At 49.3% G+C, this 222,696-nt stretch overlaps 14 protein-coding genes, 2 long non-coding RNA genes and 1 pseudogene across 41 annotated transcripts; 10 read left to right on the top strand and 7 right to left on the bottom strand.

The window, feature by feature from the left end:
• The first annotated feature begins 2,292 nt into the window (after positions 1-2,292).
• QPRT (quinolinate phosphoribosyltransferase) lies at positions 2,293-17,975 on the top strand. The gene is made up of 4 exons (XM_078440111.2): positions 2,293-2,426; positions 16,509-17,044; positions 17,365-17,496; positions 17,578-17,975. Exons 1-4 carry the CDS (start codon positions 2,414-2,416, stop codon positions 17,794-17,796), a joined length of 900 nt encoding a protein of 299 aa, XP_078296237.2. The 5' UTR covers positions 2,293-2,413; the 3' UTR covers positions 17,797-17,975.
• On the bottom strand, positions 5,006-11,365 carry LOC132689719 (small ribosomal subunit protein eS27 pseudogene; annotated as a pseudogene).
• Positions 17,976-30,320: 12,345 nt separating the features above from the next.
• On the bottom strand, positions 30,321-83,740 carry CE3H16orf54 (chromosome E3 C16orf54 homolog). 4 transcript variants are annotated; one of them, XM_078440218.2, is made up of 3 exons: positions 83,588-83,740; positions 63,361-63,481; positions 30,321-32,170 (listed from the first exon to the last, which is right to left on the bottom strand). In XM_078440218.2, exon 3 carries the CDS (start codon positions 32,168-32,170, stop codon positions 31,496-31,498), a length of 675 nt encoding a protein of 224 aa, XP_078296344.1. In that variant the 5' UTR covers positions 63,361-63,481; positions 83,588-83,740; the 3' UTR covers positions 30,321-31,495. The 4 variants fall into 4 exon arrangements, with proteins under 4 accessions (XP_078296344.1, XP_078296346.1, XP_060504945.1 ...); XM_078440220.2 differs by lacking the exon at positions 63,361-63,481; XM_060648962.3 differs by lacking the exons at positions 63,361-63,481; positions 83,588-83,740 and adding an exon at positions 32,876-33,003.
• Positions 45,328-48,049, top strand: LOC132675499 (zymogen granule membrane protein 16). Its single transcript, XM_078440221.2, has 3 exons — positions 45,328-45,622; positions 45,806-45,938; positions 46,609-48,049. Exons 1-3 carry the CDS (start codon positions 45,526-45,528, stop codon positions 46,922-46,924), a joined length of 546 nt encoding a protein of 181 aa, XP_078296347.2. The 5' UTR covers positions 45,328-45,525; the 3' UTR covers positions 46,925-48,049.
• On the top strand, positions 69,331-71,804 carry ZG16 (zymogen granule protein 16). The gene is made up of 4 exons (XM_078439728.2): positions 69,331-69,434; positions 70,340-70,401; positions 70,586-70,718; positions 71,397-71,804. Exons 2-4 carry the CDS (start codon positions 70,347-70,349, stop codon positions 71,698-71,700), a joined length of 492 nt encoding a protein of 163 aa, XP_078295854.2. The 5' UTR covers positions 69,331-69,434; positions 70,340-70,346; the 3' UTR covers positions 71,701-71,804.
• A 159-nt stretch (positions 83,741-83,899) lies between the features above and the next one.
• On the top strand, positions 83,900-98,038 carry KIF22 (kinesin family member 22). Of its 2 annotated transcripts, none has more exons than XM_060648960.3 (14): positions 83,900-83,995; positions 90,038-90,233; positions 91,771-91,898; positions 91,989-92,143; positions 92,381-92,590; positions 92,671-92,901; positions 93,246-93,399; positions 93,526-93,661; positions 95,433-95,601; positions 96,123-96,291; positions 96,662-96,729; positions 97,442-97,654; positions 97,757-97,816; positions 97,906-98,038. In XM_060648960.3, the coding sequence occupies exons 1-14, from the start codon at positions 83,938-83,940 to the stop codon at positions 97,951-97,953; spliced, it is 1,995 nt and encodes a 664-aa protein (XP_060504943.1). In that variant the 5' UTR covers positions 83,900-83,937; the 3' UTR covers positions 97,954-98,038. The 2 variants fall into 2 exon arrangements, with proteins under 2 accessions (XP_060504943.1, XP_060504944.1); XM_060648961.3 differs by lacking the exon at positions 83,900-83,995 and adding an exon at positions 89,601-89,694.
• On the bottom strand, positions 96,443-97,513 carry LOC144614736 (uncharacterized). Its single transcript, XR_013552781.1, has 2 exons — positions 97,425-97,513; positions 96,443-96,702 (listed from the first exon to the last, which is right to left on the bottom strand). It is a non-coding gene; the product is annotated as an uncharacterized LOC144614736 (long non-coding RNA).
• A 686-nt stretch (positions 98,039-98,724) lies between the features above and the next one.
• MAZ (MYC associated zinc finger protein) lies at positions 98,725-103,898 on the top strand. Of its 5 annotated transcripts, none has more exons than XM_078439757.2 (6): positions 98,725-98,852; positions 99,499-99,585; positions 99,669-100,525; positions 100,927-100,990; positions 101,267-101,438; positions 102,249-102,451. In XM_078439757.2, exons 1-6 carry the CDS (start codon positions 98,817-98,819, stop codon positions 102,449-102,451), a joined length of 1,419 nt encoding a protein of 472 aa, XP_078295883.1. In that variant the 5' UTR covers positions 98,725-98,816. The 5 variants fall into 5 exon arrangements, with proteins under 5 accessions (XP_078295883.1, XP_078295884.1, XP_060504937.1 ...); XM_078439758.2 differs by lacking the exon at positions 102,249-102,451 and adding an exon at positions 102,785-103,898 and having other exon boundaries at positions 98,728-98,852; XM_060648952.2 differs by lacking the exon at positions 98,725-98,852 and having other exon boundaries at positions 99,045-99,585.
• Positions 101,341-104,878, bottom strand: LOC132689317 (uncharacterized). Of its 2 annotated transcripts, none has more exons than XR_013552780.2 (3): positions 104,864-104,878; positions 102,269-104,179; positions 101,341-101,779 (listed from the first exon to the last, which is right to left on the bottom strand). It is a non-coding gene; the product is annotated as an uncharacterized LOC132689317 (long non-coding RNA). The 2 variants fall into 2 exon arrangements; XR_009614969.3 differs by lacking the exon at positions 104,864-104,878 and adding an exon at positions 104,270-104,781.
• A 106-nt stretch (positions 104,879-104,984) lies between these two features.
• PRRT2 (proline rich transmembrane protein 2) lies at positions 104,985-109,055 on the top strand. 4 transcript variants are annotated; one of them, XM_060648957.2, is made up of 4 exons: positions 104,985-105,169; positions 105,834-106,800; positions 107,190-107,322; positions 108,943-109,055. In XM_060648957.2, exons 1-4 carry the CDS (start codon positions 105,153-105,155, stop codon positions 108,993-108,995), a joined length of 1,170 nt encoding a protein of 389 aa, XP_060504940.1. In that variant the 5' UTR covers positions 104,985-105,152; the 3' UTR covers positions 108,996-109,055. The 4 variants fall into 4 exon arrangements, with proteins under 4 accessions (XP_060504940.1, XP_060504941.1, XP_060504939.1 ...); XM_060648958.3 differs by lacking the exon at positions 108,943-109,055 and adding an exon at positions 107,499-108,747; XM_060648956.3 differs by lacking the exon at positions 108,943-109,055 and having other exon boundaries at positions 107,190-107,492.
• Positions 109,056-109,419: 364 nt separating this feature from the next.
• PAGR1 (PAXIP1 associated glutamate rich protein 1) lies at positions 109,420-111,722 on the top strand. Its single transcript, XM_078439760.1, has 3 exons — positions 109,420-109,908; positions 110,099-110,181; positions 111,299-111,722. The coding sequence occupies exons 1-3, from the start codon at positions 109,427-109,429 to the stop codon at positions 111,496-111,498; spliced, it is 765 nt and encodes a 254-aa protein (XP_078295886.1). The 5' UTR covers positions 109,420-109,426; the 3' UTR covers positions 111,499-111,722.
• A 131-nt stretch (positions 111,723-111,853) lies between these two features.
• MVP (major vault protein) lies at positions 111,854-135,735 on the top strand. 4 transcript variants are annotated; one of them, XM_078439753.2, is made up of 15 exons: positions 111,854-112,238; positions 118,293-118,425; positions 118,609-118,804; positions 126,347-126,470; positions 126,571-126,702; positions 126,942-127,036; positions 127,335-127,571; positions 129,757-130,038; positions 130,854-131,098; positions 131,235-131,432; positions 132,249-132,635; positions 133,702-133,818; positions 133,974-134,100; positions 134,602-134,790; positions 135,473-135,735. In XM_078439753.2, exons 2-15 carry the CDS (start codon positions 118,301-118,303, stop codon positions 135,689-135,691), a joined length of 2,673 nt encoding a protein of 890 aa, XP_078295879.1. In that variant the 5' UTR covers positions 111,854-112,238; positions 118,293-118,300; the 3' UTR covers positions 135,692-135,735. The 4 variants fall into 4 exon arrangements, with proteins under 4 accessions (XP_078295879.1, XP_078295880.1, XP_078295882.1 ...); XM_078439754.2 differs by having other exon boundaries at positions 111,854-112,206; XM_078439756.2 differs by lacking the exon at positions 111,854-112,238 and adding an exon at positions 112,273-112,656.
• A 7,201-nt stretch (positions 135,736-142,936) lies between these two features.
• On the bottom strand, positions 142,937-146,759 carry CDIPT (CDP-diacylglycerol--inositol 3-phosphatidyltransferase). 2 transcript variants are annotated; one of them, XM_078440449.2, is made up of 6 exons: positions 146,439-146,759; positions 146,210-146,259; positions 145,342-145,495; positions 144,797-144,878; positions 144,149-144,230; positions 142,937-144,003 (listed from the first exon to the last, which is right to left on the bottom strand). In XM_078440449.2, the coding sequence occupies exons 3-6, from the start codon at positions 145,476-145,478 to the stop codon at positions 143,858-143,860; spliced, it is 447 nt and encodes a 148-aa protein (XP_078296575.1). In that variant the 5' UTR covers positions 145,479-145,495; positions 146,210-146,259; positions 146,439-146,759; the 3' UTR covers positions 142,937-143,857. The 2 variants fall into 2 exon arrangements, with proteins under 2 accessions (XP_078296575.1, XP_060504926.1); XM_060648943.3 differs by having other exon boundaries at positions 146,210-146,344; positions 146,439-146,755.
• A 186-nt stretch (positions 146,760-146,945) lies between these two features.
• LOC132689310 (putative protein T-ENOL) lies at positions 146,946-151,586 on the top strand. Of its 7 annotated transcripts, none has more exons than XM_060648947.3 (6): positions 147,399-147,454; positions 147,882-147,978; positions 148,277-148,424; positions 148,691-148,721; positions 148,912-148,969; positions 151,389-151,586. In XM_060648947.3, exons 2-6 carry the CDS (start codon positions 147,886-147,888, stop codon positions 151,422-151,424), a joined length of 366 nt encoding a protein of 121 aa, XP_060504930.1. In that variant the 5' UTR covers positions 147,399-147,454; positions 147,882-147,885; the 3' UTR covers positions 151,425-151,586. The 7 variants fall into 7 exon arrangements, 3 of the variants coding, with proteins under 3 accessions (XP_060504930.1, XP_060504929.1, XP_060504928.1); XM_060648946.3 differs by lacking the exon at positions 147,399-147,454 and adding an exon at positions 147,461-147,632; XM_060648945.3 differs by lacking the exon at positions 147,399-147,454 and adding an exon at positions 147,461-147,587.
• Positions 151,587-153,203: 1,617 nt separating this feature from the next.
• On the bottom strand, positions 153,204-172,133 carry SEZ6L2 (seizure related 6 homolog like 2). 4 transcript variants are annotated; one of them, XM_060648933.3, is made up of 18 exons: positions 171,499-172,132; positions 170,421-170,552; positions 169,458-169,757; positions 168,954-169,093; positions 168,484-168,685; positions 163,926-164,111; positions 163,105-163,273; positions 162,071-162,234; positions 159,911-160,111; positions 159,291-159,429; positions 158,245-158,441; positions 157,910-158,104; positions 155,590-155,781; positions 155,315-155,506; positions 154,788-154,826; positions 154,492-154,609; positions 154,269-154,390; positions 153,204-153,791 (listed from the first exon to the last, which is right to left on the bottom strand). In XM_060648933.3, exons 1-18 carry the CDS (start codon positions 171,575-171,577, stop codon positions 153,775-153,777), a joined length of 2,784 nt encoding a protein of 927 aa, XP_060504916.1. In that variant the 5' UTR covers positions 171,578-172,132; the 3' UTR covers positions 153,204-153,774. The 4 variants fall into 4 exon arrangements, with proteins under 4 accessions (XP_060504916.1, XP_060504917.1, XP_060504918.1 ...); XM_060648934.3 differs by having other exon boundaries at positions 154,269-154,365; positions 171,499-172,131; XM_060648935.3 differs by lacking the exon at positions 154,788-154,826 and having other exon boundaries at positions 171,499-172,133.
• Positions 172,134-173,128: 995 nt separating this feature from the next.
• Positions 173,129-177,022, top strand: ASPHD1 (aspartate beta-hydroxylase domain containing 1). The gene is made up of 3 exons (XM_060648937.3): positions 173,129-174,568; positions 176,071-176,184; positions 176,718-177,022. The coding sequence occupies exons 1-3, from the start codon at positions 173,689-173,691 to the stop codon at positions 176,825-176,827; spliced, it is 1,104 nt and encodes a 367-aa protein (XP_060504920.1). The 5' UTR covers positions 173,129-173,688; the 3' UTR covers positions 176,828-177,022.
• A 112-nt stretch (positions 177,023-177,134) lies between these two features.
• KCTD13 (potassium channel tetramerization domain containing 13) lies at positions 177,135-190,304 on the bottom strand. Its single transcript, XM_060648938.3, has 6 exons — positions 189,824-190,304; positions 188,342-188,511; positions 180,686-180,775; positions 180,544-180,596; positions 179,688-179,883; positions 177,135-177,963 (listed from the first exon to the last, which is right to left on the bottom strand). Exons 1-6 carry the CDS (start codon positions 190,065-190,067, stop codon positions 177,727-177,729), a joined length of 990 nt encoding a protein of 329 aa, XP_060504921.1. The 5' UTR covers positions 190,068-190,304; the 3' UTR covers positions 177,135-177,726.
• Between the last annotated feature and the right edge of the window lie 32,392 nt (positions 190,305-222,696).

The following is a 222,696-nucleotide window of genomic DNA, read 5'->3' on the forward strand; positions in this document are numbered from 1 at the left end:
CACATCACATTCCTTGTAGGTCCCTGAATAGGCCATGTGTTTTTCTTGATGTGTGCTTGAGGGTATAGTTCAAAATGTTAAAAATATTTATTTTGTCCAGACAGTAACAAGTTAATTACCAGCACATTCCAGTTTCTTTTTTTTTTATTTAAAAAAAAATTTTTTTTTTAACATTTATTTATTTTTGAGACAGAGAGAGACAGAGCATGAAGGGGGGAGGGTCAGAGAGAGAGGGAGACACAGAATCTGAAACAGGCTCCAGGCTCTGAGCAGTCAGCCCAGAGCCCGACGCGGGGCTCGAACTCACATACCGCGAGATCGTGACCTGAGCCGAAGTCAGACGCTTAACCGACTGAGCCACCCAGGTGCCCCATTCCAGTTTCTTAATAACAGGATTCACACACACACACACACACACACACACACACACACACACGTACACATGATGTACTATACTTCATCTTATATTTTCTTTTTTCTTTAAATTTTTAAAGTTTTTTTTATTTGGAGAGAGAGAGTGTGCATGAGCATGAGCAGGAGAGGTGCAGAGAGCAAGGGAGAGAGAGAGAGAATCCCAAGCAGGCTCCATGCTGTCAGAGCCAACAGCCCGCTGTGGGGCTTGATCCCATGAACCGTGAGATCATGACCTGAGCCGAGATCAAGAGTCGGACGCCTAACTGACTGAGCCACCCAGACACTCCTCGTCTTATATTTTCAAATACGTTTCCATTTTGTTCTCAAAAGTGCACTCAAGATTATGGTTACAAATAAAGCTGTGTCATACAAAATGATGTTTCCAGGTGGTAAAAGGATTTAGAGAAAGTCTTGAGAAATCTATTAATGCAATTCATTTTTGCAGACAGGAGAAAGAGCCCCCATGCATTCTTCTGAGGACATTTCATTTCTGAAAAGGGATATTTACACCTAAATGTCCTCTGCATCCCTATTTCTGACCCTGGACCACGTTCAGTTCGGCAGGCGGAACCTGTGATGGGTGGGATACAAGTAGAGGTGACACCTGTCAGTTCTGAGTCCTCTAAGCCCTTGGGCTGAGGGAATGAGAAAGACCCCAGCCCTGAGCCCCAAGCTCAGTGACTGTGCCAGGAAGCAGATTAAGCCTGGATTGTTAGCAAGACCAGAGAGGAATATAACCAGAAGATGCTAAGATTCCCAAGGTATTTGCAGGAGCAGACTCCAGCCAAACGTAGAGAGAAAACTTTCAAACTCCACAAGGGTATCCTACACAGTGGGTGGCTGTTGTGCTCTAGGGAGGTTCGGGGTAGAGCTGTTAGACAAAGGAAACCCAGGGTACTTTGAAGACAGTCTACTTGCTGGGGACAATGAGCTGCAAATGGGTGCCTGTGTGCCTCAGTTTCCCAGGGTGCTCAGTCCCTGCCTGGCCAGCTTGTGGCCTCTGGATAGCCTAGCTGGACTATGGGCCAGATCCATCCCAGGAGGGCTGGTCCTGAAGAGAGCCACCTACTCAAGACTGCACGCGCTCTGCCTGAAGCCAGCCCACCCCCGGCCTGCCCCATGACGCACACATCTTGATTTCGCACCAAACTCCTCAACCGTCAAGATTCAGCTCAAATGTCACCGCCTTTGTGAAGCCGCCCTTGCCGCTTCCATCCCCAACAGACATGGTATTTCTTCCACGGCACCTCGTGTGACCGCACGACACCCGGGCTGTAACTGTGTGACGGTGTCCCTCACTCATTAGAGTGTGGCCCCTCCAAGTCCACGTGTCATCTTTGTGATTCCAGGGTCCAGGGCCCGGCACAGTAGCTACCTGATATGTGTTTACTGAATGGAGGGGTAAATGAATTAGTGAATGAAAAAATGACGATTTCAAGTACACCTGTGGCAAGCTTGGATCTGTCTTTTGGGTAAACCGGGCATCCAGGAGGATGGCCTGAAGGGAGTGCAGCCCAAAGTGAGAGCGTTATTCTAGTTCAAGTTGGATATAGTGGGGGGTCTGGCCTAAGGGGGGGAAAATAGGTCAAGTGAGAAATACACTTATTCAGAAAATCAGATTTTAGAACTAATTGGGAATTGGGATCTGAACCTAGGACCCAAGCCCGCGATTTTTCCAGGGCACCCATCAAAGAAGCTTTCCAGCTGTCACCAGCAGCCTCACGGCCTGGGGAAGGCTGGCTGTGTGGAGGGAACGGGGTGAGGACTTCTGAGTAAGACAGGCAAGAGCTCTTCCAGTCCAGCAGAAAGTGGAAGGAGAAGGTGTGTACCGCCCCAGGGGTCCTGGCAGAGGGGAGGAGGGAGGGAGCCCCAGAGAATCTGGGAAGGGCTGGCTGGACCAGCCCCTTCCTTCTTCCTCTGGCAGTCCCACCCCCTCCGGCCTCCGAGGAGAAGGGGAACCGAGCAGTGCACGCCGCCGGTCCTGCAGCTTCAAGCGGTCATGGACCCGGAAGGTAGAGGAGGCTCCCAGGCCTGGCTTCCCCTTCCCTGTCTCACCATGTCCCCTATCCTGCCTCCCTCCTCATCCCAACACATCTCAGTCTCTTACCCCCTTCAACTGCGCCTGCCCCCTATTCTCCTCCCTCCCCACTACTCTCTGCCCCCAACCTCTCTGAACCCCAAGCTCTTCTTCTGTCTCCAGGAGTCTACTTCTTACCCTTATTTCTCTTTCTATGGTTCCCCAACGAGTTCTGGGGAAGAAAGGGGCAGAAAGGGGCCGGAGCCCCTGGAAAGGAAAGGTCAGGGTGGTCTGGAGAGGCCGCTTTTGCGAGCAGCTCTGGACTTTGCCCCTACATAGGTGGCGGGGGAGGAGGGGAGCAAAGTCCGGTCCTTTGTGCAGCCGGGTGGGGGAGGGGGCTGGAGCCCAGTGACTCTGCCTGGGGTGGGGGTGCTGTCGCTAAGGAGGCCGTGTGCACTAGGATACGGGCCAGGCTCTGGAGTCCAAAGGCTCCTGTTTGAATCTGGGCTTCACCAGGAACAGGCTGTGTGACGTTGGGCAGGTCACCTGACTTCTCAGATCCTCATTTCCTTGCATCTGTAAAATGACAATAATAGTTCCCAGCTCACAAACGACAGACTCCTGGAAGGTATCTGGCCAGTGCCTGAAAGACAGGAGGCCCCTTCCTGAGCTCTCTGCATTTTCTCTTTCCCCACCCTGGGCTGTTTCTCTCCGGCTCTGACCTGCCTCCCCTGGTCTGAGGTATCTGCTGGCCCCACACACCTGGCACCTCTGGGTTGGCTGTGGAGCCAGCTTTTGGGGTCCAAGCCAGCTTTTGGCTTAGAAATGACCTCAGAGTCAGAGCCTGGGTTCAAGTCCTATCCCTGCCACATGCTAACTGTGTGACCTCGGACAGAACCAGGACACTTCCACTCACTGTGCCTCAGTTTCCTCATTGATGAAGTGAAAACACTGCCTTCGCTTGGGTTGTGGTTCAGATTAAATGAGATAATACTCATTGTGCCAGCTACACAGAAATCACTTGATGTCGTTATGCCGGTGATGGTGTTGATTCCCCATGTGTGTCTGTCCAGCTCTGCGCCCTCCCAGATTCTGGTCCCATCTTTGGAAGCCTTGTGGGGTCCATTTGCACCTGGACATCTCCCTGGTGTGTCAGACTCAAAGACCTCCCCCCACATCGGCTCCATTTCTTTCTTTCTTTTTTAAATTTTTTAAAATGTTTTTATTTATTTTTGGGAGAGAGAGAGAGACAGAGAGAGAGAGACAGAGAGAGAGAGAGAGAGAGACAGAGCATGAGCAGGGGAGGGGCAGAGAGAGAGGGAGACACAGAATCCCTAGCAGGCTCCAGACTCTGAGCTGTCAGCACAGCACCCAACGCGGGGCTCAAACTCACAAACCGCGAGATCGTGACCCGAGCCAAAGTTGGACGCTTAACTGACTGAGCCACCCGGGCGCTCCACGTTGGCTCCATTTCTGTCCTTACCTCACCATCCCTCTACTTGACCTCAGGGTCATCTTTGCCCATCCTCCCTCGCACCCCAATATCCAGGCAGCTGCCGCGTCCTATGACTTGCCTTCACCAGAGTGTCACCTGAACCTCTTCCTTTTCTGTTCCCACCTCCCTCTGGGGGCGGAGCCTGCTGGAGGCTTCCTTTGTTTCAGTGCCTTCACTCTGGTGATGTTGGTGGACCTCTGGGCCAAGTCAGAAGGGTTGGCGGGGATCAATGCCCCGTGGAAATTAAGCCAGGAGGGAGCAGGCAAATTAAAGGGGTGAATCAAAAGCTGGGGACATGGGGGAAAGGGAGGGCAAGGACAGAGTTGCGGCAGAAGCAGGTGGCAGGCTGGTGGGCAAAGATGGAGAAGTCAGACTCGGCCAAAGTGTGAGCAGGGCGGGCCAGAGCGGGCCAGTCTGGGTGCTGGGTGCTGGTGCTGTGTTCTTTCCTTACAGCCTTGGGGTAGACACTTCTCACATACACATCCTGGCTCAATGTTCCTTGCCCAAGCTGTGGCAACAGCCTCCCATCTTGCATCTTTCAAGAACTCTAGGCACAATGTAAATATTTAAACGTCAAAGTGACTTCCGATCGGAAGTTTTAAGTGCTTTTCCCATTGCCCGTTGAACAAAACCCGAACTCTTTTCTGTCATTCAAGGCCTGCTCGGTCTGGCCCCTTCCTGCGGTTCAGCTCTCTACTCTTGGGTCACTCTGAAATTCTGTAGATCGGTTTCCCACTTGTGTGATGGGCGGTCCCATGTGGCCCTATTTGGAGGTAATTTCTCTTTCTAGGGAGAGAAGGAGATAAGAAAAGAACTTTATCTAGAAACTGCTGTGCTCACCAGCCTCTGTCTCCATCTGGCGTTGGCCAAATGGATCAACAAATAAATAGATGGAAGAACGAAGCTGCCAGGGTCACCCACCTGGGTTCAGAGCCATCTGGCCAGGCATCGGCTCAGGCACTCTTTGTCAGTTGCTTCACCCCCTCCTCCCTGCAGCCCTGTGATTTCTTCTCTTTTCTCTTCTTTCTTTCCTTTTTTTTTTTTTTTTTTTTTTATCCTAAAGCTGTTTGTTGGGATAGTTCCCCACTCATGTGGACTCGGGGCTTTTAGTGCTGCTTCCATCTGAAGGAGCATCCTTCCGTGAGCCTTGCTTGTCCTTCTGTCGGCTGGCACAGGACGGTGGAGCAGCCCCCAGACAGCACCACGGTCTGCACGTGGCTGAACATGGTGGTGATTTTTTGTAGCGTCCTGGGCACTTCACGCCCGTGAAGTAGGAGTTGGGGCTCTGTGCCAGGCGCTGCTTCTTGGGCTTCCTCTCCTCCTCTTCCGGGGATGGGGGCAGGAGGTCCTTGGAGGGGCATGTTCTTGTGGGCGGATCTTCGCCTCTGGAAAACCTGTGATTTCTGCGTGAAACTGACCCTCAGGTTAGCAGATTGCCTCAGGTCGCTCAGCGTGTAGGTGGCGGAGTAAGATTCCAACCCAGGTGTTTCTTTTTTGTTTGTTACTTTATTTTGAGAGACAGAGAGAGAGAGAGAGAGTGCACACTCACGTGCACGCACGCAGGCACGAATTGGGGATGGGGAGAGAGAGAGAAGGAGAGAGAGAATCCCAAGCAGGCGCCACACTGTCAGCCTGGAATCCAACTCGAGACTTGATCTCAGGAACCATGAGATCATGACCTAAACCGAAACCAAGAGTTGATACTTAACCGACTGAGCCACCCAGGCGCCCCCACCCCCACCCCTGGTGTTTCTGACGCCCTGATCCAGGGTGTTCCGAGGTCAGTAGGGAAGAGCCCTGGAACCGTGGGCGTGGTTTGCAGAGCTCTGAATGTTGACGTAATAAACATATGGCAATTTCAAAATATAATTTTGTGCTAGATTATGGCAGTGTGTGGTGAGGTGGGGTAAGTGAGGGGACTCTGGAGCCATCCTGCCTGAGTTTATGATCCTGACTCCCCATTCCCAGCTGTGTGAAATTTGTGAACTTTGGGTGCTACTTGCCCTTTCAGTGCCTCAGTTTCCACAACTGTAAAACGGAGGAAATAATGGGACCTATCTCAAAGGGTCGTTGTGAGGATTGAATATGTCTATATATATATGTAGGATGCTTGGCACAGTGCTTCAGAAGGACTGTGAAAGTGTTAGCTGTTGTTTTATTTTATTTAAGTAATTTTTACCCCCAACATGGGGCTCAAACTCACAACCGCGAGATCAAGAGTTGTGTGCTTCACCGACTGAGCCAGCTAGGCACCCCCATCCTTTTTTTTTTTTTTGTAGTATTTATTTATTTTGAGAGAGACAGAGCAGGGGAGGGGCAGAGAGCGAAGGAGAGACAGAGAATGTCAAGCAGGCTCCGTGCTGTCATCACAGAGCCCGACCCAGGGCTTGAACCCACGAACCGTGAGATCATGACCTGAGCCGAAATCAAGAGTTGGACGCTTAACCGACTGAGCCACCCAGGAGTCCCCTGACTTGGGTTTAGGTGGAACACATACCACCCCCATAGCTGCCGACACAGTCCACATTGTCACACACAAAAATAACACACTTGTTACACTCATCTTGGGTGTGTTCGCAGGAGCAAGTTAAACGACCGAAGGAAAGAGGAAGGTGTGGAAGTTCTCATTTTGGCCTCGTCCCTCACGACCAGGAGCCACCATCCACTTAGGGCCATGCAGAAGCACAGTAAGAATCAGTCCACCGTCCAGACAAGAACAGCAAAAGTGCCCATGGGGGGAAATCTTCATATATTCTGCCAGGGTCATCGCTTTATCTGTATCTTTTTACATGATTTGTAAAGGAAAAAGGTGCAAGAGGGATGCCTGGCTGGCTCAGGCGGAAGAGTACACGACTCTTGTCATGAGTTCGAGCCCCATGTTGGGTGTAGAGATCACTTAGATAAATAAAACTTAAGGAAGGAAGGAAAGGAGGGAGAAAGGAAGGAAGGAAGTGGGAAGGGAGGGAGGAAGGAAGTGCAGGCAAGAAATATGCCATGATGCTTTGCATCCCCTCAGGAACAGGGATGCCAATTATTTTAAATTTTATGTATTTATGTACTTATGTATTTATTTTTAATTTTAAATTTACATCCAAATTAGCTAGCATATAGTGCAACAATGGTTTCAGGAGTAGATTCCTTAGTGCCCCTTACCCATTTAGCCCATCCCCCTTCCCACAACCCCTCCAGGAACCCTCAGTTTGTTCTCCATATTTATGAGTCTCTTCTGTTCTGTCCGCCTCCCTGTTTTTATATTATTTTTGTTTCCCTTCCCTTATGTTCATCTGTTTTGTCTCTTAAAGTCCTCCTATGAGTGAAGTCATATGATGTTTGTCTTTCTCTAATTTCACTTAGCATAATACCCTCCAGTTCCATCCACTGAGATCATGTGAGATCAGTTGCAAATGGCAAGATTTCATTCTTTTTGATTGGCGAGTAATACTCCGTTGTATATATATACCACATCTTCTTTATCCATTCATCCATCGATGGCCATTTGGGCTCTTTCCATCCTTTGGCTGTTGTCGATGGTGCTGCTATAAACATGGGGGTGCATGTGCCCCTTCGAAACAGCACACCTGTATCCCTTGGATAAATGCCTAGTAGTGTAATTGCTGGGTCGTAGGGTAGTTCTATTTTTAGTTTTTTGAGGAACCTCCATACTGTTTTCCAGAGTGGCTGCACCAGCTTTCATTCCCATTAATTTTTTAATGTTTACTTATTTTTGAGAGAGAGAGAGAGCCCATGCTTGAGCAGGGGAAGGGCAGAGCGAAGGAGACAAGATCCTAGGCAGCCTCCACGTTGACAGCAGAGAGCCCGATGTGGGACTTGGAGTCATGGAACCACGAGATCATGACCTGAGCCAAAGTCAGACGCTTAACCTACTGAGCCACCCAGGTGCCCCGAGATGCCAATTTTAATGAAATTCTGGACAGCCAATTAAGAGATCTAAGTTACAGCCCACAGGATAAAACTATAATCTCTGAAGTCTGGGCACCTTGAGAGAACTTTTACATATGACAACCGCAAGGATAGAAGGCGGGACAGGGCGTTACAGCCGCCCTCTGGGTGGCAGTTTCTAGGCAAGGTCTCCTCTGGCAGTTGCCAAAACAGCTCTCCCTTCTCTGAAGTTCCTTTCAGTAACAGCTGCTTCCCTCAGGAATCCCTTTCGTTGGAAATGCATGGGGTGGGGAGGCTGAAGCAAACCAGAGGTATTTGTTTATTTTTCACAAACGGAACACGGAGCCTGTAACATGCTCACTCAGCGATTCACACGCCGAACGATGGATCTCAAAGGCTCCGAGAGAGTAACCCCTGCTGGCGGAGGCTTCGTGGGGTTCCCAAAGCACCCGGCCTGGAGAGGGGAGACCTGGGTCCACCCTGGTCATTGTCCTGCTTTATCATTTCCTGGCTCTGCTCTGTAGGTAGTTTCCTCTACATTCCTGGGTCTCAGATCTCCACCTGTAAATATGAGTGAGCTCGAGCTTGAGGAACTGGGGGGTAGGATTTGTGACAACGTGCCAGGCCTGTAGGCACGGACCCATGGTAGAGATGATTCTTTTCCTGCACTTCAGAAGCTCTCAGCTTTACTACAAATTAAAATTATGTTACCACATTGCAGTTAGAATCTTGGGGTGGGGGGAGGGCAGCCAAGGCATCAGCATCTTGCAGAGCTCCCCAGATGATTCCATTGGGCAGCCAAGGTTGAGCAGGACTGCCTTACCCATCCTAAAAAAACTTTCCTTGGGGCGCCTGGGTGGCTCCGTTGGTTAAGCATCCAGCTCTCGATCAAGCTCAAGTCCTGATCTCACGTTTGTGAGTTCAATCAAGTCGGACATTGGGCTCTGTGCTGGGCGTGAAGCCCACTTCAAAACAAAACAAAACAAAACAAAACAAAACAACCCACAACTTTCCTTGACCCTATGTCAAATGACGGTCCTCTCTTCCCCTTTCTCTCTTTCTTTTTTTTTTTTTTTTTTTTAAACGTTTATTTATTTTTGAGACAGAGAGAGACAGAGCATGAATGGGGGAGGGTCAAAGAGAGAGGGAGACACAGGATCCGAAACAGGCTCCAGGCTCTGAGCTGTCAGCACAGAGCCCGACGCGGGGCTCGAACTCACGGACTGCGAGATCGTGACCCGAGCCGAAGTCGGACGCTTAACCGACTGAGCCACCCGGGCGCCCCTCTCTCTTTCTTTTTTCCCTTCCTCTCTCTTTCTTTTTTCCTTCCTTCTTACCTTCCTTCCTTCCTACCTTCCTTCCTAACTTTTTTCATTATAAAGATTTTTCAAACAAAAATAAACAGAAAAAGATGATGAACCCTCATGTACCCATCATGCAAGCCTCAACAACCACCAACTTTTGGCCAGCCCAGCTCAATCCACACCATTTCTACTTTCTACCTTTCAGAATTACCTTAAAGTAAAGCCGGCTCTCCAGTCTTTTCATACATGAACATCTTGACGTGTATCTCCTAAGAACACATAAGGATGTTTCTTTTTATTGCAACCACAATACAATTATCACAACTAACTTTTCTTTACAACGAAGTTAAAAAAAAAGATCCTTAATGTGGGGCACCTGGGTGGCTCAGTTGGTTCAACATCAGACTCTTGATTTCAGCTCAGGCCATGATCTCATGGTTTGTGGGGTCGAGTCCCGCTTGGGATTCTCTGTCCCTCTCTCTCTGCCCCTCTCCCCAGCTTGTGCTCTCTGTCTCTTTGAAAACAAATAAACTTAAAAAAAAAAAAAAGTCCTTAATATTATCAAACATCCAGTCGGTGTCCAAATTTTCAGTTGTCTCATTAATGCTCTAATTTGGTTTCACTTTGTTTGAATTAGGATCCAAATAAGATCTGTATGTTGCAGTCGATTAGCATGTGTTTTAAGATTCTTTAAAAAACTTTTTTACATTTTATTTTAGTTTTTAAAAATGTTTATTTTTAAAAATTTTTTTAAATGTTTATTTATTTTTGAGAGAGATAGAGACAGAATGTGAGTGGGTTAGGGGCAGAGAGAGAGGGAGACACAGAATCCGAAGCAGGCTCCAGGCTCTGAGCTGTCAGGACAGAGCCCGATGTGGGGCTTGAACTCACAAGCTGTGAGATTATGACCTGAGCTGAAGTCAGATGCTCAACTGACTGAACCACCCAGACACCCCGAAAAATGTTTATTTTGAGAGAGAATTTTGTTTGCCAGCACGTGAGCAGGGGGAAGGGCAGAGAGAGAGAGGAGAGAGAGAATCCCAAGCAGGCTCCATGCTGTCAGGGGCTCGATCCCACAAATCATGAGATCATGACCTGAGCCCAAACCAAGAGTCAGACACTTAACCGACTGAGCCACACAGGTGCCCTTACAGATTTTAGTTTTAAGTAATCTCTGCACCCAACATAAGGCTCAAACTCACGACCCCGAGATCAATGCTCTACTGACTGAGCCGGCCAGGCACCCCTGTTTTAAGATTCTTTTAACCTTTTCTTTTTCTTGCACTGTACTTGTTGGAAAAATTAGACTGTCCTCTGGTAGAGTTTCCTATGGTCTGAATTTTGCTGGCTGTATTCCCATGGTAGAGTTTAACATGTTCCTCTGCCCTCTGGTTTTCTTGTAAATTGGTGGTTGCATCTAGAAGTCTGATCTTACTCTGGGTTGCCTATTTGGGCAAGAGTATTGCTGGGTGGTGATGTGCTCTCCTGTCAGAAACGCCCGGTATCTAGTTGTCTTTCTTCCTGATTTTCAGTGCCCAGAGTTCACTGGGGTGCAAGGTGGTGCCTGTCTTTTTTTTTTTTTTTAAAGTAGGCTCCCCAGCCAGCACGGAGCCCAATATGGGGATTGAACTCACGACCCTGAGATCAAGTCAGATGCTTAAGAGTCAGATGCTTCACTGACTGAGCCACCCAGGCACCCGTGCCAACAGGTCATTGCCATCCTTCCAACCCTATGCCATTTAGAGTTCATTCCCAACCCCCGACAACCACTATTCTGATGTCTGTCTCTTTGATTTGCCTTTTCTGGACATTTCATATAAATGAAGGCAGGAGGTGGGGACTTGTGTGAGCACAAGTGAGCATAGGTTCTTTTTTCTTCCTCTTCTTCTTTTTTTTTTTTTTTAATAATCTCTACACTCAACATGGGGCTCCAACTCATGACCCCAAGATCCAGACTCACTTGTTCTACTGACCAATCCAGCCATGCCTTGGAGCATGGGTTCTTAGCCCTTATGTGCATCTGAATCACAGGGGAAGCTCTTCCAAAACTTGGATGCCTGGGACCCACCCAGAAAGATTCTGATTCGGTTGGTCTGGGCTGGGGCTGAGCAGCAGACTGTCTGAAAAGCTCCCCGGGGAGCAGGGCCCCCTGCTCTCTCAGCTTCTGCCAAGTAGAGTGGTCACACCCACCGCCACCACTTCCTCTCCTCCCATGCACTCCTTGACCATGACCATGTGGCTTCTGCCCCCACTACCCAGTGCTAAGACTGCTCTGGCAATGGCCTCCCAGCTGCTAAGTCTTATGCCCATTTGCAGCCTTCCTTCTATTTGCTTCTGCTCACATCCTACTTCTTGAAACCCTCGGCTCCAGACGCCCACTCCCTCCTGGTGCCACTTCTCTTTTTAAATACTGGTGCTTCCCAGAGCCCTCCTCTTCTTACCTGACCTGATGATCTTACGAGTTGCTATGCTTAGTCATCACCCATGTCTGCTGGTGGCTCCAAAATCCCCGTTCCTCACCCAGTGTCTCTCCGAACTCCAGGTCCCACCATCAGGACACGGCCACGCACGTTTTCCTGCTGGCAGCGCAACCTTAACATCTGCAAAGCCGAAGCCACTCTTTCCCCCCAGCTCTGCTGCTTATTTATACGCTGTGGCACCAGGGCACGACGCAGGACGCTCCTTGACATCCAGCGTCTGTACTTGTAAAATGGTAATAATTCCCTGTGGTGGGTTTCCGAGGAGAGAGCCTGAGAGAAGTGCGGTGCCCACGGCGGGCACGCGGGCTGCTGGTTTCTGCTGTCCCCATCCTCCACCCTGAACTTCTCCTTATGTCAGTTTTCAGCTACTCACGGCAGAAACCCAAGGATTCTGCATCTCATGAGCTGCTAATTCCGGTGGCTCCTACAGCTTTCACGTTTGCCCCTGTTTGCTATTCCTATGGTTCCTGCCCAAGTTCAGGGCTTCGTCTCTTTTTTTGTCTGGCCAATCGCCTCAGCCTCCTTTTGCCTCCCAACCTGTCTCCAGTTGGTGGATGAAGTTATTCTTCTAGAACAAAATCATAATTCTATAATTTTCTTGCTTGGGGCACCTGTCTGGCTCAGTTGCTAGAGCATGCGACTCTAATTTAAAAAAAAATTTTTTTTAATGTTTATATTTATTTTTGAGACAGAGACAGAGCATGAGCGGGGAGGGGCAGAGAGAGAGGGAGACATCGAATCCAAAGCAGGCTCCAGGTTCTGAACTGTCAGCACAGAGCCCGATGTGGGGCTTGAACTCGTCAACCGCGAGATCATGACCTGAGCCGCTCAGACGCTCAACCGACTGAGCCACCTAGCCCGTCCTTAAATTTTTTTAATGTTTATTCATTTTTGAGAGACAGAGTGTGAGTGGGGGAGGGGCAGAGAGCGAGGGGCTCGAACTCACAGACAGTGAGATCATGACATGAGCTGAAGTCAGACACTTAACCGACTGAGCCACCCAGGTGCCCTTTCGAGCACGTGACTCTTGATCTCAGGGTTGTGAGTTCGGGCCCCATGATGGGTGTAGAGATTACTTAAAAATGAAACCTTAAAAAAAATAATAATTCTCTTGCTTAAAATTCCGTGATGGCCCCTAAGTTCTGTCCAAATTGCTGAGCTAAATAATTCAGTCCTTCTTCACTCTGGCCATCCCTTTTCTTCCCTGAAGTCCTCCCTTACAAACTTTCTCTCTTTTCTTACTTTTGAGCCTTGAACACCTGCTTTTTCAGCCTGAAATGTCTCCCCACCCCCTCCCTACCTCATAACTCTGCCTGGAAAACATTACTCATCCTTCAAGGCCACTAAAACCACCTCCCCCTTCCTCCTGGACCCTTAGTCATTTCTTCATCTTTGCTCCCACGACCCTTGGTAAATGTTCAGCCACCCTTTGGCAAACACATCTGCTATGTGCCAGACAGTGTTCCCGAGGGCTTTGCAAATATTAACGCACTTAATTTCCATACAACCCTGTGAGGCGATTATTTTTGTTATCCCTGTCACAAAGGAGGCACCCTCGAGGCCCTGGAGATGTTCAGTCACTTGCCCAAGATAACTCAGCTGGAGGCGGCTGGGGCAGTATTGGAACGCAGGCCGTATGGCCCCAGTCTGGGTTCTGGTTCCTCGAACTGGGCGGCCTCTCTACTTGGATGAATATCACTGAACACCTAGTGTGAAGCTAAATAACATGAAATCGCCAATACGTGACCATCTTTGACCTGTAAAAGCGGCACATTTGTATGGTTTGGTGTGTTAGGCACTTGAGACAGAGCAGAGAACTCTCTGGATGGACACACTTCTGTCCCTAGAGAGACAACAGTAGAGCGTGGATGAAGAACAAGGAGTCGACTGCGCATGTGGCCTGATTTAGGAGGTGTGTGAGCGCCCCTGCCGAGGAACTGATGCCCCAGAGAAGACCTGAAAGAGGTGTAGAGGAGTTTGGGGTGAGGGGAAGAAGGGAAGGGACTTCCAGGCAGAGGCACAGGCTTGGAACAACATAGGCTGAGGCCCAAAAGCTAAGAGGAAGAGCTGCCCATTCTGTCACCCAGAAATTACTCCTTGGCGCAGAGCAGGTGTTCAATAAGGACTTGTCAAAAAAGTAAATGAAAACGGGGGTGCCTGGGTGGCTCAGTTGGTTAAGCGTCCGACTTCGGCTCAGGTCACGATCTCGCGGTCTGTGAGTTCAAGCCCCGCATTGGGCTCTGTGCTGATGGCTCAGAGCCTAGAGCCTGTTTCGGATTCTGTGTCTCCCTCTCTCTCTACCCCTCCCCTGCTCATGCTCTGTCTCTCTCTCTCTGTCAAAAATAAAAAATAAACATTAAAAAAAAAGACTAAATGAAAACAACGGAGAGAAGGGTCAGCTGGAACTGACACAACGAAAGCGGGGATCTAAGCAGGAGAGTGACGTACTTTTTTATTGTCTTCAAGTCAGGTATAATGAGGTATCATTACAGAGAGCAAAATTCACCCTGTTTTATGTTTAGTTCTATGAGTCTTGACAAACGCATCAGTGGTGCAGCCACCATCAGAGACAAAATATAGTTCAGTCCTATCCAAACCCCCCCACCACTACCGCCCTCGGGGGGGGGGGGGGGGGGGGGGGGCTGCTCCTTTGTGGCCCGCCCCTCCCCCACCCCGCCCCAGGAAACCACCAGTCTGTTCTCTTGCTGTGGTTTTTGCCTTTTCCAGAATGTCATGTGGATGAACTCAAATACCATGTAGCCTTTAGAATCTGACTCCTTAGAATACATTGGAAACGTGTCCCTGTCTTTTGTGTGTTTGTGTGTGTGTGTGTGTGTGTGTGTGTGTGTGTGTGTGAGTGTGTGTGTGAGTGTGTGTGTGAGTGCTCGGTTCCTTTCTTTGTTGCCCAGGAGAATTACCCTGCAGGGGAGTCTCACAGCTTGTTTACCATATACTCACCGGGTGATGGATTCAGATTCACTTTAAAAAGCAAACACCACTGCATCTGGTATGGATGGAGTGGGAGCTTCCGCGTCTCTGCCCTACGTCCGCTGGCTGGACGGTGAACGGTGGAGATGGAAACCACGTCTTTGTCGGTTTTACTGTCGGCTCCCAGCACCCGCCAGGGCACAGACGGTTCTGAGGGAGGAATGGAAGCCACATGGGGCAGAGTGTGGGACAGAAGGGCCAGGTGCAATCACTGAGAGTGAGGGTGGGGGGTGGGGGGCGCGGCGTGCAGATTGGGTGCTTGGTGTTGGGGGAGAAAGGCTGGGCAAGAAGGGCCTTATTCTGAGAGTAGAGCAAACCAGAATGCCTGGTCTTCGACTTGGAGCAAAATGAGGAAGCAAAACAAAACCCTGCAACGTGCTATCCAGCCTTCTCCCCCCTCCCCCAGAGGGGCCACGAGTTCTGTCCTTGGCTCGAGCACCGGAGGCTTCAGGTCTCCTCCTGGCCGACAGATGGCGATGTCGCACCGTGTCTGAGCTCGGCCTCTGCCGTCACCCACTCATTCAACAGACATGAGGGGCCCGTTAGCGGCTACACGCTGGCGGGAACTACCACCTTGTCCGCAACTCTTTTTTTTACAGGGAAAGGACTCACCCACACTCCTGAAGCTGTGCCTCATAGAGCAAGGGCTCAAACCCAATTTTCCCCTGCACCTTCCTCCTTGTACCGCCCCCATCTCTAGAGAGAGGACAGTTTGTGGAAACATCAGGCGTGGGAGGAGTCTACAAGCAAGAGAGCAAAGGCAGAGGGGCCCGGTTGGTCTGACCCTGCCACCAATTTGCTGTGTGACCTCAGCCGACCTGCCTCTCCCCAGTCTCCACATCTGTAAAAAGCCGAGCTTCCAGCTGGAAAACCCTTGGTGCTGTGGAGCACACACATTCTGCTGGAAGCTTCCACTCACAACTAATCCTCCTATGCCAGGCAGACTGGAAAGGCTGCTGGTGACTTTTAGGTGCCTTCTCTTCCAGTTGATAAATAGCTGTTGATCTAGCACTAGGTTTGACACATAAAATACAGGCCACTCAGTTAAACTTGAATTTCAGATAATCGGATAAATTTTAAGTGTAAGTATGTTCTAAATATCACCTAGGATATATTTATACTAAAAAAAGGGGGGTGCCTGGGTGGCTTAGTCGGTTAAGTGCGCAACTTGGGTTCAGGTTCATGATCTCACGGTTCGTGGGTTCGAGCCCTGCATGGGGTTCTCTGCTGACAGCTCAGAGCCTGGAGCCTGCTCTGGATTCTGTGACTCCCCCTCTCTCTGCCCCTCCCCTGCTCACTCTCTGTCTTTCTCTCTCAAAAATTTTTTTGACAAGTTAAAAACAGGGGCACCTGGGTGGCTCAGTCAAAGTGTCCGACTTCGGCTCAGGTCATGATTTCATGGTTCGGGGGTTCAAGCCCTGCATCGGGCTCTGTACTGACAGCTCAGAGCCTGGAGCCTGCTTTGGATTCAGTGGCCCCAACCCCCCCCCCCGCCCGCACTGTCTCTCTCTCTCTCAAAAATAAATACACATTACAAGTAAAACAATTTTAAAAATTTAAAAACAAACTTGATGTTTGTCAGAAATTTAACTAGGTGCCCTGTATTTTTATTTCCTTAATGGGACAACCTTGTCCTGCCCACAAACCCCTCTTCCAGGACCCCCACGTCTTCGTCCTGATTGGCTAGTCCCCAATGTAGCTGGTTGTTAAAAGTTCTCTTTCCCCCCCTAAGGTTTTATTTTTAAGTAATCTCTACACCTAGCACTGGGCTCCAACTGGAAACCGGGAGATCAAGAGCCACAGGCCGGAGCCAGCCAGGCGCCCCACTGGTCGTTACATGTTTTGACAACCACCTCTGACTACGGGAGAGGGGGCCAAAGCATAACCTGTTCTCTGTCTTTCCTTCCCAGGCCTGGCGCTGCTGCTGCCCCCCGCCACTCTGGCCGCCCTGGCAGACAGCTGGCTCCGAGAGGACTGCCCAGGTCCCAACCACGCAGCCTTGGTGACGGGGGCAGCCCCCGCGCAGGCGGCGCTGTGGGCCAAGTCCGCCGGCGTACTGGCCGGGAGGCCTTTCTTCGATGCCATCTTCGCCCAAGTCAACTGCCAGGTCTCCTGGCTCCTCCCCGAGGGCTCCAAGCTGGCGCCCGTGGCCCAGGTGGCCGAGGTCCGGGGCCCCGCCCACTGCCTGCTGCTGGGGGAGCGGGTGGCCTTGAACGCGCTGGCCCGCTGCAGCGGGGTGGCCAGCACCGCGGCCGCGGCAGTGGAGGCCGCGCGGGGGGCCGGCTGGGCCGGGCACGTGGCGGGCACGAGGAAGACCACGCCAGGCTTCCGGCTGGTGGAGAAGTACGGGCTCCTGGTGGGCGGGGCCGCCGCCCACCGATACGACCTGGGAGGGCTGGTGATGGTGAAGGACAACCACATCCTGGCAGCCGGTGGTGTGGGAAAGGTGCGTGTCCGGCCGGGCCCCTGCCCCGCCCCGCTCCCACCTCCCTCGCTGCAGCCCTTCCCCTCTACCTGAGACTCCCCGACCACGCCCTGGGGGGTTGGGGGGTCTGCTAGACCCCTCACGCTGTCCCCCCCCCCCCCCCCCCCCCCCCCCCGTAAAAGAAGCGATCCTGATGCCAGAGGTTCTCATGAACCCAAGCTTGTTATCCCCCCGGGGCCCTTCCAACACCAGGCCCAGCTCACTGTGCCCCGTGTCAAGTGCCCCTGTCCTCGCCCTCACCCTCCCGTCCCTCTGCCCCCTCTGCCCCCTCTGCCCGACAGGCGGTTCGAGGCGCCCGGCAGGTGGCCGACTTCGCCCTGAAGGTGGAAGTCGAGGTGGGCAGTCTGCGGGAGGCTGTGGAGGCGGCCGAGGCAGGCGCAGACCTCGTCCTGCTGGACAACTTCAAGCCCGAGGTAAGGTGGGGTCTGCTTCCCGGGAAGGGGCCGCCGTCCCGCGCAGTCACCTCCCCACCGGCTTGTGTTTGTGTCCCGCAGGAACTGCACGCCACGGCCGCTGCGCTGAAGGCCCGCTTCCCGAGTGTGGGCGTGGAGGCCAGCGGGGGCATCACCCTGGCCAACCTGCCTCAGTTCTGCGGGCCCCACATTGACGTCATCTCCCTGGGGATGCTGACCCAGGCTGCCCCGGCCCTGGATTTCTCCCTCAAGCTGTTTGCGGAAGGCGCCACTCCAGTGTGCCACGCCTACCGGACCTAAAGCCAAAGAGGGCGCCCCTGGCAGGGGAATCACACGGTTTCTTGGGCCCCGGGAGTCTGCAGTACAGGACTCTCCGGGCGTTAGCCTGGGCTGACGTCTGGCTCTGCCTATGTGGGGGTGGAGGGGCTGATTTCACCTCTGCTCATCTGTAAAATGGGTCTGATAAATGATCAACCTTATGGATTTCTTTGGGTGATAATTAACACATAAGAAGTGTTCAGTAACTCTTAGAAATTCCCATAGTCCGTCGATTCTGAGATAGGCTTTTTTTCACATATTACCTTCTCCCGCATCAAAGTGCGTCTTTAACCAATGGCGTCTAGTGGTCACCGTCAGCCAGGCATCAGTAATCACATAGCCATGCATCATGGCCCTAGCATGCAGCTTGTAGATAAAACATGATAACAATCTATGTTTGAAATAAGTCCCAGACAGCTCTTTTAGCAAATACCAGAAAGAACTGGTACATAAGAAAACATTGGTCGAAGTGTAATTGACAAGTCTCTTTTCCAGTAATGTGTGTGTTTTAAGGTCAATGGCAGTTTATATTTGAGGGTATATGGCATCAGGTCTGGTATTCAGCTAGAACATTCCACTGGGTCGATGCCCGTGTTGTACTGGGTATTCAGTATGTTCCCTCTCTCCTCTGACTCCTGTTACCACCTCCTTGGAGGAGGTGAGAACCTGACCATTCACTTCCAGGGTTTCCAACCTAGATGTGTGTCGCCATTGGGTGCCGAGGGCCTTTTAGGTTCTGGTCCCATAGCGCTATCATCAGCTGGGAAAGGAAGGTGGGCAGCTGGGGCCAGAGCAGAGGTCACCTGAGGGAGGAGGGATGGGGCAAGTGGAAGTCCATGTTCAGACATCAACTTTTCCTGCTAAGTCAAGACTCAGGGGTCTAAGCAGAGGATATAAATCCAGCTTCCTAAACACACTCACACACCTGAGGTATCACTCACTTGTTTGGCTACTGTACCCTCACTTCAAGCCCGGGGAGCTCGCCTCTCTCTAACCCTTCGGGCAGGAAAGGACATGAGGGGTCCCTCAGGGCAAAGCGGCTCCTGAGGTGACTTTCCAGAAGGGCTCCCTTCTGGAGCCACCTCTTCCCTCCTAGAACCCACTGTCTTCTCTGCCCTTTGCCAGGAGGAGAGAAAAACAGCTTGTCCACAAAGCCCCTTCCCCAGGGAGAGCCTGGTGGGTCCCAGGCTGCCTTGAGGGTGGTAACCTACCCCTTCCCCCCCTCGTCAGTGCTGGAGACCCCTTGCTGGGAAGGGAGCAGATCAAGAAAACAATGAGCTCATCTCAGATGTGAAAGCCCCAGACAAGCCAAGACCATCATTCACACACTAATTATGCACTGAGTGCCTGCTGTGGCCAGGCTGAGAGCACAGAGTGGAGAATAATCTAGCAAAGATGCCGGGCGGAAGTGGTAAGCTGCTGCCTTTGGTGATGCCCTGGTCTGAAGGGACCATTCTCACAGGACACAGCCCAGTCGTGCCACCTGGGGCCGCACCTGTTCTCTTTAATACACACTTCCACCCCTGGGTCCTCCTGTCCTTTCTCCAGGGAAAACAGTCATGGTCGGCTAGGCAGACTTCCCGGCTCTGGAAGAATTTAGATCTCTGAGCCTCAGATCCCCAGACCCGGAGAGGCATAACTGAAAACCGATAGAACTGGGGGGATGGGGGGGGCACTTCTGAATATCAAAATAAGGAAGTCAGGATTCCTGGATGTGCTGGGAATGGGAAGGCAAAACCCTTGGGGTCCAGGAGGGAATCAGTGCCTGACAGAGGCAGAAGGCAGAAATGTACCAGGAATCTCAAACTCAAAGCCTCCGGGACCCAAGCTGATAAAATACTTGGGAGAAGCTGGAATGAGACAAAGCTGAGTGGGCGGCGGCCAAAGCACCCACCAAATCCCAATTAAGACAGAAAAAAGAAATGTACCAGGCTGAGTCTCAGGCTGCCTTGAAGGCAGAAATGGGTCAGCCCTACAGGCATCTCCAGATCGGAGAGCTGGGAGAGGATTCCATTACCAGAGGAAAAGGAAATGGATCCTGAGCAGGCAAAAACAACACATGCCTTCCTTGCCAGGGAGTGGATTTCCAGGCAGAGGGGAGGGCAAGGGCAAAGGCTCAGAGGTGGGAAATGACTTGGATTGTTTGGTGGAAGATTTGAAGATGGGATCAAGAGAGGCGAGATGGCTGGGAGCTGGGCTGGGTCCAGACCACGAGATGGTAGGTCAGAGGACTTGGACTCGGTCCCGAGAACAATCAGACCGAAGCTGGAAAGTGAGATAAGCATATTTGCAGTTTAGACCGAGTCCGTGGCACAAAGATGCGTTCGAGGGGGCTGCAGTGGCTGCAGGGAGCCCAGGAGGAGGCCGATGCAGCCCCTCAGAGCTCTGAATGTGGGTTGTGGCAATGCGGGTTGAGAGAAGGGACTGCGGTCAGAGGGAACAGCATGCGCAAAGGCTCAGAGGGCAGATGGAGCCCCATGGGTTCGTGGCAGTAGGAAGAGTTGGGTGTGGCTGTGGGAGTTGGGGGGTGGGGTGGAAGGAGCGGGGGTGGGGGTGGGGGGCAGGATTGGGAGAAGAGAAATCTCACACCTCACCTGATATCACCCTATCGGGTACACTTCCTTCTTGCCTGGCCAGCCTGGGATTGGGTTTGGATGATTTCTCCCAAGCTGCCCATGCCCAGTAAGACCCATGCTCATCATGGCGAGTGTGCCCATCAAATCGGGTGCTGCAGTCAGCATATAATGCACCATCAACGCTGGCTGGTGGGTGGGCGGGAACACCCATTGCCTGAGCGCAGTTGCTCAGCCCGGGTAGGTGGGTCTCTTTCCCTCAGTGCTCATGAGGGGTGGGGGTGAGCGTCTCTATTTTACCCGTGAGGAAGCTGAGGATTTATGAAGTTGAGAGAGCTGCTCAGGGTCGTACATCAATAAAGTGGCGGAGCCGGGTTTGAAATCCGTCAGCCACTCATTCAATAAATATGTATTCAACACCTACTATGGTGCCAGGCACAATTCGAGACGGTGGATATACAACAATGAGTAAACAGACAAAAATCCCTGTCCTTGTGGAGTTTATATTCTATCTGGGGGGTACGGGGGGGGGGGGGACGCGGCGGGGGGGTGGGGGGTGAGGTGGAGACTAGACAATGAAAATATTTGTACCTAAGAATACCACATGTCGAGTCCCCTCTTGACCACCAGAGGGCACTGCGATCACACCACCTTTCCTTTCTCTGCTTCCATCTTCCTTTCTGGGCTCCAAAGATACCGGCCAAGGAGGCTACGAATACACAGTGCAGCTGCTCAAGGATGGAAACGGAGGAGAGGTGTGCCACAGTTCCTTCTTCCACCCACTTCCCCAGCTTACTCCCCTCACCACATCTCCATCCAACCGCTCAAGGTCTCTCAGCGATTTTATAAGGCCCTGTGGACTCCAGAGGTTACCCAAGTGTTATTCACTCACCAACCCATCCACCCTGCTTCCATGTCCTCGTCCCTGTTCCCAGCCCTCCACCCGCCAACTGGGGCATCGAGTCCAGCGGGGGCCGGGGCCGGGGAAGGCAAAGAGGTCACACCAGGCTGACAGAGTCAGTGAACTCAGTGGGCATGAGTTTTAGCGTGCCAAGGCCAGTTAAAAACTGAAGGCATTTAAAAACGGCAGGACATTATTAGCAAACCAAACCGTATCTGAAAGCAATTCAACTTCAGATCTTTAAAAGATCCCACTGTGGCATTATGTGGTGTGGACACATATATTAATTTATCGCCAGCCCTTCAAGACAATATAGTAGGTAAAATTCCATAAATATTTCAGTACCTGTGGACTCCGTTCCAATCACTTCCCGAGTAATAGATCATTTTGGCAGTTACTTGGCAACATTTTAAGACCTGCTTTCTGAGGCCCTAAGTAGCTCAGCTTGTAAAACCAATCTACAAAGTACTGAAGGGAATCTGACCGTAAGGCTGTGAATAACGTCTCCATTGATCCCTGTACACCCCAGATTTATGCCAGATGATGAGGGCTTTCTTCATTTCAGGTATGTAGCGCTGTTTAGACCACTGGAATCCAGTACAGCACTCCTGGAAAATGATCAGAAGCAGAGATCCTCAAACATATCTCTATTTGGTGGGTTGCCGGGTAACCTCTTTTCCTCTCTCCCAGCAATTCAGCTGAGGGATTCCAAAGCCTTAGACAGTACCAACAAAGAGCTACCCCGCAAGCCACTTGCTTCTTGATATTTGGTTGCTTTTTAGCCAAAGGAGAGCAGTTTTGTTCGAATAATATACCAGTATGTGAAGGACAATGCTGATTTCCTAAAGGCTGGATAAAAATCGTTCTTCCCATATGAACAAACAACAATAAAAGCCCCTTAACTGTAATCTCACCAAGAACCAAAACTATGTCATTTTTAGTTTTTGCATGATTTGCTTTGTTTTCTCGAATGTTGCGAGCCGGAAGGGGAATTTATTGAGATTTGGCAGTTTTTTAGGTAAAGGATTGTACTTGACACAGTTTTGTATTTGTAGTAAAGTAACTACCCAAATAGACGGATGATTTCGGGGGCTAAACCAAGACTTGAATTTTTTTTTAATTCCAATCTAATTAATTCTAATGAATGAAAAGTGTATTGGGGAAGACAGAGAAGGTGCAAGAAAACTGTTTTCCTTGACCTGTCTGTGGCAACAATTCAGGGAAGCTCTGCATACAATAATTAAAAGAGAACCAACAGTTAATTTATCTTCACCTTTATTTTTCATTTGTTAATTAATTCAGGTACCACGGTATAAAATGAAGAAGTGAAAATCTCTATGCACTCCCATTCCCTGGAGAGAACCACTTTTAAGAAGTTTTTAATTCTTCTGGTGGCTCTCTTGAATTGTAAAGATGATCCTTTATAGCTTTTAAAGCTCTATGGACTCCCTGTATGAAGGAGAAAGAATTTAGCTTATACACACTTTTTTAAATTTTTGTTAGTTTTGCTATTTTTAAAAAAATGTTTATGTTTATTTATTTTTGAGAGAGAGGGAGAGACAAAGTATAAGCAGGGGAGGGGCAGAGAGAGAGGGAGACACAGAATCCGAAGCAGGCTCCAGGCTGTGAGCTGTCAACACGGAGCCTGATGTGGGGCTCGAACCCTCGAACTGAGAGATCATGACCTGAGCTGAAGTTGGATGCTTAACTGACTGAGCCACCCAAGTACCCCTTTGTAAAGTTTTTTTTTTTTAAGTTTATTTATTTACTTTGAGAGAGAGAAGGAGCACTCATGGGAGGGACAGAGAGAGAGAGAGAGAGGGAGAGAGAGAGAATCCCAAGCAGGTTCCCACTGTCAGCGCAGAGCCCGGTGTGGGGCTCAAACTCATGAACCATGAAATCATGACGAGCTGAAATCAAGAGTTGGTCACCCAACCCACTGAGCCACCCAGGTGCCTCTGAAGTTCACTTATTTTTAGAGAAAGAGAGAGTGTGCGCACATGAAAGCAGGGGAGGGACAGGGAAAGAGGGGGGAGGAGAGAGAGAATTTCAAGCAGGCTCCACCCTGTCAGCGCAGAGCCCAACGCGAGGCTCAAACCCAGAGCCTCATTTTAATTCCAATCTAATTAATTCTAATGAATGAAAAGTGTATAATGACCTGAGCCCAAACCAAGAGTTGGACGTTCAAATGACTAAGCCACTCAGAGGCCCCATACAACTTTAAATAACAGATCTAATCCCGTCTTCTTGATGTATTAACTTCTGAAAATTGAGAATGTAATTTGATCCCATAAAATTCACCCTTTCAAAATGTTCCATCCAGGGGTGTTTAGTATATTTATGGAGTTGTGAAACCATCCCCACTGTATAATTTCCACTATATAATACCCATTCCCCATTCCCTCATCCACTGGCAACCTTTATTCTACTTTCTGTCTCTATGGATTTTCCTCTTCTGGACATTTCATGTAAATAGAATCATACAGTGTATGGCCCTTTGTGTCTGAGTTATTTCACCTGGCATATTTCCAAGGTTCATGCACATTGTAGCACACATCAGTAATTCATTTCCTTTTGTGGCTGAATAGTATTTCATTTTGTGAGTAGACCACATTTTGTTTATTCATTCATCATTGGTGCACATATGTCTTGCTTCCACTTTTTTGGCTACTATGAATAATGCTGCTGTGAAGATTCATGGGCAGGTTTTGTGTGTGTGTAAACTTATGTTTTCAATTTCTCTTGGGTATATACACCCAGAGAATTTCTGGATCGTGTTTAACTTTGTTGTTGTTGTTGTTGTTTTAAGTAGGCTCCATGCCCAGCATGAATGACTGAATTCACGACCCTGACATCAAGACCCGAGCTGAGATCAAGCGTCCAACGCTTGACCAACTGAGCCACCCGGGCGCCCCAATGTTTAACTTTTTCAGGCACTTGTCAAACTGCTTTCCAAAGCTGTTGGGCCATCATTTTACATACCCACTAGCAATGTACAAGAGTTCCAATTTCTCCACATCCTCACCAACGCTTCTTGTTATCTGTCTTTTTTGTTCTAGCCACCCTAGAGGGTATAAAGTGGTGTCCTTTCCAATCTAGCCTGGACTATTTATGTTTAATGTAATCATTGATATGGTTAAAATTGAATCTATCATCTTGCTACTTGTTTTTTATGTGTTCTTTGTTCCCCTTTTCCTCTTTTGTTGCCTTTAAAACATGTTTTTAATGATTATTTTTTCAAGAAAGACAGGGACCGAGAGCAAGCAGGGGTGGGGCAGAGACAGAGGGAGACACAGAATCCAAAGCCGGCTCCAGGTTCTGAACTGTTAGCACAGAGCCCGACGCAGGGCTTGAACTCACGAACTGTGAGATCATGACCCAACCCGAAGTCAGATGCCACCCAGGTGTCCCTTCTTATGCTTTTTGTTGGAGGTATTTTTTTAAATGTTTTTCCCCCTCCTTTGTTGAGCTATAACTCTTTGCTTGTGTGTGTGTGTGTGTGTGTGTGTGTGTGTGTGGTTGCTTTAGGGTTTATAGCATTCATCTTTAACATTCATCAGTCTGCTTTTGATGGGCATACACCACATCATATATATTATAAAAACCTTACAACTGTAGACTTCCATTTCTCCCCTCTTGGCCTTTATGCTATCATTGTCATGTATTTAACTTATATATATATTCAACCCCCCACGATATACTATTCTTTTTGTTGAGAAAATCAATTATCCTTGAAAGGCACTTAAATAATAAGAAAATAAGTCATATATGTGCGTGTGTGTGTGTGTGTGTGTGTATCCATATGTCTACTATTTACTTTTTTTAAGATTTAAAAAAAAAATTTATGTAATCTCTATATCCAATGTGGGGCTTGATCTCACAACCCAGAGATCCAGAGTCGCATGGTCCACTGACTGAGCCAACCAGATGCCCCTACATCTAAGTTTATTTATTTTGAGAGACAGAGAGAGTGGAGGAGGGGCAGAGAGAGAGAGGGAGAGAGAGAATAGCAGGCAGGCTTTGCGCTGTGAGCAGGGAGCCTGAGGCAGGGCTTGAACTCACAAACTGTGAGATCATGACCTGAGCTGGAACCAAGAGTTGGACGCCTAACCAACTGAGCCACTCAGGCGCCCCTACAATTTCTACTATTTCTGATGCTTATCATTCCTTTTGTGAATCCATATGTCTTCTAAGATTATTTTTCTGCTGCTCAAAGGATGTCCTTTTACAATTTCATTGGGTGTGGGTCTTCTGGTTCAGCTTTTGTAAATCTGAAAATGTCTCTTTTTTGCCTTCACTTTTTTTTTGAATTGAGATGTAATTGACATAGAACATATTAGTTGAAGTGTATAATGTGATGATTCGATATCTGTGTATATTGCAAAATGATTACCACGAGAAGTCTAGTTAACATCCATCCCCACACCTAGTCACAGTTTTCTTTTCTTGTGATGAGAACTTTTAAGATCTACTCTCTTAGCAACTTTCCAGCATAGATTACAGTATTGTTAACTATAGGCACCACATGGTACATTACATCATCAGGACTTATTTATTTTGTGACTGTAAGTTTGTACCTTTGACCCCCTTCACCCACTTTGCCTACCCCCCACACCCCACCTCTGCCAAAACCAATCTGTTCTCTGGATCTATGAATTTGGGCTTTGCCTTCTTCTTCTTCTTCTTCTTCTTCTTCTTCTTCTTCTTCTTTTTCTTCTTCTTCTTTTAAGTAGGCTTTATGCCCTGCATGGAGCCCAACATAAAGCTTGAACTCACAACCTCAAGCCCAGACCCATGCTGGGCTCCACACTGAGCATGGAGCCTGCTTAAGAGTCTCCCTCTCTCCCTCTGCCCTTCTTCCCCACCAATGCGCGCTCTCTCTTTCTCTATAGAAAGAAGAAATTTAAACAATTTTAAAAAAGTGATCTCCAGCTGATGGGTCATGAATCACATGTGGCCCACAGCCTTGCTTCATTTGGCTTTGGTGGTATGAGGCGTGGCAGCCTGTTCCCAGATGGTCTTAAATCAGGGGTTTCCCCACCTTCACGGTATTGACTTTTGACCCAGATAATTCTTGGTGGGGGGAGACTTTGCTGCATGCTGTGGGATATTCAGCAGCCTCTTTGGTCTCTATCCGCTAGGTACCGGTAGTATCCCCCTCGATGTTACAGCCAAAAATGTCTTCAGACACGCCAAGTGTCACCTGGGTGGGGGGAAGGGGAACAAGAAACCCTGATCTATCTATACCTATATCTACATCTAAATCTATATCTATATAAAGTGACCAACATTTTCCTTGATTTTTACCTAAAAATCTGGATTCTAGCTTCTGCTGGAAAATCAAGACAGACGTGATCAGTAGAGCCTAGTGGCTGCTGTCCTACAGACAGGCATATGATCCCTTCCCACCTCTGTCCCCTGGTCCCCTTGGTCACCTATGAGCGCGATGTGGGGCTCAAACTCACAAACCGCAAGATCATGACCCGAGCTGAAGTCGGACATTTAACCAACTGAGCCACCCAGGCGTCCCTCTTTCTTTCTGGTTTTATCCTGGGGATGAATACTGACTCTGTACCCAGGGATAGCTGTGGAGTGGTTCTAAGATAATCCTTTAGTTGATCGTTCTGTCTCTCCACCGCTGTTACTAGGAGTTGGGAATAATGGCAGAACACGGACCGTATCTGCCGCCGTTGGAGGTGGAGAATCAGGGACTCTCAAGTATGAGACAGATTGCCCAGGGGAAGTGCGTCAGACATCAAAAGCAGTCCAGGACTGACCTCCGAAGAACACAGACCACAAAAAGGCCAGAGAGGATGGCCAGAGGGAGGGAAGGGAGATCAGATTGTGTGAAGAGTCACAGAAGCCAAGCGAAGAAAATGTGTCAAGAAAAGAATCAAAATGTCTAACGCTGCCGACGGGAGCGTATCCAGTGCCCCTTCATTGAAATATGCAGGCCGTGATTTTGGTGAAAGCGGCCTCTCTAGAGTGCTGGAAGCAGGTGGGAGCCTGCAGCAGGGCGCAGGCGCTCCGGAGAGGAGAAAATGTAGGCAGTTAGGACAGACAGCTCTTTCTGAAAGTTCGGCTGTGCGGGAGGTGGGAGGCAACGTGTGGTGAAGGATGGAGAATTAGAGGCTGGATTGGTTGGTTGTTTTATGGTGGAAGAGATTTGAAGTTGTTCACAGAGGAAATAGTCTGGGCTTTGTGATATTGTGAACGGTATAACCTGACAAACACATGCCCACCTTGACGCGTTTAGAAATTCAGCATAAAATCAAGTAAACATCCTTAAAAATGCATAACTGCGTTTAGTAAGGGGAATCCCCGCCCACAAAGAGGAAACTGAAAACCAGAGCTGTGAGGGGGCTGTGTGGTTGTGCAGATCTTGGCAATGCAGGGGCTTGGGTTTTATACCCGCCTGGAGATTGGAGATGAGGCCCGGCCTCGTTGGGGCATTGAAAACCGAGACCCTAATTTAAAGCTCAACCCCTTAAAGGGAGACACCTTCAGTGAAAGAACAGACTAGAAATGGAGCAGCTGGGTGGCTCAGTCGGTTGAGCGTGTTCAACTCTGGCTCAGGTCGTGACTCTGGCTCCCACGGTTCGTGGGTTCGAGCCCTGAGTCAGGCTCTGCGCTGGCATTGAGGAGCCTGCTCGGGATCCTCTCTCTCTCCCTCTCTCTCCGCCCCTCCCTCACCTGCGCTCTCCCTCTCAAAATAAATGAGTAGACTTTAAAAAACCAAAAGAGTAGACTAGAAAAAAAAAATCTTTCCATTTCCATCAGCTTAGCGAGTATAAAAGAACCATCTGGTTCACCGAGATCTGATGGCAATAGAAAATCTCTCCTGAGAATCCATTACCAGTGGCTTGTCCTTACCTGGATCACCATCTGCATAAAATGATAAATTGAATCGTCAGCCCTGATAAAATGAACAAATAACATAGCTCAGGGTTCATAATACTTTTGAAGCATAGGTAAGGCCCTGCTGACTCTGAGTTCACAGCCCCAAATTAGAAAGCAGAAGAGGAAACCATCTGTCATGGATGAGAGTAAGTACCCTCGAGCTCCAGACAACAGAACCATCAAGCAAAGGACGGTACAGTGAGTGTATTTTAAGTACTGAAAGACTTAAAAGAAGGACTCCATGCGCGAAAGTAATTAACAGGTGTTAAAAATAAGCGGCAGAGAGGTTTAAAACAGAGAAAGCAGTGGGGCTCCTGGGTGGCTCAGTAATTAAGCGTCAGACTCTTGATCTCCGCTTGGGTCCTAATCCCACCGGTCGTGAGTTTGAGCCCCAAATCGGGCTCTGATGGCGCAGAGCCTGCTTGGGATTCTGTCTCGCCTTCTCTCTGCCCCTCCCCTGCTTGTGCACAAGTGCTCTCTCGTTCTCAAAAAAAAAAAAAAAAAAACCAACCAAATAAACAAACTTAAAAACAACAACAACAGAAAGGAGAAAGGGTAAAACTAACTCCTCTGTTAATCCAACCCTCAGTCATCTGTTCATTTTTTTGGGCTGCTAGTAACATGTGGCCCCTGGTCTGGGTTTGGGAATGGAAGGGGACTCTGGGCTCCACATCAGGAAGATCACTTTCAGCACTGCGGGCATACACCCCTCTCTCATTTTTTTTTTTTTAAGTTTATTTGTTTTTGAGAGGGAGACAGAGAGACAGAGGGTGGGGGAGGATCAGAGAGAGGGAGACAGAGGATCTGAAGCAGGTTCTCAGCCGATAGCAGAGAGCCTGATGCAGGGCTCGAACCCAAGAACCTGATGGTGACTCACAAACCTCGAGATCATAACCTGAGCCGAAGTCAGACTTAATCGACTGAGCCACTCAGGCACCCCACCCCTTTTTCATTTTATAGCATCCTTAGAGGTCACAGCTAGAAAAGTTCCCATAGGGCATCCTGTTCACCTTTCGACTTTCTCGTACAGAAAAAGAATGTGAGTCCCAGCAACGTAAAAATCACTTTTCTGAAGTCTCTGAGCGAGTGGGCGGCAAAGCCAGATGGAGAGCCGGAGCCCTGCCTCTGCCGAGTGCTTGGCAGGCCAGCATCTAAGCTCTGAACACTGTATGTCTGTTTCCCTGGTGGGCTGTGTGTTTGCTCCTGTGGGCAGAGTCCCCACAACCCAGTCCCATCAGCTGATGGCGACAATGAGAAGTGACAGCCTTATCCAGCTCCTGAGTAACCGAGATGGGACGGGGGCTCTGATCTCTATCTTGTGTCAGTTATGTGTCTCTATCTTATGGCACCTCCTTCAACCCCTGCTCCTGTCACCAGAGAGTCTGAGCTCCTTGAGAGCCGGGGCAGGCTGACGCCTCCACCCCCAGGGCCTGGCTCAGAGACGGTGCTCCGGTGTTACTTTGACTTCTGGCACCCAAAGAGCGAGCGGGAGGTCCAGGCCCTCCTGAGCAGGAAGGAAGAGCTGACTACAGGTCCCTGCCCAGCAGCATTTCCTGCGTGTGAACTTGGGAGGTTCCTGGCCATCAAATAGCACAGGGTGGTTGCTCCCCGTGGAGAACTCTCAGTCTGTCTCAGTACTTCCGGGGGAATGTCTCAGGATGGTACTCGAATGTCTAACACTTTCTTAACACTTGCTGACCCATCAATTCTCTTTTCTTTGAACATAGAAACAACACGGGGCACGTGGGTGGCTCAGTCAGTTGAGCATCCAACTTTGGCTCAGGTCATGATGTCACAGTTGTGAGTTCGATCCCCACATCGAGCTCTGTGCTGACAGCTTAGAGCCTGCAGGCTGCTTTGGACTCTGTGTTTCCCTCTCTCTCGGTCCCTCCCCCACTCACCCTCTGTCTCTGTCTCTGTCTCAAAAACAAATAAACATTAAGAAATTAAAATTAAAAAAAAAAAAAAGAAAGAGCAGACCTCTGGGTCAATGAATGCTACTAGCAGGGAGGGAACAATATCTACTTAGAACATAATATCTTTGTTTAACCTTGTATTTATTTTCATGTTTTACTTTCTATTTATGGCACGTGATAACTGGTTTTCCATTTGCAGAAGTGATACAAAAAATGTTCCTTCTAAAATAAATTTATTCGGCAAATAGGAAATCATCTTAAGGAAAAATATGAAGTAAATAATAGTACAGGTGGTAAAGTGATAAGGCAAAAATCCTAACATTCGTGACTGAAGTTTGGGAAATCGGGCCCCCCTTCCCTCCCCGTGCCGGGGCTGCAGCTCCTTTACCTCTCCCCAGCTCCTGGCTCTCCTCCCAGGGGGCGGCCAGCTGATACAGATGGCTGTGGAATCAAGGACCTCTCTGGGCTCCATTTCTACCGGGTGAGGCATTATAAATAAGCCTGTCATGGGGCAAATCTGTCTGGATTGATCCAGCAAGCTGGGAGGGAGGATGGCCAGAGGCCGCACACCGGGAGCTGCTCTTCCCCAGGGACAGTGTTCCTTTCCACATTGGATCAAACTCTGATCGCTTCGGCGGGCCTCCCTCACCCCGGAGGGGTCAGAGTCAGCGGGCTGCCATCTTCAACCTTAATGGGACGGCTGCCCCCTGACCTCCCTTGACTCGAGGTCCTAGCTGGAGGCAAGGAGGGGCCTCTCCAATTTGGCTGTCCAAGTTTCCTGTGGCAAGTTGGGGGTCAAAGCTACAGTTTGGATGTAATAAGACGCTCCTTTGCCTGGCCTTGACCTCTGTCTGTGCTTTCCTGGAGGCATGATCCGTGGCTCTGGGAGGCTGGCTTCCTGTCCTCTCCTGATGGCAGGACTGACCCTGGTCATCTACACTCAGTCTGTTCTTCGGCAGCCACAGGACCCCTGCACGCCGATGTTGGCATCTTAGGTGCACAATGAAGGTGGAAGCTTCTGTGATGATGCTATTTCCTACCTGTTTGGTAGCTTGAGATCTTTCTTAATCTAGAACATGATTTTGGCGACTTCTGGCCCGTAGACGGCCCCACCTCCAATTGTCTGTGCCGAGACCCTGGGCAGCCAGAGAGATACTTCTGGGCTTCCCCTGCAGCACAGGCTCTGTCCATGCGGTGCCTGCCCAGCCCCAGATCCAGAAAATTGAAATCCAGATGTAAAAGGCCTTGGGAGGGGTGTTCTTCCCTGTGGGCCCAAGTATGAACTTGGGCTCTTAGGCTGGAGCCTCAGGGTCTTAAGGCCTCAGAGAGACCCTCTGAGGTAAGGCCTTCCTCAGTGTCTCGGAGAGGCCAGTCCTCCAGGCCCTGGGGAATCAGAGCCCCACACTGGTCCGACCTTCACGCCTCCAGAAAGCAGAGATCTGCTCCAGGGTGACCCGAGGTTGGAGGCCCCACTCCAGATCAGAGCTCCCTAGCCGCTGCCTCCGGGTCTGGGGGCTCCCCAGGTGCATGCTGGCCTCTGGCCTCTGTTCAGGCTCAGCCCAGCTCACCAGGCCCGGAGCATAGGGCCTCTCCTCCAAGGCCTGGGGCCCCCAGAAGGTGCTGCGGACTGGGGCCCTGGGTGGGCTCTGGAGGCCCAAGGAGCTGGGAGGGGAGAGTGGGGCTATAGGGGCAGGTGGGGCTGTGGCTCGGGCCTCCAAGGTGCCTCCAGAGATGGGAGGGTCTGGGGCCCCATCCATCAGCAAGGGGACCGCAGAGCCATACCAGTCTTCTGAGCGCTCTCGGGGGGTGCCCCTGGGCTCGATCCACAGTTCTCCTCCGGGGCGCCAGACCAGGGTGGGTGCACGGTTGCTGGGGTCTGGGTGCAGAGAGCGGCGGAAGAGGCGTTCGGCCAACACAGCTGTCGTTATGAGGAAGAGGGCGGCGAGGGAGGCCAGGGCCAGCATGATGGGGATGCAGGGCCCACAGGGCAGCGGGGGCCATGTAACCAGCTCCGACTCAGGGAGTCCCTCCACATGCCCAGAGGGCTGCTCTGGAGTTGAAGGCATCTGAAGAGACAGGGGGTCAGGAGAGGAAGCACATGAGACAAGGTCAGCACAACCTACAGGAAGAGAGAGGCAGCGTGTGTCCAAACAAGAATGAGGAGAGAGACAGAGGCCCGAGGGGCTCCGCATCCGGCCTGGGAAACAGACCCCGGCAGACAGAGGAACAAAGAGGGCCCAGAACGGCGAGAGATAGGCAGAAGGTTGGAGAGCCAGGATCCCACCTTGGTTGGCAGCTGGCCCTCCTGCTCTGGCTCCTGAACCTGCTTCCAGAAGCCCTGTCCCCCACCCCTACTCCCGCCGCCCAGACCCCGGGGTGCCTCAGACAAAACTGTAAGGGCCCCCAGAGATTCTTTCCTGCTGTCTAGGCTCCCCCACGTCTTGTTTGGGCCTCAGAGGAAGTGGTGGGTGCAGAAACGAGAAGCTCCCCTCCCGACTCCCACCCTGCCTGTGCGCCCCCTCCCACCGCTTGGCTGGCACCTTGGGTGCTCCTGGGCCCTCACGACTCTCCTTGGATTTGGTCTTGCTCTCTGCAGGTTCCACTGAGCTTGCTGTCCTGCCAGGTCCCGGGCGCCACCTCTGCACCTGTCCCCGCCTCTCCTCTCCGGCTCTGGCCCCGGGCCTGGCCAAACGTGCCTCCCTTGTTTGACTCTGCCTGCTTCTCTCTGCCCCCCAGGTCCGCCACCTGCAGGGGCCCTCACCACGCCTCACCTTAACTCAGGGCGGCCCCAGGGCTCCTGGCTCTCCCTTCAGAGCACTCCTCCTTGTGCAGGGTGTCAGGCAGTTGCCTCAGATGAGGCCGGAAGGGAGGGCACCACCTGTTGCTGGGCAACAGTGCCCCAACTCCTCTTGCCCCTGGGGAGTGTTTCCAAGGCAACCTGGGGGGATGTGGTCAATGTGGTGGGGAGGCGTTTCCTGGCGAGAGGTGGGGCCGGAATGGGCAGTGGTTGTGTTGAACTCACTCTCACCCCATAGCCAGGCCCCAGGCCCCTCGCTCTGCCTGATCTCCGAGGGGTGGCCCTGGCCCTGGCCTGCCCACTGCACCCCTCCGAACCCACCCCTGCCATCCAGCCCCCTCCTGCTTGACCCAGCCTTCCCCATACTTTTCATGAACATGCATCTCTTCGTCTTTAGGCCAGTTAGCCTGAGTTTTGGTTGGAAGCCATCTGTGAGGTGAGGCGTGGGCACCAACAAAGTAGGCCTCTTGGGAGAATCCTGTCTCCAAGACCCTGAACATTTGCCCTCCGGCCTCCCTTCTCCTGGAGTGAGGCTCGGAGGAACCTGGGAGCAAGGAGTGAGGAGGGAGTGTTGTTCAGCCACTCGGATCCCTTCGGAGATTGTCTAGTTCCACTCGCTTGCTGACAGATGACAAACAGGCCCCGCACACGGGCGACGTTGTGCCCAAAGTCACACAACCCTTGTATACGGGAGGGACCGGAGAAGCATAGGTATAAATTCCTGGTCTGGCAAGCAACTGAACACAATCCTTACCAGGTATTAATATTTGCTTTTGCAAAATGAGAGCCATTTCATGAGAAATGCTACAAAAATATGTTGCAATGTTAGTGTCTTACAAGATGGTCACAAGGGCAGCCTGACTCACATTGGTCTGTCCCGGTGGTTTTGAGGAAAGGGCCAGAAGGAGCACAAAATGTGGCATGGGATGGGGGTAGGTGGAAATGGAGAGTCCCGAGGCTCCTGGCTTTACGACATATGCCGAAACCTGATGTGATTATAATTCGATGAGATCATATCCCTTAAAATAAAACTGGAACTTGGGGCGCCTGGGTGGCTCTGTCGGTTGAGCATCCAACTTCAACTCAGGTCATGATCTCATGATTTGTGGGTTTAAGCCCCACATTGGGCCCTGTGCTAACAGCTCAGAGCCTGGAGCCTGTTTCAGATTCTGTGTCCCCCCTCTCTCTCTCTGTCCCTCCCCTACTCTCTCTCTCTCTCTCTCTCTCTCAAAAATAAATAAGCATTAAAAACTAAAATAAAATAAAAAATAAAACCTGAACTTGATACCACTGAGATGGACACAAAAAATGGTTAAGATTGGGGCGACTGCCTGACTCAGTCGGAAGAGCATGTTACTTTTGATCTTGGGGTCATGAGTTCAAGCCCCACGTTGAGTGTGGAGATTACTAAAAAAAATAAACTTTAAAAAAAAAGGTCAAGGGAGCACCTGGGTGGCTCATTCAGTGAAGCATCTGACTCTTGATTCGGCTCAGGTCATGATCTCCTGGTTCATGGGTTCAAGCCCCAAGCTTGGGATTCTCTCTCTCCCTCTCTCTCTCCCCTCCCCCACTTGCTTGCACACACTGTCTCTCTCAAAATATATAAATAAAGTTAAAAAAAGGTTAATATAATAAATTTTGTTACATGTATTTACAACAATAAAAAATTTTAAGTCTAAATAAATAAGTAAATAAAATCTGAAAATTATGTATGTTCTGTTTTAATTAGTGATCCCTTAAAAAAACAAAACACTAAGGGCACCTGGCTGGCTCAGTCGGTAGAGCATGTGACTCTTAATCTCAGGGTTGTGAGTTCAAGCCTTATGCTGGGGGTGGAACCTACTAAAATAGAATTTAAATTTAAAATTTAAACAAAACAAAACACTAGAAGGGTAAACATTATTAAAACCAGGAAGATCCAACATGATCTGGAATCCAAATGGGATGTTTTTGATTCTTAACTATCTCTTACCACTTAAAAAATAGCTTAACATTTTTGGAGGGTGCCTGGGTGGCTCAGTCGGTTAGGCATCCAACTCTTGATTTTGGCTCAGGTCATAATCTCATGGTTCATGAGCCCCGTATTGGGCTTTGTGCCAACAAGTGGAGCCTGCTTGGGATGCCTTCCTTCACTTCTGCTTAGATCCCCCTGTCCAATCTAGCCACCTGTATACCTTAACAGTTCTCTGCAGCCAAAGCTCACAGGCCCCATCAGAAGATAAAGGGACCTGGGGTACCTGGGTGGCTTAGTCGCTTGAGCGTCTGACTTTGGCTCAGGTCGTGATCTCACACTTTGTGAGTTGGAGCCCCGCATCGGGCTCCTCACTGACAGTGTGGAGACTGCTTGGAATTCTCTCTCTCTGCCCCTCCACCACTTGTTTTCCCTCCCTCTCTCTCTCTCTCTCTCAAAATAAATAAATAAACTTAAAAAACGAATAAGAAAAAAAAGAAGGTAAGGGGACCAGAACGATCTCAAGGAAGCTAAGTATGTGTAGGGGCGACTTCCCACATGGCCACTTGTGAATGGCACATGGGTCCCTTTTCTCTGCCATGATGCCACTTGGAAAGTCACTGAGGTCCATTCTATACTGAGGCTTTCTGTAGCCAGCATCTGACCCCACACCCTGTGATACATGGCCGCCCACCAGATGTTCCCAGGAGAAAGGAGGGCCCAAGGGGCTGCCACAATTTTCCCAATTCCTACATGAAATGGGCCTGCCCGTACGAAGGTTCTTAGTCTGATTCTGTTGGAGATGGGTGGTCTCAAGAAAATGTTAAGCTTCATCCCCTCCACAACATACTTGGCTGTCACAGCCCCATTCATCACAAGGGTTTTACTACCTCCATGGGCAGTTAACCACTGGTGATCCAATTGGAGGATCCACTTGTAGCCTGGGTGTGGGAGACTCATCCCCATCCAAACCCACCCATTTTCTAACACCCCATCCCAATGCCAAAGGATATCAACAGGAGCCTGAAGGCATCACTCCACTGCTGTACTTTCTACATGCACAGGACTCAGTGGCCAAACTTCGTTTATTATTTCTATTGAACTTCACATGCTATGAAGTTCACCCAGTACAGTAGTAGTGGGTTTTAATATATTCATAAGATTGCACAACCATCACCACTATTTAATTTCAGGACATTTTCATCACCCCAGAAAGAAACCCTGTACCCATTAGTGGTCACTCCCCATTCCCTCCTCCCCCAGACCTTGGCAACGCTGTTTTCTTTTTTCAAAATATTTCTAAATGTTTATTTTTGAGAAAGAGAGAGAGAGAGAGACACAGCAGGCGAGGGGCAGAGAGAGAGGGAGACAGAGAATCCAAAGCAGGCTTCACGCTGTCAGCGCAAAGCTGGATGTGGGTCTCCAACCCGTGAGCCGCCAGATCATGACCCGAGCTGACGTTGGATGCTCAACTGACTGTGCCACCAGGCACCCCAACAACTGTCTGTCTTCTGTGTCTATGCATTTACCTCTTCTGGACATTTCATATAAATGCAATCACGTAACCTGCAGCCTTTTGTGCCTGGCAGCTTTCACTTCACATAATGTTTTCAGGGTTCATCCATGCTTAATGAATCAGTACCTCATTCTTCCTTTTTTTTTTTTTTAATGTTTATTTATGTTGAGAGAGAGACTGTTGGGGGAGATACAAAGAGAGAGGAGAGAGAGAATCCCAAGCAGGCTCCACACTGTCAGCACAGAGCCAGACACGGGCCTCGATCCCACAAACCATGAGATCATGACCTGAGCTGAAGCCATGAGCCAGGCGTTCAACCAGCTGAGCCACCCAGGCACCCCAGTACTTCATTCTTTTCTTTGTACAAAAGCTGAATATTTTAGTGTATGGCTATACTACATTTTTATCCATCCATCAGTCGAGGGACACGTGGATTGTTTCTGCTTCTTGGTTATTGCAAGTAATGCTGCTGTGAACAGTCATGTATAGGTTTTTGTGTGGACATGTTCTCAGTTTCTATAGCTGGGAGTCAGACCTCACAGTCGGATGGCAACACTGTGTTCACCTTTTTGAGGAAGTGTGGGTGACCAAATTTACAACTGCTGAGTTCATCCACCTCTCCTTACTCTCTGCTCCGGGCCCACCCTCTGACAGCAGCAACGGTTCCACAACTTCTTCCTGCACCGTGTTGGGTCCACCGTGCACTTGGCTTCTAGGAAACGTGTGGAGGCCACCAACCTCAGGCAAGAGGAGAATCGACCGTCAACAGGCATGAGGGAAGACAACCCTTCAAGAAGATGGCTGCGGTCCTTCCATGCTCATGCCACCTGTCCTGGCTGAAGCCTAAAGACCTCTTCTTATGCAATGATACTGTGACCAGAGTTCTAGGTTTTGTGTTTCAAGCTGCCTTCATCCACGCACACCCAACCCTTGTCTCACCCCTGCCTGTGGAGCATGGTGTGCTCCGATCTTGCCACGCTCCCCTGGCGACAAGAGGGAGTAGCCAGGAACAGTAGGGGAGGGGGGCAAGTAGAGGAGCTCATGACTTGGGGTCCGTGTCACAACATGAGTTACAGTCTGAGGTCTCCAAGCAGAATGTCAGTAAAACGTTGCTTTGCAGGGGCGCGTGGGTGGCTCAGTGGATTGTCTGACTTCAGCTCAGGTCATGATCTTGTGTTCTGTGAGTTTGAGCCCCATGTTGGGCTCTGTGCTGACAGCTCAGAGCCTGGAGCCTGCTCCAGATTCTGTGTCTCCCTCTCTCTCTGCCCCTCCCCTGCTCACACTCTGTCTCTCTCAAAAATAGACATTAAAAAAAAAGTTGCTTTGCACTTCAGAAGGAGGCTCCAGCGGCTTCAGTGGATGAAGGAGCATACAGCCAACCTATCAGCCAACATCTCCTGGCCAGACAGAATTAAATCGTGTTCTCTGCTCTTGTGTTATCTGAAAGGCACAACCCCAGGTGGTGAGGAGCAGAGAAGCAGACAGCCTATAACCACATTTTATACTTGGAAACTGAGACTTAGGAGGATTGAGTAGCCCAACCGGGGTGACCAACCATTCCCATTGTGCCTGGGGCCATCCTTATTTTTATTCATTCATTCATTCATTCATTTTAAAATGTAAGCCCAACGTGGGGCTTGAACTCATGACCCCAAGATCGAGAGCCACATGATCTACTGATGAACCAGCCAGGCACCCGGGACCGTCCTGGTTTTAGCACTTGAAGTTCCACATCCCAGAAAACACTTTAATTCTGGGTCAACTGAGAAAGTTGGTTGTTGTCATCCAAAGTCACACAACTCAAGTCCCAGAGCTGAATCGGAACCCAGATCTGACCGTCTCCAACCTCCTGCTGCTGAATGAATGACTTACTGAGCAGGTCAGTCATAAGAAACGCCTTCAGAGTATCAACAGAAAGGTCCAGGCACTTCCGGTTGTTCTTCCCTTCACCCTCACCCCCTCTGCAGTGGGGTCTACCCTGCTGAGAGTCCCAGCCCTCACCCGGAGCTATCTTGCTGCCAGACAGGGGATAAACACAGGGCTGAGCTCAGGAGCGTTTTATCACTGCTCAGGGCCTGCTGGGTGGCACCTACTGGCTGCTCAGGATCCCAAGAGTCAGAGATTCCAACCTTGAGAGCTGTGAAAAATAAGATTGGGGGTGCCTGGCTGGCTCAGTCAGAGGAACATGCAAGTCTTGATCTCAGGGTCGTGAGTTCAAGCCCCACGTTGGGTATTAGAGATGCTTTAAATAAATAAACTTTAAAAAATGATAAGAATGAATTAGAAAGGTCCCAAGTGTCACCTGTGTGGGGAAATCGGGGAAGGTGGAAAGAATCCGGGCTTTGGAACCAGGCAGCCCTGGGATTAAATCTGAGGTTCCTAGCTCCACAGCTGTTGAGACTCTTGGCAATCTATTCGATTTCCATTTTTTCATGAATTCCCAACTTGAAGGGTTGTTGGAGGGTAATACTAGATAGTTTATATAAAGCACCTCTTAAAGTAGGCATTCAGCACTTCTGTCCCCTTCCATCTTGGTCTAGCATTGTTGCTCATCTTTGAAAGGCCCTAAAGGATCTGTCCCTTCACATCTGTTCACCCACCTGAAATCTTGTTACCACTCAAGATTGTTCTATACCAACCATCAGATTCCCCCAGGCTCTGAGCCTCCCTCCCTCTTCTCCCACTCCACCTGCTGGTCCATCCCATTGTACTTCTTTTCCTGGAGCCCACATCCTGGAGTCCCCTCCTGACTAGCCCTACCCAATCTCACTCCACTTCCTCTATAACCTTGACTTTGTGCTGTATTGTTCCAACCGCTCTCTTCCTGGCATTTGCCATTCCTTGGCATTTGCCTGGCATTTGCCATTCCTTGTCCCCCCCCCCCCCCCCCGCCCCCACATACACACCTTCCTCATAAAGCTTCTGCCTGGAACCAGTACAACTACTTCCTTTTGTCCTGTTAACAGGTTGGTGAGCCACATTGGAGAAAATCACACAACTGACCACGTGTAGTGCCCCCACCTCCACCTGGTCCCTCAGTCATGTTGTCATGTGGATCTGGGCAACACTCTCTCTCTCTCCCTTCCCTACCAGCTTTGCCCAACCTCGACTCTAACCATCAGCGGATACACTTTCTCTCTCTTGTGCAGAAAGCTGAGGCCTTCAGGCAGGAGCTCCAGCTCTCTGCCTTGTTCATTCTCAGCCTCTGAGAGTGGGGTTGGCCATGCTCACTCTTGGTTCTGTTCATGGCTTGCCTGGGGATTCTCACTGGCTTCCTCCAGTCTCTGCGGGCCCTGTCTGCCCTGATACTTTCTTCCCTCAGTGAAGGATGGTGTGGCCCACTTACTTCGTCCTCTGTGCTGATCTTCCTACTTTGTTCCAATGTCTCTATTCCTCCTAAGCTACTGCTCCTGGCCAAGGCGCTTCAATGTGCCTAGCAATTTACTAACCCCTCTTCTCTTCTCTTTTCTTCTCTTCTCTCTCTTTTCTTTTCTTTCCTTATTAAGTAATCTCTATACCCAACATCAGGCTCAAAGTCAAACCCAGAGATCAAGAGTCAGATGCTTCACCAACTGAGCCAGCCAAGTGCCCCTAAGCACATTGCTATGTCTCATTTAATCCTGTAAAGCAACCCTTGAAGTGGATCTTATCCTTCCTTTTGCAATGAGGAAACTGAGATTCAGAGACTTTAATTTGCCAAGGGAAAGCGGCAAAACCAGGCATCAGCCCGCTTCTCTCTTTTCACTGTGCAATTCTGGCATCTGTGACCACACTTCCTGGCCACAGCCAGGATCCTTGTCCCCTCCTCTGGGTTTGACTGAATCCCTATGCATCCAGCTATGCTCCTTCCTTGCACTCTGAAGACCAGCTTGATTAGGTTTGCCCTTCAGGAGAGTGTGAGCCCCTCCAGGGCAGGACACTTCATTTCCATTTTCCCAGGGCCCTCAGTAGGTGCTTTTGATATTCAGTTCAAGCTACATTGGCCTGTGTATCAGTATTCTCCGGTTACTTGACCATTTTGCCCTTACTCTTTTATAAGATGTGTAGACATGATGAGGTGATGATACCAGAGAAGACACGTGACATCCTCATAACCTTGATATGATAAGGCCAGAGTTGAGAAGTACTAAAATCAGCAAGTCTGGCCTCAGGTGGACACACACCTTTAGTTTGCCTGCAACATATTCAATTGGGGGGCGGGGGCGGAAAACCAAACCTCACAATGTTAGCAAATGTATGGAAGGCTAGGAAAATGTGATTTAGGTTTACAACTAAAACATGAGGGGTATTTAGGAATTTTATGATTTTCTTATTTCCACAGGATGGAGCCACTCCTTAGATGATGAGAAACAGAGAACTTCCTTGGCATCAGGCGGTGTTCTGGAACTTTACTTCCATTAAATATATCATAACCACAGCAACCTGAGGAGGTAGGCAAAATTATTGCCTTTTTGTTTATGTGTGTGTTTTCAGACGAGAACAGAAGCAGAGAGAAGTGAAATACCTTGCCCTAGGCACCCAGCTTCTGAGTCCAGCCCCGTCTGTGCACCTCTCAAACACTCCACCCCGCGTCTGTCTTAAAAATAAACAACAACAATATGTGTGTGTGTGTGTATATATATATATATATATATATATATATATATATATATATATAACAGGTTTCCAAGTGACTTTAACTTTAGTTGTCCAAATCAACCTACACAAATAGCTTTCTTTGAGGGGTGCTTGGCCGGCTCAGTAGGACAAGCATATGACTCTTAATCTCAGGGTCGGGAGTTCAAGCCCCATGATGGGTATGGAGATTACTAAAAAAAAAAAAAAAGCATAAACTTAAAAAAATTCTTTTTGCAGGGGGGCGCCTGGGTGGCTCAGTCGGTTAAGTGTCTGACTTTGGCGCAGGTCATGATCTCACAGTTTGTGAATTCGAGCCCAAATCAGACTCTGTGCTGATAGTGCGGAGCCTGCTTCTGATTCTCTGTCTCCCTCTCTCTCTGCCCCTCCTCCACTCGTTCTCTCTCTCTCTCTCTCAAAAGTAAAGAAATAAACATTAAAAAAATTCTTGTGTCAAGTTGTATGATGCATTTGACAAAGATCTCCAGGATCTGAACTAAGCTAAACCATAAAAATAAAGCTAACTGCAAACGAGAAAGAAAGCCCTTGCTCCCTCATCAACCTTATCTGAAAGAAATGAAAAAGAAAGACCATATTTTGTGAGAATGGAAGACAGAGAAAAAAATAAACATTTACTCAGTACTTATGTGTGCTAGATCTGTGCCAGGGGCTTGACACAAATTGGTTAGACTCATTATCTCCTATCGCAGATGAACAAACTGAAGTTTGAGGATCATGGAGGAAGGGCACGAACCAAGCTTTAAGATAAGTCTCTTGCTGGGGTTCCTGGGTGGCTCAGTCGGTTAAGTGTCTGACTTTGGCTCAGATCATGACCTGGTGGTCAGTGAGTTTGAACCCTGTGTTGGGCTCTGTGCTGACTGTTCACAGCCTGGAGCCTGCTTCGGATTCTGTGTCCCCCTCGCTCTCTGCCCCTCCCCCACTCATACACACACACACACACACACACACACACACACACCCTCTCTCTCTCTCTCCCTCTCTTTCAAAAATAAATAAACATTAAAAAAATAAAAATCTTACCCTTTGAGAGAGGTAGGTTTTTTTTCAAGGATTTTTTTTTTTTAACAGCAGTTCAGAATAGGGAAGAACCTTTCATATTGTGAGTCAGTACATGCAGTATAGAGTATTTGAAACAGTATTTTAGGAAATAGTATTTAGTCTTGTTACATGTGATGCTCTTACTTTCTCTATTTCACTTTTCAAATGTGTTGGTCTTGGGGCACCTGGGTGGCTCAGTTGGTTGAGCATCCGATTTGGTTTTGGCTCAGGTCATGATCTCAGGGTTGTGGGATTAAGCCCCGAGTCTGGCTCTGCACTAAGCATGGAGCTTGCTTAAGATTCTCTCTCTCTCCCCCCCCTCACCCCTCTCCCCGACTCACTCTTTCAAATTAAAAAAAAAATGTTGGTCTTGGGGCACCTGGCTGTTCTAGGGGCTGTAGGTTCGAGCCCCATGTTGGGTATAGACATTACCAAAAAAATAATAAACTTAAAAAATATATTGGTCTTGAGCCGTTAAAATGATTTTGTGGTCCACTAGTGAGTTAAGACCTACAGTTTAAAAAGCACTGTCCTGGGGCGCCTGGGTGGCTCAGTCGGTTAGGCATCCGACTTCGGCTCAGGTCATGATCTCACGATCCGTGAGTTAGAGCTCTGTGCTGACGGCTCGGAGCCTGGAGCCTGTTTCGGATTCTGTGTCTCCCTCTCTCTCTGACCCTCCCCCGTTCATGCTGTCTCTCCCTGTCTCAAAAATAAATAAACATTAAAAAATTAAAAAATAAATAAATAAAAAGCACTGTCCTTGAGGATTTTGGTTGATCTCGAGTCCTTTAACTTCTCATGTTCCAAATGCAGAAATATAGACTCAAAGAAATAGTGACTTCTGTTTTTTAAAAATGCTTATTTATTTTTGAGAGAGACAGCATGCATACAAGTGGGGGATGGCAGAGAAACAGAAAGGGAGATACAGAATCCAAAGCAGGCTCCAGGCTCTGAACTGTCAGCACAAAGCCCGATGTGGGGCTTGACCACACGAGCGGTGAGATCATGAACTGAGCCAACGAAGTCAGATGCTCAACCACCTGAGCCATCTGGGCGCCCCTGAGCTGCCATCTTTGATATCCAGTGTTTGGTTCCATCCTGTGGGATATACTCCTCATAAGGAAGACAAAAGACAGACAGTAGTAAGAGGAGACAGAGGAGAGAATTAGAGAGAGAGCTTGGGGGAGGAGAAGAGACAGAGAGAAGAGGCAAAAGGAAAAAGGTATGGAGACAGTGAATACAAAGAACAATCCTTAGAGCAGGAGATGATGGGGAAAGATCAAGACAAATGGAAAGAGAGAAGTAGGAAGGAAAGAAAACCAGAGAGGACAAGAGAGACAGAACAAAACAGCTGGAATGAGGAAGTTATCTCACCAGGACATGCTTGTTTTGAACTTGAAGCAGAGATCAAACAATGCAACCCTGGCTGCCCTCCTTGCTCCTGGAATCTCCAGGCCAAGAGCCCTGTCCTATTTCCGGCTCCTTAGGTTGGGGCTCCCTGGCTTTCCTGGGAGGAGTCCTCAGTCCTAGATGGTCTATGAGGGGTGGATACTCTATGTGTCCAGCTACTAGTCATTAATCACCAAGGCTAATGACTCCAGCTCTTCCCTGGGCTCCACCCATCTCTCTGCTTGGGAGGGCCCGCTGACTCAGAGGGTCAAAGAGCCAATCCTAGAGGAGTCAAGAAGTAGGACTCAGGAGTCCATCCTAGAGACTTGGGTGGAAGAGAAGAGCCTCAGAAGAGAAGAAATCTATGACATCAAGCTAACCTATGGGAAGGAGCTGTTGCCCCGTGTGGGCTTTATCCCCCAGAAGATTCAGCCATGGCTCCCAGGAGCCCCGAGGGCCTTGAGCCCAGAACTTCCCCCAAGGGAGGAACCATGTACCATTACTTCCTCAGCGTCCCACATGCCTATTGGCCTGACTGCCTGTCTCTCAGGAGGGAGATCGACAGGTGTTAGTTGTCCACCTGCAGCAACACATTACCCTTCTCAGAAAAGTTTTGTAAACAGTCTGGCAGATTGAGGATGGATAGATGGGGGAAAAAAAGCCAAGTACGGCAAAATATTAACCATGGTAGAATCTACGTGGTGTGCATATGAGTGTTCACTGTACATTTCTTTCAATTTTTCTCTATGTTTGGATTTTTTTCATATAAAATAACAGGAAAGAGGAAGAAAAAAAATTGTCTGGAAAATAGTAGACACTCCTAAGTACAGGGCATAGGGTGTATCATCCCTTCTCACGAGAGTTTAGATTTCAAATGTAGGACAATGAGGACAATGTTTCTCCTGAAAGATGACAGATTGCAGGTAGGAGCACCTGTAGAACACCCAAATAGGGGGGTGACAACCTTAGACTCACCCAGAAGAAATTAGTAACTTTGGCCACCCAAAGCTGCTGGCTGTTCCGTTGGTGACTGTTTCCTCAAGTTTATTCTGTCCATCCTGATACCTGGGCCTTGGCCCAGAGAGGACACCACTCTGACAACTGACCCCACGAGGCTGATCACGTTTGCTCAGGAGGTGAAGTTCACACGATAAAGAGCAGGGGGAGGGCTTGAACCTGATATAAAAGATCTGGAAGTCTCAGGGGGGTTACTTTGCACCTGGAACTTCCAGGTGAGGGGTGACAGAGGGCTGAGCTAAGGGGTGAAAGTATTGGCTAGATTTGAGTTAGGGGGAATTCAAGCAGAGCTGGACTGCCTGGAGTGAGTGGCAGGGGAGACCTGTGTGGCAGGTACCTGGGGCATCTGAGGGAGGTACAAAGATATCTGGGTCTCAGAAGAAAGACTGGAGATACCTGGGATGCTCGGGGTATCAATACAGCCAGATTTGTGTTAGTGGAGAAAGAATTATGACAAATAGACCAGGCATCTGGAATCTGATATCTTGAGCTGTGGTCCAAACTCGTTGTGCAGTTTCTCAACTGTTCCGATGCTGGTATTGGCAGTCTCATCGATAATCACCCTCACTGCCTGGGTACACAAAGACGCACCCCTAAAATGCTCCTTTCCTTCTGATTTGAGACCTGGCTGAAGCTAGGAATTTGAACTCTGTCCCGGAGATCCCCCAAGCCGGGCCAGTGTATCACAGGCAGGTTGCAGTTAGGTTTTGCTCAGAATCCTGGTTTGGTAAACTCAACCATCTCTATGGTTTGGAGATGGCCTCCACTTCTTTGAAACTCTTTTCCTGCTTTGTGCCAGGAGGGACCAGGACTTACACGGGTTGGTCCAGACAGAGGCTTAGGATTGATCTTCTGACTCAGGATGGAACAAGGGGGTCGGCTACCTCGAGACCAGGGAGGACAGAGGGGTTAAGGACACCGTACCTGCCAGGAGCAGGACTAGAGACTAGGGGCAATCCTTTCTGAGCCCAAGACTGGGTCAGTTAGGTCTGAGTTGAGGGACAAAGAGGGCCAAGTCTCAGTTGGAGGTCTAACCCAGGGAAGCATGGGTAAATGAAGTCCAAAGGAAACAGAGTGAATGAACCTTGACGTTCTCCTTTCTTTCCCCTCCAGCCCCAGAATGTTGACCATTGCTCTTCTTGCCCTTGTCTGCGCATCAGCCTCAGCCAATGCCAGTAAGTGAGAGGCCAGGAGCCCAGTATTAGCGTCATGGGAAGACAGCTTCCTGCTCTGCCAGTGGCCAGGCTCACAGGGGCTGGCTTGGGGTGGTGGACGTCGAATTGTGGGAGGTGTAGGAGTGGTGAGGAGGGACTGGAGCTCTTGAGATCTCTCCTTCTGACGCCTACTGTCCCCTCCAGTTCAGGCTAGGTCCTCCTCCTACAATGGAGAGTATGGAGGCGGTGGAGGCGAGCGATTCTCCCATTCTGGTTACCAGTTGGAGGGTCCCATCACTGCCATCCGTATCCGGGTCAACAGATACTACATCGTAGGGTAAGATTCTTTGTGTGTCTGTGGTTTGGGGATCATCTCCGATCTTACCACACTGGAAAGTTCTCAGTCACTTTGGGTCACATCTGTTTCAGTCAACAAGTCCCAGGGATAACTTGGGATGTGAAAGGTATCAGGAGGCTGGGGTCTGAGGCCGGTGCTGCTATAGCCCTACAGCCCCCAGTGTGCATGTCCTCAGGCGAATCTGTAGCACAGCCACTGAGGCGCTGGGAAGCTGGCTACCTTGGCCCCACCTGAGGTGTAGGTCTCCTTGGGCATCCTCCATCTTGGCTGACGCCTCTCCCCAAAACCTGTATCCTTCTGATCCTGGGGCAGCAGAGTCTCTTCCCTCATGAAAGCCATCCAGAAAGGCCCGTCTGCTTCTTTCACGTAGGGGTTGGGGGCACAGCGGGAACCTAGATTTCAAACTGAAGCTCTACCACTGGCCGGGGGGCTCCAGCCAAGCTACTTTTCCTCTCTGAGCCTGTCGGCAAAAGGAGTTGAATTTCCCAGTAGGACCTCAAGGGCTCCCTCATCCCTCACACACCTTGGGACTGGCAGGGGACCTGTCATCTCTGCCACCAGTTTGCAGGTCTCTCGGCTTGTAGGCCAAGAGGTCCTCAATTCCAATCACCCTGCTCAGTCTTCCCTCCCTCACCACCCCCCCCCCCAGCCTCCAGGTGCGCTATGGCAAGGTGTGGAGCGACTATGTGGGTGGCACCCAGGGAGACCTGGAGGAGATTTTCCTGCACCCCGGGGAGTCAGTGATCCAGGTGTCTGGCAAGTACAAGTACTACCTGAGGAAGCTCGTCTTCGTGACTGACAAGGGCCGGTACCTGCCTTTTGGGAAAGACACAGGCACGAGTTTCAATGCTGCCCCCTTGTACCCCAACACCGTGCTACGCTTCATCAGCGGCCGATCTAGTGCCCTCATCAATGCCATCGGCCTGCACTGGGACGTCTATCCCAGCGATTGTGGCAGTTGCTGAACCGCAGCCTTGCCCTGGGCCGGGCACTGCCGTGGGGCTGTGAGAACTACCTTACCACCAACTCCACCTACAGGGTTCAATAAAAATAATAATAAAAGGACATAGCTGACGCTGGAGTGTATGTGGGTGTGTGCAGCTGGGACCCGCCTCCTGACTTTGGCTGTGGATGTGTGAATCTCCTTTCTGGCTATCTGTTGGATGTCTCTCTGGTGAAGAGTGGGAGGGAGAGAGAGAGAGAGAGAGGTGTAATGTCTTGGGCTTTTCTTCATAGTTTATCAAGAAGAGGAAAGATTCTGTCTTGCTCCAACTCTTTTTTTTCAAGGATGGCTCCTGACACTAGTTTATCCAAACTGGGGCTCCAAGCCTGAGAGTGCGGCCTAGCTTACTGCCCAAACCCCAGATGTCCAACTCTCTAGACCATGTCTCCCTTGAGATAGTGTCTCCCCACCAAAAGCTGTCACCTGGCTCTCTTGGCATTAACCCACTTGCTGTCTCTGAGTGGCCTGGGCCATTTTCTTTCGTGCTTTCTCAGAATCCACCTGACTCCCGAAGCTTGGCCCACGTTTGTGTCAAGAAATCTGTCTCTTACTCCAGCCTGGTTCCTCCCCACCTTTGCCCACAAGCACTGATGCTCCCTGCTTAGCTCAGCTCGCTCAGAATTGGGCTTCTTTCCCTAGGAAGCCGCTACCTCCTCAACAGCTTCTACTCTGCCAATACCATCCTCAAAAATGGGCATTCCAAGAGGGATAGATGTCCATGGTGGGTTTCCATGAACGTCGGGGGTTGGTTACCATTCAGGGGAAGCAACAGAGTGGCTGGAGAGATTCAGCAAGGATATAAAGTTGCTTTGGAAATAATTCTTGGGACTCTAGTGCCCAGTCCTAAAATTACCACAGTGTTTTGTTTTTACCTTTTGGTGGTGGTGGTTGGGGGTGAGGGAAGTCACTCATTGCTCCCCAAAGATTTATTCACATCATGGGGAATGCCAGAGTCACATCTCTTCCCAATGAGACAAAGATAACAATTGTTTACATGTAATTTGAGGAAGAAATATTAACATTACAGAAACAAACTCATGCCTAGAGAGTTTTTAGAACAATTCCTTTATTTCTCTCAAAGAATTCCATGGGATGGAGTATCATGTCAGAGTAATTTGTTTTGAAATATAAAGTACATAAAATTCACCCATTTATTTATTTATTTATTTAAGTTTATTTGAGAGAGAGCATGAGTGGCGGAGGGGCAGAGAGAAGAGAGTCAGAGACAGAATCCCAAGCAGCCTCCACACTCAGTGCGGAGCCCAAAGCGGGGCTCGATCTCACAAACCGTGAGATCATGACCTGAGCTGAAATCCAGAGTCAGCCACTTAAGACTGAGCCATCCGGGTGCCCCAATATTCGACCTTTTAAAGTGTGCCATTTCTGACGTTTTTAGTACATTCACAGATTGTGCAACCATCACCACTAATGCCAGAATTTCGTCATCAGCTCAGAAAGAAATCCCATCCCCATTAAGCAGTTGCTCCCCATTCCTCTCCCCCAGCCCCTCATAACCACCCATCTACTTTCTGTCTCTATGGATTTCCCTGTTCCGGGCATTTCATGTAGATGGAATTTTACAGCAGTGTGGTCTTTTGTGTCTGGCTTCTCCCATTTAGTGTATTTTCAAGGTTCATCCACATGGTAGCACGTTCAGGACTTCGTACCCTTGGCGGCTGAATCTGACACATCAGATACCTGGTCAACTTCAGGATCAGCTTTGCACCAGCGGGTCTCACCCTGGGCCAGTGAAGTCGCTGGCACCTGACAGGCAGCTGCCGCAGAAGAGGACGAAGTCATGGTATTCCCGGCTTTTGTGTAGTCGACACATTAGGCTTTTGTAAAAGATTTTATTTAAAGAAAACTTTCCTTTCCTTATAAAGTTCTAAAATTGCTAAATTGAGCTAATCATACGTTTATCAAATGCTCTCTGCTAGGTGCTTGGGAGTACAAAGACCACTGAAGAATTGTTTCTTTTCCTCTAGTCAAAGGGAAGACTTGGTGAAGGAAGGGGCATGTGTGTGTGTATGTGTGTGTGTGTGAGCGTACCCATGTGCGTGTGTGATAGGGGCACAGTACTGGGCTCAGGCCACAGCCTATGCAGAAATATGAACATATTACAACGACAATTGCACAGTTAAAATGCAAAGTTCAACTGGGTACAGACGAAGTCTCACGGAAAGGCAGGGACCATGCATGTCATGCTAAACTGTTGAAACTTTATTTTATGGGCTACAAGAAGCCACTGAACCAAGATTTCACCCAGGGGATTGATAAGATTTATACGAAAATCATCTTTTCTGGTATAAGTGGGGAAAATGGATTGATGGTGAAGCAGGATGAGATAATAGTTAAGAGACTAGGTCTAGATCAGAAATGATGGATGTTTGAACAAAGGCAGTGCTGTGGTGAAAAAAAGAGAGGGAAGAATTTGAGAGATTTGGGAGATTTGAAGACTCAGAAAAACTTGATAAAAGAACACATGAGGGTGAGTGAAAGAGGAGAGTCTAGAAAACTATCATGTCTAGTATGGGCAACTGGGAAGAGAGAGATCCTCTCTAAGATGAGGACTACAGGAGAAGAAATTAGCTTTTGGACCTGTTGCATTTTCAAATAATACTTATTTATTTTGAGAGGGAGGAAGAGAGAGAAAGAGAGCAAGAGAGCACAGTAGCAGGGAAGCGAGAGAGAGAGAATCCCAAGCAGGGTCCGTGCCACTAGTGCAGAGCTTTATGCAAGGCTCGATCTCACAAACCTGAGATCATGACCCGAGCCGAAATCAAGAGTCAGACGCTTAACTGACTGAGCCGGACAGCTGCCCCAAGGACCTGTTGCATTTTAATGTTTCTGTGGCACATCCTGATGGAGACCCAACATTACACAGAGGACTATTTAGTAATAAAGGCTTGGATACAGCTTTCAGGTAAGCCTTAGATTCAGGAGTCACAAGCACAGAGACAATGGACTTCCAGTGATGGATGTGGAAGAAGTCACGTGGGAAAACTGTGGGCATATAAAATGAGAAGAAGGCTGGCGTCAGAGGATTGGAGAATACCAAAGAGGAATTGGTTAGAGAAAAGAGACGGGAGGGGCCGGGGAGGGAATGCACTCAGGGGCAAGAGAGAAATTTCATGGAGCTGTTACTGCCATCTAAGCAAGAAAAGGACGGACTTGAGATTCTTTGCCTTTGGCAATCAGAAGATCACGAATAATCCCGAAAGAGCTTCGGGGGGATGGGAGGAAGCTGAAACCAGGCTGCAGTTGGCTAAGGAATGAATGGGAAATGAGGAAATACAGGCAGCAAGACTTGAATATTCCAAGATGTCTGGCTCCAGAAAGCCAGAAAATAGGCTAGTCACAGTTATGGGGGATGTAAGGAATGAGAGATTGGGTTTTTTTCCTAGACAGGGGAGACATGAGCATGTTTATATGACGAAGAAGGAGTCAGAGGGAGGAAGAGGCTGAGGATTCAGGAAAGACGAGGGAACTGATAGAACAAGTTTTCGCAGGAGATTGGGGGGATGTTTTACGTAGCTGTTGGGGCAGGAAACCTTAAGAAAGAAGAAAATGAAGATGAGTGAAGGTACAGGTTAGTTTGCAGAGGGAGTGGATATGGAGCAAACCTTGAGGGAATTAATACCCAACCTTGACTTGTTCTGTTGCCTAAGTAAACCTGCCTGTTGTATGAGTCACATTCTTCCAGAGGAAAACCAGCAGGAGACATACGTACATATATACATAAAGAGTTTTTTTCTTTTAAGATTTCGTTTCATTTTATTTATTTAAATGCTTTATTTTTGTGAGAGAGGGAGAAAGGAAGAGCACAGGAGGAGGAGCAGCAGAGAGAGAGAGAAAGAGAAAGACAGAATCCGAAGCAGGCTCCAGCTGTCAGCACAGAGCCCACTAGGGCTTGAACTCGTGAACTGCAACATCATGACCTGAGCTGAATTTGGATGCTTAACCGAAGGGGCCACCCAGGCGCCACTTTAAGGTTATTTATTTATTTAAATATTATGTTTATTTTGAGAGAGAGAGAGAGAGAGACAGAGAGAGAGTGCACACGCTAGCAAGCGTGAGTTGGGGAGGAGCAGAGTGAGGGAGACAGAACCCTAAGTGGGCTTCAGGCTCTGAGCTGTCAGCACAGAGCCAGACATGGGGCTTGAACTCATGAACTTGAGAGCATGACCTGAGCTGAAGTCAGATGCTTAATTGACTGAGCCACCCAGGCGTCCCTTCTTGTGCCTGTTGTTGGAGGTATTTTTTAATGCTTTTTTTTTCTCTTTTGTTGACTTATGAGCTATAACTATTTCAGTGTGTGTGTGTAGTTGCTTTAGGGTTTATAGCATTCAACTTTAACCTCTCTCAGTCTGCTTCTGAGAAGCATTACACCACATCATACATAGTATAAAAACCTTGCAACTGTAGACTTCCATTTCACCTCTCCTGGCCTCTATGCTATCATTGTCATGTATTTAACTTTTATATATATTGTAACCTCCACAGTATACTATTCTTTTTTTTGAAAAAAATCAATTATCTTTGAAAGGTACTTAAATAATAAGAAAATAAGTCATATATATATATATATATATATATATATATACACATATATATGTATATTTATGTGTATATATATATACACATATATATCCATATGTCTACTATTTTTTTAAATTTTTAAATTTTTATATAATCTCCATATCCAACGTGTGGCTCGGTCTCACAACCCAGAGATCAAGAGTCACGTGGTCTACTGACTGAGCCAGCCAAGTGCCCCTATATCTAAGTTTATTTATTTTGAGAGACAGAAAGAGCAGAGGAGGGGCAGAGAGAGAGAGGGAGAGAGAGAATCTCAGGCAGGCTCTGTGCTGTGAGCATGGAGCCTGATGTGGACTCAAACTGATGAACCGTGAGATCATGACCTGAGCTGGAACCAAGAGTTGGACACCTAACTGACTGAGCCACCCAGGCGCCCCTACAATTTCTACTATTTCTGATGCTCCTCATTCCTTTTGTGAATCCAGATTTCTTCTAGGATTATTTTTCTGCTGCTCAAAGGATGTCATTTTACAATTTCATTGGGTGTGGGTCTTCTGGTTCAGCTTTTGTAAATCTGAAAATGTCTCTTTTTTGCCTTCACTTTTTTTAATAATCATCTTTTTTTTTTTTTAATGTTTATTTATTTTTGAGACAGAGAGAGACAGAGCATGAACAGGGGAGGGGCAGAGAGAGAGGGAGACACAGAATCTGAAACAGGCTCCAGGCTCTGAGCTGTCAGCACAGAGCCCGACGCGGGGCTCAAACTCATGGACTGCGAGATCATGACCTGAGCCGAAGTCGGCCACTTAACCGACTGAGCCACCCAGGTGCCCCGCCTTCACTTTTTTTGAATTGAGATGTAATTGACATAGAACATTATATTAGTTGAAATGTATAATGTGATGATTTGATATCTGTGTATATTGCACAATGATTACCACAAGAAGTCTAGTTAACATCCATCTTCACACATAGTCACAGTTTTCTTTTCTTGTGATGACAACTCTTAAGATCTACTCTCTTAGCAACTTTCCAGTATAGATTACAATATTGTTAACTATAGGCACCACACGGTACATTACATCCTCAGGACTTATTTATTTTATGACTCTACTTTGTAACTTTTGACCCCTTTCACTCACCAATCTGTTCTCAGGATCTATGAATTTGGGCTTTGCTTTTTTTTAAATTTTATTTACTTATTTATTTATTTATTTTAAGTAAGCTTCACGCCCACCATGGAGCCCAACATAAAGCTTGAACTCACGACCCCAAGATCAAGATCCGAGCTAAGATCAGGAGTTGGATGCTTAACCACTGAGTTGGACACTTAACCATCTTAACCCCATTAAAGATTTACTTTTGTTTATTTTAAAAGTTACTTACTGTTGAGAGAGAGAGAACATAGGGAAAGGGCAGAGAGAGGAGGAGAGAGAGAGAGACAATCCCAAGCAGGCTCCATCAGCATGGAGCTGGACTTGGGCTTGAACTCATGAACTGTGACATCATGACCTGAGCCAAAGTTGGAACTTAACCAACTGAGCCACCCACCCAGGCGCCCGTAAAGATTTTAGTTTTTAAATAATCTCCATACTCAATGTGGGGCTTCGGGCTTGAACTCACAACCCCCGAGCCCAAGAGGTGCGTGATTTACTGATGAAGCCAGCCAGGTGCCCCTTTGGGAGTGCCTCGGTGGAGATTCTTGTGGGTGAGATTTGTTGAGCTTCTTGTATCTGTAGGTTTATAATTTTCATCAAGCTTGGAAATTATTCAGCCATTAGTTCTTAAAATATTTTTCCATCTCTCTGTCTCTCCTATCCTTCAACTCCAATCATTCACACACTAGGCCACTTGAGGTCATCCCACAGCACAAGGATGCATTTTTCATTTAAAAAACTTCCTTTCGGACCTATGGTGGGTAGGAGCCAAGATGGCAGAACAGCATGGAAGTTTTTTGTGTGTCTCGCATCCATGAAATACAGCCAGACCAACACTAAACCATCCTGCACACCTAGAAAACTGACCTGAGGCTTAACACAACAATGTGAACAACCTGAACCACAGAATTCAGCAGGCATGCAGCACAGAGAGGTGAACTGGGAGGTAGAGACCCAAGGAGGGTAGGGACCTGCTTATGTGTGTGGAGAGAGGATGGAGACATGGGGGGTGGGGGGAGGAGGTGAAAAGCACCCCCCTCAAAAGCACCTGGAGAGAAAGTGGAAAAATGTAAACAGCCGCAGAAAATGAACCAAAAAAGGAGAAGGAGAAAGGAGAGGGTTTAAATTCCATTAAGACTCTACAAACAGGGGGAGTGCAGAGGCTGAAACTCCGCAGCTGATACCTGGTGGTGCTCTGGTGGGAAGGGCGAATCTCCAGGAGCAGAGTGGAGTCTGGGGTTCTTCAGGCCACATGGGAGAGGCGGTTCCCCTGCTGGGAGGACACCTGTGTGGTTCCCAAAGGCAAGGCCCCAGTGGACCCGGGAGAACAACCACATTCGCTGGTACTAGAGCAGGGTCGTTGGGGGTAAAGCCTGGTGCCAGACACGTGTTGTGATTTTTCCATAGTCCCTGAAATGCTGCTGCTACACTATCATGTGAACTTTATCTGGGGCAGGCTGGCACCCGGCCGCAGTCTCTGGGCATCAGCAGCAGCACGGTCTCTCAAACGTTCCTGGGTGCGGCTGGCACCAGGCCATTGCTCGGTGAGACCCTCCACAGAGGGCAGAACGGGTCAAAGCCCCAGTCCCTCAGAAGTAAGGGGCCAGGAAAAACAACCGCATCAGAGACAAAATTCAGGAGGGAGGTGCTGCCTGGGGCTTGGTCACGAACTGCATAAAAGCGGGGAGTGGATGGAAGCCAAATACAAAGGACGGGTGTGCGATTGCTGATCGGGGAGAACAGAGTTCTGATACTAGAGAATGGGTGGCTGGGTGACGTCATTTTCACCACTCCCGTGCATGCGCAAATGCACCTACAACAAGCGCCACAACCGTCCACCCCAGCAAGCTAAGCAGTGCCATCTACTGGAGAACGGAGCCATTACACTAAGTTCCGCCCAACTGGGCCAACCTCGCTCTTCAGGAACAGAAGACTCTCCGCCTGCTTAGTTTATGGACTATAAAGTGCTTCATAGTTTGACTACTAGGAGAAAACGAAATAATTTCAGTCGTATTTCAGTCTGCTCACCATGCCATCTATTCAATTTTCTTTCTTTTTGTTCCTTTCTTCTTTATTCTCTTGTTCATTTCTTTTTCTTGAATACAGAAAAAAATAAAAATCAGGTATTTTCAATTTTTATTAAGATATTTTTCTTTATTTTTTCTACTATATTTCTTAATTTTCTGTATTTTTTTCTAATTCTATTTTACTTCCAACATTTCATTTTAGTCTACTTCAGTGTATTCATTTTTTCAAATTTTCAAATGATTTCTTTTTTTTCCCTTTCCCCTTTTTTCTCTAATCTATCAAGCCCCTTTCAACGCCCTGACCAAAACACACCTAGGATCTTGGATCATTTATTCGATTTTGTGTGTGTGTGTGTCTTCGTTTTTAATTTTTTAAGTTTAATATTTTTTAATTTTAGTATTTTTAAAATTTTATTTTTTTACCTCATTCATTCTTTTTCTCCCTTCAAAATGATGAAACGAAGGAATTCAACCCAAAAGAAAGAGCAGGAAGAAACGACAGCCAGGGACTTATCCAACACAGAAACAAGCAAGATGTCTGAACCAGAATTTAGAATCATGATAATAAGAATACTAGCTGGAGTTGAAAATAGATTAGAATCCCTTTCTGGGAAGATAAAAGAAGTAAAGTCTAGTCAGGATGAAATAAAAAATGCTATAACTGAGCTGCAATCTCGAATGGAGGCCACAGCAGCAAGGATGGATGAGACAGAACAGAGAATCCGTGATATAGAGGACAAACTTATGGAGAATAATGAAGCAGAAAAAAAGAGGGAGATTAAGGGAAAGGGGCACGATTTAAGAATTAGAGAAATCAGTGACTCATTAAAAAGGAACAACATCAGAATCATAGGGGTCCCAGAAGAGGAAGGGAGGGAAATAGGGGTAGAAGGGTTATGTGAGCAAATCATAGCGGGAAACTTTCCTAACCTGGGGAAAGACACAGACATAAAAATCCAGGAAGCACAGAGGCTCCCATTAGATTCAACAAAACTGACCATCAACAAGGCATATCAGAGTCAAATTCACAAAATACTCAGACAAGGAGAGAATCATGAAAGCAGCAAGGGAAAAAGAGTCCCTAACCTACAAGGGAAGACAGATCAGGTTTGCAGCAGACTTATCCACAGAAACTTGGCAGGCCAGAAAGGAGTGGCAGGATATAGTCAATGTGCTGAATTGGAAAAATATGCACCCAAGAATTCTTTATCCAGCAAGGCTGTCATTCAAAATAGAAAGAGACATAAAAAGTTTCCCAGACAAACAAAAATTAAAGGAATTTGTGACCACTAAACCAGCCCTGCAAGAAATTTTAAGGGGGACTCTCTGAGGGGAGAAAAGATGAAACAAAAAACACAAATAAATAAATAAAGACCAAAAGCAACAAAGACTAGAAAGGACCAGAGAACACCACCAGACACTCCAACTCCACAAACAACATAATGGCAATAAATTCATATCTCTCAGTACTCACTCTAAATGTCAATGGACTAAATGCTCCAATCAAAAGACACAGGGTAACAGAATGGATTAAGAAAACAAGATCCATCTATATGCTGCTTACAAGAGACCCACTTTAGACCTAAAGACACCTTCAGATTGAAAGTAAGGGGATGGAGAACCATGTATCATGCTAACGGTCAACAAAAGAAAGCCGGAGTAGCCATACTTATATCAGACAATCTAGACTTTAAAATAAAGACTGTATCAAGAGATGAAGAAGGGCATTATATCATACATAAGGGGTCTATCCACCAAGAAGACCTAACAATTGTAAACATTTATGTGCCAAATGTGTGAGCACCCAAATATATAAATCAATTAATCACAAACATAAAGAACCTCATTGATAGTAATACCATAATAGTAGGAGACTTCAACACCCCACTCACAGCAATGGACAGATCACCTAATCAAAAAATCAACCAGGAAACAATAGCTTTGAATGACACACTGGACCAGATGGATATAACAGATATATTCAGAACACTTCATCCTAAAGCAGTGCAATATACATTCTTCTCCAGTGCACATGGAACGTTCTCCAGAATAGACCACATGCTGGGACACAAATCAGCCCTCAACAAGTGCAAAAAGATCGAGATCACACTGTGCATATTTTCAGGCCACAACGCTATGAAACTCGAAATCAACCACAAGAAAACATTTGGAAGGGTAACAAATACTTGGAGACTAAACAATATCCTAGTAAAGAATGAATGGGCTAAGCAAGAAGTTAAAGAAGAAATTAAAAAGTTCATGGACGCCAATGAAAATGATAACACCACAACCCAAAACCTCTGGGATGCAGGAAAGGTGGTCATAAGAGGAAAGTATATCCAGGCTTTCCTAAAGAAGGAAGAAAGATCTCAGATACACAACCTAACCTTGCACCTTAAGGAGCTGGAAAAAGAACAGCAAATAAAAACCACAACCAGCAAAAGACAGGAAATAATAAAGATTAGAGCAGAAATAAATGCTATCGAAACCAAAACAAAAAACAAACCAAAACAAAAACCCAGTAGAACCAATCAATGAAACCAGAAGCTGGTTCTTTGAAAGAATTTAAAAAATTGATAAACCACTAGCAGTTGGATCAAAAAGAAAAAGGAAAGGACCCAAATAAATAAAATCAAGAATGAGAGAGGAGAGACCACAACCAACACAGCAGAAATAAAAACAATAATAAGAGAATATTATGAACAATTATATACCAATAAAATGGGCAACCTGGAAGAAATGGACAAATTCCTAGAAACATATACACTACCAAAACTGAAACAGGAAGAAATAGAAAATTTGAACAGACTCATGACCAGAAAAAAAAAAATGGAATTAGTAATCAAAAATGTCCCAAAAAACAAGAGTCCAGGGCCAGATGGCTTTCCAGCGGAATTCTACCAAACATTTAAAGAAGAGTTAACACCTATTCTCTTGAAACTGTTCCCAAAAGATAGAGATGGAAGGACAACTTCCAAACTCTTTCTGTGAAGCCAGCACTACCTTGCTTCCAAAACCAAAGACCCTACTAAAAAGGAGAACTACAGATCAATTTCCCTGATGAGCATGGATGAAAAAATCCTCAACAAGATACTAGCCAACCAGATCCAACAATACATTAAGAGAATTATACACCACAACCAAGTGGGATTTGTACCTGGGATGCAGGGCTGGTTCAGTATCCACAAAACAATTAATGTGATGCATCACATCAATAAAATAAAGGACAAGAACCACATGATCCTCTCAATAGATGCAGAGAAAGCATTTGACAAAATACAGCATCTTTTCTTGATAAAACCCTCAAGAAAGTAGGGATAGAAGGATTATACCTCAAGATCATAAAAGCCATACATGAAAGACCCACCACTAATACCATCCTCAATGGGGAAAAACTGAGAGCTTTCCCCCCCTAAGGTCAGGAACATGACAGGGATGTCCACTCTCACCACTGGTATTTAACATAGTATTGGAAGTCCTAGCTTCGGCAATCAGGCAACACAAAGGAATAAAAGGCATCCAAATCAGCAAGGAGGTAGTCAAACTTTCACTCTTCACACATGATATGATACTCTATATGGAAAACCCAAAGATTCCACCTAAAAACTGCTGGAACTGATTCAGGAATTCAGCAAAGTTGCAGGATAGAAAGTCAATGCACAGAAATCAGTTGCATTCCTATACACCAACAATGAAGCAACAGAAAAATAAATCAAGGAAACAATCCCATTTATAACTGCACCAAAAGCCATAAAATACCTAGGAATAAGTCTAACCAAAGAGGTGAAAAATCTATACACTGAAAACTATAGAAAGCTTATGAAAGAAATTGAAGAAGACACAAAAAATGGAAAAAGATTCCAAGCTCCTGGATAGGAAGAACAAATATTGTTAAAATGTTGATACTACCCAAAGCAATCTACATATTCAATGCAATCCGTATCAAAATAACACCAGCATTCTTCACAGAGCTAGAACAAACAATCCTAAACTTGTATGGAACCAGAAAAGACCCCGAATAGCCAAAGCAATCTTGAAAAAGAAAACCAAAGCAGGAGGTATTACAGTCCCAGACTTCAAGCTATACTACAAAGCTGTAATCATAAAGACAGTACGGTACTGGCACAAGAACAGACACTCAGATCAATGGAACAGAATAGAGAACCCAGAAATGGACCCACAAACGTATGGCCAACTAATCTTTGACAAAGCAGGAAAGAATATCCAATGGAATAAAGACAGTCTCTTTAGCAAGTGGTGCTGGGAAAACTGGACAGCAACACGCAGAAAAAAGAACCTGGACCACTTTCTTACACCATACACAAAAACAAACTCAAAATGGATGAAAGACCTAAATGTAAGACAGAAGCTATCAAAATCCGCGAGGAGAAAGCAGGCAAAAACTTCTTTGATCTTGGCCGCAGCAACTTCTTATTCAACACGTCTCCAGAGGCAAAGGGAACAAAAGAAAAAATGAACTATTGGGACCTCATCAAAATAAAAAGCTTCTGCACAGTGAAGGAAACAATCAGCAAAACTAAAAGGCAACCGACAAATGGGAGAAGATGTTTGCAAACGACAAAGCCGATAAAGGGTTAGTATCCAAAATCTATAAAGAACTTATCAAACTCAACACCCAAAAAACAAGTAATCCAGTGAAGAAATGGGCAAAAGACATGAATAGACACTTCTCCAAAGAAGACATCCAGACGGCTAACAGACACATGAAAAAATGCTCAACATCACTCATCATCAGGGAAATACAAATCAAAAACACAATGAGATACCACCTTACACCTGTCAGAATGGCTAACATTAACAATTCTGGCAACAACAGATGATGGCGAGGATGCAGAGAAAGAGGAACTCTTTTGCATTGCTGGTGGGAATGCAAGTTGGTGCAGACACACTGGAAAACAGTATGGAGGTTCCTCAAAAAACTAAAAATAGAACTACCCTACAACCCAGCAATTGCACTACTAGGTATTTATCCAAGGGATACAGGGATGCTGTTTTGAAGGGACACATGCACCCCGATGTTTATAGCAGCACTATCGACAATAACCAAAGCATGGAAAGGCACCAAATGTCCATGGATGGATGAATGTGGTATATATATATATATATATATATACAATGGATTACTCCTCAGCAATCAAAAAGAATGAAATCTTTCCATGTGCAACTACATAGATGGAGCTAGAGGGTTATTATGCTAAGCAAAATTAGTCAGAGAGAGTCAAATATCATATGACTTCACGCATATGAGGACTTTAACCCAGAACAGATGAACATAAGGGAAGGGAAACAAAAATAACATAAGAACAGGTAGGGGAACAAAACATGAGACTCTTAAATATGGAGAACAGAGGGTTACTGGAAGGGTGGTGGGAGGGGACATGGCTAAATGGGTAAGGGTCATTAAGGTATCTACTCCTGAAATCTTTGGATGTAAATTAAAAACAACAAAACAAAACAAAAACTTCCTTTTTCTGTGTGTTTCATTTGGATAATTTCTGTGGCTATGCCTTTAGCTTCACTAATCTTTTCTTCTGCAATGTCGAATCTACTGTTGATTCCATTCAGTGTAGTTTTCATCTCTGACACTGTAATTTTCTGTATTTTTTTAAGATTTTAATTTTTTAAGTAATCTCGACACCCAACGTGGGGCTCAAACTCACAACCCCGAGAGCAAGAGTTGCGTGCTCTACCGACTGAGCCAGCCAAGCGTCCCTGACATTGGAATTTTCATTTCTTTCTTATATGTCCGTGTCTCTATTTAACTTTTTAAAAACATATGGAATACCATTATAATAGCTGTTTAATGTCCTTTTCTGCTCCCTCTAGCGTTTGTATCAGTGCTGGGTTGGTTTCAATTGATTGATGATTCTCCTCATTCTGTGTCATGCATAATCTGTGGTTGCTTGGCCAGCGTTGTGAATTTTACCTTGCCGAGTGCCAGATACTTTGGTAATCTGTGTGATTTGTTAGGCAGGTGCATAGTAGTGTTCAGCTTAGGGCTGATTATTCCCCACTACTAAGTGAAACCCTTCCTGAACACTCTGCCCTCCACTTTGTCACATTGCTAGTTGGGCTGGTGCGAAAAGGCCCTGAGCACAGCCGCCTGCAGAGATGGCTCTCGCCCTGGTGTCCTCAAAAGACAAATCTCGCTTGTTTTCCTTTCTCTCTGGGATTGCAAGCCACGTTACTGCCTTTCATTGCTTGGTGTCCACTGTTTTGAAAACCGTTGTATCGTGTGTTTTGTCTGGTTTTGTTGCAGTGGTGGTGGCGGTTTCTGGCGGGAAGGTAAAACTGGTCCCTATGACTCCACCTTGAGGAGAAGGAGGGATCTTGGTGTGTGTGTTTCTAAGAGCTCTCAGGTGATCCAGGGTGCAGCCAGGTGAGAACCACTTTACAGACTTGTTTTCTCTGCTTGAAATGTTTTTTTCTCAGTCAAATAGAATCTTTGATTATCTCCTCTCCTCCATTTTCTTGGTGCTCTCTGGAACTTCTGTTAGATTAATATGGAATAGATTGGCCCTCCATCTCTTAACTTTTCTTTCATATTTTCCATTTCGTTGTCATTTTGTTCTACATCCTGAGAGATTTTTCAACTTTTCGTCTCATACCTTCCTTTGATTAACTTTTTCTTTTTTCTTTTTTAACATAAGTAGCCTTCATGCCAAAGATGGAGCCCAATGCGGGGCTTGAGCTCACACAGGTGACGCTTGGCGATGTCTGGAGACATCTTTGGTTGTAACATCTATGGGGTTACTACTGGTACCTAGTGAATAGAGACCAGAGAGGCTGCGAAATATCCTACAGCATACAGGAAAGTCTCCCCCACCAAGCATTACGTGGGTCAGATGTCAATACTGTGAAGGTGAGGAAACCCTAGTTTAAGACCATCTGGGAGCAGGCTGCCACAACTCACACCACCAAAGGCCAAGGCAAGGAGGGATCCTCCATACCCACTTCAGGAGACTTCCTGGGCACGTATTCAAGTTTGTTTAAAAGAGCTCGGGGCACCTGGGTGGCTCGGTTGGTTAAGCGTCCGACTTCGGCTCAAATCATGATATCGTTCATGGGTTTGAGCCCCATGTTGGGCTCTGTGCTGACAGCTTGGAGCATGGAGACTGCTTCAGATTCTGTGTCTCCCTCTCTCTCTACCCCTCCCCTGCTTGTGCTCTGTCTCTCTCTGTCTCTCAGAAGTAAATAAACATTACAAAATTCTCCAAAAAAATTAACAAATAAAGAAAATAAAATCTTAAAAAAAAAAAAGAAGAGTGCTTGGGTGGCTCAGTCAGTTGAGTTTCTGACTCTTGATTCGGCTCAGGTTATGATCTCCTGTTTTGGGGGTTCAAGCCCCAAGTCCTGCTCCCCACTGAGGGTGGAGCTTACTTGGGATTCTCTGCCTCCCTCCCTCTCTCCCCTCCCCCAATTGCTTGCTTGCCCGTGCACACACACTCTCTCTCAAAATATATACATAAAGTTTTAAAAAAGGTTAATATAATAAATTTTGTTACATGTATTTACAATAAAAAATGTTACATCTAAATAAATTAATAAATAAGTAAAATCTAAATATTATGTATGTTCTGTTTTAATTAGTCATTCCTCAAAAAAAAAAAAAATACTAAGGGCATCTGGCTGGCTCAGTCGGTAGAGCCTGTGACTCTTAATAATCTCAGGGTTGTGAGTTCAAGCCTCATGCTGGGTGTGGAACCTACTAAAATAAAATTTTAATTTAAAATTTAAACAAAACAATGGAAGGGTAAACATTATTAAAACCAGGAAGATCCGACATGATCTAGAATCAAAATGGGATGTTTTGATTCTTAAGTATCTCTTATCACTTAAAAAAATAGCTTAACATTTTTGGAGGGTGCCTGGGTGGTTCAGTTGGTTAGGCATCCAACTCTTGATTTTGGCTCAGGTCATGATCTCATGGTTCATGAGCCCCGTATTGGGCTTTGTGCCAACAAGTGGAGCCTGCTTGGGATGCCTTCCTTCACTTCTGCTTAGATAGTCCCTGTCCAATCTAGCCACTTGTATACCTTAACAGTTCTCTGCAGCCAAAGCTCACAGGCCCCATCAGAAGATGAAGGGACCTGGGGTACCTGGGTGGCTTAGTCACTTGAGCGTCTGACTTTGGCTCAGGTCGTGATCTCACAGTTCGTGAGTTTGAGCCCCGCATCAGGCTCCTCACTGACAGTGTGGAGACTGCTTGGAATTCTCTCTCTCTGCCCCTCCCCACTTGTTTTCCCTCTCTCTCTCTCTCAAAATAAATAAATAAACTTAAAAAACGAATAAGAAAAAAAAGAAGGTAAGGGGACCAGAATGATCTCAAGGAACCTAAGTATGTGTAGGGGCGACTTCCCACATGGCCACTTGTGAATGGCACATGGGTCCCTTTTCTCTGCCATGATGCCACTTGGAAAGTCACTGAGGTCCATTCTATACTGAGGCTTTCTGTAGCCAGCATCTGACCCCACACCCTGTGATACATGGCCGCCCACCAGATGTTCCCAGGAGAAAGGAGGGCCCAAGGGGCTGCCACAATTTTCCCAATTCCTACACGAAGTGGGCCTGCCCGTACGAAGGTTCTTAGTCTGATTCTGGTGGAGATGGGTGGTCTCAAGAAAATGTTAAGCTTTATCTCCTCCACAACATACCTGGCCAGGATGGAGCCTCTCCTTAGACGATGAGAAACAGAAGAACTTCCTCGGAGCTCGCCTTGCATCAGGCAGTGTTCTGGATCTTTACTTCCGTTAAGTACATCACAACCACAGCAACCTGAGGAGGTAGGCAAAATTATTGCCTTTTTTTTGTGTATGTGTGTGTTTTCAGATGAGAACAGAAGCAGAGAGAAGTGAAATAACTTTCCCCAGGGACCCAGCTTCTGAGTCCTGCCCCGTCTGTGCGCCTCTCAAACACTCCACCCCGCGTCTGTCTTCCTGCGTTTGTAGAACGTGCCAACTGCAAGAGCAGGTGACTGTTGGAGCCTCAGTCATATATGAAGGAAACGAAATCAGCTCATACTTTCAGCTGAATTGTTCCTGACACAAAGCAAGAATGACCGTGTCCTGGTGGAATGACCTCACCTCATTCCCATTTGATATTGTTATATCAATATTTGATGTTATATTGTTTTATGTTCTGGAGAATGCTCTTTGTGAGGAGGAAAACAAATAGGGGAAACAAAGGAAAAAATAAGCAAAGCAACTTTTGCAGTTGCATTACAATTGATCAAGCCTTTCGGTAAGAGATGTGGAGGCTGAAGGCAAAAAAGATAGAGGTTAGGGGCACCTGGCTGGCTCAGTCTGTACAGCATGTGACTCTGATCTCCGGGTTGTGAGGTTGAGCCCCATGTAGGATGTAGAGATTACTTAACAATCAGATCTCAAAAAAACCAACAACCACACACAAAGGCTAAAAAAAAGCCACCATGTAATCATTGCGCAATAAACGGAAATTAAAACCAGGTTCCAGGGCACCCAGGTGGCTCAGCTGGTTAAGCGGCTGACGTCGGCTCAGGTCATGATCTCACAGTTCATGGGTTCCAGCTCCACCCTGGGCTCTGTGCTCACAGCTCAGAGCCTGGAGTGTGCTTTGGATTCTGTGGAACCCTCTCTCTCTGCCCCTCCTCCACTCGTTCTCTCTCTCTCTCTCTCTCTGTCTCTCTCTGTCTCAAAAATAAAGAAATAAACATTAAAAAAATACTTGTGTCAAGTTGTATGATGCATTTACAAGCTCTCCAGGATCTGAACTAAGCTAAACCATAAAAATAAAGCTAACTGCACGGGGCGCCTGGGTGGCTCAGTCGGTTAAGTGTCCGACTTCAGCTCAGGTCACGACCTGGTGGTCAGCGAGTTAGAGCCCCACATCGGGCTCTGTGCTGATTGCTCAGAGCCTGGAGCCTGCTTTGGATTCTCTCTCTCTCTGCCCCTCCCCGTCCCCGCTCACCCTCTGTCTCTCTCTCTCAAAAATGAATAAACATTAAAAAAAAAATTAAAGACAGGTCTCTTACTAAGGCACCATTCTATGCATGAATTCTTGGCAGGTTGCTATAGGTTTCTGACTTTAAGAAATGATTAACGTATTTTGCAATATATACATATGTCGAATCAGCATGTTGTAATCCCTGAAACTAATATAATGTTATGTGTCAATTCCATGTCAAAAAATAAAATAAAATAAAAAGATTATCAACATATTCTTCCATACCTGAGTCTGGGTCTCAGGAGCTGCTCTAATTATTACCCTAAAGGTGTCCCAACCCACTCTGGCCTGGCAGTTTTGAACTGTGTTGACATATAAAAAATCGTACCCTTTGATAGAGGTAGAGTTTATTTTTCTCAAGGATTTTTTTTTTTAAGAGCAGTTCACAATAGAAAAGAACATTTTATATTGTGAGCCAGTTACGCGTAGGATAGAGTATTTGACTGAAACGCTATCTCAGGAAATAGTATTTAGCCTTGTTACATGCGATGCTCTTTCTCTATTTCGTTCTAAAATATGTTGGTTTTGGGGCACCTGGGTGGCTCAGTTGGGAAAGCATGAGACTCTTGCTGTAGGGCTTGTGGGTTTGAACCCCACGTTGGGTAGAGTGCTTACTAAAGAAAATAAACTTAAAAAAATATGTTGTTTTTGAGCTGTTAAAATGATTTCATGGTCCACTAGTGAGTTAAGACACACAGTCTGAAGAACTCTGTCCTTGAGGATTTTGGTTGATCTCGAGACCATTTGCTTCTCATGTTCCAAATGCAGAAATACAGGCTCTAAGAAATAGTGGCTTTTTATTTTTTAGCGCTTATTTATGTATTTATGAGAGTTTGGGAGAGAGAGCCCACACAAGTGAGGGAGGGGCAGAGAAAGAGGGAGGGAGACACAGAATCCGAAGCAGGCTCCAGGCTCCGAGCTGTCGGCACAGAGCCCGACATGGGGCTCGAACTGTGAGATTATGACCTGAATCGAAAACACATGCTTAACCAACCAAGCCACCCAGGCACCCTAGTGACTTTTTAAAATTCACATGGCTAATGCGTGTTGGAATGGAGGACCTCAACCCACAATTCCGTCTTTATGTACAGTATGCTACCGAACAGGGTTTCACCAGAAGGTTCAGAAATAAGAAACAAGAAAACCCAAATTCAAGCCTGCCAGAAGAGAGACACTGGCCTGAAAAGACAAAGGAGGAGTATTTAATGGAATTCGCACCGCAGACAAGGCATGTGACAGTCATTTATGGGACACCTGTAATGTGCCAGATGGGAAGCAGGAGCCTGGAATTCAGAGTCGGACAAGACAGGCCTTCCGCCTTAGAGTGGGCTTGGGGTTTGGTGGAGAAGGCTTCTGTGTACACAGATAAAGTACAGCGCAGGGTAATCAGAGCTGAGCTGGGGAGGTAGCAAACACAGTTGGAGGCCAGAGAAAGGAATTCTGTCTGAAGTGGAGGGGCTGGAGGGAGACCCCTATGATAGAAGCCCTAGGGAGGAGTGCAGGGGGTGGTGCGTGCAAGGGGTGGTGGTGGTGGGGTAGGGGCTGAATGTCTTAAGGGTAGAAGATGGGCAGGTGAGCAGGACAGGAGAACATTTAGGCAGCCAGAGTGGCAGGAGCAAACAGCTGGCTAGTGTAGGGACTGGCATGTGGGTTACGAGGGACAGGAGGCAAGGTGTGGTGTCCCGATCAGATGGGGGCCCCCAAATGTGCAGTGACCACCTGGTGGAGGCTGGTGGCTTGGGCCGTGAAAGAATTCGCCTGAGGCAGAACAAAGGAGATAGAAGCTTATGGAATACACCGCAAGGTTGCAGAGGAGAGGCTGTCTGAGAAGAGGCAGTGCGGGGGATGGGGGACTGTTTTGGAAGGGGGAAGGTGAGGACTTATGGGGATGTATGGAATTCTCCCCTTTGGTGGTGACTGTGCCTGGTTGTAAGCAGCCCATTGGTCAGTTAGAGCCTATAACTGATTCATGGAGGTGCCCCCACCCATGGGTCTGTCTGTATTCAGCCAGGGGGTCGCCGTGGCTCTTTTCTTTTTTTTTTTTTTAAGATTTTTTTACTTTATCATTTTTTTAATTTCATGTTCTTAAATTTACATCCAAATTATTTAGCCTATGGTGCAACAATGATTTCAGGAGTAGATTCCTTAGTGCCCCTTACCCATGTAGCCCATCCCCCCTCCCACACCCCCACCAGTAACCCTCTGCCTGTTCTCCATATTAAAGAGTCTCTTCTGTTTTGTCCGCCTCCCTGTTTTTATATTATTTTTGCTTCCCTTCTCTTATGTTCATCTGTTTTGTATCTTAAAATCCTCGTATGAGTGAAGTCATATCATTTTTGTCTTTCTCTAATTTCGCTTAGCATAATATCCTCCAGTTCCATCCACGTAGCTGCAAATGGCAAGATTTCATTCTTTTTGATTGTCGAGTGATACTCCGTTGTATGTATATATATATATATATATATATATATATATATATATATACACCATATCTTTATCCATTCATCCATCAATGGACATTTGGGCTCTTTCCATACTTTGGCTATTGTCGGTGGTGCTGCTATAAACATTGGGCTGCAAGTGTCCCTTCGAAACAGCACACTGTATCCGTTGGATAAACACCTAGTAGTGTAGTTGCTGGGTCCTAGGGTAGTTCTATTTTTAATTTTTTGAGGAGCCTCCATACTTTTTCCGGAGTGGCTGCACCAGCTTGCATCCCATCGCTGTGGCCCTTTTCTACCTCCTGTCACCCAAGCCTGTTTGCCTACAAGTGGCCTCTACAGCAGGGAGTGGAGGGACCCTCTCTGCAGCTTAGTGAGGTCACTTCTCTCTCAAGACTTTACTTTCTTCACGGGAACCATGAAGGGTGAACAGAAAAGCACTGTTCACATTTGCTTTTGTGGTAAAACCCTTTGTTCAAATGAAACCACCATTTACCCAAGGCATAAATGAGGAGACAGAGAATTTTTTTTTTCTTAACAGGAAACAGATCTGCTATCATTTGGAAATACATTTTGAAAAATCAGTGATGGGAGTCAAGGGGCAGATTCTCCCCCCTGGGGTGTGAATTTGCACCAGGATTTAAGAGGCTTTATCTGAGAGAGGAAATAGTCCTCTGAGCAGGGGCCCCTTGAGACAAGGGTTGGGGGGTATGAGAGCTCACACTGTTCCTGCCTCCTGAGGTGGGCTCCCCCTCCCCCTTCCCCTCCACACACCCTCATTCCCCACCCCGTCCATTCTCCACTTTTAAAAGTGGAACGAAACCACTCGGTGGCTCCCCTCACTTTCAGGAGGAATCCAAACTCCTGACCACAGCCTCCCAGGCCCTGTACTACCTGCCCGCCAGCTGCTACCCACACCTCCCCTCCCGCTGGCAGCCACACTTCCCAGCAGCCACCCTGCCCTCCCCGCACACTGTTCCGCACACTTCCTGTTCAGGGTTTGCCTACTCGTTCCCTCACCAGGTCCAGTCTTCACCCAAACGTCTGTAGTCTCTCCATCACTTCGGTGAGGTCTTCACAAATGTTACCCGAGGAGAGGAGGGCCTTCCAGGCAGAGGGACAGCTTTCCCAGCCCTTCTCCTGGTTCACTCTGCCTCTTTTCCTCCTGGCCTAGCCCATGGGAACGAGTTGTTCAATTGTCCGACCCCCCACCCTGCAGCGAAAGCTCCAGCAGTACGATTTGACTTCCTCTGTGGCTGTCTTTCCAGCATCTAGAATGGTGCCTCCAACATACAGATGCTCCATAAATGTGCGGACTCAGGAGTCCGTCTAGAGACTCCGGTGGAACAGAAGGGCCTCGGAAGAGAAGAAATCTATGACACGAATCTAAGGCCTATGGGAAGGAGCTGTTGCCCCGTGTGGGCTTTATCCCCCAGAAGATTCAGTCACGGCTCCCAGGAGCCCCGAGGGCCTTGAGCCCAGAACTTCCCCCAAGGGAGGAACCGTGTACCGTTACTTCCTCAGCGTCCCACATGCCTCTTGGTCTGACTGTCTGTCTCCCAGGCGGGAGATTGACAGGTGTTCGTTGTCCACCTGCAACAACACGTTACCCTTCTCAGAAAAGTTTTGTAAACAGTCTGGCAGATTGGGGATGGATAGATGGGGCGGGGGGGGGGGGGGAAGGCAAGTACAGCAAAGTATTAACCATGGTAGAATCTATGTGGTGTGTATATGAGTGTTCACTGTATAATTTTTTAAATATTTCCTATGTTTGAATTTTTTTTCATATAAAATAACCGGGATGAGAAGGAAAAAAATTGTCTGGAAAATAGTAGACGCTCCTAAGTACAGGGTGTTGGGTGTATCATCCCTTCACAGGAGAATCTAGATTTCAAATGCAGGACAGTGAGGACAAGGTTTCTCCTGAAAGATGACAGACTGCAGGTAGGAGCACCTACAGAACACCCAAATAGGGGGGGTGACAACCTTAGACTACATCCAGAAGCACTTAGCTACTTTGCCCACCAAAAGCTGCTGGCCCTTGGGTTTGTGACCTTTTCTCAAGTTTATTCTGCCCATCCTGAGATCTGGGCCTTGGCCCAGAGTGGACCCACCCTGCCACATGAAACTCTTGGGGGGAGAGGCAGGATATGGTATTCCAGACCCTGCCTGACAACTGACCCTAGAGGCTGACCATGTTTGCTCAGGTGGTGAGGTTCACACGATAAAGAGCAGGCAGAGGGCTTGGACCTGGTATAAAAGACCTGGAAGTTCCCAGGTGGTTACTTTGCACCTGGAACTGCCAGGTGAGGGGTGACAGAGGCCTGGGCTAAGGGGTGAAAGGGATGACTGGATTTGAGTTGGGGGGAATTCAAGCGGCGCTGGACAGCAGCCTGCCTGGAGTGAGCGGCAGGGGAGACCTGTGTGGCAGCTACCTGGGGCATCTGAGGGAGGTGCAAAGATATTTGGGTCTCAGAGGAAGGACTGGAGACACCTGGGATGCTCGGGGTATCGATACAGCCAGATTTGTGTTAGTGGAGAATGAATTATGACTAATAGACCAGGCATTTGGAATCTGGTATCTTGAGCTGTGGTCCAAACTCGTTGGGCAGTTTCTCAACTGTTCCGATTCTGGTATTGGCAGTCTCGTCTATAATCACCCTCACTGCCTGGGTGACACAAAGATGCACCCCTAAAATGCTCCTTCCTTCTGATTTGAGACCCAGCTAAAGCTAGGAATTTAAACTCTCCCCCGGAGGTCCTCCAAGGCAGGCCCATGTATCACAGGCAGGTTGCAGTTAGGTTTTGCTCAGAATCCTGGTTTGGTAAACTCAACCATCTCTATGGTTTGGAGATGGCCTCCACTTCTTTGAAACTCTTTTCCTGCTTTGTGCCAGGAGGGACCAGGACTTACACGGGTTGGTCCAGACAGAGGCTTAGGACTGATCTTCTGACTCAGGATGGAACAAGGGGGTCGGCTACCTCGATACCAGGGACGACAGAGGGGTTAAGGACACCGTACCTGCCAGGAGCAGGACTAGAGACTAGGGGCAATCCTTTCTGAGCCCAAGACTGGGTCAGTTAGGTCTGAGTTGAGGGACAAAGAGGGCCAAGTCTCAACTGGAAGTCTAACCCAGGGAAGCCTGGGTAAATGAAGTACAAAGGAAACAGAGTGAATGAACATTGACGTTCTGCTTTCTTTCCCCTCCAGCCCCAGAATGTTGACCATTGCTCTTCTTGCCCTTGTCTGCGCATCAGCCTCGGCCAATGCCAGTAAGTGAGAGGCCAGGAGCCCAGTATTAGCGTCATGGGAAGGCAGCTTCCTGCTCTGCCAGTGGCCAAGGCTCGCAGGGGCTGGCTTGGGGTGGTGGACGTCGAGTTGTGGGAGGTGTAGGAGTGGTGAGGAGGGACTAGAGCTCTTGAGATCTCTCCTTCTGACGCCTACTGTCCCCTCCAGTTCAGGCTAGGTCCTCCTCCTACAATGGAGAGTATGGAGGCGGTGGAGGCGAGCGATTCTCCCATTCTGGTTACCAGTTGGAGGGTCCCATCACTGCCATCCGTATCCGGGTCAACAGATACTACATCGTAGGGTAAGATTCTTTGTGTGTCTGTGGTTTGGGGGGGTCTTCTCCTATCCTACCACACTGGAAAGTTCTCAGTCACTTTGAGTCACATCTGTTTCAGTCAACAAGTCCCAGGGATAACTTGGGATGTGAAAGGTATCAGGAGGCTGGGGTCTGAGGCTGGTGCTGCTACAGCCCTACAGCCCCCAGCGTGCACGTCTTGGGCAAATCTGTACCACAGCCGCTGAGGCGCTGGGAAGCTGGCTACCTTGGCCCCACCTGAGGTGTAGATCCCCTTGGGCATCCTCCATCTTGGCTGACGCCTCTCCCCAAAACCTGTATCCTTCTGATCCTGGGGCAGCAGAGTCTCTTCCCTCATGAAAGCCATCCAGAAAGGCCCATCTGCTTCTTTCACGTAGGGGTTGGGGGCACAGCGGGAACCTAGATTTCAAACTGAAGCTCTACCACTGTCTGGGAGGCTCCGGCCAAGTTACTTTTCCTCTCTGAGCCTATCTGTCAGCAAAAGGAGTTGAAGTTCCCAGTAGGACCTCAAGGCCTCCCTCATCCCTCACACACCTTGGGACTGGCAGGGGACCTGTCCTCCCTGGCCACAGTTTGCAGGTCTCTTGGCTTGTAGACCAAGAGGTCCTGAATTCCAATCACCCTGCTCAGTCTTCCCTCCCCCCCCCCCGCCCCCACCCCTAGCCTCCAGGTGCGCTATGGCAAGGTGTGGAGCGACTATGTGGGTGGCACCCAGGGAGACCTGGAGGAGATTTTCCTGCACCCCGGGGAGTCAGTGATCCAGGTGTCTGGCAAGTACGACTACTACCTGAGGAAGCTGGTCTTTGTGACTAACAAGGGCCGGTACCTGCCTTTTGGGACAGACATAGGCAGGAGTTTCAGTGCTGTCCCCTTGTACCACAACACCGTACTACGATTCATTAGCGGTCGCGCTAGCATCCTCATCAATGCCATCGGCCTGCACTGGGGCTTCTACCGCGGGTATTGAACCAGTTGCTGAACCGCTGCAGCCGGCTGTGAGAACCGCCTTACCACTAACCTCACCTACAGGGTTCAATAAAAATAATAATAAAAGGACATAGCTGACACTGGAGTGTATGTGGGTGTGTGCAGCTGGGACCCGCCTCCTGACTCTGGCTGTGGATGTGTGAATGTCCTTTCTGGCTATCTATAGACGTCTTTCTGGTGAAGAGTGGGAGGGAGAGAGAGAGGTGTAAAAGCCTTGGGCTTTTCTTCCTGGTTTATGGAGAAGAGGTAAGATTCTGGATTGCTCCAACTCTTTTTTTCAAGGATAGCTCCTGAGACTGTTTACCCAAACTGGAGTTAAGCCTGAGGGTGCAGCCTAGCTTCCCCCCCAAACCCCAGATGTCCCAGTCTCTAGCCCTTGTCTCCCCTTGAGATAGTGTTCCCCCACCAAAAGGCTGTCACCTGGCTCTCTTGTCATTAACCCACGTGCTGTCTCTGGGTGGCCTGGGCCACTCTCCTTCGTGCTTTCCCAGAATCCACCTGTCTCCCGAAGCTTGGCCTAAGTTTGTGTCGAGAACTCTTGTCTCTTACTCCAGCCTAGTCCCTCCCCACCTTTGCCCATAAGCACTGATGCTCCCTGCTTAGCTTAGCTCGCTCAGAATTGGGCTTCTTTCCCTAGGAAGGTGCCACCTCCTCAACAGCTTCTATTCTGCCAATTCCATCCTCAAAAAAAGGGCATTCCAAGAGGGATAGATGTCCATGGTGGGTTTCCATGAACGTCGGGGGTTGGTTACCATTCAGGGAAAGCAACAGAGTGGCTGGAGAGATTCAGCAAGGATACAGAGTCACTTTGGAAATAATTCTTGGGATTCTAGTGCCCAGTCCTAAAATTACCACAGTGTTTTGTTTTTGCCTTTTGGTGGTGGTGGTTGGGGATGAGGGAAGTCACTCATTGCTCCCCAAAGATTTATTCACATCATGGGGAATGCCAGAGTCACATCTCTTCCCAATGAGACAAAGATAACAATTGTTTACATGTAATTTGAGGAAGAAATATTAACATTACAGAAACAAGCTCATGCCTAGAGAGTTTTTAGAACAATTCCTTTATTTCTCTCAAAGAATTCCATGGGATGGAGTATCATGTCAGAGTAATTTGTTTTGAGATATAAAGTACATAAAATTCTCCCATTTATTTATTTATTTAAGTTTATTTGAGACAGAGCATGAGCGGCAGAGGGATGGGGGGGGGGAGAGAGAGAGAGAGAGAGAGAGAGAGAGAGAGAGAGAGAGAGAATCCCAAGCAGCCTCCACACTCAGTGCGGAGCCCAGGCGGGGCTCGATCTCACAAACCGTGAGATCATAACCTGAGCTGAAATCCAGAGTCAGCCACTTAACTGACCGAGCCATCCGGGTGCCCCAATATTCGACCTTTTAAAGTGTGCCATTTCTGACGTTTTTAGTACATTCACAGATTGTGCAACCATCACCACTAATGCCAGAATTTCGTCATCAGCTCAGAAAGAAATCCCATCCCCATTAAGCAGTTGCTCCCCATTCCTCTCCCCCAGCCCCTCGTAACCACCCATCTACTTTCTGTCTCTATGGATTTCCCTCTTCCGGGCATTTCATGTAGATGGAATCGTCCAGTAGTGTGGTCTTTTGTGTCTGGCTTCTCCCATTTAGCGTATTTTCAAGGTTCATCCACGTGGTAGCACGTGTCAGGACTTCGTACCCTTGTGTGGCTGAATCTGACACATCAGATACCTGGTCAACTTCAGGATCAGCTTTGCACCAGCGGGTCTCACCCTGGGCCAGTGAAGTCGCTGGCACCTGACAGGCAGCTGCCGCAGAAGAGGACGAAGTCATGGGATTCCCAGCTTTTGCGTAGTTGGCATTTTAGGCTTTTGTAAAAGATTTTATGTAAAGAAAATTTTCCTTTCCTTATAAAGTTCTAAAATTGCTAAATTGAGCTAATCATACGTTTATCAAATGCTCTCTGCTAGGTGCTTGGGAATACAAAGACCACTGAAGATTTCTTTTCCTGTAGTCAAAGGGAAGACTTGGTGAAGGAAGGGGTGTGTGTGTGTGTGTTTGTGAGTGAGCGTACCCATGTGCGTGTGTGATAGGGGTATAGTACTGGGCTCAGGCCACAGCCTATGCAGAAATATGAACACATTACAACGACAATTGCACAGTTAAAATGCAAAGTTCTACTGGGTAAAGATGAAGCCTCATGGAAAGGCAGGGACCATGCATGTCATGCTAAACTGTTGAAACTTTATTTTATGGGCTACAAGAAGCCACTGAACCAAGATTTCGCCCAGGGGATTGGTAAGATTTATACGAAAATCATCTTTCCTTGTGTAAGTGGGGAAAATGGATTGAAGGTGAAGCAGGATGAGATAATAGTTAAGAGACCAGGTCTAGATCAGAAATGATGGATGTCTGAACAAAGGCAGTGATGTGAGGAAAAAAAAGAGGGAGGAATTTGAAAGATTCGAGGGGGAGGGGAGACTTAGAAGAACTTGATAAAAGAACCCATGAAGGTGAGTCAAAGAGGAGAGTCTAGAAGAACTATCATGTCTAGTATGGGCAACTGGGAAGAGAGAGATTCTCTCTAAGATGGGGACTACAGGAGGAGAAATTAGCTTTTGGACCTGTTGCATTTTTAAATAATATTTATTTTGAGAGGGAGGAAGAGAGAGAAAGAGAGCAAGAGAGCGCAGTAGCAGGGAAGCGAGAGAGAGAGAATCCCAAGCAGGGTCCGTGCCACTAGTGCAGAGCTTTATGCAAGGCTCGATCTCACAAACCTGAGATCATGACCCGAGCCGAAATCAAGAGTCAGACGCTTAACTGACTGAGCCAGACAGTTGCTCCAAGGACCTGCTGCATTTTGACGTATCTGCGGCACATCCTGATGGAGACCCAACATTACACAGAGGACTATTTAGTAATAAAGGCTTGGATACAGCTTTCAAGTAAGCCTTAGATTCAGGAGTCACAAGCACAGAGACAATGGACTTCCAGTGATGGATGTGGAAGAAGTCACGTGGGAAAACTGTGGGCATATAAAATGAGAAGAAGGCTGGCATCAGAGGATTGGAGAATACCAAAGAGGAATTGGTTAGAGAAAAGAGACGGGAGGGGCCGGGGAGGGAATGCACTCAGGGGCAAGAGAGAAATTTCATGGAGCTGTTACTGCCATCTAAGCAAGAAAAAGACGGACTTGAGTTTCTTTGGCTTTGGCAATCAGAAGGTCACGAATAATCCCGAAAGAGCTTCGGCGGGGATGGGGGGAAGCTGAAACCAGGCTGCAGTTGGCTAAGGAATGAATGGGAAATGAGGAAATACAGGCAGCAAGACTTGAATATTCCAAGATGTCTGGCTCCAGAAAGCCAGAAAATAGGCTAGTCACAGTTATGGGGGATGTAAGGAATGAGAGATTGGGTTTTTTTCCTAGACAGGGGAGACATGAGCATGTTTATATGACGAAGAAGGAGTCAGAGGGAGGAAGAGGCTGAGGATTCAGGAAAGACGAGGGAACTGATGGAACAAGTTCTCGCAGGAGATTGGGGGGATGTTTTACGTAGCTGTTGGGGCAGGAAACCTTAAGAAAGAAGAAAATGAAGATGAGTGAAGGTACAGGTTAGTTTGCAGAGGGAGTGGGTATGGAGCAAACCTTGAGGGAATTAATACCCAACCTTGACTTGTTCTGTTGCCTAAGTAAACCTGCCTGTTGTATGAGCCACATTCTTCCAGAGGAAAACCAGCAGGAGACATACGTACATATATACATAAAGAGGTTTTTTTTATGATTTTATTTATTTAAATGCTTTATTTTTGTGAGAGAGGGAGAAAGAGCACAAGAGGAGGAGGGGCAGAAAGAGAGAGAGAGAGAGAGAGAGAGAGAGAGAGAGACAGAATCCGAAGTAGTCTCCAGCTGTCAGCACAGAGCCCACTCAGGGCTTGAACTCGTGAACATTGTGACCGCAACATCATGACCTGAGCTGAAGTCAGACGCTTAACCAACTGAGCCACCCAGGTGCCCCTTTAAGATTTTATTTTTATTTATTTATTTACATTTTTAACACTTATTTATTTTGAAAGGGGTGGGGCAGAAAGAAGGAGACAGAATCCATATCAGGCTGCAGGCTCTGAGCTGTCAGCACAGAGTGGGACTTGGGGCTTGAACTCATGAACCGCGAGATCATGACCTGGGCAGAAGTCGTACACTTAACGACTGAGCCATCTAGGTGCCCTTAAGATTTTATTTTTAAGTCATCTCTTCCCCCAGTGTGGAGCTTGAACTCACCACCCCAAGATCAAGAGTTGCCTGCTCTAGTGACTGAACCAGCCAGGTGCCCCTATACATGAAGAGATTTACTGCAAGGGATCAGCTCCTCAACCGTGGAGGCGGGTGAGGCCAGTGTGACGTCTGTAAGTCAGGCCGACAGTCTGGAAACTCCTGGGGAGGAGTGGGTGCTGCAGTCCAGAGGCGGAATTTACTCTTCCTAAGGGAAACCCCAGTTTTGCCTTTTCTTCCTTGTAAATTAATTTATCATCAAAATTTACACTCGTAGTAACTTAATTTTCTTTAGAAACTCTTTTTCCAGCTTTATTGAAGTATAAATGACAAATAAAATTGTAATGTTTAAGGTGTACAACGTGATGATTTGATACCTTGTGAAAGAACTCCCACAATCAAGTTCATTAACACATCCATCACCTCAGAGTTAGCTTAAAAAATTTTTTTATGGAAGAATAATTGGCATACAATATTGTATTAGTTTCAGGTATACAACACAGTGATTCAATATTTATATACATTATGAAATGATCACCATCTGTCACCATATAAAGTTGTTACAATATTATTAACGATATTCCCTATACTGTATATTATATCCCTATATCTTATTTACTTTATCAATTGTTACTCTTTTATTTTACTTATTTTAATTTTTTGAGGGAGAGAGAGAAAGCGCACGTGAGCCAGGGAGAGGGGCAGAAGAGAGAGTGAAGCTTAAGCAGACTCCATGCTCGGCACAGACCCTGAATGCAGGGCTCGATCCCATGACCCTGGGATCATGACCTGAGCCGAAATCAAGAGTCAGATGCTCAACTGACTGAGCCACCCAGGCGTCCAAATAGTAACCCTTACTTAAAAAAAATTTGGGGGTGGGGGAAGCCTGGGTGGCTCAGTCAGTTAAGCATCTGATTCTTGATCTCAGATCAGGTCTTGATCTCAAGGTTGTGACTTCAAGCCTCACATTTGGGCTCCATGCTGGATGTGAAGCCTACTTAAAATAATAACAAAAAATTAAAAAATAAAAAAACGGGGGGGGCACGTGGGTGGCTCAGTTGGTGGGGTATCTACTCTTGATCTTGGCTCAGGTCAAGATCTCACAGTTCATGGGATCAAGCCCCACATCGGGCTCTACACTGACAGTGCAGAGCCTGCTTATGATTCTCTCTCTCTCCATCTCTCTCTTTGCCCCTCTCCTGCTTGCATGCTCTCTCTCTCTCTCTCTCAAAATAAATAAACATTTTTTAAAAATTAAAAATTTTGTGAGAATGCTTAAGATCTACTCTCTTAGCAAACTGCAATCATACAGTACAGTATTATCGACTATAGTTACCATGCTACACAGTGGAATGTCTGTACCCTTTTACCAACTTTCCCCATTTCCTATACTTCCCAATTCCTGGTGACCACCATTCTACTCGGTTTCTACGTGTTCAACTTTTTTTTTTAAGAAATACATTTTTTTTTTTAAGTAATCTTTATCCTGAAGGTTGGGCTCAGATGCACGACCCTGAGATCAACAGTCACATGCTCTACAGACTGAGTCGGCCAGGAGCCCCTGTGTTCAACTTTTTGATTTTAGATTCCACACATAAGTGACACCATGTAGTATCAGTTTTGCTTTTAAGCCTTTGAACTGCCTAGATGATGCCCACCCAGCTTACCCAGGATCATCACTTAAAGTCAAATGATTGTAGATGGTAACCACACCTACTAAGCCTCTTCACAGCAACACCTAGACTGCTTTTGACTTAACACTCTACTACAGCCTAGCCCAACTGACACAAACTACTTGTTGCACCTGAGAAAACCTAGGAGGGCTGGGGTGGGGAATCAGGACAATGGCAGGGAATGAAGGAGTTTGCTGACCAAAGTCAGATAAAAAGATTACTGAGGAATGCTGGGAACTTAGCTAATAGCTATTAGAGGTCACAGTGGGGTTGCAGAGTATTGCACAGGGACTTGGGAAACCTAAGTCCTACCCTCCACTCGGCTACATGGCCTCAGTCAAATCTATTAACCTCTCTGGGTTTCAATTACCCATTTGTAAAAGGAGCTTCTCTGGGTCACACGCTCTGTATGACCTATCCAGCTCACACATGGTAGAAATCTAACAATTTACTGTTACATGAAAATAACTGGCCTCACTGTGTGGTGGTTGAATGTTAAATAGGGATAACTGAGATATGTGTAGGAAGGAGGTCCCAGGCACATAGCCTGAGGTGGCCTGGAATGGGGGCATGTCTGAGGCCTTTCCAAGTAGGGAATACTCTGGAACATGCCTGGAATGAAGGGCCCAAAGGCCCACAAACTACAAAGAGAGCCCACAGCTTCTCTGATGGCAACTGGAGATGAAAGGCAATCTCTCAAAAAGAAGAGCCCACCCCCGGCTAGGGGCACCTGGCTGGCTGTCGGTAGAGCACTGGATTCCTGTACTTGGGGTTGTAAATGTCAGCTCCATGTTAGGTATAAAGGTCAGGAAGAAGAGAAAAAAAAAAAAAAAGACCCTTCCCACCCTACCCTGACCCTCCCTACAGGAGGTCACCAAATTAACTGGGTGATATGACTACTTCCCGGTTTGGACCATCATGGACCCCCCAGTGGCTGGTACTGAGTCCTCAAGCTCCCACTGCAGAGTGGAGCAATGAAAGAGCCATTTTAAGGAAACGCAGGGCCAGGCCTCTTGAGCAGTCCCAGAATAGAGAAGCCCCAATATGCACAAGCTGATGCAGTCACCCAGGAGACAGCTAAGGTCAAATCCCTAAACAACCACCACCCACAAAACAACCCAACTATCCAAGAAAGAGAAGACTCGCCTTGGACTACAGTTCGTGGGTTTCAAGAAAGTTTTGAGCCCAATAAATTCAAGTCCAGCCAATGACACGATGTGATCCTTGGCGCTGTCACGTGTAACGTGATGGGGAAGGAGAGCAAATATAGATCGATTACTAACACAGCACATATGAGAGAACGTTTAAGGATCACTTCTGGTAGGAAGTCTATATTAGCAGTCATACATGTTTTGGGGCGTGGTTATTTCAAGCAAAATAGTACAGAGAGACGAAAAACGGAAGAGGGACTTACATTTATTTTGCATCCATTGTGACTTCAGGCACTCTGCAAAAAGTACTTCATTTATTTATGACAACAATCCTATCGGAAGGTAGTAAGCATGGTCTCATTCTTCAGATGAAGTCACCAAGACAGAAATCAGTTACGTCTGTAGGTGGCTTAAGAGTTACAACAGCAGATGTCCAAGGCCTGTTGTGTCTTCTCCCCCTCCAGCCTTAACCTCCTGCTTATTCCCCAGTAGGTGATAACCAAGCAAACCCAAACAGAAGCATGTTTGGTTTTTTCTCTGCTTCGGTTTGCCATTAAAGGAAACTCACCCAGAAACCCTCCAAATCTTGGTGGAGCAAATGAAAGTGAGATTTCTTGGAGTTAGTACAAAGTAGAGCTCTGGAAAATTACATGGCTTCATTCAGTCATATTACAAATATTCATTAGGTGCCTATGTGTCAAGCACTCTGCTAAATGCTGTTACTTGTCCAAAGTCACAAACATAGCATAGAGCAGAGTTAGGACCGAACCCAGGTCTTTCTGACATTGAAATGTGGGCATTTTCCACATGTCTGATTTTCAAACGTCTTAGAAACAAAGTCTGGGACAAGATTTTCCAGTCTGAAGATCCTACAGTTAGAAAACCACGCCATGATGGGGCGTCTGGGTGGTTCAGTTGGTTGAGCTTCTGACTTCGGCTCAGGTCATGATCTCACGGATCGTGAGTTCGGGCCCCGAGTTGGGCTCTACGCTGACAGCTCAGAGCCTGGAGCCTGCTTCAGATTCTGTTTCTCCCTCTCTCTCTGCTCCTCCCCATCTCGTGCTCTGTCTCTGTCTCTCTCAAAAATAAATTAACATAAAAAAAAGAAAGAAAACCATGCCATGCTTCTGCACATGAGTCCTGACAAATATATATGCCTGTGGAACCCAAACTCCTCCATCAAGATACCATCATCAAGATGTTACCATCACCGCCCAAAATATTCCTTCTGGGCCTTTCCCAGTCACTTCTTGCCCTCAACTCCCAAAAGGCAACCACTCTTCTGACTTTTTCACCATAGCCTAGTTTAGCCTGTTCTGCATTCAAACTGTTGTTATATATTAGACAGCATGGAGCACTTGGAAAACTTCACTGTACGCCCCTGAGAGAATGAGTGAAAAGGCAAATAACATCTTTGGTATCATGAAAATTGCTTTAACTCTGTAGAGGCCAGGGGTCCCCAGACTACATTTTGAGAATCCTTGCTCTAGGGATTACAAGATCTTATTTATTTATTTATTTATTTATTTATTTATTTATTTATTTAGCACGCGTGTGCTCTAGGGAGAGGGGCACAGGGACAGAGAGAACCTTAAGCAGGCTCCATGCTCAGCGCCTAGCCTGAAGCAGGGCTCGCTCCCACGAACCTGGGATCATGAGCTGGGCTGAACTCAAGAGTCTGAGCAGCCAGGCGCCCCATGCTGTAAATGTGAATGTGCCACTCCGTTTTGTCTTCTCGAGGCGTCCTCTGCAGTGAGCAGGTCACACTTGCCCATGCACAGCAGCCCTTCAGAGCCCACCTCCGTGCCTTCAGTAAAGGACCTGCGGTTCCTTTTAGGAACCTCCCCCCAACCCCCCAACCCCCATAGCTCTTATACAGAGTCTATGACGTGAAGGAAAAGGATGTCCACCTGGCAGACTGGCAAGGCTTCCTGGCCACCCGTGTGCTCTGTTATCTCTCCCAGGAGTCCTTCCCCACCTGGCCCCCCCAGATCTGGTCTTTTCCAGCGCCAATTCCCTTCTTCATCACTGCTGCTGTGTCTCTCACCCCAGATGATCCTCATTTATATCTTCCCAGGCTTAAAGGACAGAACCTTCTTCCTCGCTAACTAGTCTCCTTCCTGTTGTTATGGCGTAAACTCATGACTTTCCTCTGTTCTGCTTTGCTTCCCAAGGGTCTCATCCGGAGATTTAAAAAAAAAAAAAAAAAAAAAAAAAAAAATCCACTGCTTCTTTCTCTTCACCTGTCAGGTATTTCAGAACCTAATTTCCACCAGGCAAATGCACATCCTTAAAACCCTAGGAGGCAGATTCAACCATTAATCCCTTTAACCACCTCAGGAAATGGAGGCAGAGAGAGGCTAAACGCCTACCCTGGGTGGTCTGATACAAAGCCCTGTCCCTAAGTTATTTATTCAACCTAGGAAGTCCTGACTCCCTGACCTATGCTCTTTCCACTACTTCCGGCAGGTATCTTACCAAATTTCTGGGGACCGGCAACAAATGTGAAAACCTGAGAGCCTTTTCTGAAGTGTGGGGGGAGACCAAACTGCCAATGGTGTAAGTCCATAGTTTCCCAAGGGTTGTCTAGGAGATTCTGAAAGTGTCTCGGCCAGGGTGGGGGTGGAGGGGGGGAGGGAGTGTCCACAAGGCCAAAACCATTTTCATAATAAAACTAAGATGCCATTTGACTTTTCTCCTTGCATCCTTACAGTTCTCGAGAAGCTATATGATGTACTGATATCACAACATACGGAATGCAGAAGCAGGTATGAGAATACAGCTATTTTCTCTTAAGCCAGACATATTTGTAAACAACAACAACAACAAAAAAAACAAAAACATAAAACAATGCCACTCTTCTCACTATTGTTTTGCTTTGGAAAAAATTTCCAAATTTATTTTTGGGGCGCACTTGGGTGGCTCAGTTGGTTAAGCATCCGACTCTCGGTTTCGGCCCAGGTCATGATCCCATAGTTCATGAGTTCAAGCCCTGTGAGCAGAGCCTGCTTAGGACTCTCTCTCTGCTCCTCCCCACTCACTCACTCTCAAAATAAATAAACTTTAAATGGTAAATCTTATGGACATTTAAAAACTAGTTATCTTTAAAAGTAAAATGTTATTTATATTCTGTGTAATAGGTTTGTTATTGTAATTTTGGGGGAAGATTTTTAAATGGAGGTACAATTCACTTATCATTTTTAAGTATATACTTCAGTGTTTTTAGTATATTCACCATGCTGTACAACTATCACACTAATTCTAGAACATTTCTATCACCCAGAAAGAAACTCTATACCTAACTAATAGCAATAATCCTAATTCACCAACACTTCACCAACTTCTGATCTACTCTGTCTCTATGGATTTGTTACTGCAATTTTTAAGTGCATTAATAAACATTTAAAATTTGTTTTCTTTTTTGTAAAGTTTATTTATTTTGAGAGAGAGAGCAAGAGGGGTAAGGGCAGAGAGAGAGAGAGGTGGGAGGGGAGTGAGAGAATCCCAAGCAGGCTCCACACTGTTAGCACCCATTCCGGGCTCAAACTCACTAACCCTGAGATCGTGACCTGAGCTGAAACCAAGAGTTGGGAGTTTAACCACCAGAGCGGAGCCACCCAGGCACCCGTTTTAATTTCTAATACAATAAGTATGAAGACACAACCCATATAAACAAAAGATCTCTTGGGCCTCAATTTTTTAAAACATTTTAAAATTATTTTTAAATTATTTTTATGTTTATTCATGTTTGAAAGACAGAGAGAGACAGAGCACAAGCAGGGGTGGGGCGGAGAGAGAGGGGAACACAAAATCTGAAGCAGGCTCCAGGCTCTGAGCTGTCACTACAGAGCCCGATATGGGGCTGGAATTCAGGAACCGTGAGATCCTGACCTGAGCGGAAGTCAGACGCTCACCGACTAAGCCACCCAGGCGCCCCTTAAATTAACTTTTAAGTAATCGCTACACCCACCCTGGGGCTGTTATTTACAACTCCAAGATCAAGAGTCGCAGGCTCTACCTACCTACAGAGCCAGCCAGCTGTCCCTGAGGCCTCATTTTTTTAAACAATGTAAAGGATTCCAATGCCAAAAAATTTGAGAACCGCTAGTCTAACACTTGTTTTGTTTAATAGTCTAGACATGTCTAACCCAGGGCTCTATCAGGAGCTCAGAGATGGGACATTCATCCCTGGTTAAGCTTCCAGAAGGGACAGGGACTTCACAGATGGCTGAACCCTTGGACACTGGGACCGTGGATGAAGCTAAGTAACAGACTGAACATGCCTTTAAGGCTCACTCCGATATATTGAGTTACAAAGCAAGGAACATCCGAGACCAGACCCCCTCCGCTCAGATTTGACGTAAGAGGAGACATGTCACCTGGTATCTGCATGGTGATGTGGGCTTAGCAAGAGGGGGAGTGTAACGCGACTGTCTACAAACCAGACAGCGCAGGTCAGACCTACAGAAGTGACCAGACGGTAAAGTACCGTGGACTGGCACTGAGTTCCAGTCCGAGAACCCACAAACCCACGAACCCACGGAGCGCGAAACAAGCTGAAGCAAGAAACTGCTGAAAGTGAAACTCGCTTTGAATAACCCGTTTCCACGCACGTCTCCCTTTTTCATGTAATCACCTCTTCTGCCACTAAAACAGCTAAAATTGTATTCAATTCAGGGAAATCTGGGAGTAAATCGATTAAGTGCCTTCGATCACTGCATGATTAGTACCAAAATTCGTGGTTGAGGGGGAAACACGAGGCGAAAAGTCTGGACTTACGCAAATCTACGACTCGAAATCCGAAAGCCAGAAGGTACAGAGAGTCCAGTGCCCAGCGGCGCTCAGCAGCTCCTCCGACCGCCACCGCCGCCCAAGCCTCGGGCGCCAGAGTTCAAGCCACGACGCGCGCCGGAGCGTCCACGGCTGGGTGGCCATCCTGCGCGCATGCGTCCTCCGCCAAGGGGAAACTTTTTCTTGCAGGACCCTGAGGCGAGCCCTAGAGGGCGGGATGGTTGCGAACCGCCGGCAGGGGCTTCCGGTAGCGAGTAGCCGTGATTGGTGGAGGCCAGGACGGGGGGCGGGGCACCGGGAAATTCGAATGGGAGAGGCGGGCCAACGGAGGGAGCGGAATGGACGCGGGGGGTGCCGCGCAGCTGAGGCGACGCGAGATGGCGGCGGCGATCTCAGGTACGCGAGCCCGGCCTGGGCAGGACGCCGAAGTCTGGAACCTGGTGGAGTAATGTGCCGGAGCCTGGTCCGGGTTCTGCGGGTTGTCGGGGAGAGGCCGAAATGGCGCGGGGGCGGGGAGGGGAGGGGAAGGTGGGAGTCTCGAGCTGGTCAGCGCACCTCGCTCTTCCCTTCTCACTCGTTTCCAGCCCTCCGTGCGGGTCAATTGACCGTGTTAAAACACCCAGTTCCGATATAGAGCTTTGTTTGAGCCTAGCTCACTTTTCCTCTGTGAGCTTCCAGTTTCTTTGTAGAATGGGGACAGTTACCCCATCTCGGGAGATTATGTGAGTAAGCGAGCGAAGAGTAGCTGACACTGACCATAGGGACCAGACGAAAGGAGCTGGATGCACATTTTGCGAGGGGAGGGTTCTGTGTATGACGTGCTGTTTGGGTGAGCGGAGATCCCTGGGAGACGCTGGAGGGCAGGCCGAGGCACAGCAGCTGGGTGTGAGTTGACAGTATAAGATGTGCCCAGATCACAAATAGGGGGAATAAGGGACTGTTTCCTTTCGCTCTAGCCGTGGAAGTCAGTGCTATTTTAAGGTTGGAAAGGCTGTTGGGACATTACGAATCTTGTATGTTGTGAGTGTTTGTTTACAGATGTCTCTGCTCTCTTCCTGTCCACTGAATTCTGGTCGTTGATTTACGGTAGATGCCATAGTAATTGATTTGAGTCCCCTGCTGTTGGTCAGGCCCCGTGGAGAAACAAAGCTGTCTAGCGGAATGTCAAACACATGTTGAGCCCTTGCTAGGTGCCAGGCACAGTTGTAAGCACTTTGCGGTGATGAATCGTTTAATTGCTACACAATGCGATGAGGTGGTTGGTTGTTATTGTCCCTGTTTTACAGATGAGGAAACTGAGGCATAGATGGGTTAAATAGCTTGCTCGAAGTTAACACAACTAGTGAATATTGGGGTCTGAATTCTCACTCAGGCAGTCCTACTCTAGGGCCTCTGCTCTTAACCATTATGCCCAAGCACATGATACTCCTGCTTTCGGAGCACAGCCTCCCTCCCCTCACTTTTCCGACACCCACTGTGCCTGGTACATAGTAGATATGGTTAAAATGCTTGAATGAATATTGACCCTTCTCCCAGACAAGTTTATAATCTGTTTCAGTGGATAATCGTATAAATATATGCTATCATGAAAAGCAATGAGAGATATGTATAAACTGTGATAGAGAGTGTAAAATCTGAAGTAAGTAAACCCTTGGATATCCTGGGAGGACCTGATTAAGGGAAGTGATATTTGAAGTGGGTTTCAAGGGTCGGATAGGAGTTTATCAGGCCTCAGCTGGACGAAAAGACCACCGAGTGATTTATTTATGATGTATAAAGAGGCCAATGATGCTGTCTTTGGCTCAATTTCCTCATCAATAAAAGAGGAGTTAAACCAAATGAAGTTGGGGAATTGTGAGAGGGAGGAAATTAGAAGAAGTAAGTGCTAGCCTTGCCCAACCCTTAAAGTTGCTTTTATGACGAAAGGGATAGACTCTTGTACTATAAGCACTTGTATACGTGTGCCTCTCCTTTCCTTCTCCCTTGGGCTGTGAGCTTTGGGACAGGAATGGCAGGGAGCCATTTTTATGAAGAAAACAGGAAACAAGACAATGCTTTATGTTCATTCACCAAAAATTTGTTCAGCAAATATTCCTTGAGAACTACTCTGTGCCAGGCACTGGGGATATAAAGGTGACCAGAGTAAGACTTGTTGTCACCGAGTTCGCAGTCAGATGGAGCACAGAGACACCTCTACAGTTACAGTGGGATGTCATGAGTGCTTGGATGGAGGAGCCAGAGAGCCATGGACACAACTTCATGGGAGAGTAATTTTACAAAAGAGGGTTTTTTAGAGGAAGTAAGGTGTATTTACCTCAGTCACATGGCGAGTGGTGGTGAGAAGGAAGATACTTCAGGGAGAGAGGATAGCATGTGCAAGGGCCCAGAGTTGTGAGAGAACTGGGCATGTTGTAGGAACTGTAGGGAGGTCATTGTGGCTGAGAGCTTATAGTGCAAGGGAGGAAGTGGGAAGAGAGCGACTGGAGGGGAGTGAAACTAGAGGAAGGAAGACCAGTGTGGGAGACTGTTGAGATGATGGTTGCCTTTGCGAAGATTGTGCAGTGAGGTAGAGAGAAGTGGACTCCTCTAAAAAGGCAGAATTGACAGACACTGAATAACTGATGTAGAAGGCGAGAAAGAAGCTGGAGTTAAGGAAGACTCCCGTCTTTGGGGTTGGTTCCATTCATTTACACTAGAGAGCATAGGAGGAGGACCAGGTGGCAAGAGAGATGGGGAAGGGTTCAGTTTGGGATAGGTGGGGTTTGAAGTACCTTACGACTTCAAGAGGAGGTGTAAGAGGAGGTGGGGGGGGGGGTGCAGAATGTTATTGGCATGTGTGTTTAGCATAGATGTGCTAAACACCCTATAATGCACAGGACAGCCTCACTACAAAGAATTATGTAGCCCAAAATATTAGGGCCAAAGTTGAGTGACCTCAGGCTAGAGAAAGGATAGAAGGAGCCTGGAAAAATATTTAAGATTGGCAGAAACTTAGAAGGAGTAAGCAGAGAGCTGTTCACCTTGGCCCTCTGGCATGGAAACTAGGGGAAAGTGTATTTTTCAAAGGAAGGCAGATCGAGGGTGTCCGATCTTACTGGGAAGTCAAATAGGTTGGGGACCAGGCATGTCCACTGGATTTAGCATTAGGGAGGTTGTTAGTGACCCTGCCGAATGGTGAGGGCTGAAGTGAATTGCTACCTGGAGGAGTGGGTAACAAGAGTAAATAAGTAAAAGAGTGTAATAACAACAACTACTATTTACTGAGCCCCTGATGCTACCCACTGTGCCAAACATTGTATGTACATTCTTTTTTTGACTTCTCACAATCTTATGATACTGTTATTTTATAAAGAGAAACTGAGGCTTGCAACAGTGAAGAAGGCTTCCTAAGCTCACACAGCTACTGGGTGGGTGGAACTTGTCTCTGACTCCAAGGCCCATGGGGATACAAAGATGAGCTGAGAAGGTCTGGGGACTCATACAATGAACTTCAGAGTTAGACCTTCATTTGAAGCTCTGTCACTAGGTAGCTGTTGACCACAGGCAAGTTAGCCAACCTCTCTATACTGAGGTTTCCACATTTGGAAAATGAAAGGTGAATAGAAAATAAAACACCAAGGCTTTTACCAATGTACCAAATGCCATTCTGAGCACTTTGACATGAATTACCTCATTTATTCCCTTAGCAACCCAGCGAGTACATATTTATTCCCATTTTACAATTGTGGAAACTGAGGCACAGGAATAGACCATTATGTACCCGTTTCCTTGTAAGTGGCAGTGCTGGGCTTTGAACCCAGGCTATCTTACCTTGAATAACGAACCTACTTATTGTGTGCTGGTTACTGTGTTGGTATTTTACATGTTACTTCTTTTAATTCTCATTAAGCCTCTCCGAGGCCCACCCCACCCCATTGTATAAACAAAGAAAACCAGAGCACCTGGATGTTAAGTCACTTGCCCAAGGTCACAAGCTAACAAGTGTTAGAGCTGGAATTGAAATTCAGCTCTGTCTGACCCAAGTACATCACCACAGACTTCCCCTTCCCCTTAAACTTCCTTAAATGTGTCTGTATCTGCCAACTTTCTCTGTTCTCCCCCAAACCCTGGGAAAGATAGGCAAGGAGAAGCCCCTGCACACATTTCTGACAAGTCAGTGAACCTCTCTGCACCTTAGTGTTCTCACCTGCATGGGTGCATCTGCAGGTTTCTCTTGACTTGTTACGGACTTTCAGGACTCCTGAGGATCGAGCGAAAACTAGATGCCCAAGTGCCTTGTAAACCATGGAATGAGAAGGGGTATTACTGGCTTCGTTTGTCAGATTAGGGAGCAGAAGCCCAGGTTTTGTAGGCCATCCGCTTATGGGCATGCCTTATGTGTAAGATTCTCAGCAAGGGTAGTCTGCCCACCTTTTCATCTTGCTGTTCCTGCATTGGTCACACATACCAGCCTCTTGCCTTCTCTGAGGCCTATGGCCCTGACAACCAGCTGTAACCACTAGAAAAAGGGAGAGAGTCAGAGATGCCAAGAACTTTCCCAATAGGCAATATGGCATCCTCACTGAAAGCAGATTTTTGGAGGCAAAGAGATCCAGGTTGGAATTCTGCTGTTAGCTGTGAGGTACTGTGTGGTATCCTCCACCATAAAATAGAGAAATGCCCTCCTCATGAGATATTTTTTAGCTCATTCAGTCCTCATGAAAATAAGGAGGCTATTTGTTGTTGTTAAATTTTTATTTTTTTTAAGTAGTCTCTATACCCACTGTGGGGTGCGAACTCACCACCCCAGGATCAAGAGTCTCATGCTCTACTGACTGAGCTAGCCAGGCACCCCAAACAGGCTTTTTTTTTTTTTTTTTTTTTTTTTTTAAAGTAAGCTTCCCGCCTAGTGCAAAGCCCAACATGGGGCTTGAGCTTATGACCCTAAGATCAGGGCCTGAGCTGAGATCAAGAGTCAGATGACGACGAGCCACCCAGGCGCCCCCCTCAAAACAGGCTTTTTTAAAAAAGTTTTATCTTGTGTTTTCTGATAAAAATATTTATAATCTCTCTTTTTTTTAATGACTTAAATTTAATTATTGGAAGCAAACTAAACAGAAAGCTTACAACAGAGGAGGATTGCATGTTAATGCCTTTTGCAGACTGAGCTGGGGCAGAAAGGGACTGGGCTGCCTTTCAACCTCATCCCTTCCAAACAAAGGTGTCCATCCACAGTGTTACTTATTTTTTTAATGCAAACATTAGAGCATCACAGAACTGGGTAACAAAAGAAACCCACATAAGCTCCATCAAGAGAAAACCATCAGTTTTGTGTACGTAACACACATGTACAGGTAAGTGTGTGTTGTAAACCTCAGGTGAGAAATAGCACAGAAGAGTCAGGCAGTTCATTGACTGGTTTTGGGAGGGGCAAATGTCAACTCTTTTAATCCTTACAAGATGCTGGTCTACAATACCTTGGCAATCCAAAGCATGTCCTACCAGCAGCATCCACACCATCTGGCAGTTTGTTACAAATGCAGAATCTCAGGCATCATTCCAGGGACGGAAGTGAAATCTGCATTTTAACAAGAGCTTCCAGGTTACTTGTGTAAACATGACAATCTACTCCCCACTGGACTTATTTGTAGAGCAAGGAAAGAACTGGGCCAAGTTGGGGACACCCACAGTACAGCCAGGGTGGAAAGAGCTTCCCCGAAACGAGCTGTGGCCCCTGGCCCTCCCATGGTGTCCCCACGACTTTAGCCTCCAGTCCATCTTCCCTGCCCCTCTGTCAAGGTTATGTGGGTCTCTAGTCTACTTAAGATGCTGGGGTTTTGTTTTGTTTTCAGGCTGTGCTTACTCTTTCGAGGAGCAAAAAGACAAAATGTAGGCTATGAAACAAGGTGCGACAGCCACAAGGCCCCAGGTGTAAAATGCCGACGTGCTCAGGAGAGCTGCTGCACCTCCATAAGCCTCTTTGTTGGTAAAATGGCACTAAGAGGGGACACCATGGGACACCATGAAGATTAAAGTGTACCTGACATGTAGCCAGTGCTTACTGTTAATGTTTGCTAAGTACATGATATGGTTTGCAACCCCTGACCTGTATGTAGGTAATCTCTGTCCTCCAACCCCCACCGTACTCCTCTTGAGACCATGTATCTGATTCATCTTTGTCTTCCATCCTGCCCTTCTCTGCTCATCCTCACTAACAGAACACAGAGTCCCACCTCACCAGTTCTCCAGGGGGCCATGCTTTCACACCATCATGCTTTTGCATATGCCATTCCTTCTGCCTGGAATGCTGGGCAAGCTGCTATTCATCCGTCAGAGCTCAGCTCTATCAAGTAGCTCTTCCTGTAAGACTCCTACCGTTGCCTCTCTGCAAAGCCGGCTCCTGCAACTTCTGTGCTACCACCGTATTTCATGCCTAAAAACTTCCCTTCTCTCCTCTAGGAGCTGGTCGCTGTCGGCTAAGCAAGGTGGGGGCTGGCCGGCGCCCACCTCCAGCTCGGGTAAGGGTGGCCGTGAGGCTGCGACCATTTGTGGATGGGACAGCTGCAGCAGGTGAGCCCCCTTGTGTGCGGGGCCTGGACAGCTGTTCACTAGAGATTGCCAACTGGAGGAACCACCAGGAGACTCTCAAATACCAGTAAGGTTCAGGCCACTCTTCCCTCCTGTCCCTCTCCTCTCTCCTAGCTCACGTTATCACTTGCCCAGACAGTTTCTCAGACGTGCCTTTTTAGAATCTCCACCTTTCATAGCACAACTTTGTTCCCCACACCTTCGTTTGGGCTTTCAGAAATGTTCATAGGTGCCCACTTGTGACCAGTGTTCTGTAGGATACTTGGGGAAAGACTGGCAGCTGAACCAGATTTATATTACTATTCACAGTCTCATGGGGGAAATAGGCACAAAGTGGGGAAGGAGTAGCAAGGGTGACCAGGGGAGCCCCAGCTAGGATCGGGGAGGTGTGGGAAGGGTGGGAGGAACATAGACCAGCCAGCCAGCCAGCCCAGGCTGCAGCTGGATGTGACAGAAGCCATCCGGATTTGGGGACAGAACTCACAAGGGCAGCTACCTTAAAACCCCACTGGAGGTAGAAAGTTGAGACTTTTCGGCCTGTCGTTCTAGGCTAGGGGGTGGCAAACTACGGCCTGCAGGTCAAATCTGACCAGGAGTCTTTTTTTGTAATAAAAGCTTTATTGGAACAGAACCACACGTGTTCATTTGCATATGGTCCACGGCTGCTTTCTGACTATAATGACAGAGGTGAATAGCTGCAAAAGGAATCCTATGGCTCACCAAGCCTAAAATATTTATTAGCCGGCTCTTTACAGAAAAAGTTTGACAACCTCATTCTAGGCCCTTGGCAATTGGACTTGTTTCTTACCAGCCTCATTCCCCCCAACACAGGCTATACTCCACTTAAAATACTAATCTCTGCTGTGGCCTCAGCCACGGCTTCTCTACCGGAGTATAGAGAGTAGACTGCAGGTGAGTTGAGTCTCTCCGAGTCAGGAGCAGCATCCTCTGCGCCATCGTGGTGTACCAATACTGCTTCCTATATACACTGTGTTGGGGGAAAGATCAGGAAGCCCTGCTCTTTCACACCATGCCTTCTCTGTGCTATTTTTTTTTAAGTTTTGTTAATGTTTATTTATTTTGACAGAGAAAACACGAGCGGGGAAGGGGCAAAGAGAGGAGAGAGAATCCCAAGCAGGCTCCCTCGCTGTCTGTGAGATCTCACGAACAGTGAAGATCATGACCTAAACCAAAATCAAGAGTTGGACACTTGACTGACTGAGCCACCCAGGCACCCCTGTGTGCTCTTTTTGACACGTGGAATATCTTTCTCCTCTGTCTCTGGCAAAATCCTCTTTGCTCAAGCAGACTCACTTATTCTTTCTAGTGTGTCCTCCTCTTCATTTCCTGAATCACAACAAAGGATGGGTATCTTTCTATCCCACCAGACTACAGAACTCCCAAGATCAGGGCATCAGATTCATCTCTTTATTTCTAACACCAGTACAGAGACAGGAACAGGACAGGTGTTCAGTGGGTGCTTTCTAAGGTCTTTATGCAAGAAAAGGGATAGAGACTCTTTTAAATCCGTGGCTAGTATTACCCTGTAAGTCTGGGTGAGAATGGAACCCTCCACTAATTCCCTCCATTTTTCCTGCCTGCAGGTTTGATGCCTTCTATGGAGAGAGGAGCTCTCAGCAGGACATCTATGCGGGATCAGTGCAGCCCATCCTGAGGCACTTGCTGGAAGGGCAGAATGCCAGTGTGCTTGCCTATGGACCCACAGGGGCAGGTGAGGGAGCCAGATAGGGAATAGCCATGGGTCAGAAAGGGCTTCAGAGTGGGGAGGAAGATCTCACAGCGATCTCCACTCTTTCCCCAGGGAAGACGCACACAATGCTGGGCAGCCCAGAGCAACCTGGAGTGATTCCCCGGGCTCTCATGGACCTCCTACAGCTCACAAGGGAGGAGGGCGGCGAGGGCCGGCCATGGGCTCTCTCTGTCACTATGTCCTACTTAGAGATCTACCAGGAAAAGGTGAGCACCCCCCCCCCCGCCCCCCACTCTGGTTGGGGAGGGAAGAGACAAAAGTCAGAATAAGATCCAGTTCTTAAGCATGAAGCTCTGCTCTAGCAAGGAGGCAAGACCCGGAAAAACAGGTTGAGGTAGCAGATGGTACAACTCTGACAGCCCAGCAGAGAAAAGGAGACTGGTGCCCAGGAAGTAAGTGGCCTGTGTCTGCAGAACTCGCCCTACCTCTCACTGCTCCAATAGGTATTAGACCTCTTGGACCCTGCATCAGGAGACCTGGTGATCCGAGAAGATTGTCGAGGAAACATCCTGATTCCGGGCCTCACACAGAAGCCCATCACTAGCTTTGCTGATTTTGAGCGGCACTTCCTGCCAGCCAGTAGAAACCGGACTGTAGGAGCCACCCGGCTCAACCAGCGCTCCTCCCGCAGTCATGCTGTGCTCCTGGTTAAGGTGAGGCCCGCCGACAGGGTGAGGACCCGGGAAGCCCCTAGAACCTGAACTAAGTTGGGGGTCCTTGCTCTTAACTCCAGGTGGATCAGCGGGAACGTCTGGCCCCATTCCGCCAGCGGGAGGGTAAACTCTACCTGATTGACTTGGCTGGTTCAGAGGACAACCGGCGTACGGGTAACAAGGGTCTGCGGTTGAAGGAAAGTGGAGCTATCAACTCGTCCCTGTTTGTACTGGGCAAGGTGGTGGATGCGCTGAACCAGGGCCTCCCTCGTGTACCTTACCGGGACAGCAAGCTCACTCGCCTGTTGCAGGTCAGGCCACCCACCTCAGGGTGAAAAGGGGCTGGAGAAGGAGGTTCTTAGGTGTGCTGGGAGGGTGGGGAACAGCAGTCAAGAAATGAAAACGTTGGGGGATGCCTGGGTGGCTCAGTTGGTTGAGCCTCCAGCTCTTGATCTCACACTTCCTGGGATCGAGCCCTGCTGACAACAGCAGAACCTGCTTGGGATTCTCTCTCTCCCTCTCTCTCTGCCCCTGCCCTGCTTGCACTCTCTCTCTCTCAAAATAAATAAATAAACATCAAAAAAAAAAAAACAAAACAAAAAACCGGAAATGTGGGGTTTCTGATCTGCCTATCCTGCCCATCCCCATCCCTCAGGATTCTCTGGGTGGCTCAGCCCACAGCATCCTCATTGCCAACATTGCCCCCGAGAGACGTTTCTACCTAGATACAGTCTCTGCGCTCAACTTTGCTGCCAGGTCCAAGGAGGTGATCAATCGTCCTTTTACCAACGAGAGTCTGCAGCTTCGTGGTGAGGACTGGGGTTGGCAAGAGTGGAAAAGCCAGATCTGGACAGCTGGGGAGTTTGCTGACTCTGCCAAGCATCAGCATAGAGGCTAACCGCTCCCCCCCCCCCCCCGCCCCACATCTTTCCTAGTCTTGGCACCCATTAAACTGTCTCAGAAAGAACTGGTAGGCCCATCAGAGGCAAAGAGAGCCCGAGGCCCTGAGGAAGAGGAGATTGGGAGTCCTGAGCCCACAGCAGCTCCAGCCTCTGCCTCTCAGAAACTCAGGTGAGCGGAGCGGGAGGGGCCTTGGGTATATTCCCTGTTCTGTTGTGTCTGGGTTGGGTGCAGGGCAGTAGTGGGTTTAGCCTGTGAACTTGTTCCTCATTGAATTCACCCCAAATCCTACTCTACCGAATTCACTGAAGGGCTAAGGTCAATCTCTGTCCTTGGTGCTGCTGCCCGGGGCCTGAAGGAAGCCTCCTCCTTGAGTTCCTAGCCCCTCCCTTTCCATTTTCCAATCCCTTTAGGCAGTCAGCAAAACCTCACATTTGGGGGCAGCTCTTTCTGGTTCAAGAAGTAATCTAGATCAGGTCTTTCAGGTCTAGAGGATAAGTGCAAAGCAGAGAGACAAAGAGGAGATGAAGAGCCATGTGTCCCTGAGACCTCTCAGTCTGTGCGTTAGAGTCCAGCATCTCCAGGACCCTACAAGGAGCCCGTTGCTATCTAACTTTGCTTCTAACCTCAGTCCAGAGTCACTGAGTCCCTCCCTTCTGTGTGTATGGCGAGTCTCCCTAGTTCTGATGGCCCCAGCTCATGGCCCAGTATGCTTGAATCCTTAGGTCACTGCTGTTTAGTGGTCTTGCCTAGCTTTCTGTGTCTGGCCACCTGGCCCCCCCTAATAATTCTAGGGAGCCAGCTGCAGTTTTTACTTTGCCCAGTTTCTACCCAAGCCCAAGTACAGTCTCTCTAAACTGTAAGTCTAAAGACTAGTGACTAGGGGTGGCCAGAGGTCAAGGATTAGTACATCCTCTGCCCTGGGGAGGCTGCTGTAGTTGAGGATGGATGGCATATAGCAACAGGTGCTTGCTTGCTTAGAACTCCATGTCAGTTTTGTCTCTCTCAAGCTATTTGTCAGCAGAAATGTACACCCCTGCACATGTGAATAGGCAAAGCTCAGAGATGGGGCACATCAGACCTATTCAGACCTTGACCTCGGGCTCTAAAGGAAAGAAGACTAGAACGTCAGTATATGATGGAGGGTAGGTAGTACAGGGTGCAGTAAGGAAAGAGGAGCTGCTTCTGTGAGAGCCAGGAAGGAAGAAATGACTTCTGGTATTCACTCATATTTTCTGATCCTGCTCTTCCTAGGCACTTGCACACAAAGAACAGGGCAGTCCCTGTCCTTGAGGAGCTAGTTCACAGCATAGGAAAGAAGATATACAATCAAGCTGGGTTTTACGGGAAAGGTGATATCAGATTGACTTTTGAATGATAATTGTGAGGGGAAAACTTCCAGGCAGAAGGAACAAATGTTAGGCATTATGCTCAGATTAAGTCAGGACTCAGCTCAAATATGCCTTTCCTACTGCCCATGGGAAGAAGGCTTGGCATTTGAGGTCTGCAGCGGCTTTCAAAGCCCTGCTGAGGATGACTTCCTTTGTGAATCTTTCCCCACATGCTCCTCCAATAAAGGCACACAGCCCTTGCTGTCACCTTATCACAGTCTCTTCTTCCCCATTAGACTGTGAGTGCCTATAGGGCAGGGAGTGTCTTAGAGCCTGAACACCTACAACTCAAGTGTTCATTAAATACTTGTTCTCATCGGATCTCCTAGCATCCCTGAGAGGTTACCTGGGCAAGTAGTGATTGATCCTCACTCACTTAATGAAGACACTGCACCCAGAGAGTCTGAATGACTTGCTCAGGGTTGCCCAGCAACTTAATAGCAGAATCTGGAATCACAGAATACACCAGTTTAAGGCATAATGAAGGGAATCCTGCTGTGGAGAGGGCGATAAGAGGAGAGGTGGGTGCAGAGTAACCTTTGTCTGCTCAGCCCCCTACAGAAGCTGAGCAGCATGGACCCAGCTGTGCTGGAGCGCCTCCTCAGCTTGGACCGTCTCTTGGGCTCCCAGGGGAGCCAAGGAACCCATGGGCTGAACACCCCGAGGCGAGAGCGGATGGTGCTCATGAAGACCATGGAAGAGAAGGATTTGGAGATTGAGGTAAGTGTTGGGCACGTGGGGGCTGGGATTCCTACTGGCCTTGAGAAGCAATCTGAGGATCTTCAAATAGGGAAGGACACTGAAAGGCTGGACCAGCATCCGATTTCTACCTAACCGGGAATCCCTGTTCTTCAGCTTCGGCTTGAATGTCCTTAATGTGACTGGACTTTGAAAATAATTGATCAGCTGTGAGGAGGTGAGGGGGGTGGAAATCCAGGTAAAAGGAACAATAGAAGAGACTGTCATTTTGTAACACCAGCTCAAATTAAGTTAGGACTTTCGAACGGTCTTTCCCTTCAGTGTTTCACAAAGGGGCCCATTCCACCTCTGAGCATCCCTGATCATTAGAAAGCCCTTAATTACAGTGGGCTCCAGTTGTCTCCTGGTAGCTTCTCTCCTTGGTCCTTGCCCTGCCTGCTAGGGCGTCAGAGCCCTGTACTCACTTTCCTAATCCACTGCTATTCAAGCTGCCTGAAAGTTGTTGGTTCTAGGTGACATGTCTCCTTGATCCTTTCCAATAGAGGCTGAAGATGAAGCAAAAAGAACTGGAAGCCAAGGTTTTGGCTCAGGAGGCTGTAGACCCAAAGGATAAAGAAAACTCCTCTCCTGCAGTGCTCCGACCGCTTGCACGCCGCACAGTCACAGTAGCTAAGCCCCTCAAAAAGGCTGTGGTGATGCCCCTGCAACTGAGTAAGTGTGGCGGTGGGGACCAGGAGGGCCAGATAACAGATCTTGGAAAGGGAAGAGGTGTTTGGAGCAGCTTTCATCATGCCATTTGTGTGCTCCCACTATGTTGCAACCCCAGGGAGGGGTGAGGACTGTCTGAAACAGAGCTTGAGTGTTCTGTTCTCAGGCATTTAGTATGTTAACTAACATACAGACTAACAACAGACTACTTTCCAATACAAGAAAGGTCACATGGAAACAACAAAAGAAGAGGTTAATTTGGGATGGAGGGGACCGAACCAAGGAATCAGAAATGGGAGAACCAAGTGGCCACCAGGGAGGGTGAGAAGAAGTAGCCTCTGCCATGATTCTGGTTCACAATTCTTGCCTTCAGTTCAGGAGCAGGCGGCATCCCCAAATGCTGAGATCCATATCCTGAAGAAGAAAGGCCGGAAGAGAAAGGTGAGAGCAGCTGGAGGCTTCGGCTACACTTAGAGCGGAAAAGGGTGGGTGGTAAGCTCTAGTGAGAAGAGCACTGGCCATGGAGTCAAAACACGTACCAGCAATTTACAAGTTATTTATCCTCTGAATATGGAGATACCTCATAGGGCACTTAGGACAAAATACAGTATGTACCTAGCGGAGAGCGTGTCCAACACCTGTTACTTCCCTTTCTTCTTGATGGCTCTCACCCTCAGTCAGTAGCTACTTGATAGGTACATTGGGTAGCCTGAGTCCCACTCTCTACCAACTTAAGAGCCCACTTAGGGAAACATGACCTAAGCATTCAAGAAATGAAACAACACTGAAAAAATATCTAAAAACTGAGATGATATGTTGGGGGCATGGGTATCATTTATCACGTGCCTTCTGTGTTCCTCCCTAGGAGTGAAAGATGATTTTTGGAGATGATGCAGATTTACGAGCTTACTATGTGCTTTGTCCTCAGCAACAGTCCCCACTCTTTCACAAATCAGATAAAATGAGAATCAGCCCAAAGAGTGACCGGGGAGGAGGGTTTTTGGACAAACACTTGAAGGAAAGAGAGGCTAGGAAGGGCGGGGAGGTAGCTGCTGTTAGGTTCCTATCCTTGGCAGAGGAGTCTAAAGCAGTTTGCTGCCACAGGCTGAATAGCAAACTCTGTTTCTGTCACTCACCTCCCCCTGCCTCATAGCTGGAGTCCCTGGATGCCTCAGAGCCAGAGGAGAAGGCTGAGGACTGCTGGGAGCTACAGATCAGCCCAGAGCTACTGGCCCATGGGCGCCAAAAAATACTAGATTTGCTGAATGAAGGCTCAGCCCGGGATCTGCGCAGCCTGCAACGCATTGGCCAGAAGAAGGCCCAGCTCATCGTGGGCTGGAGGGAGCTCCACGGCCCCTTCAGCCAGGTAACGAACGGCCCCGCGAGGGTGGCCTGGAATGGGGGGCGGCAGAGAAGCGCGGCAACCCCCCTCCTCCCCTGCCCCTTCCTATCGCTGCTGTCCTGCCAGGTGGAGGACCTGGAACGCGTGGAGGGCATATCCGGGAAACAGATGGAGTCATTCCTGAAGGTGAGCCCACGGCCTGGCCCCCTCCTCTCCCTGGCCTGTGCCCCGCCCCCAGCTCTAACGCTGCTCTCCTCTTCCCTCCTGTGTTGCAGGCGAACATCTTGGGTCTCGCCGCGTGTCATCGCTGCGACACCTCCTGACTGCAGGCTCCTTTCCTCACTTGGCCATTTTTTTTTAAATTCTCGTATAACCGCGTGTCGTGTAAATACAGTTTTTACTCTGGTGCTTCAGCCTGATTCTTGGGACTACGGGGGTGGGGCCAGGGGTATAATTGCCCTTGGGATGGGCCACAAGCTCCGCCGCGTAACCTCTTTCGGCGCCATCTTTGGGAAGAGCAAGCAGGAAAGAAGCGGGGCAGGATTGTAAATAAACCGCTGGAATGGGGGAGAGGGGAAGGACGGTGGCCGACAGGAATCAAAACACTAACGCAAAAGCCCCAGGACGACGACCGTTAGGCGGGCGCGCGCTTCGTGTTTAGCCCCGCCCCATCCGTACCCCCGGCGCGCGCTCCCCTGTTCTCCCGCTCAGCAACGACAGCGGTTTTATGCGCGTGCGCGCGAAATAACGGCCGCTGGCGGAGGGAGGAGGGGGGTGGAATCTTTGAAGGGGGGGGAAGAGAGAAGCCGCCCTGTCTCCCGCGCGCCCACCACCTGCGCCATCGTCAGCCAATCAGCGGCCGTCTCAGGGGTCTCGCGCTTGGGGCGACTCGGGCTGCTGGGTGGCTCCCCCGTCCCTCCTCCCGCCAAGAGTCCCTCTCGTACCTCCCCCCTCCCGCTGGCCTCGCGCGCGCTCGCGCTCGCGCCCGCTCCAGCCTCTTGTGTGTCCTCGCGCCCCCCGCCCGCCCTCCCCGCGCGCAGTGTGCTCCGCTCCCCCCACCCTCCTCCTCCTTCCCCCCTCCCGCCCGCCCCGCGCGCCTCCTCCCTGGGTTCCCCCTCCCCCACCGCCGCCTCCTCCTCCTCCCGCCCCAGGGTGAGCTCGAGCCACCTCCCTCCCTCCCTCCGCCATGGATCCCGGCAACTGGAGCAGCTTCATCTTCCAGGTAACAACCCCCTCCCCCCGCCCCCCCACCCCCCCTTCCCACACCCCCTCCCGCCCGCCCTCCCTCCCGTCCCACCCCCCCTCCGCGCGCCCGGTGCGCGCGCAGCTGTCCCCCTCCCTCCCTCGCGCCCTCCCCCGCCCTCCCCGAGGCGCCGGCTGGGCGCGCGCGCGGCGGGGGCCGAGGCTGCTCCCTCGCTCCCCCCACCCCGCCCCGCCAGGCTCCAACCGCCGCCGCCGCCGCCGCCGCCGCCGCCGCCGCCCGGGCCCCCGCCCCCTGCCCCCGGCCCCCGGCCCCGCGGGGCCTCCCGCCCCCACCCAGGGGGCGTCGCCGCCGCCGTCGCCGCCGCGCTCCGCGGCCCGCCAGGCGCCCTCCTTCCCTCCCTCCCGCCGGCCGGGGTGCGCGGGCGGCGGGGCGGCCCGCGGGCCATGCGTTCGGCGCGGCCCAGCCCGGCCGGCCGGGGGCGGCGCCCCGAGCCCGGGCCCCGCGCGGCCCGCGCCCCCGGCCCCCGCTGAGCCCCGGGGGCCCCGCCGTGGCCGAGGCCATGTTCCCCGTGTTCCCTTGCACGCTGCTGGCCCCCCCCTTCCCCGTGCTGGGCCTGGACTCCCGGGGGGTGGGCGGCCTCATGAACTCCTTCCCGCCACCTCAGGGTCACGCCCAGAACCCCCTGCAGGTCGGGGCTGAGCTCCAGTCCCGCTTCTTTGCCTCCCAGGGCTGCGCCCAGAGTCCATTCCAGGTGAGTAGGGGCCGGCCGTGGCGGGCCGGGCCGGGAGGGCGCCGACCCGCGGCCGCGGCCCACACGGCGCCTTGTCTTCGCAGGCCGCGCCGGCGCCCCCACCCACGCCCCAGCCCCCGGCGGCCGAGCCCCTCCAGGTGGACTTGCTCCCGGTTCTCGCCGCCGCCCAGGAGTCGGCCGCCGCCGCGGCGGCCGCCGCAGCTGCTGCCGCCGCCGCCGCCGTCGCTGCTGCGCCCCCGGCCCCGGCCGCCGCCTCCACAGTGGACACAGCGGCTCTGAAGCAGCCGCCGGCGCCCCCGCCGCCGCCCCCGCCGGTGTCGGCGCCCGCTGCCGAGGCCGCGCCCCCTGTCTCAGCCGCCACCATCGCCGCAGCCGCGGCCACCGCCGTCGTAGCCCCAACCTCGACGGTCGCCGTGGCCCCGGTCGCATCTGCCTTGGAGAAGAAAACAAAGAGCAAGGGGCCCTACATCTGCGCCCTGTGCGCCAAGGAGTTCAAGAACGGCTACAACCTCCGGAGGCACGAGGCCATCCACACGGGAGCCAAGGCCGGCCGGGTCCCCTCGGGTGCTATGAAGATGCCCACCATGGTGCCCCTGAGCCTCCTGAGCGTGCCCCAGCTGAGCGGAGCCGGCGGGGGAGGGGGAGAAGCGGGTGCGGGCGGCGGAGCGGCCGCCGTGGCCGCGGGTGGCGTGGTGACCACGACCGCCTCGGGAAAGCGCATCCGGAAGAACCACGCCTGTGAGATGTGCGGCAAGGCCTTCCGCGACGTCTACCACCTGAACCGACACAAGCTGTCGCACTCGGACGAGAAGCCCTACCAGTGCCCGGTGTGCCAGCAGCGCTTCAAGCGCAAGGACCGCATGAGCTACCACGTGCGCTCACATGACGGCGCTGTGCACAAGCCCTACAACTGCTCCCACTGTGGCAAGAGCTTCTCCCGGTGTGCACGGGGCCTCGGCCGCCCACTGGGCGGGTGGGGAGGGAGGGACGGCTACGGAGGTGGCCTGGCCTTGGCTGGCGGGGAGGGAGGAGGTTTCTGAGGACGGGGACCGGGAGCCACTCCCCGGGAGGAGGGAGGAAAGCCTCTCCTGGTTACCAGGGAGCAGGGGGTGGTACTTAGCCAAGGAGGTGGGTCCTCCGGTTGTAAGAAAGCTTCGCGTGGGAGGAGGACCAGCCCGCCCTGCGTCAGGGGGAGGGATTTCCTGCCGCGCCAGCGCTCCGAAGCCTTGGGCTTGGGCGAAAAGGCAGGGATCTTTGGAAAGGCCGGTCGTGCTAAGTTGGGTAGAATTGGGAGCGCGTCCGCTCCCCAGGCCCCTAACCCCAACCCCAACGTGTTCCCAGGCCGGATCACCTCAACAGTCACGTCAGACAAGTGCACTCAACAGAACGGCCCTTCAAATGTGAGGTAGGAAGCCCGCCGCCTCCTGTCCCGGTTTTCATGATTTTGATCCTCATTGTAGCTGTCTGAGCTCAGCCTCTCAGACCCCCTTTTTCTCTCTCTTCTTTTTGCTTTTTCACTCCATTTTCTCATCTCTTCTTCAAGACCCTGTCATCTCACTCCCATTTCCTACAGATCAAAGATCCCCAAGGCTCTGATTCCTTTAACCTCTTGCCCCCCTCTCCCCACTCCCCAAAGCTTTAACTCTCCTGACACCCCCCACGCCCCTCCCCCCTTCCCCAGAAATGTGAGGCAGCTTTTGCTACGAAGGATCGACTGCGGGCGCACACAGTACGACACGAGGAGAAGGTGCCATGTCATGTGTGTGGCAAGATGCTGAGCTCGGCTTATATTTCGGACCACATGAAGGTGCACAGCCAGGGCCCTCACCATGTCTGTGAGCTCTGCAACAAAGGTACATGCTGAAGGATGCTGGGAGGGCCAGGGACAATGGGTAGGGGACAAAGCCAGAGGCCCTTCCACAGACGTGGGTTAAAGGTGTTGTAGTCCAGAGCTCATGGCATCTAGAGCCCTTTAGGAAGCAAATGGAACAACATCAGGAGGACTGAACCTCATTAAGTTTTGAGAGGTGTTGACTGGAGGAGATGACCTACCCGGAAGAGTCAGTCTCTGGGGGTGGGTAGGGAGGGTGGGAGCAGGACTCACTGCTGTGGGGAAGGAGTGGTCAAGAGCCAGTTCCCAAGGGTTGGAAGCCAGGGTTTCAGCTGTGTGGCCACATGTTCTGCTCTTCGGCTCCTGGGGCAAGCAGAGCGCGTTGGCAGGGGTTTAACAAGCTCGCGCCCTGCCCCAGGAGCAGAAAAAGCTGCTTTTAAACAGATTCACATATTCACGGAGTAATTGGGCTGAGACTGTATGGGGCCCTGGAGGGAGGGGACACAGCCGTCTCTGCTGAGGGTCAACTCTTCAAGTGGCTAGGAATCAGTGCGCTGTCATCCCGGAAGAGGTCCCCCAGCCACGGAGAATAGGCTCTGTGGGCACCAAGGCTAGGAAGCTGACACCACTCAACCAGGCCCCAAACTTAGGGAGGGAATGTGCCCCACCAGCCCCAACAGAGTAGCTGGCCCCAGGCTACCAAGGATATGGTGGGAGGAGGACAGGGCCATCTGAGCAGGGCGTCCCCAGCCTAGGAGAACAGCCCCGTCTCTGGGGTCTCCACCTGGCTGACCCCCCATTCCCCATCCCAATCCACCCCCCCCCCCAATAGGCTTCACCACAGCAGCATACCTGCGCATCCACGCGGTGAAGGACCACGGGCTCCAGGCCCCGCGGGCTGACCGCATCCTGTGCAAGCTGTGCAGCGTGCACTGCAAGACCCCTGCCCAGCTGGCCGGCCACATGCAGACCCATCTGGGGGGGGCCGCCCCCCCTGTCCCGGGAGACGCCCCCCAGCCACAGCCCACCTGCTGAGGGGGACCCCCGCACCCACCAGGCAAGGCGTGGGGCATGGCTGGGGGGGGTGGGATGGGTTGTGTGGGACGAGGGGGCTCAAAGGGCCCAATAGGGGATCTCAGGAAGGCCAGGGATGCCCATCCATCACTGAAGTTAGGGAGACTTCTGGGGACAGGGAAGGCCCTTCAGGACAACTGGGTAAGGATGCAGGCGGAGGCCTCTGGGGACCAAACAGGAAGTGAGCAACGGCTGTGTCCCAGGGGAGGGAGTCTGGGAATGAGTCTGGGGCAGGGGGCGAGGCTCTTGCCTTTCAGATTGTACTGTGATCTCCTGGTGTTTCTCGCTGTGCAGGTACCGGTGAGGTCTGTCCTATGGCGGCGGCGGCGGCGGCAGCTGCAGCGGCGGCGGCGGCGGCGGCGGTGGCAGCTCCCCCGACAGCTGTGGGCTCCCTCTCGGGGGCCGAGGGGGTGCCCGTGAGCTCTCAGCCACTTCCCTCTCAGCCCTGGTGAGCTCCAGGTTGGTGGCGGGGAGAGCGGAAAGTGGAGGAAAGTCCCTTGGTACCGTCTCCTCTTCCCCTCTCTTCCCACCAACTCCTCACTACTTCCCCACCAACCAAGGAGCCTCCAGAAGGAAAGGAGGAAGAGATGTTTCTTAGGGGAATTCGCTAGGTTTTAACGATTTGTTTCTCCTGCTCCTCTCTTCTCCCTGTCAGACCTGACCCCACACAAACACCTGTCCCCTCGGTTGTGTTGAAGCCCCCTGGACAGTGGGCAGGGGTGGCAGAGGACAGGAGTGGCCACTGCCCTCACCCCCTCTCCTCTCTGTAACCCCCTGCCCTGCCCTTCCAGGGATCTGTGAGCCTTCTCCTTGATGGTCCTTGCTCTCCTCCTTCCATCTCCCCCCACCCCCCACTACTGTCTGCTGCCCCTCCCTGGGGAGTTGGTGCTTTTTTTTTTTTTTTTTTTTTTTTTTTTCAGGGGGAGGGAGGAGAGGAAGGAGGGGAATCAAAGATTCTGTCCCGGAGGGGAAAAGGTGAGATTGGAGAAGGGGCAGAAGCAGGGAAGGCAACGGTAGTACCTTCATAAGGTGGGGTTGTTTAGGGTCAGGCCCTAAACATTGTCCTACTTAGAATCTGTCAGGGGAAAACACGTCAAGGGGAGCAAAAGAAGGAGCCACTAGGGCCAGAGGCAGGATAAGAGATGGAATTTTAGGGTGCCAGGGTAAACGGGGGGATCCAGGGACTAGAGGTGCTTCCTGGGGGTGGGGGGAATGCAGTCACAGTGTCTCCCCCGTCCCTCTTCCACCCCAGCTCCAGCCCTGGCCTTTTCTTTTCATCCCTCTCCCCCAAGACAGAAGCTGTGGCCCTGGCCATGTCATCGTGTTCCTGTGTCCCCTGCATGTTCCCCACCCTTCATCCCCTCCTTTTGCGCGGACCCCATTACAATAAATTTTAAATAAAAACCTGTCTCTGACTCTGGATTGGATGAGTTGCTCTCACCAAGCCCTCTGTCCCCACCCCCAAGGAGTTTCTTCCCCGCCGGGTGTCAGTCCCAGCCTTGCTCTCGACCCAGCGTGGCTCTGGGGCGCTGGCTCCTCCCTCACCGGAGGCAGCACCAGTGGCTGCAGTCCAGATCCAGGGTGGGGCCGAGGCTCCAGTGACTGGAGAGCAGGTTCCAGGACTCCCAGGTCTCCGGGGAATACCCAATCTGGGCAGGCCCAGAATAGCCACTGGAGGTTTGAAGACGCCTGGGTTAGAAACCCAAACAGTTACCAGACAGAAATGCTGCTCTCCCCCATCCACACCCCGTGCCTGCTGCTGAGACCCCCGCCGAATACCTGCACACCCTCAAGGCCCTAAGAGGTGACGGCGGGTGGTGGAGTTGCAGAAAGGACGGGGGAAGTCAGCCCTGGGACTGGGAGCAGTGAGGGCGAGAAGAAAAACCGCACTGCTCCCCACCTGTCCCTTTCACCCTAGGCGTGGCCCATTCTGCGTTTGCGGGCTCCGCGGCCCCAGCCCCCTTCCTGTTCCAGACTGCCCCTGCAGCCTCTGCCCTGGAATTCCCTTCTGAGTCCTGCTCCAGGGGCCCTGGAGCCTTCCAGCGCCCATTTCTGCTGCTGCTTCCTCGAGGGTAGAGGGACTTCCTGTACTGCAGGCTCCCCTCTCTTAAAACCCCACCCTGTTCCTCCTGAGCAGCCTCCCTAAGTTTTGCCTCATCTCCCTTCCCCTCTTTCTGCTTGTTGGGGTGCCACCACCGGGTCCCGCCTGTCTCACAGGTCCCGTCTCCTCGCAGACCCCTCTTGGTTTCCCCCGGCCCCCTGCCTCTGGCAGGACCCCCGGTGACCGTTGGCGGGAGGGGCCCGGGGCTTGGGAAGGGGGCACCCCCAGGAGGCGCGCGTGGGAAGGGGTAGGGAGGGGGCGCAAGTGGTTACCCGGCCGGTTGCCCGGGTAACGCGGGGCCTGGCACGCGTGGCTCCCTGGGGCTGGCCGGGAGGGGCGGGAGGCGAGCTAGGGGCGGGGGCGGTGCGCGGCGGCAGCGGAGCGTAGGGGAGGGGACCTGAGAGGAGCGAGAGGAGGGGACGAGCAGAGGGGAGGGGAGACCCGCCGCCTCCCTCCCTCTCTCGCTGACTCGCTCCCTCCCGGGCTGCGGCTGCTGCAACGGGGCGGCGGTGGCGGCAGCAGCGGGAGCAGTCTAGAAGCCGGCGTCGAGGTGAGACGGGGATGGACAGAGGCTGCGGGTAGGAGTGCGCGGACAGACGGCGGACGCCGGGAGGGCTGCACCGGAATGCGGGCTCCTGGCGGACTGGCTGGTGGTGCTGGGCGCGCCACGCCGATGGGAGGAGGAGGCGCCGGTTCCCCGGGGGTTGAGGGAATCCCTGAGAGAGGGGCTGAGAAGGGGCGCAGAGGAAATGCCCAGGTCCCCCAGGGAGGGGCGGGGGCGTCTGCGCCCCAGACGCGCAGTGAGAAAACTGCACCGGCGGGGCACCCAGGGAGGAGGGGAGGATGCAGAGGGAGTGGAATGTGAGTATCGGTCCTCTGCCCAGTGTGCCTGTCTGCCTGTCGGAGTGTTACGAGCGTCTGCACAGCTTGTTGATTTCGGGGTGCTGGGGCATCTGCTAGGATCTGAGAGTCTGGCTCTTAACGGGTGGACCCAGGAAGAGACCATGGGGAGGGTCCTGTTTTCAAAAGGGTTAATCTCCCCGGGGCTCTCCCAGCAGAAGACTTTGAGCAGAGCAGTCCTCCCCAGGGATGTCCCACCCTAAGGCAAAGGAAACCCCAACTTTTCTTCTTCTCCCCAGAGGCAGCCCAGGGCTGGCCCTAAGACAGGAGCATAGCCCTCTTGGGCTGCAGTGCCGAGAGCCACCGCTTTCCTCACACCAAACCTGTCTCCTCCTCTTCCAGGACTGCTGCTGTCTCTGCTGCTCCATCCACTCCATTGAGGTCCTCTCCTCTCTCCCCTCTCAAGATGGCAGCCAGCAGCTCTGAGGTCTCGGAGATGAAGGTGATAGAAGAGGGTCCCCAAACCCAAGGAGAAGGGCCTGGCCATTCTGAAGCCGAAACTGGCCCTCTCCAGGTCCCAGCTGGGGTCCCAGATGAGCCAGAGGCCCTGCAGCCCGGCCCAGACGACACTGGGGCCCCTGTGGACTCAGAAACCAAAGCTGGACTGGCTCCAGAAACCACAGAGACCCTAACTGGGGCCCCAGGAACAGCCCAGGCCAGAGACCTCAGCTCAAGTCCAGGAGGGGAATCAAATGCCAACCCCAGCCCCAAAGAAGCACGCCAAGAGCCGGCACCCAAACCAGAAGCAAATAAAGAGGCCACTGCAGACCAGGGGTCTGATCTGGGGTCTACAGCCCCACTTGAGCCAGCCTCAGAGTCTGCTCCCCAGCTGGACACCCAGTCAGACCCTCAGCCAGACTGCCAGCCAGATTCCCAGCCCACCCCCAAGTCAGCTCTTCAGCCAGAGCCCCCTACCCAGGAGGACCCCACCCCTGAGGTCCTGACTGAGAGTGTGGGGGAAAAGCAAGAAAATGGGGCAGTGGTTCCCCTGCAGGCTGGCGATGGGGAAGAGGGCCCAGCCCCTCAGCCTCACTCGCCACCCTCAACAAAAACCCACCCAGCCAATGGGGCTCCTCCCCGCGTGCTGCAGCAGCTGGTTGAGGAGGATCGACTAGGAAGGGCTCACAGTGGGCATCCAGGATCTCCCAGAGGTAGCCTGAGCCGCCACCCCAGCTCCCAGCTGGCAGGGTCTGGGGTGGAGGGGGGTGAAGGCACCCAGAAACCTCGGGACTACATCATCCTCGCCATCCTGTCCTGCTTCTGCCCCATGTGGCCTGTCAACATCGTGGCCTTCGCTTATGCTGTCATGGTGAGCCCCATGGGACCCTGGCCCAGGCCTGCTGTGGCTCCCAGCTTCCTGCCAGCACCTGGACAGAACCCCGGGAGTAGCCTTGTCTTCCCCTCTCCTCTCTGCATGGATCTCACTTCCCAATTATGGGGATTTTCCCGGCCTCTCCCTAGGACTTTACCGTCTGAGCCACCACTGCCCTACCCCATCAGGTGGGAGGGATGCCGAGACGTGTTTCACACCACCTTGCTGACCTGTGCCCTCCTCCCCCTGCCTCCCCAACCCTCTTTCCTCCTTTAACCACTGTCCACGGGGCCCGCCTGTCTCCTCTGGACAACTCTTTCACCTGATCCCTGCTGGGCTGCCTTCTGACCTGGGCCATGGTGCCCCACCCCTCACCCTAACCCCAGTCCCGGAACAGCCTGCAGCAGGGGGACGTGGATGGGGCCCAGCGTCTGGGCCGCGTGGCAAAGCTCTTAAGCATCGTGGCGCTGGTAGGGGGGGTCCTCATCATCATCGCCTCCTGCGTCATCAACTTAGGCGGTGAGTGGGGGTCTGGGACAGGCTGGGAGGAATGGAAGGGTTGGCAAGGGCAGCTTTACTAACCCCTACCCCTGCTCTCTCCTGTCTGTCCTCCCTACTTCTCCTTTGTCTCTCCTTGTCTCCCCCTCCCCCCCCCCCCACTGTCTCTGTCTGTCCCTCCCTCTCCTCTCCCACAGTGTATAAGTGAGGGGCTCTGCCCCGCATTCCAAGATTTTTCTTCCTGTTGGGAGCTGCCTTGGGCCCATCCTCCCCTGGGGGAAGCCCAATCGATGGCCCAGGCCCGCACCCATAGGGACCAAGGGAGCCTGAGCGGCCTTGTTTACAGCCAGCTTCTTTCCTGCTCCTGCATCCTGCCAGGCTCCTGTGCCAACCGTAGGCCTCTCTTCTTCCTGCACTGTTTCCAACCTCCCTGCACTTCTGCCTGCATCCCCTCCAGCCTCTTGGCCTCCCTATCCCTGCACTTCTGGAAACCTCCCTGCACTTCTGGAAATCTCCCTGAAGGTCTCACAAACTCTCTCTGCTCTCACCCTCCCTGCACTCCTCCCAACTTCCCGAATTCCCTGCACCTCAGCCCCAGTGTCCCTCTTTCAACTTTCACTGTCGTGGCATATTTCCCCATTCCTTTCTTCCTTCTCCCCGGTATCATCTCTCCTTCCCCTTTCACACCTTCTTCCCCCTTCCTGCCTCATCTCCCCTCAGCATTTCTTCCTCCCCTCAGGATCCTTTCCTCTTCCCTCTTGCCACCGTTTTCTCTGCAAAAACTCCAGCACGTAGGTCAGGCTGGGGGAGGGGAGCGGTATCAGGGGAGGGCTCCCCAGCCTGGGTTCCGACTATTTTCTGCTGGGCCCACCCAGGTCCTGACGCCCCCGGGGCGCCTCTGGGTCGCAGAGCTGGCAAGCCAGGCCTTGTCTGGGGACTTGTGCAGGGTGTCGTGCACTGTTGCTAGCTCTGTTCTGAACACGCACCTGCGAGGAGGAAGGGGCGTGGCTGTTGACCCTCTCCGTTCAGCCCGAGTTGACCTGCCCCACCTGGGCTTTTTAACCCGGTCAGCGAGTTTCTTAAAGGCGTCGGGACTGGGGTCATTCACGTGCTTTGTAACGAAAGAACCCCGAAATAGATCCAAAGCTCCCAGATGCAGGGAGCGAATGAGGGGCGGGAAGCTCTATAATTATTTTCCAAGAGGACGAGAGAGGTTTGTTGCACGCGACAGTCCGCTAGGGAGGCGGGGACCGAGCTATGACGCTGTTTGGAGTTGGCGGGTTTTGTTTTCTTAAAAAAAAAAAAAAAAAAAAAAAAAAAAGGCGTGGGGGAACACTAAAAGTCTTTAAAAAAAAAAAAAGATACATCAAACAGATTCTCCCTCTTTGTATGCCGGATGCTGCATGAGTCTGAAACACCAATAAACGGAGACTGCATGAGACTCGCCTCTAAGCCTCAGTTGGTCCTTACGTCTGTCCGCCGCCGCCGGGGCCCGTGGCACTGCCCTCTTTCGGGCAGAACCTACTGGGTGGTGTGCGCATGCGACGACCCGGTGGCCATCTTTACTGTGGGCCGAAGCCAATTGTGCCCGAGCCTACCTGCGCATGTGCAATCCTCCCCTTGCTTTCCTTTTCCAAGTAGCTTTGGCTAGAGCGGAGCCTTCCGCGCCATCTCTGTGCGCCTGCGTACTGTGACCCTGCGCAGCCCGGGAGGCGGGTCTTAGCTCCAGGTGCGTACGGCGGCTGAAGTGGCGGAACTGCGAGGTGTGGGGAGAGGGCGTCGGATCCAGGTGTGGAGAGGGGCGGTGTGAAGGCGTAAAGAGCGGCTCCGCCCCTCTCTGGCCCGGAAAGTGGTTCCGGTGATCCCTGGGAATCTTGGAGTACCGGATCTGGATCCGTGGGGCGGGGTCCTCGGAGGGGACTCAGCGCCCCCTCCTGGGAACCGGCGGTCTCGTCGCAGGGACCGTTGTTGGAGCCTGATTGGTTGCAGAGACAATCCCTAAACTCCTGGGCAGCCCAATCCCTTGGGGGAGGGGGACGGGAGGCCCCCCCCAGCCCCCCCTCCCCCCTCCCGGCTTACTACTCCTGCATCCCCTATCATCGCAAGGCCCCTCCCCTAGTAGCCTATGTCCCTTGTTCGGGGTCATGGCGACATTTCGGCCACCACGGCGGCGCCTCTGTCTGAAGAAGGGGAAGTGACCTCTGGCCTCCAAGCTCTGGCCGTGGAGGATACCGGAGGCCCCTCTGCTTCGGCCAATAAAGCCGAAGAAGAGGGGGAAGGAGGCCGGGAGGAGACGGAGCATGAGGGGTCCGGGGCTGAGGAGGTGCAGGGAGAAGCCCCCAGTGCTGACGGGGAAGAGCAGGCCAAGGGAGAATCCGAAGACTGGTACGTGCCCTGCAGTGATGAGGAGGTGGAGCTGCCCGCGGATGGGCAGGCCTGGATGCCTCCCCCCTCCGAAATCCAGCGGCTCTATGAACTTCTGGCTGCCCACGGTACCCTGGAGCTTCGGGCTGAGATCCTGCCCCGCCGGCCACCGACGCCTGAGGCCCAGAGTGAAGAGGAGAGATCCGATGAGGAGCCTGAGCCCAAAGAGGAGGAAGAGGAAAAGTGAGGGCACACCCTTACACCTTGTTCCTGGGGCTTGCTTCCTTTGTTGCCCGGAGGAAATTGGGAGGGGAGGTGGGACCCTGGAGCATAGAAAGTGTTGGCACAGAAGGGGGGGGGGGTGGGAAGACCGTCAGGGTGGGGTATTTGGGGAGACCACCCTCACCCTTCACCCTCTGTCCACCTCTCCCAGACCACACATGCCTACAGAATTTGACTTTGATGATGAGCCAATGACACCAAAGGACTCCCTGATTGACCGGAGACGCACCCCAGGTACAGACAAGGGGGGCGGGGGGGGGGGGGTGGGTGAAGAGCCTCTACTCCCACTGACCTAAAAAGTGACTGCCTAAAAGAGGCTTATGCTTGGTGCCTTGGTTGCTACACAACTTGTAGCTGCAGGAACGAGCATTTCACCCAGTGGTGACCTCCTTCCGGCTTGGATAGATACCTTATCTTCCTTTACGAAACTTTCACGAATAATTCTATAATGGTCCCCATTCCTTTTATCTGTCTCCCTAAAAGTTCAGGTCTTTCTGGTAATTCATTATTATCTAGATCCTCATCCCTCTACTACCGCGTACATCTCCTAATCTGACCCAATTTAACACCCCATGTGCCTTCCTAGAATTTACCCTTAGAACCATTCTTGATTTTCTTTCTCTTACCCCAACATTCAAGCCAGCAGCAAGTTCTGTTAGCTCTCTACCTCCATGTTTCCAAGTTCATCTGCTACTCTCCGCCTCCAATACCACACCCACATCCAAGCCATTATTTCTCTTGCCTGGATATTTGCAGTGGCTCCTAACTGGTCTCCCTGCTTCCATTCTCAGCAACTAGAACAATCCTATTAAAATATAAATCACGTCACTACTCTGTTTAAAATTCTCCAAAGGATCCCATCACTGGAGGAAAGAGCATGTCAAGAGAGAATCCATACACTGCAACTCCCCTCCCCTGTCCCCCTCCCCCCAACTCTGCCACTCCCTGGGTCACCAAGGCTTCCAAGGACATTTCCACTTAAACGGAGAGATCCAAGCCACTCCTCATGACTTTGGCCTGTGAGTCGATTCTTTGAGCCCATCTTTCAGTCTCCTCCCCCAGCTTTCTATCCTCTTCTTTGAACAGGCCTCCCTGCTCCTGCCTGGGGCCTTTGTACTTGTCCTTCCCCTGCCTGGATACCCTTCCCTGGTCCGCACATTACTGGCCCCTTCTCATGGTTCAGACCTTCACTGCTTACCCCATCTGAGGCCGAGCCCTAAACCTCAGAACCTCCATGACAGAGGCCTGGAATTCTCTATGTTTAATGAGCTCCGCAAGTAATTAATTAGCATCCGGACAGGTCTGGTGCACACTGTTTCCCATCCACATTTCTTACCTTACTTTTCTCTAGGGAGCTCAGCCCGGAGCCAGAAACGGGAGGCTCGCCTGGACAAGGTCCTCTCAGACATGAAGCGGCACAAGAAGCTGGAGGAACAGATCCTTCGCACTGGCAGGGACCTCTTCAGCCTGGACTCCGAGGACCCCAGCCCCGCCAGCCCCCCACTCCGGTCCTCAGGGAGTACTCTCTTCCCGCGGCAGCGGAAATACTGACTGCCGCTCCTTCCGCCACCTTTAGGATGCAGGGTGCACACGTCCTGGGACCTGGGCCCTCCTTCCCTAACCCAGGGCACTGGGGAAGAGGACAGAGACTCCCAAGCTCCCAACACCGCACCTTGCCAGAAGGAGGACATGTGTGTATTTACGTTTTCTGGTGAACATCTCTTTGGAGAACCTGGGTTGACTTTTCTGAATCTAAAATAAAAAACACAAAGTTATCTTCTCTTAGGGGCTGGGCTGCAGCAGGAGCCCAAACAGTTGTGGGGTGGCAGAAACATATTCAGCCAGATTGGGAAATGAAAGTCACGTGGGGCAGAGGTGAACTCGGCACCTGCCCCTCTGACCCTTCCCGGTCTCATTCCAGCACTGCCAGCTGGCTCTGAGGTGGGACCTCACCGAGAGAGCCAAGAGGCTGCAGTGCCTTCAGCTGCAGTAGAAGCCGCCCAGAGGAGGAAGAGAGAACCAGCTGCGAGGGCCCTTTAAATGGCCAGGCCCCACCCCTGAGTGCCTGCCCTGCCGGGAAGTGATCCCTAGGGCTGGGCCTGGGAGTGTCCCCCTCTGAGGGGTCTGGGGCAGGCAGCACTCCTTCTGGGTGTACTTCGTACAGGTCCCAAAGCCCCCAAACAGTTGGTGGGGCCTTGTGTCCCTTAAGGCTCGCCTAGCCCCGTCCTGCCTTCTAAGGCCTTGCTTCTGCCGGGGCAGGTAAGACATCTCTGAACCGGAGGAGGAAGAAGGTGGGTAGAGGCTTGGCCGTGGGAGGTTTTGCTTTCCTTGCTGGATTTTTTTTTTTTTTTTTTTTTTTTTGTCTTTTGAAGTAAACGTAGATCAACTTGTTATCTTGCGAACACTCCCCCACCCCCCAAATCGAAGGCCTCTTGACTTCAGGCTCCCACATCAGAAGTTAGGGCAGAGGCAAGTTGGGTCCATTCGCACTCTCTCCTGGGTCCCTGCTGTAGGCCTCTGCCTCCTCCTCCTAAGGACTTCGGCTCTGGCCTGTCCTCTCTGAGCTTTTAGAATGTGATTCCCGCCCCCCACACACTGAGATCCTTCATCTATGCCAAATGTTGAGGATTTCCCACAGCCTCACTTAAGGCTATGCTGACCGTGATCCTAGCAGGCCATTTGGGAGGTGGTTAGCAAAGTGATCTCAAGGTAGCCTTGACTTCTAGAAGGCTTGGGGGTTGCTGAGCAAGGCTCTCTCATTTTCTCTTTTGTGGGGGGGGGGGGGTTGGGGGGGTGGGGGCTGAAATCAAGAAACAGGAAACTCATTTGGACCCGCCAGTCTGTGATTATGGGGATCTTAGAGCTGGCTCTCAGGAGTGAAGTATGGGGGTGGGAGATGGTAACTGAGGCAGATGTCCCCTGTGTTGTCTGTTTCCCGCCTGGGTGGTCCCCTGGGTTGTGAGGGGGGAAAGCTGGCTGTTACATGGGGTGCCAGTCAGTGGGCTCCCTGGAAACTTCTGCCTGTTTCTGCCCTTGGCAAACAGGGCACCCAGCCTGACCCCGGGTGAAGCTTTCTGGGTGGGGCAGCTCTCTGGAGTAGCCAGCCGATAGAGCAGCCACCCTGAGCGGATGGCCCAGGGACAGCCTGAGGGCTCCAAAGTGACTCTGGCCTCCTTGTTGGATGGAGGAGTTCCCTCCCCCCTAGCCCCCCTCGCAGAAAATGCTCGGCTGTGAAGTGCCATTGACCCTGTCTCCCAGAGAATAATCTGCCCCACCCGGGTCCTAAGTTCTTGTTCTGTGCTTCCTGGTTTGGGAGCTCTGCAGCAGTGATCCCAGGCTGAGTTCTGGCTCTGTCCTTTGATCATTGCATGATCCTGAGTGATGTTGCTAACTAATCTAGGTTCTTGTGAGGATTAAATGAATGAATTAAAGGTCCTTAACACAATGCCTGGCACAGTTTAAGTTCCTAATAAGTGGGAGCTGTTATTTGGGGGACTCTTGCCAAAGACACACATTCTAGAGTCTCCTGGAAACTTTGGTGTGGTGGGGCTGGATGAGGCCTGGGAATCAGCATGAACAGGAGCAACACTCTCAGCTGGTTCCTGTGATGGAGCAAGTTTAGAAAACATTGATCTAGATCAGGGGTTCTGAAGCCTGGTTCCTGGGTCACTTCTCAACTGGACAACCTTCATCTTCAATGAGTGGCATTAATTGGCAGCATCCAGGAAGTAGGGTGAAGATAGGGCGAGGAGCATCCTGAGCTGGCAGAACTGTTCTGTCCCCAGTGAGGCCACCAAGCTGCTCCTCCTCCCACAAGGTAGTTGAGCTGGAGCTCAGAGAACACTTTCCTAGGAAGAAAAGTTCCCAAAAAGCTGCTCTTAAACCTGTTTGGTGGGAGACAAATTCTTGAATTTCCACTCTAGTCCCCCTATAGTAGGAAATAATCTCCCTAAACTGGGAAGCTGGTAAATAAACAGCCTCTGAGCAGTCCCTGAGTAATGGGACTCTTGCATTCTCCAAAGACTAGAATGTTTACACAGGGAAACGGCAACGATGAGCCCCTGTGTATGTTGAGCGTCCTGTACATTTCCCTAAACCTGAGCTTGATAGGGAGGATGGTGGCAGGCTGAGTCACTGACTTCCCCTCCAGCTTCAGGTCTGCTTGGGGGCTCCTTGGACCTGCCATGGACCAGGCTGAACGAAATGCCCTGCCCTTGAGCAGTCTGTAATCTGAGCTCATTTTATTCTCCCTCCTCCCAGCCACCCTCTGAGCTCCTGTGCCCTAGAGCCATCCTGTAGTCACTAATCTCTTTAGGCCCAGGAAATAGTCCTTCCTTTCCATTTCTCGGTCTAGGAGACTAAGGCTCAGAGCTAGCAAGTGGCCCCAGATTGACAGAGCTCAATCTTTGCTGTGTATCAGGGTCAGTGGGAGAGATTTTAAATCTAGCCATGTCTGCACCCCACCTCAGGCCACTGAGGTCAGAATCCCCAGAGATCAGTGCTTTTCGAAGACTTCCAGGTGACTCTCAAGTACAGCCAGGACTGAGAGTGGCTGCTTGAGGCCGGAGTTGCTGGTACTTTAATATGTGCCCAAATCACGAGGGATCTGGTTAAAATGCCGGCTGATTCAGCAGCTCTTGAGTGGGGCCTGAGAAGCCCCCTTACTAACAAGCTTCAGGTGATGCCGATGTCGCTCACTACAGACCAGTACACCATAAAGCTGGTCACTCAGACATCTGTTTGAGTCACTGTGCCAGGCACTCACAGTTGACCCTGAAGATCTCTGACAGGTAGTGACCAGAGAGGCTCATTGAGTTTTGCTGTAGTGTAAGTTTCCTTTTTGTAAGTTTCCTTTGGAGCCAAGACACTGGTCTATAGCTGCGTCTTAACTAGCGGATGAAGCAGCTTCTGCGTACAGGTTTTGTTCTCTGCCCTTCCACCCACTACCCGCCCCCCTTCTTCGTGGGTGTGGTGCAGTGTCTGAGACTTTGGGCAACAGCTGACGGATTCCTGCAGGAAGCTCATGACATCTGGGGGAAGTGTGATCAGACCAAGCTGGGCATGTATGCAGAGAGCAGACTAGGGGGCAGATCCTGGAAGCAGGCCCCGAAGGGGAGGGGATGAGTGGATTTGGAGTGCCGGGGCCAGCCCCAAGGTCTAGGCAGGACCTTCCAAAGGCCAACATCATCCTTAACCATTGTTTTTTGAGGGGCCTGCCTTACTGGAAAGACAATGTTCTGACTATCCATGTCATCTGGTACACCCCAAAAGTGTAAATCTGGGACTTGTCACAAACAAGCTGCCTGAGTCAAGTGGTTTCCCTGGCTCCCTGGAGAGGTCATACGTGGAGGCTTCTTTTTACAGATAGCAAGAGGATAAGAGCAAAGTCTGTTCTGGGGTGAACAGCAGGTGGTCTAGGTGGAAGGCACAGCTTTAGGGTATGGTAGTGGGCAGTCAGGGGGGATAAGATAGGGTCCCAGTACTGAAACAAGGGCTTGGCTTTGGAACAAGGCAGAAGCCCAGCCAGATCAGCTATAAGGATGATTCTCAGCTGAGTCACTGAGCTGGGTGAGGCTCTCAGCCCCCCTGACTGGGCCCAGCTGGGATGACAGATGGTGGAGAGGCCTCAGCCATAGGGAGTGGGGGATTGTCCAAAAAGGAGTCATTGGAGGCTGTTCCTGGGGCCTGCTTCCCAGCCCTTGCATGGCCTTCTAGAGTTCAGATCTTCCCTAGGGGGTGCCTCACGGAGCCCTGTCCACACCTCCACTTATAGCCCTAGCCCTTCCTCTCCCCCATCTGGCTTCCTGGCCAGGCTTCTACCCTGCAGAGAACCTGGCAAAGGCTTCACTTAGCCTTCAGATGCCCCTTCTTTGCTGCCATTCTAGCCCCACAGCTGGGGCGACACAAGACTTGCCAGCTTTCTGACCACTCAGCAAGGGGGGTTAAGGCCCGGTGGGTTAGGGGGTCTCTGGTGCTAGGCCACATCCCCTAACTGATTAAGGGAGCTGGGCCTCAGGCTATTCCTGCCTCAGCAATAAGTAGCATAGTGCTTCTGGAGAGTCGGGCTCTGTTCCAAGTACTTTATGATTACCTCAGTCCTCATAACTCGGGTAGATGCCCTATCCGTTCACAGTTTACAGGCCGGGAAACGGGTATAGGGAGGGCAATGGACTTGTCTGAAGTTACCCCATCCAGTAAGGGATGCAGGTACTTCCGGCTCCTGGGGGCTCTTTGGGGGCTTCCTCAGGAAGCCACTTTGGAAGCACAGCAGAGAGAGACTGGGCAATAGGGAGGAAGGAAAGAGAAGGTCAAGATAAGAGTGGGGAGGAGAACAGATCAAGGAAAGCAGAAAGGCAGCCCCTGTATTTTCAAACACTGCCTGAAAACAACAGAAGAGGGAGCCCTGACGTCAGAAAAGCCACTCCTACAAGTCCCGGGGAATTAACTTCACATAAACCAGAGCAACAAAAAAGTATCGAGGTCAAATCCCATACAAAGTTGCAAGATAGAGAGCAGAACATTCTTTTGATGTGGAAAGTGTACCAGGAAGACAGGTGAAAACTGTAACCTTTCAAAATGAGGTAAGATGTTAAACAGTACAAGGCAGGGAATCAGAACCGTAAGACCGGGCAGTCTGGCTGAATCTGTGCCCCTAACCACTGTCCCATGGCTGCCACCAGAGAAGGACAGGACCAAGCATTCCATGGGGATTCTCATCCCACTGATTTGCTGCGTGGCCTCTAATGATCCATAGTCCCTACCTGGGACTCAGCTACTTGGAGGTACACTGTAATGTGGGACTGACCAACCTTATTTGGCCACCTTGATGGAAATTTAATATTTAGTTCCTCAGTTCCCCTGGTCACATTGCAAGTATTCAGTAGCTGCCTGTGACCAGTCCAAAGAATCCAGATTTAGAATATGTCCATCATTACAGAAGGTTCTACTAGATGATGCTGAGTTAGAGACTTAAGCAGGAGCCAGGCAGGTGTTGTTGAGTGCAGCAGCCTAGGTAGAGGACAACAGGAACAGCACGTGGAGATTGTGGTAAGTGCACGATTGGCGGGGAGGGGGCAGGCGGGCCTGGGCGGTGGGGGGGTGTCACATCTATAGGCAGCAGCTGTGACTTGACTCTAGCCAGTTTTGCTAGGTGGAAATGCAGGGTGTAGCTCCTAATTCTTCAAGAGAAGCAGGAATCAGGAGGTTGTGGAAACTCACAATTGCTAAGCAAAAAAATAAATAAAAATTTTACAGAGTGTGTAGGTTAAGTAGAATTCTTGTGCCTTTCCCTGGCTTCTGCAATTTTGGGGCTTCAGCCTCTTTCTCCTGCGCTAAGCCACTCCGTCCTCGCTCCCGCTTCTCAGGTTAGAAGTTAGTTGAATGGTGGGGCAGATGAAGTGTCCCTCCTTTTCTGCTGGTGGCTTCAAAATGGCCTGACCAAAGTCTCAGAGGGCAGGGCTTTGAGTTGTCTAATAAACTTGGTTCCCTCTGTGTGACCCCAAGGGATGTATCGTCCAAAGTCCAAGGCCTGCTGGAGGCAGGGACGGGGGTTCAGGCAGGAGGCATGACCTTCCTGAACCACCCAGGATTCAGAAGCAGGTAGGATGGGGGTGGGTGAGAGACGCACTTGTTCATTCCCTTTCCCTTCCCACCCACCCCTACCTGCAAACACAGGAAACCAAGAGTGACCACAGACCAGAGAGAACTGGGGAGAAAAGGACTAATTTGGTTGGGGTTTGCAACCCAGCTGACTCTATGGGAGCACCAGTTCCGCCAGGGATCCCTCCCTTGAGAGGTGGCCCGTGTCTGAACAGTTCATCCCAGATTGCTGAAAATGTGTGTGGGGGGCATGGGTGCAAAGATAGTGTAAATATTCTTAGGCTGTGGGCTACCATTGCAATACAGCTGGGTCCCGGGATCCCCTGAAATAAACAAGCCTGTGTCTGGAGGACCCGGGGAGCCACCCAGTCACTGCTCCTGCTCTGCTGGTGAAGGCCACCTCCGGCACCTCCAGAGTTTTCATCTAAAGCCCCTTCCGGTGCTGCAGGCAGTTTGGGGAGGGAAAGGAATAGGCAGAGAACAACCTGGGCTTCCGCGGTTAATTGTGTCAAGCAGGTCTCGGCAGGGATGAGGTCTGGATGGGCTGTGTGCCCTGGGTGGAGAGAACAGAGGAAGCGGCTGGCGTGGGGCTCAAAAGGGTGAAATAATCCGAGCTGGAGGAGGACAGGCCCACTCCCCCATCTCCAGCCAGTCCTCCGGCTCGTGCTGGCCCCGTGCCGGCCCCCTGTGCTCATCTTGTTGGATCTTCTCCCCACCTGTCTATCCCCCTGCTGCCCTGGGCTCAGGAGTCACCATGGCAACCGAAGAGTCCATCATCCGCATCCCCCCATACCACTACATCCATGTGCTGGACCAGAACAGCAACGTGTCCCGCGTGGAGGTCGGGCCAAAGACTTACATCCGGCAGGACAATGAGAGGTTGGTGTTGGGACTGTGCCGTGGGGTGCCTGTTAGTCTGGCTGGCGTGACCGTCCATCTCCTTCCTGTTCCCAGGCAGGATTGGCCCTGGGTTGGGTGACGCTTTCTCTCCCATTCACTGTCTCCTTCAGAAATGAGAACAGGGTCCCCCAGGTCCTCACACTGCTTCTCACCCTCCTACAGGGTCCTGTTTGCCCCCATGCACATGGTGACTGTCCCCCCACGCCACTACTGCACAGTGGCCAACCCGGTGTCCCGGGATCCCCAGGGCTTGGTGCTGTTCGACGTCACAGGGCAAGTACGGCTCCGCCACGCTGACCTAGAGATCCGGCTGGCCCAGGACCCCTTCCCCCTGTACCCAGGGGAGGTGCTGGAAAAGGTACTTGGCTTGCTTCCTCTATAATCATTCTGCCTGTTCTGCCGCCTTGTCCTAGGGCTCTGCGCTGCCTTCTGGAGGGAAAACAAACTGGGGCTGTGGGAGCGGGTGGGGGCAACATTTGCAGGTTCTCCCCAAGGACAGAATTACTGCTTCCTTCCTTCCTCCTCGAATGCCCACAGCAGACCCGCCCCTCCTTTGAGAGATGTCAGCCCATCTCCCCTCCTGACCTTCCAGGCTCTGGAGCCTGCTAGAAGCTCCCGACCACTCTGGTGCTAAACAATTATGCCAAGTGTGAGCATTTCATCCACTCAAACGGTGCCAGACTGTTGGGCAGTCTGGTGGGCAGTGACCGCAATGGTGGACGAGATGAGTTTGGGCTCGGAGACTGGTGACCGTTCCTCAGGAAGGCATCACAGGCCTGCGCTTGTGGCCTGGCCCTCGTTTACGTGGCCCTCAGGCCCTGGCCTGAAAATCCCCCATACCCAGGTCCTACCTCGGATCAGCTCAGTCCCTCTCTGGGTGGGGAGTGGTTGGGGGGGCGGGGGGGGGGGGGCAGTGTTGAAAGCTCCCTAGGTTCCCCAGCCCACAGCAGCTCTTTCTCTCAAACCCCACATCCTCCAGGCCAGGAGGACAGGGCCTCTCCCTCTTTGGAGCCCAATGTCATGGAGCCGTTCCTTTTCCTCCCTCTCTGCCCACACCTCTTCACTTCTGGTCTCCACTGAGAAGGTGCCTGCCTCAGGCCTCCCTCCCCCTCCCCTTCTGACTCATGGGAGCCTCACTAATGTCCTTGTGATGACCTTGTCAATGACTTGGCCTTCTTGAACTCAATTCTTCTGTTCTGCTGCAGCCCCTCCTGGTGCCAGTCCACTCGGGACCTGGTTATTCTCCCACCTCCCCCACCTTGGAAACTCAATCCCCGCCTCCTCAGTTGTCATGACCCCTCAGGGCTTTTCATTCCGTCTTCTGTCCCTCAGATTCTCTTCCTGGTCTCTTTCCTACACCAACTGGAGGTTGTCATCTTAACAGTCTCTTATGTGCAGGACCTGTGGCCAAAGCCGGTCCTGGATTGCTGTGACCCCAACCTGTCCTTCCTGTCCTCATACCCAGGAGGGGCTTCCTGGCCATGAGGACAGATCCACAAAGATGACAGTATTACAAGTAGCTGATGGGTCAAGCGGCTCATTTCCAGGCCAGCTCTGTTCAGTGGTTCTCTTCCTTCCTAACCAGCTTTCTCTCCACTTTTTTTCTGCATGCCTCTAAATATTTATCATTTTCCACTCCCTTCCTATTTTCTATCCTATTTTTTAGTAGCATTTTATTTTATTTTTTTTAATTTTTTTTTAATGTTTATTTATTTCTGAGAGAGGGAAAGACAGAGTGCAAGCTCGGCAGGGGCAGAGAGAGAGAGGGAGACACAGAATCTGAAGCAGGCTCCAGGCTCCAAGCTGTCTGCACAGAGCCCGACGCGGGGCTCAAACTCACAAACTGTGAGATCATGACCTGAGCCGAAGTCGGACGCTCAACCGACTGAGCCACCAACATTTTATTTTAATTTTTTTAATGTTGAGAGCGCCTGCGTGTGCATGAGTTGGGGAGGAGCGGAGACAGAAAGGGAAAGAGGACCCGAAGCCAGCTCTGTGCTGACAGCCCAATGTGGGGCTTGAACTCACGAACGGCAAGATCCTGACCTGAGCCAAAGTTAGACACTCAACCAAGGGGCACCGAGGTGCCCCTTTAAGAAGCCCTTTAAAGTTTATTTATTTTGAGAGAGAGCACATACGAGTGGGGGAGGAGCGGAGAGCGAGGGAGAGAGGGAATCCCAAGTAGGCTCCACGATGTCAGCCCTGAGCCCGACTCAGGGCTCGGCTCAAACCCACGAACCATGAGATCATGACCTGAGCCGAAATCAAGAGTAAGATGCTTGACTGACTGAGCCACCTGGGTGCCCCACTCATTCTTAAACAACTTCGCCACATACTTAGAAGTCCAGGCCATCTGGCAGGATCTGGGTCTGCATTCCCTTCCCTTATTTTATATCTGTGCTCATCTCCTTTCTACCTGTTGGGGCCTCCATCAGGTGGCCCCGGGAACCTGGCTTATCCTTCTGTGTCTCTTTTTAATTTTATTTTATTTTAATCCCAGTGTAATTAACCTACAGTATTAGGCTTGGGTGTGCCATACAATGCCATATGCTTACTCAGTGCTCATCAGGATAAGTGTACTCTTTACCCCCTTCACCTAGTTCACCCATCCCCCTCCACCTCCCCTCTGGTAACAGAGTTTGTTTGTTCTCTGTAGTTAAGAGTCTGTTTCTTGGTTTGTCTATTTTTCCCTTTATTCACTTGTTTCTTAAATTCCACATATGAGTGAAATCATACGGTATGTCTTTAACTTACTTCGCTTCCCATTATGCTCTCCAGCTCCATCCATGTTGTTGCAAATGGCGAGATTTCATTATTGTTATGGCTGCGTAATATTCCATTGTGTGTATATGCCACATCTTCTTTATCCTTTCTTCTGTTGATGGACACTTGGGCTTCCACCATTTGGCTATTGTAAATAACGCCGAAATAAACAAAGGGGTGCATATATCCTTTCCAATTAGTGTTTTCACATTCTTTGGGTAAATACCCCTTAGGGTGATGACTGGATCATACGGTAGATCTATTTTGAATTTTTTGCAAAACCTCCATCCTGTTTTCCACAGTGGCTGCACCAGTTTGCATTCCCACCAACAGTACACAAGGATTCCTTTTTTTCTCCACACCCTCGCCAACACTTATTGTTTCATGTGTTTTTTATTTGAGCCATTCTGACAGGTATGAGGGGATATCTTCTTGTGGTTTTGATTTGCATTTCCCTGATAATGAGTCCTGTTGAGCATCTTTTCATGTATCTTTTGGCCATCTGGATGTCTTTGGGGAAGTGTCTATTCATGTCTTCTGTCTGTTTTAATTTAGATTATTTTTTGATGTTGAGTTGTGTAAGTTCTTTATATATTTTGGATACTCTAACCCTTTATGGATATGTCTCTCCCATTCTGTAGGTTGTCTTAGTTTTGTCGGTTATTTCCTTGGCTGTGCAGAAGCTTTTTATTTTGATGTAGTCCCAATAGGTTGTTCTTGCTTTATCTCTCTTGCTCAGGAGACCATACCTAGAAATATGTTGCTATGGTCAATGTCAGAGACATTACTGTCTGTGCTCTTTTCTAGGATTTTTATGGTTTCAGGTCTCACATTCAGGTCCTTAATCCATTTTCAGTTAATTTTTGGGTATGGTGTAAGAAAGCGGTACCCTTGCATTTTTTTTTTTTTTTTTTTTTTTTTTTTTTTTTTTTTTTTTTTGCATGTAACTGTCCAGTTTTCCCAGCACGGTTTGTTGAAAAGACTTTTTCTCATTGCATTCTCTTGCCTCCTTTACCAAAGATTAATTGACCCTGTAATTGTAGCTTTCTATTCTGTTCCATTGATCTATGTTTATTTTTGCCCCAGGACCATATTGTCATGATCACTACAGCTTTGTAATAGAACTTGAAATCTGGAATAGTGCTACCTCCAGCTTTGTTTTTCTTTTTCAAGATGGCTTTGGTTATTCCGGGTCTTTTGTGGTTCCATACAGATTTTGGGATTGTTCTAGTTCTCTGAAAAATGCTGTTGGTATTTTGATAGGGATTTCATGAAATCTGTAGATTGCTTTGGGCAGTATGGACGTTTTAACAATATTCTTCTAATCCATGAGAGTAAAATGTCTTTCCATTTGTGTCTCCTTTAATTTCTTTCATCAATGTCTTGTAGTTTCAGGGTACAGTTCTTTCACCTCCTTGGGTAAGTTTATATACTTCTATCTTTTTTAAGTTTATTTATTTATTTTGAGAGAGGGAGAGAGAGAATCCCAAGCAGGTGCTGCGTCATCAGCGTGGAACCCGATGGGGGGCTCGAAGTCCTGAACATGAATGAGGTCATGACCTGAGCCGAAGTCCAACACTTAACCTGTAACCCCACCTGGAGCTTCTCTTTCCTCTGTCTTTAATTTCCCCACTACTGCTGCCTTTCTCTTGGCCAATAAATATGCTCTGTCTCTTCTATCCTTCTCTGCCCTTAAAGGCTTACTTGCAGAAGCTTTCATTCTAAAGAATACATCCAGAAGGCTGTAAGGTCCTTCGTGACTTCTGCCCCCAATCTCTACTCACCATTCGCCAGAGCCCTCTACTGTCATCCATTCAGGGTCTGTGCTTCCAGATATGTTTATGCATTAACATAAGTATATGTAAAAAAAAAAAATCATATCAACTATAACCTATTTGCATAAAGCTATCACATTGTCACTTGCCAGTGTATTTTGAATGAGCTTCTGCATATTGTTATGTAAGTCTCATTTGTTCTATGTAATTCCAGATGATGCTAAAAGCTCAGCCATTTTCCTGTTGAGTATCATTCATGGTGTTTCCGATTTATAAGGAAAAACAGTGTTGCGACGAGTATCCTTGTCTGTGTGTCCTTGTTCATGTTTCTGTTTGCTGTTTGTGTGTGTGTGTGTGTGTGTGTTTAAAAACATTTTTTCAAGATTTTTTTTAATTAAAAATTTTTTTAATGTTTATTCATTCTTGAGAGACAGAGTGTGAGTGGGGGAGGAGCAGAGAAAGAGAGGGAGACACAGAATCCAAAGCAGGCCCTGGGCTCTGAGCTGTCAGCACAGAGCCCGATGTGGGGCTCGAACCCAGGAGCCGTGAGATCATGACCTGAGCCAAAGTCGGACGCTTAACCGGCCATCAGGGCCTCTCAAGATTTTATTTTTAGGGGCGCCTGAGTGGCTCAGTCAGTTAAGCGTCCAACTTCGGCTCAGGTCATGATCTCACAGTTTCTGAGTTCGAGCCCTGTGTTGGGCTCTGTGCTGACAGCTCAGAGTCCGGAGCCTGCTTTGAATTCTGTCTCCTTCTCTCTCTGCCCCTCCCTACTTGTGCTCTTTCTCTCAAAAATAAATAAATAAATGTAAAAAAAAAACAAAAAAAAAGAAAGAAAGATTTTAAGTAATCTCTGCACCCAACCTGGGGCTTGAACTTACAACCTTGAGATTGAGTTCCATGTTCTACCAACTTAAGCCAACCAGGCACGTATAGTGTTTGCTGTTCTTTAAGAGTAGAAACTATTAAGAATTGCTGGGTCCCAGGATACGCATGTGAAATTTTTTTACATTTATTTATTTTTGAGAGACAGAGCACAAGTGGGGGAGGGGCAGAGAGGGAAGGAGACACAGAATCCGAAGCAGGCTCCAGGCTCCGAGCTGTCAGCGCAGAGCCCGACGCGGGGCTCGAACGCACAAACCGCGGGATCATGACCTGAGCTGAAGTCGGACGCTCAACCGACTCAGCCACCCAGGCGCCCCTGAAATTTAAATTTAAAAGTAGGAACTTTTATGAGGGCCCTATATATAAATCCAGTTTCTAGCTATTTACTGCTGCTGCTTTCCTTTCATACTTACCCTTTGATAACTGCTTGATGTCCTCTGCCCCATTTCCTCACAAGCCCCTACATCTGGCCCCTGCCCCCGCCCCCCACCTCCACTGAACTTGCTTTCACAAGGCTCCAAGGCCTCCCAACTCCTAATTCCTAACCTGGGTGGACATTCTGTGTCTCACGGGTCTTCTTAGCCACAACCATTGTTGACCTGCCCTGTTATTAAAACTTGTCTTTTTGGAGTGGCTCCCTTGGTTGAGTGTCTGATTTTTTATTTTGGCTCAGCTCACGATCTCATGGTTCATTAGTTCAAGCCCCGCATTGGGCTCTGCGCTAAGGGCGTGGATTCTGCTTGAGATTCTCTGTCTCCATCTCTGCCCCTCCCCTGCTCACTCTCTCTCTCTCTCTCTCTCTCTCAAAATAAACACTTAAAAAAAAAAAAAACTTGTCTTTTTTTCCCCTCCACCCGACCCCCCGCTAAAACTTATCTTCCTGTTTTACTCTGTGGATATCTCTTTCCATCTTCTTCGATGTCTCCCTCTCCTCTCCTGCCCTCTGCCTTCAGATTCTGTCCTGAACCTCCTGTGAGCCCTCTCATGCTCCCGTGGCCTTGACCACTTCGTCTATGTTAGACATCCACCCCTGTACCATCGCTGGGAGCTGCTGACCTGTGAGCCCCTAGCTGCCTGTGGGAGGCTCTCTCCTGGATGTCCCGCTGCCAGTTCCTACTGGACATCCAAACCCGACACTTTCCCTTCCCCCCAAATCTGCTCTTCTCCCGCATTCCCAATCTTATGTGGCGATACTACTGGGTACCTAGTCACCTGAGCTGGAAGCCTGCAGTGGCGTGGGGGACAGACAGGAAGGAGACCAGGGTGGCCGCCAGGAGACAGATTAGGAAGATCTTTCCATTATCCAGGCAAGAGATGGTGACTTAGGTGAGGGGAATGGCAGCGATAAAGGTAGATGTAGCTTTCAGCGGAACAGGGAGAAAATGATGATAGAGTAGATGTGGGAGGTGAAAAACCCCCACGATCCTTCCAGAAATCTCACTTTCTCCTCTTCCTGCACCTTTATATCAAAAGCCAGCTCTTCCTTTGAGCCCCTGCTCAAAAGCCACTCCCAGAGGGCTTTTCCTGATGTGCCCTAGGTTTTTGCAACCTCTGTCCCTTGACACTGTCCATGGTGTACTTGGAGACAGGGGTCTGTATCTGTCTTATCACCTGCTGGACACTTCCAATCCAGGAAGATGGGTGTGTGTGTGTGTGTGTAGCCTGCCCCTACCACAATCAGCCAGGTGCTGTGCCCATTGAAGATGCACAAGGAAGGGCTCGCCTGCCTCCAACCCAGTGTGTGGTCACTGGGGAGAGAGTAGAGCTGCTCGGCCTTTCCGCGCTGGGTCACTCTGGTCAGAGAAAGGAGCGGCAGGCAGCTAAGCTTCACTAAAGACTGAGGTTCAAGTCCGGATCCCGTTCATCACTAGTTGTGTGACCTTGGGCACATCTCTTCCAGCCTCTCTGAGCCTCTTTCTCTCCTTTCCTGCCTCCCTCAGATCAAAGACCAAGTGAAGTTCTACTCTTAGAAACCTTCCTACAAACTTCTAAAAGGTTTGGATGCTTATTGCCAGGTCCCCCTTCCTGATGAAAAGAGACGTGATGGCTGGAGCACGGTGGCCATCTTGTGACCATGAAGCAACCCTGATGACAAAGCCACGTGCCAAAGCATGCCTGTTACAGCCGTCCAGGCTTCCCACTTCCTTACTTTCCGCACTTCCCCGGGGCATACTAGGCCTTGAGGTGTGTCCCAGTTTCCCAACCTAGGTTTCTAATTCAGAACCACTTCTAAGCACTTCCTACAGAGGATCGTGTGTTCTTGGCTCATTGGTAGTGGCTTCCTCTTGCTCGGTCAGCTGTTTTAGTTCTTCAGGTCACATGGCTTTGGGACTACCCCTACCTTGTGCATTCCACTTGGCAGCTTTTGGGGGGACCTATAAAGATGGATGCTGCGGACTCTGACCTCCAAGGTATTGGGCATGACTCCTGGAGTCACAGTACTGGATGTCCCATGACCTCCCTTCTTCCCTTGTCAGGACATCACTCCACTGCAGGTGGTTATGCCCAACACTGCCCTCCATCTTAAGGCGTTGCTGGATTTTGAGGATAAGAATGGAGAGAAGGTGGTGGCAGGAGATGAGTGGCTATTTGAAGGACCTGGTAAGTTCCTTCCGTCGGCCGGAGTCCGGGTCAGAGGCTCCTGGCCTTTCCACTATAGCTCTGATACATGCTCACCTCCAGCCTCTTCTCCCCTCCCCAGGCACATATATCCCCCAGAAGGAGGTGGAGGTCCTGGAGATTATCCAGGCCACAGTCATCAGGCAGAACCAGGCCCTGCGGCTGAGGGCCCGCAAGGAGTGCTGGGACCGGGACGGCAAGGAGAGGGTGACAGGTGGGGTCGATAAGGGGTGCTGATGGGGGCGGACAGGCCGTGCTCTGCCCACAGGGTTGGGGATGGCCACTAGCAGCCTGGGAGGAAGTACTTCCCTGGGATCTCTCTTATAAGCTTTTGGGGGCTGCCCACTGCTGCTTTCCCTAACCCCCCCCCCCTGTGCGGGCTCTCCCCTGACCCTGCTGTCATGTTGACATGGCTTCTCCCTCCCCCCAACCCCCACCCTTCACCCGACCCAGGGGAAGAATGGCTGGTGCGTTCCGTGGGGGCATATCTCCCGGGAGTGTTTGAGGAGGTTCTGGATTTGGTGGACGCCGTGATCCTCACAGAAAAGGTCTGTGCTCTGGGGGGTTAAGGGACCCTGGGGTAGGGATCACTCTGAGTGGCAGAGAATAGTGGCAGAGGACATGAACGTGAAAGAGAAGCAATATTTCTAAGGCCACTAAAAGAAAACTGCAGAGGTCAGTTACCTGAGGGGTATCCTGAGTCCTCTGAGAGGGTTAAAATGCCCTCCTGGGTTGGTGGAGACTGGCGGTCAGGCCTGGGAGCACTTAGTGGCCAGTGGGGCTCCCAGGTCCCCTGAGGAACTTGGAGATCGGTTTCCCCAAACGCCCCGACCTCTTGTCCTACAGACGGCCCTGCACCTCCGGGCTCGGCAGAACTTCCGAGACTTGAGAGGAGTGACCCGTCGCACGGGGGAGGAGTGGCTGGTGACCGTGCAGGACACGGAGGCCCATGTGCCAGATGTCTACGAGGAGGTGCTGGGGGTCGTGCCCATCACCACCTTGGGCCCCCGCAACTACTGTGTGATTCTCGACCCAGTGGGCCCGGATGGCAAGAACCAGCTGGGGCAGAAGCGTGTGGTCAAGGTGAGTGCCTCCATTTCACCTGGAGCTCTGCTCTGGGAGGGTGAATGCCCTTGAGTGGAGGCCCTCGGACCTCTTCCTTCCCTCCTCCCACCCCAGGTACATGTTCTAGAAGCACCAAGCTCGTTCTGGCTCCCTCTGTGTCCTTGCACGTCTAGTTCTATCTTTTGAGACAGAGTCCCCCTGATCTCCCTGGTGGCCCCCAACCTCAGTTTCCACACAGTTTCTTCTGGGAGCACCTCCCGGGTCCCATCCGTACCCGCTGTTCTAGAAACCTTGTCATCATGCATAAAACAAATCTCTTGGTTTACGCTTCTCCCCACCCCACCTCACCCCTCTCTTAACTATACATGGGACTACCAGGGATCGACACACTTTTCTGTAAAGAGCCAGATCGTAGATACTTTGGGCTTTGGGAGCACATTCCACTGTACTGTTGGAGCAAAAGCATAGACAGCTTGTAAATGAACGAGTGCCTCTGTGTTCCCGTAACATTTTACTTCCCGAAATAGCCCAAATGTCTAGCAGTGGATGAACAGATCACAAATTGAGGCGTATCCACACAATGGAATATCCTTCAGCTATAAAAGGAAATAAGCACGTACGGATGCTCGTGTGCTAATGATCAGCATTCAGGGCGCCTGGGTGGCTCAGTCGGCTGAGCGTCCGACTTCAGCTCAGGTCGTGATCTCAGAGCTCGTGAGTTTGAGCCCCACATCGGGCTCTGTGCTGACAGCTCAGAGCCTGGAGCCTGCTTCGGATTCTGTGTCTCCCTCTCTCTGCCCCTCCCTCACTCACGTTCTGTCTCTCTCTCTCTCAAAAACAAATAAACATTAAAAAAAACTACATTAGTATTTCAGCTAGTACTTGGAATTGTTTAATTCCATTTATTTTACTTTTCAAAATGTAGTTTTTGGGGGGGGGGAGGGGCAGAGAGAGAGGAGAGAGAGAGAGAGGATCCCAAGCAGCCTCCATGCTTAGTGCGGAGCCAGATGTGGGGCTTGATCCCATGACCTTGAGATCACGACCTGAGCTGAAATCAAGAGCTGGATACTCAACTGACTGCGGCAGCCACGCACCCCTGTGTGGTTCCGTTTATACAAAATGTCCCAAATGGGTAAATCCGTAGTGATAGAAAATAGATTAGTGGTTAGAGGGGGTAGGGATGGACAGAGAGGAACCGCTAATGAGTTTTTCAGGGTGATGAAAACCCTGGGATTAGATCCTAGAGATGATCAGACAACTCTGTGGATATGCCAAAACAACTGAATTGTAGACTTTAACCGGAAAAATTGTATGGTATATAGATTATATCTCAAATAGATTGTTAAAAAAAAAATAATAGTGGCCAGATTTGGCCCAGAAACTGAGTTTGCCAATGTCTGGACGACACCATCCCAAGAAAACAACGCATGGGAGAAATGAGCAACAAGAGGGTCATTCTTATTTTTTTTTAAGCTTTTTTTTTTTAATGTTTAGTTTTGAAAAAGAGAGAGAGAGAGTGCATGGGAGGGACGGGGGTGGTGAGGAGGGAGGGAGGGATGGAGGGAGAGAGAGAGAATCCCAAGCAGGCTCCACACTGTCAGCACAGAGCCAGATGCGGGGCTCAAAACTCCCAAACCATGAGATCACGACCTGCCCTGAAATCAAGGGTTGGACACTTACCTGGGTGGCTCAGTCAGTTGGGCGTCTGATTTTAGCTCAGGTCACGATCTCGCAGTTAGTGAGTTTGAGCCCCGTGTCGGGCTCTGTGCTGACAGCTCGGAGCCTGGAGCCTGCTTCGGATTCTGTGTCTCCCTCTCTCTCTGCCCCTCCCCCACTCATGCTCTGTCTCTCCCAAAAATGAATTTAAAAAAAAAAAGGGGGGGGGGGGTTGGACGCTTTAGCGACTGAGCCACCCAGGCCCTCCAAGAGGTTTATTCTTAACGGTTGAGCTTGTGAGGGTCCAGGTCCTGACGGTTTACAGGATTTATCAAGGGCGGTTTGACCAGACGAGATCTGTGGGCATTTGTCGAGAGCCTCATGGTCCCGATAATGCTTCGCTGTATTACGGTGGGAACGTCAGGAGGGTCTTTTGGGGCTCCTGTCCTCATCACAAGCCTGTGGCCACAGGAACCAAAAGAGGCGCTATCAGAGGCAGTCACGACTCTGGGTGGCAACCGCTTCTAACCCCATGTCTTTCCACTAGGGCGAGAAGTCTTTTTTCCTCCAGCCTGGAGAGAGGCTGGAGCGAGGCATCCAGGATATATATGTGCTGTCAGAGCAGCAGGGGCTGCTGCTGAGGGCCCTGCAACCCCTGGAGGAGGGAGAAGAGGAGGAGAAGGTCTCCCACCAGGCTGGGGACAACTGGCTCATCCGCGGGCCCCTGGAGTACGTGCCCTCTGCCAAGGTAGAGGTGGTAGAAGAACGTCAGGCCATCCCTCTGGACGAGAATGAGGGCATCTACGTGCAGGATATCAAGACTGGAAGGGTAACAGCTGAGGGATGGGCACCCTTACTGTTGTGCGGCCACGGTGGTGGCCTGCTCGGGGCTGACGGGGACAGGTGCGTGGTGGAGATGGGGGAGGAGACTTCGACAGCCTTGGTGGTGGCATCCGAGCAGGCCGGCATCCCGTGGAGTATCTGCCTTCCCTTTGTTGTAAATAGCGAAGTGCAAACTTGAGAAGCTCCCCAGGGAGAAGATGAGCCAGGTTTAAGGACTCTGTCTCCACTGCAGAACTGGCCCCAGCATAAAGATCTAACTGGGGAGTGGCCTGGGAACAGCAAGAACCAAATTCCTCCCCCATCCCCTTATCCAGGTGGAATTTTTCCTCTTTGCCAACCCCCCCCCCCCCAATCTGAAGCCTTGACCTTGGTCTGACCTAGGACCACATCTCCAACCTCTTTCTCTAAGACGCCAACCTGAAAGTAGAGCTCAGAATCCTAGGAAGTGTTAGCGAATGTTACCTAGGTCCTAGGATTGATGGCATCTGTCCCTCCGATGCCCTCCAAGCTGCCCCCAGAAGGAAAGTTCCAGAAGAAATCCTCTGAAGCCCTTACCACGTGCCAAGTTCTCAGCACTAGACATCTGAGATGTCATTCATTCCTCAACCCTGTGCGGATGAGGAACCAAAGCAGGGGTGCGCCCAAGACGACCGAGCTAGCAGCCGGTGCATCTGAATACAGCCTCGTTCCAGAGACCATGTTTGGCCACAGCGCCAAGCTACCCTCCCCCACCACCGGGCTGCCGGCTGGGTCCTTCCCCCTTCCCTTCCCGGGTGACGTCCCTCCCCGTTCTCTCTCAAGGTACGAGCTGTGATTGGAAGCACCTACATGCTGACCCAGGACGAAGTCCTGTGGGAGAAAGAGCTACCTCCTGGGGTGGAGGATCTGCTGAACAAGGGGCAGGACCCGCTGGCAGACAGGGGTGTGAAGGAGATGCCCAAGACCCCCCAGCCCTCCCCTCTCCGGAACAAGACCCGCGTGGTCAGCTACCGGGTCCCTCACAACGCTGCTGTGCAGGTGTATGACTACAGAGAGAAGAGAGCTCGGTGAGGGGCCGTTCGGGGGGGGGGGCAGTTGGGGAGGCTACTGGGGGGGAGGGGGGAGGCGGGAAGGGCCACCGGGGGTGAGGGGGACGAGGCGGGAGGGGTTCTCCGTGTGTCTGACTCCCGGCTCCCTCTGCAGTGTGGTCTTTGGGCCCGAGCTGGTGTCGCTGGGTCCCGAGGAGCAGTTCACCGTGTTGTCCCTTTCGGCCGGGAGGCCCAAGCGTCCCCATGCCCGCCGCGCTCTCTGCCTGCTGCTCGGGCCTGACTTCTTCACAGACGTCATCACCATCGAAACAGCAGACCATGCCAGGCTGCAGCTGCAGCTCGCCTACAACTGGTGAGGGGTGGGGAGGGCCCGGGGGGTGGGGGAGCCAGGAGGAAGAGCCCTGGGTCCCGCAGCGCTGGGCTCACGTTCAGCCAACCACATAACTGCAAGGTCGTGAAAATGTCGGTTGGACACACCCAGTGCGAGTGGGCAGATGTCCCCAAGCACAGGCTCTGGGGCTCGCTGCCTGGGTCCCGGCCCTGCCGTTTGCTAGCTGTGGACCTAGGCCAGTGACTCGGTGCTTTCCTCCATCTCCCAATCTGTAAAATGAGAGTGACAACCGTCAGCCTCATGGGGCGGTCGAAGGGATGCGGTGAGAATTGGAACAGTGCCCTGTACGTAGTTAGAGCTCAAATGGCGGTGACCGGAGAGGGGGGAGGGGAGTCCCATACGGTGGCTGTGCCCCACCACACCCACCTCTGGGCGGAGTGGCCAGGACTGTGACAGGGGCAGATGGGGGCGCTGACCTCTCTGGGGCGGGGGGGCACTGCAGCATGGTCGCTAAGAGCATAGACCCTGGAGCCACGCTGCCTGAGTTCACCTTTCTGGTTTGCCACATATGATGTGACTTTGGGCCTGTCACTTAACCTCTCTGGGCCTCTCTTTCCTCATCTGTAAAAGGGGATAGTGCTCATCCCCACCTCCTAGGGTGGCTGGGAGAATAAGATGGTCTCTCACCTGGGCCCATGGTGGGTAGCAATTCTCGTTCTCTGTCGTGGGAGACCCTGGCCAGTGACGGGGGGTGGGGGCCGGAGTCCTTTTCAAAGACGAGAGTTGCCGTTTCCTGGAGGAAGATGGCTTCCCTGTTCTGGGCCTCTCTGTTCACAGGCACTTTGAGCTGAGGGACCGGAAGGACCCACAGGAGACAGCCAAGCTCTTCTCAGTGCCTGACTTCGTGGGTGACGCCTGCAAGGCCATCGCGTCCCGGGTGCGGGGGGCCGTGGCCTCCGTCACCTTCGATGACTTCCATAAGAATTCTGCCCGCATTATTCGCACTGCTGTCTTTGGCTTTGAGACCCCAGAAACCAAGGGGCTCGACGGCAGGGCTCTGCCCCAGCCCCGGGACCGGGCCGTCTTCCCCCAAAACGGGTTGGTGGTCAGCAGCGTGGACGTGCAGTCGGTGGAGCCCGTGGACCAGAGGACCCGGGACGCCTTACAGCGCAGCGTCCAACTGGCCATTGAGATCACCACCAACTCCCAGGAGGCAGCTGCCAAGTGAGTGAGGCCTGGGGGCAGGGCTTCCCCACTGCCCACAGTGCCCACTGCGGGCCAGACCTCTCCCGAGTCCTTCCCTCGGCCCACTGCCACGACCTGGGTAACAAGGTGCCCTCCCCCCGCCCCCGCCTACGGACGGCCTGCGATCACCCTTAGCAGATGGCATGGCCCACTGAAGAATACGACTAGGACAGGGCGCCCAGGTGGCTCAGCTGGTTAAGCGTCCGACTTCGGCTCAGGTCATGATCTCACGGTCTGTGAGTTCGAGCCCCGCATCGGGCTCTGTGCTGACAGCTCGGAGCCTGGAGCCTGCTTTGGATTCCGTGTCTCCTCTCTCTGCCCCTTCCTGACTTCTCTCTCTCTCTCTCTCTCTCTCTGTCTCTCTCTCTCTCTCTCTCTCTCTCTCAAAAAAAAAAAAAAAAAAAGTACCACTAGGTGCCATCCCCCTCCTGTGGCTTCTCACCTTGCTTGTGCTAGAACGCAAACTTGTTCCATGGTCCTTCCGGGCACCGGGGATCCAGGCCTACCTCCCCCACCTCACCTTCCAGCCTCTCCCAGGCTCACGTGCTCCAATCCCACCAGCTTCTTTCTGCCCCTCAGATGCACAGCCGTGCTCCCCGCTGCGGGCCCTCTGCGCTGGCTGTTCCCTCCGGCCAGAATGCTCTTCGCCTAGAGCGCTTCAGCCGGCCTCCTCCTCGGGCCTCAGCCCGAAGCTCGCCTCCTCGCAGAGCCCAGTTCTTTCTGCCCCAACTGAAGCAGCACCCGCTCTGCTTGGTGTCCCGTCACCCACTTTCAGGGAACTTGTCATTGTCCGAAATCAACCACGTCCCTTTGTTTCTCCCCACTGGAGGGTGGGCTGTGTGGAAGCGGGGGCCTCGGGTCACAAGTCCGTCCCTTCCCCTGCGCCTGCAATCGTGCCAGGCTGTGAGCGCGCACGCCGTTCTTCCGTTGGCACGTTGAGTGCTTCCCGCGGGCACCCCCAGCAGACTGGCGGTCCCTGCCCTTGGAGAGCTGGCTCGCATCTTGGAAGATGGCCAGCATCTTCCCAGTCCCCTCTCCCGTCCAGGCACGAGGCTCAGAGACTTGAGCAAGAAGCCCGCGGCCGGCTTGAGAGGCAGAAGATCTTGGACCAATCCGAAGCTGAAAAGGCTCGCCGCGAACTCTTGGAGCTGGAGGCTCTGAGGTGGGTTGAGAACCAGAGGAAAAGAGGGCCCGGTCTTGGAAAGCAGCTGGTGGAGGGACTGAGACGAGTGTGACTTCTGCTGCCCAGAAGTGAGGGTGGAGGAGGGCAGGGCTGGGCTTCCTCCTGGCGTCCCCTGACCCCCGCCGCCCCTCCAGCACTGCCGTGGAGAGCACGGGGACCGCCAAGGCGGAGGCCGAGTCCCGCGCTGAGGCCCTGCGCATCGAGGGAGAAGGCTCCGTGCTACAGGCCAAGTTGAAAGCCGAGGCCTTGGCCATTGAGACGGTGAGTGGGGGCGATGCCTGTGGAAGGGGGTCTGGAAGAGGCCCCATCACTGCAGCCCTGGAGAGGAGTGGGAGACCAGGTGTCCCGATGTAAGGCCCTATTTAAATACTCCGTGGTTTATAAAGTCCTTTGCCCTGTGTCTATTCGCTTAACCACCTTTCCCCTCCGGGCATGATGACCTCTGTCTTCTGTGTAATGTGCACTCACACGTTGGCCAGCTTTGTGCAAAGTGCTGCACGTGTCTTACACGCACGGTCTTATTTAATGCCTGAAGTCCCATTCAGGCGGCGGGTACTGTCTCCATTTTACAGATGGCAGAACCAAGGCTTGGATTGAGGACTCCCACCAGTCGCCAGCTACAAGGCAGCCTGGCCAGGAGTCACCTGGCAAATTGACTGTCCATTTACAGTTCCATCCCTTTGGCCTCTGTTCTCTCTGGCTTGCTGGGACAGTTCCCAGGGGCCACACAATGCTGCGTTCTCTCCCCCCACCCCCTTCCAGGAGGCTGAGCTCCAGCGGGTACGGAAAGTGCGAGAACTAGAACTGGTCTATGCCCGGGCCCAGCTGGAGCTGGAGGTGAGCAAGGCCCAGCAGCTGGCGGAGGTGGAGGTGAAGAAGTTCAAGCAGATGACGGAGGCCCTGGGCCCCAGCACCATCAGGGACCTTGCTGTGGCTGGGCCAGAGATGCAGGTCAGAGTGGGGAGGGGGCTGGTGTGTGTGTGCGTGTGTGTGTGTGTGTGTGTGTGTTGGGACCATATCTGAAACCAAGAAGGCAGAGCTGGGGCAGACATATCTGGAAAGATGATGCTGGGGGCGGAGGGGAGAGGAGGTGAAACTGTCCCCGTGTCCCAGCCTGTAGAACTTGTGCACGGTGGCCTCTGTCAGGCACTGTGCTAGCTTCGGCAGGGAGCTGCAGCCCCTGGGGCGGATGGTCATCAAGTGGAACCCCAGTCCGTGGCAAGTGCTTTGAAGGAAGTCGAGCCAGGGATGCTGGCTGGTTTAGGGAGAGTCCCTCGGAAGAGGGGATACTTGAGGCCGATGTAGAGTTGACGGGAGCTTCCTGGGAGAGGCTCCATGTGCAAAGACACAAGGACGACAGAACTCAGTGCGTTTAAGGAACAGAAAGGACTGAATGGCCGCGACCGAGGGTGGAATGGTGAGCTTCTGGAAGCAGCTACAGTGGGGCCGGGTCTTTCAGGCCTTCTAAGCCCCGGTGAAACCTTCAGTCTCCCCTGATACACCTCGCTTATTGTCCACGACTAATCCTAGGAGGATGGCTCGGGTGACAGCTGCAGAGTGCGATAAGTGTGGGTGGTGGCCAAGGAGACAAGAAAAGGAACAGGGGACTGACTCTTCCCTCTTGCTCCTCAAGGTGAAACTGCTCCAGAGCCTGGGCCTGAAATCAACGCTCATCACCGATGGTTCCACCCCCATCAACCTCTTCAACACAGCCTTGGGTCTCCTGGGGCTGGGGTCGGAGGCCCAGCCCCCAACCAAAAAGGCAGCCGGCATGCCCAGCCCCCAGGAGGGCTTGCTTCTCCGGTCCCCTCCTGCCCCTCAGTCTCTTGGAGACAACCATGTTGTTCCTTAGCACCGTGCTGCAACCGACAAATTAAACATTTCTGGGCATTCTAACCTTGGGCCTCAAGTCTCTGTCACAAGGGAGCATTGTGGATACCCCTGAAATCTCAAGGTAGCTACTAGAGACTATCCTCACCTGTGAGGTGGAGAGGAAACTGAGGCAGGGAACAGTCACGCTGATGGGAATGTGACCCCAAAGTCTTACTAGTCGCACTTTTTTTTTTTTTTTGATGTTTGTCTTTGAGAGTGAGAGAGACAGAGCACGAGCAGGGGAGGGGCAGAGAGAGAGGGAGACACAGAAACCAAGCGGGCTCCAGGCTTTGAGCTGTCAGCACGGAGCCTGACGTGGGGCTCGAACCCGTGATGTGATATGATCTGATATGATCTGAGCTGAAGTCGGAGGCTTCACCGACCGAGCCACCCAGGCGCCATGGCCAGTCAACTAGTCGGACTGTCTTTGGTGGTCAGCTCCCTTAGACCCCAGGTGGGGGAGCTGATACCACAGGGGAGAGAATGGGGCCCCGCCTAGGCAGCCTCCCTGGGATGGCTCCTGCACTAGCTAGGTCTTTCCTCACTGGTAATTCCTCCAGGAAACTGCAGGCTGGGCGGGTTTTGGAATCTAGCCCTCAGGCTGCAGGTGCACCCACCCCTGCATCCCCTCCCCCGCCTCCCAGCACTTGGGAGACTCTCTCTCTCTGGCACCACCTGCTGGTCCCACCGCATAGCCGGCAGGCCTGTGCACTTGTCCCTCTCAGATGGGATGTCAGGATCCTGCCCAGGGGCCACAGGAACTGGAGTGCCTTTCTGGGCTTCTGATATGGGCTCTTCCCAAGCATCGAGGGAGGAGTTCCCTCTTTCCACCCTCCCCCGCAACCAGTGCAGAGCTCTTTCTGGGGGAAGGATCCAGGCATGATCAAATTTGCAACCAGTGCAGAGCCCTTTCTGAAGGAAAGATCAGGCGTGATCGAATTTGGCTGCACAGAGGAGGCTGCACCAGCCCTTTGCCCAGGTAGAGCCGTAGGTACTAGGTTGATAACTAAGTAAAAAGATCCTGGGGAGAGAGAAGCTTGGGTTTACTTTCGGTATAACTGAGGAAGGCAACTTCTCTGATCTCCTCTGTCTGTGAAAGAGGCCAGGAATTCTCCTCCAGAACGGGGCTGATGCTTGGTTAGGGCCTTCTTCCTCTTCGTGCACTGAGGCCTGACCCTACGAGCCTGGTCTCTTTCCGAGTTGAGGTGCATTTGTGTGGCCAGTGGCTCCACTCAAGTCTGAGCTTGAGGCCAGGGGCTGACTGTTGAGCCCACAGCACTTGGTGGAGCTGGCTCAGAGTTGACGGGACAGGCAAGTGAATTGGCCCTTCCAGCCCAGCTTCCTTCTAACTGTCCTATATTGTCCCTTGAGAGAGGTAATGAACTTAACATGTGCCTGGTACCAGCCGAAGAGCTTTACATGCTATGTTAGCACAGCTTATGGCCAAAGGCCTCTGGGGATGGGTGACAGCAGGCGAGGTGGGTACGTTCCTACCCCTCAGCAACCGGCTCCTATGGCCGTCCCTCTGCTTGTCTTTACTAATGACCATCCCACTTCTGCCACCAACAACTGCTGCCTCACTCTCACCTTCCAAAAACCATTCCTTCAGTGACCTTGACCACCCCCTCAACATTGACACTCACCCTTTGCATGTCTGGGTAATTCACTCACTAGAAACCTCCCTCCTTAACTCCACCCTCCCCATCCCCTGGGCTACTTAGCCCTGTCCCTCCTTAAACCATCCACCGCCCTCCCTGCCCGCCCCTGCCCAGCTGCATGTTGCTGGGGGAGGTACAGCCCACATGCTGACTGATCTGATTTTAAATTCCTGGCAACACATCTCAAGGGAGACCTAGGGCCTCTGACTCCGCTTCTCCTGCTTGTGCAAGATCTCCTTCAGAACTACCACTCACACCTCTCCCCTCAGCTTCCCACATCCCCACCCACTTTCTCTCACCTCTGAGAGAAAATAGAAGCACTTTGGGCAGGAAGCCCCCCCCCCCCAACCCCCGCTTCCCAGCAGCAAATCTAGCAAACTACCAGCACCTGGACTCCAACCGCCCCCCCCCCCCGTTCCCACTGGGGATGTGTCCCCCTGAGCCCCACTCCTCCCCTTGAGCTCTACAACCCACCAATCTCAAGTCCCTGAGTCCACTCCTCCACGGATCACCTTTCTGTCCCGCACTGTCAATCTCTCCCTCTCCCGGCTCCCTGTCACCAGCAGGTGAGTGTGCTCTACTTTTTGCCACACAGACTCAACGAGTGAGCTCCCCCTGGGCCCTCCCCTCCCTCCCGCTGCACCCCCTCCTCTATTTTCCCTTTGCAGCCACATTTCTTAGTTTCCATCCTCACCTCTCATTATCTCCTCATGTCACTCCCATCAGCTGCTGTCTCCACCCCTTCCTTCATGGAAACTGCTCTTATTGGCATCACCAGTGACATCCCTGTTGCTAGACCCCTCAGATTCTCTTTGTTCAGCCTCTCCTGTCATTCGGGACAAGGGCCATCCCTCTTCCACACTGGGCTCCCATGACATGGCCTCCACCTCAGGGGCCACTCCTGTTTCCCTGGCCAGCTCCACTCCCTCTGCTCCATCTCAGTCACAGGTTGCCCTGAACCCCATTCTTAGTGACAACCTTGGCCAGTCCCATGGCTTTAGAGCATCTCTATCCCCCAGACTTCAAATGTAGTCCTCTATCCCTGACCTCACCCCTGAACTCTGGACTCCTTTCCAACTGAGTTGATGTCTCCACATGGCTCTCTGATGGCCATTGGGCTTGGCTGTATGGCTTGTTCTGGCCAGTGAAATGCAAGGGGAAGTGGCATCACTGTCCTCTCCTTTCCCTTTTCCGTGGTGACAGGCAATATTCCAAACAGAGGCTGTTCTGTCAGTGTGGGTTCCCGAGAGAGAAATGGCAGGAGGCAGAGTCACAGCTGACCCACAGTAGACCTGCCACAGGGACAGGAAATGTTTGCTGTGTTAGGGAACCGAAGTTGCGGGGTCGGGGGTGGGGGGTGCTACCATAGCGTAACCTAGCCTATCCTGACCACTTCTGTGTACCTCACAAGGTTGTAAAGTCTGGTAAGGTAATGGGGGAAGCTGTTCTTTAAATTGTACACATGGGGCGCCCGGGTGGCTCAGTCGGTTAAGTGTCCGACTTCAGCTCAGGTCGTGATCTCACAGCCCTTGAGTTCGAGCCCCGTGTCGGGCTCTGTGCTGACAGCTCAGAGCCTGGAGCCTGCTTTGGATTCTGTGTCTCCCTCTCTCTCTCTGCCCCTCCCCGGCTCATGTTCTCTCTCTCTCTCAAAAATAAATTAAAAAATAAATAAATAAATAAATAAATGTACGCAGGAAGACGGGCCCAGTACTGATTGTAGGGTGAGGGAGACCGGATATACCCCAATGACAGGAAAAGGGGCTTCACTGGAGATAATGTGGAGTTCACATTATCTGGCGTGAGCCGGATGTGAGCCGGATTCTAAGCCAGTCCCTTTGGTACTAAATTTACCCTTGAGAGTCCCTTAAATTGCCCATAAAATACAGAACACTGTGACCTCTGATGAAGTTCAACACAACCTGTTTTCCTCCAGCAGTCGAGCAATTGGCTTTTCTTTGCTTGAATACCGATAAAGTAATTGACTTAAGGACCCTTTGAGTAAGAAAGATCTGTGTCTGGGCGCCTGGGTGGCTCAGCTGGTTGTCTGGATGTCAGTTCTGGTCATGATCCCAGAGTCATGGGATTGAGCCCAGCACTGGGCTTTGCACTGAGCATGGAGCCTGCTTTAGATTTTCTCGCTCCCTCTGCCCCTTTCCCCCCTCTCTCTAAGTTTATTTTATTTATTTATTTTTTTTTTTTTTAAGGACATGGTTTTTTATTTTTTTTTCAATATATGAAATTTATTGTCAAATTGGTTTCCTCTAAAAGTTTAAAAAGAAAAATGGAGCACCTGGGGTGGCTCATTTGGTTAAGCTCCCTCCCAACTTCAGGTCATGATGTTGTGGTCTGTGGGTTCAAGCCCACAAGCTTCAGAGCCTGGAGCCTGCTTTGGATTCTGTGTCTCCCCCTCTGCCCCTTCCCCTGCTCGCCCTCAGTCTTTCTCTGTCTCTCAAAAATAAATGCTAAAAAAAAATTTTTTTTTTAATTTAAAAAGAAAAATCTGCATCTTTAAACAGTGAAATCACACTCAGCGTGGTAAGATGTTTACCCAGTCTATTTTCTCTTCCTCCTAAGCCCACAACTAATCTCTATTTCCCAACCTCCCTTGCATAGAGATGTGGCTGCATGACTGAGTTGTAGCCAATGGAAAGTGAAGGGAAATAGACGTGCCAATTCCCTGGCTTCCCATAAAAGCCATCCTCAGACAATCCTCCAGGCCCACCTCCCCCGCCTAGCTAACGCGAGGGTGGAATGTTCTTGGAAGTCCTGTGTTGAAAATGGCGGCTTCCCTGAGTCTCAGCTTCAGGAGAGCTGCTTCCCAGTCGGGAGCTCCTGATGAGGGCTTAAAAGGAGTCAGAAATCAACTTCTGTTGTGATTGAGCCACTGTGCGTCTTGAGGTTGTTATAGCGGTGCGGCTTACCGGAGGGAAGAACAGATTCACGGTGCCCGGGCCGTGCCCTCCCGGAGGCTTGAGCCCGTTGAGTGGAGTGGGCAAATGGAATGTCTTGCATGGTGGTTATTCGTTTATTCTGAAAGCATATACTTGAAATCCAGAAAGTTCTTACTGCACATATGATGTCTTAGTCCATTCGGGCTGCAAGATACCACAGACTGGGGGGCTTATAAACCACAGTCATGCATTTCTCACAGTTCTGGAGGCTGGAAGTCCAAGATCGAGGCACCACCGGCACGGTCAAGTTCTGGTGAGAATTCTCTTCCTGCTTCTTCCTGCCGGCACCTTTCACTTTGTCCTCACTTGGTGGAAGGGGCAAGAGAGCTCTCTGGGGCCTCTTTTGTGAGATCCCTAATCCCATTCATGAAGGCTCAAGACCTTATCACCTCCTAAGGGCCCCGTCTCCAAACGCCATCGCGTCGAGCATTAGGTTTCAACATGAATTTTAGGAGCATACAAACAGCCATGGTAACATATGGCTCCACCACGTTCCTTAAAAATTTTTTTTCTTAATGTTTTTATTTATTTTTGAGACAGAGAGAGACAGAGCATGAGCAGGGGAGGGGCAGAGAGAGAGGGAGACACAGAATCTGAAGCAGGCTCCAGGCTCCAAGCTGTCAGCACAGAGCCCAATGCGGGGCTCGAACTCACAGACTGCAAGATCATGACCTGAGCCGAATTTGGATGCTCAACCGACTGAGCCACCCAGGCGCTCCTCCACCACGTTCCTTAGATCAAATTCAGCCTAGACTTTCCCCGCTGGCCTCCTCCAGGCCACTCTGCTGGGCTCAGTCCAGCCACTGGACATGGGACCAAAGGCACAGGCTGACCTCCAGGCCCTACCAGGGGAGGGGACTCACGAGTCTTTGATGCTGGGGCCTCAGGGGTGTATTCTTCTGAGTGGAGACACTCACACTCCCCTGCCCACCTCTCCCTCTTTTTTAGGCCATGGTTTGCTGGGTTTATGTAAGTTAGAGACTCCTGGTGTCGCTGTAAATGGTTAGGGTCGAAGAGCCAAGGAGGCAGGGCCGGCGGTGGAGGGAGCCATCTTGAGTGCTGAAAGGATGCGTCCCTCTGGAGGGGACAGCTGGTTCACGAGGGATGAAGGACAGTGGGCAGACAGATGGGAATCTGGGAGCAGGCCAGGCAGGGGGACCCCTGAAGCATTGGAATGGCAGCTGAGTAACGTATACTAGCTTCAAGTATAAATCTGTCCCTGCCTAGACAAGTGCCCTCCAAAAGAGGGCACAGGCGATTTGCCACAGCCTCATTTGTTTTGGTGGCAGGACCTGGTGAAACAAATAATGGAATTCTGTGCCACCATTAAGCAGGCTGCCGACGTGGACGGCTGCGGGCGGTAAACGTTAAGGGTGCAGGCTCTGGAGCCAGGCCAAGCAAGATGGACGCCTCTGAGGGCCTCGACCTACTCCCTGGAAAATGGGCACAATAAAAGGCTTGTCGTGCTGTCTAGTACACAGGACAGCGTAGGCGTGGGGCGAAGTGAGGGAACAGACGCACACAAAAAGCACCTGGCACGAGGGTGGCTTGGGACAGTGGAACAGCACACCCGCAGGATGAGGTTTACGATATGGGGATGTGTGCGTGCAGACGTGGAGAATTTACCGAGACAGACATCTGAGCTCTGAGTAGCCCTGGTCACCTCTGGGGAGGAGAGGGGGCTTAAGGAGGCAGACTTGGTCACGATTTAGTATCTTTGCCGCGCGAATATTTTACCTATTATTTGGAAAGATTTCCTCGGTGGCTCCATGTGGCCCTCAGGACAAAACCCAAACGCCCTACGGGACTCCTCGGGCTGCCCCGCTGGCTTGAGGGCATCTCTTACCCGCCCCCCAGCCCCCAGCCCCCAGCCCCCAGCCCCCAGCGCTGAGTGTTCCAGGCACATCGATCTGTTTCCATTTCCCTTTCTGCAACTGCTCAGTGTGCTCTCTGGCCTCTCCAGGCTCCCAAAGTCTCAGCTGCGAATCCACCCTCTCTGATACATTAACCCTTCCCACCCCAATCTCTGGCAGCGGTCTAGACACCCACACGCTTCAGCCACACCTAAGCGCTCCGGGACTTCTGGACTTCCTTCTCCTGTCCCCTCCTCCAAGCACCACCAGACCACCCCCCCCCCCCGCCGCTCACATGCTCGCCTGTGACCTCCAAGAGGGCTGACCTAATCCCCTGGGCCTAGCACAGGCGTTGAGGCTCTATACCCATCTGCTAAATTTCAGCTCTCCGGGACACGAAGGCCTCCTGGCCAAGCTATTATAAGGATGAAATGAGTGGCATCCGCAACCCCCCAGCACAGGATCTGGCATATGGTAGGCTCAATATAGCCTTAAAAAGCAAGCTGGTGCCAGACAGCAGAGAAAGCTCAAATGGCAGGGGTAGGTAGCTATTAGGGACAGATGCCCAGAACAATGTCTACTACAGCAGGTGCCCAGAACTGTTTACGAAGGAACAGTGATTCTCAACATTATGGGGAAGAATCGGTCCCCTGCAGTGTATTAAACTTGCGGACCTCTGGGCCCATCCCTAGAGATTCCAACTCCAAAGGTCTGGCACAAGGTCCGAGCAGCTGAATTTTAAACCAACTCTCGAGAAACCAACTGATCTGTTCGTGAATATTTATTAAGTGGCTATGATATGCCAGGTTCAGGTTAATCTTCATTGTGGGGACAGAGGAAGAACAAGAAAAGTCTGTGCCCTCAGGGAGTTTACATTCTGGTGGGGATAGAAAATATGAGGTATACAAATAAATGGAGACAGCCAGTGACGAGGTCATCAAGAAACTAGGCAGAGACAGGGTACGAGCTTGGGTGGCAGGGAGGGCCTCTGTCTGAGGTCACTGTGGAACGACAGGACAGAGCCAGACAGTAAGCAACTAGGGGAAAGCATCCAGATGAATCTTCTTTTTCCCCAAGCTCCCCTCAACCCAGGCCTTGGTCCAACTGTATCTCAAAGGAAACCAAATCCTGGAGGGTGACGTCCCCCTCCCCCTTTATTACAGAGGTTTTCAGAGCTGGGATAGACCAGACACAGGAGGCTGGGATGGGAAAGGATCTACTCGGCTCCTTCTCTCTTGGCCGTGGGACCGCAGGCTTCCTCTGGCCAGGGGCACAGGCCTGACTCCCTGCCTGTCGAGAAACCTGGCCCCTACCCCATCTCCCTCATTCAGGTGTCTCTGAAGCCTCAGGCCAAGCCAGACCCCAGAGCTGAGCCAGCAGGTGCGACAATGCCCGGCTCTCAGACAGGTCTCTTGGTGCCCTAGGAGCACTGCCCGTATGGGCGGGGCCTCCTGAGCATCCTTCCTGATTTGAAGTCCAGGTCCTGGGGAATCCTACTGGTGGGACTGGTCCTCAGGATTTCAGAGAACATGGCATCACCAAAGAGGCCGACGCCCTTCCCAGCAGGCCGGACAACACATTAGGAAGACGTGAGCCTGGGACCTCGCGGGAGTGAGAGGGGGAGCCGCGTGGCACAGCGAGACTCCCAGGGCAGGTGGGCAGCCAGGGGCTGGAGGTTCCGGGGTCACTTCTTCCTGGCACGGTCCGCGGCATCCAGGGCAGCCATGTTGCGGGCGGCTGTGATCAGGTGGACGACACTGATGAGAGACTTGAGCACCGCGATAGGGGCGGTGACCCAGAGGCCCACTCGGAAAAGACCCACAGAGCCAACTGCAGAAGGGAGCACGGGGGGGATACAAAGAAAATGGGAGGCAGGTGAGGGAGAGGCCTGGGAGCTGGCGGCCTTCAGGCCTTCGTCACCCCGGGGCAGGCCAGGCCCCCCTCCCACGCTCCTGCCCAGCCCCTCGCCTCCTACCTAAAGGTCCCTCGGAGAAATTGAACAGGTAGAGGAGACAGTAGAAGAGCTCGTTTCCAGCACACAGGGTAAACAGAGCGGGCTGCACAAACAGCAGATCGGCTGCTTCAGCAAGGGTAGTGCCACCCCTCCCCCTGCGAAGGGAGGGGGGACCAGAACCCTCTGCGGATGGGTAGCCGCCGGGAAGAACCAGACCCGGGAAATGGGTGTGCAGGGTGGGGCAAGGGTGAGAGGAAAGAGCAATCTCAGCTCTCTCTTTATTGCTTCTCTCTTGAAACATCCTTTCAGACACGACCTCCGCTTCCAGAAAAAAGCCCACACTTGACAGCCTAAGACTCCTTGCGCACTGGCTCCACAGGCCAATCTGGCTTCGCTCTCTCTCCTTCCCTCCCGGGGAAGGTTCCCCCTCTCTGGATGCACCTGCCCCTCTCTGGGTGCACCGGGCCTCCAGCCCACCTGCTGCCTGCACAAGTCCTCCTCACCAATCCTGCCCTCCCCTTCGTGCCTCAGCTTACAGGCCTCCCCTGCCCCCTCCGGAGAAAACTCTGGGTTGGTTCCTCCCTCCCGACCCCTAAGGTAGGACTAGGGCTGGGCCCCCGCAGGAGCTGAGGGAGCTGGGGGAATAAGGGAGGGGCAGGAAATGCTCACCCTGGAGGTGTAGTAGATGCGAAGCACGGGATTTCCAGACAGGTCGATCATCTTGTGACTCTCACTGCCTCGGACCACAGAACTTGGGGAGAAAGCAAGGGGAATCCATGAGCACTCCTGACCACTAACGCCCATCTAATCCTCCTATCCACCCTCACGACGTAGGTGCTGGGATCGTCCCTGCCCTACAGAGGAAGTGGGGCACAGCTGAGGACCACAGTCTTGCCTGAAGCCACACAATTACCTCGTTGGTAATTACCTAGCAGAGTCAGGATTCGAAGGCTGTTTCAAAAGCCCCCAGCTGTTATCTATTTGGAATTCTGGGACCATCCAGTCTGAAGAGTTTTAGGGATTGCTTAATTCAACTGTGAACAGGACCAAGAGCTGACCGACAGAGGATTTGCCCAGGGTCCTTCAACAAAGGAGAGCTGAAAGGGAGACCTCCCAGGAAGCCGGAAGCCGTCCCAAACACCCTCCCAGACAGCCTCCCCCCCTCCCCACTCTAGTTTCTTCTTCAGCTGGTCGGCACCCCCAGAATCACAGACCTGTGGAGGTGCAGCCAGTGGCTGGCCACATCCAAGCTCATGCTGAGCTGGAAGAGAAGGGTGGCCCGTGGGTACAGCAGGGCCAGGTTGACCAGCAGACACATGGTGGAGCAGCGGTCCGTCAGCATGTCCAGCATGGCCCCAAACCGGGTCCCTGAAAAACGGGGGCTATTAGGTGGGAAGGGGCCATCAGGGGCAGGGACCAGGTTTGCTGTGTCTTTCTGATGCAGAGTCTAAAAGAAGCCTGAAAATGTCACCACCTACTTGCCTGGGGAGGAAAACAGGCTGCTGCTATCTGTGCGGTGTGAGGTCAATGGACAAGGGTCACCATGCAGGAAATGCAGAGACACAGGAGCGAGTAGCAGGGCCTGAGAAGGCTAGGTCTACAGCTCATCAATCCCAGAATCAATGGTCCGGGACTCAAGACAAGCAGACTTAAAGTCTTAGGGAAAGTCTTGCTGGTGGGTTTGGAGAACAGAATAAAAAAAATCAACCCTCCAGAAACCATCCGTCTTCCTTCTCCATTCTCCCTCTAAACATGCCTTCTGGAACCCCTATTCCTTGTGCCTGGCACACAGGAGACCCCCCAGCAAACACCTGTCGAGTGGATTTTTATTCAGAGAGACCTTCAGCACTGCCACTGCCACCTCGTCTTGCTTACCCCACACCCTATCAGTGAGTTCTTCTTCAGAGCCCGCTAAAATCCCTTCGGTTACAAAACCAGGCCATTCTGTTCTGCCTTCTAGAGATGGGAATGACGGAGCCCTCTGGTTCCGAGTACCCGCCCGCCCTAAGGTCTCAGGAAGCAGGAAAAGGGGACCGAGGGTTGTCGGGCCCCAAGGCTGGTTGGGAGGAAGGTGTCAGTCACCTTGATTAAGGGCTCGAGCAGCGTGTCCATCGAAAGCGTCCAGAAGTCCGCTGAGCAAGTAGAAGGAGGAGGCCGTGAGGGGGCAACAGGGCATGAAGTAGAAAGAAACGATGGCAAAGACAATCCGGGCATAACCTTGGGATGGACGGGGGCAGAGAGGGTGGAATCAGAAACCCCGCCCGAGGCCCCTCACCCTCCCGTTCGGCCCGGAGCCGCGGGCAGCACTCACCGATGAGGTTAGGCACAAACAGGAAGATATTTTCGCCTGGCATCGCGGCGACCCCCTTGCAGCCCCGGGCCCGATCTGGAGGTGGCAACTGAGTCCCAGCCCCGCCGCGCGGCCTCCCCCTCCGGCCCGGCGCACCGGCAGCGCCAAGAGCGCGCAGCTCCCCGCTGTCCCCGCCCGGCCCCAGGTGTTAGAGCTCGCAGCCCGCCGGAGCACCGGCCGGCCCAGATGTGCGTCGGGCGCCGGGGCGCGCACACGCCGCCCTCCCCGGGGGGGCAGGCCCTCGCGCCTCCAGCGGCCGCCCTCGCCACCCCAGCTGAGCCCCACCGGGCAAAATTGGAAGAAAAAAGAAAAAAGAAATAAAAAGCTTAAAAATGGCTGCGGCCCCTTTAAGACCTGCCCGCTTCCTCTTCCCTTTCCTCCCTCCGCCCCTTTCCATCGGCGCGTACCAAAACGCAGAGGGAGGAGGGGGCAAGGAACCCATGACGCCGAGGAGGGAACCGAGAAGGAGAGGTCAAAAGAAAAGGAGGCCCAGAGGAACTGCTTCCACTCTTCCCTCTCCGGAGGGTATAGCTTCCTGGAGACGAAGACACGGAGAAAATATTCCGCCCTCCTAGACCTACGCGTCCCTGAGATACAAGGTTATTTAGTACAGCCCACATGGTTTCTTCCCCGCCCCTGTCTCGCCCTTGCTCTCGCAGGCTCCAGGGAGCGAGAGAATGGCTAGAGAGGTTGGAAGGCGGCCGAGGGCGGGGTTGTTTCTTGCGTGCCCCTAGTGGTAGGAGGACTGGGTCCCAGGCACTACCTGTGATCTTCCAAAGTTTTTCAGACTTCTGGTGCTGGGCCCAGCATCCCCAAGGAGGGACCCAGAAGGAGGTGGAGTGGAGACCAGAGGAGCGAACGCGACATGCTGGGAAAATGCTCCCCGTCCCCGGCCCCCGCCTTTGGTTCTAGAATCCCTAATATCCTGGCAACCGGGCTGCAGAACGTCCGCAGACACCAAGGGTTTTATAGCGACGGTAGCCGCACCACCCCGGTCCCCCCCTCTTTCCAACCTTCCTCCCCAGTGCCTACTCCCCGTCCCCTGAGACCTAAATAGGAGCTCCTTAGCCCTCTCCGTTTACCTCTTCCCGAGACTTCAACTCCTGCCAGGTCTGGGCCGGCAAGCCAGCTGCCTTGATTTGGGAAGGGACTTAGGTGGGAGGAAGGAGAGTGTCCCTGGGAGAAGTGGGGGTGGGGAGAGGATTGTTGTGAGCGTCCCTATTCCACTCCCTCCCCCCAGGAAGATTTAAGGCAAGGATTTCCCCCACCCAGGGAGAGAACTGAGACAGCAGGATGGTTCACCTAAAGGCCTTATTTAAATCTGGCCCCGAGGAATGGTGGTGGGATGGGTCTGGGGGAAGTGGGCTGGTTTCTCAGCCTAACACAGGCTCCACCTGTTCCCAGGAGGATGGCGTCCACACCTACCAGGAATGAGGAGGAAAAGGGCAGCAGGATGTCCCAAGCTGCAACCTCCTTGGGTGGAGGTCCAGTGAGCATGGGGGTGAGATGGAGTGGAGAGCTCCTAGGCCAGGGGTTAGAGTCTCCAGCCTTGAGAGGCTAGCTTCAACCCTGAGCCCATAGCCCCCAGCACTAGGCCCTCAGGTCCTCAAAGAAACTCCCCCCCCCCCCCAAAAAAAAACAACGCCCCCCTACTTCCAGGGCCGCCTTTGTCAAATCTCAAGACTCAGCCCTCCAGTACCAGACTCCTTAGACCCAGAGCCCCAGCCTGGGAGCCCCCAGACCCAGGACTCCCATGTGGGGACTCCTAGGCTGAGTCTCTCTGATTTCCCCTTTTGCAGGTTTCATTATCCCGTTCTGAGGAATTCCTGACCCAGATCAGCACAGAACTTACTGATGAGGCCTTGTTTACCGCTGGCTACGGCACGAACCCTGTGCCCACCAAGGAAAAACAGACCCAAGACCGAGGGACTCAGATATCCAAACACGGTGACCCCACCTCCAGGACCACTGTGTCCAGAGACCCCACCATACCCCTAGTTCCAATCCCTGACCCCTCCCAACCACAGCTGAGCTCTCCAGCAATCTCACGTCTCACAGCCCTCCCTGGGACTGCTTAGTGCTTCCCCCGCACAACTCACCCAGTACCCACTCCCCACTGCTGGCCAGGAATCACCTCAGCCCCTTCCTCTCTAGCCACATCTCTTTCTGGCTAGAGGGGTAGGAAATTCTCTGACTGGGGCTTCTACTTCTAGTGTTCTTCAAGACCCGAGGCACCGACACCCGGTGAGTAAATCTTCAATGGAGATGCCCTTTGTCCTGGGAAAAGGATAAGGAGCCTGGAGGGGAGAGAGGGAGGGTTTGACAACATCCTAGCGGGGCAGGGGGATTTTTAAACCGGGAAGTCCGATTCTCTTCTGGTCTGATCCTCAAATTCAGACTTCTCAGCCCTCCCCTTTCCGTCCGCCATCTCTAGTTCTGACAGAAACCGTACCCGCACCAAGACCCACCTCCTGCCATCCCCTCGTGACAAGGTTTGTACCGAGTCCATGAATGACAACGCCATTCAGTATTAACCGAACGTGTGGAGTTCACAGGCTATGCGAGTCCCCGTTTCAGGAGGTTGGGACCCAGAAACGAACGATACGGTCTCTGCCCCTGAAGAGCTCACGGTGTCGTGTGGGACCGGTCAAGTAGATGGTCAGTTACAGCATAATATGTATAAGAGCCCTGTAATAGAAGTGGAAACAGTGAGAAGAGCCCTTATCCCAGCTGCAGTTGGAACAGCAAGGAAAGGAATCATGGGACTTCCTGGAGGGGGTGACACCGAAAGAAAGAATCTTCTAGGAAAAAAAAAAAAATGGATTGGTCAGTGTATTCCAAGTGGTAGGGCTTGCTTGGGCGAAGACACAAAGGCGAGTCTCACTAGATGCTTAGGGCAGGGGAGAGGGTGGGACCAGAGGCAGTTTAACCGCGGGAGGACTCAGGCAGGGTAGCCAGGGACTACTCAGAGACCTTATGTGTGCTTATTAAGATCAGAAGTCACTGAAGAGATTTGAGCAAGAGAGGCTGCAATTTTAGATCAGTCACTCTGGTGGTCAGTGGGGAGAACGACCTGGAAAGGGAAGACCGGAGGTGGAGGCCAGTTAGGAATTGTGCCAAGAGACTGAGTCGGTGATGATTAGGGCTCGAATTGTCACAGTGATAGTGTCGATGAGAAGAGGAGCAGATATGAGAAATAAAGACCAGGAAGACTGAGTTTGGTAATTGATTAGAAATGATAGGGGAACAAATAAAAGAGGGAATCAGATGACCCCTCCCTCCCCCCAGGTTTCTGACTTAGGTAACAAGTCTGATGACCTCATGCTTCTGCTCCAAACTCCACACTAGTTCCCCGTTTCAGAGTAAAAGCCATAGCCCATCATAGCTTATAAGGCCCTACATGATCTCTCTCCTTCCCCTTGTTTGCCCCTGTTCCAGTCATGCCAGCCTTCTCACTCTTCTTGGAGTATGGCAGCCATGCTCCCGCCTTTGGACAGATCCCACTCCGTGTGGAAACGTAGTGTAGATAGTGGGAAATACGGCTTCAAAACTCACTGGAGACATCTGGGCTGGCGACAGAAATTGGATTTCGGAGGGAGTTGGCAGTTGAAGGATGTGTGGTTGCCCCCAGAGGTGGGGGTTATGCAGAGTAAGAAAAAAGAGGACCCTGAGGGCAGAGCCCTGAAGAGTGTCTCCATGTAAGGAGTTGGTGGAGGAGGAGACGGGGGTCATGAAAAGGAACTGACAGCAAATATTTATTGAGTGTCTTGTTCGTGCCCGGTCCACCAGGTCTGAGGGATAGTCATTTCTCCAGGGCTCCTGCTTCAAATGTTCATGACCAAGACCAGAAGCACAAGAGAGCTGAGAACAATCCACTGTTCTTATCCTCAGGGAGCTGGCTTCCTAGTGCCTTTGGGACACTTGAGGTCTCCCAATTGGGCTTTGGTGTTAGAAGCAGCTTGAAGTAGCAGAAAAACCCTGGGTTAATCTGGTGTCAACCTAATAGTTAGCTTAGATAGGAAGCAAGTTGCTTTCTTCCTCCCCATGTGTCAAATGGGAGGCTTGGACAAGATGCTCTGTAAGGGCCCTACCTGCCCGTACAGTGGTTTCCTGCTTCTTCCCCAATGGCACTTGATTGAGAATTTCATCCTGAGCCAATACCCTCTCATCCCCCTGGGCAGCACCCCATGGTCCCAACGGATTTTTTCCTTCCTCAAGAAAGAACGTGGAAGCCTACAGACCTTTGAATTGCCCCTTGAAATATAGGTCATTGTAGGTGATCGAAATGTTGAGTGGGGGGATGGGTGAGTGGATGGAGAGGGTAGGCAAATGGATGAATGGATAAATGGCTAGGTAAATTCACTGAATGTTCATTGGACACTTTCTATGTGCCAGCAGTGCCATAGGGGCTGGAGGCTAGAAGTGAGCAAGATAGAGTCCCTGCTTTTGAGAAGTTTAAATGGGGGTGGAGTGATTAGGTGGAAGAGAGGTGAGTGAGTGGATGGATGAATGAGGGATAGGTGGATGGGCAGACAGATGAGCAGAAAGATTGGTGAAGAATGATGGGTTGATATGTGGATAAATACGTGGATGGATGGATGGATGGTGGGTGGGTGGGTGGGTGGATGGATGGATGGATGGTGGATGGATGGATGGATGGATGGTGGGTGGGTGGATGGATGGATGGTGGGTGGGTGGATGGATGGATGAGTGGGTAAATAGGGAATAGTGGATGCATAAATAGGTGAGTGGGGTATATGGGTTAGATGGATAGGTGAAGGATAGAAGGATAAGAAGACATGAGCCTTGGGTCCAAAGAATCAGAAGGATTCTTAACATCTGAAGGATGACCCCAACCCTCTTCGGTGCTGCTCTTGGCCTCTCAAGTCCTCCCCTGTTCTGTCCTTCTAGAACGTGCATCAGAGCTCCTCTTTCACGAGTCATTAACACTTCACTTTGCTGGGACTTCTGGTCATGAGCAACATACCCCTGGAAGCTTGCTAGGTGTTCAGGAACCATCACACACCTCTCCCCCTCAACTGGCAAGAACATCACCAGAAATCAAAGGCTTTAATAAAAAGACAGAGGTCCTTCCCTCCTCCCAACCCAGGTCATGCTCTGGAGTGACTTCTCTGGGGTGGGGATATGAGAGGGTGGCCCTGTCTCCCCCCCTGCCTTCCTTCCTTCCCTCCTTCCTTCCTTTGTCTCCTCCCCCCTCCTCCTGCTCCTTTTTTTGTTTTGCCAGATGTGTGGGCATATTGGTGGACAGGAATATTCCATATTATTGGAATGGCTTTAATATAGGCAGTTAACAAACTGTTATCAGTCAACCTGTTGGCAGAGATGAGTTCATGGATCCAAACCCGGCCTCCTAGCCAAACTCCAACAGCTTAAGGTCAAGGCCTCCGGCATCTGAGAAGATACACCCTTGCTTCTGGCATCTGAGGAGCTTCTCTGCCACTAATGGCAGTGCTGAGGCCTCCCCTCCAAGCTCTGGGGCCTCATGCCTGGGGGAACAGGTCACACCCATTATAGCCAGCTTTGTAGAGTTTGCATTTAAATCTGAGGGGGGGGGGGTGTTGGGGTGCACCTGGGTGGCTCAGTTGGTTCCGCATCTGACTCTTGGTTTCAGCTCAGGTCATGGTCTCACGGTTTCATGAGATCGAGCCCTATGTCAGGCTCTGCACTGCCACCGTGGAGTCTGCTTGAGATTCTCTCTCTCTCTCTCTCTCTCTCTCTCTCTCTCTCTGCCCCTCTCCCACTCGTGCTGTCTCTGTATCTCTAAATAAAATAAAATAAAATAAAATAAAATAAAATAAAATAAATAAATAGAAACTTAAACAAAATAAATCTGGTCCGGCCACTTATTGGAGCCTCATGAGGAAGTCCATTCATATCTCTGAGCCTCAGTTTTCTTGTGAGAAAAATGGGAATAGTTGTCCCTGTCTCACAGGGTCCTCGTAGGGGTTAAAAACATAATGCATAGAAAGTGCTTAGCACAATGCCTGGCACAGAATAAATGCCCAGAAATGCAGGCTGTTATTACTAGTAAGATCAGCTTGCATCATGTTCTCCTAAATTCAACCTCCTTTTGAGTATTTCAGTGTCCTTTCGAGTGTCCTAAGAGTGTTTATATTTAAATATAAAAATCTGAATTAAGTGAAATTCAATTAATTCGGAGATTCTTTAGACAAATGGGCTACAAATTCCTTATAATGTTCAAAAGTGGATATGCCGGAAAAGGAAGCCCACAGGGTAAAAAACAAGCTCATTCTTTGTGAAATGCTACAAATTTGACCCTTCCTTAGTAGATGTGTAAGAGCAGATGAGGGGACAAAAGAATGGTATACTTGGATGGATACAAAAGTTCTCAAAAGGAGCTTGCATTTTAGGTACACTGGTTATGAAACAAATGGAAAGCTGTTTGCCTCCTGCCTACTGTCCGCCATCTCCTGACTAGGTGCTTCTATACGAGCCTAGAAGCACCAAGCCCTGGCGGAGAGACAGCTGAGGCCCAGAGGGGGCTCAGCTTCCACAGAGGGTGAGACGAAAGCCAGGCTTTTTGACCCCTAGCCAGCCCCCCTTGACATTGCCCTGTGCCCAGTCTTGGAATGCCATCTTTTTTCCAAATTGTTCCCCTTTCCCCAGGCCTCTCTCCAGATGGGCCACCGTCACTGTGTCCAGCACTCTGTGACCCATCTTCCCACGCCCCACCAGCCCAGTTACAAATGGTGGTTTTCTGTTTATTGCTCAAAAACAAAAATCCATAAGCAAAGGCGGGGAGATTGTGGGCTGGGAGACGGCATGAAGTGGGTAGGGGCCTTGTCCCTGTTTTCCTCCTACATCTCTCTTCCTGTGACTCTCCAGAGCCCAGGGGTTAGGCCTGGGGCCAGAGCGTCTGGGAAGAGGCTTCATGGCCAAGGGAATGCAGAGCTCTCAGGCAGTCCTTTGGCAGGGGGCGGTGGGGGGGGGGGGGTTGCCCTGGGCTGGAGGGGTCCCAGGAGTTGCGGGGGGGCCGAGTTCCCCTCCCAGGGTCCAAAAGCCAGTAGGGCCAGAGGGGAGGGGCAGGCCCCTTGTTTGGCAACTGAGAAGAGGAGGCTTGGGCGGCAGGATGCTGGTTTATTTACTGTAGGGTCCCCAAGGGCCATCAAAGCCCCCTCGTGGGACCAGGAGACTATTTACACATCAGGGAGAAAGGGAGCCAGAGGCAAGGTCCTGTACTCCTCCCTGCCCAGGAGGGAGAGGGGAAGGGCGTCCTGGGTCCTGCGGCCTTAGTCTTGGGGTTCAGATGGAAACTTCATACTCCCGTGTATCCTGGAGACAGAGAGGTGGGATCAGTTGCTGGAGTGGGAGGGGGATGGAGGAGGGAACAAAGTGAGAGGAGGCACCCACAAGGAAGGGGAGAGACCGTGGGCTTTTTAAAAATAACATGGATCGTGAGGTTTGGGAGCCAGGGGGTGGGAACAGCCAGGGGATGTTCGGTTTATCTTATAGTATCTTAAAATCACATACAAAATCAGAGTTTCTGGATTGTCTCGACCAACTGGAAGATCTGGCAACTGCGCCCGAGTCTCCACTACGGACCCGATGGGGTGCAAGGTCTCCATTTAGCCACAGTCCTCACCACCCTCTATTGTTCACACCTGACTTGCTTTGTTCATTGGCGTGGCCTTGGTAGGCAGATGAGGTTGAAATTCCCCAGACAGGTATTACAGAGACTTTGAGAGAAGGTTTTGGAGTCCTGGGGGAGCTGAGAGGTGTGGCGCTCCGGGGGGCAGGGGAAGGGCTCACCCCAGCTTCGTACAGTGGATTGCTGAAGTCTGACTCCACAGTGATGGGGCTGTAGGAATGGGAGCCCGAGAAGCCGAAGAGGGATTTTCCCTGTAGCCTGGGAAAGGGAGGAGATAGAGGGGCTTATCGAGAGGTGAGCCCCCAACCCCCCCTCACCCAGGCGTCTGTGCCAGGCAGGCAGGACGTCTGCCCTGGCTCGAAGCTTCCCGAGTAGGGTACTTACTTGGTGTAGTATATGTAGACGCCGCTGCCGAGGACAATGACCAAACCCAGGGGCAGCAGGATAGCCAAAGCCAGGTTCCCGCCCTCCAGCTGACGCGACGGATCTGTGGTCTGGGTCACTGGGGAGAGGAGAGGCCAGTGAGCTGGGGCTGGGCCCAGCCCTGGGCTCTCCCAGCCTCCTGCCCTGGGCCTCGAACCCTGGGCCTCACCCCTCCGGGGCCTGGCCTCCTGCCCCCGGCCTCTGCCTTGCCCCCCCGACTCGGCCAGGCCTGGTTCTCCACCTGTGCCCTCACTGACCTTCCAGTTTTCGGTTGTCCAGGAGCTCCTCATAGGCCACTGCAGGGAGAGGAGGGGGAGGGGACGGGGTCTGAGCCAGGGAGGGGAGGAGGCTGGGTAGAGGCCGGGAGCCCAGGGGGGCTGGGCTGGACAGCCTGGGTCTCTCTGCCCTCTGCTCACCCTAAACTTTATCCTTCCCTTGGCGGGGGCGTGGCAGGAGTAGTCAGGGCAGGGCCTTCTTCCTCCTTCTCCAGACCCCTAAAAGTTCAGCCTTCTGGGGCAGTCTAAATGAATCGGGTCTGTGGAATTTGTCAAAAGTAGGGAAGTGGAGACTGCTCCAGAGGGCACGGGACTTCCAAGCCAAAGCCCCCTCTGCTCCATCATCCTTCAGGACAATTCTGTAATACCCGTGAGGATCAGAGCCCTCCGTAGGTGAAGGGGGAGCTCGGCAGGGTTAACCGCTGGTCTCAAATTCGCTTCCTGACTTTCCCAGCCCTGTCACTCCCCAGACACTGTTGCGCCCCCTCCGGCCCTGTCTGCCCAGGCACCTTTGCAGAGTGGGGGCTGGCTGGTCCACTGGGAGGGGTGGCCGGGCACACAGGTGATGGTGACCTCGCCGATGAGCTCAAAGCCCTCGTAGCAGAAGAAGCGCAGAGACTCGCCCGCCTGGTAGTGATGTTTATACAACGTCTGATAGCCATTCTCTGGCACCCCTGGGTTCAGGCACGGCTCATACTTCACTGCAGGGCACATGTCAGTCACAGGCCAGCTCGCTGCTGAGCAGGCCACCCAGCCACCCTTCCCAGGGTGTCCCCAGACTCACAGGCACACTTGGGGACCCGGTCGCTCCACTTGGGTGTGCCTGTGTCCCGGCTGTAGCAGGTGAGTACGGCCGCCCCCTCCAGGCTGTACCCGGGCAGACAGCGGTACTGGACGTGGGAGCCAACAGGGAAGCCAGCGTCCGAGGTGGTACGGTGCCCATTGGTGATCTCACCAGGGTCGGCACAGGTCATGACTGTTGGCAGGAGGGCAAGGTCAGGGGGAACTCGGCCCTTAAAGGATCTCCCAGAAAGCTTAGGGCTGAGCCGTGGGCCGTCTTCCCTCTAGGCAAGCCCCCCTCTCCCCCTATTTCCTCTGAATGAGGAGATCAGAAGTTGGAAAACCCTAAACCCCCATGCATTTTAGGTTTCAGGCTTCTTCCAGAAAAGAGTGGTGGAGGCAACCCAGGCCCTCACCCTAGGGTGAAATTTGAAATATGGTGGCCCCTGTACCAGAGCAGTCCAGCTACATCCCAGCACTGCCAGCCCTGCATGGTGGATCTTGGGCGGGACAGCAGCTGCTCTCTTTAATTTTATTTTTGAGAGAGAGAGGGAGAGAGAGAGACAGGGGGGCAGGGAAAGGGGGGAGAGAGGGGGAGCATGAGCCGGGGAGGAGCAGGCAGAGAGAGAGACGAACAGAGGGTCCAAAGCAGGCTCTGTGCTGACAGCAGAGAACCCAGTGTGGGGCTCGAACTCACAAACTGTGAGATCATGACCTGAGCCAAAGTCGGACGCTTAACCGACTGAGCCACCCAGGTGGCCCAGTAGCTGTCCTCTTTAGAGCCCTCCTGCTCAGCTCATCACTGTCCTTCCCAGCCCCTTGTGTGCTCCTACAGCCCGCCCTGCAGGTGCTTACTTACTTGCAAGAAGTAACAATCATAGCCATTTCTTGTACTTAGACCTGCACAAGGCACCCTGTTAAATGTTTTACATCCACGGTATCCTACACCCTGATGGTCCCGAAAGGCCAACGTGTCTCCTAGGGCTCAAGGCAGTCAAATAACTGGTCCACGGCCACTCAGCCAGGTCACAGCCCCATAACACTGGGCTGAGATTCGGAGACTTGAGTCTCAGCTCAGCTTCAGGCTCAATGTGCTGCCAGGCCCTTGGCCAGGCCCTATCCCCTGTCCCCTATCCCCTCTGGGTCCTGCCTCCGTCCCTTCCTGTCTCTGTCCCTGTCCTGTCCTGTCTGGGTTTCAGACTGGACATCCTGTGAATCCTTCCAGAGATGGGGAGCTGCGTCCTCCAGAACGTTTTCCTTGTGCGCAGCCCAAATCTGCCTTCCTGAGCTTAACCTCGTCGGGCCCACCGTTGCCCCCAAGGACCAGGTAGAAGACCTCCCATCCCACGTCCTCGCGGCCGGCTTCCCCAAATTTGAAGAAAATGACAGCAACCACCCCTTTCTGCTATTCTAAGAGATAAACACTCCCAGCTCCTTTCAATGTCACCTCCTCTGCGAAATCTCCTGTCCCATCCCTGGAACAACGACCCCCCCTTCCCTTCCCTTCTTCATATTTATAGCAGCTACTACTTACTGCTGCTGACACGCGCGCTGTGTGAACTTGATTTGCTCTTCACAGCCCCTTTTCCTATCTCACGGATGAGGCAGCCAAGGCTCAGAGATGTTAAGCACTTTGCCCCAAATCATCCCGCAGTTACCACTGTGCAATATTCTGAGTTGTTTAAGCATCTGTCCCCCTTCTGGACTGTGAGCTCCGCCAGGGTCGGGAGGGACCCCAGACCCTCTGCATAACCCTAACCCCGCATGGGGCTTCAAAGCCTGCATTGAAATAAACCGAATTCTCTGACCAGCCTCGGCCCTAGTACAGTGACTCCCCGTAAGGTCAAAGGTTAGGGACTGAGAGACTGGAGCAGGGTCTAGAACGAAAAGAGCGAAAAGAGCGAGCTGGAGCTGAGAGCTGACCCGGAAGGCCGGGAGGGGTGGAACTCGGCCTCAGCAGAGGCGGGGCCAGTAGGCTGTGGGGCGGGGCCGCGAAAAGGTGAAGCTGGACCCAGGGCACGCGGGGTCAGAGCCCAGAACAGTGCACTTGAGGGATGCCGCCCGGAGATGAGAGTGGGTCCAGGGGGGACAGTTTTGGGACACCGAGGATCGGAGGAATGGACCCCAAAGGGAAAGGGGGACGGGGCCTGAGCAAGATCTGGGCAGAATCCAGAACGAAGGGATGAAACGTGGCCGGGATAGGGGCGGGGACACAAAGGGACCGAAGCGGGACGCAGAGGGGTCTGGCGGCGCCCAAGCTGAGCCGCGAAACCCAGATGGGGAGGGGCGGGGCCATGAGAGATGTGGGCGGGGCCCGAGCTCACTCTTTTGGCAGGCGGGCGGCGCTGCGCTCCAGGACAGGTCCCACTGGCAGGTGAGAATGTCGGAGCCGAGGAGCTCGTAGCCAGGCTCGCACTGGTAAGTAAGCACGGTGCCCCGGATCAGGTCCCCGTGGGAGGCCGTCCTCCAGCCCCACTCCGGGGGTGGCAGCTCGGGGCACGTGTCGTTCCTCGGGACCTCTGCAGGGGAAAGACAGAGAGTTTGGATGCTACCCTGCGAATGACTCGGGGAGCCCTTCCAGCCTCGGGGACCTCGCGCTCCTCCCGCGATCTCTGGCCTACCGGACCCCTGCCCATTTCAGGACCTCAGACCTCGGTACCTTTGAAGTGCAACACGAAACCCTGCCCCAGGCCCGGGTTTGGGGGCCCTGGCGGTGCCTGGAACTGCAGCGTGAGGTCGGGCCCAGAGGAGAGGAGGCGGCGGCGCGGTTGGGGTCCCCGCAGCTGGGCCAGGACTCGGGCGCTGGGACCGTCCCCGTCGAACAGTGTCAGCATGTCCCCTTCGCGCACATTCAGGCTGCGGGGAGTGGGACCAGATAAGGGGGCTGGATTATGATCGGCCCCTCCTATCCGGTTCTGCCCAATCCCTAACTCAGTTCATTAGTAACCCTACCTACTCTCCAGCCCTGCCCACATTCTTCCATCCAAGGCCCGGCCCCGCCTTTTGACCAATTTTGGGCTTCTCTGTGCTAACCACTCCAGGTTCCACCTGTTCTGTGGCTCTTCCCAGTTCCTGCTTCCCCATTCCCAGTCCAACTCCTTGCGAGCTCGCACTCATTGGTCCCTCTTCCATCACGCGGTGAGCCACAGTCTCGCACAAGCCCCGCCCTGACCAATCACAGGCCATGTTCATTTACCACCAGCCCAACTCCAGGCCCCACCTGAGTATCTGCAGGCCCGCTTCTGGTTCGTCACGTGACCACCTCACACCAAATCAGCTCACTGGATTCTCCCCACACCCACACGCCCCTTGGGTGCTGGTGGTGATACAATAGCTTGGGCCTGGGCCCCTGGGAGTTACTCCAGGGGCGGCCTCAGAAACAGCCAAAGAGTGGGAGACTCCAGGCCAGAGCCCCCTGTTCACTATACCCCCCCCCCCCCCCCCCCCCCCCCCCCCCCCCGCCGCAGAAGACTGCATCAGCCCATTTCCTTGTCCAAAATCGCCTGGCTAATAATTTGTACCTAGGTCTACCCGACAACGCACTCCCCCATCCTGAACCCTTAGTTGCCTCTTTCATTAGGTCGTATATTCACCAAATCTCGTGTAGACGTGCAAGCCGGCCAGGCTCAGAATGCAGGCTAGGCTGTTGTCATACCACACTTCACCGACCCACGCCCGCCGCACCCCTGCAGCACCCAAACGTACATCTCCACTTGGAGCAAGATGCGCTTCTCCTCTTGGACATGTAGGCCCCACACGCAGTCCTGGCCGGGGCTATAGCTCTGGGGCCAGTCAGGAGAGAGGACCACACCAGCTGCCTCTGACAGCTCCCCTCCACACATGGCTAGGGTGGAAGGGGGGTGGTGTCAGATTCAGAACCCAGGTGGGAGGGCGGTCTCCAGTTCACCACAGACCTCACCTCTCCCAACTGCATGCACTAGACCACCTCACAGGTTTCCTGTAACCTATTAAGACACCTGTTTCTCGATGTACCCAGTCCTGTTGTACCCAATCCCCAGCCCTGCTCTCAATTAGCCCTGCCCATGCTCCAGCCTATGCCTTACCCCCCCCCCCCCCCCGCCAACCCATAACTTAGTTCTATTTCTAGCTCTTCAAGACATTTGGGTTGTGACCCCTAAGTTTTGTAACAAACCCACCAGTTATTTAGTTAAGAAAACTATTTCTGAAAGGGACAGGGATTTGCCCAAGGCCTCGGTTTATTAGGTTTGGAGAGGCAAGTCTCCTCCCTGAATGGCCTTCCTAAGATTCCCAGCCCCGGGGGAGTCTGTAGACTGAAGGACCTCCTGGCGATGTCGAGGGCTCACCCTTGCAGGCTGGCTCTGTGTCGTTCCAGTGGGGCTCTGTGGGATCCACACACTCGATGGCATTGGGGGGGCCCGGGGGCTCTAGGGCATATCCTGGGAGGCACGAGAAGGTGGCCAGTGCCCCTGGGCGGTACTCAGGGTCCGTGGTGGTGACATTGCCATGTGCCAGGAAGGGGGCAAAACAGCGATCTTCTTCAAAGGCTAGAGAGGAGTCAGTCACAGAAATTAAGCATTAAGATAGGTCTCAGGGGTCTCAGACTGGGGGGACTTAGGCTGAATTCAAGTGTCGTTTGGCCATTCCGTGGTCTGTTTACAATGGAATGCTTAGGGCTTAACTTTCACTCTCCAGACTCCTCCAAACCCTAACACTTCTCATTTACACATTTCTGTTACCTTCCTGGCCTCTGGAGGAAAACTGCTAGGCTAGTCAAATCCCAGCTCCCATTCTACAGATGAGGAAACTGAGGTCCAAGGACAAAAAGTCACTTGCCCAGTGTCATACACTAGGGCAGTGGCAGAATCAGGTCTCAGACTCACATGGCTTGATTCCCAGCTAGAGACACTTGGTTTTAGAAACTGCAGAGGAGGGAGAGGAAAGGGTGCCTTTGGAGAACTGGCTCATGTAAGTGTGTTCTCCCCTCAAAAATAACAGATTCTGATTACCCCTGATCATCCATGCTGTGGCTAGAATCCAAAAGTGCAGTGAATGCAGAAGCTACTCAATTTTGATTTTGGACTAAGTCAGCAAAAATAAACATTTGGAGAGCATTTTAGTTTTGGCCCACGTGATCATATCTTAGCTGCAAAACTATACGTGAAGAGGAATCTGAAGCTCATGGAACAGCAATGACCCACAACTAGGGAGGCAGGCCTTAAACCTGGAACTCTTTTCACATTTTCAAAGACAAAATGCAAATTATTTTTTAGATCCACTGTTGTAGTTTACTGTTATTTAACCCGATGAGTTTAAGTGTCATGTCCAAATCCTATGCACCCATCAGGGCCCAGTGCCAATTCCATTTCTCCCTTGATTCATACCAGAAACCAGCCCCTCCCATCTCTGAGCATTTCATTTTCTTTATCTCTCTCCTGCTACTGTTTGCACAAATCCTCTGCTCCAGTCACACTGAAATTTCCTGTTTCCCAAACATACCAGGCCTTTCTATGACTCTTTACTATTGCTCACACTGTTCCTTTCACCTGAGATGCTCATCCCTAATCTCCCTCTTTTATTTATTTATTTTTTTAAGTTTATTTATTTATTTTGAGAGAGAATGAGTGGGGGAGAGGCAGAGTAAGGGAGAGAGAGAATCCCAAGCAGGTTCCACACTGTCAGCACAGAACCCCACTCAATGCTCCAACTCACGAACCATGAGATCATGACCAGAGTGGAAACCAAGTCAGACCCTTAACCGACTGAGCCACCCAGGTGCCCCTAATCTCCCACTTTTAAAATTCTCTCTATCCCAGAGCCTGGCCAGTAGGTAGAGTATGAGACTCTCAAAATTCTCTCTATCCTGTAAAGGTGTTCAAACACCTCTTCTCCCATGGTCGGCTGACCTCCTTGTTTCTACCTGTCCAGCATCCGGTCCCCCTTCTTCTGTTTACAGCACTCCTTTTTTCATTTTGGGATACATGCCTCCCCGGTCAATGAGGTCCGGTTGGGGCCAACTCTGGATGGTTATGTGATGTGGATCTGCCAATCCTAACACCACTTGACCCTAGCTTTAATGAGGCTCGGGTGTAGGCACATGACCTAAGCCAGGGAAATGAGAGCCCTTCTTGGCATTTCTGCTGAGAAAGTGCTATACTTTCTCTTTCTGGTTGTCTTACTAAGTTGGTGGTTTATCAGTCAGAACTGCTAGGTCCACCACATATGAGAGCCTGACAATGAAGCCAACGCAGAGCAAAGAACAGAGAGATTAAGGTAATTGGACTCTTGGCCAGCCATATATGAAACTTAAAGAGAAAAAGCCACTTCAGGAATTAGAAGGGGTCCATCAGAGGGGATTTCTAGAGTTTTAGGGTGGGAAAGCAAGTTAGGTTCCAGGGATCCAAACACAGAGATGAACAGGGACAGTGTTTGTGCTTGTGACTGTACCTGGCCATCAGGAAGAGGGGAGAGTGCAGGAGTTGGGGCCCCGAGAGGAGGGCGGTTACCTTCAAATCGGAGGCTTAGCAGCAGGGGATTGGCAGGTGTCTCTGAGAGCAGCTCCACATACAGGGACTGGGCATCACTGATGAGACCCCGCTCTGGGACATCATCCATGTCTGAGTCATAGATGACTGGGGAGAGGGGACTGCCCCCTGAGCGCACCATTAGCCTGAGATGGACAGAAGGGTCGTCAGGAGCTCAGTTTCCCCTCAGAAGCTGCCCCACCTCTTGCCAGGCTCTCCTCACTCATTTTCAAGCTATTGTTTTCAAAGGTCGACTACATGCCAAGTATTCTAAGCCTTTACACATTTCGTCTCATTTTCTTTTCTTTTTTTTTTTAATTTTTTTTTAATGTTTATTTATTTTTGAGACAGAGAGAGACAGAGCATGAACGGGGGAGGGGCAGAGAGAGAGGGAGACACAGAATCGGAAGCAGGCTCCAGGCTCTGAGCCATCAGCCCAGAGCCCGACGTGGGGCTCGAACTCACAGACCGTGAGATCGTGACCTGAGCTGAAGTCGGAGGCTCAACCGACTGAGCCACCCAGGCGCCCCTCTCATTTAATTTTCACAAGAGCCCTTGAGTGGGTACTCTTTATTACTCCTTACTTTAGAGATGAGGACACGGAGGCCCAGAAAGAGTAAATAACCTGCCCAACATCACACAGCAACTCGTGGCAGAGCTGCGATAGCAGTTAGATAGAGGGGGCACCAATGATGATGAGGATGCCAAGCACATTTACAGTGCTCTCTGTGGGCCAGGCACCCTTCTAAGTATTTCATGTGTCTTAACATGTATCCTCACAGAAACCTTCAAAAGGAGGTCCTATTATTGCCACTCTACAGGAGAGGAAACTGAGGCACAGAGAAGTTCAGTGATTCATCTAAGTTGACACAGCTATACTGCCTAAGAAGGGGAAGGACCGATCTGTATTTGACACAAATTTTAACTGGGATCCACCCCAGACCTGTCTGACCACCCCCTGCAGCCTCCCTGTTTCCCAGAGGTGGGGACCTCTGACTCAAGGCGCAGATCCTCACCGGTCATTGTCCTCATCCAGTGAGACCCTCTCGAAGTGCAGGTGAAGCCGGCGTCCCTCAGCTGCTTCAATGACCCAACGGCAGGTGAGGTTGGGCCCTGCCGCTCCCCCAGGCTCAGGGGACACGATGCGGCCCAGTGTAGCATTGTGGATGGTGCCACCACAGGATGCTGTGGGGGGGGGGGGATATGTTAAGGTGACTTGTCCTCCTGTCTTCAGAGCTGTTACATCCACACCTTTGGTTGGGACCTGGCCTCAGCGTGCCCTACAGGCTCACGGCAGAGGACAGGACATTTCCAGGCCACCACTCAGGTAGGGAACCAGCCCTAAAATAGGAAACCCCAGAATGGACACCTCCTAGGATGGAAATCCTGCTAATATGAACACTCTCCAGATGTGGATACCCTGGCATCTGGAGTTATGGGGGATCCCCCAAATTGAAGCCCTCAAATGGAAAATCTTCCAGACGGGATCACCAGGATGAAGACTCTCCAGGACAGAGACCCTCTAGATATGGACCTCAAGAATGGTTTCCTTGAGGATGAGGAGTCCCTAAGAGAAGAGGCAGCCAGAATGGTGACTCCCCAAATGGAAACCCTCTAGGCAGGACATCCCCAGATAGAGACCCACCCCCAAGAATGGAGATTCTCAGAGGATAGGGACATTCAGTGTAAGGAGCTCCAGATGGAGACACCAGGATAGGGACTCTTCTAGGCAGAAACCACTTCAAGATGGATGTTCCCCAAAGATGGAGATGCCCAAGATAGTACCCTCCCAATGGGGCTCCCAGGACAGGCCCCACTTAGCATGCAGGAGACTCACCCATACAGCTGGGGGGTTCACCACTCCAGGCTGGCCGGGTGCCATTGAGGCAGATAAGGGTCTCCTCACCCTGCAGCTGGTAGCCCGAATCACAGTGGAAGGTGGCAGTACCCCCAGGGTGCAGGTCTGTCACGCTCACATCCCCATGGGTCGGCCGGGGAGGGAAGCCACAGCTCAGGAGATAGGCTGGATAAGGCAGAGCAGGGAGAAGGACTCTTTTCTCCAGGCCACTCTCACCAATCACCCAGCACTTCCTTCCCCCTTTCCACATCCCCCTGGAGGCACAGACTGGCTCCTTACTGGAGTTTTCACATGGCTACTTGGTCTAATGAAGAGATAACTTCAATATCTCTTATCTCCCCTAATCTTTGTAATCTACCCACTTTGGCTTCCATTTTACAGATGAAGTATCTGAGATTCAAAGACATTCTGACTGTGGTACATATTTGGTGTGTGACCTCAGGCAAATCAGTTGACCACTCTGAACCCATCCAGCTCTAATAATAACAAATAGTATTTCCAGAGCCTGTTCAGCTGCTAAGGTGAGTTTATGCAGCACTTTTGAGGTAGCCAGAGTAAGACTGCGATACGTTTTCCAGATGTAGAAATTGGCTACTAAGTGCCTCATCATGTTTTCTCCCTCCTTTAAAAGCATTTTTTTTAATGTTTTATTTATTTTTGAGACAGAGAGAGCATGAGTGGGGGAGGGGCAGAGAGAGAAGGGGACACAGAATCTGAAGCAGGCGTCAGGCTCCGTGCTGACACGGGGCTCAAACCCACGAACTGTGAGATCATGACCTGAGCCAAAGTCAGAGGCTTAACCAAGTGAGCCACCCAGGCGCCCCTATGCTTTCTCCCTTCTACACATACAGACTCTCTTCCACGGAGGTGCGTGGTAGTAGGATTCCCTCAGCTTTCATCCAGAGGAGCCACATGAAACTCCTTTAGGAACTTTGACCATCTTGTCATTAAAGACCTTCATACTCAGTGCCCCCTAAATGAATCCTCCAGTGAAAGTGAAGTGCTAGGGAAAGCTTTGCTTTCCTTTGTTTCTCTCCTCCTCTCTTGCAGTGAGAACTATCCAATCTCTCTTTTTGTGCTGGCTGCTAAGACGCTCGGAACCAGATCGAGGCTTGTCCCTAGCAACAAGGGCCTGTCCATCCACGTCTATTTTTTCATCTTTAATACGCACTTCCTGGCACCAATTTTCTTCTTATTTTATTTAATTTTGCTGTGTTCTTTTTTGAAAGCCTCCTGAAAACCTTGTGGAATCCTATGAGAGAAATAAATAGAAAGTGACTTTGGGGATGCCTGGCTGGCTTAGTCAGACGAGCATGCGACTCTTGATCTCAGGGTCATTAGTTTGAGCCCCATGTTGGGTGTAGAGATTAATTAAATAAGAGAAAGAAAGAACGAAAGAAAGAAAGAAAATAGGAAGGAAAAGAAGGAAGGAGGAAAGAAGGAAGGAAGGAAGGAAGGAAGGAAGGAAGGAAAGAAGGAAGGAAAGAAGGAAGGAACAAAGAAAAAGAAAGGAAGAGACTTGGTAGTAAACAATGGACTCTAAATTTGGTCCTGACACAGTTCTGTGTGTCTGTTTCAGACCAGTCACAGTCCATCAAGAAGGGCTGCCAGGCGGAGGTGCACCAAAGCTGGGTCTCTGTAGCAGGGGTAGGCTCTGGGTAACCGTGCTTGGAAGGTACCAGTTTGCCTGGGCCTTTGTTTTTGCTAACTCTCCAGCCCTAAGTGATTCTGTCAGAGACCTGGTCTCTCCCTACTTCAAAATTCAATAAGCATTTCCTTGGCTGGGCGCTGGGCACAGAGAGGCAAAAAGGGCCCCCAGGCTTTGCCCTTCGGGAGTTCACAGTCTATGAAGATAAACACAAAAACCTTCCAGAATACAGTGCTTTAAGTACATATTAGCCTCTTGATGACTCTCCACAGTTAGCAGAATCAAGTCCAAATGCTTTGGGTTGACATTCAAGTGCCTTCCATAGCTGTGTCCAGCGCAACACTCCCAGCGTCAGGTCTTAGCACCCGCAATCCGTATATCCTACCCAATGTAATTTTGTGACTTCCGTATCTTTTCACACCATTTCCCCCACCTGCAAGGCCCTCTTCTCGCCCTTTTTCATTTCTCAAGGAGTAACTTAAGAACCACCTCTTCCAGGAAGTCTTCCTCACCCCTCCCCTTTCCAATTGAGTTCGTTTCTTTCTTGCCTCTCCACATGCACCTGCATAATCTTATCATCACATTGACTGCTGTCTATTGCCATGATGAGACAGAACCACGCCTTATTTATTTTGTCTCCCAAAAGCCTAGCCTAACTGGTCCACTGATGCGGCGGCGAAGAGGATTTTTGGAACAATACACAAGAGCACTGGATTTGGAACCGGGCAGACCTGAGTTCTGGGTCCAGCTCCAAGACTTATTAGCTGTATGACCTTGAACAGGTGATGTCACCTCTAGGGCCTGTCACCTGTAAATGGCAGTAATAACCGCTATCATTGACAACTGGCCTTCAGGTTAAAGGAAAGAAACACGCAAAGCACCTGACACATAGAAAGTACTCAGAAAAGCTTAATCACTTGCCACTCCACCTCAATTAATGAATGCCTCAGAGTCAGGGCTGGGGACTGACTGCTGACTCTGCAATGAACTTACAGGTGGTTTAGCATCCATCTGACCTTTCATCCTCTCAGAGCTGGGGGTCACTCTCGGGGGTGCTGGGAGATGCAAAGGAAACCACAGTTGGCGCAGGGGTTTTGTAAATGGGAACGCTCGCTGGGCTTGGGGCGAGCAGTGATGGAGCCTTTGGCCTTTCAGAGAAGCTAATGAGGCCACTTTGGACCAGAGGCCCCTTCTAGTGCAGACTGGGGAGCGCTTAAACAGGGCCTCGGTCCCAAAGGTGCCCTGAGAAGCTGCAAAGCAGGGAAGACCGAGGCAGGTAATGAAGGCCAATTTATGCAATAGCCCTGCTTCCCCAAATGTTCTACTTAGTCTAAAGAGTCCTATTTTCAATGCCCTAGGGAAGTGGCTGCTTAAGAGAGCCAGCAGGGAGCCATTTTGTAAAATCGGAAGTCCTGCCCTGGGCCCGGGCCCTGGGCCATGCCCTTGCTTCCTGCTGATCCGACCACCAGTTACATGGCCCCCACCTCACTGGGTTCTCCGCGAATAGGTCTCTCCACCTTGCACACATGAGCCCCTGGGGCTGGGCAGAGGCCTCAGGAGAAACTCAAAAGGGTGTGAGGAAGGGGTACGGGTGGTGTGTGAGCTGGATAAAGCCCACAAGGGAAACGGGGGGCAGCAGAGCACACAAGAGGCAGGCAAGGCCATGAGGTGATGTAAATGGGGACATTGGGCCCAAACATAGTTCCCTCTCTGTTTTCCAAGGAACACAGGGACTTTGGAGATGGCAGCAGGGTCCGGAATGGGACAGTGGGCCGGGACTGTTGCCTCATACACACGTGTATGCTAGAACATACCCTTGCACTGTGGGAAGGTTCCCGTACACACGGGTGAGCACCAATGTCCACCTGTTTGTAGGCTGTCCGTGGGTGGTTGCTCATGAATGCAGTTGTGCCTCTTACGCCCCCCAAACCCAGCAGGATCTTTCTAGGCCACATATCTGAGGCTGTCACTATCTTGCTTAAAACCTCTCAATCCGTGCCCCTTGCAGGATAAAGTCCTCTGTACTCCTTACTGAAGCTGATAAGGCCCCTCATGATCTGAATCCAACCTACCTCCCAGTCTGGTCTCTTAGAGCCTGCTTCCCGCCCACCACTTTCTGGGTTTTTCTGTAGCAACAACTGACATTGCTGAGCTCTCACTGTGTACGAGACACTATTTTAAGCACCTGACATGTATTAGTTAATTTGATCTTCCTAATAATGCCATGAACTAAGTATTATGATCCCCACTTTTCAGGTGAGAAGTGAGGCACAGAAAGGTTAAGTAACTCCCCCCAGGTCACACAGCTAAGACAATTCTGTCTTCCATGCTGAATCACTTCAACTCCTCAAGGAGGCCATGCTTTTTCATCCGTCAGGACACTTGCCTCTTTCTCCCCCTCCCACCTTCCCCTAGCAGCTCATCTTTTAGTTCCCAGCTTAGTTACCTCCTCCAAGAAGGTGTCCCTGTATCCCTTAGGAGAAATTTAGGTCCCTTTGAAATTTGTTCCCTCTGCCTGTGTTTCCTTCATCATAGGGATATAGGTCCGAATCTCACTGAATTATAATCATCCTGATTACTTGCCCATCTCTTTACCTAGATTCTGAGTTCCTTGATGATTTACATCTAGCTTGTTCATTTCTCCCTCCAGGGATAACACAGGGCCGGTATGAAACGGGTGCTCAATAAACATTTGTCGAGTGAATGGGTGAACTGCCACTTGGATGTGTGCACACCCAGACACAGGTCTGTGAGTGTGTGAAATAAGTGTATGTAGATCTCCTCTATGGGCTCTGCCCCCAGGGTCCTAGCCAGGAGGAAAGGCTCCTGGTGATGTCCCTTGTGCCCAGTGTGGCCTCTCCCCTTTCACCAGCACCCCAGACTCCTCACCCTGATAGTGGATCCTGAAGCCACCGCCCCTTGGGACCCGTGGACTCTGGAAGTGCAGGAGTAGTCGGTTGGTTGGACTCCTAAGGACCTGTCCTTCTCCCAGCATGGAGGAGTTGGCCAGGAGTCGGGGGGCCAGGCCTGGGGACCCCCCACCAGCCAGCACCAGGAGTTCCTCCTCCCGAGACAGGTTCAGCGTCTGCACCTAAAGAAGCCAGACCCAGACCCCCCGGGACAAGTCAGTGAGGGCGGGTGACCCCTAAGTCCCCCACCCCTCGCCTTCCCCTCCCTTGCACGTGGCAGCCAAATATCACTGTGACATCGGTCAAATCATAGAACTCTAGGAGCGTCTTTGAGATCCTCGGAAAACAGGCCCGCTTCAGTTAGGAAACAGGTTCTCTGGTTCCCAGGCCAAACCTGTGCACACCCCTGGGCCTAGAGGAAAGGGCTTGGGGGCTTCAAAGTCCAGTTACCTGGATCTCAATGCCGTAGCCAGGGTAGACATGGATGCTGTATGTGCAGTCCAGGAGCCCCACGGTGCGGCTGGCTGCGCTCCCCAAATCTGGAGACTCCACGTGCCCTTCGCCCTCAGAGATGTTGTTATTACACAGAACTGAAGAGATACAAGTGGCTGGAGTTGGGAGAATCACTGGATTCTTGCCCTCCCAGCCAAGCAACTCCGGGGGTCCTCACCTGTCTTGGCCCCAGCACCCCTCATCACCTTTATCCGGTGCTCCCTCTCCCCCCTCGCCCTCCCCCGTGCCCACAACTCCCTTCCCCAACCATAATGGAGATAAAACACATAGAGAGGTGCTGGTACATAGCAAGGGCATATGAATGCCAGCCTTTATTATTATTGAGCGGAAGCCCAGACCCCTTCTTCCACACGTTCCCAGCAGCCTCTCCCCCTGCACACCCGCTCCTCTCCCACATTCGTACTCCTGCACACTGTCCCCATCCCCTTTCCCTCGCCTCACCTGGGCTGGTCACCGTGGTGGTAACAGTTGTCGTGGTGATGATGGTGGTCGTGGTCTCCTCCTCTCCTCCCTCGGGCCCGAGGGGTGGGCCTGGGGAGGCGGGGCCAGGAAGGGGCGGGGCCGTAGTTCCTGGGGGCGGGGTCAGCAGCTCTGGTGCGGTGGGGCCTGCCCCCCTGCCCCCTTTAGAGGTTACGGCTGTTGTCAGAGGCCCTGTCCCTGGCTCAGTGGCCCGTGGCAGGGAGGGCGCTGCAAGAGTCTGGCCGGCTGGAGGGGTGGCTAGTGTGGGGTCTGGATCAGATCCTGGGACAGTGCAACGGAAGTCAGGGCACAGAAGGAGCAAATCGGGGGGCCATGGGTAGGGAGCAGGGCTGAGGGAAACTGGGGGCTCCCCCACTGAACCCCAAAGACCTCCCCCACAAGGTGCAGCCCCCCCCCCCACGTCTCCCTTCCCCACCCGAACTTTGAGCCTCCTCCCAAGGCGTCCACAGCCTGACCCCCCATCCCTCGCCACCTCTCTGCCTAGGTCCTTCCATTCTGACAGTCTCCTTGAGCCTCTCCATGCCTCCCCCTTCAGATCTGGCTCCCCTTCCTGTGTACCCCTTTCTCTCTCCTCTCTCTTTCGCTTTCTCTGGAACTCTTCTCTGTTTAGTATTCCCGTGGCTCTCTGACTTTATGAGTCTAAATTTGCTACTCTCTGCATTTCTCTCTTTCTGTGTCTCCCTCCCCCCTGTTCCTCCGAGTCTGGTTCTCTGAGTTTCCCTCTATGTTTCTCTCTGATGGTCTGTTTTTCTGTCTGGCTCTGTCTCTTGATCATTCTGTCTCGATTTCCCTGGGTCTCTGTCTATGCCCAGTTTTGACACGCTCTAACCATCACTCTCTGAACGTCACTGGCTTGGGTTCCCATCTCCCTGAGTTTATTCCCTCCCTCTCTGTGTGCCACTCGTGCCACTCTGGGGGCCTCACCCGGCAGGTAGCCCATCTCTGGACCCCTCCTCAGCAGGGCCCCATGGAGCAGCTCGGCCAAAGCCTCGGAGGCTACTGTGGGGGCCTCACTTCCGGGCTCTGGCAGTACCTCTTCTTCCTTCAGGGGCAGACCTAGGAGATGAAGTTGTGTGAGCCCTTCCACTGCCCTACACTCTTTCCTTCTCCAGAAAGATCTTTTCCAGAGCTCTTCCCCTCTCCCCAGTCAGCAGGGCCTGCAGGAGCTCAGAGGGTCCCAGACTGGGCTGAGAGCCAAGATTGGAGGAGGGGCTCCCAGCTGCCTCACACACTCCTGCACCTTCCCCTCTCCCCCCACCCCCCAGGCTGAGTGGGCCTTCAGTGAACCCTGGACAGCGCCAGCAGCGTGGCCACAGTGCTACCTTCATTTTCCCCTCACTGGTGCTCTTCCCCAACCCTGGAGCTCTGCAGAGGGTCTGGCAGTACCTCCCAGCCCTTGCTTCCGCAGTGCCCAGCTTTCTTTCTGGGTTTCTGTCTCTGCAGTGTGGTGTTCTCTCTCTCTCTCTCTCTCTCTCTCTCTCTCTCTTTCTCTCTCTCTCTCTCTCTGTCTCTCTCTCTCCCTCTCTGCAGTCTCTGCCAGCTTCCCTGGAGTCTGGCGAGGGGTCAGATTAGAGGACTGAATATTTGGTCTCTGGTCTCTGAGCACTGCCTCTGTTCATCTGTCTTTGTCCATTCGTCCAAGAGCGTTTGTGTGTGCAGTGCCTGGCGTTTCTCCCACCACCTCCGTGTCCCACCCAGGTACCCTGCATGCTTCATGCCGCCTCCGCAGACATCCCCCCAACTTCCCCAGCCCTTCTTCCTGGATTTAACACCCCCCCCCCGGCTCTGGTAAAAGCTCCCCTCATTCATTCCCCCACCTCTTCAGTATTGGGGGTTAGGGCTCCAGGCACCAGCGAGAAAGCCCTGGCTTGCCCCTTCCCCATCAGCTGTACCCCTCCCCTCCCCCAGAAGCTCAGAAAGCCCAGGATGTTCAGAGAAAGGATGGCAGAAGACCCAGCTGAGGACCTTCCCCGGGCCTACCCCCACGCTCCCATGTCCTTACCTTGAATCCAGGGACAGCTCAGCAGAATTAAGAACAGCAGCTGGGGAGGCGGCGGGTGCTGGACCCTGGGAGTCCCCATGGCGACTCACACCGATTTCTCTCCTCTGCGTCTCTCCTAAATAATCTGTCACCTTTCCTCCGTCTCCTTTTATCTTTCCCTTTCCTTATTTATTTTTTTTCCCTGCTAGCATGGAGCAAGAAAGACAATTTCTCTGCCCCTTGGGTTGGAGGGGCAGAATTGGGCTGGAGGTCGCCTGGATCCCACCCCTCCTTGCCCAATCTCCTCTGTCTTCTGCTCTCGGGTCTGTGGGAGAGGGGGCGCGGCTCCGGCTGCAGGGGGTGGGACCAAGAAGCCCGAAGGGGCCGGGTCGCTTGGGTTACCCTCTCGCTCGGGCGCCTGGGTCCCCCCAGCTGGCTGGATCCCAAGCTGGGGGAGTGGGGAGAGGCAAGGCAGCTTCAGGGGGTCTGGGGTGGGGTCGAGGATCAGGAGGGTCCCTACTGTGCTCTAGCGGGGCTTGGCGGGGAGGGGAGGGGGTTGCGGAACCTGGAGAGCCGAAGCTCGGGCACAGGAGCTGCGGGAGGGAGAAGCTGAGAAAGGTGTCGAACCCACGTCAGATCCTGGGGACGGGCGAAGGGAGGGGCCAGGATTTATTTGGGGGCGACGGGGAGGGGGGAGGGAGAAGGAGGAAGTGCAGATGGAGGAAGGAGGGACCACATGAGCCAGACCGTAATCCTCACTCCCGCGGCCCCTAGGGGAGGCAAAGGAAACTCTGGTCCTAGCTGTAATTACAACCTCTTCCCCCAGCCTTTCCAGCACATCTGGAATCTGAATCTCCTCTTCCCAGGGTGCTGAGGGGCGGCACAGCTGGGTTCACGCTTGGTCGGCTTCCCAGTATGCCCCCTACCCACATCCAGGACCCCCACCCCCCACAGGACTTCCCTTTCTGTTTTACAATTCATGTGCAATGGGCTCCCCTCTTCCAGGAGAATGGCAAGTTTACACGTTTATGAGAAGTCGCAGGGGCGACAGGCCGGGATCTGGGGAGGGGAAACCCCTTCTCTTACATTCACGACCCCGGCCAGCGGCCAGGCAGCTTCAACTTTGATTTTTTTTCTCCTGGCCTCTGTCACCACGCCTCTGGGGCGCCCTTTTCAGCACCACCAGCCAGCGGACAGCTCTTCTCGGCCCAGCCGGAGCGGGCCCGGCCCCCCGCGCCGCCGGCGATTGGCTGAAGCCACCCTCACTATCAATCAGGCTCCCGCCGGGGGCCGGCTCTAGTGAAGGCGGAGGGGGAGGGGAGTCACAGGCCGACTGGTCAAGGGATCTGCAGACCTATGGACGGGCCGCAGTGTCCCTGTCCTCAGTCCGCGAGCGCCGGCCTTGTCCATCAGTCCGCGCGCCCGCCCCGCCCCTTGCCTTGCCACGCCCCTCCTCAGCCCCCGCCCCTTCTTTTCGCATTGCGGGGCGGCTGGAGGTTGGCACAGTGCCCCCTGCGCCCCACGTGGCGCCCCGTCGGGGCGGGGAGGCAAATCCGGAGACGACCCCCCCCCTCCCCCCATCCTGGCTGAGATGCGGCTGCCACTGGGTGGGGGCGGGGGTAGCTAAGCTGAGAGGACTGTGGGGATGGGTGACGTCAGGGTGAGTGGGAGCCAAGGAAGGAACGAGTAGGAGAGAGGGAGGGAGAGGGGAGAGAGAGAGAGAGAGAGAGAGAGGAAGAAGGAGAGAGAGAGGGAGAGAAGACCCGCGGGTCGGGTCGAGTGAGAAGCGAGGGCAGAGGGGAGAAGGGGGAGGAAGGAGAGAGAGAAGCCGCTGCGGAGGACGACTGGTTGCGGGTTCCCGGGGCTGCGGGTCCAGGTGGGGTAGGAACTGCTGTCCGGGGAAGCTAGAAGGGAGGGAGAGCTTAAAGAGGGGCGGGGAAGGGAGGGAAGAGAGGAGAAAGGAGAGGGGGAGACAGAGAGAGTGGGGAAAGGAGAGGCTGAAGGGGAGAGAGGAAACTGCCGGAAGGAGAAAGGAGAGGGGGTTGGGGAGGAGGAAGAGGAGAGTGTTGAAGGAGAAAAAAGAGGTAGAAGGAGAGAGAGATAGAAGGGAAGAAAGAGAAAGGAGGGTTGGAGGTATTTGAAGGAGGTGAGAAAGAGGAAGCTAGAAGGTGAAGAGAAGACCTCAGAAGGAGATAGAACCAAGAGTGGGAAATGTGGAGGGGAAACAGCCCAGGGGGTAACCCTGGAGCAGCCACAGAGGGAACCGGTGGAGAACTGGGGGGACAGGGGAACTGGGGTCTGGAAGATGCCCCAGGCCTCCTGGCCAGGGCCTCCCTGCCCATCGTGCCTGCGTGGCCATCGCCCCTGGCCTCCTCAGCCGTTACCCTGCTCCTTGGAGCCCTCACTTCCCTTTTCCTCTGGTACTGTTACCGTCTGGGCTCCCAAGACATGCAGGCCCTGGAGGCTGGGGGTCGGGCTGGGGGTGTCAGTGGAGGGCCTAGGGGATGCTCTGAGACTGGCAGGCCAAGCCCTGGGAGCTCTGGGGAGCCTGGGGAAGGACTCAGGACAGAAGGCCTAGTGAGCCGTCGCCTGCGGGCCTATGCCAGGCGCTACTCCTGGGCGGGCATGGGTAGGGTGAGGAGGGCAGCTCAAGGTGGTCCAGGCCCTGGGGGAGGGCCAGGGGTCCTGGGCATTCAGCGCCCAGGCCTGCTTTTCCTGCCAGACCTGCCCTCAGTCCCCTTCGTGCCACGGGATGCCCAGCGGCATGATGTGGAGCTCCTGGAGAGCAGCTTCCCTGCCATTTTGCGGGACTTTGGGGCTGTGAGCTGGGACTTCTCAGGGACAACTCCTCTGCCTCGGGGCTGGTCCCCACCCCTGGCCCCTGGGTGCTACCAGCTCCTGCTGTACCAAGCAGGCCGGTGCCAACCCAGCAACTGCCGCCGGTGCCCGGGGGCCTATCGGGCACTGAGGGGGCTGCGGAGCTTTATGAGTGCCAACACCTTCGGCAATGCTGGCTTTTCTGTCCTCCTGCCTGGGGCCCGGCTTGAGGGTCGCTGTGGGCCCACCAATGCCCGGGTCAGATGCCATCTGGGTAAGTAGATGCTGCCTACAGACAACCTGTTTGCCTTCACGATTCCTCCTCCAGACTCTTCTCTGCCACCAGAGCTTTCTACACTATGGTTCTGATCATGCCTCTCTTCTCAGAAATCTTCCATGACTCCCTGTTGCCCACAGCAGCATTTCCTGAGCTTCAGTTACCTGCGAACCATCTTCATAAGCTTTGCCATGGTCATTTTCCACCTGTACTGTTTTTCTCGATACCGATTCTCCCCACATTTTGTCTCGCTTATTTAAAAGGAATCTTTAGGGGCGCCTGGGTGGCGCAGTCGGTTAAGCGTCCGACTTCAGCCAGGTCACGATCTCGCGGTCCGTGAGTTCGAGCCCCGCATCAGGCTCTGGGCTGATGATGGCTCGGAGCCTGGAGCCTGTTTCCGATTCTGTGTCTCCCTCTCTCTCTGCCCCTCCCCCGTTCATGCTCTGTCTCTCTCTGTCCCAAAAATAAATAAAAAACGTTGAAGAAAAAATTAAAAAAAAAAAAAAAAAAAAGGAATCTTTAGAGAACAATGATAATCAGTATTACTCGCTCCAAATAGAAAGGACTCATAAAAACAAATTTAAACTTAAAGAAAGAAGCAAGCTTTAAAAATCCCAGCTAAATACTCTAGTCTCTCTGAGGCTGAAGCCTCCACTCTGTTCCTTTAGAAGGGAGCAGTGTTGGTGGGGTGTTAAAGTTATGGTAGCACCAAACTGAGAGTCTCTTCTTCATGTTTTAAAAGCTGAAAGAAAATGGAAAAGGAAACATTTTTTTGTTATTTAATGTGCTGTTACTTAAAACCTTGTTTTGCCTAAAAGCATTTTGTGTGCCACCAGTTTGACGTGTCCTTCACTTCGAAGCACACCGGTCTCAGGATCAAGTCCAGATTCCTTCTCTCCTCATCTCCCACCTGTTCCCTTCCTCCCCTTCCCTCCCACCATGTGTTAAATCATGAGAGCTTTCTGGCTGATCCTGGCAGATGCCACACTCACGCTATCCTCAGTCTAGAATGTCTTTCTGCCTTATCACCTCCTGGAAAAATCCTACTCAGCCTTCAGGACTCCACTTTCAAGTGCCGCGCCGCCTCTGGGAGGTCTAACTATTCCCCATCATTGGAGTTGGTGCCCACTTTTCTCACAGCACTCTACTGTGTTGTGGTCCTGGGGCCAAAGTGGATCCATCAGTATTATACTAATGAGGGCCAAGCACACATTAAGTAGCTTCTTGAGTTAAATTGGCAGAAGCCCAAGAAAAGATGCCACTTCCTCCAGGGAGCCTTCCCTTTTCTCTGAAACAAATATTGTGCTTTGCACTGCCTTGCCTGTATCTCCCAGCACTTCAGCTGCCACTATATCGTAATTACATTTGGGTCACCTTCCAGACAGCAAAGAGGGACACTACATGGGGTGCTTAAGACTTGCAATTCTGCATTTTGACTGAATGGGGTGGGCCCATTTGACGGAAGCAGGGGTGTTGGATGCCCGGGTCTCTTTCCACAGGCCTGAAGATTCCTCCTGGCTGTGAGCTGGTGGTCGGGGGCGAGCCCCAGTGCTGGGCTGAAGGACACTGTCTACTGGTGGACGACTCGTTCCTGCACACAGTGGCTCATAATGGTAATGGGTTCCCGTTCTGCTAGGAGGGATGAGAGACTGAGTGAAAGGGAATAGAGACTGCAGAATCAAGCCCAACCGGCTTCCTGTCCTAGCACCATCATTTTCCAGCTGCATGACCTTGAACGAGTCCTACAACTTCCCCAAACACCTGTGAAATGGGGCGATCACCTTCTTTATTGGGTGACTGCAAGGATTAAATAAGTTAATGTAGGTGCATAGCCAAGTGGTTAACAGCACAAGAGTCTGGGCCTGAACCACCTGGGTTCCAGTCCTACCTCTGGCACTTACTAGCTGTGTGATCTTGGGCAGGTTACTTAATCTCTGTGCCTCAGTTACTTTGTATAAAACGGGAATAATTGTGGTACTGACCCTCAAGTTTGTTCTGATGATGAGGAGTGAACACATACAAGGGGTTAGAACAATGCCTGGCACTTATTTACAAAGTGTTTGCTGTTAGGAGCACCTGGCGAGTGCTCTGGCATATAAATAATTAATGTCAGCTGCTCTCTTGTCTCCATCCCCATGTGCCCTAGGCTCCCCAGAAGATGGGCCTCGAGTGGTCTTCATCGTGGACCTTTGGCACCCCAACGTGGCTGGGGCTGAGCGCCAGGCCCTTGACTTTGTCTTCGCACCAGACCCTTGAAGGAAGGGGCTCCCTTCAGACATCTGGGCTGGAGAGATGCTGCACTCAGGGATGGCTTGAGTGGTAGCCAGGACTGCCTCTCCACTGCAGGGGGTGGGGTGGGGCTGTGGGTGGGAACGGACCAGCCAACACTGAAATACAGATTTTAAATCCTCTCCTAACTCCTGACTACCTTTTTCTAGCTACCAGCCCAGTTCAAGGCTTTGGGCAGGAGCTCCTGGCCTGTCCCATCCAACTAGCCAAGTACCTCCTTAACACAAGCCATCTCCCCGATCCTCTCCCTCAGAGCCAGCACCAGACCCTCAACTCAACTTTATTCCAATAATTTAATAGAAAATTAAAATAAATAATATGAAATAGATTGAGAAGATGGCTGAGCTGGTGCAAGCCCAGGCCAGCCTAGTACAAAGTTAAGGAGGTGGGGGGGGGGCTGGTGGGGGAAGGACAAGGGAGGGAAACTACCCTGTACGGTGGTGGGGAGGTGGTTCAGAACATGGTGGATGTCAGTAAGGGCTGGCTTGACACTTTGGCGTGTACAATGTGCTGAAAAAGCGGGGGGGACGGGGTGGGGAGAGAGAGAGAGAGAAGGGGAGAAAGGAGCTCTAAATCACTCTAAACCAGCTGGTGAGGGAAGAGCAGGACAAGAATGGGATAAGGGAACAAATGCAGGCCTCCTGAAGGGCTCTGACCTAGGGAGGGGGCTGGAATGTACCGTGCTGTTAGCAGTGAGGTGGGAAGGAATGGAAAAGGGCCACAGTGAACTGTACCATGCAATGAAGGGACAGAAGATGGGCCCACGACTTGGCCAGCAAAGCCGGGGCAAAGGTATGGGAAAAGGAGGGAAAGAGAGAGGAACTGGGTTCCAGTGGCAGGAGGAAAACAGGGAGAAAGGTCAAAGGTCAGTCCTTGAAGACAATCTGTTGGCCATGAGGACGCTCGTCGTGGGTGATGTGGCGCCGGACATGGATCCTGCGGACACGGTGCTCTCGGTTCTCCTCATCCTCCCCTCGGCCTGCCCCACCACCTCCAGCTGCACCCCCTGTGGCCTCCAGGAGGGCTGGGTCTGGGCCCCGGGGAGTCTCGTAGATCAGGATGTTCAAGGTCTCCTCAAAGATCCGGGCCTCTGGGAACTCCACCTGCAAAAGGCCAGCAACCCCCAGCTGCAACCCTCTGATCCAGATACACAGACGTGCCCCTCCCCCAGCTGGCTCTGCACTGGCACACCCCTGAGCCTTTGCCATCACAGGTTCTTTGGCCTGGACTATCTTCTTTGCAAATTTTTTACTCAGCAAAGTCTTACTTATCCTTCAAGGTCCAGCTCTAAAGTCAGGCAGAGTTAATTTGTTTTCTCTCCTTTGCTGCCAAGTCTTCTTGGTATGTTCTTTCATTTGACAAATTTTTACTGAGTGACTGCACTGTACCAGACATTGTTCTAGACATTGAGAAGATAGCAGTGAACTAAACAAAGTTTCTATCTGCAGGAAGTTTACATTCTAGGGGGAGGACACAGACATACAAGTAATAAAAAGGGGGCTGGATTGTCATGGCCAGGAATGTTACAATTTTAGAGAGGGAGTTCAGAGAAAGTCTGGTGGAAAAGGTGACATTGAACCAAGAGACAAAGGAGGAAGGAAGGAGCCGGGTGGATAAGCAGAGAAAGAGCAGTCTGGGGAACAGGCAACATCAAGTGCAAGAGCTCTGGGGCAGGAGTGCACTTAGTATAGTAAGGAGGGAGGCAGTGGAGAGAGTGGAAAGGAGTGAAGTGAGGAGGTGATGGAGGGTCTCTTTGTGTGGCCTGGAGGGATATAACTAACTCTTAACAAGCTGCATTCTCATTACTGGTTTATCTTGTTTTCCCAATTACAGTGGAAACTTCTTGGAAGGTGGGTTGGTCACTCATTCATTCATGCATGCATTCAGTGAATGTTTCCTAGCTTTCGCTGTGTGGCAAGTGCCTGTCTAGTACTAGAGAGATAGGAAGAAAAGGTAGATCCCCTACGCTCAAGAAGCTAACCCCTTGCTGCTGGTGTGACAGCCCCCTATCTCCGCCTCTGCCTGCTGCAGACTAAGAAGGAAGTATGATCAACTCTGGGGTTGTGGGGTTGAAAGTTCATGAGCGAAGGTGTCCCAAAGAAAGCTGTGCTTGACTTGCGTCTTAAAGATTAAGCACAAGTTCATTAGGCAGACGGGGCTGAAGAAACAGTCTAAGAAGAGGGACGGTGTGTGCAAAGGTGGGGAGGTATGAGATAGCACTGGGTGCTCAGAGGGTGTATCTGAGGCTCTTCCCTCATATCAAGGGCAGAAGGAAGTAGATGCCATGACAGAGCGCTGGTACTTAACCAGACATTTCATTCACCTTGATTTGAAGCCTAGTGCAAAGCTTAGTGCAGAGTAGGTGCTCAGGAAGTTATCTGCTGATGACTGTCATGTTAATGACTCAGGAATTATACACTCACTTGTTCTAAGAGACCTGTGTGTTCTAAGGTCCTGAGGTTTTAAAAGCCTATTTTGAGTCATGGACCCTTCTGAGATTCTAACAACTATGGTCTTTCTAAATGGAAAGATGCATACACACTCCCAAACTTGCAAACCACTTCCAGATCGCCTGGAGACCCAAATGGCCTAGGTAAAGAATCCCACTGTAATCCAACACCTTCATTTCATGGCAGAGAAACAGGCCCACAGAAGTAAGGTGACATGCCCAAGGTTACAAAAGACCCTGGAACTCGGAACTGCAGCCCTAGCTCCCAGTAACGGACTCTCCGCTGCCTGGTCTGCTGAGCTGCCTTTGTCCAGTCCAGGGTCCTGGTGCTGCCCACCACCACAGCCCTCCCTGATCAGACTCTGAACCCCTTCTGACCTTGGTCTGCTTCTTTTCCGTGGCATAGACAATGGAGGTGCAGCACACCTCGGCGATTTTGCGGCCCTGCCCGTAGAAGGACCAGCAGCAGATCTCGTCCCCCAGTACATCCTTGAGGAAAAGCAGCCGCCCATGGAAGCGCAGGGCCAGTTTGTCAAACAGCTCGATGTTCTTAAGTAGGTTGTCATCTGAAGTGCTGAGGACCAGGGGCCAGGAGGCCTCAGTACACTGGCTTCCTGCCCGCTGTTCCCCTAGCCTAGGGGCCCCCCTACCCAGCACTCTGGTCCTGCCCAGGGGTTTGGTGCCCAGCAGGGAGCTTCCTCCACCCCTGGGGCCAGGCTAAGCGGGCCTCAGGGAGGACCAGCATCTGCGGAGCAAATCCCAGCACAGCGGAGTGGCTCCCAGTGCAGGCTCTGGGGCTGGGCTGCTTCACCTAACGTCCTAGACCAGCTGCTTTTTAACTGAGTGACACCAGGAAAGTTACTTCACCTCTTGGTGCCTCAGTTCCCTCATCTGTAAAATGGAGATCACAATAGTACCGACCTCAAACGACTGTGAGGATGATGGGAGTTAATACGTGTGAAGCACTGACAGCAATGCCTGTTACGGAAAAGCACTTAGTAAATGCCAGCCATTATCATCTAATCCTCACCTCAAGCCTGTTTACTGGTGATCACATTGAAGCTCAGGAATGAAAATGACCTGCCCAAAGTGCCCAGTGGGTAAGTGGCAGAGCTGGAACCCTGGTCTAGGCAGGCCTTCTCTTTGTCCCTCTGTCCCTCCCCCTGGGCCCAGACCTGGGCTGTGCTTGAGCTCAGGACTCCACCCGGTGCACCTCCCGCCCCGTGGTGGTCACCTGGTGTAGGAGTACTTGTTGTTACTGCGGTTGTGCAGGAGCTTCACCACGGGCTGTGGGCGGAGAGAGCATGGAGAAGGGTGGGGGTCAGGCTGCAAGGAGAGGCCCCCGGCCTCCACCCTACAGGGCTCAGGGGCCTCACCTTGGAGGTGCTGGCCAGGAGCTGCTGCTCCTCCCGGGGAGATGTCACCGTGGGGATGAGGCACAGCGGGGACAGGTTCTCCCTTTTTTGCTGGAGAAGAAGCGGAAGGTGGTTAACAGCACAACCAAAGGTCACTCACTCCCCCACTTAAAAGCTGTCAAAAGTTGTTGTTGCCTTTGGGAAAAAAATTCAGACTCCTTAGTGGTCCACAAAGCTCTGCAGGATTCAACCTCTCGGATCTCATCTCTACCACTCTCCCCTACTTGCTGGGCTTCAGCCCCACCCATAGCCTGTTCCTTGTGCCCACCCAGGCCTTTGCTGTTCCCACTGCCTGGAATGGTCTACACTGTTGTATGTATGGCTGGCCCCTTCATACCATTAAGATAACTCAAACAGTACCCCCCAGAGGGTGCTGGTCCAATTCCTGAAGCTCCCTGACCACTACTAGAGTAAAGTAGGCTCCTCTACTTCCTTTTCACATTAACAGCTCATTCTTCATGGCTCTTAGTTCTTCACATTTTCTCACTTTGGGGTATGTTTGCTTATGATCTGGTCTCTTCTCGCCTAGGGAATTCCTAGTATACAGTGGATGCTCAGTGTCTGTTCAGTAAATGAACTTGGTTGGGTGGGATGAGGTCTGAGGCAAAACCAGATACATGGGCTTCTTTCCTCTTTCCTGTCTTTAAGAATCTTTATGCCAAAACCCCTCTCACCTCTCTCAACCAGAAGATCTCTTAACTAGAAATTCCAGAAGATTTTTAAAAATTAGGGCACCTGGGTGGCTCAGTCAGTGAAGCGTCTGACTCTTGGTTTTGGCTCAGGTCATGATCTCACCCGGTTCATGTGTTTGATCCCCACATCGGGCTCCGTGCTGAAAGCACAGAGCCTGCTTGGAATTTCTCTCCCCTCTCCTCTCTCTCAAAACAAACGAACAAACAAACAAACATTAAAAGAAAAAAAACTCATATGACTTTTTCTAAAATTAATATGGAAAAATAAAAGTCTATTACTTAGGTCAATTTTTAAAAAGAACCAAGAGAAAAGACTGAATCTATCATATATTAATGTATCCTACAAAGCCATACTAAAGAAAACAGTGTGGTTTTGGTTTGGGGGAACAAACAAGAAACCAATGGAACACAACAGAGAGTTTGGAAACGGGCTGGTATATATATGAAAACATATTTATAAAGAGGACACCACATATCGGTGGGGGCAAGTATGAAGTATGTATTGGTTACTGCTGTGTAATGAACTATCTCCAAACCTGGCAGCTTAAATCAACAATAAATATTTATTATCCTAGTCTCTGTGGGTCGAGGATTCAGGAGTGGCTCAGATGGGTCGTTTTGGCATAGGGGTCTCCCTTGAGGTTGTAGTCATGTCACCCAGTGCTGCAGGAATCTGAAGACATGCCTGATTTGGACGGTTTGTGTCTGAGAAAGCTTATTCATATGGCTGGCAAATTCATGCTGGCTGTCGGCAGGAAACATCTCATCCCTGTCATCTGGACCTCTCCATAGGGTTGCTTGCGTGTCCTCACAAAATGGCAGCTGGCTTCTCCAGAGCAGATGATCCGAGAGACCAAGGTGATGGGCTCAATGTCTTTCATGACCTAGTTTTGTCAGCTCTGTTCAGTGTGGAAGGAAACTACATGAAAGAATGAATACTAGGGAATAAGAATCACCGGGGACTGCCTTGGAGGCTAACTAACTCTACAGGCCACCTTCTGGCTCCTTTGATTCAACTCCTTCCCATTGAAAAACACACTTCCTCCCTCCCAAGATCCTCCAAAGTCTCATCCCATTTCAGCGTCACTTGAAGTACATAATCTTATCTAAGTCAGTGTAGGTTGGGATGAGGCTCCTTAGGTGTAGTTCCTTAAGTATAGCTCCATAAACATTTCCACTCTATCTGAAGACCTGTGAACTAAAGAGACCACTCGTCTCTCCCATATACCTACTATGCAGTGGTGGAACAGGCATTAGCACAATCACCGGTGCACTCTTATTCAAACGGTTGGGGAGGAGGTAGGTGGCACACAGAAGTCACTGTTTCGTATCAATTCTGTAATCCAGTTGGATGAATACTGGGAGCTCTCTGATGCCTACTCTTATTCAGAAATGATTCTCTATGGCTCTTGGCTCTGCCCTGAGTCATCCTCCCTTTTCCATGAAAGATAATCCATGCTTGCAGCTCCATGGTTTCCTGCCAGTAGAACTCTGGGGGTCCAAAGGTCTTGCACGGTCTGTCACTTTTGGTCCAAGCTGGCAGTGTTTCTGCCAATATAATTCTCTTAAAAACTTAATGGGTGTCTTGTGAGTCTTGGGGTTCAGTTCATTAGACGAATGCCACACCCACAAATCTTCGTGAGATAAGCTGTCCTCTACTTTGGGCTTGTGCTGAGACTGCTGAGGGGTAACACCCTTAAGTTTCTTAGAAGCACTATTATTTGATTCAAAGGTTCTCTGAGGCATCTTGGATATTTCTGAAGTCTTAACAAAGGATTTTACAATCATATCCTCAGTTTCATCTTTAGATCATGTTTTACTGAGAATGCCCTATATTTGATCTTTTCCTGGAAGCCATTTGTTAATTTTAACATCATGCATTACCTGGAAAGGCTGGGGACTTTCAAACCCAGTAATACCTGGCTCCTTTGTGTTCAATTGTTTTTCCTCTTGCTTACCCTCTCCTCTTCTATTTTACTATCAGCAACAATAAACCCAGTGGCACCTTCAACATTCTTTCTGGAAATCTCTTTAGCTACACCACCCAGATCATTAGGTACATTTTCCACTTTCTACATTACCGTAGGAGACAGTGTTGTTAAACTTCTGCCACTACATAACAAGGATCCCCTTTACACCAGTTTCCAGTAACATTTTCATCCCAGCAGCCTACTCCAAGGTCATCAGACTTCTGTGAACAGACCCTCTCAAGCTCTTTAGGCTTTTATTAATATTCTCCTCAAAGCCATGCCAGCTTGTGCCCACTTCCCAGTTCTAAAGCCACTCCTACACTTTAGAGTTTTGTTACCACAGAACCCCACTCCAGATACCCAATCTGTTCTCTACTGCTGGGTAACAAATTACTACAAATTTAGCAGCTTACAACAATAAACATTTATTATGACACAGTTTCGGTGGATTGGGAACTTGAGATCACCTTAGTTGGGTGGTCCTGGCCCAGGGTCTCTCATGAAGTTGGAGTCCAGACATTGGCCAGGGCTGTAGTTATCCGAAGACTTGACTGGGCCTAGAGAATCTGCTTGAGATAGTTCACCCATATGGCTGGGAGTCTGTGCTGGCTATTGGCAGGGGGCTTCAGTTCCTCACCAAGTGAACCTCCCTTGTCCTCGTGTGGCAGCTGGCTTCCCCCAGAGTGAGTGACCCGAGATAGGCAGAAATGGCAATGTCTTTTATGACTTGGCTTTAGAAGTCATACACCATCACTTCTGCAATATCCTACTGATTACATAGGTCAGCCCTATTCAGCGTGGAAGGAAACTAAACAAGAGCATGAATAAGGAGGAAGTAAGAATTGCGGGTGGGCATCTTAGACACTGGCTACCACAGAATATTTAGTAGGTGGCACTGGGAAAACTAGTTCACTCTATGGAGGACAAAAAATAGTTAAATCCCTTCATAATTTACATTTATAACAGTGAATTCCATTTAGACCCATATATGAAAGATAAAACCATAAAGCTAATAAAAGATGTAGAATGGAAAAAACAAACAAAAAACCTTTTTAAGCAAGACCCTGAAAGGATATACCATTAAGGGGGGAAAAAAAGGAGCGGGGAGGAATTTGACATTAAAAATCAAGAATTTCACAGGAAGCCTGGGAGGCTCAGTCAGTAAGCAGCCAACTTTGGCTCAGGTCATGATCTCGTGGTTCATGAGCTCGAGCTCCGCATCAGGCTCTGTGCTGACAGCTCAGAGCCTGGAGCCTGCTTCGGATTCTGTCTCCCTCTCTCTCTGTCCCTCCCCCACTCACACTCTGTTTCTCTCTTTCTCTCTCTCAAAAAAAAAAAAAAAAAAAAAAAAAAAATTAAAAAAAATCAAGAATTTCTCCAGTTAACAACAGAAAACGTGACTTTACAAATAACCCCAGGTCATAATGTTGAAGGAATAATAACAATTATAATTACTCCACAACCCTAATGAAACTACTGATTCACATAAGGATTCTCAACTGGTGTGTGGTTGATAGATAACTGCCATTCACACAGTGCATAAACATTACACAGATTGCTTTACAGCTGGCACGAAGGAAGTGTAACTATAATGGAGGGATCTGACCATTATCATCTGAATCTAGGAGCCAATTCTGAGCATTACCAATGATGGGTCATATTAACAATATTATGGGTCACTTCATATAACACAGTATGAAATACATAAAATTACCTACAATGTATTCTAACCAAAATGTTTAGTGTCAAGTCTTTAAATCTACAGTCTAGTTTATAGAAAACTCAGAATAGGGTAGAGTAACAAACCAAATGACACCACAGGTAAACAACCACACAAATTTGGAAAGTGGGTCACTGTGCAAGACAGCTGGTGGTCTCTTTAACAAGTCAGCATGAACAAAAAAGGGATGGTTTTCGGCTGGAAGAAGACTTAAAGAACATAATAACCAGATGTAATGCAAAGATCTAGACTGGATCCTGGTTTAGATGAGTCAGCTATAAAAGATGTTTCTGGAACAAATGGAGAAATTTGTATACCCTGGATGTTAGATAAGAAAACATTTTATTGACATGGAAAGATGGCAATTATTAACAAATAAACAAAAAAACCAGACTACAAAACAGCACATACAGCACGACCATAATTTGGCGCGCGCACACACACACACACACACACACACACACACACAAATAGACCCGGAAGGATATTTGGTGCTTTTATTTTTTTTGATTATCTGTGTTTTCTAAATTTCTACAATACATATATATACTGCTTTAAAAATAATAAATGGTTATTTATAATAAAAAAAATCAAGGATTTCTATTCAACAACAGGTGCCACAGACAGGTGACATTTCAAGAGAAAATACTGGCCACAATTAAAACTGACTAGAAATTATCTGAAACAGATTTTCTCAACTAGGATTCCTCACCCAAATCGCAAACCCAGCAAATAAATAATTTGAGTAACTATTTTCTCAATTCTTCCAAGGATGATAAGCAAATAGTACCATTCTAGCTGCACAGGAGGAGAATAAACTTATTATGTACAATATATGCCTTAGGGCTTAATTCTCCCCAGGAACTAAACTAAAATATGCAAGGCTCTTCTGCAAAGCAACAAGAAAAAGATAGGAAACTCAGTAGAAAATTTGGTAAAGAATATGAATAGGCAATTCACAGAATGGGAAACCAAAAAAGTGAGTTAAGCATATGAAAAGATGCTCAATTCATTAGTAATCAGAGGCATGCAAATTAAAATGAGATCACTCCATACGAATCAGATTTGCAAAATTAGAACACTGGATAATGCTGTGTGTGGTTGAGAATATGCAGAAACGAGATCCCTTAAGCATTGCTGATCAAGAGTATAAAGTGCTACAGTCAATGGGGAGAGTAATCTGATGATACTTGCTGAAATTTATTTGGATGTGTTCTGTGACCCAGCAATTCCACTCCCAAACATGAGAAACCCTGGCCCAGGATCCACACTCACAGTGGCAGGTGGCACTGTTTGTAGGGGAAGGAAGAAGTAGGAGGCAATCTAGGTCTCCAACCTCAGGGGAATGTATAAATAAAATATGGTGAATACAAGCCATAGATTCTTGTGCAGCAGTCAGAAGTAAAGAACTAAATGTACATAGAGCAACATGAATAGATCTTGAAAAAAGTGTTCAAACAGAAAACACAATCGATAGCTCAATGCCATTTATGGATATTTAAAACATGTACATATATAAAACAATGCTTTTAGCTTTTCAAGGGTACAAACATAATCCAAGTATATGTATCAAAACATTAGAATTGGAGGGCTATCTATGGGTCAAAGGGAAATGGGCAAGGGACTGGGAATGACAGGGAAAAAGTAAAAAGAGAAAAGATTTGTATACACCAATAATGATTAAGTACCACGCACTGAGAAGTATGATGAACTCAATTCTCTAAACCCAAATCTTAACAAAAACAAAACCTCCAGGCAAACAAGAAAACTCTGAGTGGGGTGAGGATGGGAATGGTGTCAGGGAAACCTGGAAAGGAGGCAGCTGGAGTACAGAGGAAAAAGCACTGCACCTGGGAATCTGAGCTCTGCAGCTTACTGGCTCTTTGACCTCGAAGGCATCCCCAACTTCCCTCCTTTATGTGGAACAGGAGGTACAAGATGTACACACAAATAGATAGCAGAATTGCTCCTGACACACAGTGGGTGTGAGGTAACACTGGATAAATGTAGAACTACAGAGCAGGAACCCTCTTTCAAGATCATTTAATGCAATGGTTTTCAAACTGCAAGTGGTTACTCATTAGTGGGTCATGAATAAGTTTAATGGGTCCCAAAAAGCATTAAAAAGAGAACAGAATATATCAGTGTGTATTTCACTAAAAGTATCATTTCATATAACTCTTATTTAAGTTATATATATGTGAGTATAAAATGCATTTTTTCTTCTATGGGATGCAGTTTGAACAACATGGATATTGCCCAAAGGAACTCTGTATTTTTGGATTTCCAGAACCAGTGAGTATTCACCAAGACAACAGAAAGTTGTTAATAGTTGCCACTTTTTAACACATAAAGGGCATTAAAAAAAAACCTCATTATCTCCTATTAATATTGTATCATAAAAGAAAGGACATGTTTAACATTGTAAAAGTAGAACAGAATAAAAGGCTTATGTAAAACTCACTACACTGTACATATTTTTCTTGTTTCCCTATCTTTTGGAACATGAGGACAGAATGCCAGAGGTAGGAACTGATTCAATCAAGGTCATTCAGTGAGCTGTGGGAGAGGTGACACTTAACCCACAGGTCCTGGCTATGCCTTCTATCTCCTCGGAATCCTAAGAGATCCATAGAAGAGAAGCCCAGCAGTTGGGGCTCTGGAACCCCCAACCTGTTGTATTGGGAGCAGTTCTGCTTCTAGGATTTCAACGCTATAAAAAAAAAAAAAAGTTAAGAAAAGGAAAAAAAACCAAACCTGGTTGGAGGTGGAATGCTGCCTCCCAGGACAGAACCAAATCACACAGGTCACTATATTCTAGTTTAAATTAGTTTTTTGTTTTTGTTTTTTCCTAGTGGCACATGGAGTTATTTAAGATTTCTGAGCAAGGAGGAGAAGAGATTGGGATTGTGTTTAAGGACCATCATTCAGGTGGTAGTGTGAGAGCTCCATTAGCCGGGTAGGAACAGCAAGAAGAGAGCAGTTATTTAACAACTACATTAGTCCTGGCATGAGGTGGTAAAAGAGGTCCTTCTTGAGGCAGCAGGGATACAGTGGAAAGCACCCCCAAATTTTCTGTGGTCATGACCAGTCACGGCCAGGCCACGGGCAGCATCTCTGGACAGTACCCCATATGCCTCTTCTCTCTCTCTCTTTTTTTTAATGTCCTAGTATCTAACTGCTTGGGCAGCTCTCCCAGGGACATGGGCATAGGGTGGGACCCAGGGACCCTCACCTGCAGTGCTAGCTGGCAGTCCTCAATCAGGCCCTGTACCAGGTAGTAGCGCGCTTCGCCTAGTAGCTCCCCCAGCTCTCTGGTACTCTCAGGCAGTGGCACGGACCCATCCCGCAGGTAGTTGAGGATTGTACCAAAGTGACGGCCGCTCCGGTCAATCAGCACCCAACCTGGTGGGGTGGAGAGAGGCAGGAGGAAGGCTGGCTTTGCAGGTGGCTCCGGAGCTGCTAAACTTTTATGAAAAACAGATTTTCCCTCTTCGAGTCTGAATACTGATCTGTCTCAGACCGCTGCCATCCCCAAGAACATCCCTTTTAAAAATCTCCAGGGAGTTCTCCCATAGGCCCCTTTTTAACAACATATTGCAGACACAGAGAATTAACTCCCTTCCAAGTCTGTCCCATGTTGAAAAACCTCTCACCGTGAGAAAGTTATTACAGATTACCGTATCAACAAACTCTAACCTTTGGTGTTAATTCTGACCATCCTACTTAATTAAAATGTCTACCCCATCCTCCAGTTCACTACCATTTTAACGTTTATATTATTCATAGAACTTATTACTATCTGCAATTACATGTATTTTTTGCATATGTACTTGCTCATTATTTTCCTCCTGCTCCCACAAAAAAGTAAAGTCCACAAGACTAATCTTGTTTGATTCATTTACCAAAGTATCTCGGGCACTAACTGGCGCTTTACAAATAATTGCTTAATAAATACATTCTTCAATTTCAGATATTTGAAGACTGAACTCCACCTCTGAAATTTTAATTCTCCTGCTCTTACAATCCTCGTTATATCCCTCTAAATCCCCCCCGGCCCCTCACAAAAACTTTAAGGTTCCACCGGGGCATGTGTGTCCAACCCTGAAGGCAACACTCCAAGAACGTAAGGTTCACTTGCCAAAGAGAACTGTCCACCCTCCATTCTGGTGTCCCTAGCAAACCCAAAGCAGCCCTTTTCTACAATCTGCATTTACAGATGAATCCCTAGAGTGTACAGGGACCTGTGTTATAAGAACACGCTAACAGACAACTCCTCCCGGCTGGTGGTTAGCAGTGCTGAGGTAGAGAGGCAAACATAAGGCTAAGCAGTTAGAAGGAACCTGAAGGTTGCCTGGAAGGGCGCTGCTGGCAGAAGGGCTGGTTCCCAAGTCGTTTGGGCAGAGGAGTAAAGGGTGGGAGAATTGGAGGGAAGTGATAATAAAAATTCTGAAGTGACATGTTGAATCACAACCGTAGCACCTGTTGCGGGGCGGGGGGGGGGGGGAAGTGATGTTCCATAAACATTGGTTATTTGCAGGGGGTGAAGGACTGAGGGAGATTATGGATGAGAAAGGGGAGATAAGACGGGATGTGGGGCTGGAGGGAGGTGAAAAGAGTTGAGTGGACGATAGAGACGAGAGAGGGGGTAGGAGGAGACTGGGCGAAGGCAGACGGGGATCTGGAAGACCACACAGGTGAGGGCGGCGCGGCGTACCTCCCGCATCGGTGAGCACCTCTGCGCGGCCGCTGAACATGGCCTTGAGCATGGTGTCCTGTCCCGTGAGGGTGCGCAGCGTGGTGTAGTGCAGCGAGCCGCCCACGTTCAGCTTCACGTACTTGCTGTTCGGGGTCAGCGGTTTCAGACCGTAGGCGGCGGAGCCAGGCTCAAGACCCGAGGGCTTAGGCGCTTCCAGGGACGGGGCCTCGGCCGCCGCCGGGCCCGAGGCCTCGGCCGACATGCCGGGGAGTGGCGGCGGACGGCTATCCTAGGCTCTCTCCGCACCCTCCGGCGGCTCCCAAGTACCCGGAGACCCAAGCCCTCGGGTCACACCACCCGGCCCGCGCGACCTCACGCCGCCGCTATTCGGCGGCACTGGCCCTCAGCTCCATCGCGCCGATACCGCCCGGAAGCCGGGGCCGAGCAACTGCGCAGGCGCCTCAAGGTCCCGCCCCCGACCTCGCGGGCCGGCGGAGCATGCGTGCTGGCCTTGGGCCGGGTTGGGAGACAGCGCTCCGCCTATGGCGGGGCGGGGCCTTGTGCAAGGCGGGCGTCCCTCCGCGAGCCCGGGACCCTGAGTGTAGGAGCCCCCCCCCCACTCCCTCCCGCCCCGGTCGCGAGTCAGCTGTGGAAAACGAGGTCTCCTCCGCGTCGTTGGGTCTCTGCCCTCAGAGCGCTTCGTGGGCGTGAAGGGCAAGGTTTCCCGCCTCCCATCGCCGCGTTTTTGACAAACCGAGAAGAGCTGCGAACAAAACACCAAGGGAGATTCTTACAAGAGACTGCTGTGAGGTGGCCTTCTAGGGGAGGTGACAGGAGTGCTAGGGCACGCTGGGTGTGAGTAGGTAAGGTCTAGAGGGAGTGCGTCCCTGAGGAGGTGATGCGGGGCCGAAGCAGAGAAGAGGCGGCCACGTGGAGGTGTGAGGGACAAGAGTTCCGGGCTGTGGGAAGGGCACAAACACAGACTCCAGGCCAGAACGCGCTTGGTGGTTTTGAGGAGCAGAATGAATGTCAAGGGTGGCTGCTGCAGCCAGCCAAGGGTCTCAGAATCCCGGCTGATGTCACGAGACAGCCAATCCTGAAAGAAAGAAGGAATAAGATCGGAACACCTTGTTGACAAGAGCGTGTGTTTTATCTGACTAAATCTACTTTCCTTCTAGAAGCTGCTACTTCAGAGATTTAATAATGGGCCTTTAATGTCTAGCAGGGAAAAACGGAGTTGTAGTTTCCACCATGCTCCCAGTTCACGGAGTGATCCTAGGCAAGCCGCCTCTCTCTGGGCTTGGTTCCTTTTTTGCTTAGCGAGGGGTGCAGATTTCAGTGCCCGGGGACGGGAGTGTAAATGAGTGGGGTGGGCCATTGTAAGGCACTGGGGAGTAATGGGGCCTGGGGTGACCTAAAGAGTTCATGTTTTACCAGAAGGGATTGTCGATTGTGATTTTACAAGTGTAGCTGGTGAAAAAGAGAAAAGCAGCCCATCACAGCTGAGAGCTGGTGGGCACTCTCCCTCTAGAAGCCTTGGTATTGCCAGGAGCTGGCCTAGCACTGTCAGCCGGGCTGTGGTGTTGTCCTTTTGAGCATAAACAATTTCACAGAACTCCCAACATCAGACAAAGGCAGTCTCTGATGGATTGAAAGACCGTTTCATAATCATGTCTGAACACAAAAACAAGAACATTGTCCCAACCACAAAAATGACCAAACATAACTCTTTCTCCCCCCCCCAGTTTGAGTGACTGCCTTTTTATTTTTTTACCAAGTACGGCTTTAATCCTTGATCCGTTCCTCCTAAATTCTAGATAAGAATTATTAAGATAACCAAAAAGAATTACCCCTACCTCCTGACAACTTCCAACCTAGCGCAAATCTCCCGTTTCTCAAACCCTCCTTGAAAATCATCCAACACAAGCCTAAATCCTGTAATAAATAAGTCCTTCCTAACACACGCTTGCTGAGATGTCCATGATGGGGTTCCCCGTGGTGTGCCATTGCCCCTGTTTAACTACAGGTGTGTTCCCGTTGATCTTTGGCTGGAGGGCATTGTCAGAAATGGGGAATCCACAGAGATTCAGCTAAAGCCCTTACCACCGTGGACTGGAACCCTCCACTCTAGTAATAATGTACACATCTGAGATCCCTTGTGTCTCAGAGGTGCCATCCTGTCCATGACCAGGAGCCAAGTTCTCACTATATTGAGCTCTAATATTTTGTTAAGGCCCTTATGTGTTAGGATTATTTTGTTTTCCTTGGTATAATGTCCCCGTTGGTTTTTTGGTTATCCAATTCGATTTTTATTTTTCCTTGGTAAAATTGTTTTCGGGCTTTTTATACCTGCTGTTATGGTCTGACCTCCTGTCTAGTGTTTTGAATGCCATTTGTCTATAACAGGAAACGTTTCTAGGGAAAGGACAGGTATACAGTCCTGGATGTCTAAGGGCATCACAAACCTGTTACTGCTCAAACTCTAATGATTGAACGTCACTTGTCCCTTTAAGAAGCTGGAGATGCCAACCACTCAGGGGTCATATAACTAGTTAGCATGCTGGAGTGTCATTTATTACCAGGATAAACCAGACAAATCACTCTATCAACCAATGCCCAATAAGTCTGTACTATAACGAGTCTTAGAGGCTATGAAATTCAAAAGGTATCCTCAGACCGGTGTCTTTTGGGTAAACTTTGCAGCAGATTGCCATTTTAAATTGCTATAAGGTCTGCTTCCTCAGTTTTGTTTGTGTCCCTGCAAACTTCTTTGTTTCATTTCTTCTGACCAGAATCAGGACATTTTCTCTGGTCCCTGTCAATGAAAATTGGCCTTTGGCAAAGTTCTGCAGATGCAAGGTTGCACAGCATCCTTATGGATCCTTGTCTCAACTAAGATTGGGCCAAATACCTGCTTCCTTCTCACAATTATACTAACTTGTACCCTTATCTCTCTGACACAGTCTCACTAGGGACAATTCAGAATTGCAGTGGCCCCTAACAAGATTATGTATTTGAGAGGTACCTTAGAACAAAAAAAAGGAAGAAAGTCTCCTGAGGAGATTATTTGTCTTATTTGTCAAAAGGAGAGATTATCTTATGGGGTGCCTGGCTGGCTCAGTTAGTGGAGTGTGCAACTCTTGACCTCAAGATTGTGAGTTCAAGCTCTGTATTGGATGTGGAGCCTACCTAAGAAAGAGAGAGACAGAGAGAGAGAGAGAGGTTATTTTGTTTAACATAGGTGATTATTTCATTTCCATACTTTGGAGATTAATAAATGCTGACTTTTTAATTGTATAGCTGTATTACATTGCCAAGTGCCTCATTTATTTTTTTTTTAAATAGGCTGGAATATCACTGTGTGTGTGTGTGTGTGTGTGTGTGTGTGTGTGTGTGTGTGTATTATGTCAAAATGCGTTTTGTTTTTTTTTAACATTTAAACTGTTTTCCTTCTCCTTGCAGGAAAAACATGAATTAGCCTTTTAGAGTGATAATTTTATATTTGCCTTAAGTAGCTACCTCTCACCTTTTTTGCTGTCCATTTTCTTCTCTTGGAAAACTTTAGGGAATTATTCTGTTGAATGTGTGCACTCTAGAAATATCTAATCTAGTTAAACAAACATGTCTAAACTAATTGTTAAACTATATATGATTTCTTCAGTGTGCACTGAAAAGTATATTTATGTAATAGGCTTTGTTATTATAGTACAAGATAAGAAAAGGCCTCAGTTCAAAGATAAAGGAAGAGCTTTTGGCATAATCCAATGTCTTTAAATTTAAATTTGCCATGTAAAAATAATACCAGTACGATATTTTGGTTTGTATAAGATCAGTGTCAGTCTTCTTGTGATTTAAACCTTCTTATATTTTATATTGATTTTAAAAGTTAAGTAAATTATCATAGTTTTCAGATACTATTTTCCTTAAAATATTTTTCTTTTAAAAATAGTCACCATGTTGGGGTGCCTGGGTGGTTCAGTCAGTTGAGTGTCTGGCTCTTGATTTTGGCTCAGGTCATGATCCCAGGGTCATGGGATCGAGGTCCACATCAGGCTCTGTGCTCAGCATGCAACCTGCTTAAGATTCTGTCTCTCTGCCTCTGCCCCTCTCCTCCACTCACTCTCTCTCTCTCTCTCTCCCTCCCTCCCTCCCTCAAATAAAAATAAAATAAAATAGTCACCATGCTGTACATTACATCCCCAGAACTTATCATATAATTGGAAGTTTGTACCTCTTGACCACCTTCATTCATTTCCCTTTCCCCAACCCCTGCCTCTTTCAATCACCAATCTGTTCTCTGTCTCTATTAGTTTTGCTTGTTGTTGTTTAGATTCCACATATAAGTGAGGTATTATGGTGTTTCTCTTTCTTTAATTTATTTCACTTATCATAGTGCCTTCAAGTTCCATCGATGCTGTCACAAATAGCAGAATTTCTTGCCTTTTTATGGCTGAGTAGTATTCCATTGAATATACATATCAATCACATCCTCTTTATCCATTCATCTATCAGTGGACACGTGGGTTGTTTCCATATCTTGGCTATTGTAAATAACCCCTTGGCTTCAATAAACATAGGGATGCATATGTCTTTTTGAATTAGTATTTTCATTTTCTTTGGGTAAATACCCAGTAGTGGAATTACTAGATTATATGGTATTTCTATTTTTAACTTTTTGAGGAGCCTCCACACTGTTTTCCACAGTGGTTGCACCAATTTACATTCCCAATGACTGTGCACGAGGGTTCCCTCTTTTCCACATCCTTGCCAACCCTTGTTTTTTCTTGTCTTTTTGATATTAGCCATTCTCACTGATGTGGTGTGATATCTCCTTGTGGTTTTGACTTGCGTTTCCCTGATAATTAGTGATGCTGAGAATCTTTTCATGTATCTTTTGGCTATCTGTATGTCTTCTTCGGAAAAATGTCTATTCAGGTCCTCTGCCCATTTTAAAATCAGATTTTTTTTTTTTTTGGTGTTGTATAAGTTCTTTATATATTTCAGGTAAAAATATCATTATTGGAGTTTTTTTTTAATGTTTATTTATTTTTGAGAGAAAGAGAGAGAGAGCGGGGGAGAGGTAGAAAGAGAGGGAGACACAGAATCCAAAACCGGCTCTAGGCTCTGAGCTGTCAGCAACAGAGCCCAATGTGGGGCTTGAACTTATGAACTGTTGAGATCATGACCTGAACCAAAGTCAAACACTTAACTGACTGAGCCACCCAGAACCCTAATCCCATCATTGGATAGTCATTTACAAATATCTTCTTGCTTTTAGTAGGTTGCCTTTTTGTTTTGTTGATAGCTTCCTTTGCTGTGCTAAAACTTTTTATTTTAGTGTAGTCTCAATAGTTTATTTTTGCTTTTGTTTTCCTTGCTTGAGAAAACATATCTAGAAAAATGTTGTTAAGGCTGGTGTCCAAGAGGTTACTGCTTCTATGTGTTAAGAAGTTTTATTATTTCAGGTTTCACATTCAAGTCTTTTTTTAAAAATTATTTTACGTTTATTTATTTTTGAGAGACAGAGAGAGATAGGGAGAGGGGCAGAAAGAGAAGGAGACACGGAATCCAAAGCAGGCTCCAGGCTCTGAGGTGTCAGCACAGAGCCCGACGCGGGGCTCGAACCCACAAATTGCGAGATCATGACCTGAGCCGAAGTCGGACGCTCAACCGACTGAGCCACCCAGGTGCCCCTCACATTTAAGTCTTTAATCCATTTTGAGTTTATTTTTGTGTTTGGTGTAAGAAAGTTATCCAGTTTTGCATGCATTTGTCCTGTTTTCCCAGGATAAACTGTTGATTGATGAGACTGTCTTTTCCCTATCGTGTATTCTTGCCTCCTTTGTTGTAGATTAATTGACCATGTTAAGTGTGGGTTTATTACGAGGGTCTTTTCTGTTCTGTTGATTTATATGTCTATTTTTTGTGCAAGTACCATACTGTTTTGATTACTATAACTTTGTAGGATAACTTGAAATCAGGAATTGTGACACCTCCCACTTTGTTCTTCAGGATTGCTTTGGCTACTTGGAGTCTGTTGTGACACCATAAAAATTTGGCGATTATTAACTCTTGGTACTTTATTTTTTTTAAGTTTATCTATTTATTTTTTGGGGGGAAGGGCAGAGAGGGAGAGAGAGAGAATGCCAAGAAGGCTTAGTACTGTCAGTACAGAGCCTGACACAGGGCTAAATCTCACGAACCATGAGATCATGACCTGAGCTGAAATCAAGAGTCAGATGCTCAAACCAACTGAGTCACCCAGGCACCAAGTATCTCTTTTCTTTAGATATTTGTTTCCTGTATATTGTTTCCTCTACAACTATTCTTGATTTTTCCTTTCCTAGATTCAGTCCTCAAAATTAGACTAATAACACTATTAGGATATTTTTTATGCCTAAATTAGCTTCGATTTTCTAAAAAAGCCATTAGGTAACACAGAGATCTTCTCCTTTACTTTATAAAATGAAGAACAATAGGAATCATTAGGTTTACCAGGAATTCTCCAAACTCCTCTTCTCCAAATTCTCCTATTAGTTTGAATTCATTAAATAAGAACTCTTTTGTCTTCTATACTCATAATTAAAAAATAATAAACCAAAGAGTTTTCTTCCTAAGTTATTTACACGTGACTAAAGTGTAGGTTAATGTAAATATCTGTCAATGATTATATGCTTTTTAGTAAAAAAAAAAAAAAAATCATAATCATTTTTTTAAGTTTTTATTTATTTAAGGGGAGAGAGAAAGAGAGAGTACAAGTCGGGGATAGGCAGAGAGAGAGAGAGAGGGAGAGGGAGAGAGAATCCCAAGCAGGCTCCACACTACCAGTGCAGAGCCCAATGTGGGACTCGAACTCACAAACTGCGAGATCATGACCTGAGCTGAAGTCGGACTCTTAACCAACTGAGCCACCCAGGAGCCCCAAGCATAATCATTTTTAAACACAAAAATTGGTGTGATAACTACAAAAAGATCAGTTTCCAAGATTTTAGTGTCACAAGCATCTTTCCTTTATCTTCATGAAAAGTCTGAACAAGGGGCTCCTGGGTGGCTCAGTGGGTTAAGCGTCTGACTTCGGCTTAGGTCATGATCTCACAGTTCATGGATTCGAGCCCCGCGTCGGGCTCTGTGCTGACAGCTTGGAACCTGGAGCCTGCTTCGGATTCTGTGTCTCCCTCTCTCTCTGCCCCTCCCCTGCTCACGCTGTCTCTCTTTGTCTCTCAAAAATAAATAAATGTAAAAAAAAAATGTTTTAATAATAAAAAAAAGTCTGAACAAGCATTAGGAGTACTGGTCAACTTTCAGATGGGGGTCATCAGAGGCCTACTGCTTATTTCAGTTTTTCATTAGATCCAATAGCCACGGCATACCTACCTTGTCTAAGAGCTATAGAAACAACAGCAGAATGCATACAACTTTCCATTGATTTATTTAGTTCTAAGGTCTCTGCTAACTATGGTTCCCCATCCTAAAGACTCTTCTACTGACAGAAAACACTCAACACTTCTCAGCTGGTGGCCTATCTCCCTATGAAATACTATTATTTTCCCTTTACGTGTCATTGTCCGTCACTGCAACCCTGTAAATCAGACACCCTCCTTTTCTTACATGGAGGAGGAGAAGCCCATGGTTGTTTTTCTCTCTTAGGGAACTCACAAATCCTGGAAAGACCTTCTAGAGATTCCCTTGTACCCCTGCTTTAATTGCGTTTGTTGATTAATCTTACTTTAAAAAGATAAATACCAATACCAGACATAATGGAGCTTAATGAGGAAAGACTGAAAGCTTTTCCTCTAAGATCAGAAAAATAATGAGAATGCCTACTATTGCCATTTGTATTTAACATAGTACTGGAAGTCCTAGCCACAGCAGTTAGGCAAGAGAAAAATTAAAGTCATCCAAACTGAATAAAAATGTCATCCAAATTGGAAAGAAGAAGTAAATTTTTCTTTATTTAAGGATGACATGATCTTATACGTAGAAAGCCCTAAAGATTCCACAAATCCCACTAGAGCCAATAAAGGAATTTTAACAAAGTGTGCAATACAAAATTGACACTCAAAAACCAGTTGTTTCTACATACTAACAATGACCAATCTGAGAATGAAATTAAGAAAACAATTCCATTTACAATAGCATCAAAAATAATAAAATACTGGAGCACCTGGGTGGCTCAGTCATTAACCATCTGACTTTGGCTCAGGTCATGATCTCACTGTTCGTGAGTTCGAGCCCTGCATCAGGCTCTGGGATGGCAGCTTGGAGCCTGGAGTCTACTTCTGTCTCTGTCTCTCTACCCCTTCTCTGCTTGCTCTCTCTCTCTCTTTCTCTCTCAAATGTAAAATAAAACATAAAACAAATTTTTAGTAGTGAAATACTGAGGAATAAGCTTAACCAAGTAGACAAAGGGCTTGTACACTGAAAACTATAAAATGTTGCTGAAAGAGCTTATGGAAGAACCAAATAAATAAAAAGAAATCCAAGTTTATGAGTTGGAAGACTTAATATTGTTAAGATGTCGATACCACCCAAATTCATCTACAGATATGTGCAGTCCCCTATCAAAAGCCCAATAGTGATTTTTGCAGAAATAGGACAATCCATCCTAAAATTCATATGGAATCCCAATGGACCCTGAATAGCCAAAATTGTTTTGAAAAGTAACAAAATTGGAGATCTCACAGTTACTAATTTCAAAATGTACCACAAAGCTATAGCAATTAGAACAGTGGGGCACTGACATAAGGATAGATAATATAGACCAATGGAATAAAATAGAGAGTCCAGAAATAAACCCTCAAACATATGGTTAAATGATTTTCAACAAGGATACCAACATCATTCAATGGGGAAAAGCTAGTCTTTTCAACAAATGGTATTGAGAAAACTGGATATCCACATGCAAAAGAATGAAGTCGAGCCTTTATCTTACACCATATACAAAAATTAATTCAAAATGCATGGAAGAACTAAATGTAAGACCTGAAATTATACTCTTAGAAGAAAACATAGGGGAAAAGCTTCATGATGTTGGATTTGGCAATGATTTTTTAAATAAGACACCAAAATCACAGACAAAAAAAAAAAAAAAGAGAGAGAGAGAAGAAAATAGATAAACGGGAACTACATAAAAAATTAAAATTCTGCGTATCAAAGGACACAATCAACAGAGTGAAGAGGGAACCTGTGGAATGAGAGGAAATATTTGCCAATCCAGTATCTGCTAAAGACTTAATATCAGGAACACGTAAAGAACTCCTACAATTCAACAACAGCAACAACAAAAAATTAACCTGACTAAAAAATGGGCAAAACACTTGAATAGATATTTTTCCAAAGAACATATACAAATGACCAAAAACACATGAAAATATGCTCAACATTACTAATCATTAGGGGAATGCAAATCAAAACCACAGTTAGTTACCACTTCATATCTACCATATGACCCAGCAATTCCACTTCTGGATATATACCCAAAAGAACTGAAAGCAGAGTATCAAAGAGATATTTGTACACCCGTATGTATACAGCATATTCACAAGAGCCAAAAAGTAGAAAAAACCTAAGGGCCCATCAACAGATGAATGAATGAATAGACCAAATATGGTATCTGCATACAATGAAATATTATTTAGCCTTAAAAAGTAAGGAAATTCTGACATATGCTCTAATATGGTGAACCTTGAAGACATTATGCTAAGTGAAATAAGCCAGTCACAAAAAGACAAATACTGTATGATTCCACTGATATGAGGTACTAGAGTGGTCAAATTCATAGAGACAGAAAGTAGAATGGTGGTTGCCAGGGCTTGGGGAAAAGGGGAAGGGGAGTCATTATTTAACGAGAACAGAGTTTCAGTTTTGCAAGATGAAAAAAGTTCTGGAGATGGATAGTTGTGATGGTTGCACAATGTGAATGTACTCTTAAAATGTACCTTAAAAATGTACTGAACTGTACACCTAAAAATGGCTAAGATGCTAAGCCATGAGATTTACTTTATGTGTATTTTACCACAATTAACAATTTAGAAAAGAGAGAAATATATGGGACACCTGGGTGGCTCAGTCGGTTGGGCATCGGTTGGTTTTGGCTCAGGTCATGATCTCACAGTTTGTGGGTTTGAGCTCCATGCTGGGTTAGGCGCTGGTGGTGCGGAGCCTGCTTTGGACCCTCTCTCTCTCTCTCTGCCCTTCTCCCCAGCTTGTGCTCTCTTGCTCTCTGTCATGATAAAGAAATAAGCTTAAAATTTTTTAAAGATTTATTGGTTTTCGAGAGACAAAGTGTGAGTGGGGGAGGGGCAGAGAGCGAGGAAGACACAGAATCTCAAGCAGGCTCCAGGCTCTGAGCTGTCAGTACAGAGCCCAACACAGGGCTCAGAATCACAGACTGTGAGATTATGACCTGAGCCGAAGTTGCACACTCAACCAATGAGCCACCCAGGTGCCCCAATAAAGAAATAAACTTAAAAAAAAAAAAAAAAGAAAAATTAAAAAATAAATCCAAGCAGCCTATGTTATCACAATCTTGGATTTATCCTTGTAAGCTTGTTCCAGATGTTAAATCAGTTCAGATGGTAAATAAATTACCTTCACCCAGGCCTGCAAACTGATGAAAGATAATAAAACAAATATTCATACCGACAGTGGGTTTACACTTTTAGGTCAATTCCTGGCTTCAAAATGCATCGGAAACAGACATTCTAACTTAGAAAAATGGTGTGGCTTCATCTCATAAAATTGAACACTCATATATGCTATTGTGCAGGTTCTGGGCCTATTTGCTCTTGGAGCCACTCCTCATAGTCCCCTGCTGTGCTCAGTTTTATGGCTGGGTGACTGCTACAGGCTATCCATCTCAAGCAGCCATGTCAGCTGGCTTCCAGTTGGGTTCAAGCAATGGAAGGCAATGGAGGGAGAATGTAAAGCAGAAGGAAGGGAGGAGCCAGGGTATTTCTCTACCAGCACTCTCCCCCACCCTCAGTTCCTATTCCCATAGTATACCCTATGATGGCTGTAGCTATCACATCTCCCATGGGAGAGGCTGGCCATAATTCCAACTTCTACAGGTGACCCTGACCCTAGGATCTGGTAACACTAAACTTTGTCCCTCCATCCTAAGAGTGGTTAACAGCTTTCAGCTATTGTTAATTTTTGGAGAAGCTTACCACCTCCTGTTAGGGTTCTCGGCCATTGGTTATCATACTACTCAGCAATAAAAAGGAAAAAACTATTGAAACATGCAACGACTTAGACCTCAAGGTCACTTACATAAAATTATTTAAAAATTTGTGTGTGTGGGGGGGGGGAACTTGAGCGGGGGGAGCAGAGGGTGAGAGAGAGAATCTCAAGCAGGCTCCTGTATCTTGATGGTGGTGGTGGTTACATAATTCTACACATGATAAAATTCAGTATGTACACAGAACTGTATATACACAGACACAAATGAGTGCATGTAAAACTGATGAAGTCTGTATAGTCTGTGGATTGTACAAGTATCAATTTCCTGATTGTGACACTGCACTACTGTTATGTAAGATGTTACCATTGAGATTGTTACCATTTCTTTGGGTGAATGCCCAGAAGTAGAATTACTGGAATCACTTGTGGATATGTTATTATTTCCAAATAAAAACTTATTAAATTTTAAAAAAGAAACAGATTTCCTGACATATCCCTCTAAAATGGACAGCAAATTAAGAACTTTTAGATGTTTGGGGTGCCTGGGTGGCTCAGTCGGTTAAGCATCCGACTTTGGCTTGGGTCATGATCTCACGGTTTGAGTTCAACCCCCACGTTGGGCTCTGTGCTGACAGCTCAGAGCCTGGAGCCTGCTTTGGATTCTGTGTCTCCCTCTTTCTCTGCCCCTCCACCGCTCATGCTCTCTCTCTCCTTCAAAAATAAATAAACATTTAAAAAAACTAAAAAAAAAAAAGAACTTTTAGATGTTTTGCTGTTATCTAAGAGGTAAACATAGTCAAAATGGAGTTTAGTATAAATGCTTCCTGATACTGCCCATATAGCAGAGATAAATTAACAACACTGAACCAACATGTGTGGGGGTAACTTCCAGGGTCTTGCAGAGGATGCTTCCAATGCATGCCCTAATTGCCAAGAACATATTCCCTGCAAGACTATCTATAAAGGTAGGACATGAACAGGAACCAAAGCCTCCCAGGCCCTGTGAACACCTCCAGATGAACTATGAGTGTTCTGGTTATTGTGGTTTATTCTCACGATGGATTAAGTTTTTCTCTCGCTGGAGAGCTATGTACGTACTAGTGGAGAAAAAATCACTTGGTTTTAAAATTCCCGACGTTGGTGGTGCTGGGGCGGGGGGTGTCTCAATTTATCTCTCTAGTAACAGAAACACATGCACTGGTACCATTATTTTCTTAATTTCTTTTACTCAGAAAATAAACTCTCCATATCATCCACTATCTTCAGCAAAAATAAGAGAACTAAAGGAATTTGAAAGCTCATAATTATCAAAACTCTCAGAAACCCCAAGCTTTGCCACTGCACTTGGTACCACAAGATCAATTCCTTCCAGGATTCACAATTATTTCCTACTGAGTTAACGGCCCCATGCATTTGGGAATTACTTCTAATCCTAGACTGATCCTGTTATAAACTTATATGACTAATTTCTGCAGGGACTCGTATAATACCTCCAGACTTACCACTGATAAGTATTTCCAAAACATCCACCTAAGCAGCTCTGCATGATCTGATACCTAGAGATTTGGTCTTCTGGAAAGGAATGAAAAACAACAACCACAACAACTGCCCTTGATCCTCTAAACAAATGACCCTTAACAAATAACTGATACGATAATAAACTCCAAATTGTTGACCCTGAGGCTCATATTTCCCAACTAAAAAGACATATATCACTTTCTCCTGAATACTGGCATCTAGTCCAATAGGGGACCTCAAAATGAGGATTCTTGGCATTTCTCTAGAAATTGCTGACTGTGGGCAGCTTCTGTCCCAGATGATGGAACAGGATGCTAATGGAACAGCTTCTACAGAAGACAAGATTAATTTTTTAGTTCTTCTGTACCCTTTTCCATACCCTTTGTTCTACTAGTAATTCTACCTATTATTGTCTTTAACATCCCCTCTTTAATTGACTAATATTTTCTTAATATGATCTTCTGTATCTTCATTCTGTTACTTTTGAACCCCAGTGGTTTCTTTTTGTTACTTAAGGGGAAAAAAATGCTGGTGCATATTTCTCAGACCTTAGCTACTGCTCTGAATTTTCTTTCACAGATAGGTAGGCAGTGTTTAATTATTTTACAATGTGCACATTACAAAAACATTAAAATCACATTTTAAATGTTATCTATCACTAATCTAAGTAAAGTACAACATTCCATTAAAATTTTTTTCTATTTTTAAAATAGAAATGACACACAATGTTATTACATTAGTTGCAGGTGTACAACATAGTGATTGGACAATTCTATACATTACTCAATGCTCATCACTATAATATGGTGTAGTCACCACCCAACAGTATTACAGTATTATGAACTGCATAATTACTGACTACATTCCCTATGCTGTTCTCTTCAACTGCATGGCTTATTTATGTCATAACTGGAAAATTTGTGCCTCTTAATCTCCTTCACCTAGTTTGCCTCCACCAGCTTATTCTCTGTATTTATGAATCTGCTTCTGTTTTTTTTGTTTGTCCATTTACTCTGCTTTTTATTTTTTTATTTTTATTTTTTTTAATTTTTTTTTTCAACATTTATTTATTTTTGGGACAGAGAGAGACAGAGCATGAACGGGGGAGGGGCAGAGAGAGAGGGAGACACAGAATCGGAAACAGGCTCCAGGCTCTGAGCCATCAGCCCAGAGCCTGACGCGGGGCTCGAACTCACGGACCGCGAGATCGTGACCTGGCTGAAGTCGGACGCTCAACCGACTGCGCCACCCAGGCGCCCCTCTGCTTTTTAAATTCTACATATAAGTGAAGTTATATGGTATTTGTATTTCTCTGTCTGACTTATTTTACTTAGTATAATACCCTCCAGGTCCATCTATGCTGTTGCAAATAACAAGATCTCATTCTTTTATATGGCTAAGTAATATTTCATTATGTATATATACCACATCTTTATCCACTCATCTATTGATGGACAATTTAGGTTCTATATCTTGGCTAGTGCAATGCTGCAATAAACATAGGGGTACATATATCTTTTCAAATTACTGTTTTCATTTTCATTTTCTATTTATTTATTTACTTATCTATTTATGTATCTATTTGTTTATTTGTTTGTTTTTAGTTTTGAGAGACAGAGAGAGACAGAGCATGAGCAGGGGAGGGGCAGAGGGAGGGAGACACAGAATCTGAAGCAGGCTCCAGGCTCTGAGCTGTCAACACAGAGCCCGATGTGGGGCTCAAACCCATGAACTGTGAGATCATGACCTGAGCCAAAGTCGGATGCTTAACCAATGGAGCCACCCAGGCGCCCCAGTGTTTTCATCTTTTTTGGGTAAATGCCCAGCAGTAGAGTTACTGGATCGTATGGTATTTCTATTCTTAATTTTTTGAGGAACTGCCATCCTTCTTTCCACAGTAGAAAGCACATTTCCAATTCACATTCCCACCATTCACAGTGCATGAGGATTCCCCTTTTTTTCATATCCACACCAACACTTGCTTTTTGTATTGCTCTGAATTTAACTCATTGCTGGACCTGTCGCCTCTCCAGCTAATCTTGCTGACAAAAAAACAAAAGCAAAAACAAAAAACTTCCAGAAGGTAAAATTCCTTCCACAAGTCCTTTCCAGTCTTGAGTTCTCCTTACATAATTAATTCCAAAATTTAGTCCTGTAGAAATTGGACCTGAACAAAATGTTTTTGCTGAGGTCATTATAACCCTACTAGTAAAACCTAGGTTATCGGGAATGGGAACTAATGTTGGGGCTATTCTTGCTACAGACACTCTAGCCTACTTATAGTAATTATGTAATCCCACTCAAGGAATCTGTCTACCTCAGGAGTTCAAAAGTTGGATACACTTATTTTGATACATGATATTTATCTCCCAATACAACCTATGCCTTGCTGGGGTCATACTTCTTGTTCAGACATCAAGCTCTTACTTGCTGCTACACACTAACTTATCCTACAGATTCAGGGTAACTGTTAGAGCCTTTCGGGTATTTTCAACAACCACCTTTCCAGTGGATCATGTTTTCCTGAGAATGGTACCTAGAAATCTCTGAAATGAGACAAGAATAGGCTACTCAGATAAATTCCCAGGAGGGATAACCTACTCCCTAATCATGCATGTGATATGAGCTTCACTTCCCAGAGAGGGAAAATACTACTGGAAAAGAGGATGCAAAACTTGTCTGTAACCTCAGCAGACATCATAAGTGATACATCTACTCAGAAGCTCAACAACCAACTTAAACTTGAATTTGTTAACCAAGGTGAAAGTTATGCTTCTGTAAACACTTGTTGCTGCACCTGCAAAAATACAGGTCAAGTAGAACAGTCTGCAACTGTGCTAAAAGAAGTCACTTGAGGGGCACCTGGGTGGCACAGTCGGTTAAGCATTGGACTCTTGATTTTGGCCCAGGTCATGATCTCACAGTTGTGGGATCGAGCCCTGTGTGGGTCTCAGTGCTGGGCATGGAGCCTGCTTGGGAATCTCTCTCTCCCTCTCTCTCTGCCCCTCCTCCTCCTCCTCCTCCTCTTCCTCCTCCTTCTTCTTCTTTTTCTTCTTCTTCTTCTTCTTCTTCTTCTTCTTCTTCTTCTTCTTCTTCTTCTCTCTCTCTCTCTCTCTCTCTCTCAAAATAAATAAACATTAAAATAAAGAAGAAGTCACTTGAATCTCTAAAAAAGACAAGCTGGGCTTTTGGACATGGTTTCATTGCCTGGGTTTGATAACCTGGGCCACTGTCTTGAGGACCTATTACAAGAAGTAATAGTTCGATAGAAACTAGTTTGTTTTTGGTAATTTCCTGTAACGTAGTTGGCTGATGTACCATTTTCAGAGTCTTTCTTAAAAATATTTATTTATTTATTTATTTTGTGAGACAGAGCAAGAGTGAGTGGGGTAGGGGCGGAGAGAGGGAGAGAGAGAATCCCAAGCAGGCTCCGTGCTGACAGTGCAGGGCCTGACGTGAGGCTCGAACACACGAACTGTGAGATCATGACCTAACCCAGAATCAAGAGTTGGATACCCAGGGTGCCTGGGCAGCTCAGTCGGTTGAGCGTCCCACTTCAGCTCAGGTCATGATCTCATGCTTCATGAGTTCGAGCCCTGCATCGGGCTCTGTGCTGACAGCTCAGAGCCTGGAGCCTGCTTCTGATTCTGTGTCTCCCTCTCTCTCTGCCCCTCCCCAACTCATGCTCTGTCTCTCTTTGTCTCAGAAATAAATAAACATTAAAAAAAAAAATTGGATGCCCAACCAACTGAGCCACCAAGGTGCCCCTTGTCTTCAGAGTCTTAAATGCTACTGTGTAACCAAAATCATGTCAGAGGATTCAACAACTCTTGCTGTAACAAAAGGAGAAGGTGAGACTGACCTAAACTGAACTATAGGTGTTCTCTTGGCAATCTCCTAATGAGAAAAATCTTGGCAATGGCAAAGAGCTGAGTAGTAGACTAAAATCCTAAGTCCTGATTCCATCTGCCCTTGGCCAAGAGGGAGACTGAGAAAGAGAAAGCATCCTCTGACAGCCTGGAGACTGCCTGACACTATCATCTAGGCTTTGGTGTTGATCGGAATTCGTATGACACTCACAGCTAGACTGTGGGTTTCCCTTAATAAACATAAACAATTTCACAAAACACTAACATGACAAGGCTACCACCGTGAGGGATCAAGGCAAAAACATGACCATTCTATCATGACTGAACACCGACAAAAACGAGCATCACCCAAACAGAAATGACCAAATATTCTCCATCCTGGCTAATATGAGAATTATGCTCCTTTATCAATTATAGCTTTAGTCTTGCTCCTTTCTTCCCACCTTTAATTTATTTTTTAAAGTTTACCTTTAAATTTATTTTGAGAGAGGGAGAGCGAGGGCGGGGCAGAGAGAGAGGGAGAGAATCCCAAGCAGGCTCGGCACTGTCAGCACAGAGCTCTCTGCAGGGCTTAATCTTGTGACCTGCAAGGTGATGACCTCAGCCCAAATCAAGAGTCAGATGTTGGGGCGCCTGGGTGGCTCGGTCGGTTAAGCGTCCAACTTCGGCTCAGGTCATGATCTCGCGGTCCGTGAGTTCAAGCCCCACGTCGGGTTCTGTGCTGACCGCTCAGAGCCTGGAGCCTGTTTCAGATTCTGTGTCTCTCTCTCTCTCTGTGCCCCTCCCCTGTTCATGCTCTGTCTCTCTGTCTCAAAAATAAATAAATGTTTAAAAAAAAAAAAAGAGTCAGATGTTTAACCGACTGAGCCACCCAGGCACCCCTCTTCCCACCTTTTATATAAAAAATTTTAAGATACCCAATCATGGAACTATCCCCATTTCCTCATAGCATTCAAACCAGAGCAAAGCCCCTTTCCCTGGGTCTTCTCCAGAAACTTAACCCAAGCTCAAGTCCTATACGAAGTCATTTCTAACATCTTCTTATACTGAAATGCTCTACAATTTCCCATCTTGTGTGGTCTCCCTCATTGCAATGAGTCAATAAACCCAACTTTGTTCAATTATAGGTGTGTTCTTGGTTGCCTTTGACAGGAGGACATTGCCACTGGAAATTGGCTTTGTTTGTTTGTTTTCACTGAAAGATACTGATTTTTTTTTAAGTTAACTCAAAATAAGTTTTAAGAAGTCTGAAATCATACACAACAGGTCTACGGCTTGATTTGGCCCGAGGGCTGCCAATTTGCAACCTTTCTGTTGGAAGATCTCCCTTCTGGATGTAAAGATTAATATTATGAATAGTTAACAGCCATTAAGTACCTAAGCTGAACAAGGGACTGAACACATACTTTCACATGTACTGTTTTATTTAATGTTCTTTTCTGCATAAGTCATTCAGAACTCCCTGAATTCTATTCATGCTGTGCCATTTGCAAGGTCGCCTGCTGCATGTTTGACTATAAATGAGGTCAAATCCCTATTTTACAGGAAAATGCTAATGTATACCTGCTCCCTTCCCACTGTGAGCCTGTAGCCATAGGAACTGTGATCAAGTACACAATAACATCTCCGTGATCAAGTCCCTGAGGAACAAAGTTCATTTTAATGAAGCTGGTCTGACTGCAGAGCAATCTGAGGGACTTCCTGGGCTTCTCAGCAGTGTGCCACCTCCTAACTTCCAGCTGGCTTTGGAGGAAGAGAAAGTGGAGCTGTCTCAGGTATGGGCTTCTTATTGGGAGCTAGGTCTGGGGCAGGCAGAAAAAGGCTATGGGGAAAAATCCTTTGGGCATGCTTCTTCGGAGGAGAAAGAAGGAGAAAGGGGCTTGTATACCAGGTAGCATGGTCTCTGAGGGCTTTACCAGATCTCTGAGTGTATGAATTGTGCCTAGAGTATAGAAGGATTCTACCATCACCCGGGGCATTGGCTAGAATCTTTAAGGATCCTTCCAGCACTGGAATCATAGGAGCAAGGGACCAAATTCTATGACATCTTTGGTTTGTGAAGATGGGAGAAAACAGAAAAAGCTTTAGGCTAAGTGCTCCTACTAACTCACTTCCCTTTCTGTATCCTTGCCATTTCCCACACCATATGTCCTTCACTCTATTCTCCAAAAAGCCCAGGGACCTATGTCTTCCTTTGACTGCCTAAGGTGAGCCCTGGGAGTCTTAAGCCCATAAAACCCCTGCCTTTCCCCTTTTCTCTGCTATGTGGGCCAACGTTTCTGCCTCAATTTCCCCGAATGACAAAACAGTTTCCCCAGGACTGGCGCTAGCTCCCCTGGCCAATGCTGGCCCTTGGAGTCAAGACCGTCTTCCTATGCTCATAATGTCAGGCTGAGCCTTGTTGTAAGAAACTGATTACTCAGAACCACATTCTGAATATAGCCACTACAGAGAGTATTTGACTGCCTCTCGGGTACGATATGGATCTGAACAGCCTGAATCAAGATGCCTTGGACACAGTCCTGTGGCTCATGGCCATATCTCTCAAGGAGTGGCTCTGTGCAGGACCAGGTTCCCAGCCCAGGTCTCCAGCCCCAGTCTTGTCCTCTTTCTCACCCTAACCATGCTACTGACAAGATGTCTCTCTGGCCAAGCTGCTCATTTTGAAAGAGATGACAAAAAAAAAAAAAAAAAAAAAAAAGATGAGATAAAGACAGAGACAGAGAGAAAAGGAGAGGAGAGAGATGTGTTGGGGACAGAGGCTCCTAAAAAAGATCTGTCGTTTTTCAGTCGATCAATCAGTCACCCAAGGCATAATGGAGGGCTATATCTCTTCTCCATCCTTGTCCAATATGCACCTTTGGGTCTTATTTTATTAATTAGGAAATTTTTAATTCCTATTGAAAATATGATACACATGATAAAAAATTCAAACAGTAATAGAGTATGCAGTATAAAATTCATTTCCTCCCCCACCCCCGACCCTGACCTCTAGTTCTCTTCTCTAGAGGCAGCCCCTGTTTCGAGTTTCTTCTTTATCTTTACAAAACACACTATACATATATAAGCACGTGTGTATCTAATCTCCTTTTTGTGAAACACACTAATTAACATACTATATGTTTTCTTATATTATACTGTTTTCACCTAAATAAGCTCCACTTGGGACTTATTTCAGGTCTGTACATGTAGATATGTCTCAGCAGCTGCACCATATTCTATTATGGCCCTACTGTGGGGACAATTCCAGTGGTGTTCTTTGTTTTGATGGTATAAACAATGCTGCAATGAATATATTTGTAATACTTCTTGAAATACATAAATAAGTTTGTCAGATAAATTCCTAAGGGTAAAGGTCAAAGGTTATGTTCATCTTGACAGATATTTTCACTTTGTCCTGCAGAAAGTTTAAATCAATTTAGACTCCCATCTACACTGAAGGTGGGCCTATTTTCCCATCCCCCCACCAATAGGATATTTCCAGACATTCGATCTTGGTGCAGCTTTATTAGTTTATTCATCAAAATGATGCATATTATTGTCAGGCCCTGAGTTGAGCACAAGAATGTAAAAATGAAAAGGACAAGTCCTGAACTTTGCCCTCATAATTGAGACATGCAAACTACAGTATTATCTGGAAAATGCAACAACGGTACAAGGTACAAAGGTAGCACAACAAAGGGAGAGGTTAATTTCATCTGTTTGAGGGACAGTGGGGTTTGTTCACAGTCAGGGAAAACTTGGCGAAGAACCAGATATCTGAGATAATTTGTGAAGAATTCATTTATTTAACAAATATGTGTTAAGTGCCTGCTATGTGCCAGGCACTGTTCTGGATTCTTAGGCTGTATTAGTGTCAAAGATTCCTGCTTCATGAAACTTACATCCTAGTGAGTCAATAACTAGTAGATATAATAAATAAGTAAATTATATCACACGTTACAAGGTGATGCGCATTATGAAAAGATAAAAAAGCAAAATCCGGTAAGGGGAATAAGGAGTATCTTTGGTAGAGGGGGATGTGAATAGCAACATTAAGTAAGATAGTCAGGTAGACCTTGTCAGGGAGGTGATTTTTTTTAATGTTTTTATTTATTTTTGAGAGAGAGACAGAGCGTGAGCAGAGAGGGGCAGAGAGAGGGAGACACAGAATTTGAGGCAGGCTCCAGGCTCTGAGCTGTCAGCACAGAGCCTGATGCGGGGCTCAAACCCACAAGCTGTGAGATCATGACCCGAGCTGAAGTCAGACACTTAACTGAGCCATCCAGGCACCCCATCAAGGAGGTGATTTTTGAGCAAAGATCTGTCAAAAGGGAGTTGGTTAGGAAATATCTAAGGAAAAGCTTTCCAGGTAGTCAGAACACCCAGCACAAAGGCTCTCGGGTGAGTGTGGGCCTGACATATTTGAAAAGAAGCAATAAGGCCAGTGGACTGAGGGAGGGGAAGGATGGTAGGAGAGGGAGGTCAGAGAGATGATATGGTCCACAGCTTGTAGGGCCTTGTAGGCCACTGAGACAACTTTGGTTTTTCCTCTAGGTAAAATGAGAGTCACTACATGGTTTTAAGCAGAAGAGTAACATGATCTTCCTTAAAAAATTTTTTTTTTCCCTTTAGTGGCTCAGTCAGTGAAGCACCTGACTCTTGACCTCAGTTCAGGTCTTGATCTTGGGCCTGTCAGTTCCGGCCCCACACTGGGCTCCATGCTGGGCCTGAGGCTTACTTAAAGATAAATAAATAAATAAATGAAATATAAAAAATTAAAAGAAAAAATAAAATAAAATAATTTTTTTATTTGAGATAGAGAGGAAGAGTGAGTGCACACGAGTGCACCATTGGGGGAGGGGCAGAGAGAGGGAGAGAGAGAGAATCCCAAGCAGGTTCTGCACTGCCAGCTGGGAGCCCCATAAGGGGCTCAAACTCCAACCATGAGATCATGACCTGAGCTGAAGTTGGACACTCAATCAACTGAGCTGCCCTGGCACCCCTAAAATAATTTTTTTAAAGATTATTCTGGATGTAGGGCGACTGAGTGGTGCAGTCAGTTAAGTGTCCAGCTCTTGATCTCTGCCAAGGTCATGATCTCATGGTTCGAGCCCGCATGGGGCTCTGCATTGATGGTGTGGAGCCTGCTTGGGATTCTGTCTCTCTTTCTCTCTGCCCCTCCTCTACGTATGTGCTCGCATGTGCATGCACACTCTCTCTCTAAATAAACAAACTTTAAAAAATTAAAAGAAAAAGATTATTCTAGATGTATTTAGAGCAGACTGTGGTGGGGTATAGGTAGAGGCAGAGAGACCAGTAAGTCAGTTGTGAGATGATGGAGGCTTGGACCAACGTGATTGTTGTGGAGGTTCTAAGAAGTGGTTGGATTCTGACATGTATTTAAGGTGGAGCCACAGAATTGGAAGTGGCATGAGAGAGGAAGAAAGGAGTTAAAAATGACCTCCAGGGTTTTGGCCTGAGCTACTGAAAAAAAAAAAAAAAATGGAGTTACCCTCAATGGAGACATGTAGGCTGAAAGTAAGAGAAGTTTCAGGGGGTAAGATGGAGTATTCAGTTTTGGATATTTTAAGTTTCTGAGACCTATTAGACATGTAAGTGGAGATCTCACATAGGCAGTGAATGATATGAATGTGGACTTTGAGAGAAAGGTCTAGACCAGAAATATAAATTCCACATGTAAATTATTAATAGGGGGTTTTGAGGCAGATAAGGGTGTGGAGTGATCTAGTGAAAGAAACAGCTTGAGCACAGGCATAAATATTTGCATTAGCAACTTATGTCTGGGGAACCATAAGTGTTCAGTTTTCACTGGGGTTTAAAGTACAAGGGGGGTTACAGCAACAGAGGATAGCCCTGCAGAGGTCAGCAGGAGCATGACTGCCAAGGGTATGGGACAAACCAAGAAACTTCAACTTTACCTTCTTTATTTTTAAAAAAAAAATTTTAACGTTTGATTTATTTTTGAGACAGGGAGAGACAGAGCATGAACAGGGGAGGGTCAGAGAGAGGGAGACACAGAATCTGAAACAGGCTCCAGGCTCTGAGCTGTCAGCACAGAGCCCGACGCGGGGCTCGAACTCACAGACCACGAGATCGTGACCTGAGCCGAAGTCGGCCGCTTAACCGAGTGAGCCACCCAGGCGCCCCAACTTTACCTTCTTTAAACTTCAACTTCTGAAACTGGTATTTCAGAATGATCATTCTTCATCTGAGAGAAAGGATTCTGGGGAACAAGTCTGGAAATGGTTTCGACCAGGCAAGAGAGGTGTTGAGGGCTGGCACCAAGGCAGTGGCAGTGGAAAGGCAGAGGGAAGAGTGAATTTGAGAAATACCTATAGGGCGGTAGAGTTTCAGATTGATTGGATAGGAAGGTTCAGGAGTCAGGAAGAGGCAAGGATGGATTCCAAGATTTTGGGTTTGATAAGAGTACAGGTGGTGGTGTCAATCAAGACAGGGAACAGTGGAGGTAGAGAGGAGCAGTTGCAGATAGAACACGAGCTCATCATGAGTCCTTTTAGATATGTTGAGTTGGAGGTGACAGTTGGATGTTAGATATATCAGCCAAAAGGTTTGCTCTTAGGATTTTGGATCCCTTTGATAACTAATTGTTATCAAAGGATAGTTAAAACCATGGGTATGAGTGTGTTTGGGTGAGGGAAGGGAACCAGTAGAGGATAGTCTTAGATTTCTCTCTTTCCCTCCATCACCAAGTCCTATTGCTTCTGGTATCTTCAATTCAACCACTTTTCTCCAACCCCATGTGATGACCTTGGTACTAGCTCATCATATCTTCCTTGCACTTTGGGAATTTTTCCTAATTTCCCCTTTCCCTCTATTTCCTCCTTTCAGTCTATTCTCCTTCCAGAGGCCAGAGTGATCACTTACAAATGCATATATTATCATATTATTCTCCTTTAAAATCCCCATTGGCTTCCCATTTCTCTTTATAATAAACTCCAGTCTCTTTACAATGGTTCACAAGGCCCCAGCCCTGGAGTAGCTCTCCAACTTCTTTTCATACCACCCTCCCCTCCTTCATGTTCTGGTCACCCTGACTCCCTACAAGCCAGTCCTTTCCTCTCTGGGTTTATCACTGCTATTCCTTCTACTTGGAATGATCATCTGCCAGACTTTCACACAGAAAACTTCAGGTATCAGCTCAAATGTCACACACACACACACACACACACACACACACACACACACACACCAAAAAACACCCCCCTCCAAAAAAACACCTATCTGACCCCCTTATTTAAAGTGACCCATCTCTTATTCCCTGTATCTTCGTATTCATTTCCTTCACATCCATTTCAAAATTACTTGCTAATGGTCTATCTTTCTCACTACAATGGAAGCTTTATGAGGTCTGGAGCATTATCGAACTTGTTCCCCACTATAATCCTAGCATCCAGGCACATAGGGTTGCTCTGTAAATTTTTGTAGAATGAATGCAGGTGGAAAAGGAGAGAAAGATGTTGGAGAAAGCACTGAGGAGTTGAGAGGGGATCTGGAGCACAATGAGGGGATTGGCCTTGGGCTGGATGAGGGACACATACGTGCTCCTCTGTGACAGAGTCAAGGAGAAAAGCTTAGATGGGTATGCAGGCAAGTGTGTTTGTGGGGTATGGTGGGTGTGTGGCAAGGGCATGGAGTCCAAGGATTTCATGGTTGATGGCTTCTTTCTGGTCACCTGTTGACAACTCAGATGGAAGTTTCAGAGGTTGGGTAAAGGATCTGAAGGAGAGTGGGAGAGCCTTGGAACAGTTACTGAGGAGAATGGGAGAGGGAACTCCCCAACATTTTGAGACTACCACATGCCAGCTACCAGATGAGTGTTGAGGTATAAGAGATAAGGAGGATGTGAAACAGTCTTTGCTTTCAGAAATTTGCAACTCAAAGGAGATAGACTTTCTACAAGAAGGTTGGAATGCAGGATGCTCTGTATTGTAATGGATGGAGTGTTGCAGAGAGGCACGATGAGGGTGGGGACTCTTGAGAGTAGGAAAAAAACATTACAGAGGTTGTGCCCTTAGAGGTTGGTCTTGAAGAAAGAAAGTGTGTACCAGGTAGAAGTAAGTAAGTGTGTTCCAGGAAGACAGAACAGTGCTAGCCAAAAGTATGGTGGTGGGGAATAGCAGAATTGCAAGACGTTTATGTGGCTGGAATGGAAAATGGAAGGCGTTGTTGGAAAGCAGGGTTGAGGCTAGGTTGTAAAGGATCTTATATGTACCAGAAATTAGAACTTTCTCCTGGAGTCAGCAAAGGTCTTTAGCAGAGCAGTGGAATCTTGGGATTGTTCTTTTAGGAAGCTAACCCAGTAGGCAATGTGGCTGATTGTTCGAAGGGAGGAGAAACTGGAGGCAGTGAGAACGGTGAGGAGACACCTGGCTGCTGTAGTCCCAATGAGAGCTAATGACAGCCTCAAGAAATCAAAGGCAGTAGGCATGGAGAGAAGGGGAGGGATTCCAGTTTTGATGATGGATGGAGTGTGGGGGGTGAGGGGGAGGGTGGCGTCAAGGTTGACTCAGAGGTTTCTTGCTTTGGAGACTGGGTAGATAATGATACTGTTACTTGAGATGAAGATACAGTAAGAGAGGTATACTAAGCAAAAGTAATAAGCTCAGTTTTTAAAAAAAATTATGGTAAAATACATATAACATACAATTTTAACCATTTTAAAGGGCATAATCTGTGGCATTAAGTACATTTACAACGTTGTGCAATCATTACCTCTATCTAATTCCAACATATTTTCATCACCCTAGGGGAAATCCCACATCCATTAAACTGTTATTCCCTAGACCCCTTCTGCCTAGCCTCTGGCAACCACTTGTCTACTTTCTGTCTCTATGGCTTTGCCTCTTCTGGACATTTCATATAAATGGAATCATACAATATGTGACCTTTTGTGTCTGGCCTCTTTCACTCAGCATAATGTTTTCAGGGTTCATCCATGTTGTGTCACATGTCAGTACTTCATTCTTTATTTCCCCATCTTTTTTATTGTGTTAAAAAATATATAACATAAAGTTTACCATTTTATCCATCTTTAAGGGCAAGGTTCAGTGGCATTATGTACATTCACATTGTGTAACCACCACCACTGTCCACCTCAACTTTTTTCATTTTCCCAAACTGAAACCGTACCCATTGAATAATGACTCCCCATTCTCCTTTCCCTCGAGCCCCTAGCAACACCATTCTACTTTCTGTCTCTATGAATTTGGCTACTCTAGTACCTCATATACGTGGAGCCATACAGTATGCGTCTTTTTGTGACTAGCTCATTTCACTTAGCATAGTGTTCTCAGGGTGCATCCATGTTGCAGTCTGCGTCAGAATGTCCTTCCTTTTTAAGGCTAAATAGTATTCCATTTTATATATCCATCATATTTTGTTTATCCATTCATCTGCTGATAGACATGTGGGTTATTTCCACCTTTTGGCCATTATGAATAGAAACACTGTGAACATTAGTGTACAGATTTTTGTCTGAACACCCGTTTTCAACCTTGGGGGGTATAAGCTTAGGAGCGGATTTGCTGGGTCATATGGTAGTTGTATGTTTAATTTATTAACTTCCTCAGTGGCTTCATCGTTTTACATTCCTACTAGCCATGTACAAGGTTCCAACATCTCTACATCCTCACCAACATGTGTTATTTCCCTTTTATTATTATTATTATCATTATCATTATTATTATTATTATTATTATGGCCATCCTAGTGAATGTGAAGTATTATCTCATTGTGATTTTGATTTGCATCTCCCTAATGACTAATGATGCTGAGCATCTTTTCACATGCTTATTGGTCATTTGTATATCTCCTCTGGAGAAATGTCTATTCAAGCCCTTTGCCCATTTTAAAAGTTGGGCTGTTTTTTGCTGTTGTTGAGTTGTTAGGAGTTCTTTATATATCCTATATTAACCCCTTATCAGATACATGATTTGCAAATATTTTCTCCTGTGGGTTTTCTTTGCACTCTCTTGGTGGTGTTCTTGAATACACAAAACTTTTAAATTAAAAAAAAGTTTATTTTGAGAAAGAGAGAGAGCATGCGCATGTGCACGTGAGCGGGGGAGGTGCAGAGAGAGAGAGAGGGAGGGAGGGAGGGAGGGAGGGAGGGAAGGAAAGGGAAAATCCCAAGCAGTTTCCATGTTGTCAGTGCAGATCTTGATGTGGGCCTCAATTCCACAACCACAAGATCATGACCTGAGCCGAAATCTAGAGTCAGATGTTTAACTGACTGAGCCACCCAGGTGCCCCACAAAATATTCAAATTTTGATGAAGCCAATTTATCTTAAAAAAAAAATGTGTTGCTTTGCTGTTAGTGTTATACTCAGGAAATCATTGACAAATACAATACCACAAAGATTCCCTCCTATTTTTTTCTGAGATTTTTATAGTTTTAGCACTTAAATTTAGATCTTTGATCCATTTGAGTTAACTTTTGTGCATGGTGTAAAATAAGGGTCCAACATTATTCTTTTGCATGTGGAGATCAAGTTTTCCTCTCCCCACTTATCAAAGGTTGGTCCTTTGTCCATTGAATGGTCTTGGCTCCCTTGTTGCAAATCAATTGAACATGTATGTAAAGGTTTCTGGGTTCTTTATTCTATTCCGCTGGTTTATCTGTCTATCTTTATGCCAGTACCACACTGTTTTGATGACTGCACCTTTGTAGTATGTTTGGAAACCAGGACAGCGAATCCTTCAACTTTGCTCTTTCCTTTTTTTTTTTTTTTTTTTTTCAAGACAGTTTTGGCTATTTGGGGTCCATTGAGAGTCCATATGAATTTTAAGATAGGTTTTTCTATTTCTCTAAAGAATGCCATTGGGATTTGGTAGGGACTGAATCTGGGGGTTGCTTTGGGTAATATTGTCATCCTCACAATATTAAGTCTTCCAGTCTATGAACGGGGATGTTCTTAGGTCTCCTTAAATTCTTTCAGAAATATTTTGTAGTTTTCAGTATGTGGTCTTTGACCTCCTTGGTTAAATTTATTCCTAAGAATTTTTTGGATGCTATTTCAAGTGGAATCATTTTTTTTTAAATTTCTTTTTCAGATTGTTTGTTGCAAATATGTAGAAATACAACTGATTTTTATGTGTTTTTATATACTGCAACTTTGCTGAATTCATTTATTTGCTCTAAAAATTTTTTGTAGTCATCTGTAGGAAGACATAAATTTACTTTTTACATTCCAACATGGAAGTATTTTGCTTCTTTTTCTTGCTTAATTGCTCTGGCTAGGGCTTCCAGTGTGTGTTGAAAAGCAGTGGCCAAAGTAAGCATCCTTGTCTTGTTCCTGATCTTAGGGGAAATCTTTCAGTCTTTTACCACTCAGCATATTGTTAGCTGTGGGTTATTCTTCTATGACCTTTATAATTTTTTTGATGTTTATTTATTTTTGAGGAGGAGGGGGAAGGACAGAAAGAGAAAGAGACACAGGAAGCAGCTCCAGGCTCTGAGCTGTCAGCACAGAGCCTGACTTGGGGCTCGAACTCATGAAGCATGAGATCATGACCTGAGCTGAAGTCGGAGGCTTAACCAACTGAGCTACCCAGATGCCCCGTTCTTTTTTTTTTTTTTTTTTTAATTTAAATTCTAGTTAACATATAGTGTAGTGTTGGTTTCAGGAGAATTTAATGATTCATCACTTACATATAACACCCAGTGCTCATCACAAGTGCCTTCCTTAATGCCCATCACCCATTTAGCCCCTCTCTCTACCCACTTCCCCTCCAGCAACCCTTAGTTTCTTCTCTGTATTTAAGAGTCTCTTATGGTTTGCCTCCCTTTTTATTTTTATCTTATTTTATTTTTCCATCTCTTCCCCTATGTTCATCTGTTTTGTTTCTTAAATTCCACATATAAGTGAAATCATGTATTTGTCTTTCTCTGACTGACTTATTTTGCTTAGCATAATACACTCTAGTTCCATCCTATTTATACTTTATATTTGTATATTTGTATCTATTTATTTAATGTGGTATATTACATTGATCAATTTTTGTATGTTGAACCACCCTTACATTCCTGGGATAAATCCAAATTGGTTATGGTATATAATCCTTTTAATATGCTGCTGGATTTGATTTGCTGGTGTTTTGTCATTATCCAAAAGTAATATTAGTCTGTAGTTTTCTTGTGATGCCTTTGTCTGGGTTTGGTATCAGGGTAAAGCTGGCCTCACAGAAAGAGTTAGGAAGTGTTCTCTCCTCTTCTCTTTCTGAAGGATTGGTGTTCATTCTTCATTAAATGTTTGGTAACATTCACCAGCGAGGCCATCTGGTCCTGGGATTTTCTTCATGGGGAGGTTTTACTTTTTTTTTAATTACCAATTCAGTCTGTTTGTTATAGTTCTGTTCAGATTTTCTATTTCTTTTTCATCAATTTTGATAATTTGTGTTTCCAGCAATTAATCCATTTCATCTAGGTTTTCTAATTTGTTACTGTACAATTGTTCGTAGTATTCTCATAATCTTTTTTCTTTATTTTTTAAAAGTTTGTTTAAATGATCTCTATACACAACATGGGGCTTGAACTCACAACCCCAAGATCAAGAGTTGCATGTTCTTCTGACCAAGCAACCAGGTGCCCCTTTTTTCTTTCTGTAAGATTGCCAATAATGTCCCCACTGTCATTTTTTATGTTAGTAATTTGAGTTGTGTCTCTCTTTTTTTCCCCCTTAGTCAATTTAGCTAAAGGTTTGTCAATTTTGTTAAACTTTTCAAAGAACCAACTTATGTATTCATTGTTTTTCTCTATTGTTTTCTATTCTCTATTTTATCTCCACTCTAAAATTTATTAACTCCTTCTTTTTTTTAGATTTGTGCTTGGTTTGCTCTCCTTTTTCTAGTTTCTTTAGGTATTAAAATAGGTCATTAATTTGAGAACTTTTTTTTTTTTTTTACTGTAGGTAGGTGTTTACAACTATAAATTTTCCTCTGAGCACTGCTTTCTCTGCATCCCTTATGGGAGATGTGAAACTTAAATTTTGAAATATATATATATATATATATATATATATATATATATATATATATTCCATATATATATGTTTCCATATATATATTTATTTCCATATATATATTTCCATATATATATTTATTTCCATATATATTTGGGAATGTATATATTTCCATATATTTTTTCATTTTCATTCATCTGAAAGTATTCTAATTTCTCTTGTCATTTCTTCTTTGAATCATTGGTTATTTATGTGTGTGTTGTTTAATTTCCACACATTTGCGAATTTTCCAGTTTTCTTCTTTTTATTGATTTCTAGTTTTATTCCACTGTGGTTGGAGGATATACTTTGTATGACCCTAATATTTTACATTTGTTGAGATTCGTTTTGTGACCTAATATACAGTCTATCCTGGAGAATCTTACACGTGCACTTGAGGAGAATGTATTCTATTGTTGGGTAGAAAGTCTCAATGTGTGTTAGATTTAATTGTTAAATTAAAACGCTGTTCAAATTCTCTATGTCCTTATTGATCTTCAATTTGTTCTAGCCATTATTGAAAATATAGAGATTTCCAACTATTATTTAAACGCCGTTTCTTTCTCCCTTCCATTTTATCAATTTTCGCTTCTCATATTTTGGGACTCTGTTGTTAGGTGTGTATAATCTTTGTAATTGTTGTATCTTCTTGATGAATTGACCCTTTCATCAATATGTAATGCCCTTTGTCTCTTGAAACAATTTTTTACTTAAAGTTTTATGTCTGATATTAGCAGAGCCACCCTGCTCTCTTTTGATTACTATTTGCATGGAATATCTTTTTTTTACATTTATTTATTTATTTATTTATTTATTTTGAGAGACACAAAGAGAGTGAGAGTGGCAGGTGGCAGAGAGGGAGAATCTCAAGCAGACTCCACGTTGTCAGTGCAGAGCCTGACGTGAGGCTCAAATGTGGGGCTTGTGAGATCAAGACCTGAGCCAAAATAAAAAGTTGGATGCTCAAGAACTGAGCCACCCAAGCACCCTTGGAATATCTTTTTCTATCCTTTTACTTTCAACTTTGTGTCTTTGGATCTAATGTGAGTCTCTTGTAAATAACACATAGATGTTTTCCTTTTTTTATTCATTCTGCCCATCTCTGTCTTTTAACTGTAGAGTTCAATTAATTTACATTTAAAGTAATTACTGATAGGGAAGGACTTACCTGTGCCACTTTGTTATTTGTGTACTGTATGTCATATCTTTTTGGTTTCTCAATTCCTTCATTCTTCTCCTAACTTCTTTTTAAGTTTATTTGATTTTTTAAAGTAATGTAACATTTTGATTCCTTTCTCACTTCCTTTTCTATTTTTTTCTGATTATTTTCTTAGTGGTTGCCTTCAGAATTACAATTAGCATCTTAAACTAAGAGCAACCTAGTGTGAATAGCAATGTAGCTTCAATAATGTGCAAAAACTCTGCTCCAATACAGCTCTCCCCCTCCCTTTTATGTTGTTATTGTCACAGACTCTATCTTTATACATTGTGTTGATTAATGTAGATTTATAATTACTGTTTTATGCATTTGCCTTTTAAACCATATAGGAAAAAATAGGAGTTACAAAATAAAAAGTACAATAATACTGACTTTTCTTTATTTTTAAAAAAAATTTTTTTAACGTTTATTTATTTTTGAGACAGAGAGAGACAGAGCATGAACGGGGGAGGGTCAGAGAGAGGGAGACACAGAATCCGAAACAGGCTCCAGGCTCTGAGCGGTCAGCACAGAGCCCGACGCGGGGCTCGAACTCACGGACTGCGAGATCGTGACCTGAGCCGAAGTCGGAGGCTTAACCGACTGAGCCACCCAGGCGCCCCTAATACTGACTTTCATATTTACCTATGTAGCTACCTTTCCCAGTATTCTTCATTTCTTCAGATAGCTTCAAGTTACTGTCTCATGTCCTTTCATTGCAGCCTGAAGGATTCTCTTTGGCACTGCTGGTAAGGCAAGTCGGCCAGCGATGAACTCCCTCAGCTTTTGTTTACGTGTGAGTCTTAATTTCACCTTCATTCTTGAAGAACAGTTTTGTGAGATATAGAATTCTTGCTTGACAATTGTTTTTCTTTTTGCACTTTAAGCATGTTATTCCACGGACCACCAAGTTTTCCGATGAGAAAATGGCTGTTAATCTTATTGAAGATCCCTCATACACTACAAGTGGCTTCTCTTTTGCTGCTTTCCGGATTTTCTCTTTAGCTTTTGCTTTTGACAGTTTGATTACAATGTGTTAGTGTTGATCTCTTTCAGTTTATTTCACTTGGAGTTCATCCTATGTGGAGTTCATCAAGCTTCTTGGATGTGTAGATTCATATCTTTTTTTTTTTTTTCTTTTTAATCAAATTTGGGCAGTTTTCAATCATTATTTCTTCAAATATTCTTTCTTCTCCCTTCTCTCTCTTCTCCTGCTAAGACTCCTGTTATTTTTATGTTGGTACAATGGATGGCGTCCCACAAGTTTCTCAGGCTCTTCTTATTTTCCTTCCGTCTGCTCCTCAGATTGGGATCATTTCATTTGACCTATCATCAAGTTCACTTACTCTTTCTTCTGTCTGCTCAAATCTGCTGTTGAACCCCTCTAGTAAATTTTTCTTTTTTGTTTTATTAATCATTAAAAAAATTTTTTTTCTGTTTTTCCTGATGCTTTTATATATGGAGACTTGCTAACCTGAGAGAGACCACTCTTCCCAGGGCTAGTCAATTCCTAGGAATAGTAAAGGATTCATCTGCAAGTGTGCTTTTCATATGCAAACCAAACAACCCAAAGCCCATATCCCCAACCACCTCCTTTACCAACCGCCTACATTTCAGGCCATTATGCCCCTGCCCTAATCACCCCAGGGCTAGATACAACTAGAGACAGTATCAACACTCCAGGGCCCACTGAAATTATTCAAACTAGCCAATCCTAAGCATGCTTACCCTGTCTCACCCATTCCTTCCCATGGGTAAAACCACAATAAAGGCACTTGTCCTGGTACTTCTCCATGTTGACCTGTATATTGTGCTGTGCCTCCTGCTTCTAGGTATCTCTGAGTGTAGAAACTTCTTCCTTCATGACTTTAATTTCAATATCTTATCATACCTGATAAAAACAAATTCTGTGTACATTTTAAAATATCATTGTACTTAAAAAAAAATTGGGGCACCTGGGTGGCTCAGTTGGTTAAGCATCTGACTCTTGGTTTCAGCTCAGGTCATGATCTTGTGATTTTGTGGCTTGGAGCCCCTCATCGGGCTCTGTACAGAGCCTGCTTGGGCTTCCTCTCTCCCTCTCTCTTTGCCCCTCCCCCACT

The sequence above is a fragment of the Panthera onca genome, chromosome E3 (assembly GCF_046562875.1).
Source record: "Panthera onca isolate mPanOnc1 chromosome E3, mPanOnc1 haplotype 2, whole genome shotgun sequence".
Taxonomy (NCBI): domain Eukaryota; kingdom Metazoa; phylum Chordata; class Mammalia; order Carnivora; family Felidae; genus Panthera; species Panthera onca.

Excerpts from the sequence above, each read along its gene's own strand:
- QPRT (XM_078440111.2), top strand. Across the intron at positions 17,045-17,364 it reads CAGCCGGTGGTGTGGGAAAG|GCGGTTCGAGGCGCCCGGCA; the intron begins GTGCGTGTCCGG and ends TCTGCCCGACAG. Across the intron at positions 17,497-17,577 it reads TGGACAACTTCAAGCCCGAG|GAACTGCACGCCACGGCCGC; the intron begins GTAAGGTGGGGT and ends TGTGTCCCGCAG.
- PAGR1 (XM_078439760.1), top strand. The coding sequence starts at position 109,427 with ATGTCCCTTGTTCGGGGTCATGGCGACATTTCGGCCACCACGGCGGCG. Across the intron at positions 109,909-110,098 it reads AAAGAGGAGGAAGAGGAAAA|ACCACACATGCCTACAGAAT; the intron begins GTGAGGGCACAC and ends CACCTCTCCCAG. Across the intron at positions 110,182-111,298 it reads TGACCGGAGACGCACCCCAG|GGAGCTCAGCCCGGAGCCAG; the intron begins GTACAGACAAGG and ends ACTTTTCTCTAG.
- MVP (XM_078439753.2), top strand. The coding sequence starts at position 118,301 with ATGGCAACCGAAGAGTCCATCATCCGCATCCCCCCATACCACTACATC. Across the intron at positions 131,433-132,248 it reads CTGCAGCTCGCCTACAACTG|GCACTTTGAGCTGAGGGACC; the intron begins GTGAGGGGTGGG and ends CTCTGTTCACAG. Across the intron at positions 133,819-133,973 it reads TTGGAGCTGGAGGCTCTGAG|CACTGCCGTGGAGAGCACGG; the intron begins GTGGGTTGAGAA and ends CCGCCCCTCCAG.
- SEZ6L2 (XM_060648933.3), bottom strand. The coding sequence starts at position 171,577 with ATGGGGACTCCCAGGGTCCAGCACCCGCCGCCTCCCCAGCTGCTGTTC. Across the intron at positions 169,758-170,420 it reads AGAGATGGGCTACCTGCCGG|GATCTGATCCAGACCCCACA; the intron begins GTGAGGCCCCCA and ends GCACTGTCCCAG. Across the intron at positions 158,442-159,290 it reads ATCTTGCTCCAAGTGGAGAT|CCTGAATGTGCGCGAAGGGG; the intron begins GTACGTTTGGGT and ends CACTCCCCGCAG.
- ZG16 (XM_078439728.2), top strand. The coding sequence starts at position 70,347 with ATGTTGACCATTGCTCTTCTTGCCCTTGTCTGCGCATCAGCCTCGGCC. Across the intron at positions 70,402-70,585 it reads ATCAGCCTCGGCCAATGCCA|TTCAGGCTAGGTCCTCCTCC; the intron begins GTAAGTGAGAGG and ends TGTCCCCTCCAG. Across the intron at positions 70,719-71,396 it reads AACAGATACTACATCGTAGG|CCTCCAGGTGCGCTATGGCA; the intron begins GTAAGATTCTTT and ends CCCCACCCCTAG.
- LOC132689310 (XM_060648947.3), top strand. The coding sequence starts at position 147,886 with ATGGCGTCCACACCTACCAGGAATGAGGAGGAAAAGGGCAGCAGGATG. Across the intron at positions 147,979-148,276 it reads GAGGTCCAGTGAGCATGGGG|GTTTCATTATCCCGTTCTGA; the intron begins GTGAGATGGAGT and ends CCCCTTTTGCAG. Across the intron at positions 148,970-151,388 it reads TGCCATCCCCTCGTGACAAG|AACGTGCATCAGAGCTCCTC; the intron begins GTTTGTACCGAG and ends CTGTCCTTCTAG.
- LOC132675499 (XM_078440221.2), top strand. The coding sequence starts at position 45,526 with ATGAACCTTGACGTTCTCCTTTCTTTCCCCTCCAGCCCCAGAATGTTG. Across the intron at positions 45,623-45,805 it reads ATCAGCCTCAGCCAATGCCA|TTCAGGCTAGGTCCTCCTCC; the intron begins GTAAGTGAGAGG and ends TGTCCCCTCCAG. Across the intron at positions 45,939-46,608 it reads AACAGATACTACATCGTAGG|CCTCCAGGTGCGCTATGGCA; the intron begins GTAAGATTCTTT and ends CCCCCCCCCCAG.
- CE3H16orf54 (XM_078440220.2), bottom strand. The coding sequence starts at position 32,170 with ATGCCTTCAACTCCAGAGCAGCCCTCTGGGCATGTGGAGGGACTCCCT.
- MAZ (XM_060648952.2), top strand. The coding sequence starts at position 99,394 with ATGTTCCCCGTGTTCCCTTGCACGCTGCTGGCCCCCCCCTTCCCCGTG. Across the intron at positions 99,586-99,668 it reads GCGCCCAGAGTCCATTCCAG|GCCGCGCCGGCGCCCCCACC; the intron begins GTGAGTAGGGGC and ends TTGTCTTCGCAG. Across the intron at positions 101,439-102,248 it reads CTGTGAGCTCTGCAACAAAG|GCTTCACCACAGCAGCATAC; the intron begins GTACATGCTGAA and ends CCCCCCCAATAG.
- KCTD13 (XM_060648938.3), bottom strand. The coding sequence starts at position 190,067 with ATGTCGGCCGAGGCCTCGGGCCCGGCGGCGGCCGAGGCCCCGTCCCTG. Across the intron at positions 180,597-180,685 it reads TCCTGGCCAGCACCTCCAAG|CCCGTGGTGAAGCTCCTGCA; the intron begins GTGAGGCCCCTG and ends CTCCGCCCACAG. Across the intron at positions 177,964-179,687 it reads CGGAAAAGAAGCAGACCAAG|GTGGAGTTCCCAGAGGCCCG; the intron begins GTCAGAAGGGGT and ends GGCCTTTTGCAG.
- KIF22 (XM_060648961.3), top strand. The coding sequence starts at position 89,601 with ATGAAGATTAAAGTGTACCTGACATGTAGCCAGTGCTTACTGTTAATG. Across the intron at positions 93,400-93,525 it reads CGAGAGTCTGCAGCTTCGTG|TCTTGGCACCCATTAAACTG; the intron begins GTGAGGACTGGG and ends CATCTTTCCTAG. Across the intron at positions 93,662-95,432 it reads TCTGCCTCTCAGAAACTCAG|CCCCCTACAGAAGCTGAGCA; the intron begins GTGAGCGGAGCG and ends TTGTCTGCTCAG.
- CDIPT (XM_060648943.3), bottom strand. The coding sequence starts at position 146,481 with ATGCCAGGCGAAAATATCTTCCTGTTTGTGCCTAACCTCATCG. Across the intron at positions 146,345-146,438 it reads GTTTGTGCCTAACCTCATCG|GTTATGCCCGGATTGTCTTT; the intron begins GTGAGTGCTGCC and ends GTCCATCCCAAG. Across the intron at positions 144,231-144,796 it reads GCATCTACTACACCTCCAGG|CCCGCTCTGTTTACCCTGTG; the intron begins GTGAGCATTTCC and ends CTGTTTGTGCAG.
- ASPHD1 (XM_060648937.3), top strand. The coding sequence starts at position 173,689 with ATGTGGAGGGGAAACAGCCCAGGGGGTAACCCTGGAGCAGCCACAGAG. Across the intron at positions 174,569-176,070 it reads CCGGGTCAGATGCCATCTGG|GCCTGAAGATTCCTCCTGGC; the intron begins GTAAGTAGATGC and ends CTCTTTCCACAG. Across the intron at positions 176,185-176,717 it reads GCACACAGTGGCTCATAATG|GCTCCCCAGAAGATGGGCCT; the intron begins GTAATGGGTTCC and ends CATGTGCCCTAG.